Below are 288,358 nucleotides of genomic sequence, written 5' to 3' on the forward strand. Positions count from 1 at the left end.
CACGCGAAACCTGATATATTTTTACCTCCATAGTTTTTTAATATTTAAAAAAACAATGTTTGTAATTCGTATGAAAGTTCACATTTCTAAGACCCCCTCCCTCTTTTAGAGTTACGTAATCTTCAAACATTCCACAACATACTTTCAGTAAACATCAATTAAATGTTATTAGATCTTATTTGTGTTAATAAATATTTAAAACACATGACTGGAAAAGTACTCTTACCCCACCCAATGCTCACTCTTACCCCACCGGTGGCGTAAGAGTGCGTTTTTTAGGTGTCTTGCAATAGTGGTTCTGCTAAAACGAATTTAATTAATACCATTATTTTTTTCACTGAGTAACATAAAGGAAGAGTATACGAATCGTCGATATTGATTTGATATGCAGAAGCTTGTTTCATAAGGTTCCCATGTTCGATTGAAAACGAAGTGCGTACTCTTGCCCCATTCTACTCTACTCTCATAATTGTGTTGTTTTTAAGCAGCGTGCTAGATTTGCATCAAATATTTTAACCGTCGAAATGTAGGAAATAAGCACTGCATTTACAACATTAATTCGAATTCAATATATTGAATAGAGGAAGGCATCATCATCACTAGGTGATAATTTTGGGTTTTTATTGTTATCATGCTCGCTCACTACTGAAAACATCACAACAAATGAGTAACAAATCAATTTTCGCCCCAATCCTTCGTTTTGGATTCTTGTTAATATGGATACATGTAATGAAATAAAAGAGCAACACTACGAAAAAAAAACCAGGAATGGAACGACATTTCTTCGAAGGGGATCAGTACAAAAGGCCGAATCACAAAAGGCCGAACCACAGAAGGCCGAATCACAAAAGGCCGAAAATGTTCTAGCATACCACAAAAGGCCGAAACCCCAAAAAGCCGAACCATGAAAGGCCGAATGATACAAAAGGCCGAATAACACAAAAGGCCGAATCATTACAAAAGTTACAATCTTTCAACCAAGAGAACTTAGAATACTCACAAATTTACATTTACTTTTATTATGGTGCCATTAAGAAAAACTTGTGTTTTGCAACTACTAGCAGCGATCTAATCAATCTTATTCAGTTGAGGTATCTAACGTCAGTTCAACGTCGAAGCTTAATCTTTCAATTGGAAGAAGTTGTATGTTTACAGAGTCAATTTGAATCCTTATTATATTCCATAATAGATCAATCTTCATTGCAGTAATGAAAGGATGAACTTAACTGAACACTGTATACTGCCGTGAATCGCATATCTGTCCCATCTTTGCTGGGTTTCCTATTCATATGGGACAAAAATGCGATTCACGGCAGTATACGTATAAATATTAGCACTTTAAAGTAACGGAGTAATCCAAGAGCTCTCCTTTTTCTTCCTTTGGTGATGTAGTAATCATTATCAGCAGTATTGGGAAAAGTTAAATTCCTAAATCTAATGCAAGAAAGAGCCCAAGTTGGATTCCACCGGATTCATGGCTCACAGAATCGAATTGCCGATTTGCATTAATGTAGGAGTTGTGCGCTTCATGACGCATTTGTGCTAATGATGCGCACTACTCATGGTCTAATTGCGACATCAGGAGCTAAACAAAATCAAAATTTCAAATTGTTATGCTTTTAACTAAAAGCTGTATAACTTACGGTAACGCGGTGTTCTTAAATGTATTTCATTTTCTCCCAATTTAAGAGAAACTGATTTCACAAGACTTTAGTGAGAAATCACAAAATAATCCGAATATTTTAAATTATATTAAGTATTTAAATAAAGAAAAAGTTTGAATTAAATCGGCAGACTAACAAAGTGGACCGGAGCGAGCGCGCGCTCGCTCCGGTCCACTTTGTTTGTCTGCCGGTTTCATTCGGCCTTTTGTGATTCGGCCTTTCGTGGTTTCGGCCTTTTGTGATTCGGCCTTATGTGATTTCGGCCTTTTGTGGTTTCGGCCTTTTGTGCATTCGGCCTTTTTTGCTTTCGGCCTTTTGTAATTCGGCCATTCGTGATTCGGCCTTTTGTGATTCGGCCTTTCGTAGTAGACCCCTTCGAAGAACATAGGCAAGAACATAGACAAGTCGTAAAAACGTCGTGGATATAGAAAAACGCAATATGTGCAATTTTTGACGATTTATGTAAATGATTGAGAGGAAAATAATAAAAGAAAAACCTATTAATGACTAATATCCTTGACTGTGTATTGTTACACAGTAGAAATAAGAAATTGTTCACGCGATGAATTTGTTTGTTTTTGGGTTGAAATACAAATATAAATGATTATGCTTTTCTGAAAAATATCGCCCATCGAAAAAAAAAATATTAGGATATCGATTTTTAAAAAGGTGTGGCATCTCACCAGGATTTACCCTATTAGACATTTTAATTCGAAAATAGAGCTCCACCGCGAGAGAGCTTACCTCGGATCTTAGGAAAGATGCAAAGAACTCTACGACTTCTCATAGGTGCCCAGGGAGGTTTTGGAATAGTTGAAATGGAAGATTATAACAGTAGGAAGCGTTTTGGTAGAACGTGAAACACAGAAAGAACTAAGATAGAAATAGGGTAACGGTTCGGCACTTCATCTCATAGCTCCCATTTCCATCCCATCGAAAACAAAGCAATGAGAAGGTATTTGATTTATTTTTTTTTTTGTGATTTTTTCAGCAGTGAGCACGAATGTTAGCAAAAAGAAGCGACAAGATTTGTGCTGTATTTCTCTGTTTTGCGATGAGATGAATATGTGTACAGTGAGATGGAAATCGGAACAGGTCCCCTACATAGTGGGGAAGAGACGAGCCTGGAATTGAACCCACGACGTCCCGCTTATAAGACATAAGCGGTACTCACTAGACCAACTAGCTCGTCTGTTTTAGAAGCACAAATATTTCAGCAATGGAGCACATTTGTGAAAAAAATGGTTGGAAAGGCGGTCCATTACTTTGATAAGTTATTTAACCAAGCCAATTTCTAGTGGAACAAAAGTTTCTCTTGTAATTTAATAAATTTGTTTTCGTTTCCTACAGATATTGGGTCCTAATTTTCAAATTGATATTTTTGTTCCTTGGCGTAATTGACATTTGTCTAAATTTCGAATTTGTTTTTGCTAATGTTTTTTGCCAATAATTTTAGGAGGGAGGGGGTCTAAGATTTTATGACAGTACATATAATAGGAATAAAAAAAAGAGTTACAGAGGAGGAGTGGGGGGGGGGGGGGGTCTAAAAATCCCAAAAATTAGTGGACGTCATATTTGAATCGCCCCTAGTGATTTTTTCAGTCGCTTAATTTCGGATTTGTTTTCCATCAATGGAAATAAAAAGACCACTTATATACAAGATTTTATTTGACCATTAGTATTTATTCGGTATCATAATCAAATATAGTTATGGTTCGATTTTATTACTCAATTTAGATCCAGGTGACGATTTGAAGGGATGAAATTACAACGATCAATCGATTTGTTTGGTTCAGTAATGAAGATACATCTGAATGTTGCAACGTTTTTTAGTTTTTTCGTTTTCGTAATTTTTATTTGATGATAGACCTCAAGAAGTACTACATGTGTTTAGTTAGTATGTGCGATCATGTCAGTTATATTGTCACTATACAGTAAAAAAAACATGTTAGTATTCCTTGAAGCCCTCTGTCAATGATTTAAAATTATTCGAATGTTTATCTCTTGATTTAAAATGCTTTTTCCTTAATTACGATATTTTTGAGGGGAGTATTTTCTGCTTATATTTTATTCACATATTTATGTTTCACTACTTTCCAAAGTTATGCCCAGATGTCTAGAGCCGAACATTAAAACAATTATTCTTTGGCCTGAAATTTACAATATTTTCTGCTTCATTGACACCGGACTGTGTTTAGTTTCGTTCTTTCGTGTGATTTTGTTGCTGTTGCATGTTGTTTTTTTTATTGGAACGGAATCTGAAAATGAATTTGTTGTAGTTGAACAAAAGTGTAAAGTTTTTTGCTGTCGAAAACATAGTTTTGTTGAATTTGTTTAGGTCTATTTTGAACTATTGGTTTGTATCATATTTATGGCTATTTCTTCATCTGTCTGTGTAAATATGGAACCACAGAAAATAAATGGACTTTTTTGCTGACAGAATTTCTGTTCACAGAGAAACCCATTCACCTAAAGTGGCATTTGAGCTAGCTTTATGGTATTCTAATAATAACTTGTGGCACTGTGTGAAGAAATGAGTAATAAGGTAAACTCGCTTTACCTGGCTCGGACCGTGGGACCGCTTCATGTAGCACACGTTTACCTGATTAAACATTTTTGTAGTTTGTTGTATTTATAATTTAAATGAAAACTTGAAAACAAAACGAGCTTAATTCATCCATTCTATTGGTATATTGCACGGAAGAAGGTAATTCTTTCATTTTACAACATTGGATTCCTGCAATTTAATAGTCATGATGTTGTACACACTTTCAATAAAATTCATACTTAAAATCACTGTCAACAACATTATTCTCGAGTATGCCTGTACTTTGAGTACACCTTCCCATTGTTTCACGTCCGTTTGCTTTCCTGTGTATTGTTTGTGTGTTATATACCTTCTGTAAATATAACAATAATAATTTTCCCGTTTTACAATCTACTGCCGTCTAACCGACAGTGTGCATACTTATTTACACACAGATTTTCAATTAATACGATGTTACAATGGACATGATGTCCTCCTCCATTGAAGTCATTGATAAAAACTCGAAAAAAAAGTATTGCCCTGTATTCTGCCACATATGTAAGTACGAAGGTTTGTTTTTGTATCGGTCGAAGTAAATTTTGACTCCTAGAGTTGCTTTGAATTTATTGACCTTTTTTAGAATTATCAATACCTAGATGATACAAAATTCAAATAGTTTGTATCGTTTTTCTGAAAACTATGTACACATAATGAATAGATTCAGCGCCTCTAGAGGCCAGAATTTCTGCAACTGACATATTTTTCTTAAAAATATTGCAAATATCTTAAACTTGATTCTCTTCTCACATCTTTACACTTTGTGTACAAATTTTGTACATTGTCAAAACTTTTCGAACACAAACTGCTAACCACGTTTATCGATTTCCACCGAGTTGAATCCGATGCTTTTCATTGTTTCTGATCGAAAGGTTGTCAATATATCTAAGTAATGAATTTGTTTTTAAGTTAACGTAAATTATTCAGAGTACAATAAGTTCACTATTGGGGTCACGCACACTTATTGGGGGATTTTTTTTATATTTCTGCTTACAAAGGTTTTGCAACTATTTTATCATTCGCTTGAAAAACAAATCAACTCCGTTTGGTTCAAATGCTTATCTTACGCATCCATCCTATATCCTTTTGAATAAATGTTATGCCTTAGTTAAGACAGTCTGTTGCTTTTTTGCATATTAGAAACTTACTAAAGAAAAATGTTTTCATATTTTATGGAAGATTGTTCTTTTTCGTATAAAATTTATGCTGTGATATCTCTTTTCTTTGATTAGCTAAATTAACCTTATTTTGCACAAAATATGTAGAAAAGTGTGGAAAGTGTATTATGCACAGAAGTCAAAATCAGAAGGACTTTATCTCTGTAACATGGGCAATAAGTCCTGTATCGATAGAGGTTAATTGTACTGCTCAACACTGGAGAAATTACTTGAATATTTAACTAAACCCGAATTTCCTCGTTGGATACAAGTTCGAGCATTACCATCCGACTCTCAGAAGTACCGATTCACAAATAAAAACCTATCAATAAGTCTCTTGAATTATGAAATAAAATGTATGATATTTGAAACAAATTCACTTTAATATTGAAATTACATTTGTTTATCGGCTTTATCGGTCATTTCTACTCAAAGTATGAGGGAGTAGATAATCGAAAGATAATTGAAAATCATTAGATTGAAAGCCATTCGCTAGGGCGCGAACAAGTATGAAGCGATAGAGGGTGAAAGGGAGAAAGGAAGACCATCTATTGAACAGCACACAATCGAAGCGTGAATCTTCTTGCCTAACGCCCTGGTTGTGGACGGCTTGGTTAGTGGTATGGAAACCACCGTGCCAAGACAGGCCTGTCTTGGCACGGTGGTTTCCATACCACTAACCAAGCCGTCAAATCATTCATTCCTACAATCACGGTCGTAAAATCTGTTTCAATTATTGAAATTACAATTATAACAAATAATATTATATGAAATTGTGCCTATTTTTCTGATTAGTTTCAAAGATACAATTGATTTTAATTGTGGAACATGATTCATGATTCTATATGTACCAATTAATCTTCTCAGAAAAACAAAAACGAAAAAATTTAAAGGGATTTCAAAAAATTCTTGAGTGGGAGCTAGATAGCAAATGTGAGCATGTTTTGAGACACTAACAGACCAGCTACATGCATGTATGTGTGCGTATGTGTGCAAATTCTGAAATTTACTACCATATAAATCTCACTCATTTTTAAGGTATTAAACAAGATTAGTTTTACAAAATTAGACATCCATAAGGCAAAATATATGTTATTATTGAACGCTATTGAGTTTCGTTCAGATCTAACTAATAAAGTTAGTTCTGAATAATTTAATATCAAAGTCTTTGGAAATTACGAATATACATGCTACCAGAGTTACTAACCATGTTACAATAGCTGTTCAATCCGACGAGCGCCTGATAGATACGCAGCTTGTCGTACAGTGTTGTCATTCAACCCATGAAATCTGCCTTTTGGTAGGCAATCAATTGATCATTTTACACGTTCAATCGCCGTGGGAAGTTTTATCTCGGGTGTCTAAAAATATTTCCTTATAATTAAGGAAGGGTCAACATCTCACTGTATGTGGATTAGTCTGTTTTTTTTTGTTTCACCTCTGTCTTTCTGTTCCGAAAAGCTTCATAGCTCTGTTCTTGTGGAAGATACTCCCAGTTGAACCATACCGCGAGCATGACGTCGCCACGACACACTATTCCTGACTCCTGATGAGTAGCTAAAATTACATGATCCCAAATCCTAAGCCCTATCCTTCCTTAAATATTGTAAACCTAACCTGGAGTCAACACGAATACATTGGCACATGTCCTCTTTTTACTTACTTTAAAGTTACAGAAGCCATCGGTCTCGTATTGTGTGGAGTAGGCATTGGATCGTGCTATCGTGTCGAACACATTAGTGACTTGATGAATTGTTTTAAAATACAGTATTCACCTTTGTGCCTTTCAAATAATTTCGAACGAATGAAAGTTGCTTACCAAGTTTGCTTCCCATAGCTTAGCTTTCCAACTAACCGACAATTTCATTCTCGTGGCGTTCATGGAGAAGCAGAGAATTCCTCGGTCTCTTGTAGCAATGAGTATCAAAGTAAGTTTTAAAATTGACCCTACGGCCTGTTGTTAAACAATTTTCATCTAATAAAACTACAACATCTAATAAAAACAGGGAGAACTATTTCGGCAGTAGTCTATTGCACTTTGACACACACAATTCTGTAATATTTTTTCGGTGCTCATTAGATTCTTGACAATATTTGATTTTTTAAAAGTATTTTTCCCGAGATGAGCCAGCCTAGGGCTGCAAGTCTCGTTGATAAAGACAACAAAAGTCAAAAATATTTTTCATTTATCAAGAACAATCTTCCATTATTATGATTTCCCTTCAGGTCAATTGACAATATTATGTCCAACTTAAATAATCTTATACTATCCTTATTCAGGAACGTTTGTTGACAATTTTGCTTGATCTATATTATTTTCAGATGTTCCAAATTGATACCCATATGATGTCATGACAATATTCTGCATAATGTTTTTTTAATTTTGTTTTTCAGCCTAATATATTTTCTTTCATTCAGAGCTTGCTTCAAATTATGAGTGTGACATGTTTTATTACCTTCAAATAGTGAAAACGATTCCGTTTATTAATGATTTAATTTAAGTAATTGTTTGGATCCTGTCACTGATTTCATGAGGTGAGTTGAATTCAAGTGGTTAAATTGTGACGAGTGATATTATTTCAGTTTTCAAAATCACAAGACGCGTCTCGAAGACCGTCGGAAAATGGTTTGTGGTGGCGCGTCTGAAAGACCGTTTTGTTTTGTGGTTTGAACATCAAAGCCTCGCCTGGAAAACCGTAAGAAATTGGTTTGTGGTTTGCAAAACTACAATGCGCGTCTGGAAGATCAGTGGAAATGGTTTGTGGTTGTGGAAAACTATAAGCCGTGTCTGAAAGGTGGCCGAAAAAATATATTGTAGTTAGTGAAACTACAAGGTGCGTATGGTAGACCAATGGAAAATGGTTTACGATCTAGAAAATTTCAAAGTCCAGCGAGCATTGATTTTGATTAAAACAAATTTAGATTTCATGAAGCCACTTGGCGACGTACATACACGTTTTGGTTGGATGTATTCAATGTAATTAAACTTTTTACCTTTGCAGAAAAAAATAATTGAAAACACTAAAACAATAAAACCTTTCTAAAACCCATATACCACCCTACTGTCATCGCCTATCTCTCCAATGGGAAAAAATGGTGGCTAACATCTCTGGGGTTAGCGCGCGGTGGGCCCCACTGACAATTCAAAATTAGTAAACAAAAACATCATTTCAGGACTAATTTTTTGTGATGGAGTAATTGTTGTTAAGCGATTTGAATGAATTTATTACTATTATCGTTATGTACCACGTATTCGTGCCGTGAAAAATGTGTTCGACTTTCAATTTATTTGTAATAAGACCGTCATTCAACACAACACGATTAGTACGGTTCAAAACAAATTTGAATATTTGGTAACAATATTGTATCAGAAAATAACGTCCACAGCAAAAAAATAACGTGAATTTTATGCTGGAGCCAGAAGCATAGCTGTGTGTCATCCGGCTGCCATATACATAAAGGAACTAACATCCAATGTTACTCAGATTCAATCACCCTACTGTCATCGCCTATCTCTCCAATGGGAAAAAATGGTGGCTAACATCTCTGGGGTTAGCGCGCGGTGGGCCCCACTGACAATTCAAAATTAGTAAACAAAAACATCATTTCAGGACTAATTTCTGTGATGGAGTAATAGTTGTTAAGCGATTTGAATGAAATTATTACTATTATCGTTATGTACCACGTATTCGTGCCGTGAAAAATGTGTTCGACTTTCAATTTATTTGTAATAAGACCGTCATTCAACACAACACGATTAGTACGGTTCAAAACAAATTTGAATATTTGGTAACAATATTGTATCAGAAAATAACGTCCACAGCAAAAAAATAACGTGAATTTTATGCTGGAGCCAGAAGCATAGCTGTGTGTCATCCGGCTGGATTCAATTATCTGTCTAACGGATCTGCTCATACATATCAGTGGTCTAAACATGTTTTTAGGTTTCGAGAAAATAGGGGGAAACATGTATCACGTGTGTCAAGTTTCCTTACTGTAAAATACACCACGTTATTATGGACAACAGGAAAGGGAATTACAGACATTGCTTCTTGTGGCTAACCGAGCGTTATTTGACATGCTATACAAGAGGAGTGCAACGCGAGTTTTAGTGAATATGAAAGTGAAATATCGGCACATTTGGCCACATAGATGACGGTTTTCGAAAAGTTCACAAAAGTTCTTATAGGCCGTATACCAATTACGTAAAGGTCAATCCCAAGAATATTAATTCTCAAATGTTCTATTAAAAACACATTTCTGAGAAATTATATTTCTTAGAAAAGAAAACTTTAAAAAATCCTTTTTATCCCTAAAATTTTGATCAGAAGTCTAAATTTTTATTTGAGACTCCATATTTTTAGAAGCAAATAAAAACTCAAAGGTGTTGCCCAATCGAAATGTAAGTAACGGTGACGTAGGACTACGTAGTTGTACGAAATGGATGGTATTTGTCATACATTGAACAAACTGCTCGGAAGTCAAACAAATTAAGAAGCCAAATAGCAGCTCCCAGTTCGATGGACTTTGAGTCCCCAACCATGAAATAGGATTAACACGACTCATCCGCCACATCGTTGCTGAAGCCACTCGTCTGGCTTTCAGTCGAGGACATCAGAATCCCAGTAGACACAATCCTAAAAACTGTCCAGAATAAAGGAAAAATAAGCAGAATCGAAAGCAGCGCGAAACCAAACGCATTTTTTTTCCGCCCGCGATGGAAGCATACGTGTATTGTGTAGAAAACACCAAATGTATATACCAAAACTATTCAATTTCAAAATCTATTTAATACGTTACTTATCTCAAACAGAAACAGAAAGACATTCCAAGATTGGGTAATCGGCTGTCATATGCATATTTGTCCAATATTTGCAGGAATTCATATGTACTGGGGACAGTTGTGCGTATAACAGCAGAAATAATGATGGACAACATTTGTCTGCAGTTCGAATAGCACGTGGCATCAAGGCCATCACTGCTTAAGGTCACTCCTTACGGAATCCAAGTTTCAAAGTGCTCGCGTTTTCGGGGGCACACCACTCGATACGGAAGCAACGCACAACTGTCATTGTTATTATTTCACGCATGCTGCGACGCATCAAAGCTAAACCAATAAAAATGACAGTTGTGCGCCGTCTCCATATCGAGTGGTGTGCCTCCGAAAACGAGAGCACTTTGAAACTTGGATTCCGCACGATTCCGTGAGGAGTGTCGTTAAATTGAGTTGGTAGTCTTACGTATACTGTTAAGGGGCGATTCAAATATGACGTCCACTACTTTTCTACTACTACGGATTTCTAGACCCCCCCTCCCCCCTATGTCACGCTTTTTTGTATACACTGGTAGGCAAAATGAAGTGCCCACTTCATATTTTTTTAAATATCTTTTTTAATATCTTGTTTTGTATATGCTTTCTGAGTTTCATTCACAGAATATTATTAAAAATGAGTTTTTCCGAACAAAAAGCAAATATAATTTGAATTGGTTAAAAAAAACAGTGACAAAAAAAATGCCGTCTTCAGAAATTGATATGTTTTCGTTAGGTTTACATCGGAGAACCCCTCGATTGTTTATGGTTTAATATTTTGACATTTTGACGGGGCCCTCCTTAGCCGTGCGGTAAGATGCGCGGCTACAAAGCAAGACCATGCTGACTTGCTTAAGGTCTGAGGGAAGGGTTTTCCGTTAAATAAGCACGTGGTAGCACTCTCTGAGAGAGAAAATTGCCCAATTCAGCGCGCCAGAATGACGCTGTCAGTGTCGCCAAAATTATTTCATCATTATGCAGTTTACAATTGCTTGAGAATTTGCCGTAAACGGAGAACAAAAGGAATTGGCAACAATGGGGAAGAAATATATCACTCATGCAGTGGTTCGGCGAGAGAACAGCAGCAGCGCCGACCAATCACGCAATGAGGAAATCAAAATAAACAAACTCCAGCTGGTTTTGGAAAATGAAAATATGAGCCGTTTCTAGAACAACATTAGAAAATATCGTGAGAGGATTTCTGTACAAGGTTTCCACCAGCCGGATGACACACAGCTATGCTTCTGGCTCCAGCATAAAATTCACGTTATTTTTTTGCTGTGGACGTTATTTTCTGATACAATATTGTTACCAAATATTCAAATTTGTTTTGAACCGTACTAATCGTGTTGTGTTGAATGACGGTCTTATTACAAATAAATTGAAAGTCGAACACATTTTTCACGGCACGAATACGTGGTACATAACGATAATAGTAATACATTCATTCAAATCGCTTAACAACAATTACTCCATCACAAAAAATTAGTCCTGAAATGATGTTTTTGTTTACTAATTTTGAATTGTCAGTGGGGCCCACCGCGCGCTAACCCCAGAGAGATAGGCGATGACAGTAGGGTGGTTTCCACACAAGCTTTGAAAAGTATTTGGGTGATAACAGTGGTGCTGGTGTAAGTAAGACAAATAAGACAAATAAGACAAATAAGACAAATAAGACAAATAAGACAAATAAGTCAAATAAAACAAGTAAGACTAAGAAGAAAAATAAAGTAAGTTCCTCCAGAAATTCCTTCGGAAGTTCCTCCAGGGATTCGTTCGGAAGTTTCTTCAGCAATTCCTCCGGAAGTTCCTCCAGGAATTCCTTCGGAAGTTCCTCCAGGAATTCCTTCGGAAGTTCCTCCAAGAATTCCTTCGGAAGTTCCTCCGGGAATTCCTCTGGAAGTTCCACCGAGAATTCCTCTGGAAGTTTTCAGAGAAACTTTTGAAGGAATTCCTGGGCAACTTCCGGACGAATTCCCGGGCAACTTCCGGAGGAATTCCCGGGGGAACTTCCGAAGGGATTCCCGGGGGGACTTCCGGTAGAATTCCCAGGGGGAACTTCTGGAGGAATTCCCGGGGGGAACTTCCGGAGGAATTCCTGGAGGAACTTCCGGTAGAATTCCTGGAGGAACTTCTTGAGGAATTCCTGGAGGAACTTCCGAAGGAATTCCTGGAGGAACTTCCGAAGGAATTTCTGGAGGAACTTCCGGAGGAATTCCTGGAGGAACTTTCGAAGGAATTCCTGGAGGAACTTCCGGAGAAATTCCTGGATGAACTTCCAGAGGAATTCCTGGAGGAACTTTCGGAGAAATTCCCGGAGGAACTTCTGGAGGGACTTCCGTAGGAATTTGTCTTGTTTGTCTTATTTTTCCTATTTGTCTTATTTGCTTTATTTGTCTTATTTGTTTTATTTTGCTTATTTGTTTTATTTGTCTTATTTGTCTTATTTATTTTCAATTGTTTATCTGATATTATTCCTATATTTGATGATTGTACGACAATTCCCCGAAAACCAAATCCCCGAATGCAATTTCCCCGAATGTAATTTCCCCGAATGTAACAATTCCCCGAATGTAACATTTCCCCGAATGGAACAATTCCCCGAAAATATAGTACCTCTTGCAAACACATATTCGCAATCGACTATATGCGTCGATAAAAGCAGCGTTTGAAGATACGTTCAAGAGTGCCTTATTGGAGATTATCAGCTGGATATCCTTTGGTAGTTTCAGATGTTCTTTATACTCCAAGATGTGTTGTTGAATTTATAAAAATATCAGAGTACAATGTTTTCCAAAGTAATTTTTATTCTAAAATAGAAGAACAACAGCTGTATTGTATAAAAAAAAGTAGAATCTCAAACAGTAATCCCGATTGATAGCGTTTTGGTAAATATTTTCTCTATTTTCGAAATCAAACTCCTGTCCTGTATATACCTTCTAAAGAAATAGAAGGCAATGGTGGATGTGAATCCTTGTAAACATGCATGCATTTGCCCGGAATGAGGCAATGGTGAATGTAATTCCTTCTTTAAAAATAATGCATTACTCGGAACCTGGGAGGAGATTCAGATTCAAAAATATGAATGTCAGTGCAGACCTAACTTTAGTTGTCATGAAACGTCACCGCAGACCTAGCTGAAAATGGTTAATAAATGGGGAGTATCGATACTGATCATTTGCTTGAAAACTATAAAAAGCAGAAAATTATATTGAACATCATCAATCTATATTTGAAACGACGGTTGTTGAACAATAAAAAATGCCTAATACAATCGAACTGTGAAACTCGTTTGAAAATGGTGTCCATTGTAAAGAGAAAAGGAGACGTCTAGGATACATCTTCTTGCAATTATTCCCTTTGCTTATCGCTTATTAATTCATTATTTGCATCGCTCGTTTCACGTTTTCAAAGTCAACCCAATCCGCAGCTACAGTAAAATTCATTTTCGTAATTTTAATCGTGAATAGTCGGATTTTGACGATTTGAAAAAATCTGTAAAGTGTTCGTCATCCGAATCTGGCATATATGGTGAAAGAATGGAAGAGAGATTTCGCTTTGCAACTTCCGTCTTTTCCCATCCGTTATGAAACAAGCTATTTCGAAATGCAAAAGAAAACAAAGACATTTGCCAACATGAATAATCAATCCTTGCCAACCACAGTAGCCGTTCGATAACTGCAAAATGTTTACTTTTCAGTTAACGAATGCCGTTCGATAACTGCTACGCATTCTAGACGTCAAACGGTTGTCAATCGACGTCAGATGCAATAAAAGTGCATGTAAACCCGGGCAGAAGTCATGAACAGCATAACAAAACATGATGTGGACTTGATTGATATAAGAGATAAAAGAACAGGCAACAATATCAAATATTTGCACCGAAATATCATTTAAATAACAAGATATGCTATGGATAAGAACAAACTAATGGCACATGAAATTGATCAATTATTACAAATAACATAACTTGATCCACACAGAACAGACGTTGAAGCTGCACTCGCCATGTTGTGATAACTTTTTACTGTTCATTTCGAAATAACTTTGGAATGTCGCCGTAATCCCTTGCATAATCAGCGCTAGCGTCATAAAAAAATGCCACTGTGCGCTAGTGTCGTTATGCATGCAAGAGCATACCAACGCCATCGTGTTGTCAAAATGAGATTGTGAGTTGCAATGTCGACGTCGACGGCGTTGCGGTTCGGTTTGTTTGTTTACACATGTTTTGCAAGAAATTTTGATCGAGCCTCCATGTTTGTTCTCTGTGCTTGATCTCCTCGTGATATTGTAGATATTGTCGTCTGATCTTTTATCTCTTATATCAATCATGCCCATATCTCATTTTGTTATATTATCAACATGTGATATTATTGAGCTGTTTTCGTCTACTCGGGAATGTGCAGCGCAACGCAGCTGTCATTGAGTCTGACATCAGTTTGAAGTTTAGCGGTCCGATAACTGCAAAACTGTTGCAACTCTCGAATTGCAGTTAAATAACTTGCAGTTATCGAAAGTCTACTGAATTTCTTAACTTTCCTCAAAATTCTTCATATCCAATTTTAAAAGTTTTCTTATAAACCATCGATAGCGATTTAGACGTCGTTTCATGAAGAATTTTAAATTACTCAAAAATTGCAAAGGATCTTTTCCAAAATATCGATACCGTTAAAACGGTTAAAACGATATGATTTTTTACCGTTATACTTTATCGGTATGTCAGAATGTTTGATAAGAACTTGAATTTTAGGTTCTTCAGAGCACCTCCACGGGAGTCCTCATCCCTATTCTCATTATAGCGCTCCCTTCCGAGTGCTATTTTAGGATAGCGCCCCATCTTCCCACCGGTGGTTTCTGTTTTAGGTATAGCGACTTTGTAAACATATTGAGTTCCCACCGCGCGTTGCTAAAAGTAGTATTTTTTTCTTCAATGGCTCTACATTCCAACTGGAACTTGGCAGTTGCTCAACTTAGTATTCTATTAGCATTTTCTCAGTTATTAATTGAAAGCTTTTCTATGCCCGCCATTGCATGAGTAGAGTAGAGTGGGGCAAGAGTGCGCGTGGGGTAAGACTACGTTTTCGATTTTTTGAAGTAATAAAAAAAGATAAACTAGCAGCACTGCATCAGTTTGACAGGTATTCTGGCCAACTATTATCATGTGTAATTGTAAACGATTTGAATAAACAACAAGGGAGATATGGAGTCAGATAACTTTTTGATCATTTTGCTAAAAATAATTGGATGTCCGCAACTAGGGTAATTCGCCAAATGTTGAACGGCTAATTTCTTCGCCTATTGTTGAACGCACGTGCATTTCTTATGGAAGTTCAACAATAGGCGACAAAATTAGCCGTTCAACATTTGGCGGTTTCCCCTAGTATTTCATTACCATATATACGTTCAATCTGGTGAACATTATACTATTTCGATAACCTATTGTATAGAGTACTTTATGGTACAGAACACCAATCCGGTTAGTTTTCCAAGAAGTCAAAACCATTACTTGAATAATTTTTGGGACTGTGGGGTAAAAGTACGCAGGAACCGGTGGGGCAAGAGTGCGCATATGAATCTTCAAGTTATGATGTCAAACCCGTATCTCCGGCCGAAATAAGACTTCTTCCAAAGCGTAAAGATCCACAACTAAGAATAAAGGGACTGAATTCGAAATTATCACAAGTTTTTAGGATAAATTGAAGTAATTCGGTGTTAGAAAGGACTTAGCGAACAAAGCACTGAAGCGAAATAATGAAATTGTATTAGGACTTGTTGTACACCTAAACATAGTACGAAAACACAATTTCATCTAAATGATAATTTCATTTAATCAAAAGAAACATTCATAAATTACGCAACGTTTAGCTGGAAGGGGTTGCGAGATGTGTGACGATTCATATATTTTTTAGAGGATTCATACAAATAGTGTAAGGTAGGGGGGAGGGGTGATGAAATAGCCAAATTTTACGTTACGTGATTGGTGGACTTTCTTTAAGGAAAATGCCTTTGTATACGCCACGCGAAACCTTTTACCTCTGTAGTTTTTTTGTATATATATTAAAAACAATGGTTTTTCGTATGAAAGTGCAAATTTTTAGGACCCCCTCCCCCTTTAGGAGTTACGTAATCTTTAAACATTCCCTAATATATGCTTATTAAACATCAATTAAATGTTATTAACTCCTATTTGTGTTAATATATACTTAAAGCACATGATTGGATAAATGCGTACTCTTACCCCACCCGATGCGCACTTTTACCCCACCGGTGGGGTAAGAGTGCGTTTTTCACTTTTCTTGCAATAAGGGTTCTACTAAAACGAATCTCAATAATTTCAATATTTTTTTCCACTGGGTAACATAAAGGAAGAGTATATGAATCATCGACACTGATTTGATATGCAGAAGCTTGCTTCATAAGGGCCACAGAATCGATTGAAAACTAAGTGCGTACTCTTGCCCCACTCTACTCTATGTATTTTGTGTGACAACTATGCCCAAGGAGCCCGCTCGAAAACATCCTTGACCGAATCGGGAATAGAACTCGGCATCTCCGGAAGGCAATTCTACGCTTTTGCTCGCAGGGGTAGCTGGAGATCCGTCGTAGTAAATTTTTTCACCGTTATTCCTTCCTCCTGGAAGTCGAAAAAATCCTCCTGAAATTCCCACCAGTTTCCTACAAGAAACTCTTGACAAAATCCTGCAAGAATGCCTCCACAGTTTTTTTTTCTCTGAAGGATTTCGCGAAGAAAAAAAATTGTAACAACATCCGAAAGAATCTAAATAATTCTCTTGAAAAAAATAGGTTTTCAATTGAAACCACCAAAGATATTATTGGGCAATTCCAATAAACCAAATCCCGAAAGATTCTGGAAGAAATCCTAAAACTATTCTGGGAGAACTGCCAAAGATTCTTAGAAGAACACAAAGATTGCTGAGGAACTCCCGGATAAATCTGCCAGGGATCCTACATGAATTTCCGAAACAAGAAATGTTAAAATAAACGACATAAAAGAGAAACTTGCGGGAGATTTTCTGGAGGAACTAGTTGAAAAACATACTGAATAATTACTGAAGGAACATTCTGAGGGATTCCTGGAAGGTCTCCTTGGAAAAACCTGCAAAACAAAAACAGTAGAATTTTCGTTTGCGAAAAAACCCATGAATATTTCGGCAGTAGCGAGCGCCAGTGCGCATCGCTCCTCATTATAGCTGACTATTAGAACTACAATTACTACTTCGTGGAGTTGAACTGGGGCACTAGATGAAAACAAATTTCCCTTGCTATTTAATTTCATCGAAATTGTTCAGAAAAAGAAAAACAGATTTTCTGCTATTTTTTTTATCAAAAACAAAGTGACGTTTCACAAAATAGCAACCCTGTATGGAAATTTAGCAACCCAATATGGGGCGCTAAATTTGAAAACCCACGGCTAATTTTGAGTTGCGTTCTTATTTTACATTCCCGTTTAGATACCTCCGGTGTAAAAGTGGGTCCCTATAAAGGGCCCGGAAATAGCGATAGGGCCCCAGATGGGGACTCCCGTGGAGGTGCTCTCAGAGGAACATCGAGAGTTATCTTTTATGCAGATTCTTATTTATTTATTTATTTGCTTAATTGTTTATCAAACCTGGAAGAAAGAATACTGTAGAACCTTTGCTCAGAGATCCTAATCATTAGACCACAATGTAGTTTTGGTTGGTAATAGCTAAATTGCATTAACATTCTTTCCCATATGATTTTCATTCAAATATAATCAATATGTAGAAGAATTATTTTCCTTACCCCAAAACATCAATTACCGGCAATGTCCTGTGAAATGGTTCTTCATGACGAAAAGGCTATCCTTTCATAATCAAAAAGTTAATGTCGTTTCATTCAATAAATTTTTATCTCAAAAATATAAACAAGATAACGGAGATGCACAAACGCCAAAATACCGATGATTCGATGAACAAAAAGGGATAAAGGTGTATTGGGGATCATTTATGAAATTATTTGCCAAAATATATCATTGCATTGATTTCATACTTTACGTGAATTTAGATAACGATTCATTGAAATTTATATCATTATTAGGAATAACTTAGTGTGAAAAAATATCGACAAAATTATTAAATTTTATATAAATGACTTTGAATGAGTCGAGATAGATGCTGAAAAGAGATTCGTATTTTATTCATACTGAGTTTAATCCGCCGCATTTTGTGATTCCTTCCATAGGGATGCGGAAAACGACCATCTTCCGGACACTTCTTAATTCAATACTGCGGGAGAGAGAGTTTCACGAGACACTTCATTTTTCAAATTCCCGCACTCGGAACGTGCGAATGAAACTTGAGAAAGTCACGCACCGGCTTCAATGAAATCAACGAAAACATCGAAGACACGCAAAACAAAAATTGGTCAGTCCGTGTGACGCTTGCTTTGGTATATTTTGCTCATCGATAATTTTCTTGTGTCATGACGTTTAATTTTGTTGTTATTTCGTGTGTAGTATCTGGATCTCCCTCCCAGCTCGGAACAATGTAATTGTAAATGTGTCCCTTTTTTGGGTGTTTCCACAGATAACGAATGTTATTATTCGTTCTTCAATAACATGTATCTGCCCAGAATATGATAATGGGGGATGTGGTCCATTCTTTAAAAGAAGGCATTTTCATGAAATAAGGAAATGGTATATGTGGTCCTTTCTTCGGAAATAGGCGTTAGCTCGAAAAAAAGCAAATATGTAATTGAGAATGAGAGTAGGGATTAATGTGATCTTTTTTTTATGCAGACAAATTTGGCCAAAATGAAGGAAAAATATATAAGATCCCTCCTATAGCAATACGAATTGAATGTCCCTAGTAGCACAAGATTTACAACAGGTTTGTTGCTCGGGGTTATAATATTTCACCGAAAAACATTTTAACGAATTCATTTTCTCAATACAGCATTAGGCGGTATGTCACTTTCGCGGTATGACATTTGATGGATTACATCTTTTTTAGAACGCCGTTTTCAGAATTTTCTGTTCAGAAAATTGACATTTTCTTAGATAAGTGGTGAAGTATAGCAGCAGTTTTGAAACATATAATTGCTCCATATCAATCCTTTATTATACCTGGTAAGAGAGCTCCTTTAGCAAACGAATTACCTACTCTTCTTACATTATTGCGGACAGACATTCTCTTTCGAGACGTCTTATAATAGATATACGAGTTTATTTAAAGAAGGCATAATCTTCTCCATTTGCATTACACCGGGCAGACGCGATCATTTGAAGAAACAATGCAATTCTTTCACTTTATTCTAGAAGAAACGACTTCATTTATAGAAGGGACTATTCTATCCTCTTCACCTTAAACCGGGCAAATGTGTTCATTTGAGGAAGGCATATCACTTCTTTTCCTCTAATACCGGGAGATGCATTCATCTGAAGAAGGCATTATCTCCTACCGTCGTCTTATACCGGACATATGCGTTCATTTTAAGAAGACATTCCCATTGCTTTGAACCGAGGATGCGTTTATCATACCAAGAAAACTTATTAATTTAAAGGAAGCATTATCTCCTCACTTTGCCTTATACCGACCCAATGCGTTCATTCAAAGAAGTATTGCAACCTGGGCTGTTTTTCAACTTAGTGTTCTATTATCATTTCCACAGTTATAGAAAGGTTTTCCTTGCCTGCCAGTTGCATGAATGTCTTGTGTAGCAAGTTCAATAAATACACTATGCACAAGAAGCCGAAAAAGCTTCCCATTCTGAAGCATCATAGGCCGAACTGCAATCATACGCCTTTACTCGCATGGCTTACTAGATAACCATCGCTTTGTGCCGCACTCAAAAAGATGGGAGAAGCATTCGGGGAAATGTTACATTCGGGGATTTGTTACATTCGGGGAAATGTTACATTCGGGGAATTGTTATTCGGGGAAATTGCATTCGGGAAAATTGCATTCGGGGAATTGGTTTTCGGGGAATTGTCGTACAATCATATTTGATTTCAATTTATATATTTGGTATCCTCGTGTTCACAAATAGGAATACGCTTTTTTCTAGTGTCACGCTAGATACAAAGCTGACAGTCTTTCTGTACCGCTCTCATCGCTCCTTTCCTGCCGTGCGCCACAAGAAAATATGCTGTTGGCTGCTCTCTCGAAATGGTAACTTTTGTATGAAATTTATAAAACTTGGTTGAAGTAAAAAGAGTTTCCTTCAAAATTTATTGCGGTGACATCGACATTTTTGTTTCAAAAGGGCGAAAGTCGCAAACGTAAACATTGACTTCTTCTGCAGATTTCGGAAAGATTAGAGACTTCTGGCGGTATTTTCCACTTCCGTTGGACAGAAGGCGCGGAGCGCCAGCCGTTCCATGTGGTTGATAGCTGCGAGCGGTCCTAGTTGTTGAGGAATTTGCAGGAAAAGGCATTGTTTACGTTTGCGACATTGGCCCTTATGAAACAACCGTGTCGACATATACTTTATTACATCAAAATGATCGTTGGAAAAATTCAAAACTTTTGTCAGTTGGGTTTTGCGAAATTCGGTTCCTTTGTGCCGCAAATCATCGGAGAGAGGTACTGAGAAGCGAAACAGTAAGGTTGACAAAACTGGTGTTACCAATAAAGATAATTATTTTCAAGCCCTGGACGGTGCCTGGAAGGAGCTGAATCCACAGCACCTAAAAAACCTGGTGGAGAGCATGCCGAAGCGCCTGCAGCCGGTCCTGAAGGCCAAAGGAGGACACATTAATTATTAAAGTGCATTTGTTTTACTTTAACCTTTGTTTTCTGGGGTTAATATGAAGTGGGCACTTTTTTTGTCACTGTTTTGCCTTTCTCGTACAACAAAGTTGTACCGAAAGGCTATCATTTCACTCCGAAAACAAACTTTTTATAGAAGCCTCTAAGACCCATAGTATTATATACCAATCGACTAAGCTCGACGAGCTGAGCACATGTCTGTCTGTCCGTGTGTATGTATGTGTGTATGTGTGTGTGTATGTGTGTGCACAAAAGCACAAAAAACATTAGACAACTTTTCGTATAGAAATCCTTAACCGATTTCCTCGCAATATGTTTCATTCGACAGGGGACAAAGCCTTGTTGATCACTATTGAATTTTATAAAGATTGATCATTGCGTTTAAAAGTTATGAAGAAAATGGTACATCGGACCATATAAACCCCATATAAGGTTGGTGTCTTAACTAAATGCGAGAAAGGCAACACCAACGCTAGGTGGATTAATCTGGGTTTTTTTCTAATCAATTTGAATTGTTTTTGTTTTTTGTTTAGAAAAACTCGTTTTTTCTAGAATTCTTTAAGTGAAACTTAAAAAGAATATAAAAAATAAGTTATTAGAAAAGAAATCAGTGTGTTTATATTAATTTGAATCAAATAAATAAGAAAAATCCATAAAATGAGCAAGTGGGCACTTTATTTTGCCTACCAGTGTACGTAGTATATGCACGTGCGAGCATGGAACAAGATCCGAATTCTGCCAGTGACGATTTGGCCGGTTGGAGGTGCCTTCGTACTTTCGGCTGGTCGCTGACGCTCAATGGAGCAAAGTGCCAATTATAAATATCATTCCGACGAATTGTCTGCAATATCGGGTACGACAGTGTGTTGTTTTCTATGGCGCCAGTGAGATAGCGAGAGGAAGTTCAGGAATTAATTACAAACAGTCCTTTTCAGCACTAAAACCTGGGACACTAGAACTATTTATCCAAAAAGAGGTATTGACCATTGGAAATTTCACCCAGACTAACAGACTATTTGGCTTACCTAAGTTTTTGCATTTTCTCCGATGTTTGAATAAAAATTATGTGCTTATTATCGTCTGAGTACAAAATTTGAGAAGTTGTCGCCGGCGACAACTTGCCTACTGTTCTCACGTGAAAAGTTTTCACATGAAAAATGCAATCATTATCGTCTGATAATGATTCAGCACAACACTGATAATAACTGTTATAATGATAACTTACAATGATTTTACTAAAAAAGCATGTTGCATCAATTAAAAATGCCATTGGTCTGAACAAAACTAGGAAAATCGAATTTCCTAATGAATGCCTGAGGTTTTCGGAGGTGAACAATTTTATTTTCAAAATAAAATTTCGGTGATAAAAATATATGTTCTTTATATGGTCCATATTACCCACACCAGAACGTGTCCGTTTTACCCCCACCATGATCCAATTGCTTAAAAAATTCTCAAAAAATCGATGGTCGAGACAAATCATTAGTTCAACCCGTTTACATTCTTTGACTAGACTAAGTTTGAGGTCCTCGAGGATTATGCGGACTAGTTTTCCTAATTTCTGTTTTAAAAGCCCAATAATGCACTTCAAAAATTACATCATCATGGCATTTCAGCCATAGATTAAACTGGCAGGATCGCCAAAATCTGTGGCCCTAAATGGCCGGAACGAAGTTATGACAGCAACTCTCCGTGGATGCGTGTGCACGCCGCGAAGGTCTGACTAGCAGAGGCAAAGTCATGGTCTGCTGCTCGCCGACAGGGATGCCAGATACAATTTTCAAAGTCTGTATCAATCTCAGTAAAATGTCTGTATTTGTCTGCTGTTGAGATTTCGGTAAAATTTTACCGAATTCGGCGATTTATTTAAAGTGTGTACATACAGGAATTAGAAAATTATTAAATAATCATGCACTTTTGACAACGTAGAATATCGAGGTTTCAATAATCCAAAAGTCGGTGTAAGGCTTAGTCAAGTTAAGTACGAGATTCTGAAGGCAAGTAAGGTTGCTGTAGAGGTCGAAATACACAGAAAGAAAAATCATTATTAATAATAAAAATTCCGTTGGTTAAAATAAAAAGTTTCGTTGGTTCTTTTTCGTAGAGAGTTGCGTATTTTCAGAATGAAAGTCCGTCAACTTTTGGTTCAATCAAGAGTAAATTAGCTATCCGCTGTTCTAGACTTAAAAGTTTGAACTTTCCAAAACAAATTGTAAAACTGTCAAATAAAAAAAAAGGTACACTGTTGAGGTTAAAGTTTTATTTTTGTTCCAAATGACAGTATATTGATAGGATTTCTTTTTTCATAAAATCAAGAGAAAATTTATAAACCAAGACACGTTTTATTAAACAAATTTAATTATTTAATTGAAATCTTCTTTCACATAAACAGCGGGTTGCGATTATGTTTTTTTCGGGAGAAGCCTGTTCTGGCTGTTCTGGTAGACCTCTCGATCCGACGGTGATAGGTATATCGCTTGATCCATCCTTTCATGTTGAACCGACGGCACCTGTTGTCAACGACTTGGTCAAGTTTATCAGAAACTGTCCCTTGGGGTTCCAAATGGCGTCATCTGATCGTAAAATAATAGGATATTGAGCGATTCGTTTTGGTCGTAACATTTGTATGTACTTACCACTCATCTGTGTTCCGCCCAACAGGAAATAACTCCATGAAGTGATATGTCCAAGGCCATTATCGCAAATGGTGGGGTATCATAGATCCTAGCCAGTTTTGATTGTTCCGGCTCAACATTTGGGGGGCAAATACAAAAGTGACAATGAAAAATAATGCATAAAGAAATATTGTTTTGTCGTAGCTATAAATATAATTAATAGCAATCGATTATAGGATCGTTAAACTATATTTGTAATGTTACTCACCTCATAAATCACTGCAATTAAATCTGTAACAAGTGATTGCAACTCCAAACAATCACAGAACCAATCGTATAACTTCTTTTTGTTTCGTGGTAATCTGTCACGGCGCATTTTTTTAAACATTGTGTGTTTTGAAAATAAAAGTTTAAAAACTTTTGTTTTCATGAGACTAATTTCAAAGTTGACACCCAGACCCGACAAAAAATATTGTTTAATTAAACACTTTACTTTAGATTTTAAAGTTTTTACTTTTATTTTAAAGAAAAAATATCACTTCTCAAGAAGAAAGTTCAATATATTTGATAAAATAATGTTTGTTCTTTCTGTGTGCGTATTTTAGAAGTTACTGCAAAGCTACAATCTAGTAGTGAAATTAAAAGGGATAATACTATTTCGTCTTATGACAAGTGAAGATATTAAACTAGCTGTGTAGAATAATGTTCTTGCTTATCAATATGTACCGCTTTGACTCCAATTCCGAACGTGATTCATATTCTGAACACTGGCGTTTTAGCGCCCTCAAACTAAAGGATCAAGATTACAAACGAATTCAAGATCCAATGATGAAAAATACACGAATAAAGCCAAAATGGCAATTTGAACGCGAGTGTTTGGAATATGAGTCATGTTTGCAATTTGAGTCAAAACGGGTAGTTACCTTAGCATAAATTGATCATTCATATTCACGCTATTTTCTAACTGAAAATCCGTCAGGAAGCTCAAAAGAGTTCGGTTCCGAGGAGAGGCATAGAAGGAATAAATCCGTTTGGAAACCCAAAGAACTGAACGGACATCTTTTGGATTCACAAACGGAGAACCTTTGGTCTTTCGAACTTCTTTGGGCCTACGAACTATTTTTGCGCTTTTTGAACAAAATTCTTTTGGCTTCCGAAGGGAATCTTTTTAGGCTTCGGAATCACAAAAGGATATCCCTTGTACAGAGAAAGAAAAAAAAAATTAGAGGCCCAGCTGGCTCCACTCGGAATCCTAAAAGTATTCCTTTCGAAAGTCTAAAAGGAATCCCTTTGAAAGTAAAATCCAAGATAATTTCGTTCAGGAGCCCAACAAGGTTTCGTTCGGAAATCCAAATTAATTCTGTTTTGGAAGCCCAAAAGAATTTCTTTCGGAAATATAATAGAATTCCTTCCAGAATCCCAAATAATTTCATTCGGAAAACCAGAGAACGGCCTTGTTTTAGGTTTACGAACCGATTTTTTTGGTTTTCTAAACGGAGCTCTTTTTAGGTTTCGGAAGGAACTCTTCTAGGTTTTAGAATCGATTCCTTTTGCGCTTCCTAACAAAATTCTTTTATGGCTTCGGTAGTAAATCCCATAGATATTCTAATCGGGATCATTTGTCCAGAAACAGAAAAAGACTCCGTTCAGCCCAGAACGCTTCAATCGAAAGTTCAAAAGTATTTCTTTCGAAAGTCCGAAAGGATTCCGTTCGGAAAACTAAAAGTATTCCGTTCGGAATTTTAGAATGATTTTGTTCAGAATCCAAAAGGATTTCTCTGGAAATGAAAGTGAAATGTAGTGATTCGTTTCGAAAGCCCAACAGAAACTCGAAGGGATTTCGTTAGTAAACCCAGAAGGATTACGTTCGGAAATTCACATAATTTTGTACGGAAATCCATATGAACGGATATCTTTTGGGCAACGTAATGGTATTCTGTTGGGCTTTGAACGGGTTCCTGTTTGGCTTCAGAATGGATTAATTTTGGACTTCTGGTATCTTTTTAGGTTTCCGAAAAGAATAAAAGATTCTCTTAAAAGAATTGTTTCAAATGCTAAAAGGATTATGTTTGGAACTCAAAAGGGATCCCATAAAGAAGCCTAAAAGGCTTCGCTCAAAATTCCAGAATGATACTGTTTGGAAACCTTATAGAATTCCGTACGAAATCCCCACAACGATTTTGTTTGAATTCCCCAAAATGGTTTAATTAGAAAGCCCAACAGGATTCTGTTTAGCAGCCCAAAATTTTCAAAAACTAAATATCTGTAAAAGTCTGTAACTTCAATCAAAAGTCTGTATAATGTCTGTAATCTGTATGATGTCTGTATGCAAGACCAAATGTCTGTATAAATACAGACATGTCTGTATGTCTGGCATCCCTGCTTGCCGATTGACACGCTGATGTGTGATTCTATTAACACACGCTGAAGGCATTTTGCTCAAACCCCATAGTATGGTCGTCAGAGCAGTATCGTGGATTCCCGGTGCCCTTTTCGAACTCTTTTTTGGGCGTCCCTCTCTTACTAAGGAAAAAATGTGCAATATTTTACATTCAATCTAAATTTTGAATCTCACTTAAAAGTAAGATTAAAAAGTTTAGTGTATGGAAGATGCTACAAATAGCAAGCAGTATTTGTCTGTATGTTCCCAAAAAGTTTTGAAATTTTGCGATTCTTGCAATAGTTGCAAAATATGGCAAAATTTGTATGGGACCTTGCAGAGTCGTTGGTATTTCTGGATCTTTGTATACAATCTGTAAAAACATTCAGATTATTGAAATGACTGAAAGTTCTCCAATCATTATTTATTTCAGCTCATACTGTCCATAACGCCTGTTTATTACACTCAATTGAAGGAACTGACGTATTTAAAGTACATCACTGAGAAGGGAGATTTGTCAAAAGATCGGGAGATCATGACAAATCATCTACAAATTTCTGGAAAATCTAACTTTGAAATGGATCGATCGAAGGTCGAAATCGCTATCGGAAATAGGTATTCGGTATTAATCTACCAAAACCTGTATAAGAACTGGGCATATGCGAAATTGTAATGTAAGAAAAGCTTACAAAATTGTTAGATTATTATACAATATTTGTATAAGAATCTAGCAATTTCACATATGCTCAGTTCTTATACAGGTTTTGGTAGATTCTTATACAGAATTGTTAGAAAATCTAACAACTGCCGGTTGGGTGTAGTAAATTGCGGTAGTTTTCCAAACATTTAACAGTTTGGCGTGATGGTAGATTCTTATACAGAATTGTTGGAAAATCTAACAACCGCTAGTTGGGTGTGCATTGGTAAAAAAGAAAACATCGACTAAGAGAAATCCATCAATGCAGTTACGCCCTTATGATTCTAAACGCGAGATTTGAGCGAAAATTCCCTTCGAAATTTGGTGACAGTAATAGTTTCAAAAATCCGATTCACAAATTTCAAATAACTTTTCGAATATGAGATTTTAAGACTTTTTCTTGGCCCTTTGTATCCGGTTTCGGAAGTCTTAGAGAATCCGAGATAGCGGTCAAAACTAAGACCAAATTATTTGTCATGATGATTTGAGATAGAAACAAAATTCTTTGTTTGCGCTAAATTACTCAAAATATTCTCACCATAAAGCTTTGGACTATGTCGGTTTGATATTAATTGGCCCATAAACTAAAAAAAAGGTTCTATTTCTCATAACGTTATTCTTGATTTCGGCGCCCTTCGGAGGGCCAACCCGGCCAACCTCATGCTATGGCGCTGATGGTCGTAAATAATTTTTGCCTTAAGTAAATGCGAATTGAAGATCGGTGGTATTGTAAGTTTAAAAAAATATGAAAAGCGTTTCACATTATAAATGTCAAAAAATAAAAATCATTTTGTTGGATCTTTCTAATTAAAATAAAGGCTTGAACAAAACCCACCAAAGATCATCTTGTAATTGGTTTGGATTCCTATGAACTAGATATTGATGTGATGTTAACAAAAAACAAAAATGTTAATTGAATATTAATAACAACAATAGGTATATGATTACTAATTTTTCCATATGTTACTTCCAGCTTTTGATTTTGCTTCGGCAAACTTCCTCTCATTTTCATATGTATTGCAAGCTTAAAATTGTCACGTTCATTTGTTGATCACCAATCCAATATTTCTGTTATTTTTTTCGTCAATCTCACCTGTTAGTAGTATAGATCATGCAAACTTAAAGAAATAAACCAATTCATAAAAAAACAAAAAGAAAAATTCTTTATTCCTCTATATCTTGACCTCTATACAAATATGTATTGCTTAGATATAATTCCCTCATAATTACGATCCTTTACTTTAAGATTACTTTTGCCATCGAACTTAGACCTAGCTTGTGCTTGATTAATGCTGCACCGTAGTAAAAATAAACTAATCAGACCAGTTGTATAAATTAATATTATGACATCTATGGCACGTGGCGCTTTAGTGTAACACAAAAAGATTACTAGTACAAAATTATACAAAATTATAATCTAAAAGACATACAAACTTTCGTACAAATTTAAATCGGTAAAGACTATTTTTGGTTTTTGCCTAAACTTGTCCTAAACTTTTCCTAACGTTTTTTTTTGTCTTTTGGTCGTTCCAAAATAATTCCACTGACTCGCGATACAGTTTTTTTTTTGTTTTTGAGTGTATATAAATGTTTTCTAAACGGTATCATTTTTTTCGTTACAATATCAACAGAAAGCGTAAATTATCTTTTTAAAATAGTTTGTCCGAGACGCGAAAATAAAATTGCTAATTTAGAGCATTTTCGTATCACAGATTCAGTTTACTTTTTTGACTCACGCCTAATGTTTCTTTTTTTCAGTTCATGATGTAAATGATACAATATGTAAGTTATTTTTAAACATAAAGTTAAAATAAATCTCACTCTTCACTAGTTAGAATAACTTGCGACGTACGAAATCGCATTCCACACTCTTACTGCAAGCGATCAAGCCTGCCGCCACAATCAGCTTCAATTGGATTGTCTTTTATTCGAACTGCATTCCGACGATGCGTGTTTGCTTGTGTTCCGAAACGTTTCGTTGATTTCCCAACAACACACTTGTTTGCACACTTGTCGTAAAGGTAATATAGTAATAATAAGGTTAAAATAGAATTATTCGTAAAATTGGCCTAAACGTCATATATCACGAGTCTTTAGTCTTCTTAAATTTTCCTTTTTGGTTTTATCGTTTTTTGCCTAAACTTTTTTTTTCTTTCTAAATAATGTGCCATCTACTTTATTAACTTTTGGTAAGTTTACGCGATTTTTTTTAGAAGAGATGTAACATAACACATTTGAATAAAAGATTTGAAACTGAATTAATTTATTCGTATGATTCTGTAAAACTGGTTATGATTTACACATTTTCTGTCTACACACAAAATACGTTTTTGAAATAGTCTCGGCTGCAGGACAACAAAGTTCAATTATTGTAACATGAATGTGATGGTTTTGCAAAAGATATCTACAATTATTAATTAGGAAACCAACCGTTTTTCCAGAGAATACTCTGCTTAGGTTCCCCTGTAATAAAAAAAATATATGTTAGAACTTTTAAGGACAAGCCTCCCGGAATCCAAAACTAAATTCACTCGAGTTTTCAAGGGTGCACCACCTAATACGGAAGCAACGCATAACGCTCATTTTTATTATTCCAGCTTTGCTGCGTCGCATGCGTGGAATAATAAAAATTATAGTTGTGCGTTGCTTCTGTGCTGAATGGAACACCCTTGAAAACGTGAGTGCATTCAGTTTTGGATTCCGCGAGGCTTGTCCTTAAGCTCATAAGAACGACGAACGAATCGAAGGATACCCAACTGGAGAAAATTTGAACGCGTTGTGAAGGAAAATTTACGAGGCAATCAATGCAAGAGTCGATAGAGGTACTTGGTACCACACAAGAAAACCAAAGGAAAGGCTGGTTTGATATGAAGTGCTAACAACCAGAACAGGAACAGCATGCTCATGGTAGCTACACGTCAAAAATAGAAAACGATGAATGGACACTCGGACAGAGAGGGTACAAACAGAATCAGGATTGAGGATGATGGACAAGTAGTGGAGTCACCCACGCTAGACGAAATGAGGAAGGCTGTTCAAGCGCAAAAGAATGATTAGGCGACAGGGAAGGCTGGCATCCCGCCCTAGTTTCTAAAAGTTGGGCGTGGTCGGCTGAACGAAAAAAATCCGCCAAGTGATTGAAATGATTTGGGAGGGAGAAGAAATGCTTTCGAGCTGGTTTGATGGCCTCATATGTCCTATCTACAAGAATGGGCATATACTCGATTGTGTTAACTATCGAGGTATAACACTCCTCATAGGTGCTCTTCTGAATTCTGTTTAGCAGACTGCGCCCGTTTTCGGAGACCTTTGTCGGCGAATGTCTAAGCGGTTTTCCAGAAGAACGATCAACAACGGACCAGATGTTTACTCTGCGTCTGCTTGATAAATTCCGGGAATACAACTAAGTGGTGGACCTATCATCTGTTTGTGGACACCCAGGCAGCGCACGACTCAGTGAAACGGAACGAACTGGTGAGACATCCGATTCGTTTGTGACGTTGAATTGGAAGCGGCTTTGATGCCTTTAAAACGGGATATTGATAGATTAAAGCTGATTATGAACTCTGTCAAAACTAAGTATCTGATGGCTGTCAGAGAATGGGGCAGTCCAACCGGTGTTGGTTCCGAGGTGGAAATGGATGGGATGCGATTTGAGGTTGTCAACAAATTCATATATCTTGGAGCACTCGTTACCCTAGCAGCGCAATCCAGACCGATTCGGTTGCAGCAATCCAAATGGGACTAAATTTGGAAAAAAAATCTGGTCGAATGGTTCTAGAAAATCTTTAGACATTCTTGAGTGTATTGTTATAATGAAAAGTGCTTCTTATAGAATTACTTTATTGTATGTTCTCAAAAAACTTCGCGGAAAAGAATTATTTCTCTGGGATCTCAGAAACGATCATCAGTTTGATTCGATCACCTGATTATCGCGTGTGGGCAGCTATATGGCTCATAGCCGCTACGTTTGCGGCTACTAGACAGGAATCAAGATTCTTCTTTAGATCCAAAGGGGACAATATTCAATATTCGCGCGATGGCCGGCATCGGAATCCCCACAGAGTCCAGAATCCAGTGGCATGCAACGAGTGGCTGGCACTCCTCAAAAGTCAAAATCAACAATGCCGTCTCCTGTTATAGGAGAGGTGACAACTTTGAAAGGCGTTGGAAAAGCTGTTGCACACGGAGTACGACATCTCTAACGGGTATACACCATTAGACATAAATACGTTAGGCATAAGGACGTTAGGCCTAATGGACGTCAACCCGAGCAGAAGCGACGACCTCGATAACAGAAATTGGTATGAACTAGCCTTGCATAAGAGGTGAAATACTAAAAAATAATATGCAAAATACTTTAGTTTAGGCGTAACATGTTTAGGTATTTCAATACCGAACGAATAATAATTTGTGATGCGTTTGGTATTGTAATAACAGAGTATGTTATGCCTGAAGTATTGTGCATATTAATTTTTGGTATTTTACTGCTTATGCAAGGCTAGTTCATAATAGAGTATAGTCCCAAGTAGGTAACCAAAAGTTTCTTTAAAGTTTCTCAAACATTATTTTGGGCTTCCAGGAAAAAATGTGGTCGAATGGTTCTAGAAAACCTTTAGACAATCTTGAGTGCAATTTTAAGAATGAAGAGTGATTCCTTTTTTACGGACTCTTTCTGATTCTCTACGATAGCAGCACTGCAAAGCAAGCACCACCAACATCACTGGACCCAGAGCATCCTCGCAAATACGCGCCAACAGACCTGCTATCCGGTACCGAATACCAAGGCCGATATTTTTTTTTAACCTCAGCTGACGTGTAGGCATTTAATTAATTGACTTGATTAACCTTTCGAGACGGATGGGTCATATATGCTCAGCGTTTTAGATCACAGAAGAGGGCTAGGTCCCCACTTTCTTCAGCAAAAATGTTCATCAGGATGTCGACTACTCAGGAAAAATATTGGAAGTCAAGTTTGATCATACCCTGAAGACCCAGAAATCCGAAACCTTGGGGAGATTTCGCTTCTTAGAGCATGCAGATGAATCTGAAATGTTTGGATCATATATCACATTGTTTCATAAATCTAAACACTCAATCAAGTTTAGTCATCTTGATCGTTGAGGCAGTGATCAATTTTCAGAAATACGAGATGTTCAAGGTTCTCCAAAACGTTCTCGAGTTCAGCCAACAGTATCTACCAGATCGACCAAGGCTTAAGCAATGTCCTCATCATCGGCATATACTCAATCTGGTCCAATAGGCACATGCGCATCGCATAAACCTAATTTTCTTGAATACGAGATGTTCAAGGTACTCCAAAACGTTCTCAAGCTCAACCCAAAGTATCTATCGGATCAACCAAGGCTTTTCGCGATGTCCTAAGCATCGTTATGTACCCAACCTGATTCAATAACAAAATTTTCTTGAATGCGAGATGTTCAAGGTACTCCAAAACATTGTCGAGTTCGGCTCAAGGTATCTACCAGATCTATCAAGGCTTTTGCAATGTTCTTATCTTCGGCATATACCCAATCCGGTCCAATACGCATATGCGCATAATGGAAACCCAATTTTCTACTAGGTGTTCAAGGTACTCCAAAACGCTCGCGATTTCAGTTCAAATAATCTACTAGATTAACTAGATTAATCATGACATTTACAAATGTACCAAATCCAGTTTAAGAAGCATAGGATCCTAATTTTTATGAACATAAAATGTCCAAGGTCCTACAAAATTATGTTGATTTAAAATTAAGATATCTACTACTACACCCGGTTTTTTTCTTACACGCGTGGGTTTTAGTTGATTACAACCTTTAGTGTCGATGAAACTATGAGTTAACCTCATGAAAAAAATCACAAAAAATCAAAGAAAATTCAGGTGGTATTTAAAAAGCTGTGAAAAATCAGGTTAACAGGGAAATTAAAGAATTCCAAACGTGTAAAAAAATATTGGGTGTATCCACAATAACTAAGAAAGGGTTTGTGACGTCCTTGGAAAATTGTTCGAGAGGACTGTCAGAGTAACCAAGAAAATATTTTTGTATGGCATCATTTGTTTCTGCGAGTTGATATGGACTCTAGAATATTGACTCATGGAGGTCCACTGTAGCTTGTAAAAGAATTGAGTTTAATCCTAATGGCTCGATGGAACTGCTGGGATATTTAGTGATGCACGGATAAATCATTCAGGACTTGGTTGATCAGGTTGATTGCATGTTCGGAACTCAAGGACGTTTTGGAGAACCAAACAGGCCTGAGGTAGCTTAAAAAAAAGAAATAAGTACCATTCTACCGGCTCAATGGACCTGCTGGGATGTTCAACGATGCATGGATACATAGTTCAGGACTTAGTTGATCGGCTGGATCACATGTTCTGAACGCCCTGATGATACGAAAAGGTATGTACTAGCTTGAAAAAGTAATGAGTGATATTCTATCGGCTCAATGGACCTGCTGGGATGTTCAACGATACACGGATACATCGATGAGGCCTTGGTTGATCAATTGAATCGCATGTTCTGACCTTCGAGACGTTTTGGAGAACCGGAAAGTCCTGTAGTAGTAAAATGTAGTAAAAATAATAAGTGAAATGCTATCGGCACAATGGACCTGCTGGGATGTTCAACGATACACGGATACATCGTTCAGGACTTGGTTGATCGGCTCGATCACATGTTCTGAACTTCAGGACGTTTTGGAGAACCGAAAAGGCCTGTAGTAGCTTGTAAAAGTAATAAGTGAAATGCTTTCGGCTCAACGGACCTGCTGGGATGTTTAACGATGCACAGATACATCGTTCGGCGGTCGCGCTGCAGCAAGGTACCCGGCAGAACGTGGAACGTTATAGACGGAAGCGGAGACAGCAGACCCGCCTTTTTCAGGAGAAGAAACGCCGCCTGGAAGAAGCGGAGTGCGAGGAGATGGAACAGCTGTGCCGTTCTCAAGATACACGCAAGTTCTATCAGAAGCTCAACGCATCCCGCAAAGCCTTCGTGCCGCGAGCCGAAATGTGCCGGGATAAGGATGGGAGCATCTTGACGGACGAACGTGTGGTGATCGAAAGGTGGAAGCAGCACTACGAGGAACATCTGAATGGCGCTGAGAGTATAGGCAGTGAAAGTCAAGGCAGCGGAGGAGATGACTACGTCAGTTCAGCGGACGATGGAAGCCAACCAGCCCCCACCTTGAGGGAAGTTAAGGATGCCATTCAACAGCTAAAGACCAATAAAGCAGCTGGTAAGGATGGTATTGGAGCTGAGCTCATCAAGATGGGCCCGGAAAAGCTGGCCACTTGCCTGCACAAACTGATAGTCAGAATCTGGGAAACCGAACAGCTACCGGAGGAGTGGAAGGAAGGGGTTATATGCCCCATCTACAAGAAAGGCGACAAACTGGAGTGTGAGAACTTTCGAGCGATCACCATCCTTAATGCCGCCTACAAAGTGATATCCCAGATCATCTTCCGTCGTCTGTCACCATTAGTGAACGAGTTCGTGGGAAGTTATCAAGCCGGCTTCGTTGACGGCCGCTCGACAACGGACCAGATCTTTACTGTACGGCAAATCCTTCAAAAATGCCGTGAATACCAGGTCCCAACGCACCATCTGTTCGTTGATTTCAAGGCGGCATACGACAGTATAGACCGCGTAGAGCTATGGAAAATTATGGACGAGAACAGCTTCCCTGGGAAGCTTACCAGACTGATCAAAGCAACGGTGGATGGTGTGCCAAACTGTGTGAAGATTTCGGGCGAACACTCCAGTTCGTTCGAATCGCACCGGGGACTAAGACATGGTGATGGACTTTCGTGCCTGTTGTTCAACATTGCGCTAGAAGGTGTCATGCGGAGAGCCGGGTGTAACAGCCGAGGTACGATTTTCAACAGATCCAGTCAATTTATTTGTTTCGCGGATGACATGGACATTGTCGGCCGAACATTTGCAAAGGTGGCAGAACTGTACACCCGCCTGAAACGTGAAGCAACAAAAGTTGGACTGGTGGTGAATGCGTCAAAGACAAAGTACATGCTTGTGGGCGGAACCGAGCGCGACAGGGCCCGCCTGGGAAGCAGTGTTACGATAGACGGGGATACTTTCGAGGTGGTCGAGGAATTCGTCAACCTCGGATCCTTGCTAACGGCTGACAACAACGCTAGTCGGGAAATACGAAGGCGCAGCACCTGTGGAAGTCGGGCCTACTACGGGCCCCAGAAGAAACTGCGGTCGAAAAGATTCGCCACCGCACCAAATGTGTCATGTACAAGACGTTAATAAGACCGGTAGTCCTCTACGGACATGAAACATGGACAATGCTCGAGGAGGACTTGCAAGCACTCGGAGTATTCGAGAGACGGGTGCTTAGGACCATCTTTGGCGGTGTGCAAGAAGACGGTGTGTGGCGGCGAAGAATGAACCATGAGCTCGCCCAACTCTACGGCGAACCCAGTATCCAGAAGGTAGCTAAAGCCGGAAGGGTACGATGGGCAGGACATGTTGCAAGAATGCCGGACAGCAACCCTGCAAAGATGGTGTTCGCTTCCGATCCGGCAGGTACGAGACGGCGTGGAGCGCAGCGAGCGAGATGGGCAGACCAGGTGCAGAACGACTTGGCTAGCGTGGGGCGTATCCGAGGATGGAGAGATGCGGCCTCGAACCGTGCATTGTGGCGTCAAATTGTTGATTCAGTGTTATCTGTTTAGATGTTAACTAAATAAATGAAAATGAATAGATATATCGTTCAGAGCTTGGCTGATCAGGTAGATCACATGTTCTGAACACCAGGACGTCTTGGAGACTATGAAATGGTTTACGTTTATGCATAACTCGATCAATTTATGTCCTATGATCACATAGATATTTTTGGACATATATCACAGCTTAGGACATTTGGTTTCTAGACATATTGCCTTATACATTCGGAGATATCTACTCCAGAACAGTTTGGACGGCCTAGAACATCCGAAATATTTCAACGCTTCTTCAGTTATATCTATACTAGTTTTGACAGGGTCCAGTGAAAAAACCCAAAATTGTACGTTAAATCTCCATAAAAAATAGTCCTGAATGGACCAGGTTATCATTTCCAAATTGATTATCGGGTACACTCGAGTTCCTCACAAGGACTTTATAGTGTGTAAGTTTCCTACACCGTATGGCATTTCTTCTGTAGGTGTCCTAAATGCTAAATTAAATATCCTGTAGCATCAGGAACACACTGCTAGCTGATCCTGTCAGCCTTACAGACCTCATTTGTTTTTGGAAAGAGAGTGGACTGTATCGACAAATTTAACAACTCTCTATCACCTAGTTTAAAACTGTTTCTGTCAGTACGGACTTTTCGCGCACCTCAACTCGGAATGTAAATCCCTCAGGTTCCATGGTTACACCAAGGATTTAAGAACAGTCCCCCATTGAGGACACCCTCTCCTATGTGAACAAAAACGAAAAAATGAGAAACGCTGGTTCTATCAGAAAATGAAAAACGCTAGTTTTATCAGAAACCCAACGTATCTCGCAAAAGCTTCATTCCACGAGCCGAGACGTGCAGGGTTAAGAATGTGATCAACAAAGCTGACCTCACCATGATGGGCTCGGAACCCGAGCAAAGCTTGAGAGCAAATCGATAACTTGTATTGATGTTGTGAAATCTCCGATTATGATTACTTAATTTGAAATCTTTTTGGTCGTTTCATACAAAATTTTCAGAGATTGATTACTAAAAATGTGAAGGAGGGGAGGGGTAGCGGGAGGGGCAAGCGACGCAGAGTACCACCTGGTAGAGCTAATCCGGCTTACATCCACGAAAATATGTTTGATAAATCATCGCCACAAGCGTTTTAGTAGCTTATTAAGCAACAGTAACCATCCGATATTTGTATAATATTTAATATTACTGAAATATTTTTCGGCCCTTTCTTTTGGGGTTCGAATACGATTGATTTGCTACGCGTACATTTTTTTGACAAGTGCAAGTATATTTGCATTTGTTTCAATTATTGAACTTCATCTTATACATTTTCAGTTATCTTTTAACAGATGCTGTATCCTGCAGCCGTTGCTTTTCTTTCCGCGACAAATCGAATCCCTTAAAACTACAGTTCATTTTACCATTCGTTTCCTCGACTTTTTTTTTCTTTTTTTGCTTTGCTCACGATAGGAATAAATACCCACTTCGGCGTTGATTGCTGTAAAAACGTCTGACAATTCACCGACGTTTGCCTATTTATTCTTAGCTAGTAGACGACGTGAGTTTAGTGTTGTGTAGTTACTGCTTATCACCGGTACGCTGATTCGTGATGTCTGTAACGAAAGGAAACCACACTGGCACGCACATTGTAGTGAGCCCTGTGATTGTTTATGTGTAACTTGTGTTTAAGAGTGTGTATGTTCTGCGAGTATAAGTTATGACAGAAAACAATTCGTTAAACAATAGAAAATAACATCCTCTGCGGTTACACAGGAAGTAAACATGTTAAATAAAATACGTTCCTATTGCTATTGTTCGCTTCGTTCTATTTTATGGTCAGTTATATATTGTAGGATAAAAAAGGAAACATCGGTAAATATTTGATTGTAGTCTCTGTTGTTGCTTATTCAGCAAGTGTATCGGCTCTTTCATTCACATTGGCTCTATTGTGGTTTTGTTGCAATGGCGGGTATAAATATAACAATAAATGTTGCATTTCATATTGTTCTAGTTTGCTTGATTTATCTATTGTTGACTGGTGTGTTTGCGTTTGTATAACTTAATTCTTCTATTGTTTTCTGTTTATTGTTTGTTATGCTTTGCGGTGTCTATTGTATTGATTATGTGATCAATTGTTTTACTCAATTAACTATTTCTGTTCTGTTCATTACTTAATAAAGTTTTCCACTGTTAAAAAAGTTTATAATAAAAATAGCACCATCTGTTTTGTTATTGTGGAAGTTATATACCTATGTTTTGTTTGTTTCCTCAGTTGCTCTATTTTTAGTTAGATTGGTTTGTTGATTTACAGTCGTTTTCTTCTTTTTGTTTGTAGTGGAGGTATTTCTTATAACCATCTTAACCATTTTACCGTGTTTTGAAGGTGGGTGTTTATTCCTGTCGTCCTCGCCATCGGGACCGAATGGAAAACTTTCTAATGTACAACAGCTAGGCACTCTTGTTCCTTACACAATACTAAGATTAATCTCATAGATGTAGATACCCTCTTCCAATATAGTTTAGAGTCATTTTTAATCGGGCATCGATCATCGAAAAGTCAAAATTTATCTTTTGAGCTTATTTTGGCATTTATCTTACTGGTAACAACTGCTTCAGTATGATAGAATTCTTCAGTACATACAAGAACTCCAGTCAGTTTTGACTTTTTTCTTTTAAATCTAGACATATAGTTTTCCGCGTCATTATTTAATTACAACTTCCTCTATCGGATACGAAATGTTTGATTGCAAGTTAGTGCGCAAATTTTTCACCGACTATTTTACAATATCTAAAAAGCTCTTGTCGTATACGATGTGTATTCATGTGTAAAAAGCGAATCACTTCCCAACAGTCATCAGTCTTTGGTTTCGATTCATATTCATCCCGGAGAATAATGAGCGCCCATGCCTCGTACCTCCTGTGCACCGCTCCAGGCTGCATGATGTGTAGTCACGAATGGTAATTGTGATTATCACAGTCACGTGCTATAGTCCATTAAATTGTAGAAAGTGAAAAATTTGCACCAATATCTTGGACAATGGAAATTGCTTTTATGCTTCGTTAATTGATGTATCATATTTGAGAAACCACAGTGCGTTTTGTTGCCATTACTCCAAATCAGTCATGAGATTATCTCATTTGGTTTAAAGTCGTATCTTATATCATCCTCAAGTATATTAACTCTTGAGATGTGTTTTTCTCAATAATTTTAGTGATGAATGGCTATTAACGCTGGTGGTCCAGGTGGACCGGCATGTGGCGGCATCGGTACAGGACCCAATACCTGCTGATCGCCTATTTGATGTCACTGGGCCGCAATGGGCTGCGGAGCTGGAGCCGTAATCACAGCCGCCACCGATGCCGGAACGGCTGTCACGGTTGCCGTTGTGTGCGTTTGCTGCACGTTCGGATTAGATCCGTTGACGGCTGTTGTTGGTGGAACGCTGACAGCGGGTGCTATGGCAGTGTTGGCAGTGGCTGTGATTGATGGGTTCGGTGTAACGACCGCTGTTCCTGTCACGAATGACTGGTTAAATGCCGGTCCATAGCATTGTGGGAAATATATTTCATGTTTGACTGGCGTCATTCGTTGAATGAGATTGTTTTGCTTTTCCATAAGGAAAGTTGGCGACACTTTTTGCTCCAGCAGGCCATTGCTGTTGTTGTTATTATTATTATTCGTATTGTTGTTATTGTTGTTTGTATTATTATTATTGTTGTTATTATTCAGGGCTGCCAGCTTTCGAGATTTAGACGAATGGGGGTTCATATGATTATCGATATGTTTCTTCACTTCTTGCTCCGTAGCAAATCTTCGTCGACAGTTCGGCATCGGACAACAGAATGGACGATCGCCCTGAAAGAATGCAAAAGTATTCATTAGAAAGATTTTTAAAATTTAGATACGTAAAATGTGATCTTTGAGAATCTGCTAGTAGTAGCTTGAATAAGTAGTAGATGAGGTCAAACCGATGCATCGCAGAAGAATTTGACGACCAAACGACAAGGATGTCCCATAACAAATATTCCAGTACAATTTTGTTGTTCTTGTACAGTTTTAGAGAATATAGCAAAATATAATTCTGTGCATTAGATATGCATGAAAAAGTCGTCTAAAAGATCAAAATTGGTTAAGACTTTTTGGCAGTTAGCAGTTGCAGTACTACATGGATGAACTGTACCATCTCCGACGAATCGACGTATCACTCCATAGAAAATAATTCAATTCTGCTGCTCACGACGCCATGATGACAAATAATCGAACACTGCCGCCACCTTTGTAATAGATTGCGAAGTTCTTGTACCTTATCCGCCAACATACATATTGTCAGATTTTCGGGATATGATACACTGCGCGGGGTTTGTAAGGTTCCCAAATGGGTACTTGCACAAAACTTCACGCGGCGAATGACTGTAGAAAGGTACGGCCGTGCCAAACGATACACCGCAATGCTATTCACCCATAAGAATCAAGTAAACAGGGTGCAGAAAGCGCGGCGGTACTTTTCCTGAAGGGTACGCCGTGTGCAATTTTGAGAAAATCAGGCAATACGTATATTCACATTGCAATGGAATTGCGTCGTTCGTAGCTAATTTGACAGAAGCGATCGCCCGAATCAGCGAATGGCCATTGGAAAGTGGTGGACAGTCACAGAGACACGTCGGTTCGTCGGTGCTTCCATTACTCTGATAAGTAGTATTTCTGTAGATCTGGAAGTGTGGCTTTGGTTTTTGTCATCACCAATCTTGCATAGCTATCCATAGCAGATGCAATCACTTCGTTTGATCCGTTGTTCGAATTCCCTCTGCAGACATACACACTTTTTTCTGTTCTTTCCTGATTTAATTTATTCTAGCTCGTTGCAATATTCTTCTAGCTTTTAAAAAAGTTTTACGTAGCTCCGTATTCGTTACACGTCAGCTTCCTAAAGGAAAGTATATTTCTCAAGCTACCTTACGTTTGGGTTCAATCGTCCTTCATGAGCGGCACTAATAGCATACAGTCGCAAAAACCTGGAATTGAACCCGACTGGAATGCATAATTTAAAAGTAGGGATCATATCTCGCTTGCCTTAAACCCAGCAAATGCATGGCAGTAAAAAAAGGAACCATATCTTCCCTAGCCTTCTATCGGGCAAATGTGTGTTGCGAACAATAATCCGTTCTCATCGTGAAGTCTGATCTCCAAATTGTAAGGCATATATCCAAGCTTTATTTGATCCTTCTCCTCGTTCGCTCGATAGTTAGGAAGTAGGTATATGGTTGCTCATTTTCCCCAGTCAACAGTCAACCCAGTAGGTGGTGAGCTTGCCTGGACGTATGGACGTCGACACCTCAGGCGGGACGTGTGGGTGAGGATATGATGATGATGATGGTCCCGCCACATACCCCTACAAAGGTTTGAGCTAGACGATTTATTTTTAAGATAATTAATTGAATTTAATTTTTCAACAATTTAATCAGATTTGCAAAACAAAACAAAAACGATCTGATTACCATCACAGATATAAATTTCTTAACTTTCCATTACTATCCAGCAAAAATATTAAATGTAAAAAACTGTTTATTTCATCTACAGATTCTCATAAGTATCAGTAGTGATGCTTCGAGTGCATAAATGCAAAACTTGTGATACCTCTCGCACAGATTTCAAAAGTTCCACCAAGAATCGCGTTTCATGTAATTACAAGTAACGTTAGCCACTCAAAGCATCAATAATAATCTAATAAACTATGTCGTTGTCAACAAAATCAAAACTTGTGTTACCGCTCCGTCATATCAAAAGTTTCGGTATCAACCGCGGAAACCAAACTCTACTAGATAGCCTATTACTAATCCGCAGAATCATTGAAACAGCTGAAAAAGCGCAAGTCTGTACACAAATTTAAAAATCATTCATATCTGCTTTACGCGCGCGAGACTCAAACTTTGTAGACTACACAAGAAAAGGTCAAATTACAATTACGTCAATAAATATAAAATCCATCATCATCATCGAGGCGTACAAAATAGTTTATAAGTGCCTCAATAATTGAAAAACACAATTGTCCAAACAAAATATCCGTAGGTCAAACTTCGTCAAGATACAATAATTAATGATTTTTAGAAAGTCAACTAAGTAGCTGCTTAAAATACAGCTTTTACGTGTGAAACACAAAGTCTCTTGAATTGTGAAAATGTCGTTGCACGTTTGATATGTGTAGGCATCGAATTGAAATCATTGATACCTTTAAAAAACAAAGTTTTTTTTTTTTTTTTTTTTTTTTTTTTTTTTAAACTAATTTTATTTGCTAATTATCTAATACATGCATTCATCTTTTAGACTAGGTGTTCCGTGTTTTCTTAACACTATCATCCTTATTTGCTATGTTACATTTTTAGTTATTATTAATACATTTCAATTGCCTCTGGCAGTTAGAATATTTCCTCTGGTTGAATTGAACCATGTAGGAATTACAATGTTTTCTACTTAAACTAAACTTAACCTAATTTATACTAAGGGTACAAGGAGCTAATCGTTGCAATAGAAGATTGCAACGATTTTTGTCTAAAATTGGAAATTATTTTGTTGGACATTTGTTGCAATGTCTCAATATTAGAAATTCTATGAAGTTCATTGGTACTATACCACGGAGGCAACTTCAGAATCATTTTCAGAATTTTATTTTGAATCCTCTGAAGTGCCTTCTTTCTGGTATTGCAGCAACTAGTCCATATTGGCACAGCATACAACATGGCAGGTCTAAAATTTGTTTGTAAATCAAAAGTTTGTTCTTAAGACAAAGTTTTGATTTTCTGTTTATAAGTGGATATAGACACTTAATATATTTGTTACATTTGGCTTGAAGGCCTTCAATGTGATTTTTAAAGTTAATTTTGATCTAGCAGAAGTCCTAAATATTTAGCTTCGCTAGACCAATTAATTGGAACCCCATTCATAGTGACAATATGTCTGCTAGAAGGTTTCAAATAAGAAGCTCTCGGCTTATGTGGGAAAATTATAAGCTGAGTTTTGGAAGCATTCGGGGAAATTTTCCATTTTTGCAAGTAAGTGGAGAAAATATCCAAACTTTTTGCAATCTACTACAAATGACACGAAGGCTACGCCCTTTGGCTGAGAGACCTGTGTCATCTGCGAACAAAGATTTTTGACACCCTGGTGGTAAATCAGGTAAGTCAGAAGTAAAAATGTTATACAAAATGGGCCCCAGTATGCTGCCTTGGGGAACACCAGCTCTTACAGGTAATCTATCAGATTTAGAATTCTGATAGTTTACCTGCAGTGAGCGATCTGATAAATAATTTTGGATCAGTTTAATAATGTACAGAGGAAAATTAAAATTCATCAATTTTACAATCAAACCTTCATGCCAAACACTGTCAAATGCTTTCTATATCAAGAAGAGCAACTCCAGTCGAATATCCTTCAGATTTGTTGAGCCGAATTAAGTTCGTAACTCTTAATAACTGATGAGTGGTTGAATGCCCATGGCGAAAACCAAATTGCTCATCAGCAAAAATAGAATTGTCATTAATATGAACCATCATTCTATTTAAAATAATCTTTTCAAACAGTTTGCTTATTGAAGAAAGCAAACTGATTAAGCGATAACTAGAAGCCTCAGCTGGATTTTGTCCGGCTTCAAAATTGGAACAACTTTGGCGTTTTTCCATTTATCTTGGAAGTATGCCAATTGAAAACATTTGTTAAATAAATTCACCTAAAAGGATAAGAACTTCTCAGGAAGTTTTTTGATAAGTTTGTAGAAAATACCATCATCACCCGGGGCTTTCATATTTATGAATTTTCTAGTAATAGATCTCACTTCATCCAAATTAGTTCCCAACGTAGGGTCAAAAACATTATCTTGGTTGAGAATGTCTTCGAAGCTTCGTGTAACCTGATCCTCAATTGGACTAGTGAGACCTAGACTAAAATTATGGGCACTCTCGAACTGCTGAGCAAGTTTTTGAGCCTTTTCGCCATTTGTTAATAAAATTTTATTTCCCTCTTTAAGCGCTGGAATTGGCTTTTGAGGTTTTTTAAGAATTTTCGTTAATTTCTAAAAGGGTTTCGAACTGGGATCCAACTTCGAGACATTATTCTAAAAATTAGTATTTCTCAGAATAGCGAAACGTTTTTTAATTTCATTTTGCAAATCTCGCCAAATAACTTTCAACGCGGGATCGCGAGTTCTTTGGTATTGCCTTCTTCTCACATTTTTAAGACGGATCAGTAGCTGAAGATCGTCGTCAATAATAATGGAGTTGAATTTAACTTCACATTTCGGAATTGCAATGCCTCTGGCTTCGACAATTAAATTTGTCAAAGATACGAGAGCATTATCAATATCACTTTTGGTATCGAGAGGAATATCAACATCAAAATTCCTATCGATATACGTTTTATAGAAATCCCAATCAGCTCTATGATAATTAAAAGTAGAGCTGATTGGATTAAAAATGGCTTCTTGTGAGATTTCAAATGTCACAGGAAGGTGATCGGAGTCAAAGTCAGCATGAGTTACCAATTGGCCACACAGCTGACTTGAATCCGTTAAAACTAAATCAATTGTAGAAGGATTTCGACTGGAAGTTGGTCCATTGGGATATTGAATAGTATAATATCCCGCAGAACAATCTTCAAATAAAATTTTACCATTGGAATTGCTTTGAGCATTATTCCATGAACGGTGTTTGGCATTGAAGTCACCAATTACGAAGAATTTTGATTTGTTGCGAGTCAGAATTTGAAGATCAGCTTTCAACAAATTCTTTTGCTGCCCATTGCATTGAAAAGGCAAGTAGGCTGCAATGAAGGAAAATTGTCCAAAATTTGTTTCAACAGAAACTCCCAAGGTTTCAAAAACTTTGGTTTCAAACGAAGAAAATAATTTATGTTTGATACGTCTATTAATGACAATGGCGACCCCACCACAGGCGCTGTCAAGACGATCATTTCTGTAGATAAAATAGTTTGGATCTCTTTTAATGGAGAGTCCTGGTTTTAAATACGTTTCAGTTATAATGGCAATATGCACATTATGAACTGAAAGGAAGTTGAATAATTCATCTTCCTTACCCTTTAGAGAGCGGGCATTCCAATTTAGAACTTTCACACAATTATTTGGATCCATTGAAACGGAGTCCGATAACAATTTTTGTGTGTACTTTATACCAACCTGAACAGCTTCAGGAATGGTATTTGCTTTGAACATTGCATCAATCATGTGATGCAATTGTTCAGTTAAAAATCAAAATCGGAAGCAGTCATGCTACCTGAATCGGCAACATGACCGTTATTTTCCGTTGGGACATGGGTATAAACCTCATTTTGGGAAGAGAAATTTGGTCTACCAGCAGCGATGTTTGCATACGTAGGTACATTGGAAAAATTGGAATTTACTGAAGTGCTTGCTACCCGTTGACGAGCGGCAAAATTTGTTTGTGAATTGTGGTGGGTATGAATTGCTCGACCGGTAACCGGTTTCGAAATTTGAGCGTTTGAAAAATTTCTACCCGTCGAATCTGGGATCCGATTGGAATTTCCCGTCATCAATTTTGCACGGGAATTCAAAACTTTTTTGCGTGAAGGGCATTCCCAGAAATTGGATTTATGATTGCCCCACAATTTGCACATTTAAATTTATTGGAATCTTCTCTCACAGGACATGCGTCCTTGGCGTGAGAGGTTCCACCACAAATCATGCATTTAGCATCCATGTGACAATGTTTGGTTCCATGACCCCACTTTTGGCACTTACGGCACTGGGTGGGGTTTTGGAAATTTCCTGCGGAAATGTTCCCATGTAACACGGACATGAGACATAATACAGGCCTTTTCCAAACTTTTCATATTATTTAGTTCACTTTTGTTAAAATGAACTAAATAAAATTCTTGAGAAATGCCCCTCTGGGAAGTACCAGAGTGGGATTTCTTTTTCATCTTAATTACGTGGACTGGTGAAAATCCAAGTAATTGAGAAATTTCAATTTTAATCTCATCCAGTGATTTATCATCACTGGGGAGACCTTTCAAGACGACTTTGAACAATCGCTCAGTTTTGTCGTCGTATGTGAAGAATTTATGGCGCTTCTCAGTTAAATACTGAAGAAGACGTTTGCGATCGTCAAAGGATCCCGGCAAAACGCGGCAGTCACCCTTCCTAGCAATCTGAAATGAAACCTTGATCCCCTGAAGGTTACTTAAAATCTCATTCCGGAAGCCAGTAAACTCGGCAACAGATACCACAATTGGCGGAATCCTTTGCTTTTTCGCATGAATCGAATCACCTGGGCTAGAGGTATATTCGATTTGCTCACTTTCATCATTAATCAAATCGAACTGATTGCTCAGTTCGATTGGAGAAGAATTATTTCCGATATTAGAGTTAGAAGGAATATCTGAATTCTCCAGCTTCCTTCTATTTTTTCCGCGCTTTGGCAGGACGGTCTTGAAACCTTGTTTCTTTGAAGGAAGTGGAGAATTCAGAGACTCCCCCTTCCTCTTGTTTTTATTAATGCTCATTGCTGAGCGTGGAGACGTGACCTTCCAAGAGGTTTTTCCCAGAACGGTGTCCCTGCAGGATTACCACCGCTTGTCGGAATTTTACTTCCGCAAATGGGTCCAACGTAAAACGAAGGCACGGGTCCTTGCAAAGATCGTAACGGGATCAGTGGGTACAAATAGCGCTAAGAAGCACCGTTGAAATTAAAATAGCTTCGGGTAGTATTAAAAACTTCCTTCCGCAAAGAGAGAAAGAACCGCACAGCACGAAAGCACGATGCGGTCTCCTTTAAAAAACAAAGAATTTTGTGAAGCTCCATGCAAAAAGTTAGGTGTTCTTACATCTTCCGCGTTTCTAGTGTTATATCTATGAATGTCACTTCCTCTTTCAATTCGATCACACAAATATCGAGGCAGCAAACCATTTACTACTTTAAAAATGAACACCATTGTTAAATACACAATTCTTTGCTTCACCGAGAGCCACTGCAATGCATCCAACAAAAAAGTTGAGGAAGTGAATCTGTTACATCTTAAAATCAAACGCATAATCTTATTCTGCAAACGCTGCAATCTCGATATTTGTGTTTGATTTGCTAAAAACAAAATGGAAGGGCAAAAGTCCAAGTGAGGAGAGATGATTGATTTGTACAACTGTATTTTACTAGCTGTATTTAATTCGTTTTTCAGTCGACATAGGATTCCATACTTCTTGGCTATTTTCTTAATGACATTGTCAATATGTTGGTCAAATTTCAATTTATCATCAATAATCACGCCAAGATATTTAATTTCCCGTACGCGATCAAGAGTCTCGTCATCAATTTTCACAGAGACATTATCAATTGAACGATTTCGCGAAATAACCATATACTTTGTTTTACTAATATTCAATTTTAACTGTTTGTACTTCAACCATCTACTTAAAGGCTCCCCCAAACCTAAGCGATTTCATCGCCGCGACGGCGACAGCTAGTCGCCGCGACTCTATCGTTGGGTCGCTGCAGGCAATGTTCCATTTACGCTTCCATACCAACGGCGACAAAATCGCAGTCGCCAAGCGATAGAATCGCGTCACGATTGTCTCGTCGCGTGTGTTTGGGGGAACCTTAAAGAATGCAAATCTTCATTCAAGTGTTCAATCGCTTCCTCCAGATTTTGAGCTGCAATGAATATTACAGTATCATCAGCAAACAAATTAATATCACAATAACGTAAGACCCGTCGCATGTCATTAATGTACATAATGAACAAAAGGGGCCCTAATACACTTCCCTGTGGTACACCAAGGTCATTCTCCACGGGACACGACACATAATCATTGAAAGTAGTCCGTTGGGATCTGTCAGACAAATAGCTTTCAAACCATTTGTATGCAGAACCCGAAATTCCAAAGCGCTTAACAGTTTTCAACAATAACGGCCGAGAAATTGTCTCAAAAGCGCGTTTGAGATTCAAAAACACAGCTAGAATAGTATCTTTACGCTCCATATTTTCTTTCCATTTAGATAATACCAAGCTCAATGCAGTTTCACAGGAATGACCTTCTCTGTAACCTGATGGTTCCGGTATTAACAAGTTATTACTATTTAAATATGTAATTAGCTGGCCTTTAACTACAAGTTCTAAAATTTTCTCTAATGTGTGCAACATGTTGATGGGACGAAACTGTTCGGCTTTAGTCGTTCCAGCGACTTTTTGTATTGATCCCTAGTGATTCCTTCCAAACATGCGGCACGTGCCCAGTTTGTAACGATTCATTTATAAGGTCCAGCAAGTTGTGTCCAATGACATGAAAGCAATCTTGAATAACTCTAGCATTAACATTATCAACTCCAGCCGTTTTACCTAAAGAAAAGCAAATGTTTTTAAGTTCTTCAAAAGTAATAGGGTGAAAACAATCAAATCGACAGTTAATATTTATCGGCTGTTTTATTTCATCAGGCTCATCCACTAACTCGATAGATCGGTTAATGGATAAGACACTATTGACGAAATAATCGTTGAATTTAGATGCAATTTCTTGTTCTGACTGTTCTAATGTGCCATTAAAAGTTATGGACCGCGGCTTGCAACTACTAGGCTTTAATAATGATTTCAATATTTTCCATAACTCTTTGCTGTTGTTTTGATGCTGATAAATTTTCCTCTGAATATACTCGCATCGTGTACGTGTCAAAGATTGCGAATATTTGTTCCGCGCTACCTGATACCTATTCCAATGATTTTCATTATTAGTTCTTTGAAACTTTTTATACAATTTATCTCTTTTACGTTTCAGGCGCAAAAGATCTAAATTATACCAGCTGTTAGAATTATGCAAAGTTACTAACTTCTGTTCTATTAATTGATTGGTACAGGATTTCAAAACGTTTGTGAGAACAGCTGATCTTTCATCTATATTACCGGAATTTTCTTGAAAATCCACGTTTCTTTCGACAAGACCCGAAATTGCTTGTTTAGAGTATTTTCTCCAGCACTTCATTTTAATTAAATTACTATCATTACTATATATATATATATATATATATATATATCTATATATCTACTATATATATACTACTATCTACTATATATATATATATATCTATCGGTGGTTACAGGAAGGAAGGAATCTTATCCTCCCTAACCGTATGCAAATGCATCCTCTGAAATAAGGGATCAAATTTTCCCTACTCTTAAACCGAACAAATGCATTAACTGACAGAAGGAATCATATCTTTTTTTGCCATGCCCATATGCCGGGCAAATGCATCTCAATCATTGAGCGCTCCTGCGTGAACCAACTCATTTGCGAATTTAAAGGAATGCATTATGTCTGAGTTTTTCATGCTATAACGGATCATTTCACTCATTTTACAAAAAATCATTTCGCTACAAAAAGTGTTTAAAATCAATTTGGGGGCAATTTATTGTTTACACACGCAAATTATCCATTGTCCTACACAGAAAAAAGTAATGAAAAATAAACAGCGCGTAAAACTTGACATGCGAAAATTTACGCTATTCTACGCTGAAATTGTCCTCTTGCTAACAAGATTGCTTACAACTTGTACGCAATATTGACGATTCACGTCGAATATTGTATACATTTGGGCTATATCCCGTATGGAATTACGCTAATAATGGTGTTCCATTTATGTGCATGCTTTTAAGCGTAAATTTCAGTGGATTTTTCTATCTGTGTATGTGTTGAACGTTAATTTACTGTTCATTTACGAAGGAGAACAAAAGAAAACCTACAATGATTCACATGGATCAATGTATGATTCAACTCAAGCCATGATTTTTCAGGCGTTGAGTTGGGTGCGTTTCAATTCACGATTGATTTGAATCGTTAATGAGTTTTGAGATTTTGAGTTTTTACCAACACTGCCAACCTTATATAGTTCGATACACCATTTTCTTGGCCGATCGTGATTATTTTCAATAGTTATTCACTTGGGTTTGTCCCCAGTCGAATGTAACTTGTTGTATGAGGGGGCTTGGTGGCCTTGTGCCACTACTTCTGCCCCATAAGCAGGAGATCAAGGGTTCGATCCCTGGCCCCTTCTCATTTCATATTAGATAATTTCGTTAATCATATAGCTAAATCTCTTTGCAAATCAAATTCTCATTGCTAGCAAGCAGGATTCTAAATATAGAATTGCTATAACAAGCTGCCTGTTACTTAGTAGCAGTAAATGGATTGGTATTCATATGTACCTGTATGCGGGTGCTGTATACGGCAGCTGTTCTCGAGCAGCCCTCATACAGATACGAGTGTATGAGGCCTGTTGCCGTGTAGCGGTGATGCGGTAGACGTGTACCTGGTAGAAGAATCCAATAGCATTCGAATTCTAATTGTAAAAAATAATCCCATTAGAATTCACTTTGATACTTTCCAATTGAACTAGTACTTTTAATTCTCATTCAAATATTCCCATCCCATAGATCGCATAACTTACCAAATCGAATACCTTACGAATCGAGAGAATATGTCCCTTCCCTTCTTACTAACACAATATCCTATCCTGAGCCGATCATGGAGATGCAGAGGTATACTCGCTCTCTAGTAACAACATGAGTCGAACTCATAATTCTTCCTTTCCTTGATGAACGTAAGGACGTGGCCGGCACCTTTATTGACTTAGTAAAATGCAATGTATTTCCAAAATTTATACACTGAGAATGATAGCTAAATCCCAAGCTCCATTTAATTGGTTCCCTGTGCAATTTCGCAGGTTCTAATCAATCACGGAGTAGCAACTACGAATTTTGCGGTCATCCTGCTCATGCTCAGTCGAATGCAACTTGTTGCGAGAAAATCGGTTAAGGATTACTATAACAAAAGTTGGCTATTGTTTTCCGATTTTTCGTATACACAAATAGTAAAGAACAGAAGCTGAAGGTTTTTGCTATGCGACGATAAGTATGAAATTTATTCAAAAGGTGTTGAAGTATGCGCGCAGCAATTTCCTTTCGAAAATTCTCAGTGCGCGTTGATCCTTCACGAGCATTTGTCCAGGTCTCGTGCTCGTAGAGAACTACCGGTCTAATAAGCGTTTTGTAGATAGTCAGTTTGGTACGGCGGCGAACTCTATTCGATCGGAGCGTTTTGCGGAGTCCAAAGTAGGTACGATTTCTTGCCATGATGGGTCTCCGAATTTCTCTGCTGGTATCGTACCATCTATGGTGGGGTGCAGATGGCGGACGGTACGTGGAGCATCCATCGTTCATACCGCGAAAATCGGAAGACTGCGGTGGGCCGGGCACGTAGCCAGAATGTAGGATAGTAATCCGGTGAAAATGGTTCACGACAACGGTCCGACGGGAACAGGAAGGCGAGGTGCACAGGGGGCAAGGTGGATCGATCAGGTGGAGGACGATTTGCGGACCCTCCGCAGACTGCGTGGTTGGCGTGGTTGCAGCCATGGACCGAGCCGAATGGAGAAGACTTTATGTATTGCACCGGCCACTCCGGCCTTATTCTGGTAATAAATAAATAAATGAAGTATGCGCGAGCCATCAAAATAATAACTATCAAAGCGTCCGCTTTTGCCGTACAGGCATTCCTGAAGAAATTGTTCTAGGAACTCGTAGAGCAACATATTGAAGAATTTCTAATGGCACATATGAATATCCCAATGAACTACCAAAAAAGTTTCGAATAATAATAAATAATTAAGGACGATTTTATTTAAGAATACTAATTAATCCAAGTGGAATAATTGTAAAATGCTTATTAGAGGAGGATTCACGAGACGACTTTTACTGTGGTCGAACTAGAAGAGTTTTTAAACTATTGTTTTAATAATAATTTTGTATCAAAATAAATCTGGTGCTCTGAAATTTTTTTTCGGTACATGATTAGAAACTTATTAGGGTTTCCATTCTAATATAGGGTAAGGCGGTATAATATGCCCCCCTCCAAGACAAATTCTTGATAACTTTTTACTTTTCAACGCAATTTATGCACACTTTGTGTTATTTGGTAGTCTAGGAAGCCACAAATGCATTGCCCGTGAGTAGACATATACAAATATTACAGATAACACAAATAATAAAGCTTTTTTGAAAAGTCGTGAAAAAAATGGATTTCAAAAAGTGCCTTAGCAATACGCCCCACCTTAACCAAAGACGTTTTATAGCCCTTCATTAGTATTTTATCAATCCCATAATAAAAAAGGTTACAAATCCTTATGTGCTTGACATTGGAAAACCAACGTAAGTTCATTTAAGCAGGTTTGAATTACATTTCAATAGCTTCCATATAATTTGGAATCAACTTCTGCAAGCTCTGTGCTAGTGTCCAGTTGGTAAGGGCATATTGCCCTGCCTACACTGGGGCGTTTTGACTAGTGAAACATATTTTTGAAAAACATTACATTTTTGAAGATGGAAGCAATTTTTTATAAAGTTATATAAAGTGGGTAACAACAACAGAGTGTTCCAGTGCAAGTTTTTCGAACAGTATGTTAGCGTCGCTCCAGAATGTTTAGCAAACAAACATTGAAAGTTACATCAAAACTGTATCTTTTTGTATTTTCAAATATTTTCATTATGTAAAACAAAAATACTTCCAAATTCACATAGTATGTTAGTTTTACAAATATTTATAGGTACCAACTGATTTTGGCCCTTAGTTAATTATAGTTTTCTAGAAATCAAAGGAGGCGTTTTGGCCAGGTGGGGCGCATTATACCGTCTTACCCTACTATGTAATAAGATTTCAATAGGATTTTTTGGATTTCTCTGGAACATTCTTGGAAAAATTGAAACAAACTGTGGAGTTTGTTTTAACCTTCCTACAATGCTAAAAAAACTCACACTTACAGTGCTCGGATCATATTGACCCAGATTTGACAATATCTCCGGCATTTCTCAACCAAATTCACATGGTAATATACCCAAAATATTCGCTAGCTCATAAATTTTGTGGATTGGTGACACCTACATCCTGTTATCGTTGACGCATCATCAGTTGCTCAATTTTATATGGACGAGAATTGCACAATAATATCGCGCATGAACTATTTTATTGCTGATTTTTTTTTAAATATGCCCAATACTATTTCAGAGATGACGAATAATAAATGCAGACAGATGTTCCAGGTTCTCCAAACCATTTTGGATTTCAGAGCCTTAGTCTACCAGTCAATTACGCTTGGTACCAAACTAATAGCAACCCATGGTGTCCATGCGCATAATTAACGATTTAGATATGCCCAGATCGAATGTTCTAAGTTCTCCAAATTGTTCTGGAGTTCAGTCAGACCAATTGGTCTACCATGTAAACTGGGCTCAATGCAAAGCCAATAGCAACCCATGGTGTCTATATAGGCCCTTAAAGTTATACGCATGACTTATGATTTAGATATGTTCAAACCAGATATCCTAAGTTCTCCAAATCATTCTGGAGTTCAAACCGATTGATCTACCGAGCCATTTGTGCTTAGTGCAAAGCCAATAGCAGTCTATCGTAACCATACTGGCGCTCAGAGACAATGTGCTTGGTTCACGATTTATATCTGTCCAAATAGAATGTTCTCCAAATCATTCTGGAGTTTTGACTATCTTCTACCAAGGCATCTGGTCTCGATGCATAGCCAATAGTTGTTCATATAGCCTCCTTGAAGCCATGCGTGTGGTTTACGATTAAGATATATCCAAATCGGAAATTCCAAGATCTCCAAAGTCATGCTCCAAATATCACTCAAGAGTTCAGATTAATTGGTATATCTACAAAGTCAACTCGCTTCAAAACCAATACCACAGACCGTGCCTTTAATTTTCGATTTATGTTCATCCAAATATGATGTTTGGAGCTCTCAGATTATTGTCTGAGAATAAATCTAATTTTTTGACCATTTGTATAGTCATATTGCAGCCATTTCGTCATTTTATGTCGTATTGGTCTGGTTTTATCACTTTCTGCTCGTACGGATCGCAGACTTCTGAATTGATACCTAAACCGAAAAATCATGGTGACACTTGTTCCAGAAATGGCCAACAAGAGATTTCTTCGAAGTGACCCTTTGGGAACAATATTAGAAATGTGGGTATAAAACTTTAGCAGTTTGCAAGACAAGTGGAATTATGACATCCGGATATGATTCTGAAGACATTGAACAGCATAGGGGTCAGTTCCGAGGCCCTAGAGTAAGCCTCCGAAGGCTTCAAAATCGGATCTCGTAATTCTTCGTGTTTTACAAAACTAAGTTTGATACCCATATTGCCATCATTTATATTTTATGAAAATGACTTATTTTGATGCCTCCTGAGGCTTCCTCAAAGGCCTCTGAACAATCTCCAGGGTAATCAAAATCAAAACAAGATGTCATAGTTCCACTTGTCTTGCAAAATGCTGAAGTTTGATACTCATTTCATATTTTTTTCATTTTTTTAAGGACATTTGAGCTGCCTCCATAACTCCACTTGTTTTGCAAAATGCTGAAGTTTGAGACCCATAGTTTGTGACATTTCGAAAATGGCCAATTTTGATGCTCTCGGAGGCTTCCTCAAGGGCCTCGGAACTGACCCCAGGGTGGCCAATGTCTCCAGAATCATATCCGGATGTCATAATTCTACTTGTCTTGCAAAATGCAGTTTGATACCCATATTGTTAATATGGAGCTTGGTGGTCATATGGCCGCTTCTGCCTCATACACAGGTAGCCCTGTTCCAGGCCCGTTCCATTCCTCATGTTTTGTATCTTTTCATATATTTCTCATGTTCTAGCAATCGCATGAACTGGAAAATGGGCTTTCATACCGTTTCCATCTTCTATCCGTATACCTACAAATTGATTAGCTCTAGCAAGTAAATATTAGAATTCGTAATGAGAAAAAAACGTTTCGGCATCCAATACGCCACTTCATTACTATCACATCGGCAACCCGTTAACCGAGACGAACCTCTGCCATAAAACATAGCCCCCGGATTCCAATAAAATTCCACAGGAACTCGTGGCGAGTGCAGAGGTGTCCTCGGCTTGCAGTGGGCGAGTGACTGCATCATCAATTCCTTCCCATCCCCGATGACCGTGAGGACGTGGCCAGCGCTGATATCGACCATCCAAAATGCTAGAACTCTCGGAATGTGTACATTGAGGTTGTGCAATTGCGATTGTTCTGGTCGATCAAGGAGTAGCAACTACGAAATGCACGGTCATCATGCTCATGTTCATATTGCTAATATGGAGCGAAAACATTGAACTGGCCATTTTGGGGCCGGTTCCCAAAGGGTCACTTCGAAGAAACCTCTTGTTTACCATTTCTGGAACAAGTGTCACCATGATTTTTGGCTCTGATATAATCCCTATATACAAGTCTACCGAAATGGTATGAATAGGGACGAAGAAAGCGACATTTTGTTGGACTTATATCGTCAAAAAGGAAGTTGTGGTCAAATTCACTGCATCTGACTCAGTGTCCCACTGGAATAACTCCGGATAGCAGTACCACATCACAAGTCGCAACATGTATTCAAAATTCTGGGATGCGTACGAGCAGAATAGTGATAAAACCAGGCCTATGCAACATAAAATGACGAAATGGCAGCACTTTGTATGTTTTTTCCTTCACTCAGGCCGATACGGATTGAAAAGTTTTATTACAATCTGGAAATGCGATTCGGGTCTTCTGGACCACGAACACTTTAGGAAGGTCAAGGAACATTATCTCTTGACAAATGCTAGATAAAAGCAAAGCCCACCATAAGACGAAGTAGGTACTATTATTATTTTTATCAAACATAATTGGGAAATAGGATTGTTTCTATCCGTTTTTACGTGTTACATGGAAAATAAAAAAATAAGTTGACAATTATGGATAGATTCAAGTAATTATTTCAATGCATAAAAATACCGAAATTGCGTTTGATTCAGAATGGACTGTACGAATTTTGTATAAACACAAAATGATTGATGATGTAAAAGTTTAATGGTCTTATTCTTCCGAGTTCCAAAAGTTGGTCCAGTTATTCCCTGCTTATTCATGCCGGTAAAAAAACGTTATTTTTAAACTATAATGATCCGTGAACGCGGGCGGTTTCACCAATTCGTCAGTTTGTAGGAAAAGTGCAATGCAATCATCCTTTGACTTGGAGCCCTTGCGTTGTTCGTTTTATGGAATGATGTTTAAAAATTGCGAATGATTTGGTTCACACGGACCTGTCCGGCTTGTTCGATCGATCTGCAAAAAGAGTATATTCAGCACGATCGAAGAACCATTAATTACCCTACCATTGTGAATCGAAATCGGACGCATGATACTGTTTGCATTTCAATGCAATTTTTACAGCTCAAAATATCAGATCATGAATGTGCACTGGTTTGAGAAGGGGCGTGACTATGCTTGACGTCGATTGATGATTTTTAAAGTTTTTTTTTATTATTATTTGAGACGGAGCTGTTTTTAAATCATAATTTTACAACTACCTGGTGAGTCCTGGTGTGCTGATCGAGAATGGCTTTTTGCCGGAAGTCCTTGCCACATTGCGCACATTTGTATGGTTTCTCGCCGGTGTGTATACGAATATGCTGAAATAAATATGAAAAAATATTTGCGTTTCGTTATTATTATGGGTGGAATAGGACCGCGAAAATTATCAAAAATATCAGTATGTTATTCGATAATATAAGCACACCACATTTCTTTCGCAACGGGACTTTGCATTGAACATACCTGATTCAGAATGGTTCGCTGTCGGAAGAATCGCGGACAGTACGGACACCCGAACGGTTTCTCGTTCGTGTGTATTCTCAGATGCTGCGTCAGGTGGGATTGCTGCCGGAAACGCTTGCCACACTCCGGGCATGGGTACGGTCGCGATTCAATATGAATGCAACCGTGCTGCAGCAGGGTGCTCTTCTGTTTGAACTCCTTCTGGCAGATGGGACATCGCACGTACAACGGCATTCCGGCAGATCGTCCGTGCTGGATGACGTCCGGTAGTATCGTTTTGCCACCGTTGGTACCCTTGCTGATGTAGGGGATGTTGTTGCCGAATATAGAATGATTGACGCCCTTGGTATCTTTGAAGTACGAGGGATATTGAAGGCTTCCGTCCGGCGAGAAGCAGGCCCGAGACTCGGGAGTTCCTTGGGACGCTTCGTCGCCAAACGTTTGTTCGTCTTTTGGCTGACCTTCCTGTTCCGGCGGGTATGGTACGTCTTGTGGCCACAGTGTGGCATGTGGTCCGTTTTTGAAGATTAGGTGAGGGGAGACATCTGCAATTTTGAAGTAGGGCGATTAGAGATTAGATGGACATTTTTATTTCCGATTTCGGGTAGTGTTTCTTATTTCTTTTCGTAACACAGGAATAGGATATTCTAGAAGCTTTTGGCCAATATATGTAGTTTTTTATTTTGAATTTTGCATGAGACAGTGATGATATAAAAGTAATCAGAATGTACCCGAAAAAAGAAAAAAATGGTAAATTAGAAAGAGATAAAAAGAAATAACAGCTGATGCATGAAAATTTAGATTTCGATTTCCACCGTAAGTATATTTGGCATCCACGGAAAGTTTGTTTGTATGGTTACTTTTCCTTGAATTCATGTTATGTACCCATATCAATCGAAACCAAAGAATTGGAGCGCAAACTGTTAAGTTTCGTCTGTTAAGAGTTCTTCAGCAGTGAGCACGCATGATAGCGATAAAAAACGACGCAGTTTCTTTTGTGAATATTATTACTAGGTATATGAGCATGTTATTAACAATACAACACATAAATTAGTTTATTTCAAACTTCGAATTTACGTAGGAATCTCGTTTGAAACTCTACTAGAAATTCATTTGATTCTGCACAAGAAGTTCGTTTGAGTTACCACGGAAATTATATATGAATAACCATGGTAATTTCAATGATATGGAAATGCTAATATCATCTTCCAAACTTGGACGTACATGTTCATGATAGCATTAGAGGCGAAAGTATAGAATTGATAGTTCCGTTAGGATACGGCAGGCATGAAGAATGTTTTTATAGAAGTCGATTTGAAAGCGAGCGGAGGGCAATATTTGTGATGGCACATATCGCACGACCTTCCTTCTGCCAAGCTCCTGTATGAAGGGGGAGGGAAGAATATCAGTGTGGAATCTGATATATCTCCACTGGCAAAAGGAAGGTGGTTTGACTTGCTCATATGCCATCGCGTGCGGAAGGGATTTGCTATCGACGAGTACTGTCTCCAAATTTCTAATATGACATCAGCATTTAGTCGAATAGGATTTTGATTGCACAGTTCTGTTTTCTCATTGCGTCCGTCTCGTCGCAACCAACTTGGCTGCCTCGGAGAGAACAAAGCAGAGAAAGGCACTGCTGCTGTACCGTCGACCAATAACAGCTGAATTGATGGATGCCCCCACCAAGGGTAGTACACTAAATTAATGATTTCGTGTGTGTTACTTCTACGTGAAGTTAAACGATTTACAATGATATGGAAATGCTAATATCATCTTCCAAACTTGGACGTACATGTTCATGATAGCATTAGAGGCGAAAGTATAGAATTGATTGAATTCAGCTGTTATTGGTCGACGGTACAGCAGCAGTGCCTTTCTCTGCTTTGTTCTCTCCGAGGCAGCCAAGTTGGTTGCGACGAGACGGACGCAATGAGAAAACAGAACTGTGCAATAAAAATCCTATTCGACTAAATGCTGATGTCATATTAGAAATTTGGAGACAGTACTCGTCGATAGCAAATCCCTTCCGCACGCGATGGCATATGAGCAAGTCAAACCACCTTCCTTTTGCCAGTGGAGATATATCAGATTCCACACTGATATTCTTCCTCCCCTTCATACGGGAGCTTGGCAGAAGGAAGGTCGTGCGATATGTGCCATCACAAATATTGCCCTCCGCTCGCTTTCAAATCGACTTCTATAAAAACATTTTCATGCTCGCCGTATCCTAACGGAACTATCAATTCTATACTTTCGCCTCTAATGCTATCATGAACATGTACGTCCAAGTTTGGAAGATGATATTAGCATTTCCATATCATTGTAAATCGTTTAACTTCACGTAGAAGTAACACACACGAAATCATTAATTTAGTGTACTACCCTTGGTGGGGGCATCCATCAATTCAGCTGTTATTGGTCGACGGTACAGCAGCAGTGCCTTTCTCTGCTTTGTTCTTTCCGAGGCAGCCAAGTTGGTTGCGACGAGACGGACGCAATGAGAAAACAGAACTGTGCAATCAAAATCCTATTCGACTAAATGCTGATGTCATATTAGAAATTTGGAGACAGTACTCGTCGATAGCAAATCCCTTCCGCACGCGATGGCATATGAGCAAGTCAAACCACCTTCCTTTTGCCAGTGGAGATATATCAGATTCCACACTGATATTCTTCCCTCCCCCTTCATACGGGAGCTTGGCAGAAGGAAGGTCGTGCGATATGTGCCATCACAAATATTGCCCTCCGCTCGCTTTCAAATCGACTTCTATAAAAACATTCTTCATGCCTGCCGTATCCTAACGGAACTATCAATTCTATACTTTCGCCTCTAATGCTATCATGAACATGTACGTCCAAGTTTGGAAGATGATATTAGCATTTCCATATCATTGTAAATCGTTTAACTTCACGTAGAAGTAACACACACGAAATCATTAATTTAGCATGGTAATTTCGTTGCATATTCCCCGGAAAATTCGTTCAAAATTCCACGAGAAATTCAATTTCCATTTTAATTACTTTTGAATTTTCACAAGAAACTCTATTGATTTTTCACAGAAAATTTGAATTTCTGAGGTGTTTTTGATTGAACTTCTGCGAGAAATTCTGCGAAATTCCCAAGATAAGTTCCAGGGCTGTTACAAACTGGACAAATTCCAATCCACGAAATCCGCGACTATCAAAATGAAATCCGCGACTACAAAAACAAAACCGCGACAAACAAAAATAAGCGAATTATCATGTAAAAACAAATTTCAATGCGAGGGTACGAGGGTGATGTTTTGAATGGCGAATCAGAAATAATTTTATGTTTTATAAATAAATGGATCGTTACATTCCTAGCCGCCAGGCTTTCTCACTTCATAGAGTTTTGATGTCAAAGTTCACAGATTTAAATTTCACTGAAAATAAAGTACATGACGTTTCATATCAAGATACATTATTTTACCAAAAGAATAAACTTGTAAAACGTTATACGTTCAAGCAGAACTGACTTTCAAATGCAGCCAACATAATTGATGGCTATTTCACAGTCAATTCAAGTGTTTTGAGGCCTTCAGTAGCATGAATTTGGATATAGAGTGATAAGAACAGTTGACGATTCCGAACTCATGGTAAAACCAAAGTGGGAAGCCGCAAGTTTGGATTCTACACACTAGAACTAACATCGATATGAGGTTCTAAGTAAGTTGTTTAGATGGCGTTGGTCACACGTAGATTTGGTTAATGGTAATATTGAAGAGCAATAACTTGAAATGTGTTAACTATTTAGAAACCCAGATGACTAGAATCCTTACGCTACCTTTTGGCAGGGCAAGTGAATTGAACAACGCAGTTGAATTCAATGGACTTGCCAAAAGTTGAACATGTCAAAACAGACAAAAGTCAACTTTCTTTTCGTTCGAGTAAATTGAATGGAAATGTTTAGACGTTCAATTCGCGTTCAATAAATTCGAGCAACTTGTTCAGTGGATTATTTTAGGTAACTCATTTTGCACTCAACGCATCAAAACAAAGCCATAGTAGCGGCTTTATGTAGGTATATGTAGGTTAACATGCGAGAGGTTTTGAAGGAACTAGTCTATGGTGGCGCAATCTACTCATTCCATAGCGGCAGATTCTGCTTTTCAATAATCCGTTCACTTGCCCTGTCTAAACGCAGAGGGAAATACAGGACTTGCGATATTCTGCTCCTCATGAACATACAAGTACCCAGTCGGAGGGATTGCATCGTCTATTGCGAGCAGTGGATCGTCGGATTTGCAACCAACCGGGATTTTCCATGGTGTCTCAACTTCTGCAATGTACTCAAGCACAAGCAGTGTTGTAAAATGTCATTGCACTATGGTCCAGGATACAGATTTACGCGGAAAGATGAATTTTACGCCAAAACTATATTTTTTAGAAAAAAATGTTGTTCTACAAAATTGTTCGAAATAGTAAGGCCATCATTATGGTTCTATCAAAAAATAGGGTGGCCCATCATAAAAATTAGTAAATATTTTTTTTATTTCTCAGAATATTGACATGTTATGTTCTACAAAGTTGTAGCGCAGCTTATTCCAATCAATTTTGCTTAAAAAAACTTTTTCTGTAGCTCTTGAGTTGGTTGATTTAGAGCAATTTTACCTAATTGGATTAGGGTGTACCTAAAAAAACAGTATTTTTGATCTACTTTTTTTATTTTAGATTTTTAGAAAAAGTCGTCTTCAGGTAACTTTTAGAGCTCAAAAAAATGCAACTTTTGATGAATGAATATGCTCAATATCTTTTTCCGATAAAAAGTTATAATCGTTTTTCATGCAAAATTACATTTTTTTCATAAGTTGATATCTCCGGTAGGGCAGACCAAAAAAATATATTTACACGACATTTGAAAGAGAAATTAATATTCTTTATTATGTCAAAAAATTGGGGATATGTTATTTTTTTATCTCAAGTTTTATCAATTTTACTAAAATCATGTTTTTTCAAATAAATTAACATAACTCGACAACGGAAGAAGATACAGACAATATTCTTATAGCAAAACACGCGTTTTGAAAAGCCCCAAAAGTCTTCAGAAGATGACATTTTTTTGAGCTCTAAAAGTCACCTGAACACGACTTTTTCGAGAAATCTAAAACAAAAAAAGTAGATCAAAAATACTGTTTTTTTGAGGTACACCCTAATCCAATTAGGTAAAATTGCTCTAAATCAGCCAACTTAGGAGCTACAGAAATTTTTTTTAGCGAAATTGATTGGAATAAGCTACGCTACAACTTTGTAGAACATAACATGTCAATATTCCGAGAAATAAAAAAAATATTTTCTTATTTTTTTTACATGATGGGCCACCCTATTTTTCGGTAGAACCATAATGATGGCCTTACTATTTCGAACAATTTTGTAGAACAACAGTTTTTTCTAAAAAATATAGTTTTGGCGTAAAATGCATCTTTCCGCGTAAATCTGTATCCTGGACCATAGTGCATTGGCATAAATTTGTCTTATTTTTCGAAACCTTTTTCAAAAACACAATATCAAATTATGAGGTGTAACGAACTTATAGCGCTTAAAATGTCCTATAACTTTGTCTAACAGGACATTGGTGATAAAATAAAATGACACGCGAGAGGCAAAATGTTATTTAAAAAGCGACATTTTGAACAGATTCCACTCATGCCTTAAACCTCAGCTTTATGTTTAGAGTAATGTACCTTTGGTTAAAAATATAAGACTAACAGGCTTCTAAAACAGGTTTTAGACAAATTAGGGCACGAGTGAACGAAGAAATGATGAACTTTGGACCGCTAAATGGCAGAAACGATTTTTACCGAAAAAATATCTAATCAAGCAATGATGGTAATTGGACTCTCCAGTCAAACATTTGTATTCGCTCAATCGATTCTTCAATTCATTCAAGATCAACCTTCCCAAGAATTCATATTTTTTGACGCCTCTAACTATTATTAAAATTCAAAACAAGAAATCAAAAAAGAGCTGTTGACAAACTTGGCCTAACATTGGCGATTTTGAACCAACATCAGGCGAATCCTACTGGCCGGCAACACTTTTCAGTTTTTGTTTTGATTTTTAAAAAATATGGGTTCTTCGGGAGTTGACCTCAAACGAATCAAAGCATTGACTGAGACTATAAAAAGAGATAGGGGGAATGACGGCTTTTGACGTCAGGTTATGTTCTATTATTGGCAGGGTTTTCTTTATGACTGACTATGCTCAAATTTGGCCTAAACGTTCTTTGCATATCAAAGAATATTGTCTCCAAATTTCATAAAATTTGGTCGACAAAAACCCTCCTGCCAATAATAGAACAAAACCTGCCAAAGCCGTCTTTCCCCCTACAATGTTTGAAGGGAAAGATGGCAAATAGATGGAAAATAATTGGAATAGGAGCAGCCAGGAGTACTGGGAGTCACTATGGAGCAGAACTTGGTGAGGCAGAAGGCCGGAAAGATGAAGCGTTTCTCTATCGCTCAACCGAATGGACAGAGATGATAACAATCAGCATAATTTTGTGTGATAACTAGCATGCCTTAGCTCATTTCCGGCGGTCCCAGGTGCCAATTTCAATGCGTTTAATTCGGTCAATAACACCCTTGGAGAGAAAAATAGACAAAATGTCAAGCCTCAAATTGTAAAAATAATAAAATAACAATATTCGCAGCGACATTAGTGGGAATCACTCTCAAAAATATTGAGAACAAAGACTAACTTCTCAGTGGCGTAGCCACGAGGGTGGTTTTGGACATAAACCCCCCCCCCAGAGACAAAATTTTCAGAAGGATTTTTTTTGTCGAAAAAATGTTCGGAAACCCCCCCCCCCCAGACCAATTTTCTGGCTACGCCACTGTAACTTCTTAACACAATTCGGCGTCCCGGCAATCCAGAATGTCTTTATGATCAATCGGTCTCTCAAATATCGTTTGGATATCAACCAATTAAAATATATAATGTGTTATAAATGTGTTCGATATGATGTGTTCGGATCAAAAGTATTGCTTACTTCTCATACACTCATATAAAAAACATTAACATTTTGAATTTTAGAGAGAGCGTAAATATAAATTCGCGATTTTCGCGACAACGTTTAACGGAATAGCGATTTTCGCGACTGGAAGAGTAAATCCGCGACAAATCCGCGAAATTCGCGAAAAACGCGAAATCCGCGACTATTGTAACAGCCCTGAAGTTCGTTTGAATTTCCACATACAGTTATTTCGATTTCCACGACAAATTCTTTTCACGGGAAACTCGTTTGAATTTCTACGGGCAATTCTACGGGAGTAGCCTGGGCACCAAAGGGATTCAAATTTTGACATTTTTGATTCCCGATGCTTAAAGTAATTTGCCATTTCAATAATCCTCCTAAATGTTTATCTAATTTGGATGTATTTTAAGTGAGCACGCGCAGTTTGAAGTTTGTATGAAAATTACGGTGAAAATCGACCCTTATGTGGAAAACTGTTCCGTGAGGTAGGCCATGAACTATTTAAATATAATGAACACGTTGACTTCATAGAATACTTCGGAACGGATTTTAAAATCGGGTCCGACAACTCGAACCATGAACACATCATGGTCATGGTCTTGTAGAAGTTAGCGAAATTACTCGGGATGAACTGTACATCAAGAGAAAACAATAGTTCACCGATAATACCAGGAAGAAGATAGAGGAGCAAAGTGAAGTTTAAGCCGCGATAAAGCGAACAACAACCAGGGGCCCGTTAACGATACTCGTCTGTGGAGAAGAAAGTGAATTGCTGATATCGACGGGACAAACGAGCGTGGGCGTGTCTTATTGGACATTACCAGCGCAATATCCTTTGGTGAAGATGGGCGTGGCCAGGAGTAGTAATCCTTGCTTTCGCAATTTTTATCCTAGATTGAAATCAAGGATCACACCTACCTTGATTTCTGATAGCAATTTGAATATGGATTTCAAAATAAAAACATGAGTACTAGTGTCCAATCTACAAAGTACACCTTAGCTATGCTTCGCTTATAAGCTCAATATTTTTCGTAGTACTATAATAATATCAGGGTAGATATAATAATATCAGGGTAGAATGATTTCCAATGTGCTTTTTGATCTATAATAGTCGAACAACGGCTGTGTTGTTTTAAAAAGCAAAATCGCAAGCCGAAATTCCGATTGAAAGCGTTTTTGTTAAATTTTTTTTTTATCTTCGAAATTAAACTCCTGTTCTGTAAATACCTTTTTAATAAGTTTGAGGCAATGGTTGATGTGAATCCTTTTAAACAAAAATATTGCGTTTGCTCGTACTAATGCAATGGTAAATGCGTGGATGTAGTCCATTCTTTAGAAGTAAGGCAATGGTAGATGTGGTCCCTTCTTCAGATATAGGCGTTAGCTCGGAATAATGCAAATATGAATGAATTGAGAATGATAATAAGGATTAATGTGCTCTCTTATTTTGATGCCAATTTGGCCAGAATATGGAAAAAATATATAAGCAATTTGTATTGAATGTATAATATTTTAAAACATTTTGCCGAATTCATTTTCTCAGAATAGCATTAGGCTTTTTTTCAGATTGTTCTAAAATTGTCTTTTTCTTGGATAAGTGTAGCATAGCAGCAGTGTTGAAACATATAATTGCTTCATATCAATCCTTTAATATATCTGGCAAGCGCGCTCCTATAGTAAACGAATTATCTCCTCTTCTTGCCTTATTATGGATAAACGTTCTTTCTAGAGACGCTTTATACTGGATAGACGAGTTTATATAAAGAAGGCATTATCTCCTCCATTAGCATTACATCGGGTAGACGGGATCATTTAAAGAAGGCATTGTCTCATTGATTCACTTTATTTCAGACAAACGATTTCATATAAAGAAGGGACTATCTATCCTCTTTGCCTTATACCGGGCAAATGTGTTCATTTGAGGAAGTCATTGTCACTTCCTTTTGCTTTAAACCGGGCAGATGTATTCATCATACCAAGGATACTAATACATTTAAAGAAAGCAATAACTCTTCACTTCGCCTTGTGATGTTTTTCAACTTGGTGTTCTACTAGTATTTCCACAGTTATTGAAAGCTTTCCCGTGCCCGTCAGTTGCATAAATGTCTTGTGTGGCAAGTGCAATGGACACACTGTGCTCAAAGAGCCAAAAATACTTCTCACCCGGAAGCATCCTAAGTCGAACCGAGAATCGAACTCGCAACCTCCGGATCAGAAATCCTCCAATCGCTTTGTGCCACACTCAAAAAGAATAGAGAAGCATTCGGGGAAATGTTACATTCGGGGAACTGTTTCATTCGGGGAATTGTTATTCGGGGAAATTGCATTCTGGGAATTGGTTTTGGGGGAATTGTCGTACAATCGCCTGTGAAAGATGCGACTGCACAGTGGTTCATAAGCCCGCAAAACGTGCGTTTTTTAGTTTTCGACCTGAAAGCCACATTTTAGAGACATGGGGTCTTCAGAAGAGTTGAAGGATATTTCTTGGGCTTCCTTTTGGTCATCTATCATCTATCCATCTTCAAGGGCGGTATGGAATAGAAAAATTACGCAGATGTATAAAACCAGTGTTTGTCCTTTGCAATGTTATAGAGAATATGAATTGGAACATCTTTTCTGAAGACACAATATTCGAATAACGGTTTGGTAACGAGTTAGAGCATATTTTGTATGAATAACCCTCAAAAATCATATTTTGAGCATAACTTTTTTGAAAATGATTTTAGCAGTATATTCTTCTTCTTGAACGGCTCTACATTCCAACTGGAACTTGGCCTAGCTTTTCAACTTAGTATTCTATTAGCATTTCCTCAGTTATTAATTGAAAGCTTTTCTATGCCCGCCATTGCATGAGTATGTATCTTGTGTGGCAAGTACAATGGATACACTATGCCCAGGATGTCGAGAATGTTTCCAACCCGAAAACATCCTAGACCGGACCGAGAATCGAACTCGCCATCTCCGGATTGGCAATCCTACGCCTTTGCTCGCAAGGCTACTGGAGACCCAGCCAACACAAAATCGCATATGTTAGCGAATAAGTGTACAAAGTGGAGGCGATATAGGCGCATTCCTCCATTTGACTGCGTGCAAAATGCACGTATATGGCCTCCACTTTGTACACTTATACGCTATGATATACGATCTTGTGTTTGCTGGGGACCCCAAGAGCAGTATATTAAGTTGTTCATAATGGCAAAAACATGTTTGTCTAGGACACTACTTTCATCTACCTAAACGACTTCGAATGGGTGGATGGCGTTGAACTCCGACTCCTTTCAGGCTTACAGTAGCCGAGCAACAGATGCCTGCGGTACATAATTCCACTGTCGTTGTCACCAGACAGAGGCCGATAGCAACAGAAATTTGTAATCGGAAGTGGAGCTGGGTCGGCCACATCTTACGTAGAGGCGGAAACGAAATCTGTAAACAAACATTAGACTGGAACCCAGTGGGACATCGCAGCAGAGTAGGAAAGAAGACAAAGACAGGATGAAGAAGAAAGAAGAGAGAAGTAAGAAGTAAAAGGAAAGAAATAAGAAGGAAGAAATACGAAGGCCAAAATAAGGAGGAAGAATCAAGAAGGGAGAATTTAGAGTAAAGTAGAAAAAAGAATAAAGGATGAGAAAGAAAAAGAAAGAAAGATTAGTTTCTCACTTTTCGATTTTTATTTCTCATTTCTCATTCCTCACTTTTCATTTTTTTACCTATTGCGTTTATTTGACAGGCTCAGGCGTGTATAAGACTTAACGGAGCCGAGACTCTTTATGTTATTTACAATCGATATCATCTTATTATCAAGAGTTAGTAAGGGGACAGGGGCACAGACCAAGATACCGTGGAACCCGGTAATATGACATTTTTTAGTTTGAATTCCGTTCGTTTGAGAAGAAAGAAAAATAGGGGTATTGCACACTTAAATAGATGTTCCCGAGCAGCACACATGTTGTACATAGATCACAGTAGCTTATATGTGACCCGATTTAGTCACAATTAAGTTACTGTAACCAGTTTCATTAGACTTGTGCTGCTTGGGTTATGAGCACGGTAATTTTTTTCACGGATAGCGACGGTAAATACAAAAATAACAGATTTTTCGGTAATTTCGGAGTAATGTATTCATATCTGTAATTTAAATTACCGATTTTCTGTGAATCAGTTCAGATTTACCGAGTTCAATAAATACTTTTATCGATAATTCTGTAAATCAGCTTCAGCACCGAAGTCGGTAACATGTTTTGCTGGAGTTTTGGTAATTGGAGCTGTAGATCGTTGCACCACACTGCCCACTCCCCTTCATGATTTCTGATAGCATTCTAGATAAAGATCTCAAAAGTAAAACATGAGTATCACTCACTAGTGTCCAATCTACGAATTACACCGTAACAATGCTAATGCTGTAGATCTTTGCACCACACCAAGGCATCATGTGTCATAATAGCTGTTTCACACGATGTTCACAGTTATTTTTCAAGTGCCGTGGAGAAATACTAATTTCACAATCGTCATATTTGAAAATGCGTCGGAAGTATTAAGAGAAGCTGGTGTTAGAAATCGGCTAGCTGGTTTGGTTAAGATACAGTTAAGGCATAAATTTCGTTGTTTGAAGGCACACTGAGTGAATGATTTCATTTGTTACAGCCCGAAGAAGACTTCCCGCAGGCTTTAGAAAGCGGCTCAATGATACTCTGAGGCCAATTTTCCGGTGTGTCGTAAGGATGTAAGGATTGCTGTCGGATGTGGGATGTTAGAGAAGCATATTATGTCGATGCTTCCCCGTCCCAAGTTCTTCTCCAAGTCCTTAAACCCGCCGACAAGAACTTCTTCCTTTTCGTCGATGGAGAAACAATCGCTATCAAATTTCTGCATCGTTTCAATGACTGATTATGAACGAACTGATTTATATAGATATAATTGTAAGGAAAACAAGGAATACAATAAATTGGTTAAATATCAGCATTGTTTGCAATGCAAATAATAATTTTCCGGTAAATGCAATTACGAACTATTTTTTTTCGGTAAAATGTACCGATATCTCAGTAAATTCGACGGATTGACGCCTGATGCAATTTACAGATCTGGTTCAAGTTTTCGGTAGATAATACCGAACAGTCAGTTAACTTGACAGCTTTCTTCTCAATGGTAATTTACAGATGTTTCGGTGGTTATTAATATTATCAAAACCATTATTGACCGTTCAGCTGTTGATAATTCGGTAAACGAATTACCAAAGTCGGTAACTTTTTCTAAGTGTGACTTGTATGTCAGACGAGCAAAGAAAGGCATAGATGGCCTGCATATAAACCACATCGCGATCTACCAAAACACCGCTTACTTCCCTGTAAGATCTCACTTTTTATAGCTGGCTGCTGCAGTCTCACTTCTCATCTCTCATCCCCCATTTTTCATTTAAATAATTATGTTCCCTAACTTCCCTTTTCGCGCTTCGCTTTTTCTAAATCTTATTTCGCTCTTCCTGTTATTTACTACTTACTTCTCACTACTTATTTATGATTTTTCACTTCTTTCACATCTCTTTTCTCATTTCACACTCCTCACTTCCTTCCACTTCCAATTTCTCACTTCACACTTCTGTCCTTTTACTTCTCAGTCTCCATTTGCCACTTCCGTCTTTTCGCTTTTTACATTTTACATTTTACTCACTTCGCATTACTCATTACTCTCTTCCCTTGTCTCACATTTCACTACTTGTAATATGGTGATTTTTTTTTCACTTTTTGGCCAAACGGCACTCGTCTAAACGACCCTTTCGGCCAAATGGCCTGACTCCTGGGAAATTGAGTTTCGGGGAATACTACAATCCCCAATAAGGATGGGAGTATCTTGATGAACGAACGTGTGGTGATCGAACGGAGGAAGTAGCACTTCGTAGCTACTGTCGTCTGTCACGGACAGTAAATGAGAGCATGAAAAGTTATCAAGCCGATTTCGTTTTTGTCCGCCCGACAACGGACCAGATCTTCACTTCAAAAATGCCTTGAATATCAAGTTCCAACGCAGCAATGGCGCTGAGAGTACAGGCAGTGAAAGTCAAGGCAGCGGAGGAGATGGCTACGTCAGTTCAGCGGACGATGGAAGCCAACCAGCCCCCACCTTGAGGGAAGTTAAGGATGCCATTCAACAGCTAAAGACCAATAAAGCAGCTGGAAAGGATGGTATCGGAGCTGAGCTCATCAAGATGGGCCCGGAAAAGCTAGCCACTTGCCTGCACAAAATGATAGTCAGAATCTGGGAAACTGAACAGCTACCGGAGGAGTGGAAAGAAGGGGTTAAATGCCCCATCTACAAGAAAGGCGACAAGCTGGAGTGTGAGAACTTTCGAGCGATCACCATCCTTAATGCCGCCTACAAAGTGATATCCCAGATCATCTTCCGTCGTCTGTCACCAAGCCGGCTTCGTTGACGGCCGCTTGACAACGGACCAGATCTTTGCTGTACGGCAAATCCTTCAAAAATGCCGTGGATACCAGGTCCCAAAGCACCATCTGTTCGTTGATTTCAAGGCGGCATACGACAGTATAGACCGCGTAGAGCTATGGAAAATTATGGACGAGAACAGCTTCCTTGGGAAGCTTACCAGACTGGTCAAAGCAACGGTTGATGGTGTGCAAAACTGGGTGAAGATTTCGGGCGAACACTCCAGTTCGTTCGAATCGCGCCGGGGTCTAAGACAAGGTGATGGACTTTCGTGCTTGTTGTTCAACATTGCGCTAGGTGTCATGCGGAGAGCCGGGTGTAACAGCCGGGGTACAATTTTCAACAGATCCAGCCAATTTATTTGTTTCGCGGATGACATGGACATTGTCGGCTGAACATTTGCAAAGGTGGCAGAACTGTACACTCGCCTGAAACGAGAAGCAACAAAAGTTGGACTGGTGGTGAATGCGTCAAAGACAAAGTACATGCTTGTGGGCGGAACCGAGCGCGACAGGGCCCGCCTGGGAAGCAGTGTTACGATAGACGGGGATATCTTCGAGGTGGTCGAAGAATTCGTCTACCTCGGATTAATGCTAACGGCTGATAACAATGTTAGTCGTGAAATACGAAGGCGCATCATCTGTGGAAGTCGGGCCTACTACGGGCTACAGAAGAAACTGCGGTCAAAAAAGATTCGCCACCGCAACAAATGTGTCATGTACAAGACGTTAATAAGACCGGTTGTTCCCTACGGAAATGAAACATGGACAATGCTCGAGGAGGACTTGCAAGCACTCGGAGTATTCGAGAGACGGCTGCTTAGGACCATCTTTGGCGGTGTGCAAGAAGACGGTGTGTGGCGGCGAAGAATGAACCACGAGCTCGCCCAGCTCTACGGCGAACCCAGTATCCAGAAGGTAGCTAAAGCTGGAAGGGTACGATGGGCAGGGCATGTTGCAAGAATGCCGGACAGCAACCCTGCAATATTGGTGTTCGCTTCCGATCCGGCAGGTACGAGACGGCGTGGAGCGCAGCGAGCGAGATGGGCAGACCAGGTGCAAAACGACTTGGCAAGCGTGGGGCGTATTCGAGGATGGAGAGATGCGGCCTCGAACCGTGTATTGTGGCGTCAAATTGTTGATTCAGTGTTATCTGTTCAGATGTAGACTAAATAAATGAAAATGAATGAATCAATTTCCAACGCACCATCTGTTTATTGATATAGACGGCGTAGAGGCAACAGTTGAAAAAGCTGACAACAACAGGACGCGTTTATCAGGCGGGTGCCAAGAAGCGAGAAGCCGACAAAGGTGCCAAGACCGGGGCCTTCTTCCTCATTGATGATGGTGATCCTGCCACATACCCCTACAAAGGTTTAAGCTAGACGATTTCTCTAAGATGGCCCAAGAGGCGATTGCTTTCGCTCGAACGGCCAAGGACGAAATGACTGCGCCTAACCCGGAAAGACTCAGGTAGCAATCCGGCGAACCGAGGTGAGGGCTTGTTGGTTAAAACCGATAAGGCAAAGTACGCCAGGTAGACTTTGTGGGTGGACAAAAGTCTTTCGGCTCTTTGCGAGCTCGTGTAAAACGTCAGACGCACCAAGGTCGAGGAACTGATTTTGGTGTAGAAACGTAGAGCGCATGTGAGCAGTATGGCTTACAAAAGCTGGCCCAGGTGGTCCTGTATGACGGCGTCGAGGTCGTTGGGTGCGGAATTGACCCTCCAATGTAAACAACAGGACAAGGTCACGGATGCAGACTACATCGTCTCTGCCGTCAAAACGCTTTACGGTACAGAGGTTGAGAAAACCTCTGTACGCCCTTTGGCATGCAGGCAGCCTACTTCAGGTTGCAGGTCGCGGAAGCCAAAACTGTTCTAAGTAGTCGAAGATCGATTGGTCAGTATGGCCAGTCTTCAGTGTCTTGTAAAGATTCACTACAGTATTTCCAAGTCGAGTCAAGTACGAGACTCTGAAGACGACCTTACTGTTGAGGTCGAAATACGTATCTGTCAAAGGTACAATAAAGTAGTGAAATTAAATGGAATTGTATAAACTCGTCTTTATGACAAGTAACTCCGGAGGTTTGCCAGAGAGTTACGGACCAAACAAATTTTATGAACCTTACATACAAAAACGTTACGAGGGAACTAATCAACTGCAAGCAAATCATTGAGTTGAGTAACTCATATCTGGTTTGTGAGAAAAAGGGAAGATACTTATGTTTATATTTTTGTGGCGGTGTACGGAAGCAGCTACCGTCGTGAAATGCAGTGATGGGTGCGGGTTTTTCAAAAAAGTGATTTATCTCGTGAGAAATTGTATGCAAAACAACTTTCCGGGCTGTTAAAATCACCACGAAGAAAATATAAATATGTGTTAGTGCAGTTAATGGGTGATTTGTGCGACAGTGATGGTGCGGGGTTAGCATCATCTAAACAGAAATTGTCATCTGTTAATAGTGTTTACATTATGCTAATGTCGCGGTGGTGTTGCCGTATAGTGCATTGTCCGCTGGAACTAGCGTGTATGAAACGGGTCATTAGTCGCCTTTCCCTTTCAGGGGCGTGGAAGGGATGGAGTTAGTTTTCGTCGGGAAATTAGGCTCTCGCCGAAATTAATCACAAACACGAACGCACGGTTCGTGGTTGCAAACAATCCCATTTGATTTTGCCGTAACAGCTGCTCGTAGTTGCAAACAAACCGAGTAAAAGTGTGCGTGAATTGTGCGTGTACGTACACGCTCGCTGAAAGCCGAATGCTTCCCAATGAGGACAGGTCTTATTTGAACAGTCAATTCAAGCCTAATTTTTCATAACGACGTATGTAACAATTGTGAGGATTCGAGAAATCCTTTGCAGAAAGTTGGCAAAGCTTTTTCTAAAACTGTTTTAAAACTAAATCTATTTTCAATATTTATTATTATACAATTATTATATATTTATTATTATATAGAATTATACATACACCGGTATGCTGCACACCAAAAATAAATCGCAGATTTCTGTGAGATTTCACCGAAATCTCAACAGCAGAACTGTTCGGTGAGAATTTTACAGATTTTTTGGTAGTTTTGACAGTTGAACAACGGTAAATACCGCAGAAAATCGGTGAAGTAATTACCGAGCAGATCTGCTGTTGAGATTTCGGTGAATTGAAGAAAAATTCACCGAAATCTGTGAAATGATTTAAGAATCTTGGCATTCTTATGGATTCAAATTTAAATTGGACAAACCAGACAAACGCTGTTTCCAGTAAAGTCTACAACGCCTTGCACTCCCTACTTTTGCTGCGGCATTGTACTCCTCAACACATCAGGATTCAACTTGCCAAGTCACTTTTAGTACCTCTATTCGATTATGGAGACATATTGTTTGGTCTTGTATCAAAGGCAAATCTCAAAAAACTAAACCAGGCTTTCAATGCAGTTGTAAGATACGCATACAATCTAAAAAATATGACCATATATCTGCCTATAAGAAGTCTTTACTTGGTTGTGATTTTGTGAATCATCTTAAGCTAAGAACATGCATCCAAACATATAAAATTATAAATGACCCCCCAATTTACCTCCGAAACTTCTTCAAGGTTGCCCGCTCTTCTCGAGCATTACTACTTATTGTTCCAAGAGCCCTTTCTAATAATTTGAGAGATTCTTTTCGTGCCCGTGCTGTCAAAATTTGGAGCGAATTACCTCGTAATCATAGAAGCGAAACGACATTTGTCTCTTTCAAACGAAATATGAGCATTCACTTCAATTCCCAATAGTACTTTGGTATGAAATTACTTATTTTATTGTGTTAGAAAATAGTACATAGTTGCGTAAGCTTTGAAAACTGTTATGTGGTTATTTATGCGATTATAAAGATTAGGGTAGTGAGCTAATTCCCGTCGTAGTAGGTAGTGCTTGGTTTTCAAATCTAATTTATACGCCAGCTCAACTACTTACTCTAACTTAGTTGTATGTAACACGTATTTTAGAGTTCCTAGTTTTCATTGTGTACTATTAGCGCATTGAACAAATCATAGTTTATTGAGAATCGGCAATCAAAAATACCCTTCAAATTTTTCAAATTTGTCTTATGAAAATCTGTTTACGTCCATGAGAATTTTCATTCGTCCATTCTGAAACTCGATGGATTGCTGTCAAATAAATCTGTTGGTATTGGTGTGCGATTTCTACAAGTACACCAAATTAGTTTTTTATGCGGTATCATACCGTGTTAAATAAAAATAACATAAATTCAATTAATATTGGCCTGTTCTGAATATGATATGTGTACATTGTGAAACATTGAATAGAATATGTGTACGGAGGATGTTCGCGGCTATCCAAGAAATACCTGAAGTGGAGGTCTTCAGATCTACACGCGTAACCAATGATCTACAGGCCTGTTTTGTAAATGTAATATACCCATTGTGGTACATATGATAGAATCTGCGTATGGAAGATCTTCACGGTTATCCAAGAAATCCCTGAAGTGAAGGCCTTCAGGTCTACACGCGTAACCAATGATCTACAGGCCTGTTTTGTTAATGTAATGTACCCATTGTAGTACATTTAACCGAATCTGCGTATGGAAGACGTTCGCGGTTATCCAAGAAATACCGGAAGTGAAGGCCTTCAGATCTACACGCGTAACCAATGATCTACAGGCCTGTTTTGTAAATGCAATATACCCATGGTGGTACCTATGATATAATCTGCGTATGGAAGATATGCACGGTTATCCAAGAAATCCCTGAAGTGAAGGCCTTCAGGTCTACACGCGTAACCAATGATCTATAGGCCTGTTTTGTTAATGTAATGTACTCATTGTAGTACATATAACAGAATCTGCGTATCAAAGACGTTCGCGGATATCCAAGAAATACCTGAAGTGGAGGTCTTCAGATCTACGCGCCTGTTTTGTAAATGTAATATACCCATTGTGGTACATATGATAGAATTTGCGTATGGAAGATATACACGGTTATCCAAGAAATCCCTGAAGTGAAGGCCTTCAGGTCTACACGCGTAACCAATGATCTACAGGCCTATTTTGTAAATTAAATATACCCATTGTAGTACATATAACAGAATCTGCGTATGGAAGACGTTCTCGGTTATCCAAGAAATACCAGAAGTGGAGGCCTTCAGATCTACACGCGTAACCAATGAACTACAGGCTTTTTTTGTAAATGTAATATACCCATTGTGGTACATATGATAGAATCTGCGTATGGAAGATCTTCACGGTTATCCAAGAAATCCCTGAAGTGAAGGCCTTCAGGTCTACATGCGTAACCAATGATCTACAGGCCTGTTTTGTTAATGTAATGTACCCATTGTAGTACATTTAATCGAATCTGCGTATGGAAGACGTTCGCGGTTATCCAAGAAATACCGGAAGTGAAGGCCTTCAGATCTACACGCGTAACCAATGATCTACAGGCCTGTTTTGTAAATGCAATATAGCCATGGTGGTACCTATGATATAATCTGCGTATGGAAGATCTTCACGGTTATCCAAAAAAAAAACCTGAAGTGGAGGCCTTCAGATCTACATGCATAACCAATGATCTACAGGCCTGTTTTGTTAATGTAATGTACCCATTGTAGTACATTTAACCGAATCTGGGTACTGAAGACGTTCGCGGATATCCAAGAAATACCTGAAGTGGAGGTCTTCAGATCTACGCGCGTAACCAATGATCTACAGGCCTGTTTTGTAAATGCAATATACCCATGGTGGTACCTATGATAGAATTTGCGTATGGAAGATCTTCACGGTCATCAAAAAAAAAAATCTGCGTATGAAAGCTGTTCGCGGATATCCAAGAAATACCTGAAGTGGATCATTTCAGATCGACACGCGTAACCAACGATCTAAAGGCCTGTTTTGAATATATAATGTACCCACCTTTCTCGTACAAAAAAGTTGTACCGAAAGGCTATCATTTCACTCCAAGAACGAACTTTTTATAGAAGGCCCGGAGACCCATAGTGTTATATACCAATCAACTCGGCTCAACAAACTGTATGCATGTGTGTATATGTGTGCACGTGTGTGCACAAAAGCTAAGAAAAACATCAGACAACTTTTCTTATAGTAAACCTTAGCCGATTTTCTCGCAACAAGTTTCATTCGATAGCGTTTGAAAGTTATTACGAAAATGGTACATTGAACCAAGCCATATAAGCGACATATAAGGTTGGTGTCTTGACTAAATGCGAGAAAGGCAGTATCACTATTCGGTGAACTAAGTTGGGATTTTTTTTCTTTGGGGTCGTTCAACAATGATGTCACAGGTTTTAGGGGGGAGGGGTTTCTAAAATTTTGTGACACTGCATATACAAGGTATACAAAAAAGCATGACAAAGGAGGGAGGGGGGGTCTAGAAATCTCAAAAAGTAGTGGACGTCATATTTGAATCATCCCTTTATTTGTGTGTTTTTTAAGTTTAACATCAAGTTCAACACAAATGTATTCAATATGAAGAGAGCATGAACCATATTTGAAATCAGAACATTGATCTTCAGCTACGCGTGTAAATCAAATTGCCTTACTCCAGGGATTTCTTGAATGACCAAGAACATATGCTGTGAACGCATTCTGTTATTCGTACTACAGAGAGCCTGTACCATATTTGAAACCGGAAAAGTGATCTTCAGTTACGCGTGTAGATCGAAAGGCCTTACTCCAGAGATTTCTTGGATGACCAAGAACAAATGCAGTGAACGCATTCTGTTCTTTGTACTACAGAGAGCATGTACCATATTTGAAACCGGAAAAGTGATCTTCAGTTACGCGTGTAGATCGAAAGGCCTTACTCCAGGGATTTCTTGGTTGACCAAGAACATATGCTGTGAACGCATTCTGTTATTTGTACTACAGAGAGCATGTACCATATTTGAAACCGGAAAAGTGATCTCCAGTTACACGTGTAGATCGAAAGGCCTTACTCCAGGGATTTCTTGGATGCCCAAGAACAAATGCAGTGAACGCATTCTGTTCTTTGTACTACAGAGAGCATGTACCATATTTGAAACCGGAAAAGTGATCTTGAGTTACGCGTGTAGATCGAAAGGCCTTACTCCAGGGATTTCTTGGATGACCAAGAACAAATGCAGTGAACGCATTCTATTCTTTGTACTACAGAGAGCATGTACCATATTTGAAAACGGAAAAGTGATCTTCAGTTACGCGTGTAGATCGAAAGGCCTTACTCCAGGGATTTCTTGGATGACCAAGAACAAATGCAGTGAACGCATTCTGTTCTTTGTACTACAGAGAGCATGTACCATATTCGAAACCGGAAAAGTGATCTTCAGTTACGCGTGTAGATCGAAAGGCCTTACTCCAGGGATTTCTTGGATGACCAAGAACATATGCAGTGAACGCATTCTGTTCTTTGTACTACAGAGAGCATGTACCATATTTGAAACCGGAAAAGTGATCTTCAGTTACGCGTGTAGATCGAAAGGCCTTACTCCAGGGATTTCTTGGATGACCAAGAACATATGCTGTGAACGCATTCTGTTCTTTGTACTACAGAGAGCATGTACCATATTTGGAACCGGAAAATTGATCATCTACGTATTCTTTCTCTGTACCACGAGGAGCATGTACCATACTTAAAACAGGACTGCAAATCTTTGTTCCTGAGCTCAAGCCATTTCTTGGATAACTGGAAGACTTATCTGTGACTTTATGCAGAATAACTATCATTTCGGTCAATTTTGAAAGTCAAACTTAAAAGTTTATTTTCGGTTCCAGTTATCAAAAATTTCCTATTGCAATCCCATTTCGACCGCATAAAAATGGTTTCGATTGTGCTGCCATTCAGTTAAATGCCTCAGTCTGTCAAACAACTAACACACATGCTTAACATGTACGTGGGTAGTGCTGCCAACAGATTTCTGTTATGAAATTATTTCTCCTGTTTCAAACTTTTGGAATAGTGGAAAATTTTAGTGTGAATGACGAGTGTGTATGAAAAATATTTATTTGGAAGACTTTTCTTTTATTACAGGAGCGGAAAATAATTGAAAACCCCACTTTTATTGACTGCATGATGTATTACCAGATGTGTAAAATAAGATTATTTCAGTTCAAACCGCCAGTTTGGCAACGCGTTTTTCGACTATAAACAAGGCGACGAAGAAAATAAATTTCAAACGCTCTAAAGTTTAAAAAAACAGATCATTTGAACGCCTTCCGGCAGTTATTTTGCAATTATTATTCACTTGAGCAATCAACATTGCTTTTATTTAGTGCGCAGTGAGAAAATTATGTGAAAAAGTGCGGTGAAAATCAGTGAATTACGTGGATTTTGGTGACGGTGTTGCGCGTCTTCTACAGCAGTGAACGAACTGGATTTTCCTTCGTCGCACGGATAACGTAGGAAATTATGCAAAAGTCACAGCCGCAAAGTTTATTTTAACTGTATTTCAAGTAAGTAACACTGGAATATAATTTAAATGAATGCAGATCGTTGTGTACACTTTTTTCTATCTCGCCAGATGATCAGTTCATTATTTTGGTTTACGATTCGCGAGTATTTAGTGATTTAGAATTTGATATGACGAATGCTAGCGCCATGGACGAATTAGCGCATAACCCTATGTAGATAAATAAATAAATAAATAAATAAAAATAAATAAATAAAGTGTGTGTACATTGGTCGGTACTCAATAGTGCACTATTAAGGCAACTGCAGTTTTATTTTATTTTGCTTTTTTGTTACATAGGTCGCTCTTAGTTCCCATACGTTAATCCGACGTATGTAACAGTGAGACTTTAAAAATTATTTATTTATTAAATTAATTAAAGAATTTAAGGATTTAAAATCAGTAAAATCGATGTGTATTATATAAAGTCGCGTGTGATTGTTATGTTGTATTAAAAACCTCGTTTTGTTTACTTTTGTTACATGCGTCCTTTTAAGAAAATTATGCTTGAATTGCGCAATTAATTTGGCTCTGTTTTTTTTGATTGAGACAGAGCAAAACCAGAGACGTTGTTAATAGATAGAGACCCGCAAACAGTGAAGCCGAAAGTACCAAACGAACCGACAAACGCGGTACCAAACGAGCAAAGTAAACAAACATTACCAATCGGTACTAAATGCAAGATAGGTATTGTAATCAACATTATAGAAATTATAAAAAAGTTTGAAAAGTTCAGTTAATGAAGATGTTTTCAGAGTACTCATAGCAAATTTATATATTGTATTTAATCATATTTATTGTTGAATATAAGGAAATGATGCTAAAGAAGAGAAAATATGTAGTTGGAGCAAATGAAATAACTGCTCACACTGAGAGTCACTTCAAGCTCTCACAAATTTTTATGTTGCCGATCGCACAGTTTTTTTTGTCTGCTGGCTGTGAAGCCAGAATTGCTTTTATTCTCTCCGCGTGTCTCTATATAATACCATCGTCTCTGAGCAAAACAAGTTTAATGTTTTTGCATCGAATGAGATATGTAAACGAATGCAAAAAAAAAGCTACAATTAAAAATTGATGAACAATCGATCTGTACGTGTTATGATTTCGATGACCCTGGAGGGATCGATCTTGCTTAACAAGCAGGAATTGGTTGCATGAGCCTTGCAATTATTTTCTAAAAGGTCTTATGGAAATTTTATTGAACCACGGATATCGTTACAAATAATCTCTAACACTGTTGCACAATTAAATATATTTACTAATTAATAAAAAAATAGATCACATCACTAAACATGATGAATCCTGATCTATGTTTTGATTTACCCCACGCAACAAACACAACTTCCTTCGCCTTCAATAACATCGGAGTTCTCATACAAAAAGATTTCCAAGATGAATACTGCTATATTGCTTGACATTAATAATTTTTAATTTATAATTATTCCAAACATAAGAATAGTGAAAGTTTGTAATCAAGTCAAATAACCATTGGCACCGGACCTTCATTGTGTTAGTTTTTTCTTCGTCGCGATACCATGAAGGTAAAAGATTTTTTAAATTAGTGTTCGCTTAAAAGTAGAACGGTCTCGAGGCCACGGATTTTTGTTCTGCTCTGTGCAGTAAGTTATTTCAATAATTAAGTGCGCGATCGGACGGGTTTGTTTAAAACAGAACGGTCTCGAGATCACGGAATTTTTGTTCTACTTAGTGCGGTCAGTAATTAAACTAATTAGTGCGCGATAGTCAAACTACACGTTATACATAGAAATCGTTCACGTTATACATAGAAATCAAAATTTAATAATTATATTTTAATAATCTATCCCCACAAAATAAGTCGGAATATCAGAGTTTCACGAGTGAATACATAGTCTAAAACTAAATATTGCTGCCTCTATTGGCTTGATAAATCATGAACGTTTAAAGAACAAACAATAAATAGAACAGATATAAGTATATACTCTTTCGACAGCCGGCTGGCAAGAGTTTAAATTAGAAACATATAAACAACATATGCTATGGGTCGAATTGCCAGCTTGAGGCAAACATCCTTGACCTACCTTACCCTACCCAAACACCAACTCCGTAGAACTTATGAGGGCGTCGCCAAGTCGGGGGCCTCTCACTAAGTAAGTTCTACATCAACAATTCCTTCCATATCCCTAGTTACGGTAAAGATGGGCGTGGCCGGGAGTAGTGATCCTCATGCTTTTGTTATTTTTGTGTTAGACTGAAATCAAGAATCCCTCCCCTTCTTGATTTCTGATAGCATTCTACATAGGGATTTCAAAAGAAAAACATGAGTATCACTAGTGTCCAATCTACGAAGTATACCGTAACAACGCTAACGCTAACGCTAACGCTAACGCTAACGCTTACATACAAAAACGTTACGAGGGACTAGGGGACTAGAACTGTCAATTTTGTCGTTATGTTATTTGTGAATGAATTCTCTATATTCGTCTCTTCAGGATAGAGAATAAGTGTTCCAAATTTGGTTGAATTGACCCATGCGTAAAAAGTTATACAAAACTGTTCGTTTGGTAAACATACCCCTCCCTCTTCTCTGACTCTCTACGTCCACTATATAATCGTCTTTTTAGGGCAGAGAATATGTGTTCCAAATTTGGTTGAAATCGTTCAAGGGGTTTAGAAGTTATGCTGACTTTAAACCGTTGATTGTGCTTTCTTGTACATACTTGATACTTGATGGGCTACAGCTCTTCGATGAACTTACGCCGAATGTACATATACATTGTAAATATACGCTAACATATTTGGAAGAGTATGTACTATTCCATCATTCATTGCATTGCATTTTTGTTTCCATACAGATCTGCTTATTTCATATGCGCACGTTTTCGACGAATCTTGATTCGAGTATTTGCATACCTAAATATTAAAGCTTCAGCTGTTACTGTTTTGGTTAGTTAAAACAATGAAAGAAAAGTAAAATGATAGTGCAGAGACATGAAAAGAAGACAGAAATTTTAGAGAATGAAGAATAATCAATGATCGATCGCTCGCCTTGGTGGGTGCGCACGTGCTGATTCAAAATGGCCTTTTGCCGGAATTTCTTGCCACATTCCGGATACGGACAACCGAACGGTTTATCACCTGAGTGAATTCGGATGTGCTGGTTCAGTATGGCCCGTTGCCGGAACGCTCGCTGGCAGAATGGACACACGAATGGTTTCTCGTTGGCGTGGATCCTCAGATGCTGGGTGAGGTGCGATTGCTGCCGGAAGCGTTTTCCACACTCGACCGCCGGGCAACCGTACGGGCGCGAGTCGGTGTGGATACGTTCGTGCTGCAGCAAGGTGCTCTTTTGCTTGAAGTCCTTCCCGCAGGTGAGGCATTTGAATAGCCTGAGATCGGACCCTTTCGATTTGTGCGTTCCGTTGGCTGTGGCGTGATGGACTTGGTTCCCGTGGAGAAGATCTGGCATCGCGTACTGCTCCAGTGGGTTTCCCTGCTCCATCCCGGTGGGCATCCCCGTAAGGACTCCTGATTTGTTCAAGTAGTGGTGTAACGGGGTGAACCCGGGAGGAGGAAGCATTGCGCCCTGTGGCCCATGGTGGCGTTGAGCGTAATAGCTTAGTTCTGGTTGGCCAGCTTCTGGGAAGCATTGCTGCTGCTGTTGTTGAGGTTGCTGTTGCTGGCCAGATCCTTGGTTGGCGGGTGGTTGCTGCGGTTGGGAAGCTTGATTTGGCTGATTTTGGCCGTTTTGAACAGGATGTTGGTTTTGATGTTCAATGCTTTGTGAAGGTGATGTTGTTTGTCCGTTTGATTGCACTTGATTTACCTGGCCGTTTTGAGGTGGATGAACGTTCTGTTGCATGTTTTGTGTCTGGAAACAAATATTTGGATTGGAACTCATCAAACAACGCAAAAAATTGCAAAGTGGTATTGAGTAGCAGGAGAAGAGCTAAGAATCACATATATCATATTTCATTTATATCCAGACGATATGTGGTAACTTACCTTTATGAGTGCTTCGTCCATCTCTGGGCCGTGGTTTTGCGGGTAGGGGCTAGTCGCTGGACTGTGTAGCTGGCCGTTGGCTTGCTCACCCGGTTGTTGAGGTCGGTTGTCTTGATTTGGTGGAGTGTTGGAAGGTTGGTGCTGGGGTTGATGAGGCGCTTGCGGTTGTTGCTGCGGATGAGGTACCGCAATTTGATGCGGACCGGTGTTGTGTGGTGGAATATGGGTATTTTGTTGCAACGCTGGGTACATTTCGCCACCCCATTGACTGCCGAGAGCAGCTGTGCGTTCAGCTGCTTCCTGTGAATCCTTGTAGAGTACGTAGGGTGTGTCCTGCGATATGCAGTACATTATTTGTCGCGGAACCTTAAGGCCCGCAGCAAGACATGCGGCAAATGAAGCGGAGAAGTTTATTGCCATTTTGTTGGTAGGCAGATTATTGCACGAGTAAAGTCGAGAGAATATTCACGACTGTGGTAGTTCTTCCGCTGAAAAGATTCACTGCAGTATTTCCTTACTCCGGGGAAGCAAGCAACACGCCAAGATGTTAGATATCCATTATGTTGGTTGTCGTTTTATGAACGTCGCGTTCTGGAATTATAAGAAAATGGTTCATTTTTAGAAAAATCAGTTGTGATTAAAACAAATGTGAGTATGAGTAATTAGCATAGATCATTGCTCTGAAAGTAGATTCCAGCCTCAAAGTGTAAAGTGTGATATGTATTTCATATCTTTCTTCTTCTTCTATAAAAATGAACTTCTGTCTGTCTGAACCTTATAGACTCCGAAACTACTGAACCGATCAGCGTGAAAATTTGTATGCAGAGGTTTTTAGGGCCGGGGAAGGTTCTTAAGATGGTTCGAGACCCCTCCCACCTTTGGAAAGGGGGCTCCCATACAAATGAAACAGAAATTTCTGCATAACTTGAAAACTAATCAGAGTATAAATCAATTTTAGGCGAAACGAAGTTTGTCGGGTCTGCTAGTTTTTTCATAATACTCTTTTGCACGATTGCGATTAAATGGAATTCATTGCTAGTGAAAATGAATAACAGATAGGCAGCAAAGTGTTAATAGAAATGTACTCGGTGTAACAGTTATCTTTTTTTTTGTAATTCCACCCTTGAGCCGATCCTCGTATTACAGATTTCTGAGTGGATAGTAAGATAATAAAACTCGTTTCCGGTAGTTAATAGAAAACCCGAGACAAATTGTAATTTTATTCAATAATAAAACCTATGCTTTGAACAGCAGTGATTACCTCTTTAAAATTGTGCACGTGTCTTTGTTGTAGAAATAAGCGACCATTAGGGAATAGTGATTAACGAACAGATAGTAAATATTTAATCAGAATAAGCACCACTGTGACCATATCACGGGATATGTTGATAATTAGTTAGAAAAGCTGTATCGAAGTTTTGGGGCACTCGAAATGTGTTTACATAAAATACTTCACGACTTGACGTTGTTTTATTTATTATTTATTATTTCGAATTAATATAACAGCAATATTAAATAAATTTTAAACTTATTTGCATTTTTTAAATATATGCATATCCACGACGTTTTCGAATCAATCTTAGCGCTAGTGGAATTCGACGTAATTTCGAATAGGGAATAGGTGAAGCTTAGCCTGTAGGTGAACAAGTCTCGAGTTTTATTCAAAATGGCAATGCCATTATGGCATCCAACAAATTATTTAAGAGTTGAATTGAAAATGTAATGCTAAAAGAGAAAAAAAGTTATGCTTCACCGCCAAGCGATTATAAATTATCGAACAATCGTAATTAATTATGCGAGAATATAATTATTTTGGAATCCCGTAAATTGGATCCTTTCATGTTATGAATCACAGCGCGGCAGTAGAGCAATATCATTAACCGTTGTTGTCATTAGCAGCACCCGTTTCGGATGTCGCACTCTGCGGGGACCCCACAGTTGGTGTAAATTTGGTAACGGCCCTGAATAACCGCGACCACTATCTGGCTGCATTTCCATGGAGGCTGGGGCCATTGCAATGGTTCCAATCAAAAGTGAAATACGATTCCATTTCTGCAGTTTGGTGGTAGCACCCGATTCGCACGAACCCGACCGCAGAGCCTCTCCAATAATTACGTGCTATTTCATTAATCTGGACGGTTGCACAGGTGAAATAAAAAAAAGGTTGGTCATGAAGGGGAAACCGATGAATTTGCATCAGTTTGGCACCCACCACAATGCCTGGTTGTAACGATGCCGTCCTGCGTTATCCTTGTTGTGCGTGCTGTGTTTTATGGTAGCGCAGTGGTGCTCACATTAATATTGAATTATAACTGTAGTACATGAAGCTTTTTTTTAATAAAAATAATCTGATGAATATAAAACTAACAATTAACGAAGACAGGAGAGCTATAAACAATATTAGAAAGTATCTAAAATTTAAGACGGGTGCGGATGAGTAAGACTTCAAAACAAATATTGTAGAGAAAACATGGCTATTGCATGGTATTTTGAAATTCAGCCTCTGAAATGAGTTTTTCACAAACTACTAAATGTTCGAAACCATCCTTGTTTCAAAATAATCAAGATTTGCTTTCTGAAAAAGCTAGCGAAATAAGCATTATTCTAAAAGTCTTTTACCATAATCATGATCAATATCTGCATGTGAAAACTTGATGAACTTATAATACTGGTCGACAGTAAATTTGTATTCGCGATGCTCATGTGTTACATTTGTAGTTCTAGATCTCTAAAATCGACTGATTGCTGGCGTTTATTGTTTGATTGGAAGGGATCATCGCTTTAACGGCGTTGAAGTCACTTGCATGTTTAATGCATGATGGCATGTTCAGATAAGTTAAAATGCAAATTTCTTACGATAATCTAAGTTATTGCGATATCTGATTGTCCAAATGATCGTTTTCAGGCCAAAATGAACCTCCCAGGGGAAACGATAGGTAGAGATTTTGATAACTGTTTAGCAGCATATAAGCATAAAAACATATGGAAACGCATGGTAAATTTGTGCGATGACTCATGTTGTGACTAAACTTTTTATACAAATTTCATCACATTCGATTTATTTTATAAATGAACAAGTGTGCAAGCATTTGTGAGAAACTTGAGTCATGAGAAACCCGAACCTAATTGCATGTTGGGAAGTACATGTTCATGATTAACATGTCGAATACTGCAATCAAAAAATCATTAGAATCATAACTTCAAACAGTAGAACTATAAGTTTTAGAACAATAGTGGCGCTGTAGCCATTTAAAGTATTTTGCCAAATTATGCCTTTTTTTTTTTTTTTTTTTTTTACAAGGGAGAATGCATTTACACACTAACCCAGTACACGTGCATTGTAGTTGCCAAACTACCACACGGAAGTGTACTGGTGTGTCGGACTCGACCATACCGGTAATACCGACTAAACTCCCTTGGGCTCCACCATCGTTTCCCCCAGGAACTACCTCTCAGTACTACTTCTGGGGGATGGCAGTACTAAACGTACTCGCTCGTTCTCGCTCACACAGGCACCCGTCCCGTGCGAGACTGACTTGGGTGCTCGCTCTATCGCACCCTCAAACACACCCTACATACTCTGTTGCACCTCTGTCATGCCGTGCGGGTCTAACTTGTGTGCCCACCCAAACCCTTGATTCATGCTCATACACTCCATGCTTGCACACACGCTAACGCTCCTATGGGTCTGACTTGTGTGCCCACCCTTCTCATGCCGTGCGGGACTAACTTTTGTGCCCACCCTTCTCATGCCGTGTGGGACTAATTCTATGCCCACCTTTATCGTACCATGTGAGACTGCTCACCTCTTTCATTCGGTTCGCGCTGACACATACTACTCGAGTCATTCGACCTAACACTCCCTCTGGCATCCCTTGTGGGACTCTTCGCTTAGGTTCCCACTTCTGACATGCCATGTGAGTCTGACTCACCTCATTCATGCCATATGAGACTAGCTCAACACGACTCAACTCATTCCTTTCGTACCATGTGAGACTGACTTGGATGCTCCCCCACACTCCTCTGCCACGCCGCGGGGTATCAGTAGTCGTAGGAACCAACATTCCTGCGCTACTCCCAACGCGGCGTGTGCAGTCCATACATACACCTATTCATTCACCCTTCTGCCATGCTTCGAGGTGACGATCTCGGTTGCCACCCGCTGCGCCATTACCTCTGCATGGGCAGACCATTCGCACACTTCTTCGCGTTCGGCACTTTCGCTCTAACTTACCAATCACAAGTTACTCATGCTTGTCGATTGTTGCTCGGCGCGCCAGATTCTCTGCAAGCTGCAGGCAATCTGAGTGGTTGCAGTCGAGACTGCGTTCCACTTCTCCACCGCTTGACACATCCTTTGGATAAGATTATCCGGAGTTGTGTCCCGGCCGCAAACGTCTAGCATTGCTCTTCTTTCGACGTCGAAACGAGGACATACGAACAGTATGTGCTCTGCAGTTTCGTCAACACCTGGGCAGTCAGGGCAGACGGAGACCTCCGCGTGCCCAAACCAGTGGTGGTACTGTCGGAAACAGCCATGGCCTGACAGGAATTGTGTCAGATGGAAGTGAACCTCCCCATGGGGTCTCCCCACCCAGCTTGATATGTTAGGAATCAGCCGGTGGGTCCACCTACCTTTCGAGGAGTTATCCCACTCGCGCTGCCATCTGGCAACCGAAGTCACCCTGGTACGCTCGCGGGCTCCTCTGGTGCCACGTAGGTCAAAACACTCCTCGTCCTCCCGGATGACCAGCCCGACTGGCATCATACTCGCTATCACGCAGGATGCGTCGCGCGATACCGTGCGGTAGGCCGATATCACCCTGAGACACATCAAGCGGTAGGTGCTCTCCAGTTTCTGCAGGTAACTGGTTACCCCAGTGCTTTTGCCCAGGACGGGCCGCCGTACCTAAGAATAGATGCGGCAACGCCTGCCAGTAGCCTACGTCTACTGGCGCACACCTTGGAGCTGTTGGACATCATCCTCGATAATGCCGCCACAGCAGTCGAAGCCTTCTTGCACGCATATTCGACATGGCTACCGAAGGTAAGCTTGTCGTCTATGATGACCCCAAGAATCTTCAGACTCCGCTTTGAAGTGATCGCGACGTCTCCCACGTGTACAACTGCATGTTGTGCCGACTTACGGTTGCTGACGATAACCACCTCCGTCTTATGTTGAGCGAGCTCAAGGCCTCTCGCACTCATCCAGTCCGCCACAGTGCTGATCGCGTGTTCTGCGGTTAGCTCTACTTCGGGATTGACTCCCCGTAGACCTCTAGGGTTACATCGTCAGCAAAGCCGACGATCTTCACACCAGGAGGGAACTTTAGCTTCAGAACCCCGTCATACATCAGGTTCCATAGTACCGGACCCAGGATTGACCCTTGCGGGACTCCTGCGGTAATAGGAGCACTTTTCTGACCGGCATCGGTCTCGTATAGCAACACACGGTTCTGGAAGTAGCATTCCAAGATCCGGTACAGTCCCACCGGCAGGCTAAGCCGGTGTAACGAGAGCGCGATGGCATCCCAGCTTGCGCTGTTGAATGCGTTCTTCACGTCCAGTGTCACCAACGCACAGTATCGAATTCCTCGCCTTTTCCGTTGGATCGCTACCTCTGCAGTCTTGAGGACTGAATTGATAGCGTCCACCGTGGACTTACCCTTCCGAAAACCAAACTGGTTACTCGACAGGCCATCCGTACCCTCTGCGTACGGGGTGAGCCTGTTGAGGATGATCCTCTCGAGCAGTTTACCCGTCGTGTCGATCAGGCAAATTGGTCTGTACGCCGATGGGTCGCCCGGAGGCTTCGGCAGCAGTACCAACTTCTGCCTTTTCCATCTCTCAGGAAACAACGCTCAGCCAGGCATCTCTGCATAGCTAGCCTGAACATGTTCGGGTTCGCTATGATCGCTGCCTTAAGTGCACTGTTTGGAACTCCATCGGGGCCTGGAGCTTTGTTCATCGCAAGGGTGTTAGCCACTGCGAGTAACTCTTCGTTCGTCACCGGAGCCACCATTTCGGCCACACTCCCAGCGCCTTGCAGCGCAGGAGGAGGCCAGGGACTTGTGGCTCGGGACGGAAGAGTACTTCGATAATCCTCGCCAACCGGTCCGGTGACCGTTCGGAGGTGAAGAGCCCCTTTGGTCTTGGCCATCACGATCCTATAGACGTCACCCGATTCGCATTGGCACCCTCGCACAGGTTGTCGAAGCACGCTCTCTTGCTGCTCTTGATGGCCTTGTTAAGGGCCAGTCTCGCAGCTTGAAACACTTCCCGGCGGACCGCTCTTTCCTCCTCGGTGCGGGCTCGTTGCGTCCTACGTCTAGCCTTGAGGCAGGCTGATCGTAGGGCTGCAATTTCGGCACTCCACCAGTATACCGGGCGTCTGCCATTTCTTGGCAGGGCTTTCCTCGGCATAGTAGCGTCGCACGCGCGTGATAGAACAGCTATCAGCGCATCCCCGCTTAGACTGTCGGTGTTGGCCTCCAGTCCCAGGGCCGCGGTGAAAACTTCGCTGTCGAAGTGAGTGGTTCTCCACCCACGGACCTGACAGGGATCACCCGCCCTCGGACGCTGCACACCATAATTGATCTTGAAGCGAATTGCTAGATGATCACTATGGGTGTAGCCCTCGTCTACCCTCCAGTCCAGGTCCGAGACCAGACTAGGGCTGACAAACGTTACATCTATCCATGACTCGACCCCATTCCTACGGAATGTGCTACTGGCTCCGTCATTGACAAGCACTGCGTCGAGTTTTGCAAGTGCCTCGAGTAACGCTTGTCCCCTCTGATTGGTGCAGCGGCTGCCCCATTCCACTGCCCAAGCATTAAAGTCTCCCGCTATAACGAACGGGCTCCGACCTACTAGGTCGGCCGATAGCCTGTCGATCATCTGGTTGAACTGTTCCATTGGCCACCTTGCAGCTACAATAGAACACCCCGTTGATCTTGGCTATCGCGACACCCTCCGCGGAGGAGTGTACAACCTCTTGAACGGGGTACCTGCCCGTTGTGCAAATTGCCGCCGACCTAGACCCGTCCGCCACCCAGTTGCCGTTGCCGGCAGGGACGTTGTACGGGTCGGACAGGAGGGCGACATCGATCCTCGACTCCGAGACCGCCTGCCACAGCAGCTGCTGGGCAGGTGCACAGTGATTCAGATTCAGCTGTGTTACTTGCACGGCTTTTTCCGATTGGCTTCTCCGAAGGGACACGCAGGCCCGCCCATAGCATGGTTCCGGGCCTGCTTTACTGGCGCAGATAAGGCACCTAGGTGCCTTGTCGCATTCCTGTGCTTTGTGTCCCTCCTCGCCGCAGCGACGACACATCTTGCTTTGGTTTGGGCCCTTGCAGTCTTAAGACTTGTGCCCGGACTCAAGGCACCGGTAGCACCTGTCCACTGAAGGTGGCTGGAGCACGCTTACTGGGCATACTGACCAGCCGATCTTCAGCTTCCCTTTCTCGATGACCTTTTGGCGTCAGCCACCGGTAGTCTGAGATAGGCTACCTGCGTACCAAAGAATCCCCCTCTTAGACGTACAGAGGACCGCTCAACCTCTGTGCCGCACTGCTCTTTGACGGCAGAGACGACGTCTTCCGCGGTCGTGACCTCATCCAGCTGCTTACACTGGAGGGTCACTTCCGCACCCAACGACCTAACCTGAGCGCCGTCACCCAAGACCTCCTGGGCAAGCTTTTGTAAGCCACCCGCTGGATTGCGTTACGCTTCAGTACCAAGATCATTTCACCGTTCTTGGTACGTCTAACGCTGCGCACGTCCTGGCCCAGGGCCGATAGGTTATCGGCCGCTCGCAGCGATTTAAGGACATCGGCGTATTTGTCCTTGTCGGTTTTCACCAACAAGGCCTCGCCTCTGTCTCTCACTTTCTTCGTTGGTCGAGGGGTGTTCGACTTCCGCCCCCTACTGACCAGTTGCCAAGGATTCGCATCCCCTTCGGCGGGTACCGATGGCTGGCTGGGGCCAGCTTGTGGCTCAGCAACTTGTGCCTGTCTAGTGCCTTTCGCCTTCTTGGGCATCCGCCCTTCAGGCTTCGGTGCACCATCCAGGCGACGCTTCGCCTTAATGGTAGCGCGTTTGGGTCGCTTCTTACTTGGCGTTTTCTTGCCCTCACTGGCCGTACGGGCGGTCGCCTCTTTCGCCGCAGTAACACCGCTAGGGGAGGAGAGGGCCTTGGTCTGCGTACCTTTGGCTATCCTCTCTGCTTCCGCTACACGCCTGATGTAAGCGACCTGTTCTTGTCTTGCGACACGAACAGCTCGCCGGAGCACCAACAGGCTCTGCTTAAGCTCCTTGTTGGTGTTCTGCCTGCCGCTTACGAACTCGATGATCTCATCGAGTTGCTCGGCCACCACCCGTATCCCGGGTAGTGGCTCGTCAGGCGTGCAGGCAGGGCTACTCCCCACCACCGCTGGAGACTCTTCGGTGCTGCCAATAGCAGCAGCCGTCACTCCACTTGCCCCCTCTTTAATAGGGGACCTCGCTAGGCCCCTTTTGGCAAAGGGGTCCGTCACCTCCAACTCCAAAGATAGTTTTCGTTCAGTACTCATTTCTTATGGGTCCCCCTTGCGGCTGCCGCCGAATCCTACTGGAGTAGTCGCCTTTAGTGATCCCATGGTTATCTATGCCTGCCTTGCGGCAAGCAGGGGGGCCATGCGAGGGTTGACACTTGCGTGTTCAGAGCCAGATCAGCGCAAGTCAGGAAAGGGCATCTGAGCCTACTCCCACCCAGTAGGCAAAACTGGATGGCAGGATTGGGCAGCGTGCTACAAGGCCCGCCACGGTTTTATGGGACGGAAGACAGCCTAGCCATTAGCCCACTCGCCGTTTCGAGTCAGTGTCACCCGACCCTACTAAGAGAGTAGAATGTCAGACTGCCAGCCCTCACTTCACAATATAACAATATCCAAATACGAAACCAGTACACGCAACCAGTATGCCATAATCAGGGTCTTACTGATATCAACCCTGATGTGCCAGTGGCACTCTCTGGGCTTGTGCTTTTGAAGCGGCACACAGTCGCTTTGATAGAGTCCGCTTACGGGCACTTGTGGTTTTTTGGGAGGGATTTTAGCAGAGCCCACTGCTAAATCCCACCACGCCCTAGGCAGTTCTCCCTGACTCACAGACAGCTGGGGAGGGGTCGTCAAGCCCTTGGACATGGTCCCTGCTGCCCCCGCCAAATTATGCCTTAACAAGATTCAATAGGTCATATATTATGTATCATGTTATGTCACTAACATGGGTTCAACACTAGTAGTAACCGATCCTTTGGGTGCCAGGTCGAAGTAGCCTAGATGTTAGTCACGCGAACATGAACAACATCAGCAATTTTATACTTTTATACAACTCTCCAAACAGCAGGTTTCCGGGCGTTTTCTAAGGTATTTTCACAATTCTTTCACGGTTGTCATTTCCACCTCATCTAGTTTCCTGTAGTTTGCTAGTTTGTAATATTTCTAGGGATCCTCTTTTTTTGCTAGATCAGCTGGAATACAGATTTATTTATTTATTTACAGTCTTCGACATATTTACATCGTACAGACTAAAACTTAAATGCTAATTCGCGACTTGAAAATATCTCTACTAATATGGAAGTCATACAAATGATAAACATTATCAAAAGAAATACAACAAGCATCCAGCGAATTGTTCTGTCCATATTGCGTTCGGTGTGCTGAGCGTCTGAAGAATTCACTGCGGCGTGTCGTCCTTCCGGGAACGTTGAAACGAAGCCTTTCCAGAAGTGCGGGACAGTCGATGTTGCCTTCAAGCATGTCATAAATGAAGAGCCTTTGGAGCAAGGTTCTCCTCTCTCTCAAAGTAGGAAGATTTATAAGTGCACAACGGTGTTCATAGGGTGGTAGCTGTTGTCGATCCCGCCATGGAAGTCTTCGGAGAGCGAATCTGATGAATGCTTTCTGTACTCGCTCGATACGGTTAATTTGCACGGTGTGATACGGAACCCATACAATTACTGCATATTCCAAAATACTGCGAACCAAGGCAACGTACAACGTCTTAAGGCAGTAAATATCGGTAAAATCACGAGTGTTGCGTTTGATCATACCCAGTGTAGCATACGCTTTTGCGGTCACCGATGAAATATGCTCAGCGAAGCGTAGTTTGCTATCTAAAATAATGCCCAGGCCTTTGACTTGAGAGACACGTACCAAATCCTGGGATTGTATCAGGTAGTTAAAGGCAATTGGAGAGCGAAGGCGAGTGAAGGTTATTACGTTGCATTTCTGTACGTTAACTTCCATTCCATTTCTACCACACCAATCCAAAATTGTATTAACATCCGCTTGCAATGCGCAGCAATCCACCAGTGATGATATGACTCGATCAGGGAATCAATTTTTCTGAAATGCGCTTGCGAAACAAGCGACAAAAGAGAACCAACGACAAAGCTTTGTTTTTGTCGGAGATAATAATGACAAAGATCCGAAAATTTTTGTCAGCAACAAAAAAGAGGACAATCTTGTTGCTAACTTTTCATCCCGTTATTTTGCATTATTTCTTGGGCAAATTTCGGTTTTATGCTATCATAGTTTCTGATTTTATGGAAATATTCGAGAACCCAACAATGATTTCAATATTAGCATCGTATTCTCGGAAATATCAGAGCATGCAAGGCAAATGATTCTTGTCATATTGTGTTCGGGTTCTGATAAAGGTTTGTCGCTAGGTGCGTTTGTCAGTAACAAACTCTGTTGACGACAAAGGGTATATTGTTAGGCGTTTCTCGAATATTGATTCCCTGGACTCGATAGATTTTTAAGTCGTCTGCATACATGATTTTAGACGACTTCAGTTCGTTGCATAGATCGTTGATGAAGAGTACAAAAAGCACTGGTCCGAGGTGGCTCCCTTGAGGAACGCCAGAAGTAATGTGAAATGGATCCGACATAACTGTTCCGAGTTTTACGGACGCTCTTCGATTGTGGAGATACGATGCAATCCAATTAGTGAGCCAATCAGGGAAGCCTATCCGCTTAAGTTTTTCTACCGCTAACTGATGAGGAACTCTATCGAAAGCCTTCGAGAAGTCAACATATACCGCATCGACTTGCTTTCGTTTCTCAATATTATCGATTAGCCAAGATACATGACTCATCAAATTAGATGTCGTTGAGCGTTTCTTTACAAAGCCATGTTGGTCAACGTCGATTATGTGCTGTACCGCCGGATACAAGAAATCCAGCACCATGCTCTCGAAAACTTTCGGAAGACAGCTGAGGATGGAAATCCCTCGGTAATTTTGAACATCGTGAACATTTCCAGATTTATGTATAGGTGTGATTAACGCCTCTTTCCATCTTGAAGGGAAAGAACTTTCTACAAGCGAGCGATTGAAAAGCAACGACGTAGGTAGAGCAAGCGTCTGTGCACAATTTTTGATGAACGATGGTGTCGACTTGTCCGATCCAGGTCCCTTAGATGCATCAACTTCTTGTAGTTTTCTCCATACGTCGCTCACTTCAATAACATTCAACGGAATGTTGAGATCGAATAATTCCCGCAGACCGTTCAAGTGCTCTTCAGACAAAGGCGGTGAGTTATTACTTAACACACTTTGAAAGATGCTGTCATTTAAAATGTAGTACATTTTGATTTACGAAGTGAATGAGTAAAATTTATCAGAAGAACTTCATAAGGGAAATCAACCCAGCATGTCCCTGCAAGCCCCTAAAGCTCTTACGTATTATGTGCAGCCCAAATTAGTTTGAGGCAGATGTTCTGGGTTCTCCAAATTGTTCTGGGGTTCAGATCAATTGGTCCAGCAGGTCAACTAGGCCTAGTATCCAATTGGAATCAACCCAGCATACAAGTCTCTAGAAGGGCTCTAGAATTACGTGCTTATTTACTTATGAGTCATGTACACCTCCGGTGGTGCAAAGAGCCTCCATCCTGAGTGATGTCCAGCTGTTGCTTTAACTTGTTACCATATTAGATTTTAGTCGACTTGAATTTGCACTACTTTATATAATATTAAGAAAATAAAAAAAATCACCTCAGCCCAGATTTGAATAACGTGCCATTCCCAAATAACAATTTCCATGCTTCTTGGATTTATCTAATTCTTATTGCAGTCTTATGACAGCAATCACCAAGCTAATTGATCAGTTTTATTGGCGCTCTTATTGCTATCAATAAACCTCTCATAAATCTACCGAAAAAAGCTTCAAACGTCAAATGCCTATTGACCTTGCTATTGACCATATGAACAGATCTATGTTTGTGATAAAGAGAGTAATAAATCTAATTCTCAACGCTCGGATAAAGCTCTAATTTTTGGTCATAATGTGGTCAAATGAATTACCCCCATAAGAATGTTTGCATTGCGAAGAGTTTATGACGGTGTTTAATAAAAGCGAACATTTTCTGATCAAATTCCATGATGGCCATATTGAAAATGAAGTACACAGTTAAAAATTCTGAAAATTACACGCCATGGAAGTATTTGAGCGCTTATTTTTGTGTTCAATGGCCTCTGATATTACATCCAACTTTTTATTGTATGCAATATTGAATACAAGCTCCATAGTAACGACGACATGTAATTTTAAAAAGTGATGGAAAAAATGAGTTGAATCGAACGGAGCCTTTTTGTTACATCATATATGCTGTAACATTTTTATACTGTGTAGCATTTCGCAGTCAGTGAAATATATCACTGAAATTTATGATTTAACGACATTTTCACCGCGTATCATACGTTTTCTGATAAATAATTTTATTTATTAATAATTTGGGCAAAAGCACTAGTCGATTTAGATGTTGTGGTAATGAATATTTTCGATTTATTTCCCTGAACTACATTATACTGCCGGCGCGTAGTGTTCAACCTTATTTTTTCACCAGCTTTGACCATAAAATTAAAAGCGCACTTCCTTCCAATGGTACTGAATCGAGAAAAAAACAACCTGAAAAAATATTATTTTGTTGTCATCATCATAACTTCCATCAACAATCCATTTTTTTATTATTTTTCTGCAAAGTTTTGTTTCTCTTTTTTCAAAGCAACATTTTGACAGCTGCCGCAGCCAAATTTACCTTTTTTGCGGGTGGTTTAAGGACATAGTTGGAGGAGTACCACGATGGCAGTCAATATGGCACCGAACCTCCCACGGGTCAACCCCACACCTCCCGCACTCCTCTCCCACCAACATTCGAATGCATCGAACAAAAGTTTAATATTCAAATAACTAACCTGTTCACAGCATATTTATTCACTTCCCGTGATAATGAACATGTTTATCTAAAGAGTCTTATGTATTTCAGCTCGAATAATATCATAAATCCGCAGTTTCGTGCCGATTTATTAGCCGTTCGCGATTTGGTGGGTTCATCACTGCACTTCACTTCTTCTCAAAGGGCACTGAAAAAATCAAGTTTTTACTCACTTCTCCGCACATGAGCAGCCCGAAATGTTGATGGAATGCAAATTAAACATCACTTTTCAAAATCAGTCACTTGTTTAAACCGAAAACTTAATATAAACTGCTATTTTTGCCCGAAAAAAACGATTAAAAACTGATCGCGGAGCGAATGTAAACAACGGCACCGGCAGCAGCAAACTAATAACTAGGGTGGTTCAAAAAATAATTTTGCTCCGCCACGCTCAGTCGATTATGATTTATAATTAGGGTGGCATCCGATGGTTTGGGCTGGTTTCAATAGAGGCTTACCGTGCACAGGTCGTTTCAGGTTTGTATGACAGTTGATATGGCGAGGTTGATTTTTACATTATTCTGATTGTGGCGCTCCGTCATTGGACGCTGGCGAGGGGGGGAGATCATATGAATGGATGAAATATTCAAGAGCTTTAACTCTGTAGACAATGCATATTGAATGGTCATTCCAATAGTTAGAAGTCGATTTCAATCGAGGCTGTGTGTCTTTAGCATGATAATTCGGCTTCTCAGAAGGCATCAGTGTGGCATCAGAAACGTGTGCTTCAACAAAATAGCCAAACATTGTCTGTGATATCTATTGCACCAGGGGCAGATACTTCATACAAAAAGTGTGACATGGGGGTGAGCGGGGTATAAAATGATATTTTTTTGCGTTACGTAATCAATTGATCTTTCCTGCGGTGCGATTTTCGTTCAGTGAAGTCTTTAGAATGTTGCTTTCAGCTATGTGGGTTCTCTTTTCGCCAGCGTTTGGAGGGGAGACACTGTAGCCAGTGTAAAAAAGGTTTAGTTTCCCATACTAGTTTTCATACAAACTTGAACCGGCTGGTTGAGCACACAGTTTTTGTTCAATTCGATTTTTGGAGGACACTCGGAGCATGGGACGGAATCGAGTGAGCGTGTTGCGGCTGAGTCGTTTTTAGAACCACCCTACTAATATTTTATGTTTTTTATAAATACGATACCAATACTACTACAGTATATGACAGTTTTTATTGTACCAATACTTTCAAAGCTTTTGTTTTGGTACTCAACCCACCTTCACCTTAAAAAGGGTTTCTAAATGCTTTTATAATAGGTTTATAGTGGTTATCTGGAGAGGGCCACTTGGCAATATCTTACTCTTATAGAGGTCATCAGAAGGTTGCCGTGTATTATTCGGTTTTATTGTTAGATCTTAAAAATTGATCTTGAAAACCATTCCTAGAGTGAATTCAATAACGTATTACTTCCAAATCTAGTTAAGACATGATTGGTGATCAAAGCGCTAATCACTTCAACTCCCGATGAGAAGCAATTTGATTAACAGTGTTGATGCTTTGGAACTGTCTATATTCAACGCACTTTTGAAACGTGTGACATCACTCCAAAATCAAAGGAATATCACTATCAATCATAGTGATTGTAAAGTTGGAAATCCAATAGATAGAACAATTAAATTGAGTCTGTTGATTTTAAATTTTATTAAATGTAGATTAAGACAATACTGGGTGTAAACCCTTCTTCAAAAGTAGGTGCTTGCTCGGATTTCTGCAATGGAGAATGTGATGTCTTCTTTAAATAAAGGTTCCCCCAAGCACACGCGACGCGACAATCTCGACGCGATTCTATCGCATGGCGACATCGATTCTGTCGCCGTTGATATGTAGGCCTTAATAGAACATTGCCTGCAGCGACCCATCGGTAGAAGGGTTGTCGCCATGGCGGCGATGAAATCGCTTAGGTCTGGGGGAGCCTTAAAGCGTTTGCTCGCCATAAGATCCCTTCATAAAAACTACACAGCAAAAAATAGTGAAATTTCAACGACATGTAATTGATCGTTGATCTAATTATATATTGGTTGAGCTAGACGGTCAATTGTGTTTTAAGTCAAAATAAATGCACATATAGAGAACATAAGAAAACATACAATATTACATTCTAAAAAAAATAATTTTCCCTCTCAATGTATTTTTAAAAAGTGCTATAAAAATTATGGTAATTCTATTGAATAATAATTTTATCTTTCAATCAGCTCTATTTTCCAATCTGCGTGTAAAATTATACCAACTTTGAACTGGAAAAAAAGAAAAATGGCTACCGCGTAGAATTTTCAGATTGTATCTGGCTACTGAGTGTTAAAGTCGTGTCTTTTTCGTTAGCATACGGTAATGGCTGAAGAAATTGTCTGTAAGTTTTGTTGTGCTGTTTTCCATGATTTGGAACGATATATTTATCATTCGCAAGTGCATGAGTGCCAAACACCTTCTCAATGTGTCTTTGAGTGCGGATTTCGTTGCAAATCCTTCGAGGCTTACAAAAAGCACCTACAAGTGGCACCAAAATGTGAAGACAAAACGCGTTTTTCGGTGTACTGTAGTTACATGCGATTGCTTAGAAGATAGTGTGAAATCGATGGCCAAGCATCTGGTGAAGCATTTGAGTTCTGGACAACCAGCGTTTTGTCCATTCAGATGTCAGACGAAAAAGCCTTTCGTCACTATGAATAGCATGTGCATCCACAACATGTATTTCCACCGTAATGGAAATGTACAATGTGATAATAATGTGAACAGTGAATCCGAAAATAACTCCGGCCTACTTCCGCAACCTGAAGAAAGCGATGGCCTAATACCGAATACCGATTCTAATGAACAAGTGACTCCGCAGTGTCTGAAATTTGAGGAGTGCAGCGGGACTATAATAAATATATTCGGAACCTTATTTTTGAAGCTTCTGGCGAAAAAACATGTCACCTTTTTGGCTAGTTGTTGTGCTACAATGGAAAACAAGATGGAAGAGGAAGTGGGAAAGGAATTGAGCAGGGCTTTTGCGACAGATCTTACAAAAAAAAATTTACTTACACTTACTAAGAGTAAAATAATGCCAAGTGTCCCTCTCCAGATAAACACTATGAACCTAGTGTGCGTTGCAAGATTGTGTGCGGTAGTAGGAGATAATAATAAAGAGAAAGTTAAATTGACGTGCTCATAGTGTGATGTTTAGTGCTTGTGCTCATATTGTTCGTCCAGACAGATTGGCGTTTATTTTCCCACCCGCAGCAATACCAGCAATAGCGCGACAATTTTCCCCGACGGACGAAGCATTCCTGGCAAATGTCAACCAGCCAAAAGCGGATCGATCCGTCGCCATATCGGTCCGAGGGGGCCGAGGGGACCTCCACGTGGACAAGATCCACCAGCCGGCAAGCAATCGCTATTACGTTTCGTCGGCTTCATTAAGAAGCGTCATCGCCGGCGTCAACAAGTCGGAATGTCGACCCCACCGGCAGGTTATCGACTGGGTCAGTAAAGCCCAAACAAACCGGTGAGTCATCAAACCTTTTTTGATTGAAGTTCGGCGTCCGAGGAGGGCGCCGCGGAGGGAACGTTTTTTTGTGCCAGTCGTAGACTGATGACCCAAATGTGCTACTAAAGCCAAAACAATTTCCGCGAGTCGCAATCCACCGACGACCGCTTGGGTCCGCCATCACGGACCCGTGAAAATGCGTGCGTGAGCCCGTTTTGCCACCACCTGATTTCCCCTCCTTAGCCGTGTGGTAAGACGCGCGGCTACAAAGCAAGACCATGCTGAGGGTGGGTGGGTTCGATTCCCGGTGCCGGTCTAGGCAATTTTCGGATTGGAAATTGTCTCGACTTCCCTGGGCATAAAAGTATCATCGTGTTAGCCTCGTGATATACGAATGCAAAAATGGTAACCTGGCTTAGAAACCTCGCAGTTCATAACTGTGGAAGTGCATAGTAAACACTAAGCTGCAAGGCGGCTCTTCGATGAACCTACGCCGAATGAAGTATCCTTCTCCACTGGACTCGATCCTGGGCCAATCGCTTCCAGTCGCCCTGAACATTGATGGCCCTCAGGTCCTCTTTGAGCATGAGCATGAGCATGATTGACCGCCCACGGTTGCTACTCCGTTATTGCCAGATCAGCTGTAATTACACAGGGAACCAACAGATGATGTTTGGGATTAACATCATCCTCAATGTGTAAAAACTGGTGACCCAATGTAAAGCAATACCAGCGCCGGCCGTGTCCGAATGCATGCAGGTCAATTGAGGAATGGGTAGGAAAATGTTGACGTGATACTCGCTTTGTTGGAAGCCGACGAGTCATCTGCACTTCCACGAGAAATCAGGTTGGATATATGAGGTAGGACATGTAGCGGGGTTCGTTTTGGTAAACGGTGTGCTGTGTGTAACGTGTAGTTTGATTATCGTGCACTAAATAGTTCAATCACTAACCGCACAAAGTAGAACAAAAACTCCGTGATCTCGAGACCGTTTTGTTATGAACAAACACGTCCGACCGCGCACTTAATTATTTGAATAACTTACCGCACAAAGCAGAACAAAAAACCTACTTTTAAATAAACCATTTTTATCGCACACTAATTATTTTTAAATCTTTTACCTTTATGGTCTCGCTACAAAGCAAAAAAAACTAACACAATGCAGGTCTAATGGCTTCTGCGTACTAGGGATCGCGTTTCTATGAACGAATCATCGCGCACTTATAAACTCTATCAACTTTTATTTATTACCTGCATTATCCCGCACTTAAGAGAAAATCTCGCATAAAGTAAGCTCGATTAACTTTAACATACCGAGACACTTCGACCGAATAGACGCGCACTTTAACACGATCTTTCAAGCACTATTCCAATTATTACCAGGATTTAGGAATGGAAATGGACATATTTTATGCCATTTATTCAAATCAAATTCATTATCATTTCCACACGAAGAAGCTTATGCATGAAAAAGGTAGAATGTAATAAACATAAACAATTTAATTGGTGTATTTATTTTAACAATATTACTAAAAAAAAGTCATAATGAATATGATATGAGCACTGTCCATAAATTACGCTGAAATGCAAATTCGACATATTTATATAGCAGCAAAAGAGTACAAACCCAGACAAACAATTCCAGTTATCTGTAAACCACAATAATGTTCATCTCAAATAACATGTAAAATATAAATGCATAAAGTTCAAAGCTATTTTTAAATCGATGAACTATTTGAAGTATGGAAAAATAAGAATATATATCTCGCGCTTAGCCCCACAGGGGCGCAACCGTATTGATCGACCTCTCTTGATCGATTTTATGTTTTGTTAATAACTCAATTGTTTCAAAAGCTACAGCCGTGATTATTGATTCTGGTGCAAGATACAATCATCTTTCATCACACCAAATCATCGACAAACTAGCGCAATGCGGTACAATAATAAAAAGAAAACATCGACTAACAAAAATCGATCAACACAGCTACGCCCCCATGAAATTAAGCACGAGATATGAAGTGCTACATTATGAAGAAACGCATGAGATCATCATGCTGACGTTGAAAGGGATCAAAATAATTTGAAAAGATTTTTATGATTTGTGATTTTTATGTGGTACATATCAACACGTTGTAACAAGTTGCAACAAAAGAGGGACTGGTTCGAGGTGGCAGATTTTTACTAATTTAGTGAAAAATATACGTATAAGAAAATAAATTAAAATATAGAGGAAAAGGGTGGTTATTAACGTAATACGGGAAGCACGAATCATCCAATTACCATCATTTTCTTAATCTATGCAAATATTTTTCCTTACAATAACTAAACTAAACACCTAGTACCGTGGATGCCACACGGATTTTGATTCGCGGCTTCTCATCGTACATATCAATTCGTCACATACCTGACTCTGCAAACTGTTGATTTGTTACCAAGTTCCAATCGCTGACCAAATCCTCCTTGTCCATGGACCGTCTAGTTCGGTACTTCGCTTTCCCAATCGGACTCACCAGCTCCATTTGCCGTCTAATTCAGCACACCGTCGATCGAACTGAACTCTTGATGGCCCTCAGGTCCTCTTTAACTGCAAAAAGCCATCGTGTACGCGGCCTTCCACGAAGCCTGCGGCCTCTTCCGGGTTCTCTACTAAATATTATCTTCGCTTGACGTTCTTCCGGCATACGAACAACATGATTAGCCCACCGTAGTCTGCCGTGTTGTATAAGCTTAATAATATCCAGCCCTTTATACATCTGGTACAATTCGTGGTTCATGCGACGCCGCCAGATACCGTTCTCCTGTTTACCGCCGAGTATTTTCCGCAGAACCTTACGCTCAAACACTCCGAAAGCTCTCCGATCAGCCTCCTTTAACGTCCATGTTTCATGGCCGTATAAAGCCACCGGAAGAATCGTAGTAGAATACAGCGCGAGTTTTGTTTTTGTTTGCAGACTACGGAACTTAAGCTGCACACTTAAAATAAATCGCAGATTTCTGTGAAATTTCACCGAAATCTCAACAGCAGAACTGTTTGGTGAATAATTTTACAGATTTTCGGTGGTTTTGACAGTTGAACAAAGAAAAAATCGCCGAAAATTTGGTGAAATAATTACCGAACAAATCTGCTGTTGAGATTTCGGTGAAAGCAAAATTCAACGAAATCTGTGAAATGATTTAAGTGTGTGGTTACGAAGCCCGTAATAAGCCCTATTTGCAGCTGCAACACGCCTTTTCACCTTGCGGGTAACATCATTATCGCAAGTCACTAATGTTCCAAGATACACAAATTCTTTTACCACTTCAAATTTTTCGCCATCCAGCACTATTTCGCTACCACCACCACTAATGAACCCACGTTGATTGCCAGCGACCATGTACTTCGTTTTGCTGGAATTGATCGTGAGTCTAATCCTCGCTGTCTCCTCTTTAAAAGGCACAAAAGCCTCTTCCACGACACGGCGATCAATCCCGATAATATCGATATCGTCCGCAAATCCCAGGAGCATATGCGATCTTGTGATAATGGTACCGCTTCTTTGCACACCAGCTCTCCTAATCGCTCCCTCGAGCGCTCTAATGAACAGTAGATTCGAGAGTGCATCACCCTGCTTTAATCCATCTAACAAATGACGTCGATATTTCATCTGCCACTTGATTTCGATCCGTCTAACGTTATACGAATCAGCCGTATCAGTTTCACCGGAAAACCATGTTCAAGCATAATTTGCCATAATTCATTACGCCGCCTTGAAATCAATAAACAGATGATGTGTTCTAGGTTGTCGTAGAGCCTTGACTGCCCATGCTTGTTATTTTTACAATAATAATTCAATTCATGAAGATTTACAACGATAAACCACAACATATTTGGCTAAGGTTTGAGCCATATACCCTAACTTTTTTTTCAATTTCGTTTATTTGGTACGTTCAGGCGTGTGTAACACTTTACGGAGCCATGATTCTTTTTGATATACACAACCAATATCATTTTATTATTTGCTTATATGCTTATAAGCCATGGTGTACGTTTAATTCTGAGAGTCACTGTTCAGTGGTGTTCGGAATAATAGCAGCAGAGGCCGATTTTCAAAAACTGCTATTATTTCTTACAACTCGACATAGTATTTCATGTCTCAATAAGAGATTCGAACAATTTGATATTTTTTGTTTGTAAATTTCAACATATTTGTATAGTTGACTGCTAAAATTGCAGCTCAATCGGTCATCGGGGCACAAAGTTACCGCATGTCAAAGTTGACCATTTTGTATGAAAATCGGCCTCTGCTGTTATTATTTCAAGCACCACTGTATATAAACAAAAATGTCAATACTGATCCCTTTTTGGCTGCTACAGCAAATGGTTCAATTCCTACGAGGCTGTTCAAAAACTGCGTTGAAGTGAGTGATGATAGTCTCCATCAGAGAGCGATGAATGACGAATAGGCAGGTATTTAATATTTATCCTATTTTTTGCGCGTTAGTTCGTTATAACCTTAAGGTAAAGCTTCATCGCCGAACAAGTGCATGTATCTGTGTCGAACGAATTTCTACTGCTGCCGCACCTTTGTCCGCAGGTATTCGCCCCTGCCGGTGAGGCATGAAAAATTAATCAAAATATACGATTTCAGAATTTATGAAAAAAATATTTTGACTTCCATAGCGTTTTCTTGTTGAATCGGTATGATGCGGTTGTGGGTGGATGGATGATGGTAGCAGCAGCCAACAGCAGCAATAACGGATGCATCAGTCATGGAGTCATTAAAGTTTATACGTAAATATTAAATATTTGAAATGCACATGCGTATTCGTTTCGTTTGGTGATTGTTGTACACATAGGGTTACAGCAGGTTTTTTCGTCAGCGTTCTAATTCCCGTCATAGACTCGAAAACCAATAAAAATGAGGCTATTTGCTATAACTCATCCGGATCAAAACGGATCAAGAGGAACGATCTGATATAGTGGAGTTATAGCAAATGAACCAATAATGGTTTTAGCGCCTATGACCGGAATTAGACCATGTACGAGGATTACTGCCGAGTCCCTAGCCACTAGAGAGGAAAAAACTGCCAATACATGCCGACTGGTTGACTGCACCGTCAGTAGCACGATGATTGGCGGCAATCCATACGAGTGCTATTTGGAACAACGAAAACAAGTTTACAAGCTCAATGACTTTTTTTCTTCCTGTTCTACGGTGTGATGGATTCAGGTATGCTCGAAAAAGTCATTTTTCATATTGGTTTTGGATCAATCGATGACAACTCATTCAGTTGTTATGTATTTGTAGATGCAATGCCAGTTTGAAGATAGGCATCAACATTTCGAATGTCGGGAATACTTAAAAATATTATCGTTTCTCACCATCAAACATCTGAAAATGATGCATTATGCAACTATGTAGTTTTCTCTTGAATAGCTGCATTTCAAATATGATTGTCAGCTTCATAATATTTAAAGGTAATCTTTAATTTTGAAAACCATCGATGAAAGTTTATATTCATAGTTACCTCTTTGTAACCGAAAGTCTGGCATCTAAATCTTTTGAATTCTAATTTCACAATTTCAATTGTGCATAGTAAAGCACGCGGTGTTTTATGTTTTCCTACAATTTTGTATTTCGATACCTATATAGCAATTGTAATAAAGAAAATTGATCAGAATTATATTACTAGTTTTTGTTTATTAACACTAAGTTGTATTCAATTTATTTTAACAGTTTGTAATTTCAATTAGATCCGACGAACATACTTTTCCGAAATTTGTCACTAATTTCATCAAGATCTTTTCCAATGTTCTTGGAATGACCATCCAGCCCTTTCAGCCGCCGACTTTCCTGTCGATAAAACTCTTTCTTCTGCTGAGGCTGCATGTGAGTCGCCTTTCTTATGACCCTGGCATTCTTACAGTACTCCTGTGGATTGTAAGCGGGAACGTCGGAATCATCCCAGCATTCGTCGTCGTCCAGCAATGTTTTTCCCGGAGCCTGTACGGGCTCCTCGTTGTAATATTTCGACTCCGGAACACGGCCACGATATCCCTTGAAGGATGGTTTATCGTAGGCGGTGTTATTGGATCTACAATTCGTCTGTGGTTTGCCGGTTTTACTTTCCACAGTAGTGTTGAACTTTTTATTCCGTGGATGTTCTTCGCGATAAAACTTCTGTCTGTCGGATGATTTCTTCGATGTTGTTTTCCAATCATCTCTTGCTGCTCCACAGTAGGACTGGGAACTGTATGCGGGGGTGTTAGAATTTTCCCAGCTTTCGCCGTCATCTAGATATCTCTCCGATGGACCTTGCGTATTGACCGAATCATGATAAATCAACTCCGGTTCACTATCTTTATAGCTACTGTTTTTGCTGGATGGCTTGCTTGAAATACAATACTTGTAGAGATCCAACGTGGCACGATCTTCGCATTTCTCCACATGCATATTCAGTTCTGGACCCGGCACACAATGGATAGAATTGAATGGGCACTTGACTAATTTTGCAGAAGGATAGTTTTTTCTGCACTTGATCAGATGACGCTGCATAGCGTGAGCTAAAATGCTGTGTGAAGCATTGTAGGGGCAATGCAATACCTCTTCGTAATGAGACATTTTGTATTAGCTACTTGACTTTGGATATGATATGCTAGAAACACTTGTTGATGTCGTACTGAATATTATTCCGCACTGGATACATTATATGAAGCACATAGGTATATTATTTTTTCGCATGTAAATCGATCTTGCGTTTATATTTAGGTATGTTGATGTATTTTGTTTTACACATCTCTTCTGATGTGATAGTACCCACTTAACATTAGTCTGTTCTACCTGTTCATGTCAGTGAAGAGCAAAGCCGTTTCTTATTGGAACATATCGTATCAATCTTTTTACAACCTAAGATTTCTCTCTAATCCTTTTCCCATTTTCGGCTATGACTTTTATGTTTATCACAATTATTAAACGTACAGGCCGAGCATTATTGGGTCTTACTTATTGAATTCAAAGTATCTAAAACAGTTTAAAACTAGTTGAACCGGTAAAAAAATCATTTTTCAATTTTTCATAACGAAACGCTCAAAGGTTTCAAATCAAGGTTTAAATTAACAATACCGTCGTTCGGGGTGTCATTGGGCCTAGGGGTGAAATTTATTTATTTATTTCGTCAACCGACGTAGACTAGTACAAATACATATACATGTTTTTTTTCTTTCGTAATGCTATAGTAGATTATGAAATACAATAAAAAACATTAAAAAAATATTTTTTTATTTGCTAAAGTTGGGCCAAAACGAAAAACGATGGATCCACTTTGAATATCTCAGAAACCGTTACGAATCTTGATGAAACTTTTACACCGTTCGAAAGAATATTATAATTCACGTCAAACAAATCGCAGAACAAGTTCGTTGAGCTTATTGTAATCGTACCAAAATACTGTGAATTTGAATGTAAAACTATTGGTCAAAGAAACCTGAAATACCCCACAGATCAATTGCATAAATAGTTTTTAGATAGATGAATACCTGTTTATTATGTTATGATACTCTGTTGTTGTTTTATTGAATTTTATTGATATTTCAAAAAGCAGATCTGTTTTTTTCGTAGCAACGTGCAATGGACGCTAAAAGGGGATGAGATTGGGCCAGGCGCAATAATGTACGCACAAACCTAGAAGTAACGAATATGAAAAGGTACACATACACATACGTTTGAATTGTAAATCAACATCAGATTTGATAGCTGCGCTCTTCACAAAACTATTTTTTCTCTGAAAGCAATATTTACGTAATGAAAATCCATTTAATACTTCACACAAACAGGTAATACCTTCTCTTGTTACAGTGTTTGTATTAAACCTATATTTTGGGCTTGCGAAAGTTGAAAATAACGAATATGTTAATTTACATAATTCCTTTGGAATGTTAATAATTTCGTATTTAATAAATATATATAGTTAATCGGTGCACCTACTGAAAATGTCGCATTATAAGCATAAATACTATTCACATAAAATCTCGAATCGTAATTCATAGAGAAAAGCTAATGTGGTATGTTTTTCTCTCAATTATGTTCTAGAATAGAACTTTATTTTATATGGTCTTGTAACGGTAGTCATTATTTGTTTTGTAGTTTATTGTAAATATAAGTTTCTAAAATTTAAAATATAAATTTATTTTTTAAATGTTAATAATTGTTCTAGACTTTATTCAAATTCATAAAGTTCGTTACAATATAACATGGATTACCAAATAACATTATCAGTGCAACTTGCATGCAATTTATAGAACGTCGCGTGAAGAGGTTAGTCGCTACGCCTGACACGCATAAGCGCCTTTGAAGCGGATCACCATTCGTGACACCGTTACATAAAATCCGAGCGATGAGAAAGGGTTCGACTTGCAATCGGGAATATGAGTAGCAGACCAGACCGCTTCGAATGGGAGTGAGATGTTTACAAGCTAGCTCTTACAATCAGGGTCAAAGAAATCCGTTGCGCTTCTATTTCCGGTTACATTGCCAAAAAAACGTTAATCTGAAAACTCGTTCACTTTGATCCTGACCGTGGTGAAAGAAGGGCGCGTTCTTTAAGTTTGTTCAGTGGTGCAATTGGTTCGTGATTTTAAAAGTGAAGTGTTCGACAGGCTAATTAATCTTTTCTGTGATCCCCGTATAGGCTAGGGTGTTTGTAAATTGTGCAGTACAGTCTGTGTAAGCTGTGTGACTGTCTTGTATAGTAAAGGTAACTAGACCAAGAATTGAGTGTCATTACTTACTTTTACTTATGGGTTTTGTACACCTCCGGTGGTGCAAAGGGCCGACTTGAAAGATCTCCATCCTGAGCGTTGCCCGGCTATCGCTTTAACCTGTTGCCAGGTTAGATTTCGGTCGACTTCTTTTATTTCTTTATTGAGGCTTCGCCGCCATGAGCCTCTGGGTCTGCCTCTGCTGCGATGTCCCGCTGGGTTCCAGTCTAATGCTTGTTTACAGATTTCGTTTCCGCCCCTACGTAGAGTGTGGCCGACCCAGCCCCACTTCCGATCCCGAATTTCTGTTGCTATCGGCCTCTGGTGACAACGACGATGGAGCCAGTTGTGAGGCCACCAGGCCCGAATTATATACCGCAGGCATCTGTTAATGAACACCTGCAGCCGTTGAGTGTTCTTCACTGATACACATCATGTTTCGCTAGCGTATAACAGCACAGATTTCACGTTAGAGTTGAAAATTCGCATTTTGGTGCGTTCACTTATCTGCCTGTTTTTCCAGATATTTCTCAAACTCGCAAAGGCAGCCCTTGCTTTCTTGATCCGTGCGCCTATGTCGATCTTGGTACTGCCGTCTGACGCCATTTGGCTACCAAGATATTGGAAGCTTTCAACATTCTCCACTGGTTGCCCGGCTACTGTGAAACTGGAAGGAGTCACCGTGTTTACATCCAACGATTTGGTTTTGTTGACGTTGATGACTAAACCTGCCGAAGAGGAGCGCTCGGCAAGGTCGTTGAGCTTACTCTGCATATCAGAGCGCCGTTGCGCGAGGAGTGCAACATCATCCGCCAATTCGAAGTCATTTAGGTGCTCCATGGTTATAGGCTGCCATAACAGCCCGCGGTTTGGTTCACGGTCAATCGCATCTACCAGAATCTCGTCGATTACGATGAGGAACAGTAACGGTGATAGAATACATCCTTGCCTCACACCAGCTACGACCCGGATAGGGTCGGACAAGACCCCATTGTGCAGCACTCTACACGAGAAGGCCTCGTACTGTGCCTCGATAAGGCCGATGATTTTCTCAGGAACCCACTTGCGTCTCAGGGCGCCCCACATATTCTCGTGATTGAGACGGTCGAAAGCTTTTTCGTAGTCAATGAATACCAAGTAAAGGGACTCTTGGAATTCGTTGACCTGCTCCAAAATGATGCGGAGCGTGACAATATGGTCCACACAGGATCTTCCGGCACGGAATCCGGCTTGCTGCCGCCGGAGAGTCGTATCGATCTTCTCCTGAATCCGGGCTAGGATAATTTTGCACAGAACTTTGAGAACGGTACACAGCAACATAATGCCTCGCCAGTTATCGCATACAGTCAGGTCACCGTTTTTGGGCTGTCGACCGGGAAAGTTGCGGTGTCCCAGATATTACGAAATAAACGATGCAGTAGTTGAGCGGATGTCATGGGGTCAGCTTTGAGCATCTCGGCTGATATGCGGTCGACCCCTGGGGCTTTATTCGATTTCATGCTTTGAATGGCTGTTTGAATCTCTAACAGTGATGGAGCTTCGGTATTGACGCGTGTTATACGTCGGATCCTAGGCAGATCATGCTGAGGTGGTGATGGACTGGCTGGCACTTGAAAAAGTTTTTCGAAGTGCTCGAACCAGCGTTTCAGCTGGTCAGTTGGGTCGGTCAATAACTGATCATTCGCGTCTTTCACAGGCATCGTTGCATTCATCTTCGCCCCGCTTAAGCGTCGTGAGATATCGTAGAGGAGGCGAATGTCTCCAGTTGCGGCGGCTCTCTCTCCTTCGTCGACCAGAGAGTCTGCCCACGCTCGCTTGTCCCGTCGACATGAGCGTTTTACTTCCTTCTCAAGAGCCGCGTATCGTTGACGGGCTAAGACTTTGGCTCCTCTGGTTTTCGATCGCTCTATCGCGGCTTTGGCTTCTCTTCGCTCCTCTATCTTTCTCCAGGTCTCATCGGTGATCCATTGTTTTCTCTGGGTGTGTAGTTCGCCCAGATTGTTCTCGCTGGTGGTGATGAAGGCATTCTTGATGGCGGTCCATTGGTCTTCCACGCTGCCACCTTCCGGAATATCTGCAGCACGCGTCTCCAGTTCTTTAACGAAGGACCGTTTTACCGTGGCATCTTCCAGCCGGCGTGTGTTGAATCGTCGTCCAACTCTTTCCTCCTGCCGACGAATTCGCGCAATGCGCAGGCGTATTTCGCCGATGAGGAGGTGATGATCAGACGCGATATCGGCACTACGTTTATTCCGTACATCAAGAAGGCTCCGTTTCCATTTTCGGCTGATGCAGATGTGGTCGATTTGATTTTCTGTAAAGCCGTCACGGGAGACCCACGTGACTTTGTGAACCGGTCGATGGGGGAAAAGCGAAGGGGGGATCCACCAATTCGTTATTACCACAAAATTCTGCGAACAGCTCTCCGTTTTCGCTCATTTCTCCGAGACCATGGCGTCCCATAATGCGCTCATGGTTCGAGTTGTCGGATCCGATCTTCGCATTGAAGTCGCCCAAACAGATCTTGATATCACCCTTCGGAATTCTATCTACGACGGCATTGAGTTGACTGTAGAAGTTCTCTTTGTCTTGCAGATCGGCAGCATCGGTTGGCGCATAACATTGGATTATAGTAAGGTTTCGGACCCGTGTTCTAAATCTGGCAACGATTATCCTTTCACTTAAAGGTTCCCACTTCATAAGCGCAGAGTGTGCCTGAGCGCTTAGTAGGAAGCCAACTCCGCGTTGCCGGGGAGCGTGTTCACCTCGTAAACCAGAGTATAGCAGAACTTGTCCCGACGGCGTTCTGTGTTCTCCAAAGTTTGGCCAACGGACTTCACTCAGTCCCAGGATCTCAAGCTTCATGCGGCGTGCCTCATTGGCAAGTTGTGCCAATTTACCCTGCTGGGCTAGGGTTAAAACGTTCCATGTTCCTATTCGTGTCCGTTGTTTCGCGCTTAGAGTCGTCGCCGTAAAATCAGTCCGTATTCTTTCATTATCGGATTCTCGAACAAATTGATGTTTCTGGAGGAGTAGGTTGTTGGCCCAAGGTTCCCTATCCACCGGGATGGGGCTGCCATCTTAGGTATAGCTTCCGGGGAATAGCATTTCATACTCAGCCGCTGGATGGCAGAACATACGCTGTTGGAGCCGCACCTCCTTGGTGAACAGACGCTCGGTCAGTCGGGTCAAATTTGTTTAAAGTCCCACCCAACACCAGGACTAGGCTAGTGCGCTTTGAGCGGCACACGGTCGCTTTGATAGGGCCTGCTTTGCTGTCTTTACCATCGCTCCTCGCCATCGCCAACCCTTGTCACGCTCTGGACTCAAGGTTTCCCACCTTGACGAAGGCGGAAGGGAGTAGCAACCGTTCATACTTCACTCCAACCGGCGACGCCAGTCAAATCCCGGCCGATCGAGTCGACCTGAACCGTAAGTTTTTCCAAAACCATTTTTCCGGACCCATTTGCTATTCCGAGTACGCTGCCGCAGGTAGTACCACCGTAAACTCCTGTCGGAGTCTCTCGCAGTGGCCAAGTGGCCAAGTAAAACAAGGCGTGGTATGACAAGTGACACCGAAAAGCGCTAGGAGGCAGGGTTTGCAGAAATCGCTCTCAATAGATAACGAACAACGATAAAAGAGAGGCAAAATCTGTTCCGAATCATAACAAGCCATGATAACAAATTTATCAAACTTGTATACAAGTGCGAAAAAAACAGAATCGGATAGGCAGCCCCCACAGAAAAATGGTGATTCTCGCTTTGTTTTCGCTCCTTTCGTGTTGGTTACTGCACAGCTGTGTAGAACAAGTTGAAATGCATCATCAGAGCCAGAGCTCCCCACATTTGGAGCTTTCTAAAAGAAATTTATCATGGGGTATAACATCCCGAATCAGTTCTCTATCATGACAGCTTGCGAAAAAAGTTTCTCGCGGTATGCTACATATCGTATGCGTATACAGAGATGATAAGTGAGAGACTTGCTCTTTCTCTTTAGGATTCAATCCCTGCTAGGAGAAGAGAAAGTGTTTCAGGACCGCACAAGCTAGGGAATTTGGGGGGAGCTAGTTGGGCCGGCCAACGTGATCCGTAATAAAATGCCAATTGTAATGATGTTCCCAAATAAAATGTGTATCTTCTGTTGTTGTTAATCATTGTTAAAAGTTAGTAACAGATGTGATTGATAAAGTTCGAGGGGCATTTCACGTTTCGCATTAGTTTTGTCCTGTCCGCGTATAATGATCCGATTTGCTTGTCTTCCGAAGTGAGAAGGAAAGATGGGGCGCGAAGATTGTTACCCGTGATGATATCTGTATACAGTGAACACGGGATAGGATTTGGGAGTGCTGGTTTTATTAGATTTGTGTGGTTTTGTTGGTCAGGGTTGTGAGAGTGTGGTTACGCGTGTTCCTGTTGTGTTCCACAATTTCCGGACTGGTTCAGTAACCAGTCTTTAGACGGGCAAAGTGACACGAAATGTCCTCTTCGGAGGTGGCGTGTAGGCCACTTCACTGCGACTATTACAGTCTAATGTCATCCCCTCCAAGGGATGAGAATGAGCCAATTTTGATTATTATTATTCAGACTAAGGCCAAAGTGGCCTGTGCGGTATATAAGAGTCTTCTCCATCGGCTCGGTCCATGGCTACACGTCGCCAACCAAGCAGTCTACGGAGGGTCCGCAAGTCATCTTCCACCTGATCGATCCACCTTGCCCGCTGCGCACCTCGCCTTCTAGTGCCCGTCGCACATAGGAGTACGCAGAGTAAAATCGTGGCCAAAACTATGTCAATCATTTTATTGTCTGTAAATGCATTCAATATACACAGCAAAGTGTATTTTTTCGTTTTTATGCTTTTTGCATTCATCCAGCAGTGGAGTATAATCACTGGCGGCATCAGTTATTGTTATTTGATAAAGCAGCACTTGGTGCAAGAACCTTTGAAGAGAACTACAGCGTGCTTGTGACGAATGGTGCCCACCTCTGGCTCCGTCAGTGAGTATGATCTTCCTTATGGTAATATTCATTCTTTGATTATCATTACTTACAAAATTTTTGGCCTCACTTTTTTTTGGACATAATTTATGTGAGCTTTGTCGCTCAAATCCAAGATCATTTATCTTTTTGACTAGCTTTTTAGCAAACTTTACTTTATTAAAATACAAATAAGTCACGATTGCGTGAGGATGCGTGAAATGTGTTTTGTGGAGCTTTTTAAGGAAACTCCAATCTTTCCAACGCTGAAAATTTTGTTGCTTGGACGGGTTTGGAACCTTATTAAAAGTTTAATTTTGTAAAACATATTATTGTAAAAAAGGTAGAAAAAAGCTAGCAATAATATCATGATTATGGATCACCTGAGAACGGTTTCAGATCAAATCATGCTTGAAAACGTTTTACATACTCTCATCATTGATACCTATATTGATTTTCATCTTCAAAATCACTAAAAACCAAGAAAAACACGAAAAAAAGGGGACATTTTTTTATGCACAATTGCGATTAAACTTGCATTGAAATTATAGTGAAGTTTTGACAGTCAGCATTGCTTACAAGTAAACAATATGGTTTCAAAAATCCCTTGTCAAATTAGTATTACTATTTGAGAGTTCAAAAACGAAAAATAATATGGAAATATCTAAAATTTTTGTTTTTGACTTTTGGCCAGGATTTGGGCTGAAATACTCCTCAGTGCGTCGGATCGTTGTCGAGAACTATTTTCACCGGGTTACTGTCCGACATTCTGGCTACGTGCCCGGCCCATCGCAGTCGTCCGATTTTCGCGATGTGAACGATGGATGGTTCTCCCAACAGCTGATGCAACTCGTGGTTCATTCGCCTCCTCCACATACCACCATAGATGGTACGCAGCACTTTCCTTTCGAAAACTCCAAGTGCGCGTTGGTCCTCCACGAGCATCGTCCAGGTCTCGTGTCCGTAGAGGACTACCGGTCTAATGAGCGTTTTGTAGATTGTCAGTTTGCTACGGCGGCGAACTCTATTCGATCGGAGCGTCTTGCTGAATCCAAATTATGTACGATTTCCAGCCACTATGCGTCTCCGAATTTTTCTGCTGGTGTCATTTTCGGAAGTCACCAGTGAGCCCAAGTACACAAACTCTTCTACCACCTCGATTTCGTCACCACCGATGCAAACTCGCGGTGGATGGCTCACATTGTCTTCTCTTGAACCTCTTGAATCTCTTGAACCTCCTTCCATGTACTTCGTCTTCGACGTGTTGATGACTAGTCCGATCCGCTTAGCTTCCCTCTTCTGTCTGATGTAGGCTTCCTCCATCTTCTCAAAGTTACGTGCCATAATATCTATGTCGTCGGCGAAGCCAAATAGCTGGACGTACTTATTGAAAATTGTACCACTCGTGTTAATCCCTGCTCTTCGTATTACCCCTTCCAAAGCGATGTTGAATAGCAGACACGAAAGACCATCACCTTGTCGTAACCCTCTGCGGGTTTCGAAGGGACTCGAGAATGACTCGAGAATGCTCTTGAAACTAAAACTAGGCACATCATCCGATCCATCGTCACCTTGACCAACCATGTCAGTTTACCAGGAAAGCCACGAAAGAGCAATTGATGCCATAGTTGGTCTCGATCGATTGTATCGTATGTAGCTTTGAAGTCGATGAATACATGATGTGTGGGCACGTTGTATTCGCGGCGTTTCTGCACTGCTTGGCGAATGGCGAACACCTGGCCCGTGGTGGAGCGTTCGCCCATAAAACCCGCCTGGTACTGCCCCACGAACTCCCTTGCAGTTGGTGCATGTCGACGGCATGAAATTTGGGAGAGTACCTTGTAGCCGGCGTTCAGCAATGTGATTGCGCGGTAGTTGCTACAATCCAGCTTATCGCCCTTTTTGTATATGGGACACACGACACCTTCCATCCACTCCTGCGGCAAAACTTCCTCCTCCCAAATCTTGGTAATGACCCAGTGCCGCGTTCTAGCCAGTGCCTCACCACCGTGTTTAAATACCTCTCCTAGTAGTTGGTCAACCCCAGGGGCTTTGTTGTTCTTCAGCCGGTCAATCTCCTCCTGGATTTCCTGGAGATCCGGAGCCGGTAAAATTATGTCCTGCGCGCGTTCTCCCAGGTTCATCACCATACCGCCATCTTCGTTTGAAGTGCCACTTCCAGCTGCTGCGCGTATTCTTGGGCTAGTCTACCGTCTTGTAGCCGCCCAATGTTAAGCCGCGGCGTCCGACTTCGACGCGTGTTGTACACCGTCGAGAGTTTTGAGCGCAGGCATACTGCAACGAGGTAGTGGTCGGATTCAATATTCGCACTGCGGTAAGTGCGGACGTTCGTGATGTCGGAGAAGAATTTACCGTCGATTAGAACGTGGTCGATTTGGTTTTCCGATTCTTAGTTAGGTGATCTCCATGTGGCCTTGTGGATATTTTTGCGGGGATAGAAGGTGCTTCGGACTACCATTCCGCTGGAGGCTGCGAAGTTTATGCATCGTTGGCCGTTGTTATTCTATACGGTGTGCAGACTATCCGGTCCGATGACCGGTCTATACATTTCTCCCCTTCCTACCTGTGCGATCATATCACCGATGACGATTTTGACGTCCCGCAGTGGGCATCCATCGTATGTCTGCTCCAGCTGTGCGTAAAACACTTCTTTCTCGTCGTCGGGTCTCCCTTCGTGTGGGCAGTGCACGTTGTTGATGCTATAGTTGAAGAAACGGTATTTAATCCTCAGCTTGCACATCCTTGCGATGACTGGCTGCCACCCAATCACGCGTTGGCGCATCGTGCCCAGCACTATGAAGCCGGTTCCCAGCTCGTTGGTGGTGCCACAGCTTTGGTAGAAGGTAGCCGCTCGATGCCCGCTTTTCCACACTTTCTGTCCTGTCCAGCAAATCTCCTGCAGCGCCACGATGTTGAAATTGCGGGGATGTAATTCATCGTAGATCATCCTGGTCGCAACCTGCGAAACCTACCGACTTGCAATTCCATGTTCCAAGCCTCCAATCGTGATCCTGTATTCGTCGCCTAGGTCTTTGCCGATTATATCGAGTCGCATTATCTTTTATATTGTTCGTAATGAGGCGGCTTATTAGGCCTGCGCAAACCTCCTGTCTCGTCGGAGGGCCGTCGTGTCAGGGCTGTTTAGCGTCCCACCTAACACCAGGACTTGGGCTTGTGCGCTTTGAGCGGCACACGGTCGCTTTGGTTGGGCCTACTTGCGGATACATACAGCTTTTTATAGAGGTTTAACAGGGCCCACTGTCAATCCCCACCACATCCTAGGCAAGCCCCACAACTCGCTGATGGCCTGGGGAGGGATCGTCAAGCCCTTGGACATAGTCCCTGCTGCCCGCCAATTTTGAACTATGCATAATTTTGAGGAACTTGCCTCATTTATGTTTTTTCCAAACTAATAAAAGCTTAATTCCAAGGTTTACTACCAGAGATAACCAGAGCTAGCTACTTAACTGCTTACTTGGAATATATCACAATGTCTTCCCTACTAACGGTGCATCGAAAGTTATGTTCCAAATGTCTTTTGTCTAAGCAGCTTTGCCTAATAAGCAGTATCGGAGACTAGCAACCCTATAACCAGAGTCCAGCGGAGTGAATAATTATCGAAATGGCAACGTGTGAAAATGCATGAAAACGTGAAAATAATACTGGCAACACTTTTTGCTTGCTTCTTCATTCAAAATGTAAACAAGTCGAATTGGATTCGCTTTTGACGGTTCGATTGGAAACAAGATGGCGTTTTCGCCGATCTCTTGATTTGACTTGATTACTTTTTCTCTGTTGCGATATATCGCAGCAAAAAGACAATAAATTTTCTCGGTTTTCTCACAGAATAGTATATGACATCAAGGAACTGACATCGTAGTATCATATTAACCATAAACATAATGTGCGTTGGTCAGATGGGCCTTGCAAAATAATTTGGTAAATCGTACGTAACTTTCAATAGAAAAAAACATACACCTAAGATTTTTGAACACTAAGCACAATATAGGCTAAGCTTTCCAACGATGTAATATTCAAAATCGGTGGTTACGAACCTAGCGAAAAAATAGTTTTCAAAAATTAATCCAAGGTGGCGGCCTAATTTTATATGGATGCCATCATTTTTATTGTTTTTTATTGTTTTATTGAAGTACGACATTATCGACGTCAGGACATATCGTGGCGCTAGCATCGACTCTGACCACTATCTGGTGATGGTTAAACAGCATCCAAAACTATCCGTCATCAGCAATGTTCGGTACCGACTGCCGCCGCGGTACGACCTAGAGCGACTGAAGCAACCTGGGGTGACATTACGCATCTCGACTCGAAACGAGCAAACCATGCAAACTGTCATACGAAAGAGCTATCGAAAGGAGATGCGCAATGAGGCCCCTGATGTCTCCACTGCATACGCGCAGCATCTCGAGGCAGCGTTGTCGGAAGGGGGTGGTCCTGTTGAGGACTGCTGGAATACAGATAAAGCAGCCATTAACGAGGCGGCGAAGCAAGGAACCCGGCAGAACGTGGGACGCTATAGACGGAAACGGAGACAGCAGACTCGCCATTTTCATGAGAAGAAACGCCGCCTGGAAGAAGCGGAGTGCAACGAGATGGAACAGCTGTGCCGTTCTCAAATAACACGCAATTTATATCAGAAGCTTAATGCATCCCGCAAAGGCTTCGTGCCGTGAGCCGAGATTTGCAGAAATAATGATGGGAGCATTTGAAAGCAGCACTACGAATGGCGTTGAGCGTACAGGCAGTGAAAGTCAAGGCAGCCAGCGGAGGAGATGATTACGTCTGTTCAGCGGACGATGGGAGCCAACCAGCCCCATTGGATGCCATCCAACAGCTAAATACCAATAAAGCAGCTGGTAAGGATGGTATCGGAACTGAGCTTATCAAGATGGGCCCGAAACAGCTGGCCACTTGCATTAGCATTGTTACGGTGTGATTCGTAGATTGGACACTAGTAATACTGATATTTTACTTTTGAGATCCTTATCTAGAATGCTATCCGAAATAAACAAGAGGAGTGGTCTTCGGATCCGGTCTTAGACAAAAATCACAAAACATGATGTTTGCTACTTCTGGCCACGGCCATCTTCACTGTAACTAGGGAGAGGAAGAATGTGTTGATGTGGTACTTACTCAACGACAGGCCACCGGCATAACGACATCCTCATAAGTTCCACAGAGTTGGATAATGAAGAAGGTATTCAGGTCAGGATTTGCATGTAGCTGGCTATGAAACCGTAGTTGACCAATGATCATACTCCGTAACACACCACGTAAAGGTGTTTACCGAGCGTTACGGGTCGCCGGAGAAGCTGGCCACTTGCCTGCACAAACTGGAAGTCAGAATTTGGGAAATTGAAGAACTACCGGAGGAGTGGAAGGGATCATATGCCCCATCTATAAGAAAGGCGACTGCGTTGGAACTTTAGAGCGATCACCATCTTTAATGCCGCCTACAAAGTGATATCCCAGATCATCTTTCGTCGTCTATCACCAATAGTGAATAAGTTCGTGGGAAGCTATCTAGCCGGCTTCGTTGACGGCCTCTCGACAACGGACCAGATCTTCACTGCACGGCAAATCCTTCAAAAATGTCGTGAATACCAGGCCCAACACACCATCTGTTCATTGATTTCAAGGTTGCATACGACAGTATAGACCGCGTAGAGCTATGGAAAATTATGGACGAGAACAGCTTACCAAACTGCTCAAAGCAACGGTGAAAGGTGTGCAAACTGTGTGAAGATTTCGGGGGAACACTCCAGTTCGTTCGAATCGCGCCGGGGACTAAGACAATGTGATGGACTTTCGTGTCTATTGTTCAACATTGCGCTAGAAGGTGTCATGTGGAGAGCCCGGTGTAACAACCGGGGTACGATTTTCAACATATCCAGTCAATTTATTTGTATCGTGGATGACATGACATTGTCGGCCGAACATTTGCAAAGGTGGCAGAACTATACACCTACATGAAACGTGAACCAACCAAAGTTGGAATGGTGGTGAATGCGTCGTAGACAAAGTACATGCTAGTGGGCGGAATCGAGCGCGACAGGGCCCGCCTGGGAAGCAGTGTTACGATAGACGGGGATACCCTCGAGGTGGTCGAGGAATTCGTCTACCTTGGATCCTTGCTAACGGCTGTTAGTCGTGAAATACGAAAGCGCATCATCTGTGGAAGTCGGGCTACGGGCTCCAGAAGAAACTGCTGTCAAAAAAAAAATTCACCACCGCCCAAATGTACAAAACGTACTCGGAGTATTTGAGAGACGGGTACCATCTTTGGCAGTATGCAAGAAGACGGTGTGTGGTGGCGAAGGATTAACCACGCGCTTGCCCAGCTCTAAAGCTCGCCAATCATCCAGAAGGTAACTAAAGCCGGAAGGGTACGATGAGCAAGGCATTTTGCAAGAATGCCGGACAGCAACCCTGCAAAGATGGTGTTCGCTTCCGATCCGGCAGATACAATACGGCGTGGAGCGCTTCGTGCAAAGTGGGCTTACCAGGTACAGAACGACTTTGTGAGCGTTTCATCTAATTTTCCGATAATGTCAAATATATTGATTAGTTGATGAAAACATGCAGATTCTACGTGATCTCTGCTAATACACACCAAGTATATCATACCACGCTTCCAATTATGTCTGCACGACGTGCGATAGAGAAGGGTTGAGTGTAAATTCTTCTAAAACCACTATTGTGTAAACCACGCGCGGCTACAAAGCAAGACCATGCTGAGGGTGGCTGGGTTCGATTCCCGGTGCCGGTCTAGGCAATTTTCGGATTGGAAATTGTCTCGACTTCCCTGGGCATACAAGTATCATCGTGCTAGCCTCATGATATACGAATACAACAATGGTAACCTGGCTTAGAAACCTCGCAGTTAATAACTGTGGAAGTGCTTAATGAACTTTAAGCTGCGAGGCGGCTCTGTCCCAGTGTGCGGATGTAATGCCAATAAGAAGAAGAAGAAGAAGAAGTCTTTCAACTATGTAACTAGGTAAATATGATTTTTATATTTTTGCATTTTTTATGGGCAATACTATAGAATTGTGCCTGTCTATTTGGGATCCAGGCTCATATTTTTTTAAATAATGCACATTATGGCTAGACCTGTGCGCCGAAGTATTTGTGAACGGCGGCGGCGTAAGGCCATTTTTACACCGGCGTCGGCGGCGTCACGCCGTAAGCAATGTTCGGCGGCGGCGGCGGCGGCGTGAATCGGCGTGAAGAATTTTATGCTGAAAAAAAAAATCACGCAGCAAGGCATATCATGCTTTATTAAATTTTAGAGTTTTTGTACAATTGCTATCAACAGACCAACTTATAGGGTGAACATGCTAATACCTTTAGCTTGATCTCCACAGAAAAAGTTTACATTATATCCTCCACTAGGATATTGCCATATCACAGCACATAAGTTACTGGAAAGTACTTCGGATATAAATCCAGAAATTCGTTTGGAAATTCCTCAAGATATTCCTCAGAAAATTCGAAAAAGGAATTCTGAGAAATAATTTAGAATTACCCTAATGAATTCCTTCAGAACTTCCTCCAAGAATTTCCATGAATTTTTTTGGGTATTGCTTCGGAAATTCTTTCCAAAATTAGCTTAGCTTAGCTTAGCTTTGACTGACTACACATATCTATGGTTGCTACTCCGTGATTGACCAGAATCAGTGAAATTGCACAAAGAATCAACTGAATGATTGACTGGGATTGTTCAAGCATTCTCAGTGTGCAAGTTTCAGTGACTCTAAAATTCAAATGATCAATAACGGCGCCGGCCACGTCCTTGTAGTCAGTTAGGAAGAAGGAAGGAATATTAGTAGGTGGTTTTTGCTGTTTGAAGACCGTGTTTACCTCTGCGTCTCCACAAAAACCACAGGAAGGATTATCAGTTAATTGGTAGGCATCGTTGGATCTGGATTCACTCTGATAAGCGATACGACCGTGCCATTCTTTATACACAGTGATTTTACCTAGCCATGAATCGTGCGCGAAAAGTAGTACAAACTAACTACCGGCCTACCGGGCGCGCAATGTAGAACACAATATTTCGGCCGATCGCGCCATCGTTCTGCTGTCCGAAACAAGAGAAATCACGCACTGAACTGATTTTTATTACCGGCCGCGCAATGCAGAACAAATATTTCGGCCGATCGCGTCATCGTTCTGCAGTCCGAAACAGGAGAAATCCCGCACTGAACTGATTTTTATTACCGACCGCGAAATGCAGAACAAATATTTCGGCCGATCGCGTCATCGTTCTGCAGTCTGAAACAGGAGAAATCCCGCAATGAACTGATTTTTATTACCGGCCGCGAAATGCAGAACAAATATTTCGGCCGATCGCGTCATCGTTCTGCTGTCCGAAACAAGAGAAATCACGCACTGAACTGATTTTGATTACCGGCCGCGAAATGCAGAACAAATATTTCGGCCGATCGCGTCATCGTTCTGCAGTCTGAAACAGGAGAAATCCCGCAATGAACTGATTTTTATTACCGGCCGCGAAATGCAGAACAAATATTTCGGCCGATCGCGTCATCGTTCTGCTGTCCGAAACAAGAGAAATCACGCACTGAACTGATTTTGATTACCGGCCGCGAAATGCAGAACAAATATTTCGGCCGATCGCGTCATCGTTCTGCAGTCTGAAACAGGAGAAATCCCGCAATGAACTGATTTTTATTACCGGCCGCGAAATGCAGAACAAATATTTCGGCCGATCGCGTCATCGTTCTGCTGTCCGAAACAGGAGAAATCACGCACTGAACTGATTTTGATTACCGGCCGCGAAATGCAGAACAAATATTTCGGCCGATCGCGTCATCGTTCTGCTGTCTGAAACAGGAGAAATCTCGCACTGAACTGATTTTTATTACCGGCCGCGAAATGCAGAACAAATATTTCGGCCGATCGCGTCATCGTTCTGCTGTCCGAAACAAGAGAAATCACGCACTGAACTGATTTTGATTAGAGGCCGCGCGCTTCGGAAATTCTTTCCAAAATTTCTCCAAAAGTTCCAATTTCTTTGGAAATTACTTTAAGCATTGCTTCGGTAATTCCTTTACGAAGTCTTTTGGGAATTTCTTCAGAAATTCATTCGAAAACTTTTCTAGGAATTCCTTTGGAAATTCCTTTAAGAATTCTTTAGAAAAATCCTTCATTAATTTCCATCGGAATACCTACGGACACTGACACATCCGGAAATCACTTTGGGAGAAATCCTTCGGAATTTGATTTAGTTTTTTTAAAATTCCTTCAAGAATTTCTTTTGGGAATTTCTTCGGCAACTCTAGGAAGATATTTTTGGTATTTTTTCGAAATTTCCCTCTGTAATTTATTTAGAACTTTCTCCAGGAATTCTTTCTGAATTTGCTACAGGCTTTTTTTTCGGACATTTCTCCGGAAATTCCGGTAGAACTTCGAAAATTTCTTTTAAAATTCCTTTAAGAATTCTTTCGGGAATCGCTTCATATTTTTTTCTGAGAAATGTTTGGAAATTTCGTTTGTAAATTCTTTTAGCTTTTTTAACCATTGTTTAAGTGTTTTTTTTTTCAATTGAAAATAAGTTTAACACTCAAATGCCTTTGGAAATTTCTTTGAAAATTCCTTTATAAATTCCTCCAAATAAGAATTCTTCCCGGAATTATTCCTGTATGAATTTTGTATGGCTTATTGAAGGAATTTCCTAAGAATTTCTGAAAAAAATTACCTCCTGGAGGAATTTCCGACTCAATTCTTGAAGGAATAACCGAAAGAAAACCTAAAAAGATTTTCTAACAGAATTTTTAAATGAATTTCAAAGAGGTGAACCAGTCAAGGGCTGAAAACCTCTATAATAAATTTTGCTTGACTATTATCAGCTCTTTCTGTTTTATAAAGCAGCTAAAACGTTGTTGCATCTGTTTTCCGACGTTTCGGTGTATATTTCACCTTCTTCAAGGATTAAGAGGCTACATTTTGTTGTATATGTGTGTGTTCTGTATGACAATAGAGCTACTAGACTGTCGCTGTCCTTACTGGTGAAACATCTTTTACTAGTGCTAAATCAGTACGTTTTGACAGATATGTACCCTACATGTTTGGAAACGAGAAAGGGAAACTCAGCGACAACCGTCCTTTATAGTTTGCTACCTCTATTTTTATGACATAACGTTGGCAATTAACAAAGGCGTCCCACTACGGTTCATACGTCTCATTTTTTTTACACTTCACTGTGGCTTCTGAAATGTTTAATGGTGTTGTTCAAGCTTTATCCCACCTACACTTTTGCTAAAAGCTTCTCTAAATTAATCATATTGTGCATAGCATATTGTGATTTTTGTGTTGGCCAAACATCGGCGTGAATTATGAAATTCGGCGGCGTGGAGCCAACCGGCGTATGGCGCGCCGCCGACACCTTGTCCGGCGTCGGCGTACGTCAATAAGTGTCGGCGGCGGCGGCGTGGCGCGGCGGCGCACAGGTCTAATTATGGCCGGTTGATTGGGTGCCATCGATTGCATGCGAAGTACGAGATGTGAATAATATTCCTCTGGTTCTAGGGACAGTGACTAGAGTAGAGTCTAGTAGACATATGCCAAAATCGAGCTCGTCTTCTCTGGATTGACAATTTTATACAAATGTTACTTTCAGACCACATGTGATTATTCGATGTTTATGTATAGGAGAATTCATATTAATAATGTGACCAGACGTCCGGGACGTTTCGCAGGACGCTGCATTTTTCAACTTCATTTTTTAAAGTACTAACAATTAATGTAGCCTTACATACATTTTGATATATTTTTTGGTGCCAGAATCTATGCGGAATGTACTTTTGTACTCATTTTCAAACCAGTGGCGTAATCCAGATAGGCGTCTTGCGTTTTGCAGGACGCTTGCTGGTCACATAACATATTAACAAACTAATGCAAATAAAAATCCACCACAGACAAACCAACATAACACTCAAGAATATTCATAATGACAAAAATTCGAGTGCCTAAAATTGTTATTCTACTGGTACGATCGAGTTAGTAAGAAGAATAATATTTTTGAAGGTAAGATTTTTATCTTACATGGAAGATACTCCACTTTATATTGAAAATTAGGCTTAAATAATGTAATTCGCGCTAAATTTCATGCTTAATGGTAAATTGGAATTTGATGATTGTCGGATGCGAGGGAAAAATAAAAAAATAAGGTGTAGATGGAAGCAGGTACATTGTATCCCTATATGGCCCAAATACTGAAGAATAGTGCTGATGGTTACAAAGATAAAACTATAGGCAGGTTAGTTACATCATTGGGTAAAATAATATCTATTTTAGCATTTGAAGTTCAAGTTTAGCTTCTGAAAAAATCGCGGAAAATTATTCAAATGCTAAGAATCTACAACCTTGAAAACAATCCTACCTGCGATATCAAGTGGGTAGATTTATAAGCTTAGCAGTGAACACGTCCGGTAGTAAATAAATCAATCATTCATACCTACTAAAATCCCAAAATCTGTTTTGAAAGTTCAAAGGTAGCTACCAGCTTTATACCTATGCCGTATAAATAAGTTTTTCAGTTTGAAAATTTTATCAGTAAGCAATCTACAACTGTTCTAATAACGAGTTTTATCTTCAAGTTTTTCAAACAAATCTAAAGTTAACCCAAAATGTCTCATTACGAAGAGGTATTGCAGTGCCCATATAATCCTACACACAGTATTTTGGCTCATGCCATGCAACGTCATCTGATAAGGTGTAGAAAGAACTATCCGTCTGCAAAATTAGTCAAGTGTCCATTCAACTCTATCCATTGTGTGCCGGGTCCAGAACTGAAAATGCATGTCGAGAAATGCGAAGATCGTGCCACGTTGGACCTCTACAAGTATTGTATTTCGAGCAATCCATCTAGCAAAAACAGTAGCTATAAAGATAGCGAACCGGAGTTGATTTATCATGATTCGGTCAATACGCAAGGCCCATCGGAGAGATATGTAGATGACGGCGAAAGCTGGGAAAATTCCAACACCCCCGCATACAGTTCCCAGTCCTACTGCGAAGCAGCAAGAGATGATTGGAAAACAACATCGAAGAAATCATCCGACAGACAGAAGTTTCATCGCGAAGAAAATCCCCGCAATAAAAATTTCAACACTACTGTGGAAAGTAAAACCAGCAAACCACAGACGAATCGTAGACCTAATAACACCGCCTACGACAAACCATCCTTCAAGGGATATCGTGGCCGTGTTCCGGAGTCGAAATATTACAACGAGGAGCCCGTACAGGCTCCGGGAAAAACATTGCTGGACGACGATGAATGCTGGGATGATTCCGACGTTCCCGCTTACAATCCACAGGAGTACTGTAAGAATGCCAGAATCATAAGGAAGGCTTCTCACATGCAGCCCATGCAGAAGAAAGAGTTTTATCGACAAGAAAAACAGCGGCTGAAAGGGCTGGATGGTCATTCCAAGAAAATCGGAAAGGATCTCGAGGAAATTAGTAACAATTTCAGGAATAATATGTACATCGGATCTAAATAAAATTGTGAACTATTTAATATATTATAATGAAAGTACATTAAACTAAAAAAGAAATAAATTGATTTTTACTGCAACAGAAATTGTGTCATTTCCCATATAGGGTATCTGTTCCCATATTAATAACAGCCCGTATATTAATCTCAACCGTCGATAAACCAAATAAAAAATCAATTTGATTACAATTTCTCACATCGTATGTACACAATAATGAATAGACCACCTTCTCCAATGTTTGGAATATTATTTAAAATTCCGTTTGAGTAATGTTTTAGTTCACAAGACTCAAATTATTAAAAACAAAATTATAAAACGCATTTATTTTCATTTTCCTACCTCTGAACTGTTGATTTGATGCACTGCTCGATTGCTACTAGCAGATTCATCTCATTTCACGCCCTTGTTTTCCACTCAATTTCAAGCTAAAACAAATGTATCCTTTCAAAATACACTTCACAACACATAGAGCACATCACATTTTCACTATAAATATAATCACATTTGAAAAACTGACGCTATTTCCTATAGTTTGATATAGGTTTATTTCGAACAACGTCTAAATTATTCTTGTCCGTATTCCAAACTATTTTCATTGCCTGAAGCATCTGCAAGGGTTGCCGACCTAGATTTTTATTTCAAAAATGCTTGAATGAACTTTCATTGTGAAATTCAACTCTTATGTTTGTAAAACAAGGTATATCGAAGAGATAAGCTATGACAAACATAAACTTAAACTGATAAGTTGGAAAACTACAACAAAAACAGGAATTTTGTAATTATATTTCAACTCAAATAAAAAACATTGAAGAATTCGGCATCGCTGCAGTCATATCGTTACGTATACATACGAGTAATAGTGTGCGTTTTTTATGTTGGAAACAGTATTATTGATATAGGTACAGGCATAGGATTAACTGTTTTTGAATGTTATTGAAATAGGTGCATGGCAGTGATGATGTTTTTTAGCTAAATACTTCTATAATGTGATAACAATTTCATTTTTGAAGTTACCAAATTGTTATCAATTAAAAATGACGTGAGCCGAGCATAATTATTCTCATGTTACTTGATTATTGGGTGAGAAATGAATGCATTTCATATGCGCATTGGCTTATTGTTATTGATATAGGAACAGATACCCTAGCATGGAATTTCCATAGAATAATTGTATTTATTCATAAACGCTTTTGTTTTAACACGTCAAAACTGCAAAGATAATTGTATTTTATATAGGGGAAACGCTCCTTGAATTCATACCATGCACCCAAATCAATACCATTCGAAAACAATGAATTGGTGCGCAAATTGTTTTGTTTCTCATTTTTGTGATTTTTTTCAGCAGTGAGCACACCGGATAACAACAAAACACACAAATTGAGCCTAAATAGCCTGTTTTGCGAATGTTATTGATATAGGAGCATGTTATTAATAATGGAACAGATAAAAATTACTACTTAAATAAAAATAAACCTGATTAATCTGTTTATTATTCAGGAAACTCCAGGCAACTCCAATCGAATATCCTTCAGATTTGTCAAGTCGAATTAAATTCGTAACTCTAACTGATGAGTGCTTGATTTGGCAAAAACCAAATTGCTTATCAGCAAAAATAGTATTGTCATTAACACTAGGATTCATTCGTTCAGAAAATCCTTGTAACTAAATTTTCAAATGGCGATTTTCAAATATACAGCGAAGGCGGAAACAGTAGTCTAAACAGTAATTATGATTTTTTTTAGTAATTCCGTTCTGAATGGCTGGATGACTACTTTTGAATCTATATACATAACGCTGATATTTTTTGTGTGTTAAAATATATTTCTATAAAAAGGATCACAAAAACGTATAGATAAAGTACGATTGCAATCTATGAATTAAAGAGACCGTTAAAAATGGCTGTCATCAATATTGGCTATTTTGTACACCAGAAATATTACATAGAATCGCCTTTGCTACAGTGATGACTGTGTTCTGGAGTATCGAAACGTTTTGGTTTGAAATACAGTAATGGACTTTTGATTGTCTAAATTGTAGATACACTTGTATAACAGTTGATGTTAATTATATTCGTGAAGACACAAATCCAGACAAACATTTGAAAAGGGCGTAACACCCAGGAGTTATTCTTTCCCGTTCTTCGTCTATGTATATAGCTTTGTATGTAGACGAGGAATCGGGAGGAATATATTGGCTGTTGCCCCATTCTCAAATGTTGGTCTAGAAAAAAAATATATCTGTTGAGTTTTTGCATCAAACCTTCAGGAAGAAATCTATTCTATGACTCTTTGTAATGTAATACTGATTTGGCGTTTTAGTACAAACTTCGTTGGCGTTTTAGTACAAACTCAAATGAATGATCGCTCACTTTGAGCGATTAATTATTCATTCTCGCGATGGATAAACAATTGAACACCTATTCTTAAACATAAGAAATGCTAATACTATATTCCATATAAAAATATCCGTATTAATCGTAGATATCAATAATAATAATATACTAATTAGTAAAATAGAAGTTGCATAGGTCACATCGCTTTCCATGGTGAATCCCGATCTATGTATCTGATTACCCCATCCAACTAACACAACTTCCTTCCCGTGGTTATTGTGGAGATGCAGAGGTATTCTCGGTCTCTAGTAGCAACAATAATCACACACTAACATTCCCTTCCTATCCCAACTGACTGTAAGGACTTGGCCGGCGCCGTTATTGATCAATATTTGGGAGCTGCTGGAACGTGCACTTCGAGAATAGACGGTAAATCCCAACCACTATTCACTTGGATCGAAGTGCAATTCGCACCAGCTCTGATCAATCACGGAGTAGCAACCATTGATATGTACAGTCAGTCTAAGCTAAGCTAAGCGATTTTCTCAGTTTTTTCACCAATTTCATTACCAAAAATGATATCTATTCATATAGTGATGATGGAAAAGATAAAATAACACATAAAAGACATCACCTGGAACCAGAGCATAAAATAATCACCTCCACGAAGCAACTTCGGACCGAATATTGACAAACGACGCATGACTTTTCAAAACATAGAATGACTTACTCAGTTTTTTTTCTTTACATATTCATTCATTTGATTGGTACTGATAATGGTCACTGCGTTTAAAGAAAACATAATTGGGCTTGATTATGTTGACATTTTTTTTAGCCGTGCGGTAAGACGCGCGGCTACAAAGCAAGACCATGCTGAGGGTGGCTGGGTTCGATTCCCGGTGCCGGTCTAGGAGATTTTCGGATTGGAAATTGTCTCGACTTCCCTGGGCATAAAAGTATCATCGTGTTAGCCTCATGATATACGAAAGCAAAAACCTGGCTTAGAAACCTCGCAGTTAATAACTGTGGAAGTGCTTAATGAACACTAAGCTGCAAGGCGGCTCTGTCCCAGTGTGGGGACGTAATGCCAATAAGAAAAAGAAGAAGAAGAAGATGTTGACATTTGGCACTAAAATTGTCCCTCAGTTTAACTTCGGGGTCAGATCTATGTGGGTAATTGTTGAAAGCATCATTTAAGTGTTTAGTTTTACAGTAATTTATTAGTTTACGAAATCTAAATAAATACTCACTGACTGATATTTGATCGGAAATTGTCAATTTTCAGCTGAATATGAATATGTACAAAGTGAGGGTGACAAAGAAGGCTTATCGGCTTCACCAAAAATATTCGATTATTCAAAGCTCTGCCTGGAACATAAGAACACATTTTGAGCATCCCTACTATGCATACGATAATAATTCGGTGTCTTTAGGAACCACTTTATGTTAGCAGGAACTACTCATAAGTTATTAGTCTCTGGTGTTAGTGTAGGCAGTGTTCGCCCTTAAATGATGAACCTATGATGACGTTTGAAGATGTACACCTGGTGTATACACCCATGTTCTTTTACTAGATGTAAACAAACCAATAGTTTAAGTTTTTGTCGTCAACAAGTTCTTTTATAATAAATGTTCGAAGTTCGTAATTCGCGATCGTAATTATATTATTTCTGTAACGGGCCAACAGGTTATGGGCTCAGGCGCGCAGCGAGTGTAGAAAGAAATTAATTACGGATCGGAAAGAACGCGGAGTGCTGTTTGTATCGTTTGTTTTTGAAGTGGATAAGCAGAACGATTTCGGAATGGCGGAGACAAAAGCAGTAATGGAACGTCTTAATAACTTCAACTGGTCCAGTTGGAAGTTCAGGATGGAGTTGCTTCTCCTCAAGGAGCAGTTATTCGATGTGATTACTGAAACGAAGCCGGAAACCCCATCAGCAATTTGGAGTAAGAAAGACCGCATCGTGCTTTCGTGCTGTGCGGTTCTTTCTCTCTTTGCGGAAGGAAGTTTTTAATACTACCCGAAGCTATTTTAATTTCTACGGTGCTTCTTAGCGCTATTTGTACCCACTGATCCCGTTACGATCTTTGCAAGGACCCGTGCCTTCGTTTTACGTTGGACCCGTTTGCGGAAGTAAAATTCCGACAAGCGGTGGTAATCCTGCAGGGACACCGTTCTGGGAAAAAACCTCTTAGAAGGTCACGTCTTCACGCTCAGCCATGAGCATTAATAAAAACAAGAGGAAGGGGGAGTCTCTGAATTCTCCACTTCCTTCAAAGAAACAAGGTTTCAAGACCGTCCTGCCAAAGCGCGGAAAAAATAGAAGGATGCTGGAGAATTCAGATATTCCTTCTAACTCTAATATCGGAAATAATTCTTCTCCAATCGAACTGAGCAATCAGTTCGATTTGATTAATGATGAAATTGAGCAAATCGAATATACCTCTAGCCCAGGTGATTCGATTCATGCGAAAAAGCAAAGGATTCCGCCAATTGTGGTATCTGTTGCCGAGTTTTCTGGCTTCCGGAATGAGATTGTGAGTAACCTTCAGGGGATCAAGGTTTCATTTCAGATTGCTAGGAAGGGTGACTGCCGCGTTTTGCCGGGATCCTTTGACGATCGCAAACGTCTTCTTCAGTATTTGACTGAGAAGCGCCATAAATTCTTCACATACGACGACAAAACTGAGCGATTGTTCAAAGTCGTCTTGAAAGGTCTCCCCAGTGATGATAAATCACTGGATGAGATTAAAATGGAAATTTCTCAATTACTTTTCACCAGTCCAAGTAATTAAGATGAAAAAGGATTTTATTTAGTTCACTTTAACAAAAGTGAACTAAATAATATGAAAAGTTTGGAAAAGGCCTGTATTATGTCCCATGTCCGTGTTACATGGGAACATTTCCGCAGGCCTGGAGGAAATTTTCAAAACCCCACTCAGTGCCGTAAGTGCCAAAAGTGGGGTCACGGAACTAAACATTGCCACATGGATGCTAAATGCATGATTTGTGGTGGAACCTCTCACGCCAAGGACGCCTGTCCTGTGAGAGAAGATTCCAATAAATTTAAATGTGCAAATTGTGGGGGCAACCATAAATCCAATTTCTGGGAATGCCCTTCACGAAAAAAAGTTTTGAATTCCCGTGCAAAATTGATGACGGGAAATTCCAATCGGATCCCAGATTCGACGGGTAGAAAATTTTCAAACGCTCAAATTTCGAAACCAGTTATCGGTCGAGCAATTCATACCCACCACAATTCACAAACAAATTTTGCCGCTCGTCAACGGGTAGCAAGCACTTCAGTAAATTCCAATTTTTCCAACGTACCTACGTATGCAAACATCGCTGCTGGTAGACAAAATTTCTCTTCTCAAAATGAGGTTTATACCCATGTCCCAAGGGAAAATAATGGTCATATTGCCGATTCAGGTAGCATGGCTGCTTCCGATTTTGATTTTTTAACTGAACAATTGCATCACATGATTGATGCAATGTTCAAAGCAAATGCCATACCAGAAGCTGTTCAGGTTGGTATAAAGTACACACACAAAATTGTTATCGGACTCCGTTTTAATGGATCTAAATAATTGTGTGAAAGTTCTAAATTGGAATGCCCGCTCTCTAAAGGGTAAGGAAGATGAATTATTCAACTTCCTAACAGTTCATAATGTGCATATTGCCATTATAACTGAAACGTATTTAAAACCAGGACTCTCCATTAAAAGAGATCCAAACTATTTTATCTACAGAAATGATCGTCTTGACAGCGCCTGTGGTGGGGTTGCCATTGTCATTAATAGACGTATCAAACATAAATTATTTTCTTCGTTTGAAACCAAAGTTTTTGAAACCTTGGGAGTTTCTGTTGAAACAAATTTTGGTCAATTTTCCTTCATTGCAGCCTATTTGCCTTTTCAATGTAATGGGCAGCAAAAGAATATGTTGAAAGCTGATCTTCAATTTCTGACTCGCAACAAATCAAAATTCTTCGTAATTGGTGATTTCAATGCCAAACACCGTTAATGGAATAATGCTCAAAGCAATTCCAACGGCAAAATTTTATTTGAAGATTGTTCTGCGGGATATTATACTATTCAATATCCCAATGGCCCTACTTGTTTTTCTTCCAGTCGAAATCCTTCTACAATTGATTTAATTTTAACGGATTCAAGTCAGCTGTGTGGCCAATTGGTAACTCATGCTGACTTTGACTCTGATCACCTTCCTGTGACATTTGAAATCTCACAAGAAGCCATTTATAATCCAATCAGCTCTACTTTTAATTATCATAGAGCTGATTGGGATTTATATATCGATAGGAATTTTGATGTTAATATTCCTTTGGATACCAAAAGTGATATTGACAATGCGCTCGTATCTTTGACAAATTTAATTGTCGAAGCCAGAGGCATTGCAATTCCTAAATGTGAAATTAAATTCAACTCCATTATTATTGACGACGATCTTCAGCTACTGATCCGTCTTAAAAATGTGAGGCGAAGGCAATACCAAAGAACTCGCGATCCCGCGTTGAAAGTTATTTGGCGAGATTTGCAAAATGAAATTAAAAACGTTTCGCTATTCTGAGAAATACCAACTTTGAGAATAATGTCTCGAAGTTGGATCCCAGTTCGAAACCCTTTTGAAATTAACAAAATTCTTAAAAACCTCAAAAGCCAATTCCAGCGCTTAAAGAGGGAAATAAAATTTTATTAACAAATGGCGAAAAGGCTCAAAACTTGCTCAGCAGTTCGAGAGTGCCCATAATTTTAGTCTAGGTCTCACTAGTCCAATTGAGGATCAGGTTACACGGAGCTTCGAAGACATTCTCAATCAAGAGAATGTTTTGACCCTTCGTTGGGAACTAATTTGGATGAAGTGAGATCTATTACTAGAAAATTTAAAAATATGAAAGCCCCGGGTGATGATGGTATTTTCTACATACTTATCAAAAAACTTCCTGAGAGCTCTTTATCCTTTTTGGTTAATTTATTTAACAAATGTTTTCATTTGGCATACTTCCCAGATAAATGGAAAAACGCCAAAGTTGTTCCAATTTTGAAGCCGGACAAAATCCAGCTGAGGCATCCTAGTTATCGCCCAATCAGTTTGCTTTCTGCAATAAGCAAACTGTTTGAAAAGATTATTTTAAATAGAATGATGTATTAATGACAATTCTATTTTTGTTGATGAGCAATTTGGTTTTCGCCATGGGCATTCAACCACTCATCAGTTATTAAGAGTTACGAACTTAATTCGGCTCAACAAATCTGAAGGATATTCGACTGGAGTTGCTCTTCTTGATATAGAGAAAGCATTTGACAGTGTTTTGCATGAAGGTTTGATTGCAAAATTGATGAATTTATTTTTCCTCTGTACATTATTAAACTGATCCAAAACTATTTATCAGATCTCTCAATGCAGGTAAACTATCAGAATTCTAAATCTGTTAGATTACCTGTAAGGGCTGGTGTCCCCCAAGGCAGCATACTGGGGCCCATTTTGTATAACATTTTTACTTCTGACTTACCTGATTTACCACCAGGGTGTCAAAAATCTTTGTTTGCAGATGACACAGGTCTCTCAGCCAAAGTAGGGCGAAGCCTTCGTGTCATTTGTAGTAGATTGCAAAAGTTTGGATATTTTCTCCACTTACTTGCAAAAATGGAAAATTTCCCCGAATGCTTCCAAAACTCAGCTTATAATTTTCCCACATAAGCCGAGAGCTTCTTATTTGAAACCTTCTAGCAGACATATTGTCACTATGAATGGGGTTCCAATTAATTGGTCTAGCGAAGCTAAATATTTAGGACTTCTGCTAGATCAAAAATTAACTTTTAAAAATCACATTGAAGGCCTTCAAGCCAAATGTAACAAATATATTAAGTGTCTATATCCACTTATAAACAGAAAATCAAAACTTTGTCTTAAGAACAAACTTTTGATTTACAAACAAATTTTTAGATCTGCCATGCTGCGATACCAGAAAGAAGGCACTTCAGAGGATTCAAAATAAAATTCTGAAAATGATTCTGAAGTTGCCTCCGTGATATAGTACCAATGAACTTCATAGAATTTCTAATATTGAGACATTGCAACAAATGTCCAACAAAATAATTTCCAATTTTAGACAAAAATCGTTGCAATCTTCTATTGCAACGATTAACTTCTTGTACCCTTAGTATAAAATAGGTTAAGATTAGTTTAAGTTGAAAACATTGTAATTCCTACATGGTTCAATTCAACCAGAGGAAAAATTCTAAATGCCAGAGGCAATTGAAATGTATTAATAATAACTAAAAATATAGCGTTAGAAAACGATCAGCTGTGCCATGTTATGACTGCCCGCACGGCAAAAGATATGTGGGACGCTCTGAAGAACTATCATGAGAGAGATTCGCTAACAAACAAAATTCATATTATGCGAAAACTTGGCAGACCATTTGGTATCGGAGGTATCGGAGCTCGTACATCGGTTAATATCCATGGGGGAAGATCTGAAAGAGCATTGGATTATTGCAATACTTTTGTCCAGTTTGCCAAGGAGTTACGATTCACTGATCACGGCGTTAGAGACCCGTTCTGAAGCGGAACTAAAGCAGGAGTATGTGAAGGGAAGGATTAATCAGTAAAGTATTAAATATTCAGAGGACATAATTGGGTTGATGCCGCGGCTGGGAACTTCATGGAAGTCTTGGTTGATTCGTTAGACCATTTGATTCAAACTTCAAGAAAATTTGAAGATCTTACAACATCTCCTATGCCTGGATTTGAGACGCAGGTGAAAGACAATTATTCGGAGGACATGATAGGGTTTATACTGCGACTGAGGACATCATGGAAGCCTTGGTTGATTCGATAGACCATTTTACTCAAAATCCAGGACAATTAGGAGATCTTAGAACATCTCAAATGCCTGGAATCGAGACGCAAGTGAAAAATAAATAAGGGAGGGACATAATTGGGTTAATATCATGGCAGGGTGTAACGTGACGTGACGAAACTCAAGAGTGTTTCGAAGCTGCAGCTTCAAACGCTTCATAATTTGGGCAGGCCTAAAAGGCGTTACATTTTTGTAATGTTTTTTAGTCCGACTGCGATCTAGCCCGGACAAAAACCAACACCACGCGAAGCGTTAGCAATAATTTTATTTCTATGCTCAAGCCTCTCCAGATTTCTCCCAAATTGATTAATTGTATAAATAAATCGCAATAGCGCGTTTACATCCTTTTGTGATAAATGATAGATGATAGCGAAATCTCTGCCATTTCAAAAGCGACCAGCAAGTGAGCCAGTTAGATCAGTTAGAGTTGAAAATTATTTTGTTAGGTTATCATTTCACTCCGCAAACGAACTTTTTATAGAAGCCTCTGAGACCCATAGTATTATATACCAATCGACTCAGCTCGACGAGCTGAGCACATGTCTGTCTGTCCGAGTGTATGTGTGTGTATGTGTGTGCACAAAAGCTATAAAAAATATTAGACAACTTTTCGTATAGTAATTCTTAACCAATTTTCTCGCAACAAGTTTCATTCGATAGGGAACAAAGCCTTGTTGATCACTATTGAATTTTATAACGATCGGTCATTGCGTTTAAAAGTTATGAAGAAAATTGTACATCGGACCATTTAAACCCCATATAAGGTTGGTGTCCTAACTAAATGCGAGAAAGGCACCACCAACGCTAGGTGGATTAATCTGGGTTTTTTTTTATTACTGAAGGTAATTTATATTAGTAATGGTCATAGTGACAAATGCTAATTCAAGGTGTTTTGGTCAAAAACCAAAACCTTCGCAACAAGGTTTTTATTTCGGACAGGTGTTCCGTGGCCGATTTCCGACATTGTCGCTTCGCCAAGCTTACGGCCGGCCATTGCCAAGTCCGTTGGCAATTGCATGTGTGCTGTGCAAACTGCATCAGCGATTAGCGTCGTTTTGCTTCGTAAGGGCCCCAGTAATTGCCCAGAACCAGCGAGTAGCACATTAGTTCCCACGTGCCCACCTCGGCGCGTTCCTTCACTGGCGTTGTCACGCTAGCCCCGCTACAAACCCATTGTGTAGTGCGAAGAGTGAAGTGCCACGAGTCAACCTCTGTGCCGTCGTGCGTTCTCGTGGGCCGTAGGTCTCCGCTTACGGGCCATTCGACCATTTCCCGCTAAGGCGACCTCGTCGCAACAAACCTCGACGGTGGTTCCCAAACCCACCACCACGGCGCCTTGCAGCGACTCCGTTGCATCCAACGGGCCATCACACGCCACCTTCGTCCACCGGCCAGCGTAGCGCAATCCGGCAGCAGCAGCAGTAAGCAACCTAGGTTGCTAAATAAGGTCAGACCAATTAGTAGAAATCTCAAAATTGTACCCACACACAACTAACCCATTTGCACAATATACCACCGTATTCTGCCGTTATATAATCTAATTAGTTGTATACCAACCAGTGACGTCAATTTATTTGGTTTGGGAGTTTTTGGGATTGGTTCCGCGATCGTTAGACCTGTCCTGGGTGAGTTAGTTCGGGTAAACTTTGAACGTGCGTGTCCGCATCACGCTGAAAGGCGTGTTGGGCTTAAGCGGATTACGTGATTACCGACTTATTTTAGGGTTTTGGTTAGCTTTTTCCGCACTAGCAGAGCAGCATTCGTGAGCTCAAGTTCCGTTTATGTTGGCAGTAAAGATCCACTCCTTTGCTAGTCACGAATCCGTCGTACAGGGTATCCACGGACCAGACGTATCGAAAGCTTTGGTTAGTATCGTTTTGTTTCGTTCCGTGGAGTTTGAGTTCGGTGGTAAGTATCCTGTTACAAGGGGACATCATGGAAGCCTTGGTTGATTCGGTAGACCATTTTACTCAAACTCCAGGTCAATTTGGAGACCTTACAACATCTCAAATGCTTGGATTTGAGACGCAAGTGAAAGATAAATACTCGGAGGACATAATTGGGTTGATACCGTGGCTGGGGGCGACATGGAAGCCTTCGTTGATTCGATAGACCATTTTACTCAAACTTCAGGACAATTTGGAGATCTTAAAACATCTCAAATGCCTGAATTTGAGACGCAAGTGAAAGATAAATACTCGGAGGACATAATTGGGTTGCAACCGCAGTATGGGACATCATGGAAGCTTTGGTTGATTCGGTAGACCATTTCATTAAAACTCCAGGACAATTTGGAGATCCTACAACGCAAGGGAAAGACAAATACTCGGAGGATATATTTGGGTTGATACCGTGACTGTGGACATCATGAAAGCCTTGGTTGATTTGGTACACCATTTGATTCAAATCCGAGTACAGTTCGGAGATCCTAGAACATCATAACTTATTATCACCATGACGGTGCCTTTCACTCAGAAAGACAAAGCAGGAGTAGCTTAGCCAACTCGGTTTGCCGACAGCGGGCTGAAGCTGATGATCATTCGGCACAAATTTCTTGTCTTTGTCTTTCAAGTGATAGTATTCACCCATGCATTTATATAGGGCCGTCGCATTCACGCAGCAGCGAGTGAACAGAATGAACTGTCACAGTGGGCCGCATGTGCAATGAGAAAAGAGGTCTTTTGTTTACTTTATCTTTGATTGTTGCTGCTAACCATTTTCCGTTTTCACTTCTAGGAACAGGAAGTGAGTGTGAAGAGGCAATGGTATCAATATCCTACAAATTTCAGTCACTGAGATTGAGAATTCGCACCCCTAATTATCACACATGTTTCGTAAATAGTTTACATTTATTTTAACAAGTTCTCAGTAGACGACATGCTTGAAAATATTTTCTGAAGCTTCATACATCCTGTAGTATAAAGTGGTTCCCAAAGGCACCGAATTATCATCGTATGCATAGAAGGGATGCTCAAAATGTGTTATTATGTTCCAGGTGATGTCTTTTATGTGTTATTTTATCATTTCCATCATCACTATATGAATAGATATCATTTATGGTAATGAAATATAAGTATATCTCCAAAATCGCATTTTTCTAAATCCGTTGCTTTACTCCCACAGCTCTAGTGAAAATTGACCACCTCTAGATACAATATTCTGTCGTGAAACTAGAAGAGATGGCTAAGAGGTTGGTGAAAAAACTGAGAAAATCGGTTGAAAATCCACTGAGATATAGCCATTTGAAAATTTAGTTACAACGATTTTCTGCACGAATGTATCCGTATTTTAGTTTTTTTTAGCGAATAAATCCTAGTGTTAATATGAACCATCACCCTATTCAAAATAATCTTTTCAAACAGTTTGCTTATTGACAAAAGCAAACTGACTGGGCGAGAGTTAGAAGCCTCCGCTGGCTTCAAAATTGGATCAACTTTGGCATTTTTTCGTTTATCTGGGAAGTGTGCCAATTGAAAACATTTGTTAAATAAATTAGCCAAAATGATAAAGAGCTCTCTGGAAGTCTTTTGATAAGTATGTAGATAATACAATCAACACCCGAGGCTAGAAAAATAAAATAAAATCAACGTCTCGAATTCCAATTTTTTATTTATCAACATATTTTTAATTTGCATATTTTTTAATAATAGCAAATTGTATAGTAGATGCATTGCACATGAGAACAAGACACATTCGATAAGTAAAAAGAGATAAATGCAAAATGATGAAAACTCTGTAATAACCAAGCGACATTGATATATTTTTGATCGATGATTGCCGTTACATTCTCGCGGTACCCTTCTCAAGATTCCATTATGGATGCATCAATCAGTCCAGACTCTCGGGTACAAACTTGAAACGGCCGCACTGATCTCTGCAACGATCTATCAGATTTTTCAATGGGGCATCCATTAAGTCCTACCCCAAAAGGATTAAATTGAGCCATTCAGGAAGGGGCGATAAATCCTCTTAAATCGTTGCACCGCGCCTTCAGTGCGATGTGTTGTCAATCCAATGTTGCAAGGACGCGGCGTGTCTTCTAGCTTAGCGTAAAATTTCATTACACTTTGGCAGAAGTGACATACAAAACGAAAAATGTCTGCTTTTTGTGCCGAGCTTACGATGCAATATTATTTATAGGGTTACTGTTCCTGGGTAGGCTAATGTACCTATTCTTATCGAATTCCAAGTCATGGAATTGGAGCCCATATTGTTTTGTTACTTTTTAGTATTTTTCAGCAGTGAACGTGCTTAGGAAACAAATATTTGAGCTTAGCACAACCTGTTTACCGGACACGAATAATAAACCAGTGGGCTATTGATAATGGAACATATACCCTATATCGGCCACACAACTTCGGCATTGAAGGAAAGTGGCGTGTGGGCGCTCATAAAAACTAAACTTTACATCTTGCGGCTTGAAGGCAGAGTTCGGAGCAAATTGACCAGTGTGAAGATTGCCCCGGTTCACTCGCTGCATTTCCCTTCTGTTGGCGCGCCTTTTCTCCCTGGTGCTCCCCACTCATTGACGTATAAATTTTTCGTGACAGCCGAATCATGGTAATTATGTATCTTGATTAATGTTTTCCTCCTTGTGGCTCCATTGCGTCCCTTCGGCCAGGATCGCTTCACCGTTCGACATCTTATGGCTCCATTGGATTAAGTTATTGCGCGGTCAAGCCGCATGCAGGACCCGCACAACTGTAAACTCCGTAACTACTCTGACTCTTGTGTCAGAGCTCAGCGAAAATGTCCGGAGCACAAACACAAAATAAACTTCTCCACACAATAACGACGCATGGAACAGGTTCACACGCATTTCGTGCCAGATCTTGCGAGCACGATAAGAACACTTAAGCGTGGCCGAGAGGCGCAGGATTAATTGGGCGGCAAGTTCAAACGGTCCTGATCCTGAATTTTTGGTTGCCACACGGACAAAACACGGCGCATGTTTTGCTTAATTGACACATTGGAAAGAGATCTGACAAGTTTCAGAAATAATGATTTCATGTTTCTAATAAGTCATGGCTTTTTTTCTTACGATATTGGCTCATAACTTTAACCGTAAATTCAACAGCGATGACCTCAAACGAAGTAGGTATGAATCACTACAACAATACGAATTTTATTTCACACTACTTTTTTCGATGACCACGTCGATGTCAAAGTCTAGTCAGTTTGAAGGAAATAATCATTATTTGGCTTCGCAAGCTTCTGTACATAGTAATCGACATGTGCTTGCATTCTGAGGACTAGTCCAACTTACAGATGTAAACTATTGCGATGGTAAACTTACATTTTTTTATCTAATTGGTGATGATAATGTATTTCTTGTTATTAGCCGCGACATTGAACTTTATACACTCCCGGAGGTGAGCCAGCCAAGGGCTGAAAGCCTCCTCAATAAAAATTTATACATTGTTTAAAGCAGGCTTGTAAAAAGTCATCTGCATGTCATTTGACTAATTTGTTCATAACTTTCTTTAGAAGCCGAATTTATTGAATAATTTTAGATGCACTCATAACGCTTGAGTAGGGCTATATTTTTGTCCAAGGGTACGTTGCTCTAAATATAACATCTTAGGCTGGAGAGTGAAAACTCTCCAAAATGTCACGTGTCATTTGACATAATGTCATTTGAATGACATTTTGCCTCCCACGCCCCAGATTACATATTTACAGCAATGTTTTGTTAGACAAAGTTGTAGGCACATTTAAGCACTATAAGTTCGTCATACATCATGAACTGATAGCTACCTTCTGGAAAAAGTTCTGGGAAAATTATACAAACGAATGCAAATGACATTTTACAACACTGGTTTAAATGGGGCAGCAGGGACAGCAGGAACAGCATGATGTCCAAGGGCTTGACGACCCCTCCCCAGCTGTCTGCGAGTCAGGGAGAACTGCCTAGGGCGTGGTGGGATTTAGCAGTGGGCTCTGCTAAAATCCCTCCCAAAAAACCACAAGTGCCCGTAAGCGGACTCTATCAAAGCGACTGTGTGCCGCTTCAAAAGCACAAGCCCAGGGAGGGAGTGCCAACTGGCATGTGGAGTGTCCCTACTTCGGTAGGGTAGTGCGTGAGCTGCTTCGGCAGGGAGTGAGTGATCTGTTTGTGCTGAGGCAGGAGTGTCATAGCGAGTCGCCGCCGCTATGGCCACCTCGAAGCGCAGCAGAAGTCTGAGTATGGACTGCACATGCTAAGGTAAGAGTGTCGTAGCGTAGTATCGTTGATTAGTCCCCACATACCGCTATCGACACCTCGAGGCATGGCAGTGGAGTGTTAGAATAAGTTGTGGAGTGTACCTACTTCGGTAGGGTAGCGCGTGAGCTGCTTCGGCAGGGAGTGAGTGATCTGTTTGTGCTGAGGCAGGAGTGTCATAGCGTGTCGCCGCCGCTATTGTCACCTCGAAGCGCAGCAGAAGTCTGAGTATGGACTGCACATGCTGAGGTAGGAGTCGAGGTATCCCATCGACACCTCGACGCATTGCAGTGGAGTGTTAGAGTGAGCACCCGAAAAAGGGTCACATGGAGCGAGTGGTCTTTGGAGAAGCTGCTTCGGCGGCAGAGTAGCAGTGGGTTGTACCCACACACCTACAGTTGTGCACATGTGGTGCATGGGGAGTGTCCCTGCTTCGGCAGGGTAGCGTATGGTCTGCTTCGCCAGTGGTGTGATTGATCTGCTCGTGCTGAGGCAGAGTGTCGTAGCGCAATATCTGTAGGCCCAGGCAGTTACCGCTATTGATACCTCGAGGCATGGCAGCGGAGCGTCCGGGAGAGCATCCAAGTAAGACTCAAATGGAGTGAATGGTGTGCGAGCACCCAAGTCAGTCTCGCGTGGGACGAGTGCCTGTGTGAGCGATAATGAGTGAGTACGCTTAGTACTGCCGTCCCCCCAGAAGTAGTACTGCGAGGTAGTTCCTGGGGGAAACGATGGTGGAGCCCAAGGGAGTTTAGTCGGTATTACCGGTATGGTCGAGTCCGACACTCCAGTACACTTCCGTGTGGTAGTTTGGCAACTACAATGCACGTGTACTGGGTTAGTGTGTAAATGCATTCTCCCTTGTAAAAAAAAAAAAAAAAAAAAAAAAAAACACTGGTTTAAAGCATCACATTGTCAAGTTGAAAACTATCTGGACGCATCTTTAATTTCGATTTTCCTCATCCTCAGGCTAAGCTTAATAAATTTACAATTTCTTTTTCCTCGGGAACTGTTTCAAGTTCATCGCTTTCTCGAAGGACTGTGACTGTCTCTCAGTGAAAAATGTTAACCTTGGTCCGGATTCTCAACCCCATCTGATGGATGATGCTTGCCTCGTACTATTTGCAATGAAAATGTGCATGGGATCAGTTTCGTACTGCATATTCGAAGCGCGAACTCTTCAATTGCAGGAAAATATTGTCCGTTCGGTTTGCTGTACACTGTGACGAACAAGAGGATGTATATGAAGGTGTGATCCCGTTTCTTTATTTTCGCATTCGGAATTGGGTTTACGTACAAGTAAACATCTGTGCTCCGTCGAAGTCGACACTCGAAGAAAGGCGACGTTCGCAAAACTTTTTGGAAAGCGATCCGCTTAGCAGTAGGCAGTTTATATCTCTTGCCAACCACCCGGTAAAATTAGACAATAATTAAATAAATCATTGGGTATTTGAATATTTTAAAATTTAAGATTATTCCAGTTTGGTTCTGTTTTTAAGAAATGAAAGTTAAAGTGAAAAAAAACATAAAAGTCATTTTTTACTATACTTTCATTGTATTAGTTAGAAAATACTGAAAATCGATTTTTTTATGAGTTTTCGACAGTGATATCGAAAAATAACTATTCAGCCTTTAGATCTAGGAGGAAAACCTACACGGTAGCATCCATTTACCCATTAATGGGTACTTTCGTACTCATTTTGAAGAAAAGCGGCATAACTCATTTAATGGATAAATCGCATTTACTCATTAATGGGTACTCCCACAGAACTTCAAAAAATGAGTAAATTTTGCAACTGGTTTTGCTACAGAATATGTATCAAATTTACCCACTTTTTTCAAAACATTTCCTGTGGAATTTTAATTTATTGTATTATCTCGGAGGGAATTTTAAGAAAAACAAAAGGTTTATAGGAATATAGTTGTTTATTTCATAAAAATATGATGGATGACTTACGCATCATCCGGATCAAAATCGTTTCACTTTCTTTATTGATTGTTTGATTTCATTTTCCTTCCTAGCCACTGAAATCCTACTGGAAGCGGTGTACTAAACACTTTATGGAACCCTCGGTTTCGACGGAATTCCGTTGTGAATTGTGAAGCTCATCTTCTCGGTGGACTGCTCCTAAACTTCTTGCTGATAGTGAGCTGGTTTGACCCGCCATTCGTACTGATTTTCTGCAATAGAATCACATTTCTTATCTTCGGCTTTCCCAACTGCTAGTAATCACCACTTACCTTAATTGTCTTGATTGTCCTGCATTGTAGTTGTTCCATAACTTCACTTTAACCTTGTTTTTCCCTAATTTTAAAAGATTTCTTCGTGGGTTTTTACCGTTTTTACTTTCGCCGCAGAAGACGTTCAAGATGGCTACTTTTCTTTTCGAAAATCTGGAAGGGTACGTTTTACCCATTATTTATTACGAGATGGCATTCTCTATAATGGGGTGAAAATACTCTTTTTTTGTTGATAAAAATTTACCCATTATTTGACATATCAGTATTGATTCAAAAAATGGGTACATAAAATCCATTAAATGGGTATTTGCCAGCTTCCGCGTACAGTATCATGAGCAAAGTTTCTCAAAACACAATATTTTGAAACATTGTCAAAAACCCGAACAAAAAAAAATTGGCGAACAAAATTTCAGGAGAAGATCGATGCGACTCTCCGGCAGCAGCAGGCCGGATTCCGTGCCGGAAGATCCTATGTGGACCATATTGTCACGCTCCGCATAATTCTGGAGTAGGTCAACGAATTCCAAGAGTCCCTTTACTTGGTATTCATTGACTACGAAAAAGCTTTCGACCGTCTCAATCACGAGAATTCCTGAGTTCCTGAGAATATCATCGGCTTCATCGAGGCACAGTACGAGGCCTTCTCGTGTAGAGTGCTGCACAATGGGGTCTTGTCCGACCCTATCCGGGTCGTAGCTGGTGTGAGGCAAGGATGTATTCTATCACCGTTACTGTTCCTCATCGTAATCGACGAGATTCTGGTAGATGCGATTGACCGTGAACCAAACCGCGGGCTGTTATGGCAGCCTATAACCATGGAGCACCTAAATGACTTCGAATTGGCGGATGATGTTGCGCAACGCGCAACGGCGCTCTGATATGCAGAGTAAGCTCAACGACCTTGCCAAGCGCTCCTCTTCGGCAGGTTTAGTCATCAACGTCAACAAAACCAAATCGTTGGATGTAAACACGGCGACTCCTTCCAGTTTCACAGTAGCCGGGCAACCAGTGGAGAATGTTGAAAGCTTCCAATATCTTGGTAGCCAAATGGCGTCAGACGGCGGTACCAAGATCGACATAGGCGCATGGATCAAGAAAGCAAGGGCTGCCTTTGCGAGTTTAAGAAATATATGGAAAAACAGGCAGATAAGTGAACGCACCAAAATACGAATTTTCAACTCTAACGTGAAATCTGTGCTGGTATACTCTAGCGAAACATGGTGTGTATCAGTGGAGAACACTCAATGGCTGCAGGTGTTCATTAACAGATGCCTGCGGTATATAATTCGGGCCTGGTGGTCTCACAACTGGATCTCAAACAACGAGCTCCATCGTCGTTGTCACCAGAGGCCGATGGCAACAGAAATTCGGGATCGGAAGTGGGGCTATGTCGGCCACACTCTACGTAGGGGCGGAAACGAAATCTGTAAACAAACATTAGACTGGAACCCAGCGGGACATCGCAGCAGAGGCAGACCCAGAGGCTCATGGCGGCGAAGCCTCAATAAGGAAATAAAAGAAGTCGACCGAAATCTAACCTGGCAACAGGTTAAAGCGATAGCCGGGCAACGCTCTGGATGGAGATCTTTCAAGTCGGCACTTTGCACCACCGGAGGTGTACAGGATCCATAAGCTAAGTTAAGAACAAAATTTCTGCTCAAGTATCTTATTCTAAAACAACAGTGTATTTTATGCTCTAAATGTTATCGGGCAACTTTTTGAATACATTCTATGAACATCAAACGTCTCAAAGAGGTTTTGACCGTCTTTTTCAGAGTTGTTCCATTGTGCGGTCGTATTGTATCATATGCGGCTTTGAAGTCGATAAATAGATGATGTATGGGCACGTTGTATTCGCGGCATTTCTGCAATACCTGACGTATGGCGAACATCTGGTCTGTGGTAGAGCGTTCACCCATAAATCCCGCCTGGTACTGCCCCACGAACTCTCTTGCAATTGGTGTTAGTCGGCGGCATAAAATTTGGGAGAGTACCTTGTAGGCGGCGTTCAGCAATGTGATTGCGCGGTAGTTGCTCCAATCCAGCTTATCGCCGTTCGACACGACACCTTCCATCCACTCCTGCGGCAAAACTTCCTCCTCCCAAATCATGGTAATGACCCAGTGCAACGCTCTATCCAGTGCCTCACCACCGTGTTTAAATAGCTCTCCTGATAGTTGGTCAACCCCAGGGGCTTTGTTGTTCTTTAGCCGGCCAATTTCCTCCTGGATTTCCTGGAGATCCGGAGCTGGTAAAATTATGTCCTGCGCGCGTTCTCCCAGGTCTATCACCACACCGCCATCTTCGTCTGCCACATCGCTATTCAGGTGTTCTTCGTAGTGCTGCCTCACGGTCGTTCGTAAGAAGGTTTCCGTTTATGTCCTTACACATATCAGGCTGTGGCAAGTGGCCCTCACGTGAACGGTTAAACTTCTCATAGAACCTTCGTGCGTTATTAGCGCGGTGCAGTTGCTCCGTCTCTTCACCGTCTCGATCTTCCTGCTGGCGCCTTTTCCTCCGGAAAATCGAGTTTGGTCTGTTCCGCGCCCGTTCATATCGTGCCTCATTCGCCCTCGTGCGGTGCTGCAGCAATCTCGCCCATGCTGCATTTTTCTCTTCCACTAAATGCTCACATTCGCCGTCATACCGGTCGTTTCTCTGATCCGGGGGCACCGTGCCAAGTGCAGCGATTGCCGTGCTGCCAATGGCGGATCGAATATCTCTCCAGCTATTTTCAAGAGACGCTGCGCCTAGCTGCTCTTCCGTTGGGAGTGCCACTTCCATCTGCGGCGCGTATCCTTGGGCTAGTCTACCGTCTTGTAGCCGCCTAATGTCAAGCCGGGGACGACTTCGACGCGTGTTGTTGACGCGTCGAGAGTTTTGAGTGCAGGCATACTGCAACGAGGTAGTGGTCGCATTCAATATTCGCACTGCGGTAAGTGTGAACGTTCGTGATGTCGGAGAAGAATTTACCGTCGATTAGAACGTGGTCGATTTGGTTTTCCGTTTCTTGATTAGGCTCAGGTGATCTCCATGTGGCCTTGTGGATATTTTTGCGGGGAAAGAAGGTGCTTCGGACTACCATTCCGCGGGAGGCTGGCCGCCACCCAATCACACGTTGGCGCATCTTACCCAGCACTATGAAGCCGTTTCCCAGCTCGTTGGTGGTGCCACCACGTTGGTAGAAGATAGCCGCTCGATGCCCGCTTTTCCACACTTTCTGTCCTGTCCAGCAAATCTCCTGCAGCGCCACGACGTCGAAGTTGCGGGGATATAATTCATCGTAGATCATCCTGTCGCAACCTGCGAAACCTAGCGACTTGCAGTTCAATATTCCAAGCTTTTAATCGTGATCCTTTATTCGTTGCCTAGGTCTTTGCCGATTATATCGAGTCGCATTATCTCTTATATTGTTCGTAATTATTGGTTTTCCAGGCGGCTTATTCGGCCTGCGCAAACCTCCTGTCTCGTCGGAGGGCCATCGTGTCAGGTCTGTTTAGTGTCCCACCTGACACCAGGACTTGGGCTTGTGTGCTTTGAGCGGCACAATGTCGCTTTGGCGTGGCCCGTGGATACATGCAGCTTTTTATAGGAATTTAAAGGGCCCACTGTCAAACCACACCACATCCTAGGCAAGCCCCACAACTCGCAGATGGCCTGAGGAGGGATCGTCAAGCCCTTGGACGTAGTCCCTGCTGCCCCATCTGTAATTTTTGGAGGTCCAAACGTGCATTTACTACTAGTTATCTGCAATTAAAAGGAAGTTGACCTATTTTTGACCCCATTTGACCCAGGGGACCCCTTCGATAAAACCGTCCCCAAGGACCCAATCTCCAAATCATTACATCTACACAAAAATATAGGGTGGCCATTAGAACAGTTCAACCAGATAATCGATAGGTTATCGTCTGACCTAGTGGGTCGTGAGCCGGTCCTCATAGCAGGAAGTTTTAACGCTTGAGCAGTGGAGTAGGGCAGCCGCTGCATCAATCGAAGGGGTCAAGCGCTCAATAGAGGCGCTAGCGAAGCTCGAGTCATGGATTGACGTAACGTTTGTCAGTCCTGGTCTGGCACCAGACTTGGATTGGAGGGTGGATGAGGGTTACACCCATAGTGATCATCTAGCAATTCGCTTTAAGATCAACTATGGCGTGCAACATCCGAGGTCCGGGATGGAGAACCGATCACTTCGACAGCGAAGTTTTCACCACGGCCCTGGGACTGAAAGCCAACTCTGAAGGTCTAAGCGGGGATGCGTTGGTAGCTGTCCTATCACGCCGAGGAAAGACCTGACGAGAAATAACAGACGCCCGGTATACTGGTGGAGTCTCGAGATTGCGGCCCTTCGATCAACCTGCCTCAAGGCTAGACGAAGGATGCAACGTGCCCGCACCGAGGATGAAAGAGCGTACCGCCGTGAAGTGTTTCGAGCTGCGAAACTGGCCTTTAACAAGGCCATCAAGAGCAGTGAGAGAGCGTGTTTCGACAACCTAAGCGAAGGAGCCAACGCGAATCCGTGTGGTGACGCCTACAAGATAGTGATGGCTAAGACCAAAAGGAGCTCTTCACCCCCCGAACGGTCCCCGGATAGGTTGGCGTCTCGAGCCACAAGTCCCTGGCCTCCTGCACCGCAAGGCAATATGGGTGTGGCCGAAATGGTGGCTCCGGTAACAAACGAAGAGTTACTCACGGTGGCTAAATCCCTGACGTAACAAACGAACAAAGTTTCAGGGCCTGATGGAGTTCCGAACAGCGCTCTCAAGGCGGCAATCATAGCGAACCCGAACGTGTTCAGACTAGCTATGCAGAGATGCCTAGATGAGTGTAGATTCCCCGAAAGATGGAAAAGACAGAAACTGGTGTTGTTGTCGAAGGCCGGGAAGCCGCCGGGCGCATAGACCAATCTGTTATATAGACACGACGGGCAAGTTGCTAGAGATGATCATCCTCAACAAGCTGACCCCGTATTCAGAGGGTATGAAACAGTCTGTCAAACAATCAGTTCAGTTCGCAAGGATAAGTCCACGTTGGACGCTATTAACTCGGTGGTAAAGACCGCCGAGATAGCGATCCAACAAAAAAGCGAGGTATTCGATACTGTGCGTTAGTGACACTTGATGTGAAGAACGCATTCAACAGCGCAAGCTGGGATGCCAGTGCGCTCTCGTTACTCCGGCTTAGGCTGCCGGTGGGCCTGTATCGGATTTTGGAATGCTATTTCCAGAACCGTGTACTATTATACGAGACCGATGCCGCTTAGAGAAGCGTACTTATTACCGCAGGAGTTCCGCAAGGTTCAATACTGAAGCTAAAGTTCCCCCCTTGGTGTTAAGATCGTCGGCTTCGCCGATCTTGGAGGTCTACCTACCTAGTCAAATCCCGAGGTAGAACTGACCGCAGCACACGCCCGCGCGTCTTACCGCACGGCTAAGGAGGGCCCACAAGACGGAAGTGGTTATCGTCAACAACCGCAAGTCGGTTCAACATGCAGTGATTCTCGTGGTTGAAGTCGCGATCGCACCAAAGCGGATTTTAAAGCTCCTTGGGGTCGTAACAGACGACAAGCCGACCTTCGCCAGCTGTTACGGCATTTTCGAGGATGATGTCCAACAGTTTCAAGGTGTGTGCCAGTAGACGTAGTTAGACTCACGTCAGAAAGAGTGTCAGGGTGTGTCAGAAGGTATGTTTGAGAGAGCACCCAAGTAAGTCTCATACGGGATGAGTTCCTGTGTGAGCGTGAATGAGCGAGTACATTAAGTACTGCCTATCCCCCAGAAGTAGTGCTGGGAGGCAGTTCCTGGGGGAACCAGGGTATTTGTAGAGAGGGTAACTCAAGTACCTGCTGTTGCTTGGGTGGGTTTAGTGGGTCCGGCGTTCAGTCAACCGCTCTCCATGAGTAATAATTTCAGGTATCTGTTTGCAGATTTGCCTTCATCCCTCTATAAAGAAAGAGTTCGCGATCAACAATCAAAAACTTAGGTTTTAAGATTATTTTGCAATATATGAAACTAAGCCCATTACAAATTAGGCCCAATTTTTTGGCAATTCGGTTTCATGCATTTTTAAATCATATTATGATAAAATTTTGTTTCAACATTTGAAAGATAATGGCACTGAAAACATGAACTTATCAAAATAAGTTATAAATATCACAATGTGTTGAAATTATATACGTGGATTGTGTAACAAAAAACAATCCTACTGTAACAATAGGAACACCCACGACTATCGGAACTTTCACCCTACTAAATGAACTGTACTGAAAATTAGATTATTTCACCTATCAAATCGGCAACTGGATTTCATTTTTAAGATCTGTTATGAATTCCATGATCCCCTGTGCCTATACTGTTCCCTGGTGAGATCATTATTGGCGTCCAACGTTATTGTCTGGTGTCTTTATCAATTGACGGGGATTATTCGAATCTATCCAAAGGAAATTTGTGAAACGTGATCTTCGTAGTCTACCATGGCGCGACCCAGAAACTTTGCCACCAGACGAAGATCGCAGCCGACTCCTCGGTCTTGACACTCTGGCGAACAGAAGAGATATTCAACTGGCAGTCTTTGTGGCAAAGGTGTTATTAGGAGAAATCGACTCACTGGATATCTTTTTTTTATTCCTTATGAATAGAAGATTGCAACGATTTATGTTAAGAAAATTATTTTGAGCTTTTTAGTGGAATGCCTTCTCTTGTCATAAGAGGAGTTTGTACCATCCCATTTAATTCCACCATTTGTTTTAAGATTTGAAGGCTTTCTTTGAAATTTCTTATTTTTGCAAGTATAAACAGTATCCATGTAATTTTGTAATAGAAGCAAAAATGTTATACAATATGGGCCCCAGTATGCTGCCTTGGGGATCACTAGCTCTTACAGGTAACTTATCAACTTTTGTATTCTGATAGTTTACCTGCACTGCAGTAATTTTGGATCAGTTTATTGATGTACAGAGGAAAATTAAAACTCAACATTTTTACAATCAAACTTTCATGCCAAATACTGTCAAATGCTTTCCCTATATCGAGAAGAGCAACTCCAGTCGAATTTCAGATTTGTTGAGTCGAATTAAATTCGTAGCTCTTAATAATCTAGCGTAACAATTGATATGGTTAAAGTGTTTCGTTGTGCTAAGAATATCTCTCAATAAATCTATTAATAAGGGTTCACAATTTTTCGGAAGCCGATAATGCGTCAATAGCTACAAATTGATTTCAAATAGGTATTTATCTGTTACACATATACAGCGTATGAACACAAAAGTCAGTGACACCGGCCGGACGCCGGCTGGTCGTATGCGAATAATAATAATCGCGAACAAGAACCGCGTGTGCGTGGGTGGAGAAGTGTTAAGCGACACGAATGAGAATGTATAGACAATGCATGACCGATCGTGTCGTGCAAACAGCGGGACAGGGATAATTGTGTCTTGAAAGTCAAGCGTATAAAAGAATCTATAAATATGCGAGAAAAGTCTCAACTCGGCAAATGTTGTCCAAGATCAGTTATCGTTTGGGGGAACGATCAAGATTTGTAGATCGAGTGGATTTTTGCTCCAAAATCTACTGATATTTTTTTAGTTGATTTATTAACAGTGACGGTATACTCGGTTAAGAGGTTCATGAACAAAACCCAAAAAATAATTAAAATAAATCAATAAAAGAACACAACCCACGAGATTTCAATTTTTTTTCACTCAAGCATAGGAGAACTGTTCCGTTTTCCATCGCACTGATCATATATTCATCTCATCGCATAACAAAGAAATACAGCACCAATCTCGTCGCTCATATTTACCGTATTTGGTATGGCCGTAATAAAACTAGACCAAAAGTTATGTAGTTTAGGCTAAAACGGTGTCAAAATAAAAGATAGGGAGGTTGGAAAAACCGAAATTTTCCACATTTTGATGAAACATCTAATGTTTCGGCGAGGCAAAACGCCCTAGGGAAACTAACCTACAATGTACTACGCGTCTCCACGCACTGCGTATTCCAGAATGCTGATTCGCCGAGATAGGCATGATAACTCCTACACAAGAACACATTTCAGAAAGATACAAATTTGCGATAAAGAATTCACTTTTCTTGATGGGACACGAACTCACAACCTCTAACTTTCTAGATAGGCATGATATCTAGACCAACATTTGAAAAGGGCGTAACAGCCAAAATTTATTCCTTCTGATTCCTCGTCTACATATAAAGCTATATATGTAGACGAGGAATCAGAAGGAATAAATTTTGGCTGTTACGCCTTTTCAAATGTTGGTCTAGATATCTCCTACACAACAAGACCACGTTTGCGGAGAAACCATCTGAATTCAAGTACAACCGACACCGAAGTTAGCTCTTTAATGCAAATTGAATACCTATCTTTCCTATGCTCTACTGCTGCTGATTTCATTGAACTTTCCAAATATTATTATGTACATGGGATGGTTAAATATTCCTTTTTTTTGAGTGCCTTGTAATACTCACCCATCTGTCCAAACGGCCTTTTTAATGTATCTGTAATAATAAATATGAAAAAAGAACATGCTGAATATTACATTTAAAATTGTTATTGTTTTGAGTAGGGGAACGGTTCGTCACTTCATCTCATAGCTCCTATTTCCATCCCATCAAAAACAAAGCAATGGAAAGGAATTTGGTTTGTTTATTATTTTCATGATTTTTTTCAGCAGTGAGCACGCATGTTGACAAAAAGAAGCGACGAATTTGGTGCCGTATTTCTTTGTTTAGCGATGAGATGGATATATGTACAGTGAGACGGAGATCGGAACAGTTCCCCTACCTATATTACTATCTGTGAAGTAATAACATTGGATTCTTCTTATGTTGTCTTCTTTGACGGTATTCGGTCAGTAGTTCATGAAACTCCTTCGAAGTTCGTTAGGGGAAGCTCCATAAGAGCCAAGACATAATGTAGAATAGTTATAGCAATATCACAGACAAACAGACATAACACTCATGAAATTCTCATCGTTCACTGATTTACTGGTCAATTTAAATAATCATTAATTGGCCATCAAGGAAGGAGCGCCCAACAGAGCTCTGGTCCCCACAAGTCCCTATCTCACGCTTCCACGGGTCGTCCGATGACAAAAGACCGCCAGCTAAGGGTTGTGTACTTAGCTGGTAGTGCAGCCTGGGCACTGTTGTCCTTCTGACATCAGCTAGAGTGAGAAGGTACGCCTCGAGCGTCTGTTCACCAGGAGGTGCGGCTCAAACAGCGTCTGACTGGTACCCAGCGGCTGACTAACGAAATGCTGTACCGCGTCAGCTATACCTAAGGTGGCAGCCCCATCATCGCGATGTAGGTAACGCGACCCCGGTAAGGTACCTTACTGAAGCCTCTCAAATACCACGAAAAATGGAGATAGAAGAAAAAGAGAACGTTATTTTTGGCAACCGACCCGGCAACGAAATAAGGACTATGATTGGAAACTCGGTACCTGGAATGTTAGGACCCTAAATGAACCTGGACGAGTGAGCCTTCTGGCTCGTGAACTGCAGAAGGTTGGAGTGAACGTGGCTGCTATTCAAGAAGTCCGATGGCCTAGATCCGGAGAACGTGAATTCCGAGCCGTGGACCCCACGACCAATACTGCATTCAAGTATAACATCTATCACAGCGGCAGTGAAAAAGCATGGAGTTGGTTTCGTAGTGATGGGCAAGCAGATGAAGCGAGTGATGCGGTGGAAACCCATTAGCGAACGAATCTGTGTGTTGAGGATACGGGGCAAATTCTTCAATTACAGCCTAATCAACGTTTACGCACCGACAAACGATAAATCCGACGACGTGAAGGACACGTTTCATGAATGTCTTGATAAAGCCTATGGAGAGTGCCCAAAGCATGACGTGAAAATTGTTATCGGAGACGCTAACGCTCAGGTCGGTAGAGAGGACTTTTTCCGTCCCATAATCGGTAGGGGAGCCTTCACTCCGCTACCAATGACAACGGCCTACGGCTAGTAAATTTTGCTGCTGCCAGAGGGATGGCCATCAGTAGCACCTACTTTGCACGAAAGAACATCCGAAAGCACACCTGGAGACACCCAAATGGTGAAACTTGCAACCAGATAGACCATGTTCTGGTGGATGGGCGCCATTTCTCGGATGTTATCGATGTGCGGACATTCAGAGGTCCGAACATTGACTCTGATCACTATCTCGTTGTCAGTAAAATTCGATCACGGTTGTCAACTGTATCGAACGAAAGATCACAGCGAACGATGCGTTACAATATCCAGCGATTGTCGGCAGAAGGAGTATCGGCTGAGTACCGCCAGAAGCTCGACGAACGGATAAGTGCAATCAACTTTAGCGACAACATCAACGATCTATGGGATTCGATCCATGGAGCGGTGAGCACAACAGCACGAGAAGTGGTAGGCACTGCACAGAGGCGACCCAGGACGGGTTGGTTCGATGTGGAGTGTCAGAGAGTGACAGACGAAAAGAACGTTGCCAGAAGCCGGATGTTGGTGTCAGGTACCCGATCGAATAGAGATCGGTACAAGGAAGCAAGAGCAGCCGAAAAACGAACCCACCGCAGGAAGAAAAAAGAGTACGAAGAACAAGTTATTAGTGAGGCGCAGGAAAAAATGGAGCAGAACGATATGCGGAGGTTTTATGAGTCTGTCAATGGCGTGCGGAGAAAGACAGCGCCATCTCCCATCATGTGCAACGACCTACAAGGTAATTTGCTGACAGATAAAACTGAAGTGGCTACCAGGTGGAAGCAACACTTCGAGACTTTGTTGAATGGAGGAAGTGACGGTGCATCGGTGAACAAAATAAATATTAGCGACGCTGGACAAGCTGTGGAGTCACCTACACTAGATGAGGTTAAAAAAGCTGTCAAAGAGCTGAAAAACAATAAGGCTGCGGGGAAGGACCAGCTCCCGGCTGAACTTCTCAAACATGGCAGTGAGCAGCTTTATGAAGTTCTGCACCATATTATGTCGAAAATATGGGAAGACGAGGAAATGCCTGCTAGCTGGTTGGACGGCCTCATTTGCCCTCTCTTTAAGAAAGGGCACAAACTGGAGTGCGCCAATTACCGAGGAATAACCCTCCTTAATTCGGCGTACAAAATTATGTCCCGTATTCTGTTCAACAGATTGAGACCGCTTGAAGAGTCCTTCGTCGGCGAATACCAAGCGGGTTTTCGTGAGGGCCGATCAACGACGGATCAAATGTTTACCCTGAGACAAATCCTTGATAAATTCCGGGAGTACAACTTGCAGACACATCATCTGTTTATTGATTTCAAGGCGGCGTACGATTCAGTGAAACGGTATGCTCCTGGGATTTGCGGACGATATCGATATTATCGGAATTGATCGCCGTGCCGTGGAAGAGGCTTTTGCGCCTTTTAAGAGGGAGACAGCGAGGATTGGACTCACGATCAATACCAGCAAAACGAAGTACATGGTCGCTGGCAATCAACGTGGGTTCATTAGTGGTGGTGGTAGCGAAATAGTGCTGGATGGTGAAAAATTTGAAGTGGTAGAAGAATTTGTGTATCTTGGAACATTAGTGACGTGCGATAATGATGTTACCCGCGAGGTGAAAAGGCGTATTGCAGCTGCAAATAGGGCTTATTACGGACTCCGTAACCAGCTTAAGTCCCGTAGTCTGCAAACGAAAACAAAACTCGCGCTGTATACTACTCTGATTCTTCCGGTGGCTTTTATTTATTTATTTATTTATTTATTTATTGGGAGCAGGGAAAAGCCCGCTTGAGTTGAACAGTTAGAAATTCATTAGCTCTCACTCAAGCGGGCGTAAAACCTCCTCATCTTTTCTATGCATCAACAGATTACAATATCCAAATGATACAATTCGGCTTAAAACTACTTCCAACAATAAACTTAAATCTAGGCCTAGCTACTACTGATTGTCGTTTAGAAGGTGAGAAAAGTTCGTACGGAGAGTGTTACGAGATGAATGGAAATCGAATCCAATGGAGCAGTTATTGAATATACGGCACATGCTAGTAAATGGCTCGTTGTGACCATAATTAGTTCGTGCACCATGAAGAAAGAGGAGAGAACGAGAGCGAAGATTCCTATGGCTAACATTGATATTTAGCATGGAAAGCAGTGGGGACAGTCGATTCTCGATTGCAAGAGGTCTGCAATGAATATCGCCTGAGAAGTATTGCGATGGACTGTTAAGAGCTCTAAATCTATAAGCTTGCAACGGTCTTCATAGCTGGGTAAATTTGAAGGATCTCTCCATGGAAGGCGGCGTAAAGCGAAGCGTATAAATTTGCGTTGAACGGATTCTATTCTAGCAATATTGTTCTGGTAATATGGAGCCCACACTGCGGAACAATATTCTAAAATCGATCTGACTAAAGAACAATAGAGTGCTTTGAGGCAGTGGACATCATCGAAATGCTTTGCAATTCGGAATATAAAGCCGAGGGTGCGAGAGGCTTTAGAAGTTACGTACGCAATATGTTCTCTGAACGTTAGCTTAGAATCTAACATCACCCCGAGGTCCCTGACAGAAGATTCTCGCCGGAGACTAGTGGAACCGATTTTGTAGTCGTAGCTAATCACAGAACGTTTGCGGGAGAATGACATCAAAGAACATTTGTCAGCATTGAGTACCATCTGATTTAAATCACACCAGTTTGAAAACAAATTCAGTTGTGATTGTAGGAACGACGCATCATCGAGATTATTTATAATCCAGTACAGCTTGAAATCATCGGCAAATGAGAGCTTGAAAGACTTGAGCAACAAATTGATGTCGTTTAAATAAATGATAAAGACAAGTGGCCCAAGATGGCTACCTTGGGGCACTCCTGAAGTCATCGGAAAATAGGATGAAATGCAATCTCCAATTTTAATTGCCATTTCTCGATTGCTCAGATATAACTGAAGCCAGTTCAGGAGAGGCCCGGAGAATCCAAGGCGCTCGAATTTGGCTACGGCGATTTTATGATTGATTTTATCAAAGGCTGCTGTAAAGTCCGTATAAATCGAATCAACCTGTTGTCCTTTCTGAAAAGCCTTAGTGATGGTTGACGAATAAACAAGTAGGTTGGTAGTTGTTGATCGTTTTGGGATGAAGCCATGTTGATCCTCTGATATATAACCCAGGCAGTTGTGAGATAAAAAATTTTGGACCAGTTTTTCAAACAGCTTTGAGATTGCACATAGAGCAGCAATACCCCTATAGTTCTTGACTTGCTGCTTATCACCTTTCTTGAAGACAGGAAAAATGTAGGATTTTTTCGATAAGTTGAACAACATTGATAGAGGCAGACATAAACTGGAGGAACATTTTTTTAAAATGATTGATGGGATGCCATCCGGTCCCGGATTAGACGATGATTTTAAAGAGGAACAGCATTCGGCGACGTACTCGGCGGTGACAATGGGATGTTGGCCAACTGGAGGATATAACGGGACATTGGCAGCAGCTTGCTGAACTTCTGATTCGTTGAGAAGATGATTCGAAAAAACTCCAGAGAATTGCTCCAAAAAAAGATCACAAATTCCTTCAGTAGACGTCTGTTCGATATGCCCATTAGTCATGACAGTTGGGAGACCGGATTCTTTCCGTTGTGAATCCACGAAGCCCCAAAATCCTTTCGGGTTAAGTCGTAGGTTTCTTTGAATTTTTCGTTGATACGAAGAGTAGAGCCTGTCGTTCACATATTTATAACGCCGATTTGTGGAGTGATACATGACCTTGTAATAGTGCGTTTTGAATTTTGAGTATTTCCTCAAGGCAGACCTTTTCCGGGTTTTCAGGCGTTTTAAATAATTATTGCTCCAAGGTGGATTCATAGGAAGAGATGATATACGTTTTGGTACAAACTGATCAATCGAGTAGAGTAATATGTTTGAGACCGTAATAACAGCAGAGTTGACATTCATGTTCATGGTGACATCCTGCCAGTTAATATTTTCTAGGAAAATATTCATACTAGTATAATCACCCTTTTTGAAATTGTAGTAGATGCTTTCAACTGGTTCAGAGAAAATACAAGGCGTGACGCTACTCGCAGTTATGAGCAAAGGTGGATGATGCGAAGTTGACGTTACGAGAGGCGAAGGAGCTCCAATCAACGTGCAGCGAATATTGCCGTCCGAACTGCCGAAACAGAGATCAAGTAGTCTTCCATTTTCATTCATAATATTATTCATTTGATGAATGCGTGCTAGGCAATAACTGTCTAAGAGAACCGAGCTTATTGAACTGATCGACGAGTGGGAAGCGTCGGGATAAAGATAGCCTGATTGACTTGGTATCCATTTAACATTAGGCAAATTAAAATCTCCTAGAATCAATACACTATCCTTGAGTTGCATCCGATCCAATATCGAAGAAAGTGAATTGACATGCTGATCAATGACATGTTGGTCTAGAATGCGGTCCGGTGGAATATACAAAACGCATATGAATAAAGTGTGGCTTTCAAAATTAACAGCAACCCAAACTTGTTCGACCGCCTCAGAATTCAGGGATGGACAATTGACGAGCTTTATATTTCGTTCGAACGGCTAGTAGCACACCACCGCCAGTTTTTTGTTACTATTTTTACAGTTGCGATCCAGCCGAAAAACATTGTAGTCGGTACCAAAAATCTGGGTAGATATTTTGTCTTCACGTAGCCATGTCTCGGTGAAAGCTAACGCGTCATAGCATGAGTCGGATGAAGCAAGAAGATAATCAGAAATACGAGTATTTATGCCACCAACATTCTGATAATAAATCAATAGCTTGTGATCTACACCATTGTCGACATTATTCGCTTGATTTGGGGCATTGAATTGAGTAGAGCTGGATGACGATTGTCTGGAATTGGGTAGACAAGTCTCGCATTCTGGTGCGGGAGAGGAGATGCGAGGGGTGACATTATTTGTTTTTGGCGGGTTGTCTGGGGAGCAGCTCGGCGTCGAGGGGATGATACATTGCGGCGCTCGAGTGCTAAAAAAGGGCGGTTATTTGATTTATACGGCTTTATACGGCCATGAGACATGGACGTTAAAGGAGGCTGATCGGAGAGCTCTCGGAGTGTTTGAGCGTAAGGTGCTGCGGACAATACTCGGCGGTAAACAGGAGAATGGTATCTGGCGGCGTCGCATGAATCACGAATTGTACCAGGTGTACAAAGGGCTGGATATTATTAAGCTTATACAACACGGCAGACTACGGTAGGCTGGTCACGTTGTTCGTATGCCGGAAGAACGTCAAGCGAAGATAATATTTAGTAGAGAACCCGGAAGAGGCCGCAGGCTTCGTGGAAGGCCGCGTACACGATGGCTTTTTGCAGTTGAAGAGGACCTGAGGGCGCTCAATGTTCAGGGCGACTGGAAGCGATTGGCCCAGGATCGAGTCCAGTGGAGAAGGATACTCCATTCGGCGTAGGTTCATCGAAGAGCTGTAACCCATCAAGTATCAAGTAAGTAAGTAAGTAGTTGGACAATCGGTCAAAAGTGGCGCGCGCATAGGATTCGCTCGAGTTTGACGTTTGCTCACTACCGCCAACTGGTTCGTGATTTGCCTAACTAAGTTAAAAAAATAGATGTCGTTAGTGTTAGTATAACGAGGAATTTGATGAGTGAATGTTCAAAGTGTTATGTCTGTTTGTATATGGTAATATCTTCGCTGGTTTTGAGTCGTAGACATTATAATGTGTTAGTCGATCTTATTTGGCTCTTTGGAGAAATTGTTTACATTCCACTTAAAACTTCCACCTTGCTCAATGACATCTTTAATTTTTTTTCTGTGACTTTTTGATACTTTCTGAGTTAAAGGAAGTTTTATAATGCAGGTATAAAACATGACTACACTTTGGTCGCTTTTTACGCGGGTAGTTTTTACGCGTATTTCTGGATTTACGCGGATTTTGGAATTTATACGGGTTTCGGTATTCACTGGCTTTTTTATGCGGATTTTTCGAAAAAGTCGATTTCGACGCGATTTTTCAAAAAGGTCGAAAAACTTGAGATTTTATTTTTGATGACCAAGACCACGTTGGTTTTTACTCGCTTTTTGGAATGCATGCATTTTCTTCGTCAAAGAACTACGTCTTTGTTTTCGATACAGATCTCGGGACATAATTCAGAATTTGGAAAAATGAGATCGTCACGAAAAAAATGATAGGTTTTTGAGGTTAACAGTCAATCGTTTCTCAACGGATATTTATCTAACTGTCAATAGTGTATTTTACTGTGGTAGAGTCGACTGTAACGTTCAATCATAGTTAACACAAGACAAAAAACGAACAAATTTCTTTTTCCCTGAAGAAGACACTAATCCCTCGTGGAAACGTCGGTAAAGGACTTTCAAATAGCTTTCTTTTGTACTACATAAGATGATAGAAGGACCGCTACATGCCACTGCAATGGAAGTTAATGGGAAATAACGTTAATATAGAAGATCCATCAAACAAGAGGGACTGTATAATAGAAATGAATACATCCTATCCAAAGCAAAGAAATTGGAAAAATAATACACTCTGACCACGCATGTTAGCCAAAAGGAGCGATCATGTGATGTTTGGTTTTTGTTTGTTTAGAGGGCAACGTACTTAATAGATATATCCTGACGGAGAAGACGAAGAAATCACCTGCCCAGGCATTCCAAATGTACAACCTTTTACCACCAAGGACAATATTGGCATCGTTATTTTTCAATTTCCTTCAAATCCTCATTCAAAGGCATCGACCGGGGATGTTGGAAGTGATTCAATGCTGCTTATCATAATAGGTGTGCAAGCATATGATCCGCGGGGAAGGGTCATCATCAACGAACGGACAATAGCACACACATAAACGATTTTTGTGACGTGCATCTGGTCGCGTTCCCACCCTGTCTCATTTGTATCGGAAGTTCGCACATAGAGATAAAACATACGCACATGGTGCCAGATTCAGCTGCATGGAAGGGGTGAAACGAACCGGAGTAAATAGACATCATGTCGCGGAAATTTACGTACACCGAACGGTTCGTATGCGTGCATTTTGCATGTGCACATACAGTATGAACCATAAAAATGCAAACACGATCATACCCAACCAGCGGATGGTAGATTTTCTTACTTTTTTTGTTTAGAACTTTGCAAAATCTTCAACCGTCTAAGACGAATTAAGCACTCTCCATTTAATTCCACCAGTTAATTTTCGTTATCTTTGCAGATACGTATTTCGACCACAACTGTGTGGTCGTCTTCAGTGTCTCGTACTTGACTCGACTTGTACGAGACACTGAAGACGACCACACAGTTGTGGTCGAAATACGTATCTGCAAAGATAACGAAAATTAACTGGTGGAATTAAATGGAGAGTACTTAATTCGTCTTAGACGGTTGAATACATTCCACTAAAAGAGCTAATATATTTTTCTCAAAATCTTCAGTCAATCTTGGCATATGGTGGGTGTACCAATCGCCGCTATACTACTAAGAACTACTAATCTCAAAAAATTGATAAAAGGCATATGAATGGTGGGTCCTCCTTAGCCGATGCGCGGCTACAAAGCAAGACCATGCTGAGGGTGGCTGGGTTCGATTCCCGGTGCCGGTCTAGACAATTTTCGGATTGGAAATTGTCTCGACTTCCTTGGGCATAAAAGTATCATCGTGTTAGCCTCATGATATACGAATGCAGAAATAGTAACTTGGCTTAGAAACCTCGCAGTTAATAACTGTGAACACTAAATTGCGAGGCGGCAATGTTCCTTGTGGGGGATGTAATGCCAGTGAAGAGAAGATATGAATGGTGTTAGTATGTCAAACAAAAGGTTTCCATTCCTGCGCATTAGAACAGTAGTTAAAACCTCATCAAAACTTGTAATTATCAATTGTAACACTTGCACCAGTTGTAGTACTATTCCTAAATCCTAATTTTGTTTCCTATCATGGCAAATTCCATTGTTTTCTTATGTAATTAGCCAGAATGGAATCACCAGTGCGAGAACTAATGCAAAGGACGTGAAAAATTAACTAAAATGATTTTTTTCAATTATGTTTTCTGTCTCTTGGAGAAGATCCTATGGATATGGTTCACTTATCTGAACATGTTTTGTGGTGGTTTGATGTGCCATTTGGTGGACAATTGCGACAACTGCTGGATTTTTATACACAAAAAGTAAGTTTCTTATATATATAATCATATAATCTTTGTAAAAAAAAGTCTAACAATGCAACATAATAAAAACATTGAATGCTCGATAAAATCACTAACTGTAGATTAATTTAATTGTTCTTTACCAGTCTTGAAAATTGCCACCTTTATATTGAAAATCCATGCGACAAAACAATGAGGAAACCGTCAACTAAAACTGACAACATGACCTAACAAACAATATAGCTACACTGCGGACGACTAGACTACTGCACAATGGTTCGAGAGCAGCCAAAACCTCAAAAATCGAAATTCGTGTTTCCGTCAGAATTATATTTTTCTCATTTTATAGAATACTTACGTGATTCAAATTCAAAATTTGAAGTAGTTCTGTTGAGTTTTGACTTTGTTACATCATTTTGAATTGAACATAAATGATGTTTTTCGAATAAAAACGTTGTTTGACTAGGCGTTTAGATCAGCATCGTACGGCTTCAATTATGTCGCTAACTTCAATATTATTTCCAGACTGCATTGTCGGGATCTTAAATAGTATGTCTATGTCAAATATTGGTGACAGAACTCAATTTTAGTTAACTTTGAATACAAAATTAGTTTAAATACTCACAATTTTGAGATTGAACTGCTCCAAAAGTATAGGCGCCGTTGAGTGCCCGTAATGATTCTATGCTCATTACAAAGCTTAAAGCAATAGCTTTCTATTAATCACTATTTTGTTTTGCGAAAAGTTTTAGTTTGAAATGTGCATAGTATTTTTTGGTCTGTTCTTAACTGAAACCTTACAAATGCGTATTTTTTGTTCACAAGAACCTTAAAAATGTCCAAAGTTGTACCGAAAGGCTATCATTTCACTCCAAAAACGACTTTTTATAGAAGCTTTGGAGATCTATAGTGTTATATACCATTCGACTCAGCTCGACGAGCTGAGCAAATGTCCGTCTGTCCGTATGTATGTGTGTGCACAAAAGCTAAGAAAAACATTAGACAACTTTTCATATAGCAATCCTTAACCGATATCCTCACAACAAGTTTCATTCGGCAGGGGCCAAAGGCTAGTTGATCACTATTGAATTTTAAAACGATCGACCGTTGTGTTTGAAAGTTATAAAGAAAATGGTACATTGAACCATATTCACCATATAAGGTTGGTGTCTTGGCTAAATGCGAGAAAGGCAGTATCACTACTCGGTGAATTAAGGTGATTATACAATCAAGCCATGTGGTGAATTTCAAATTCACCACACAATTTTCTACTCCTAGTATCAAAAGATCAAATCTAGCGTAATAATTTTCGTACAATGCTAAAATTGAAGTCGATTGTTTAGCACAAGTAATCAAGCGATCTACGAATGTTTCATCCCCATGGGCATTGTGGTTCTCTCAATTCGTGCTCTTGAAAAATCTCAATAAAAAGCACTTGGTTTCCAAGATGGCCGATTTGTGGCTTTGTTGTATAACCACCTTAAGTTGGGTTTTTAATTATTAGATTGAAGCTGAAACGTTCGATATAATTATATATAATATTTAAATCATACGTAATGAAAGCATTATATGAAAGCTGAAAAATGAAATGATCTCGTAGCATAATTATTCAATGACGGAATCATTTATATACTTTTATTTGAATATTTTTATTGCTGTCTTAAGTGAAATTATTAAGTAGTTTTCTTCCCAAACGACTAGAAGATACCACACACAAAGTTTATTATTTCTAAAACTTTCTACTGACATCCGAGAATCTACCAGTTTTAGATTTTTTTTCACATGAATTTTATTGTTGGGATTTTGTTTATGTCTAATAATCCGAAATACGTAATAATGCTGACAACTTTTGTAAAGCTGAAAATGAAATGAAAATTCTTAGTATTGGAAATTGGTATTGTTCAATACTTTGCCATCAACATGATTCCACAATATATATCAAAGGTTTCAGAAGTGCAGAAGTGTGAAGTGCAGCCATGGACCGAGCTGAATGGAGAAGACTTCTATGTGCAGCACAGGCCACTCCGGCCTTAGTCTGATAATAAATAAATAAAATAGCAAGTGAGATCGTCTCTGTTGCAAGTCAATCTGTTTTCAAAATCCGAATTTAGCAGTAAAATAAAAAGTATTTACTATTCACAGAGATGCCTAAAACGGCTGTATATTGCCAAAGTAGTGCTTTCAACACCCATGTTCAAGTTTGTATGTACATAATACAAACATAAGGGATATTTTTAGGGACATTTTGAGGTTTTGGCCAACCTTTGTTCTGGAGCGAACCACTGTGACTGGTCTCTAACCGATGAAATATTTTTTTATCTTGTCACACACTTAGTTTGTTACGATACATTTGTCGTGTGACGCTTTCCTGCACGAGTCAATTTTTGCACAACCAAACGAACTACAGTTACGGTTATATGACCCGTTCGGAAAACGACATTTACGGTCGTATGACCTGTTGGGCCATTTGTCCTTTTCGATCTAGTGACATTTTTGGTCTAATGACATTTACGGTCATATGATCCGATCGGCCTTGTGACTTGTTCTGTCCGTTTGACTGGTTTGGCTAAATGACTTCTTCGTCTTTTTATTCTATTTATAGTTTTCGGAAAAATGTTCAAATAAGCCAAATGAAATTCGCTCAAATGGCTTTCAGTCGAATGACTTTCGGCCAAACGACAGATCCCAATATTTTTGTTGGATTACGCAAATATTGTTCGGGCTGTTGGCAATAGCCTACGCCGTATTTTACCCCACATGTGATTCACCGAAACGCATACAATGTGACACTCTGTTCGGGCTTCTTAAAATTTGTAAGATTGAGTGAATGGTAACAGTTTTTTATTCTTTATTTTTGTGAATTTTGGCTACATGAGTTCTTCACTGAATGGTAACCAGTGTCGGTAGGGCTATTTCCGACTACATCACATGCTACTTGATCATTCCAATAAATAGAACCGAGTTTCTCTTTTCTGATGGTACACACTGTTCCTGTTTCGCTATTGGACCGCGGAGGTTGGAAATGTCCTGCCCTCGTACCTTCTATAACATGATTTGGGAATTTACGTTAAAATACTGGGGAGAAAACTTGCACCCATGGGGCAGACGGTGCAAAATTTATAAGTACAACTTATTTATCCAGTGTCACGCCTTAATGATAAGATTGAAATTTATCGAGAGATGTTTACTTAAACCTTTTAGGTCGAGATAAGTTCTTGAAATTCTGTTCAATTTGCTAAATAACTAACATTAACCCACCATTCATTTCTCATATAACTGCGGTTTTGTCAAACCTATTGCGTTGATTTACCTCAGACTTATTTTGTAATCAATATCACTCAGTTTTCCTTTTATGCAGCTTGGCAAGTTCGGCAAAAGATTACGATTATGGGAAGAACGACGTTAGTAGATGCTGTTTAAACGATTTTTTATTTAAATTTAGCGATGTTGCTGTTATTGATGTATATTGGTAAAAAAGCGACAACTATTGTTAAAAATGCTGCGTTCCCTTTCTAGTGTGTAATTTTAATGCGAAATAAGCCAATGCCGTATGATTGTATTAGGTACCATGATATTACCTGCGACACTTTGTTTAGGCTTTAGGTCAAATAGGGCACTTATCTTTTTCGGCCGCCTCATTTGTAGTACAAAGTCTTTAAAAGTGAAACGTGTTGTAAGTAATACCATATTCTAATGGGGACGCGTAGGATGCGTCATTCATCCAACTCCAACGATAACGAACATTAAGAACGAACATTTTGGACCATCTTCCCCTTATTATATTGGGCGAAAATCATCACAGCAGCTACTGTGGGTGGGCTGTTGTCAAAAACAATAAGGTTGATGGGGTGATAGGATCAGTCGATTTTTTTTTCCAGAGGAGAATAATGTGGAGCTGTTGGCACCGGTCATATGTACCTGGATGATGAATCTGCATCGTCGTACAATTTATTTGAGGATAGTTTAACGTGGTTTGACTCTGTTCGATATTTAACTATAATATTTATTATAAGTTCTGTTGAAGTGCTTTTGAACGATAGTAAATATTAATCAATATTTGTATCCCAATACTTGGTTATCGAATATTTTTCTACTATATTGTAATTTTTAAATTTAAAGATGCCAATATTTGTTTTGTTTAGGGAGAATTCTCATAAGCCTACGGAAATATTCTACTAATGGTATTAAAATTAAAAATTGCTTCCAGCATGATTTCCTTATTTCATTTACTTAATTGTCGATGAAAGATTTCTTCTTTTCCATGAAGTGTAGTGTAGCCCCGATAGTAACTGTTTTTTATGTGTGAGCAACTTGAGTAAAAAAATTGAATATGCTGTAAACCACTACCATAGTGGCTTATCCACAAGAATCCAAGTTCGAACATAAACATTTTCGGTTTTGTAGTGGTATAACTTTATGATATTGAATTATGCTCATAATTTACATTACTTGTATAAGTGATCATTAAGAAATTTTGCGAATCGTCACTGCCGATGTAAGGCACAAATTAGATAGTTATCCGATTTTAAGCATTCTATACTTGCATTACTCGAGTCGAGCCATAAATTCTATTACGGCGGACCAGTTCATAAAACGCAAAGTGCATTTCGTCTTTCAGCAATTTATTGTTCTGCGTGTTTTTATGGGATTCTTGTCCTGTCACACTTGCTAAGCGATTCGGCCCGTGTGTGCATTGAACCAGTAGGTGCCCGACCAGTAGATGGTAACAGATGTATATCAGAACTTGTTGTTCTGTCACAGAATTTTTAAAATTGTAATAAAACATGTGCCATTAGTAGTTGAAATAACAAAAATTGTAACAGAAGTTCTTCTATTTTTAACAAAAACATTGCTAAATATGTTTTCAATGGAAGAAAAATATAACTCAATGTATTACATGAAAAGTGATGAAAATACCTAAAATTATTACAATTTATAAATAAAGCTATCACTGGTTGTGTAACAAATATTGCTATTCGTATTAATTATATCACATTTTGTTATAGTTTTGATATGACGATCATGAATTTTTATTTTTTTTCTACTAAGACAGTATTTATAACAAAATTATTGCAGATATTGTTATTATTGATATAAATGTGGTATAATTTTGCTATGACTAACTGGTCGGGTAGTGAGTGTGTACGAATCAATGATCTTGGTGGGTGGGACGCAGACAGTGCAGCGTCTGAGCCCGTTTTCTCCCTGTTTGTTGCCTTCATTTGGCAATGGATGGTAGATAATGTTAATCAACTTCAAAATTATATTCTCATCAGTCATCATTGTCGATGGTGTGCTGCGGAAGAATAATAAAAGAATGTCTGAACTGAGAGACAGACAAGAAGACAAACAAAGAATCGCATGAACGTTGCCGTAGAAGTTGTTGAAGGAACCCAGCCGTGTTTTTGTCGAATTTTTTCGTCTTCGACAATGATGTAAAACTCGATAAAAGTGTGAAGTGCTTCAGACAGTTTTGATAAAAGGCTTTATAGTGGTTTATAGAAGATATCATAAAAAACCTGTTTCTCCATTTGAGATTCAATTAACAAGACATTCTGTAATAAGCTTTTTGGCGTAATTCAATTATGTTTTTTTATTTTGGAAAGTACGCCCCCACAATTATGGAACACTTTTACCAAAAAATTAGAATTTCCAACGATCCAACAGATGTTTGTTTATGTCTGAGACTCATTTTCAAAGTACAAGTGCTGTATAACAGCGGTTCTAAACCTTTTTCTTGAGAGGTACCATTTCGAGCTTTAGTATTAATTGAGGTACCCCTCTTGAAAGTAGTCTTCCAAGCCTCTAGATTGGTAGATTGGTAAGAATTATTCCGAGACCTTTGAAGGGAGGCTTCCGAGCCTCTTGAAAGGAGCTTCTGAATCTCTTGAAAGTAGGCTTCCGCAGCTTTTAATAAGAGGCACCTGAGCCTCTTGTACCCGAGCAGGAGCGACGACCTCGATAATAGAAATTGGTATGATTTAGCCTTGCATAAGAGGTAAAATACCAAAAAATAACACCAAAAACTTATATGCAGAATACTTGAGGCATACCATTCTTAGGCTGAGACGAGACCTGCAAAGTCGGTTTTCTTTTTCCTTGTTTTGACACTTGTTCTTCTTTTCATCACAGTTGATCATCGATTCTCAACTGTTTCCTTGAGTGTTTCACCTAAATCCCGGGTAGAATCTACTGAGCACAATAAACGTGTTTGCAATTTACGAATTTGTAAACTTATTTTTATAAAGATTATCCTATCGGAAATAAAACATGTGTTTATAACTGTTCAATAATAATCTGTCCGGCTATTGTAGAATACTTTTCAAAGTGAAAAAGTACTCGTAAAATAAAATCATTCGGAATACTTTTCGAGGGATACTAATACTTTCACACAAAAAGGTGCTGGTTGCATCTGACAATTCGTGACAGCGCTTGCTGGTTGCAGATGAAGTTACATTTTTTCCTCTTTGCAAGTCCCGTCCCAGTTCTTAGGTATTTCAATACCAAACGAATAATAATTACTTATGCATTTGGTATTGAAAAATAATTTAATAACAGAGTTTGTTATGGCTCAAGTATATATTAATTTTTGGTATTATTCCTTTGGTATTTTACCTCTTATGTAGGGCTAGTTCATAACAAAGTATGGTATCAATAACAGAATTAAGTATTATTTAGCCAATTTCTCCTGCTCGGGTAGAAAAGCTTTAAGTCTCTTGAATGGTGGCTTTTGTGCCACTTAAAAGAAGGCTTCCTTTGCATCTTGAACTGACGCTTCTGAGCCTCTTGAAAGAAGAAATCCGAGCTTCTTGAAGGAAGGCTTCCGAAGCAATTGAAAGGAGGCTTTAGATTCATTTGAAAGTAGCCTTTCGAGCCTCTTAAAATGAGCCTTGCGAGCTTTTTGAAAAAAGGCTTCTGGTCCTCTTAAAAGAAGGCTTCTGAGCCCCTTGAAAGGAGCTTCTTCTCTTGATAAGAGACTTCTGAGCCCCTTGGAAAGACGCTTTCGAGCAGTGGTGGATTTTGAGCTACTTAAAATAAGCCCTACTTTGCATCTTTAAAGGATGCTTCTGAACCTCTTGAAATTATGCTTCCAACTCTCTTAAAAGTATGCTTCCAACCCTCTTGGAAGAAGCCGAGCTTCATGAAGGAGGGCATCCGAAGCTCTTGAAAGGAGGCTTCCGATTCACCTGGAACTAGGCTTTCGAGCTTCTTAAAATGAGCCTTCTCAGCTTTTTGAAAGAAAGTTTTCTGCCCTCTTAAAAGAAGGCTTTCTAGCCTCTTAAACGAAGCTTCCGGGCCTCTTGAAAGCAGGCGTCCGGGCCTATTGAAAGGAAGCTTCTGAGCCTCTTTAAAGCAGGCTTTCGAGCCTCTCGAAAGCAAAGGAAGCTTTTGAGCCTCTAAAGGAAGCTTTTGAGCCTCTTAAAAGGTGGTTTCCGAGCCTTTTGAAAGAAGGCTTCTTTGAAGGAGGCTTCGGAGCCTCTTGACAGAGTTTCCGAGTTTCTCGAAAGGAGGCTTCCGAGCCCCTTGAAAGGAGGCTTCCGAGTCTCTTGAAAGGAGGCTTCTGAGTCTCTTGAAAGGAGACTTCCGAGTCTCTTGAAAGGAGACTTCCGAGTCTCTTGAAAGGAGACTTCCGAGTCTCTTGAAAGGAGACTTCCGAGTCTCTTGAAAGGAGACTTCCGAGTCTCTTGAAAGGAGACTTCCGAGTCTCTTGAAAGGAGACTTCCGAGTCTCTTGAAAGGAGACTTCCGAGCCTCTTGAAAGGGATTCCGATTCTCTTGAAAGGAGGCTTCCGTGCCTCTTAAAAGGAGGCATCTGAGCCTCTTGAATGCAGGCTTTTGAGCCTCTTGAAAGGAGCCTTTTGAAAAAAAAAACCTTCCGATCCTCTTGAAAGGAGACTTCCGAGATTTTTGAAGGAAGGCTTCCGATTCTCTTCAAAAGAGGAATCCTTGTCTCTTGAAAGAAAGCTTTCGAACCTTTCGAAAGAATGCTTCCAAAAATCTTGAAAGGAGGCATTCAAGCCTCTTGAAAGAAGGCTTCCGCGCTTTTCAAAAGGAGGCTTTCGAGCCCATTGAAAGGAGGTTTACGAGCCTCTTGAATGTAGGCTTTTGAGCCTCTTGAAAGGAGCCTTTTGAAAAGAACCTTACGAGCCTCTTGAAAGGAGACTTCCGAGCTTTTTGAAAAAAAGGCTTCCAAACCTCTTGAAAGGTAGGGGTGCTTGGTGGCCTTGTGTCACTGCTTCTGCCTCATAAGCAGGAGATTAAGGGTTTGATCCCTAGCCCTTTCCAATTTCCTATTAGATAATTTCGTTAATCATATAACTCAATCTCTTTGCAAATCAAATTCTCATTGCTAGCAAGTATGATTCTAAATATAGAATTGTTATAAAAAGCAGCCTGTCACTTAGTAGCAGTAAATAAAAATGTAAAAATAGATTGGTATTCATTTGTACCCGCATACGAATGCTATATACGGTCGCTATGCTCGTGCAGGCCTCATACAAGTAAGAATGTGTGAGGTTGATGTGCGGGTAGCGATGGTGTGGTAGACGTGTGCGTGGTATTAGAATCCAATAGCATTCAAATTCTAATTGTAAAAAATGAATCCCATTAGAATTCACTTTAATACTTTCTCATTACTCTAGTACTTCTAATTCTTATTCATATATTCCTATCCCATAGATCGCATCACTTACCAAAGTGAATCCAGATAATATATCCCTTCATACTAACACAATATCCTATCCTAAGACTATCGTGGAGATGCAGAGGTATACTCGGTCTCTAGTAGCAACGAGAGTTGAACTAATAATCCTCCCATCCCTTGATGACCGTAAGGACGTGGCCGGCGCCGTAATTGACTTAGTAAAATGCATTGAATTTCCGAAATTTGCACATTGAGAATGATAGCTAAAACCCAAGCTCCATTCAATTGGTTCCCTGTGCAATTTCGCAAGTTCTAATCAATCACGGAGTAGCAACTACGAATTGTACGGTTATCCTGCTCATGCTCATGCTCAAAAGGCTTCCAAACCTCTTGAAAGGAACCTTCCGAGCTTTTTGAAGGAAGGCTTCCGACTCTCTTGAAAAGAGGCATCCGGGTCTCTTGAAAGAAAGCTTTCGAACCTTTCGAAAGAATGCTTCTAAAAATCTTGAAAGGAGCTTCTAAAAATCGAGCTGCTCTGAAGAAAGCTTCCGAGAAGCGTAGAAAGATGCTTCTAAATCCTCTTGCAACGAAGCAACCGAGCTTTTCAGAAAAAAAGCCTACATGCTTCTCAAACAGAGGCTTCCTAAACTTTAGATTTTAGTTCTAGTTTTTATTCTAGTTATAGATTTTAGTTTGAAAGCATTTTTTTTTTCTAACATATTATTCAACATTTAGTTTAGATCAGGTAGATTGCATTGAAGATTTTTTAAATTTGCTCATTCGACGTTCGATCCGTTTGATCTTTTGTTCCGCAGTCCTTCATACGCTGTTCTGGTTGAGGAGAGCAGGGTTCAATTAGCTTTGATCTACTAATCGCCATGTACAAGACAACGTTTTGAAATAAAAAATACACAATTATCAAATCTTTGTCAATAAGCTCCGATTGGAATTGTAATACGTCCGCTATTATGAATTTTTATCAGAGGTACCCCCAGTGATTCAGGTTCAACTGTATTCAAAGGCCGGACAGGCCTGTCCACCGGTTTAGTGTTCATTTTCTACGTCATTCATGCAGTTCAAACACCTCGTTGTGGTCTATCGTATCGACCCGCAAAGAAAACAAAGGACAGAGGCCCTGTTGGTGAAAACTGATAAGGGTAAGTACGCCGAAGTCCTTAAATCGATGCGGGCGGCCGAAAAGCTTTTGGCACGGGGTCTGGACGTAGGAAGTGTCAGATGTACCAAGACCGGTAAAATGATCTTGGTTCTAAAACGCGGAGCGCAAGCTAGCGGGACGGACTATAGGAAGCTGGCCCAAGAGGTCTTGGGTGACGGCGTCGAAGTGAGGTCGTTGGGAGCGGAAGCAACTGGACGAGGTCACGAACGTGGATGACGTCGTCTCTGCCATCAGAAAACAGTGTGGTACAGAGGTCGAGGAAACCACTGTACGCCTAAAAGGCAGTGCTTAGTTGGCACGCAGGTAGCCTTAGGTCAGTGGTCGCGAAAGCCAAAAAGGTAATAGAGCGAGGGAAGTTGAAGACATTCTGGTCAGTATGCCCAGTGAGCAAACTCCAGTCGCATTCAGTGGACAGCGTCGGGCACTAAGCCCGTAGCAACCTGTGTCGCCGTTGTGGCGAGGAAAGGCGCACACACTTAACTCATTTTACAGTATTCGGTGAATTTTACCGAAAGCTCAACAGCAGAACTGTTCGGTAATTCTTTTTACAGATTGTTTGTAATTTTTTCCATTGCTCAACTGTCAAAATCACCGAAAATCAGTAAAATTATTTACCGAACACTTCTGCTGTTGAGATTTCGGTAAAATTTTACCGAATTTGGCGATTTATTTTAAGTGTGCAGGATTGCGATAAGTCACCAAAATGTCTTATCTGCGCCAGTAAAAAGCAAGCCTATAATCACCTTACGGGTGGACCTTCGTGTCCCATCGGAGAGACATACACGGTAAAAAAATATACACGTCCATGCGAACTGTTCTGCATTTGAATATGCACTACTTTGGAATCAAATCAATATCAATAGCTGAGCTCGTCGCATTCAAAGACCACCACTTCCATTTGACGTGCACAATATTTTGAATATAAAACAACAAAATGAAAACAATAGAATGACCTTAGCTCAGATTTGAATAATATACCTTTGCTTGAAAGTCCTTCGTCTTACCATGACTCCATCTCACACTTCGAAATACCTCTTGAAATAAGCAGAACAGATGAAAGAACTGTCATCTATTTTTAGAACAACACCAATATCGCTCCACTCTTAAATCAATAGCCTTGAACCTCGTGTTGAATCGTGTTGATGTTATGGAATTGTCTGGATTAAACACACTTCAAAATCAAAGGAATATCATTTCCAATAATAGTGATGGTAAAGTTGATCATTCAATAGATGGAACAGTTAAATTGAGCGTGATGATTTTTTACCGTGTACAAGAAGAAGCCAATTCGTCAAATCGCCATATAAGGCCAATATACGGCTATTGAAAAATCTATAAGCATTGAAGTAGGGGAACAGACGGCTTTGGCAGGTTTTGTTCTATTATTGGCAGGGGGTTTTTGTCGACCGAATTTTATGAAATTTGGCCACAATATTCTTTGATATGCAAAGAATGTTCGGGCCAAATTTGAGCATAATCAGTCATAAAAAACCCCCTGCCAATAATAGAACAAAACCTGCCAAAGCCGTCATTACCCCTAGCACTATATGGGCGGTTTGGGGAATTGGAGTGCTTATTGCTTACTTGGGTAGTGAGGTGAATCATTATATGGCGATAAACCTAATTTAATACGATAATTTTAGATGCTTGCCATATAAAATATTTTCGAGTGAATCACACCCTGTGACACGAGTGCGAAATCATTTTGCGAGCATCAATTATTCTCTTCCATAAATTATGCCCCGTGCATTGTCAACGGCTACCAAGCGGCGTGTCGCCTGTGCAATTCCCTTTCTTCTGTCACATTAAGTCTGTTGCAATGTGCTGCAGCTGTTTGATATAGAAACCAATGTATCCTCTCCAGCTTAGCCATGCATCGTTTCGTTCGGAGGACAGTGTTAGAAGAACTCACTTGGGAGCATGAGCTGCTGCACGGCTACCAACGTCACCGTAGCCTGATGCAAAGATACACAGGGCTGCTAAAAAGTGCGGATTATAATTACTATGTTTTCGTAATTATGGGCTGGAAGGTGTCGCCGTAAGTGACTTTTCAATTTATTGATCTAATTACAGATTTGCTCTCTGGTTTATTATTAGGAAATCTGAAAAAAGCGATGGGGCAGTGCTTCCTTGCGTTTCGTACAACTGGGAATTGCTCCGACGTTATTCATTTAACTAACATCATTTTCTCATGCTTCAAGAAATGGCTGTTAAATCGATATATGTACATTCTAAAATGACAATGGCTGTCGTCTCGATATTTTTTTTTCCGAAATTCACATTTTCCCCACTTCGTAATTTCCGTGGAAAATGCATTTTATGTTTTGGCAGCTGATTAAAATTTTATTATTTTAATTTACATTCATTATTTACGCCACCCCGTCGTTGCATCACACCCGTCATATTTTTTTATGCGTTGCCGTTGTTTTATCGAGCGACAGAACTGATTTTCATTTTCTCAATTAATATTAATGTATGCACCGACCGGTGCATCATTAGCATTCCTCCCAACTCCCACCGCCGAGCCTGCTCAGAATCGATGCCAATGAGTGGCAGGTTGTACTGGAGCAAGTGATGGCGCGCGTGGGACTATCGAATTGGCACAGTCGGGTCTCCTACTGCACAGCGGTGGGCTTCAATTCAAACGAAACCAAAGTTGGTACCTTTATTTCTACTATACGGTTGATCGTGTTGTTGAAATTCCTGTATTGGGAAATCTGAGTTGAAGTAGAACGTGTTTTACGAGACCCGGGTGTACCTACTCGAAAACATTTACCGGAATGTACTGAACCACCAATACTCCCATGTTCGACAGTGTGGGCTAGATTTTGGTAGCACTATTAAGTTACAAATATTTAATAAAAATTATGTCCTACTGGTTTCCAAATAGTCAGGGGGTCAGTAAGTGAGGGGGGGTCTATTTCCATACTGAAAAAAAAAAGTTTTGAAAATTAAAACCGATATTACAAAAAAAAAACCTCATCTCAGAAATCTTTTTTCATGTTCATTTTGAGTGAAAATTTATCACCGTGTTTTATGCCTTCAGCACCAAATATAGGTTGAGCAGTCTATCATTTTTTTTTTTCAATTTCGTTTATTTGGTAGGCTCAGGGGTGTATAACACTTTACGGAGCCTCAAGCAGTCTATCATCAACCAACGTCACATGTTGAGGAAGCAATTTAGGGCCGATTTCTTCACCTCCGCTTAGGCCTTAAACCAGGTTTAAACGTATGGGTAAGCACCGCTTAAGAGTTAAGCGAAGGTGAAGAAATTGGCCCTTAACATATTCTAACATTAATGTGGACCAACATTTAAAAAGGGTTTATATTTTCTATGATTTTTGTATCGAAGTAACGAAGTAAAAAAATTAGTTCACAAAAATACAAATAATTACTTTGAAAACGGGCAACATTGGAAACGAAACTGAAGTGATATTTAATTGTACCCAAAATCATAAGGGTAGCAGTCATTGATATTCTCAGCGTTTGTTTTATGGAATTAAATAACCGTTGAATTACCTGAAGATGTCGTACGGCGCATAATTTAAAAAAAGTCTTGTTTACTCGTCGCTGCTGACTACCCATTAGTACCTGTATATTAGACCTCATGTTTTCAAATTCGACCGGTCAGCCCGAATCACAATTCTTATGCTAAAATAAGCCTCCTGTCAAATTTTCAGCTAATTCGGATAAAATTTCAAGGTGGCTCAAGTCAATTTAGTGTTTTTCGGCTATTTTCAATTTTGAAAAAAATCTAACAAAAGTTATAAACAAAAAAAGTGGTACGTGATCGCCCAGCAGACAACGAGGTGGAAATTGCTGCGGTGATCGAAATGCGTCTGAAGATGGTCGAGACAAAGTAGTAGACCGAAACGTCACGCAGGAAAACAAATGGCGTATAGTTATTGTTCACCGAAAAATATCAATAAATCAACCCCATAAAAAGTTATAAACGCCGAAAATTATCACAACAACCTCTATGTGGAAGCTTTTGGTGTGCTCATTGCATTACATTGCGATTCTTTCCGTTCACGTTTTGACCATGTTAAAGTGATTTTCAAACTTTAAAGGGCATAAAAACACTGTTTCCCCTAAAAGTCGTGATTCTACAAAATTCTTGAATTTATGATAAATCAAATCAAATTTATTTTATTTATTTTCCTATTTTTTCCCTGACCATTTGAGTAATATAATTGCTAATGTACGATTTACCGTTAAAATCTTAAAAATTAGGAGTTTAACATTTGTCATAAATTTGCACGCTAGGATTTCCTCAAACAAGTTATTAGAACAAAACATAAATCAAATCATATGATATTTGATGCTTAACAAATGACTTCCAAATTTGATTCATTTCATCATATGTCTATATGCTTTTTACCATTGAGTGCATCGTAGTAACAAGTGAAATCAAAGCTTTTTTGTTCGAACAACTTGTTTGAAGAAATCCTAACATGCAAATTTATGACAAATGCTCAGCTTCTGATTTTTAAGATTTTAACGGTAAATCACACATTGGCAATTATATTACTCAAATATTGGGTCCTCCTTAGCCGTGCGGTAAGATGCGCGGCTACAAAGCAAGACCATGCTGAGGGTGGCTGGGTTCGATTCCCGGTGCCGGTCTAGGCAATTTTCGGATTGGAAATTGTCTCGACTTCCCTGGGCATAAAAGTATCATCGTGCTAGCCTCATGATATACGAATGCAAAAATGGTAACCTGGCTTAGAAACCTCGCAGTTTATAACTGTGGAAGTGCTTAATGAACACTAAGCTGCGAGGCGGCAATGTCCCAGTGTGGGGATGTAATGCCAATGAAGAAGAAGAAGAAGAAGATTACTCAAATATCCATGGAAAAAAGAGGAATAATAATATAATAAACGAATAGCAATGTTCACAAGACTTGTAGAGCACACCAAAAGCTTCCACATAGAGGTTGTTGCGATGGTTTTCGGCGTTTATATCTCTTGTTAGACTATTTTCAAAATTGAAAATAGCCCAAAAACACTAAATCGACTTGAGCCACCTCGAAAATTTATCCGAATTAGCTGAAAACTTGACAGGAGGCTTATTTTAGCACAAGAATTATGATTCTGGTCTGACCGATTATACGACAATTCCCCGAAAACCAATTCCCCGAATGCAATTTCCTCGACTGTAATGGAAATGTTACATTCGGGGATTTGTTACATTCGGGAAATTGTTACATTTGGGGAAATGTTACATTCGGGGAATTGTTTTTCGGGGGAATTGCATTCGAGGAAATTGCCTATGTCCAAGGGCTTGACTATGTCCAAGGGCTTGACGACCCCTCCCCATGGCCACTGCGAGTTAGGGGGCCTGCCTAGGATGTGGTGGGGTTTGACAGTGGGCTCTGTTGAACCTCTACAAAAAGCTGCATGTGTCCATAAGCAGGCCCTATCAAACCCAGTCAACACATGAACGTATATGGTGTCGTGTAGGATGCTGAAGTGCAGGCGATAGAGGTACTTTTCCACACAACATGTATGTATATCGTCTCCAATTTAGCATCTTGTATTGCACCATGTGCGATTTTATGTAGACTGGGAAGCGACCGTGTGCCGCTCAAAGCGCACAAGCCCAACACGAGTGCCAACCGGCACATCAGGATTAATACCAGTGAGATCCTGATTACGGTATACTGGTCAAGGCAAGTGACACACACGCGCGCGCGAAAGTAATGCAAAATAAACGACATGTAAAATGAACGTAAATTTACATTCTTACTTAACGTCAAATAGAGATAAAATAAGGGTTGCTGAATAACATTAGCTTTTCGATTACTATCAATTATTTTCAATCCCGTTTCATTTTTACTTTTCTTACGTTAATGAAATGATAACGCGGGCGCCTAATCCGAAATTCAAATGAACAATCGCTCACTTTGAGCGATTGATTGTTTATTCTCGCGAAGAATGAACAATTGAACAAATTAAGGAAATGCTAATAATGCTGTGTAGAAGTTTCATAGGTCACATCACTTTCCATGGTGAATCCCGATCTATGTTACTGATTACCCCACCCAACTAACACTACTTCCTTCCCGTGGTAAATGTGGAGATGCAGAGGTATTCTCGGTCTCTAGTAGCAACAATTACCACACACTCACATTCCCTCCCTTTCCCAACTGACTGTAAGGACTTGGCCGGCGCCGTTATTGATCAACATTTGCGAGCTGCTGAAACGTGCACTTCGAGAATAGTTGGTAAATCTCAACCACTATTCACTTGGATCGTAGTGCAATTTGCACCAGTTCTGATCAATCACGGAGTAGCAACCATTGATATGTACAGTCAGTCTAAGCTAAGCTAAGCTAAGGAATTGCATTCGAGGAAATCGCATTCGGGGAATTGTCGTACAAACTATATAGTTCAAAAAGTGTTGCTATGACTGTTGTCAATGAGAATATATCAGTTGTGAAGTTTCATTACGTTAAAAATACAAAATGGATAAATAAAGTGCCAATAAATTCCAAAAATGTAGTGCAAATATTGGAAATCCAAATTGCACTCGCTTCAGAACTAAAAGGTGTATCGGCATCAATTATTGAAAAAATAAAATCGCGCACCAGCAAAGTGAAAATTATTCATTCATTATCCAAAATGTTGCTCAGGGTTATCATTGGAATAATTCCCAGGCAACAGTACATCCATGTGAAGTTTACTTTAAAAGAAACGGTACATTAGAAAACGTTAGCTTTATTATAATATCAGAAGTAATGACCCATGACACAAAAGCTGTTTACCTATTCATTTTAAAATTAATTGATTTTTTTTAAGAAATGGATCGATTACAAAACATATTTTTATGTCTGATGGAGCTGCAGCACATTATAAAAATAAAAAGAACTTTGCAAGTCTGTGTAATTTCAATTCAAGACATGGCTTAGAAGCAGAATGGCACTTTTTTACAACATCGCACGGAAGAGGTCCTTACGATGCTATTGGTGGCACTCTCAAACGAATGGCAAAACGAGCAAGTCTTGCCAAAGATTATGGAAATACTATTAAGACTCCTCGGGAGTTGTACGAATGGGCAGTTACACAAACAGACAAAAATATCACTAAATTACATTTCTGTTATATCGCGAATGAGCAATACTCAACAATAATGGCAGAAGAGTTTGATGAACTTTTTAAAAAAGCAAAAACTATAACTGGCACACAAAAATTTCATTCTTTTATATCAATCGCTCATAAATTAATCCTGGCTAAAAATATTCCAACTCAGATGAAGACCCAAAAGTTTTCAAATTGTTCGAGTCAATTTACAAATAAATGAGTATTCAAGTAGAAATAAGAATTAAATGCAGTAACAAATAAAATTAAAGAAAAAATAAGAAAAAATATGCGAAATTTAATAGTTTTTGAACGTGCGTTTATCCGAAATCTCCCTAATGAAATTAACTACCGAGCTTCATCGTTTGGAATCAAAATGTTTATCTGATACAAAAAATAGACCTTCAATTTTTTTTTGCTAAACCAATTCAATTTTTATCTTCACATTCATTGATTTATTTTCTCGTTGAACGAAACGCTATTTTATGTTTCAAATTATACAGTTTAGACAAATTTACATTAGTCCATCAAACATCACAATTTTGTAAATCTTGTCATTTGTGTATAACATTGATATAAGAAATCTAGGAAAATATACGCCCTTTTCAAATGTTGGTCCACATTAATATTAGATTATGCTAAATTGCTTTCTAAACAAATTTTTATACGTCCAAAATGTGTCGTCGGTTGATGTTAGGCTGATGTATAAGTTTGGCGCTGTACGCATAAAACACGCTGATTAATTTTCACTCAATATACACACCAAAAAATTATGAATATTACATGTGACGTATTTGAATAAAATGACACAAAACCACATGACATAAACTAAATCATATATTTTTCATTGTCAGGTGATTGAAAATTACATGTCTCGGAACCTAAACACAGCACCCGATGCGATGCACCTAACGCACAAGCAGCCGATGGCTTGATGCAGTGAAATACTTGTCCAGTGTAAATCGTGGAACCTGTTTTACTTCGACCACCCCTCTTTCAAGAAACAAAGAAAGCTGAGTGGTAAGGCGTTGGGCTCTCACTCAGCGGGCTTATGTTCGATTCTCGTTCCAATCCTAATTTTTTTGTCAATAAAGTCGTGATGTAAAATTAAAGTTTCACCTAAATTTGCGTCAAAAGTCACGCTCGTATATGTCAGCGTCACAACACCTAAAATTACATGAATATTTTTAGGTGTGTAGACATGAAAAAAGTTTTTGTTAGAAAAACTTTTTTCCCTTAAATATGTCATAGGAACATTATTCCCAGAAAAGTTAGAGAATTGAAATACCTATCTGCAGAAAAAAATCCATCGATTTTTGAGATAAGTTTTTTTGTAATATCGATTTTAATTTTTAAAACTAATTTTTGTGTTAGGATCTTTCTTTAGGATCTTAGGATCTTTTTTCGAGCACGCCTAACGACTGTTTTTTTTTTATTCAATCTATTCCGTTAGCTAGACGTTAAGTTGGCACCCAGACATTAGGCATAAGTGCAATCTTCTTCTTCTTATTGGCATTACATCCACACACTGGGACAGAGCCGCCTCGCAGCTTAGTGTTCATTAAGCACTTCCACAGTTTTTAACTGCGAGGTTTCTAATCCAAGTTACCATTTTTGCATTCGTATATCATGAGGCTAACACGATGATACTTTTATGCCCAGGAAGTCGAGACAATTTCCAATCCGAAAATTGCCTAGACCGGCACCGGGAATCGAACCCAGCCACCCTCAGCATGGTCTTGCTTTGTAGCCGCGCGTCTTACCGTACGGCTAAGGAGGGCCCTCAAGTGCATTAGCCACCCTTATTTATATCATAAAACAAAGTGGGAATCGTGGCCATGCGGTTAGCTACTTCAGTCGAATTTTGGAAAGAGTCATGACTTAACGTAGTTATTATGAACAGTTGCACATAATAAGTATGCTGACACAGACCGCATCGTGCTTTCGTGCTGTGCGATTCTTTCTCTCTTTGCGGAAGGAAGTTTTTAATACTACCCGAAGCTATTTTAATTTCAACGGTGCTTCTTAGCGCTATTTGTACCCAATGATCCCGTTACGATCTTTGCAAGGACCCGTGCCTTCGTTTTACGTTGGACCCGATTGCGGAAGTAAAATTCCGACAAGCGGTGGTAATCCTGCAGGGACACCGTTCTGGGAAAAACCTCTTAGAAGGTCACGTCTCCACGCTCAGCCATGAGCATTAATAAAAACAAGAGGAAGGAGTCTTTGAATTCTCCACTTCCTTCAAAGAAACAAGGTTTCAAGACCGTCCTGCCAAAGCGCGGAAAAATAGAAGGAAGCTGGAGAATTCAGATATTCCTTCAAACTCTAATGTCGGAAATAATTTTTCTCCTATCGAACTGAGCAATCAGTTCGATTTGATTAATGATGATATTGAGCAAATCGAATCTAGCCCAGGTGATTCGATTCATGCGAAAAAGCAAAAGATTCCGCCGATTGTGGTATCTGTTGCCGAGTTTTCTGGCTTTAGGAATGAGATTTTGAGTAACCTTCAGGGGATCAAGGTTTCATTTCAGATTGCTAGGAAGGGTGACTGCCGCGTTTTGCCGGGATCCTTTGACGATCGCAAACGTCTTCTTCAGTATTTAACTGAGAAGCGCCATAAATTCTTCACATACGACGACAAAACTGAGCGATTGTTCAAAGTCGTCTTGAAAGGTCTCCCCACTGATGACAAATCACTGGATGAGATTAAAATTGAAATTTCTCAATTACTTGGATTTGCACCAGTCCAAGTAATTAAGATGAAAAAGAAATCCCACTCTGGTACTTCCCAGAGGGGCATTTCTCAAGAATTTTATTTAATTCATTTTAACAAAAGTGAACTAAATAATATGAAAAGATTGGAAAAGGCCTGTATTATGTCTCATGTCCGTGTTACATGGGAACATTTCCGCAGGCCGAAATTTCCAAAACCCCACCCAGTGCCGTAAGGGCCAAAAGTGGGGTCATGGAACCAAACATTGTCACATGGATGCTAAATGCATGATTTGTGGTGGAACCTCTCACGCCAAGGAGGCATGTCCTGTGAGAGAAGATTCCAATAAATTTAAATGTGCAAATTGTGGGGGCAATCATAAATCCAATTTCTGGGAATGCCCTTCACGCAAAAAAGTTTTGAATTCTCGTGCAAAATTGATGACGGGAAATTCCAATCGGATCCCAGATTCGACGGGTAGAAATTTTTCAAACGCTCAAATTTCGAAACCGGTTACCGGTCGAGCAATTCATACCCACCACAATTCACAAACAAATTTTGCCGCTCGTCAACGGGTAGCAAGCACTTCAGTAAATTCCAATTTTCGAATGTACCTACGTATGCAAACATCGCTGCTGGTAGACAAAATTTCTCTTCTCAAAATGAGGTTTATACCCATGTCCCAACGGAAAATAACGGTCATGTTGCCGATTCAGGTAGCATGACTGCTTCCGATTTTGATTTTTAACTGAACAATTGCATCACATGATTGATGCAATGTTCAAAGCAAATACCATTCCTGAAGCTGTTCAGGTTGGTATAAAGTACACACAAAAATTGTTATCGGACTCCGTTTCAATGGATCCAAATAATTGTGTGAAAGTTCTAAATTGGAATGCCCGCTCTCTAAAGGGTAAGGAAGATGAATTATTCAACTTCCTTTCAGTTCATAATGTGCATATTGCCATTATAACTGAAACGTATTTAAAACCAGGACTCTCCATTAAAAGAGATCCAAACTATTTTATCTACAGAAATGATCGTCTTGACAGCGCCTGTGGTGGGGTCGCCATTGTCATTAATAGACGTATCAAACATAAATTATTTTCTTCATTTGAAACCAAAGTTTTTGAAACCTTGGGAGTTTCTGTTGAAACAAATTTTGGACAATTTTCCTTCATTGCAGCCTACTTGCCTTTTCAATGCAATGGGCAGCAAAAGAATTTGTTGAAAGCTGATCTTCAAATTCTGACTCGCAACAAATCAAAATTCTTCGTAATTGGTGACTTCAATGCCAAACACCGTTCATGGAATAATGCTCAAAGCAATTCCAATGGTAAAATTTTATTTGAAGATTGTTCTGCAGGATATTATACTATTCAATATCCCAATGGACCAACTTGTTTTTCTTCCAGTCGAAATCCTTCTACAATTGATTTAGTTTTAACGGATTCAAGTCAGCTGTGTGGCCAATTGGTAACTCATGCTGACTTTGACTCTGAATCACCTTCCTGTGACATTTGAAATCTCACAAGAAGCCATTTATAATCCAATCAGCTCTACTTTTAATTATCATAGAGCTGATTGGGATTTATATAAAACGTATGTCGATAGGAATTTTGATGTTGATATTCCTCTCGATACCAAAAGTGATATTGATAATGCTCTCGTATCTTTGACAAATTTAATTGTCGAAGCCAGAGGCATTGCAATTCCTAAATGTGAAACTAAATTCAACTCCATTATTATTGACGACGATCTTCAGCTACTGATCCGTCTTAAAAATGTGAGAAGAAGGCAATACCAAAGAACTCGCGATCCCGCGTTGAAAGTTATTTGGCGGGATTTGCAAAATGAAATTAAAAGACGTTTCGCTATTCTGAGAAATACCAACTTTGAGAATAATGTCTCAATGTTGGATCCCAGTTCGAAACCATTTTGGAAATTAACAAAAATTCTTAAAAAAACTTCAAAAGCCAATTCCAGCGCTTAAAGAGGGAAACAAAATTTTATTAACAAATGGCGAAAGAGCTTAAAAACTTGCTCAGCAGTTTGAGAGTGCCCAGTCTAGGTCTCACAAGTCCAATTGAGAATCAGGTTACACGGAGCTTCGAAGACATTCTCAACTAAGAGAATATTTTTGACCATTCGTTGAGAACGAATTTGGAGGAAGTGAGATCTATTACTAGAAAATTTAAAAATATGAAAGCCCCGGGTGATGATGGTATTTTCTACATACTTATCAAAAAACTTCCTGAGAGCTCTTTATCCTTTTTGGTTAATTTATTTAACAAATGTTTTAAATTGGCATACTTCCCAGATAAATGGAAAAACGCCAAAGTTGTTCCAACTTTGAAGCCGGACAAAAATCCAGCTGAGGCTTCAAGCTATCGCCTAATCAGTTTGCTTTCTTCAATAAGCAAATTGTTTGAAAAGATAATTTTAAATAGAATGATGGTTCATATTAATGACAATTCTATTTTTGCTGATGAACAATTTGGTTTTCGCCATGGGCATTCAACCACCCATCAGTTATTAAGAGTAACGAATTTAATTCGGCTCAACAAATCTGAAGGATATTCGACTGGAATTGCTCTTCTTGATATAGAGAAAGCATTTGACAGTGTTTGGCATGAAGGTTTGATTGTAAAATTGATGAATTTTAATTTTCCTCTGTACATCATTAAACTGATCCAAAATTATTTATCAGATCGCTCACTGCAGGTAAACTATCAGAATTCTAAATCTGATAGATTACCTGTAAGGGCTAGTGTCCCCAAGGCAGCATACTGGGGCCCATATTGTATAACATTTTTACTTCTGACTTACCTGATTTACCACCAGGGTGTCAAAATCTTTGTTTGCAGATGACACAGGTCTCTCAGCCAAAGGGCGAAGCCTTCGTGTCATTTGTAGTAGATTGCAAAAAGGTTTTTATACGTTCTCCGCTTACTTGCAAAAATGGAAAATTTCCCTGAATGCTTCCAAAACTCAGCTTATAATTTTCCTACACAAGCCGAGAGCATCTTATTTGAAACCTTCTAGCAGACATATTGTCACTATGAATGGGGTTCCAATTAATTGGTCTAGCGAAGCTAAATATTTAGGACTTCTGCTAGATCAAAATTAACTTTTAAAAATCACATTGAAGGCCTTCAAGCCAAATGTAACAAATATATTAAGTGTCTATATCCACTTATAAACAGAAAATCAAAACTTTGTCTTAAGAACAAACTTTTGATTTACAAACAAATTTTAGACCTGCCATGTTGTATGCTGTGCCAATATGGACTAGTTGCTGCAATACCAGAAAGAAGGCACTCCAGAGGATTCAAAATAAAATTTTGAAAATGATTCTGAAGTTGCCTCCGTGGTATAGTACCAATGAACTTCATAGAATTTCTAATATTGAGACATTGCAACAAATGTCCAACAAAATAATTTCAATTTTAGACAAAAATCGTTGCAATCTTCTATTGCAACGATTAGCTCCTTGTATCCTTAGTATAAAATAGGTTAAGTTTAGTTTAAGTTGAAAAGATTGTAATTCCTACATGGTTCAATTCAACCAGAGGAAAAATTCTGCCAGAGGCAATTGAAATGTATTAATAATAACTAAAAAGTAACATAGCAAATAAGGATGATAGTGTTAAGAAAACACGGAACACCTAGTCTAAGAGATGAATGCATGTATTAGATAATTAGCAAATAAATTTAGTTATAAAAAAAAAAAAAAAAAAAAAATAAGTATGCTGACTTATTCATAATTTTTGCTTCGTAATTGGCAAGAACTAGTTCTGCTCAATGAAATTTGAGACAGATCATTTAACATGCACTACATTCTTATGGACTTCTTTCGTCAAACCGGGCGCTTATTTGGACGTACTATTAAAGAGGAGTGCAACGCAAGTTTTCTTTAAAGCTGAAAGGTTCATAGGAGTCCTGGAGTTCATGGAGACCATACACTAATATTGTAAGGGTTTAGGGATAGGGGTTTTGTCATTTTATTACACTTCATACATAAAAAAGTAGAGCGCCGAGGAGGTTGCAAAACAAAAATAATTACGTAATTGTACCGCAATGTACCGCATAATAGAAGTAAAAAGTATATGATTGTAATCCATTGTTGCTGCATCCTCCATTCCAAAATAAGCAGGATCTAAAGTTTTTCGTCTTATAAATAACCAACAGCAGAGGCTAATATTGAGACACACTCGAGTATATTAAAGCCTGAGTAACATTTTAAGTTTTATGATTTACTACAAATTTTTTTCTTAACAGAAGAGCAATAAATAACACCAAATGCCAAAGAGTTGTGTGAATGTTACTCGGGGCACTCAACCACCAGAACGCACAATGGCGGAAACCAGGACAAAACCTCAAAATTTATTTCGTTCGTTTCGCGAAGCTCGTATTTTTTTTTAATTTCACAGATATATTAAATGAACTGTTTCCAAAATTTTATGATTGTAGCTTGTAAACTTTATTTTTGGTGGCTTGTTGAAGTTAGTGCTGTAATCTTCCGAACAAATTTGTATGGCAAAAGAAAATTCGACTTTTTTCGGGAAAGATTCGGAACGATCTGGTATCATGTAATGCATCTCGAGAAAAAATAGAATACTGCGGTTTCCTGCTGGTTGCTTCTCAGGTAATCGCAACGGTCACTAAGCACAACAGAGTCAATGAAAATCTCACCCATCGTATGCATTTGCCATGATAAACACTCTCTCAGCTGTCATTTCGCGAAAAGCACGTGGTTTTGTTTTGAGCGGGAAAATTCTGCCTATCTTTTAACACGGCGGCTATCTTGACGTTTACCTTCGCAGTCGAGCCTGCGAGTGTAAGACCACCTCAGCATTCTAGAAAAAGATAAGCGCGACAATATTAAAACCTATTTTTTGTTTACTTTCCGGTGGTTAGTGTGGTGATTTGCTCCTAACTGCTCCAAAGCTGGAAATTTTCTGCTTCAATGTTAGATTGAGGACGCTGTTAATACTTCAGATCTTAAGGCTTGCGCCTCCAGAAGTACTCGAATAGCATAATATATGTTGGATAATAATTCCAAACTCAAAATAAATTCAGCGTTACAAAATTACTCTTTGGTGATATATTCGAGCAACATATTAGGTTTTGTACGGCTTTTGTATGGGGGCCCACCAGTGTGGAGCGCCGTCATTTTTAAAATCATTTGAAACTTTTTTTTCCTAGCTCCAGTGTAAGATTGCTGCTACATCGGTTTGTGAATGAAAAATAATATAAGCAATCGAAATACATACTTTCTCTAGGCGTGAAAAATGCTTACCCCAATCTGGATCTTCTCTCGAATCCAGTCACATTCAGCGTGATCTGCCCTGTAGTAATTCATATTTTCGCTGATCTATGGAAGGCCCACGATTCACATCGCAGTTTTATAAGCTTAGTTTCTCAATTAAAAACCCAAGATGTTTAATTTTCAAAAGTCTCACAATTGGATTCCAAGTCATTCCCTTTTTATTCCGGGAATTTTGAACAGATTTGCAAAGTTAAAAACAAAATCCCATATTCTCAAAATGGGGAAGGGTCATTTGGCCGAAACCCATTCGGCCGAAAGCCATTTGGCCGAATGCCAATAGGCCGAACAGACCATTAAGCTGAAATCCATCTGGCCGAAAGGGTCATTTGGCCAAAAGAGTCGTTTGGCCGAAAGGGTCGTTCGGCCGAAAGGGTCATTTGACCGAAAGGGTCGTTTGGTCGAAAGGGTCGTTTGGCCGAAAGAGTCATTTGGCCGAATGGGTCGTTTGGCCTAAAGGTTCATTATGCCGAAAGGGTCGTTTGGCCGAAAGGATCATTTAGCCGAAAGGGTCATTTGGCCGAAAGGGTCGTTTGGCCGAACGGGTCGTTTGGCCGAAAGGCTCATTTGCCCCTCCTTCCCCTTTCACTTATGAAAAAGGTTGAGAATCGATGTCCTAGGAAATTAAAAAAAACTGTTTTGGAAATTTCAAAGAGTTTTTGAAAGAAATTTCTAAAACTTTCCGAAGAAAATTCCCAGAAAAATACTGAGGAATTTCCTGACAAAATCCCATTAAATTTTAGTTGGCATTTCCCGAAAAAAAATATAAAAAAGTGGGATTTTCGAAAATTTCAATGAAATTCCAAAGAACTTTTTGAGGAAATTCCAAAGATTTTTCTGTACAAATTCCAAAGCATTACCAGAGGAAACTACGAAAAATGTTCCTAGGTATTTTCCAACGAAATACCAAGGAACTTCCCAAGGCAAATCCGATGAGTTTTCCGAGGAAGTTTCTGATAATTTCCCAAGAAAATTTCAAAGAATCTCCTTTGAAAAATTCAAACAATCCTCCAGGAAGCAGTTCAATCAAAGTTAATTGCCTATTTCAGGGGACTAAACCACCCGACTTGGACATTAATTGTGAAAACTCATATGTGAATATGTACATTACGTGGAAGATATTGATTTGGAAAATGTATTGGAGCTAACCACTTTCCCTTCGATGGGATTCGAACCAGAAAGCATTTCCCATGGAAAATACAAAGAGTTTTCCGGTGAAATTTCCCGTGATAGTATCGAAGTATCCCGAGGAAATTTCAAAGATTTTCTGAATAATTTGTCGAGGAAGTTCTGATGAATTTCCCGAGGACATTCCGAAAAAATCCCGAGGAAATTCCAAATACATAATTTTTCGAGGAAATTCCGATGAATTTCATGAGGAAATTCTGAAGAATTATCCGAGGAAATTCCGAAAAATTTCCCAAGGAAGCTCCAAAGTATTTCTCGAAGAAATTCTGAAGAATTCCTTGAAGAAAATTCCGAAGACTTTCCGGAGGAAATTTCAAATAATTTCCCGAGGAAATACCAAAGATTTTTCTAAAAAAATTCTAATGAATTTTCTGATAAAATTCCGAAGAACTTCTTGAGAAAATTCAGGAGAATTTTTTGAGGATATTCTGTAAAAATTTCCTACAAAATTCCGAAGAATTTCTCGAGAAATTCCAAATAATTTGCTAATGACATTCCATAGATTTTTCGAGGAAATCTTAAGAATTTCTCAATAAAATACAAAAAAAAAATCTAAGAACTTTCGGAAGAAAATTCCTAGGACAACTCTGAAAAATTCTTCGAGAAAGTCTTATAAAATTTTGTGAATGATCTTCCGAAAAAAAAAATCCAAAGGAAAATCATGAAGAAATGAGAAGAGGGTATTTCTAAGATTTTATCCGGATTTCAGCTCCGGAGAATTTTTAAAGGAAATTTCGAAGAATATTCCAAGAAGATTCCGAAAAATTTCCAAAAGAAAGTCCGGAGAATTTTCTTACGTTATTCCGATGGTTTTCCCGAGGAAATTCAATTCTTCGGAATTTCTTCGGAAAAATCTTTCCGTAGAAATTCAGAAGAATCTGAAGAAATTCCAAAGTATTTGCCGAAGAAATTCCGAAGGATTGCTTGAGAATTTTTTTTAAAGAAACTCCGAAGAAAATGTAGAGCTAAATAAGAAAAATATTCCGAGGAACTTATGACAAATTTCCCAAGAACATTCCGAAGAAGTTTAGGATTAAATTGCGAAGAGTTTTTTGAAAATTTTACACATAATTTCGCCGGGAAATTACATAAAATTTTCCAGGGAAATTCCAAAGTATATCGAGGAAACTCAGAAAAATTTCCCAAAGAAATTTTCTGAGAATTTCACGAGAAAATACCTACGAATTCTTCGAAAACATTCGAAAACAAATGTCTCAAATAAATTCCAACGAGCTTTCTGGATAATTTCCCGAGTGTTTTTAGAAGATTTTTTCGATGAAATGCCGTAGAATTTCCCAAAAAAATTCCGAACAATTCCCCGAGGAAGTCCTAAAGAATTTTCTGATGGAATTCCGAGACATTTTTCAAAGAATTTCTCGGGAATGGATGGGATTCCGCATTTTTTTTCAAAGACTTTTTCGGGAAAGTTTCGAAGAATTTATCGAAAAAATTCAGAAGAGTTTTGAAGAATTTGCAAATTATTTTCTAGGGAACTGTCGAAGAATTTGGCAGGGAAATTCTTAAGAAATATCCAGGGAAACGCCAAATCATCATCCGATGGATGTTATGGATATCACTTATTAAACTAAAATTAATATGATCATATATTATATTATTTTAATACGGATGTTCTTGTTCCCAAAACCGAAACCATACTGTATTATATGCACCGGAAACGCGGTGGGTGGCAGGACATCGCCGTTTTCGATTTTTCGCGCCTTCCAGGTTGTCCCTTTTTGAATAGTCCCAGTTGATGGCTCTGGTTGGGAATAATGAAGCAACCTGTCTCTTCCCACTGCACTGGAGCACGCTGGTAGAGGAACGACCGTGGCGTGGTGGTGGGTTGCATCACAACCTCCAGCACGGGGAAATGCAAATTTTTGCGCCAAGGTGCAACCCTGGCCGGACAGGGTGACCGGGAATGCAGAATGTGTGGCTCTCTCCATGTGCCGTGAACAAATAAATTTTGGCGAAAATCGATAAAGCGTCAGTTTGGTCGTATGTATGTACCGTCCATGCGAATAAAAGCGATACTCAAATTGTGGAAGGATGGATCACCCCCATCTGGGGGTGGGGCGAGGGTTGTACATGAATTAATGGACGCTGTTGGATAAACATGAATTCAAATTAAAATTTCGGAGAAATTAATTATAAGCGAGCAAATGAGCCCACATGGCTTCTGAACCCGTGTGCTCAAGTTGTTTTTGGAAAAATGCATTTTCCCTGAATACTCATCTGAATTTTTATCGAAGTACAGAGAGAAGCTATTTAAAATTTTCTGATATTTTGGGCTCTATAAGATGTTACATAACCGAACCATTTGTATTTTATATTTTACATTCTGTTGTTTCTGTAATATTTGAAATAAATAATCGATAGTGTTATACGTAAACAGGATCTGTATAATGCTCGAGGAGGACAAACACGCGCTTATGGTTCTTGTAGTGGATGCACGATACTTAAATTCAATATAAAATTAAACTTCATATAATTTGGCATGCCTATCTTTCATTAAATTGTTCAAATCAGGAAGCTTTTATCAATCAATTTCTGAAAAAGGGCTATTTAATATGTCCGTAGATATCACATAGTGTGTAATCTGATCCATTCCCAGAGGAGAAGCCCTCGGCGTAGAAAACTTTTTGATTCGATTTCATCTGTTCATACTTTCACGCATTAACCAATTACTTTATCGCGGACCGAAGTCTCCGATCACCTGTGGCGCAAATCTTATCGTAAGCCACGAGTCTTATCCCAGTTCACTCTTGATTCCAAGCGTACTCTTCTTCGGTCACACCGCGCGCAGCCCCACCATAGTAAATTACCGTTCGTTCACAAGACTGGACTGCGGGCGCAAGTCATGTGGTTGGACACTCTTACTTTCCTTCCCCGACAAACGACAAATTTACCTTTTTTTCTGGCGAAACGACGACATCGCATCGCGGGCTTTGATCCAGATGTGTAAGAACCGCTAGCCGCATCGATCCTGCCTTGCGGCTCATGAGCAGTTCGCGTGTAAAGCGTAGTTTAATCTGCCGGGCCCATCCTATCGCCGTCATCGGATGCGGTTCGTTTTTCATCGATTATCAGCATTAGGACCAGAGCCCTAGTATAAAGCATGTACAACGTATAAAATTTCAACGCGAATAAATCAATCTTCTCGACGATTGAATGGGAAGTGCAGTTTGCGTGCGAGTAATTTTATCTCAAGACTGAAAGAAGTTAGGAAAAGGGTGGTCAAGCTGTGCTGCGATAATAGTAAACACATGCAGAGCGAAAGGTTGTCTTTTATTTCTGGTTTCGAATGAATAAACAGATACCTACATGAATGAAACTATGAGCTAAAACATGATTCGTTGTGGGTCCTTGGGAACCGTATTGCAATTTTTAAGTTAATTCGAGTAATTTCCAGTATTATTGTTTGGTAATTACAGTGACGATTAACGAATCGTGCAAATGATACACAAAAGAAAACATACAATAATGACAAAATAAGTGCATTTTCATCCTAAAATTTGGTTTTCAGCAAATTATCTGAGCGACGACAGGTAGGTAGCACGCGATTTTGGGTATCGCTTCCAATGGAGTGGTCATAAGGTGCAACATTGTCAAAATCAAGAGCGGTGCAATCAAAATCGAATCAGAAATTTTCATTTAGTAAAGATGGTTCACGAAGATTATAGCAGAATTAAGTTATTGAATAACAATGTATGTAAATGATTGCCCAAAACAAACGATGGTAGGAAGCGGGACCATTTGGGCAGCACCCCCTATTCCCGTCCGCAACGTTAATAACTCGACCGCGTTCCAACCAAATGGCTTGATTTTCTGTACATCACTAAATATCGACAGAAACTAACCATGTACTAAGAAACCAGTAATTCGGTTGTAAGTAATGAATCGGCTCGAGTAATGAACGTTGCGGACGGGAATAGGGGGTGCTGCCCAAATGGTTCTCTACCCTGTACGTGCTTCCTGCGCGCTGAACATTATATTAATTATGCACGGATACAAATTTCATTCATTCGATTAAAAAATATTCATGTTTATTCACAAACTGATAATATGTTTGAATCAAACATATTTATCCCTTGAGCAAGCTTTTTCTTGCTTCCAAATTGCTGATGTGGATGTTTTACAGGTACAAAAAGGTAAGTAAATGAAGTATGAAGGTTAACAATTTAGGAATCTGGTTGTCAAATGCTACCAGAATATAAATATTTTAATAATTGATAGCAAAATATTTTTACGGTCGAATCAAAACAATATAATGTTGAAGCAACTTAAAATACACATTTGATTCAACAATAGTTTTCGTTGTAACTTTCCTTCCCTGGTGGACCACTAATAAATTTCCAATCAACAAGGCAAGCCGCGAATTCAGATGACTCCGTTGTTCAAAGTTTCACTTAAGCGCCAATCAAGCTAATGCTTGATGCAAAACTTCACGTTACAAAAGTTTGCCCGGTTTAAGCTCTGTGGCAAGTCGTGGGAACGCACAGAAAAATCATGGGAGCCAATCATAACTCAGCGACGCGACTAAAATTCATTACGATTTTATTGAATCAAAAAAAACCAATCAAATACGTTAACACAATCTATTGCTCACTAGCAAGTCCATTACAATTTAATTTCTAAACGGCCGTAAATTGTGAGCTAATTCTGCTTAACACTAACTTCAACACACGCGCAGTTACAAAAATGTCAGTAGTGTGCACACATTTTCTTCACTTATCTTCTTTCTCAGCCAGGCCAAGTCCCACGTCGCTGGTTGGGAACCGCTGAAGAATCTCACGTGGACTCCGACTAAAACCGACCACCGTTGTTGGTGCTGTGGCGGATGGATGAGCACACAATCACTTTCATGACTCAATATGGCAAGAAAATTCATGCTTACATCGGTTTTTCACTGGAAATCACACACTTCTAGCTTTACAAATCAACAAATCGGTTGGACTAAATAACTCTTGTTTGGACTATTGGCGTTGGACTATTGGCGTTGCAGAGAAGCCTATCAACGACAGGAGGGGATATTAACTCTTTAGAAAATTATTTTATTTGCATTGAAAAAATGCAGCTTCGCATTGTGTATTGCGACTTTGCGAGGCGATTTACCAGACGAAGCAGCTGGAGCCGCAAAAGCCCTTATATTCTGCAACCGAGCCCGCGCACCTTTAATCAAAGGCCGGGATAGTGCCAAGCGACCGGATGGGCAGTCAAACCGTGACTGGGTATTCGACCTCGTGCCTCTCGCAGTCGTCGGTCTGGCAATGATGTCTTCCTCGGTGGGGCTTTGCTCCGTTGCTCGCCGGTTGGCTTTGGGATGGGATAGGGAGCTTGCTCTGCTTAGAGGTCCTAACCGTCCAACTGTTAGAAAATTACTGACAATCTGTGCGTGGTTTGTCCCTACTTTTATACTTGCGCGGGGATAGCAGATCGTTTGTACCTAGCGCGAACGACTCTGATTGGTGTGGTATGATTAACATTGAGTGATTTCTGATTGGTTTGGGAAAATAACCAATCGGATTGTCTGAGCCGTGATTGGATCATTACATCGTTCGCAGCAAATGTAACAATATGTTTGTTTCAAACGTATTTATGTTTGGTGCTATAACACCTCGTTAACTCGTTTGTATCGTACTTTTCTTCTGCGTGTACATGTATGGTCTTCTGCACGTTCGTTGGACCATCCACCGTAATATCTCAAACCTAATACCAGATAATAGATATTGATTGTATACATGTGTAAACATCCGCAACTGTTAATTCAAAGGTGTTTTAAATTGGGAACGCGTTTGGTATTCGTTTGGAGAAAAGATATTTTAGTTAGTAGATAAAGATTGTCGCTGTCGTCGCTGTCCGGAGCATCTTTTGCTGGCGAGGATAGGGGAGCTAAATGTCAAAGAAGGAAAATCCATACGATTTGACAGCTTGGTACCCAACATGTTCCGGACAGCAGAACAAATGGAACCAGAGCGATAGTCTTTATCTAGTAACTAAAATATATTTTGTTTGGAGATGACGCAAGGATCATTGTTATGGAACACGGAGACCGAATGCGGCTGTCAAATGCATTGGCAGTTGCGTCCGTATGAACTTCCGCAATCAGTTGAGCAGATGGCAGTAGTGGACCAACGTATATCAATAAGGTACCAGTCAAAACGATTAATGCAAGAGATGGCGTTTTTTCAGTGGTAGTAAAATCGAAATTTCATCACTATAAAACTACTAATCAGTGCAAATTAAGTGCAGGAGATAATCTTTTCACCTCATACTTCATTCCTTATCACTACTATCTTCTAAAACACTTCCATTTTCCATAAATTTGCAAAATACTTGATTTTCCCATACATTTTTTCGATTTCCAACTACCATTCTTCCATGAGCTCATGGTGGAAAATGTGAAAATCTCAGAACATAGAGTAGCAGGCTTAACAACACAGATAGAAACGCCGGTATCGCCACTCAGTGACGAGTACCGTAAACATGGTGCACGGAAGGTTGTTGTCTACACTTTTTACGGCTGCTGCACCCTGGAAGTAAATGTCATCGAAGTAAACAGTCGGTTCCTTATTCAAAAGTTTACACAGGATTTTCAATAAAATTTGTTCTAGCCTAAATATCTGTTAAGCTGTGTAAAGGGTGTATTCGATAAAAATGTCACACACATATTTACTTACCAAAATTAAACCGATCACCGGATTTTTTTTTGAAATTTTCAGGGAATGAATTAATGAGTTATGATTTAGAGCATTTTCAATTTCATCACCCATTCCGAATGCGCACATCTCCCTTTTCAATCCACATATCAAATTTTGTACAATCGATTTCCTCAATGTTGTTTTTACCCAAATTTTCTTCAACTCCAGCTTTTTTTAAAATAATTTAAGGATGTTTCCAAAGTTTCGTCTGCACAATTTCCCAGAATTTTTCAATAGGGCGAAGTTCCGGCGAATTTGGTGGGTTCATATCTCTTGAAACAAATTTAACTCCGTTAGCACGGTACAATTCCAACACGTTGATCTGGCGTCGAGCGTAGTTGCAGGACGCCAGTTCAGGCCAAAACAGAGTTAATGCTTTGTGTTTTCTTATGAATGGCAAAAGATGCTTCTTGAGGCTCTCTTCGATGTAAATTGTACCGTTGATTGTTCCGGAAATAATGAAGGGAGCGCTTATTTATTTTTTCCTGTTCAGGTGTGCCACTGCGACCAGTTATTAGATTTATTGTAGCGTTACCCGTATCCTTAGTGTTCAAGTGCATTTCGAATTACTCCATTACTATTGATAAGCAATGCAGTTTTCTCAAGAGCACCATGACAAGGTCCCGCTATTGAGTCCCTTCACATTGAAGGCGCGCCCCTTATCAATAGGAAATCAATCTTTTCTTGAGAAAACAGAACAGTAATACTGTTTTTGGTCATGCATCGGAGCTCTAGCCACATCCTTGTCTTGCTTCTAGAATATCACCAGTAAACTACAAACCCGGGATTGAGCTCTTTCTGCAAGACCATTTCAAGCAAGAGAATTTTGTTCAGTAATAAGAACTTCCGTGTGTTCCTCTCACTACCATTGTTCATCAGTTCAAGGAGAGTTAGTACGTATTCAAACCCCTAACTCAATTTTTCCAGCAGTCAGTTCAGCTTAGGACCGGGTACCGAGATTTTTTAACTAATTGCTTGAAAAGTTGTTTCCGCTGCATACAGTTTAGCCTCAAACAAGAGGAATTCAACTGTCTGCAGGATAACATTAATTATGTTTTATTTCTGAGACTGCTTTTGGTAGCGCATGGTGTGTTTACGGGGAAATATTATTTTTCAAAAATCAGTATCTCTTAAACAACCACCACGTGAAAGTAGATGCTCTCCTCTTTCATATATGAGCATGAGCATGAGCATTATGAGCATTATGACCGTACAATTCGTAGTTGCTACTCCGTGATTGACTGGAACTTGTGAAATTGCACAGAGAACCATGTGAATGGAACATGGGATATGCTATCCATTCTCAATGTACACGTTTCAGAAGCTCGCGTATTTAAAGTCAATAACGGCGCCGGCCACGTCCTTACGGTCATATAGGAAAGGTAGGATTGTTAGTTCGACTCTCGTTGCTACTAGAGACCGAGAACACCTCTGCATCTCCACGATTGTCACGGGATGTGGTATTGTGTTAGTTGCATAGGATATTTTATCTGGATTCACTTTGGTAAGTGATGCGATCTATGGGAGAGGATTATATGAAATACAAATAAAAACGCGAACCGTACACATCAAAACAAAATATCTCGGATCACGCGACAGTTTTGCTTGCTATTCGAAATGATCGTAAAATCAACACAGAACTATTTCGCGACGACCAAAACACATACCACCACGCACTGTACATACTTGCTCAAATCACAAGAGAAAACACACACTAAATAGAGGTGTGCGCCGGTCCGATATTCGCCGGCGGCGGCGTTTGTCAGAATTTTGGCCGGCGGCGGCGGCGTTTTCGGCGTCACGCCGAAGGCCATTTTAGCCGGCGGCGGCGTGAATCGGCGTGGCGATTTTTTATTACGTTTCCTCAAGATTTTTTTTTGCATTTTTCGGGATATTTTCAAGAATCTTTTGAATTTCGCCGGACAAATCTGATGAACTTCCCTATACATATATATTTATTTGAAAATTATTTTCGGAAACTACTTTGTTTTGAGATTTTTTTTTGAAGTTTCATCGCAAAATTTGTCGGAATTTACAAAAGAAACTCTTTAGGATTTTCACAAGAAATTCTTTCAAATTTCTTCAAGAAAAAAGTTCGGAATATCCATGGAAAGGTCCTTTTGAGTTGCTGTTGTGTATTCTTCGCTCGTCCTGTTCAGAAAATGTTTATGTGATCTGAATAAAGTTTATTTTGACCGCAAAATAAGACTTTTCTGATCCCAGCAAAGCAGAAACTTGTTCTAGCACAGTGATGAAAAATGAAAGCAAATTCATTGAATATTATGTGATAGATTTTGACCTCTTCATTGGAATCTATAAGAGTTGAAAAGCTTAAAATTGTTGTTTGTTGGTTGGCATGATTGGAGAAGAATGTCCTTTATGTCGTGATTGTTAAGTACCGTTTTTTTTTTCTAAAAACTATCAGATATTGATCCAAAGTTATATTTTTCCTACTCCTGCTGTTTCTGAAAGCGACTCCGACCCACTCAGTTTAGAATTATATTTCATTGACACAACAATTTACAAAGCCCAGTAGTGCTTACAATTTATCGACAAACTCTCTCCATTATTGGATTTTTCTTAATTGGAATAGGTCCGATGTCGATTTTGGTCATCAACCAACCCACTCAATAGTTGGGGTTTTCTAGATACGACTTAATCCAATATCGACTCCGATCATCGATCAACCCACTTCTTAGCTGAAAGTAACCCGAGCAGCACAAGTCAGTCAAAAATGGTTGCAGCAACTTGATTGTGATTTAATCTGGTCACATATGAGTTGCAGTAACCTACGTGGAACATGTGTGCCACTAGGGAATTGAACTAACAGGTGTCTTCAAACCATTGACATACTTCAGAGTAGATTTTTTCTTGATCTTAGTCTGAACGAACAAATTAAGCTGAATTTACTAGTTTTTTGGCTGAAGAAGCCTATTTTTCACCAGTTGGCAACCGCTTCTCGTGCGCGATAGTCGTGTTTTCGGATAGCTCGCATACGTTTTTACGGTTAATAGCATTTTTTGTGGATCCTGTCGCGGAACAATTTTGCATTCGTCGCAAAATGTCATCGAACAGGCGAAACACACTAGTCGTCGATTTCGGTGTTCTTCCGAATCGACCTACGCTAGAGCAAGTGAAAGAAGTCATCGAGGTTGATCTTAAGCTCAAGATGGTGTATGTCAGAAATATTCAACTGCACAACTTGAGAAACTGTGTACTCATTGAGTTGAACGATGCAGGCTTGGCATTACGACTGCAAAAAGAGCATCATCTCCGACACACATTCCGATGCCAGGGTGTGAAATATTCTATCCCTGTGTATGTGGATGGTCCCACCACCACCGTAAGGCTTCATGACCTGCCACCATGTATGTCTAACACAACCATCACCCAACATATGGAGCAATATGGAAAAGTGATCTCCATTCAAAATGAAGTATGGAAGAACTTCTTCCCTGGTATACCAAACGGTGTCAGAGTGATACGAATGAGGATGGAGGCACAAATACCATCGCGTATAGTAATAGAAAACGAATCTACACTCGTAACTTTCCGAGGCCAAAGTAAACAAGTGACACCGAGCGGAGGATCTGAGACTCAGCAAGAAACACGAACAGTTTCAAACACCGCCGAACGACAGAGAAAAGACGTGGACGAAAATTGCAACGATACAACTGAAGCTACCCCGCATGCGGCAGATCTCAACTCAAGCGACAACGAATCTAATGATGATGATGATGACGCACACATCGACCCACAGCCTGGAACAACAGCAAAGAGGCGGTTGTCGACTGGGACAAATGAATCGAATTCGAATGAGGCTAGATGCGAACAAGATCGGAAGAGATCGTGTGGCGATGACTGCTGCCTGGACGATCTGCAGTACACCAAAGAGAATCTTTCGGATTCAGGATGGAAAGTGTATAACACTATGTCGAAGGAAAAATGAAATGTATTGTACGAAAATTATATCGGGAAGGGGGGAATTTTTTTGATTCGACATGAATGCACTCCAGCAGTGTGAAATGTCGTTAATAAAAACAAACAAACAAAAAAAAACATATTTTTCACTAAATAGTTTAATGCTTTACCAGCTTCCAATGTTTGTTGGGGTAAGTTCGAAGGCGATTTGAGCCTCTAACATGCATTCTAGAGACGAGTAACAAACAGCGTTGTGGTGATTCCTATCATCGTTTTTCTAGTCTTTATTAAACCTATCATCGGTCCACTTAGGTCAGAGTTGGATTTTTTTGACGTATTGCCGATTTCCCCAATTTGAAGAGTTATGTGTAGATTGTGATTTGCCCGCTTCTTTTTCTCACACTCACTCTTATTTCGGGTTGATCGATTTTTGTTACTGAAATTTACCCAATTATAACCCATTACTCGTTGGTCACATGTAAGCGTGTACACTAGGGATCCTATAATGAGAGATATGCAAATACTTTTCCAGGCGATTTAGCAACGCTGTTACTTTTGTTAGCAAACGCTTCCAGCACTTGCCGCAGCGCAAAGTGTTGAAGCTTGTATATGACTGCATTTGATAACAATTTGGATTATGTTTGTCTGTCCACTAACAGTGTTTAAATAAGCTTTATCACTAAAATAAAAGTGCAATACAAACAGGCGAAACACGATACAAAAACTATATTACTTCTTTTCGCGAAATTAAAACAAATTGTTTATTCGATGAAACTTTTCTTAAAATCTATCTCAATACCTCTCAACCTCGTCTCAATCTGCAACAATAACAACGTTCATTTGGCTCACGTTTTGACAGTTCTCAATGCTCGATTGGCTTACAATGGCCGCTTTCGCATATCTCTCATTATAGGATCCCTAGTGTACACTAAATCGATTCCCGCCATGATTTGACGTCTCGTTGTTTTCAGATTGAGCACTCACACACAAATATTTTACACGGAAAATCAAACTTTTTTGAGTGTATTGAGTGTGAGAAAAAGATGACTGTTAGAAAAAAATCTCGCAAAACTCTTATAAAGTGCAAAAAGCGCAATAACTTTGTCCAGTAATATTCCTTCAAATCATCGACCGACTTTGATTTTTTCTTAATTCGAATACGGCCGATGGTGAATACGGCCAAAGGGATTTTCGTGATCCAACTAGCTCCGACAACGACTCTTACCATTGACCATTTTAATTTAGAGTTGGATTTTATTGACCCAACTAGGTCAAGTGTGTGGGTTCACGAAAATACATTTTCCTTTTGATTTGCGTAAACGTACGTAAACGGGAACTATATCAAGAGTTTTTTTAGGAATCTTATGGATATTTGGCAATCTATACTGCTTTGACCATATGCGTACATAGAGTGCAGAGGGATTTCAGATATAATTGAAGAATTATTTATAAAGTGCATTGTTTTTTTTTTTAATTTTGACCCCCGTCACTCTTTTCAAATATATCAGCTTTGCTCTGCTATGGCCGCAGCATATTTTGTGAATTGTCTAAACGTCCCACAAAATTTCCAACATTCTTAGGAGAATTTCCTGCAATCTACCATTCCTGAAATTCAAATTGGTATCCAAATGTAAAATATTGTACATTTTTTTCCTTAGTAGAAAAGGTTGAATTATAAAACAAAAAAAACTTCTGAATGTCCGCGGGAGACTCTAAGGAGTTTTCACGAGAAATTCCCAAGGAAATTTTTGCAGAATCTCCATGGAAGATTGTTCAGAATGTAGATTTTAGCAAAAAAAATCAGGATCTCAACGGATGGGATGAAGGGAATTTTTAAGAAATTTCTTTGGACAGGAAGTTCTTCGTATTGTCCATAAGATGTCATTGGGAAATTCCATTGGCCGAAAACGACATACAGTATCACTGATAATTTAGCCGAAAAAGCCGTTTTTTTTAACAGGTCGTTTTGCCGAATAGGTAATCAATCCGAAAATGCCGTTTGACTGAAATGATCGTTTGACAGAAGAGGCCATTTAGCCCAAAATGTAATTTAGCCCGACGGGTCATACGGCAAATGTCAATGACTCAAACCTCCATTCAAACTATGGTCAAAAACATCGAACCGTTTGGCCAAATGACATTTACGGTGGAATAGGCTAGATAGAACTTGGCTGAATGGCTTTTGATTTAAAGGTCAGTATCGACTTAAAAAGTAAAGAGGTTAAGGACGATTCAAATATAACGTCCAACATCTTTTGAGATTTCTAGACACCCCCCTCCCCTTTGTCTGGCTTTTTTATACCTAGTAATGTCACAAAATATTAGAATCTAACTAAACCTGTGACGTCATTATTGAATGACTCCACGTAATTTTGTTCAATAGTCATTTGACAATAAGGCTATTTCGCCAAATAAGTGGACATTTTCGAGCATAACACCCGTTCAGTAATGAAATTTCTACCAGACTACCTGTTATGCCAAATTACCAGTATGGATGTATTTCACTTTCGGCCCCAGGAATTTCTTATGAACGAGATGAAGAATTTACTGTAGAAATCCAATGAAAATCCTTAAAAACATCGAACAATTTTCCGCGGAAACTCTGAAAAGTTTTCCGTTGAAACTCAGGAAAATTTGTTGGGAAAGTTCCAGGAAGTATCCCGTGAAAACTCCTTGAAATCTCCTGCGGGTATTCCGAAGAACTTTCTGTTTTGACGTTGGCTATGCCAAGCTAGCCATCTTTATTATCTCTACTAAGAAAACCAACAATAAAACATCCCTTCTACCAGTCGCGATATCCTACAACTTTTCGCGTAAATTTCGAAGAATACTTACAGAAACTTAATGGGAACTTTCCGTGGATATTTCGAATATTTTCCTGTAGAAATTTGAAACATATTTCCGTGAACATTCTGAAGAGATTCGCATGTAAAATACGAAGTATTTTCCACTTAAACTCTCAACAGTTTTTTTTTTGAGAATTCTAAAGAGTTTTTCTCTCGAAATTTCAAAATAGCTCCCGAAGAAAATTCGAAAATATTTTCCAAATGAAAATTCTAAAAAAATTTAAAGAACTTTCTGGGGAAGTTCATCAATTTTTTTTCGGCGAAATTCAAAAGAATCTTCCTTTAATGTCTTGGAAATGGTCAAAATGACCAATTCAGATGAACGACATTTTCGGCCGAATGTCCTTTGAGGCCAAATGGCCTGTTTTTTTTTCAGCCAAAGGAACTGTTCGACCAAATGACATAATTAAGCTAGATGGCCTTCTGCCAAATGTTTTTCTGGTCAAACGACATATTCGGCCAAACAACTTCCAGCCTTGTGGCCTTCGGTTCAAAAATTCTATTTCAACGAGAAATTCTTGAGATTTCAATGGGAAACTCTCCGCAATTTCCACTTGAAGTTTTCTCAGTTTTTATGGATAGCTTTCCGAAATAACAACGAAAAATTGTATGAAAGTTTCAGGGAAATCATTGGCATATTTACGAAAAAATATCTGGAGTTTCAACGTGATGTTGTAGGGTTCAACAAGGAAATTCTACGGTTCCACTGAATATTCAAAATTTTCACTGGAAATTTTGCAGACTTCTTTAATTCAGATCGGCGTGGATAATTATAGATCAGCGGCGTGAAGAATTTTAAACTGCGGCGCGCCGATATAAAATTGTCGGCGGCGGCGGCGTGCCAAAAACTGTCGGCGGCGGTGGCGTGGCGCGGCGGCGCACACCTCTAACACTGAACTGATTAGCTTTATTACCGGCAGCGCAATGCAGAACACAATATTTCGACGGATCGCGCGATCGTTCTGCTGTGCAAAGCAAGAGAAAACACACACTGAACTGATTAGTTTTATTACCGGCCACGCAATGCAGAACACAATATTCCGACAGATCGCGCGATCGTTCTGCTTTCCGAAACAAGAGAACTAAAATGTTCTATCGGGGGATCTAGAACAATTTTTAATTTTTTCACTATTTTTGGTGTAAACTCCATAGAAATCTCAAATGATAATTTTAACCCCCCCAAAAATGTATGAAAAAAATGACCCCCGATAGAACATTTTAAAAATGCACCTACGTGAAAGAAGAAAACTTATACTTTTGTGTAGTGAGTGTTTTAGAGATACTGTTTTTTTTTTTTCAAATAAGCCTCTTCGGACAAACACACCGTGAGTGGGGACTAAATACGATGAATACTTAATTACCACAACTTATTGCCCTAGCTACAAAAATGGATTAAGCTAGGGCTCTAATTGGTAGATCTTACACCGCAGCACACTATGTCAAAGTGATCTACTGTGTTACGGGAAGGGAGCGCTTACTTCACCGCATCCGCAAATCGCCAATTTTGATAACTTCTTCATTCGGACATCCTCAGGAACTTCGAACTTAGACTTGGCAACGAAATATTCTTGCTCAGAAAGTTGACGGATGACAGTCTTGAAGTAGGTTTCATCATCCATGCCGATGCAACACGATTTGGTGAACAACTTCGTGTAAAGTTTCCGGGCGCGGGTTTTTGCAGTGGTGTTTTGCTTTTCATTCCGGTTTGGGGCTTTTTGCACCTTGTAAACATGTAACCTAGCACGCTTCATGGTTTTCTATACAAAACCAACCGACACCCTGAACTTGTTAGCGACATCTCGAATGGACATGTTTTGAAACTTCTTGAGCTGTTATACCACTCCTGGTCATTTTACTGTCCATTGGACCACTCCCTTCCTTCCTTTGAACACTCAGACGCTCCTTGAAGGTTCTTATTACACGCGACACACTTGAATTTGCTATCCCGAGCTTTTTGGGAATAGAATGGTGGGACGCTTCTGGATTTTGATTGTAGATGCAGAATAATTTGTCACTGATAATTCTTGTTCCGACGACATGATTGGAACCACTGTATTGCGAGAAGATAGAAAAATTAGAACGAGGGTCCGACGGTCGACCGTCGGAAAGTTGTTCCGCAAACGTCAAATCTCTTGATGCACGGAAAATAATGTTAGTTGATTTTTTCGGTTTGAATGTTGATTATTGAAATCAAAGAAAATATGTAACTTTAAACGAATGTTGCATGGCGCTATATATTTTAAATAAGTTTGATGGTACTTTCAGGTACCATCATTTCCGAACGTATTTATGCGATTATGAAACATTTTAGACTTCTCGAATATTCTTGACATCAAGGAATATCAACACTTTTCGCACACTGCATGTCCTTTGAAGTTTACGACACTAAGTCTTCTTCTTCTTTTTTGCTCAGCTTTCTCTGTTCTCGCAATATGAAAAACTATAAAACTCTTCAGATGTAAACCATACACTATGCATAAAATTTGCTCAAATTTTCAGGTTTTTTACTCATTCGGTTCAAAAGCTACAGAAGATTTTCGGTGTGCCATTTTTATCGAATAAACCTTTTATTAGCACTGATTTTCTCGAAATTACACGTTTTTTTTATTTGCACGATTTTCACCAAGTTACGCGATTTTCAAAAAGTATATTATAAATTTGAGCTTTATCAGATGTAAAAAAGGAAGGTGCAAAGTATAGAATACGTGTGGGAATGGTAATCCAAGAATTCTCTGAAGGGGAGCGGGCCATTTGGCATAAAGTCATTTGGCATAATGCCATTTGGCATAAGGTCATTTGGCATAAAGGCCATTTGGAATAACGGCCATTTGGCATAACGGACATTTGGCATAATTGTGATCAGCGTCAAAAGTAAGGGTCGTTTGGCATGACAGACATTTGGCATAACTTTTCTTTGCGTTCGCTGAATGGTGACTAAGTGGTGCGAGAAACACCCTGGAATAGTAAATATAACACCTGTCGATAACAATATTAAAAAGACATTATCCTCTCGTGGAAAGAATGCATTTGCAATGCAATGCAAAAGTAGGCGCATGCCCGGATTAAAGCAATGGTGGATGTAATCCCTTCTTTAGAAGTAGGCGTGTGGCGTGATTATGGCAATGGAGGATATGATACCTTAATTACAAGTAGGCGCTTGCCCGAATCAAGGTCATGGTGGATGCGATCCCTTTTTTTAAGAAGGCGCTCGCATGGATTGTGAGAATGGAGGATGTGATCCCTTTTTTAAAAAGTAGGCGCTTGCCCGGATGATGACCATGGTGGATGTGATTCCTTCTTCAAAAGAAGTCGCTTGTCCGGATTGCGACAATAGTGGATGTGATCCCTTCTTTAAAAGTAGGCGCATGCTCGGATTACGGCCATGGTGGATGCGATCCTTTCTTTAGTAAACCTTATTTAAAGTAAACCCTTATTTAAAAGTAGGTACTTGTTTGAATTATGACAATGGTGGGTGTGATTCCTTCTTTAAAAGAAGGTGCATGTCCGGATCGAGGCAATGGTGGATGTGATCCCTTCTTTAAAAATAGGCGCTTGCACGGATTATGGCAATGGAAGGTTTGATTCGTTCTTTAAAAGTAGGCGCTTGCCCGGATTGAAGCAATGTTAGATGTGATCCTTTCTTTAAAAGTAGGCCCTGCCTGGATTATGGCAAATGGTGGATGTGACTCCTTCTTTATAGGTAGGCGCTAACCGGGAATAAATCAATGGTAGATGTGATCTCTTCCCCTAGTAGCACAATTCAGATTGATTTTGTTGCAGTTACTCATTTTATTTTTATTCCTTTCTTTATTTGTTAAGCACTCTGGGTTACTTAACCGCTACTGTGTCGAGATTTTTTTTTTATTTTTTATTATAGTGATTTTTAAGTGCAGTACAAAGTTCATCACTTAACTGTGCCGAGATCTACTGTAGTATTCTGCAGCCAGAATCCACACAGAATCTATTTTTAGATCTTCCATTATTCATTGTTGTTGTCGTTGCTGGGCCATCTCACCGGTAGTCCATTGTGTCCATTTGTCCGTGTCGTGAATCCAATGATCGTTGCATTGTTCGGTTGCCATTTATCCGGGTACGTTGGAGGAATGCCTCCGAGTAGAACAATTTGCCAGTCGTTATCAGGCAGTCGTAACGGTAAGGGCGCTCCCCAATACGCCACCGCATAGGCTGCGCATCCGGCGACTGACGAGGGTTTGGTGGAGGGGCTGGGAATCGAACCCATGACCATTCGCTTGTAATCCCTTCTTTAAAAGTAGGCATGTGGCCGGAATAAGTCAATGATAGAAGCAATTCTGCCGTTTTGTTGCCTTTCTCGTACAACTAAGTTGTACCGAAAGGCTATCATTTCACTCCAAATTCGAACTTTTGATAGAAGTCCCGGAGACCCATAGTGTTATATACCATTCGACTCAGCTCGATGAGCTGAAAAAATGTCTGTCTGTCCGTGTGTGCGTGTGTGTGTGTGTATGTGTGTGCGTGTGTGTGCACAAAATGCCATAAAAAACATTAGCCAAATTTTCACATAGAAACTCTTAACCGATTTTCTTGCAACAAGTTGCATCCGACAGAGACTAAAACGCTGTTGATCACTATTGAATTTCATAATAATGGCAAATTGCAAAAAATAGATAATATTAAAATAGTGATGAGACATAGTCACATAGAACAATAATGTGTTATGAAAAATGCCTTGCATCTATGAACATTTTTAAAGTTTATCCGTGGCTTGCTCCCATTAAGAGTTTCATCGACGGTGTAACTATTTTGCCTTTCATCGCGGTGTAAGCGTAAAGGCTACATTTATTACCTTTTTGCGCGAGAAAGGCGCCATCACCGCTAGGTGGATTAATCTGGGTTTTATTTTATTCTTCCGGAAAATGTCTACCATCCTCATCAGTCTAAGATGCATCAGTCTAAATTTATCAGAAAACAGCCTCGACCTACTTTATCTACGCTAAACATTACATGAAATATCCCTTTCGCTTTCACAGTTCAAAATTATGCCAAATGTCCGTTATGCCAAATGACCATTATGCCAAATGGCCTTTATGCCAAATGACCTTATGCCAAATGGCGTTATGCCAAATGACTTTATGCCAAATGACCCAGACCCCTCTGAAAAAAGACCTTGAGGTCCACTCGCGTAGCCAGACATCTATTGACCAGTTTTAAATGTGGAACAAGCCTTTTGTGGTACATAGAATAAATTACGTTCAAGACATGTGGATATGGTCATCCAAGAATTTCCTGAAGTCAGGCTTGAGGGTCTACACGCATAACCAGAGATCTATCGGTCAGTTTCAAATGTGGAACACGCCCTTTGTGGTATATAGAATGGAATGCGTTCATGCCATATGGACATGATCATCCAAGAAATCCCTTGAGTCAGGCCTTGAGGTCTACACGCGTAACCAAAGATCTATTGACCCGTTTCAAATATGCAACATGCCTTTTGAGGTATTCAGAATACAATGCGTTCACGACATGTGGGTATGGTCATCCAAGAATTCTCTGATGTTAAGCCTTAAGGTCTACTCGGGTTACCAAAAATATATTGACCAGTTTCAAATATGCAACATGCCTTTTGTGGTACACAGAATAGAATGCATTCATGACATGTGCGTATGGTCGTTTAAGCATTCCCTGAAGTCAAACCTTCAGTGTCTGGTTGCAGATTTCCGTTTACCCTTGCTCAAGAAAAAAAAAACCTTAAGGTCTACACATGGATCCAGAGATCTATCGATCAGTTTCAAATGTGTAGCATGCCTGTTGTGACACATAGGACAGAATGCGTTTATAACATATTGATCGCTAAGAACACCTGTTGTGAACACATTCTATTCTATAATCCACAAAGGGCATGTACCATATTCAAAACGGTTCGCATGATCTTTGGTTACGCGTGTAGATCCTAAGGCCTTACTTCGGGAATTTCTCGGATGACTAGTACATCTGTTGTGAACACATTCTATTCTATAATCCACAAAGATATGTATCATATTCAAATATATGTGGTGCCTGCCTAGGATGTGGTGAGGTTTGACAGTGGGCTCTGTTAAACCGCTATAAAAAGCTGCATGTATCCGCAAGTAGGCTCCGCCAAAGCGATCGTGTGCCGCTAAAAGCGCACAAGCCCAAGTCCTGGTGTTAGGTGGGACGCTAAACAGACCTGACACGAGGGCTCCCCGACGAGACAGGAGGTTTGCGCAGGCCCAATAAGCCGCCTTTTAAAAACAACCATTACGAATGATATAGAATACGACTCGATATAATCGACAACGACCTAGGAGACGAATAAGGATCACAACCCAGACAACCATAATGCATGCATAATAGATTTGTTTTTCTGTTATGCGATATCTATGCGCACAAATTTCATCGCATACCAGTCGCGAAAACGCTTTTTACGGACAAAAGTGGAGGCGATATATGTGTACTTCTTATCCGAAGTTGCACGGTAGTGTATGCGATATTTACGAATTTTAAGCGAGTTTGTTCGTTATACATTGCGATCTAGTTTGTGATAACAAAATCTGTATGACAGATAAACCGATTTCATTTGTGTTAGTATCTCGGTTAGTATGCAGGAATATCAACTAATGAAGCAGGAATAAACTCGTAAAATAGCCTATTGTGCGAGAAAATTTATAAGTAAACTGATGAGCTTCGCACCACAATGCGATTTTGATGAAATTTGGATCGGTAAGCGATTTTAATCGTGCACTCTTATGCGATGTGTGGTTGTCTGGGAATTGGTAGCTTGGAACATGGAACTGCAAGTCGCTAGGCTTCACAGGTTGCGGCAGGATAATCCACGATGAATTACATCCCCGCAACTTCGACGTCGTAGCGCTGCAGGAAATTTGCTGGACATGACAGAAAGTGTGGAAAAGCGGGCATCGAGCGGCCACCTTCTACCAAAACTGTGGCACCACTAACGAGCTGGGAACCGGCTTCATAGTGCTGGGCAAGATGCGCCAATGCGTGATTGGGTGGTAGCCAATCAACGCAAGGATGTGCAAGCTGAGGATAAAAGACCGTTTCTTCAACTATAGCGTCATCAACGTGCACTGTCCACACGAAGGGAGACCGGACGACGAGAAAGAAGCGTTCTTCGCACAGCTGGAGCAGACATACGATGGATGCCCACTGCGGGACGTCAAAATCGTCATCGGCGACATGATCGCTCAGATAGGAAGGGAGGAAATGTATAGACCGGTCATCGGACCGGATAGTCTGCATACCGTATCGAACGACAACGGCCAACGATGCATAAACTTTGCAGCCACCCGCGGAATGGTAGTCCGAAGCACTTTCTTCCCCCGCAAGAATATCCACAAGGCCACATGGAAATCACCTAATCAAGCACCGGAAAACCAAATCGACCACGTTCTAATCGACGGTAAATTCTTCTCCGACATCACGAACGTCCGCACTTACCGCAGTGCGAATATTGAATCCGACTACTACCTCGTTGCAGTATGTCTGCGCTCAAAACTCTCGACGGTGTACAACACGCGTTGGAGTCGTCCGCCGCGGCTAAACATTGGGCGGTTACAAGACGGTAGACTAGCCCAAGACTACGCGCAGCAGCTGGAAGTGGAACTGCCAACGGAAGAGCAGCTAGGCGCAGCGTCTCTTGAAGATGGCTGGAGAGATAATCGATCCGCCATTGGAAGCACCACAGCCGCTGCACTAGGCACGGTGCCCCCGGATCATAGAAACGACTGGTATGACGGCGAATGCGAGGAGTTAGTTGAGGAGAAGAATGCAGCATGGGCGAGATTGCTGCAACACCGCACGAGGGCGAACGAGGCACGATACAAACAGGCGCAAAACAGACAAAAATCCAGGAGGAGATCGGCCGGCTGAAAAACAATAATCAACTACCAGGAGAGCTGTTTCAACACGGTAGTGAGGCACTGGCTAGAGCGCTGCACTGGGTAATTACCAAGGTGTGGGAGGATGAGGTTCTGCCGCAGGAGTGGATGGAAGGTGTCGTGTGTCCCTTCTGTGCCCCGCGCAATCACATTTCTGAACGCCGCCTACAAGGTACTCTACCAAATTTTATGCCGCCGGCTAATACCAATTGCTAGAAAATTCATGAGGCAGTACCAGGCGGGATTTATGGGTGAACGCTCTACCACAGATCAGGTGTTCGCCGTACGTCAGGTATTGCAGAAATGCCGCGAATAAAACGTGCCCACATATCATCTATTTATCGACTTCAAAGCCGCATATGATACAATCGATCGGGACCAGCTATGGCAGCCAATGCACGAAAACTAATTTCCGGATAAACTGATACGGTTGATCAAGGCGACAATGGATCGGGTGATGTGCGTAGTTTGAGTTTCAAGGGGCATTCTCGAGTCCCTTCGAAACGCGCAGAGGGTTACGGCAAGGTGATGGTCTTTCGTGTCTGCTATTTAACATCGCTCTGGAGGGAGTAATGCAAAATGCAGGGATTGACACGATACGATTTTCACGAAGTCCGTCCAGTTATTAGGTTTCGCCAACGACATAGATATTATGGCACGTAACTTTGAGAGGATGGAGGAAGCCTACATCAAACTGAAAAGCGAAGCTAAACGGATTGGACTAGTCATCAGCACGTCGAAGACGAAGTACATGATAGGAAGAGGCTCAAGGGAGGACAACGTAAGCCATCCACCACGAGTTTGTATTGGCGGTGACGAAATGGTTGAAGAATTCGTGTACTTGGGCTCACTGGTGACCTCCGATAACGATACCAGCAGAGACATTCGGATGGCAGGAAATCGCATCATGGCAGGAAATCGTACGTACTTTGGACTCCGCAAAACGCTTCGATCGATTAGAGTTCGCCATCGTACCAAACTGACTATCTACAAAACGCTTATCAGACCGGTAGTTCTCTACGGACACGAGACCTGGACGATGCTCGTGGAGGATCAACGCGCACTGGGAGTTTTCGAAAGGAAAGTCCTGCGTACCATCTATGATGGGGTGCATATGGCGGACGGTACGTGGAGGAGCGGAATGAACTACGAGTTGCATCAGCTTTTGGGAGAATCATCCTTCGTTCACACCGTGAAAATGGGAAGACTGCGGTGGGCCGGGCACGTAGCCAGAATTTCGGACAGTAATCCGTTGTAAATGGTTCTCGACAATGATCCGACGGGAACAAAAAGGCGAAGTGCGCGGCGAGCAAGGTGGATCGATCAGGTAAAGGACGATTTGCGGACACTCTGCAGACTGCGTGGTTGGCGACGTGCAATGGACCAAGCTGGATGGAGAAGACTTTTGTGTACTCCGGCCTTAGTCTGGTAATAAATAAATGAAAAGTATTTCACTGCATCAAGTCATCGTCTGCTTGTGCGTTAGGTGCATCGCACCGTGTGCTGTGTTAAGGTTCGGACATTAGGGTTTCTCTATCTTTTAAAAATAGTGCAATTTAGTTTCGAAGGGAATAAACTCTCTCAAGCCTGGTTCTACGGTTCAGTCAACGCACTTCGCAATCAACAATAATTCTCCATATTCCGCTTCCATTTCCGTCAACGTCATTCAGAATTGAAGGTTGAGGATTCCTCGCGTTAATAAACATTTAGTGTGAATATCGAATTTCGTAGGATGTTTGGTTTCGTAATGTCGCTTCAGATCATGTTCCTTCAACACAGCAATACTTTCCGAACAAATTAAGCAAACCGGCTTTCCTTTGTTCAACATGAATACGTGGTGTTCTTCATCAACCTCTCATTTCATTGGGTCACTCGGGTAAAATATAATCTTTCTGTTTCAAATACGAATATAAGGAATGATTGGAACACATAAAGTAAATGTCTTGATTACTAAACTTTTTTTACAAACTGGTGATATCTTACAGCATTTATTAATAAATTATTAAAAAAAAAAAGATTCTCAAGCCACAAAGATAAGCTTGTGGGCCGGTTATGAAGTATTTTCTACCACGCTGCGCGGGCCACAGAAAATGGAGCCGAGGGCCGCATCCGGCCCGCGGGCCGTACGTTGGGCAGCCCTGCTTTATATGATATATCTGGGTGAAAACTTTTCAATTCTTTATACTGTTAGAAAAATTTGAAATATCGAAAATACCGATATTTTTCCATCTCTAATACCGATATTTTCGGTATTTTAAATTTCGGTACTACCGATTAGACTACCGTAATACAAACAAATGTGACGGAAGTAATCGGATCTATTAATTGCTGTTTTGACCTCTCTAACTTTTCGCGATACATTGTATGATGAGCGAGAAAGGCGTCATCACCACTAGGTGGATTAATCTGGTTTTTTTTATCGCATGGTTTCCAGAGATTAGAAAATTTGTACTAGATAGAATACACTATTTTCCAGTGAATGTAAATCTCAGGTTCATAATCATGACATTCCTGATATGCAATATGCATATTAGCTTCTGGCTGTTTGTAACTCTTAACCTTGAAGACTGCATTGGGGAAAATATATTGCTCGCCCTAGGGAGCATTTTGTACATTCGGTACACCACGCGGGGAATAAACTAATCACGTGTTTATACAATTTTAGTTTAGGCTAGGTAGATATTTTCACTATTTCTTTTATAAAATATAAGTTTTCAATGACTTTTATATCAGCACTTAAAGTGTGTGCGTTTGCAGTAGAGCTGTTATAGACATGAGAGTAGACGAAAGCTCAGTTTTAGTTTGAGCGTGTATGAACTCACATCTTGCTGTTCTACCTTAGTAATTCGAAATCGTTGGGATATATTAGACACGGTCAGAACTAAACTTCTACCTATTATGAAACCTAGATAATAACCTGTGTATTTCGATAAGAAAATAAGTTTTGAAAATAAACACAAAATTTACTAACTAAATACAAATGCACATATGTGTTAATTAATTTATCTGTAATTGATTTGAACATTCGTCTGTTAAATCCCAGTTTTTCCTATTGAAAATTTGCAACATCCTTGGCCGAATCCCAAAATACTAACTTTAAATAACAGACGAATTTTGAAGTGAAGATGTATCAACTGATGATAACACGCAACTGTCGCCCATTTATTCCATAAGGTTTAAGATAATTTGGTGACATTACTAGCTGAATTAATCGGTATTTCGAGAGTCGATTTCTGCGGTGCGTTTCCGTTATGTACCAAGCATCATGCATACACACACGTTTGGCAGGGCTCCGACAAACCGGGAATAACTCCCGCTCAAACCGGGGATCTCCCTTTTCGGCGTCCGTACTTTTCATTATTTTATTTTCGAGAGCCTCCAACATTTCGATAAACTCCATATAGGCAACCGCCACCAGAGTGTGTCCAGTGCAGCATACAACGGTTGTCCCCCCTTCCCCCAAAAAACAGGAAAATAACGGATGGATAGGTAATCTGACGCACCCTTTCGGCCGGGGGATGGGGAATTTCCCAACACAATCCGGAATCTGCACGACGAGGAAAACGGGCGCGCGCCCGTCGATGGCGTTGGAGCAGTTGGTTGACGAGGGAAGAAGGTAAAATAAATATAACAAGCTCGGCTGACGGTTTTGCGCGGAAAACAGCGTATGTATATTCGCGGAATCGGGTGCACAAAAAAGTCGCGGGGTGGCCAATTCAGGACTTCTCCCTTCAGTTAAAATGATGAATATAGATTGCTTTTAACTCGCCCCAATATACCGTCGCATGCAATTCGGTAGCACACTACTGCCATCGATGACTGGGGTGGGTATTGATCGGGTTGGAGTTTTTTTTCCTGGGGTATGAGAATGGCTATGTATGAAGGAAGCACTGATGTACGTATGCAAAATGCGGTGCATTATCGAACAGGATATGTTTCGACGTTGCGATTGGAATAATTAGCAAATGATGGCACGTCAGAAATAAGTTTGATCAGATAAAGGAAAAAGCATATTGCAAAATGCTTAATGAAAATTCTTTTATCGGGCGACTAAATGGAAAGTGGTTGACATTGTTTTACTTGTTTCGTTTGAAGTGTCATAGTTTCAAAACTTTGAACCATGATTTTGTTTTAGATAATACTTTGTGTACGATTCGAGAGATCACTTTATTATTGAGTCATTAACAGTAATGGCTGCATACCCACAGTGGATAGGGAATGAAGAGAATGTTGGTGTGACGCCACTTACTAGAGGCTTATTATACCTCTGCTTCTCAACGACTGTCACGGAGTTTTTGTTGATTGAGAAGAATTAAAATTACGTGGACCAAGAATCATGCAGGTAATAGACATCCTGCGATTACTGCTATAGTTTGAAAAAAAAAACGATAATCTGTATGAAAGTGTAAAATGTCGTCTAAAGTGGGAGTGATTGCACGACAAGGCTGCTGTGGGAGTTCAGTTCATTTGCTAATGGTGGAACGCATTGCAAGAAAACATTAAATTTAACTTAAGTTAGAAGTCACTTGGAGGTTGCAGCTAAAATTTCGGGCAAATCAACGACAAGTAAATAAACGTTAACCTACATCAAAATAAGAGCTTAAATGATAACGAACGACCAACGACAATTCATTACAACAACGTTTCTCAACCTTTTTGTCGAGCACCCCTTAAAGCCTTGGCATTGCTTGAGGTACCCCCTAAGTATTTTTGCTGGGACTCTATACTCGCTATGTTGGTATCAAGTTTGCTCAAATGTTATTGTTATTGGACTTCGTTTTAATAAATCCGATTTTTTTTTAAATTTCAAATTGGAATGCCCGCTTTTTAAAGGGTAAGGAAGATAAATTATACAACTTCCTAACAGTTCATAATGCGCACATTTCCATTATCTTCTTCTTCTTATTGACATTACATCCCCCACTGGGACATTGCCGCCTCGCAGCTCAGTGTTCATTTAGCACTTCCACAGTTATTAACTGCGAGGTTTCTAAGCCAAGGTACCATTTTCGCATCACCGGGAATCGAGCCCAGCCACCCGAAAGTATGGTCTTGCTTTGTAGCCGCGCGTATTACCGACATTTCCATTATTAATGAAACTTATTTAAAACCTGAACTCTCCATCAAAGGAGATTCAAATTATTTTATCTACAGAAATGATCGTCTTGACAGCGCCTGTGGTGGTCACCAATGTCATTAACAGACGTATCAAACATAAATTATATTATTCTTTCGAAACCAAAGTTTTACAAACCTTGGGAGTTTCAATCTCACAACTTGCAAAGAGGAAAAAATGTAACTTCATCCTCAACCAGCAAGCGCTGTCACGAATTGTCAGATACAACCAGTGTGTGGATTTTTTTGTAGACATACTTTTGGGAACTTAGCATTGTCCGAATTACTCGCAACAAGTTCCATTCGACGGAGAATCCTGTCGTTTCCTATTGACAATTGGCCAGTTCGGTCTATGTGATCAGAAGTTATGGCCAAAACACTATTTTTATGCGCAAATCATGCTAAAGAACAGTTATTCAGTTCAATAAAAGTTAATTGCCTATTTCCGGGGATTAAGGTCACTCCTGACGGATTCCAGGTTTCGGGGTGCTCGCGTTTTCGGGGGCACACCACTTGATACGGAAGCAAAGCACAACTATCATTTTTATTATTTCACGCATGCTGCGACGCAGCAAAGTTAAATCAACAAAAATGACAGTTGTGTGCCGCCTCCGTATCGAGTGGTGTGCCCCCGAAAACGCGAGCACTTCGAAGCTTGGATTCCGTCAGGAGTGACCTTAAACCATCCGACTTGGACGTTAATTTACAATGTTATGAAAACTCATATGTGAATATGTACGTTATGTGGAAGATATTGATTTGAAAAATGTATTGGAGGTAACCACTTTCCCTTCGATGGGACTCGAGCCCATGACCCTATACAGTACGCTAGACTACCCGCCAGGAACGGTAATTGGGTCACCGATGGGTCTAAAATGGCGGCGAAATACCCAGTCCAAGAGTTGGTGTCTTCGACACACGAGGGCTTCGTCATTGCCAAAATCAACGGGGTCTTCTTCTGCAGCTACTATGCGCCTCCTCGATCGAGCAGTTCGGTCGAATGCTAGATTGTTTGAGGGCTAACTTGATGGGGCGTAGGCCGGTGGTGATAGCGGGGGACTTCAACGCTTGGACCGTGGAATGGGGAAGCCGATCCACGAATCAACGGGGGCAGATCCTGCTGGAATCACTGGCCATGTTGGATGTGGACTTGGATAATGTCGGTACCAAAAGTACCTACAGCTGGAACGGTGGCGAGTCGATTATCGACGTTACGTTCTGGAGCCCTGGCCAAACGAGTAGTTCGAACTGGAGGGTAGATGATGGCTACACTCACAGCGACCACCTGGCGGTTCGCTACAGTATCGACTATATGACCAGCATTCAGCGGACGGAAGAAGGGGCGAGGCCTAGTCCTCGTATGTGGAAGACATCATACTTCGACGACGAGGTGTTTAAGGATGCGCTCCGCCGCGAGCACAATACTCTCGGTCTGAGCGGCGAGCAGCTGGTAACAGTACTCTCGCGTGCATGCGATGCCACCATGCCTAGGAAAGTCCACCCTAGGAATGGGAGACCACCGGCTTACTGGTGGACTCAAGCAATTGCGAACCTGTGCCGCGCCTGCCTATGGGCAAGGAGGCGGATGCAGCGAGCACGCACAGAAGAGGAGCGTGTTGAACGACGGGTGGCGTTCGTGGCTGCTAGAGCCGCTCTGAAGACTGAGATTAGATCAAGCAAAAAAGCCTGCTTCGAGGGCCTGTGTCAAAGTGCCAACGCGAATCCATGGGGTGACGCCTATAGGGTCGTAATGGCCAAGACACGTGGGGCGATGGCCCCTACAGAGCGGTCTCCAGAGATGCTGGAGAGGATCATCGCTGGGCTCTTCCCACGTCACGACCCAAGTCCCTGGCCTCCCTTTGTGGAGCTGCCACGGGCCAGGGTGGCCGACGAGGGAAGAGTAACGGTGGCGGAACTTGCAGGGATTGCACAGTCCCTTAGTGTAGGTAAGGCGCCAGGACCGGATGGTATTCCGAACCTGGCCACCAAAGCGGCCATTGCCGAGGCTCCCGAGATGTTCAGATCTGTTATGTAGAGATGCCTGGACGAGGGAGTCTTCCCTGAAGCATGGAAAAGGCAGAGCTTGGTCCTATTGCCAAAAGCGGGAAAACCACCGGGGGATCCGTCGGCATATAGACCAATATGCCTGCTTGATACGGCGGGGAAGGTGCTCGAGAAGATCATCCTCAACAGGCTGTTGATACGCACGGAGGGTGCGGATGGTCTATCGAGTAACCAGTTTGGCTTCCGAAAGGGTAAGTCGACCGTAGACGCTATCTTGTCGGTTACCAAATCCGCGGAGATAGCTATCCAGCGTAAGAGGAGGGGAGTTCGCTATTGTGCAGTAGTGACTCTCGACGTGAGGAATACTTTCAATAGTGCCAGTTGGGCAGCTATTGCAGATGAGCTCCTGCGTCTTGGAATTCCCGAGAACCTGTACAAGATTCTCGGAAGCTACTTCCAGAATCGAGTACTGCGTTGACATAACCTCAGGGGTTCCGCAAGGTTCCATACTGGGTCCGGTGTTATGGAACGTCATGTACGACGGTGTGTAAGACTTTATTTTCGCTAGGGACACCTATTGTCCTGCGAATCAGGGTCGTTTCAAGTTAAATAGAATAGCTCCGATAAGAATTGGTCTCCTGGATTGCGGAAGGACTTCCCTTAAACTATTTATCAAGGTGGATCAACCAAAGAAAAAAAGAGAAATGAACAGGGCTCAGCTTCAAAAATTAAGGAAAACGTGAGCGGTTATGATTCAATTCATGGTTTTTAATTCATAGCGATTTTTGGAAGGATAAAGGAAACGTTATCGTTACACACCTTACAAATTTGCCGGCATGTCGAGTCCTTCTGCGATGTAGGCTGCTTGGTGACCGGAATAGCGGGCGGCGGAGAACGATCCACTGCGCAACATCATGTTTTCTTCAAGCCTGGGCCGTATCCCTTGGTCTCCGCTTTCGTTCCACACTGGCTCAGCGTGGGCGATCGACTAGTTTTCCCAACTACGACGCACGAGGGGCGATAGTCCGACGAAGGAACCGGGATGATGGTTCACCAAGGCCAGGAACGTCACTTGAACCGGCTTCTTCTGCTTGCTTGACTTCTCCTCAAAACTTCACTTTGCTTCTCCGACGGAATTTGGCGAGCTTCCAATCGAACTAGGTCACTTCTTTTTCTTGCCTGTACTTTACACTATGGCGATCACACTGTTAGAGAAAAAGAGTTTAAGATTTAAGACAAGCGACCGTCCGTCTCGATGAAAGCGGCTTTTAAACGGGTTCCGCTTTCCTGGTATAGGATTTTTTGTGACAGTCGTAGTCAACAGTGGCGTAATGGTGTAACGGTGTGTGATAAGGAGGGATGTAGGGGTGTTCAATGGGGTTGGAGGAAGATTGTTTCGATATGATTTTTTTTAATTCATTCTTTTTTTTCCAATTCAACGAATCCATATTTTTTAAACAATAGCCAAAATAATAATAGTAATAATAATAATAGAGATAATAAAAAAGAGTAATAATAATAATAATAATAAATTTAACCAGAAAGAAAAAACTCTGTTCAATTGTTAATTCATTTTGTTTATAAATAAATGCAACCGGAATGAGAGGTTACAGGTGTCTTGAGGTTGAAGTACCCGGTGGGCGTGGCAATCGTCGGCTTCGCTGACGATATTACGCTGGAGGTCTACGGCAAATCGTTCGAAGAGGTGGAATTGACTGCAGCCCACTCGATCGCTATTGTGGAGGAGTGGATGAGTTCCAGAAAGTTAGAACTGGCTCACCACAAGACTGAGGTTTTCGGTTGTTAACAACCGAAAGTCGGAGCAACAAGCGGTGATAAGGGCAGGCAACTGCACGGTCACCTCTGAATGCTCCATCAAACTCTTGGGGGTAATGATCGACGATAAGCACACCTTTGGTAGCCACGTCAATTACGCTTGCAAGCGTGCCTCCACAGCTACAGCGGCATTGTCCCGGATGATGTCCAATAGCTCTGCGGTTTATGCCAGCAAGCGCAAGCTTCTGGCTAGCGTTGCTCTGTCCATACTGAGGTATGGGGGCCAGCTTGGGGCACGGCCCTGCGTATTAACTGCTACAGAACGAAGTTAGAAAGTACGTATAGGCTCATGTGCCTAAGAGTTGCGAGCGCGTACCGTACCGTGTCGCACGATGCACTTTGCGTCATCACCGGTATGATGCCTATTGACATCGTTATCGGTGAAGACATAGAGTGCTTCGAAATGCGCGGCACGAGAGGCATCCGTAGGACTGTCAGGTTGGCCTCAATGGTCAAATGGTAGCGTGCGTGGGACAGTTCCACTAAGGGTAGATGGACACATAGGTTGATACCGGAGATAGGTACGTGGGTCAAGAGACGCCATGGAGAAATCACTTTCCACCTGACCCAGGTCCTTACAGGCTATGGTTGCTTCAGACAGTACCTACACCGGTTCGGACACTCGGCCTCGCCCGAGTGTCCGGTGTGCGTAGGTTTAGAGGAAACAGCGGAACACGTGTTGTTCGTGTTCCCGCGTTTTCGCACAATGCGTGACCACATGCTTGCCACATGTGGTCTGGACACTACCCCGGACAACCTAGTCCGGAGGATGTGTAAAGATGAAGTTGGCCGGAACGCCGTTTTATCGGCTATCGTCCAAATCATCTCGGAGTTACACAGAAGGTGGCGCGTGGACTCGAGGAATGGCTAGTTCAGGCGCAAATAAGAGGGGGTCCAAGGGTTCGGAGTCGGTTTCATGGGTCATACCGGTGGTCATGCTCTGTGGTCGAACTCGATCCTTTTATCGAACAAGTGGCCGCGTGAAGAACAACATGGTATCGTCGCTTTCGCGGCGTCGGTCACCCGGGCGGGTTCCGAGCTCGAGGACGGAAAGGGGTCCTCGTCAAGGCTGGGGCAGGCGTAGGTACCGCGTCGGCAAGTCCCTCTGTGTGCTGGCGAATTGGCCCTATCGCAGAAAGGTCAATTTGGGGTGCACGTGGCATCATCATTCTTGATACCAGTCGTGCAGAGGGAAGCAGGCGCGAAGTCGACCCTGCCCACCTTCCGAGGACATAGGGCGTGGTAAGGCCACCTGGAAAGCCGGCAATGCGCTGGCACGATACCATGGTGTTCTTCTAAAAAAGCGAGTCACGATGTTCGATGCTGCAAGGACACGCAGCTAACCTCGAGGGTGCGTTATGCACTGGCCCCTTTTTGAAGCATTACTTTCTGGTTGTACCGAAGGGACGATGGGCTTGGCGGCAATGGAAACGGTTTAGCTGGACGGTGATGCGGCCCTGCCGCCCTCATTGAGGTGGTTTCTAACCCATCCTGGTCAACCCAGGATGTCTGTTGAGCAGATTCCCCCTCCATTGTTTAGGAAGAAAAAAAAAGTACGCTAGACTGGTGCTTTAACCAACTAAGCTACGAAGGGCCTCCGTCGGCCTTCGCAACCTAGCGGCTACTGAAGTAATTCATATTTTTATTTATTTTTTGCAAGAGGAAGGCACCAACACTGCTAGGTGGATTGATCATGTTTTTTATGATTGGTTGATTCAAACGTGAACTTATTTCTATATAATTTCTATGAATGAATGCATTTCGCACATGGTGGGTCGCAAGCAATATGGAATTCTGATTTTCGAAACTAAATTGTTTCGGATGAAATCACCATTAAAATGATCATTTAGAGCTAGAGCTGACCGAAGAGATACAAGAAATCGGAATCATTCGGATGGAATGTAAACCTTTTGAAAATAGGACGGTAAGAGTTTTGCATTTTGTTTAACCTTTTGTCTGTGTTATGGGGTCATATTGACCGAGAGAGAAAAAAAGTGGTGAAATCAACCTGATTCTGCTTCAAATCAACAACATTTTTGCATTGATTTATGAATAACAATATTTTTGGTTGATACAACCACAAATAGGTTTGAATCAACCATATGCGATAGTTGATTCAACTATCGGATATATTTGTTTCAACCATGCTTTTCAGCTGTCACTGTCAAATATTACATTAGAAAACAACAATATTTATGGTTGTTTTTACTTTCGCAAATGCTACGAAACTACTTTATCAACACTACGATAACATGAAAAAGAGGGAAATGTGACAGAAACAGAGTCGAACTAGTTGCAAGGGGAGTAAGAGTCATCCACCTTACCTCTGCCCCATGCCCGCATAATTATGGACCATATGAATCATTTGTTTGAGAAACTGTATAAGTCCATTTTACACTTTTTCGAGAAAACAACAAAAAACTGTTTTTGAACAAATTTGCAACGTATCTTTCGATTTCTTCGATACAGATCAATAGTTTTTGGCAAAACTCATCACTCTGGGGCACTTTCGGTGCAAAAAATGTAAGCAGTACTCCACAATTGCTCTTCAAAGTACGTGGACATATGTAGTTTCACAAACAAACGAAAAAAAATTCATACATTCCTGAACAAAATTTTTTTTTTCGTATTTTTTGCCAGAATACGTATTTTTGGACGAGGATTCAGAATACATAAAAATCTCATTTTGGCCAAAAATGTTACATATGCAGTTTCTCAAACAAACGGTCCATATGTAGACCGCATCTGTTATAATTGAAGAGAATAAATGTTGTTGTAGCGATGGTCTCAACAATAGTTATTATTTATTGAACCCTTCCGTTACCAACCCCTCTTTTGAAAACGAAAATAACAATTTTTTTGGCTGTAACATTTTTTTCGCAACTTTCTCCAAAAGAAGCGGAATTTATTCAGGTGCTCTATGAATTTTCAGGACTGGCCACTTGATACCGGAGTTATTCCGGATTTAAAATGGGTGTTAGCTTTTGGCCATATGCCAGAACGCATACTTCGGAAATGATTATTTTAGATATTTTGAAGAGAAACGACACATAAACTATACCAAATTTGATCAGGAATTTGATCGGTCCGAAATATGGCCTGTATTCCGGAATCTGGTTGTTCCGCCGGAACCTGTTACGGGGTCACTTTACGGAAATAGGCGAATACCATCATGCGACCCATCAAACTTCATGATTTCAAAAGTTATGGTATTCTATGGTAGTTTTGTACTTCCTGAACCATATCTGAACCGATTGGTAAACGGTTAACGGTTTTACTATGAATCGGTTCAAAGGTCAATTTTGGGAAATAAATAAACCCCATCATGCGGCATATCAAACTTCATGATTTCAAAAGTTATGGTATTCTATGGTAGTTTTGTACTTCCGGAACCATATTCGAACCGATTGGAACCGGTAAACTGATTTGCCGAGACGGCTTCCTCTGGACGCTAAGACCCATCTTCTCAAACTCGTCAATGACATTTGGGAGAACCGCACTTTCTCCGACTAGTGGAGGAAAAGCCGCGTGATCCCCATCCCCAAAAATCACACGACGGGTTGGGATCCGAGGAGCTAAAAAGGTCGGTCATCAAGCTCGTGGCCACTCGTTTCCGGAACCATACCGTACGGTACACCGATGGTTCCGTGTCTAGCAGAGGGGTTGTTTCGGTGTTTCCGGTCTCAGTGCAGCGTATTTTCTGCCGAAGCTACAGCCATCTTCGTCGCTGCCACCCTTCTAGCAAACAAATCGATTGCGATCCTTACGGACGGTAGTTGCCCTCCAAAGCCACACACCAAAGCACCCGTGGATCCAAGGAATCCTTGCAGTTATGGCACCAGTCATCTGTTTCACCTGGATTCCCGGCCATTGCGGTATTAGAGGAAATGTGGAAACTGATGCCCTTCCTTACGTGGGGCATGAAGGCTCGCCCTATACCCGTTCCGTCCCGCTGGCCGACGTTCAAAAATAGACAAGAGTGTCATCGGCCAGGACTGGGCCCGGGCTTGGAACAGCAACAAACCTCTAAGGAAGGTGAATGGCACCACTGGTCCCTGGCACGACCTGACCTCGCAAAAATAGCAGACCATAATATCCAGACTCCGGACCGGGCATACCAGGGTGGGGGTCCTTTCTGGTCGGAATGTGACTTTTGCGAGGTTAGGAACAGCGTCGAGCACTTTGTATGCAGGTGCCTGAAATTCAACCACACCATAAATCATTACGGTATTCCAGCTAGCATCCGGGATGCGCTAGCTGATGATGAAGCTAATACGGCTGCACTCTTTTGCTTCCTGAAGGATGCAGGTCTGTACCACGAGATATAGATCTGGACCTCTGCCTAAGGCGAAGGGACCTTCTTCGAATACAAGTCCCACCCCCTCAGTAAAACCCCTTTCAGTTCAGCTGAGGGGGCCTCAGCCTCCTTTTGCTCCCAGCCTGTTTAATAACGACATCTGCCATAGCATCGAACCATTTTTTCTACCTTTTTACCAAAGTTTCCCAAAATTGACCCTTGAACCGGCACTCGGTAAATCAGTTTACCGGTTCTAAGCTAACACCCATTTTACAGCCAAAAAGATTTTTATTTTCATTTCAAAAGGGGGGTTGGCAACGGAAGGATTAATCAAAGTAAGGCCGAAATGGCCTGTGCGGTATATAAGAGTCTTCTCCATTCAACTCGGTCCATGGTTACACTTCGCCAATCACGCAGTCTACGGAGGATCCGCAAATCATCTTCTACCTGAACGATCCACCTTGGCCGCTACGCACCTCGCCTTCTTGTGCCCGTCGGATCGTATTACCCCTTCCAAAGCAATGTTGATTAGCAGACACGAAAGACCAACCCAACCCTCTGCGCATTTCGAAGGGACTCGAGAATGCCCCTGAAACTCGAACTACGCCCATCACCCGATCCATTGTCGCTTTGATCAACCGTGTCAGTTTATCCGGAAATTCGTTTTCGTACATTAGCTGCCATAGCTGGTCCCGATCGATTGTATCAAATGCGGCTTTGAAGTCGATGAATAGATGATGTGTGGGCACGTTGTATTCGCGGAATTTCTGCAGTAGTTGGCGAATGGCAAACACCTGGTCCGTGGTGGATCGTTCGCCCATAAAACCCGCCTGGTACTGCCCTTCGAACTCCCTTGCAATTGTTGCTAGGCGACGGCATAACATTTGGGAGAGTACCTTGTAGGCGGCGTTCAGCAATGTGATTGCGCGGTAGTTGCTACAATCCAGCTTATCGCCCTTTTTGTAGATGGGACAAACGACACCTTCAATCAACTCATGCGGCAAAACTTCCTCCTCTTAAATCTTGGTAATGACCCAGTGCAGCGCTCTAGCCAGTGCCTCACCACCCTGTTTGAATAGCTCTCCTGGTAGTTGGTCAACCCCAGGGGATTTGTTGTTTTTCAGCTGGCCAATATCCTCCTGGATTTCCTGAAGATCCGGAGCCGGTAAAATTATGTCCTGCGCACGTTCTCCCAGGTCCATCACCACACCGCCATCTTCGTGTGCCACATCGCCATTCAGGTGTTCTTCGTAGTGCTGCCGCCACCTCTCTCCAGCCATCTTCAAGCGACGCTGCGCCTAGCTGCTCTTCCTCTGGGAGTGCACTTCCAGCTGCTGCGCGTATTTTTGGGCTAGTCTACCGTCTTTAGCCGCCCAATGTAAAGCCGCGGCGTTCAACTTCGACGCGTGTTGTACACCGTCGAGAGTTTTGAGCGCAGGTATACTGCAACGAGGTAGTGGTCGGATTCAATATTCGCACTGCGGTAAGTGCGTACGTTCGTGATGTCGGAGAAAAATTGACCGTCGATTAGAATGTGGTCGATTTGGTTTTCCCTTTCTTGGTCAGGTGATCTCCATGTGGCCTTGTGGATATTTTTGCGGGGAAAGAAGATGCTTCGGACATTCCGCGGGAGGCTGCGAAGTTTATACATCGTTGGCCGTTATCATTCGATACTGTGTGCAGACTATCCAGTCCGATGACCGGTCTATACATTTCCTCCCTTCCTATCTGTGCGTTCATGTCGCCGATGGCGATTTTGACGTCCCGCAGTAAGCATTCCATCGTATGTCTGCTCCAGCTGTGCGTAGAACGCTTCTTTCTCGTTGTCGGGTCTCCCTTCGTGTGGGAGTTGAAGAAACGGCCTTTTATCCTCAGCTTGCATATCCTTGCGTTGATTGGCTGCCACCAAATTGAGAGGTATTGAGATAGGTTTTAAGAAAAGTTTCATCAAATAAACAATTTGTTTTACTTTCGCGAGTAGAAGTAATCCAGTTTATGTATCGTGTTTCGCTAATTTGTATTGCACTTTTATTTTAGTGATAATACTTGTTTAAACACTGTTAGTGGACAGACAAACATATTCCAAATTGTTATCAAATGCAAAGTCATATACAACCTTCAACATTTTGCGCTGCGGCAAGTGCTGGAAGCGTTTGCTAACAAAAGTAACAGCGTTACTAAATCGTCTGGAAAAGTATTTGCGTATCTCTCATTATAGGATCCCTAGCCCAAACGACCATATGAGTAATGGGCGGTTAAGTATAATTAACATTTAAATCCGGTCGTTTTTTCGAACAAAATTTTCGATGTACCATGCATCAGTTGGTAGATGTACAATTGAAGAACTATGATAATTACACATCAACAGCATGTTATGTATTAACAGTAAGTGTTGATTTAGGGTTGGTATGGTGAATCAAGCTTAAAATTGTATGCAAACAATGAATTGAATAGTGACTGACAATATATCTTATAACGCATATGTAATTTTGACTGCATGGTATGTCGTTTTTCATTATGCGGGTGCTTTCTTCTTGTAGACAGAATGATTTATGTATATCAGTTTCTTCAGTTTTTCAATATTATGAAATGGTTGTTAGAACAACGATATTATTATTGTTTCAATTATGCGATGCAGGATTGAAACAGCAATAATGTTCAATTGAAGGAAGCAATAAATCATCGTTGAAGATTGAAACAACAATATACACGTTGTTTGGTGTTGTTTTAGTCTTGCAAGATTCTTCGGCGTTGGTTGACCATCTGAACAATGAGATAGCTGCTCTTCCAAAATCTGGCAAATATCAGTCCAAAATTAGATTTCAGCATTTTTAATGATTTGGTTTGGGTTTTTACTTTTGAAGCGAGTGAACAGATGGGTTTCTTGGGAAGTTGACTTGGGTAGTCAAATAATCGAAAATGTTGACGTTTGTGTTATTAGCCAATTAAAAAAATGTTGAAGCGAGAGGCTAGTTCAACATTTTATGTTTCGTAACGACATTTTTCTTTGAATGCCTTCGGAGCGCGTGCTTACATTCCAGTCCTGTGTCTTTCGAACGGCTGCAACTCTGAAGAATTTAGGGTCTTTGGCACTAAATTGGATTGCAAGCATATATTAATCAGATTTGGTTTATTGAGGTAAATGCACAAGATTTTCTCGCGCACGTCTTGTTCCTTCGACTGTATTTTCGAAACTACTGAAAATTTTGCAATGAAACTCACACAGTGTAAATAGCACATGCCGAAGCCGTCTTAAACAAAGTTTCGTTATAATCAACCAAAGAGGTGAAATGTTATCGAACTTTGAAAATGATGCAATTTGATTCCGTACACCCTTTAGATTAAATATATGCAAAAAAACTCATTACTTCTCAAAAACCTGTTTCGAATTTGTAAAATAATGCAAGATTTCAATACAACCACTGTATTCAAATCTTTTATTTTTGTATTACTGTAATACAGTATTTTCATAAAAAAGCTGCCTGGATGATGGGGTCAACATTGATAAATTAATTGTCTGAATATTGTTAAAATTGTGAAATAATTTATACTTTTATAGTACACAGAGCTAGTATTATTTGTACATAACACATCAGTATTGGTAGTTTTCGTGATCGTCATATGAAAGCGAAAACAGTTGCATTTTCATTTTCAAGAGACCAAATGAAAATGTAGTGGGCTCCCGGTCACCTGTCACATTACGAGCAGTCATGGGGGGGAATGTTGCATTGTTTTGAAATCTAAATTTCTAAATAGATCAAATAACGATGACTAGTCGATAAAACTATTGTATTGTTTCTGATTTTTGAGTTAGAAGTAACATCATTGAAGAAGAAACAGTTTGTTTACAATAGTTTGATGCGCTTTCATGAAATAAGAATCCGCGAAAATTTGGCGGAATTCCTTTCATTATTTATGTTTTCCATGAAATCGGGAGAGAGTAAAATGTAAATATCGCGTGACCTCTCTCAATGGAAATGAAAATCTCAATACTAGGACACATTAACATTAGATGATAACTAAATGAAATGAATTGCGGCCGAACATATTTTAATCATATTTTTTTATCCGGGATGGTTATACTATTATTCAGAACTGAAGTAAACACCCGGTGACATTTAAATTTAACAGAAACGCGTCGAAGTTTGCCAAGATATAAAAAATATAATTAAAAACTTGATTGTGATTTGTCAAATAAATGAAATGAAGTGATTTGTCAAAAATGAACGGAAAAAAATTCCGCCTGTTAATTACTCCTGGATTGTAAGTTCTAATTTTCTTTGCATACATTATCGATAGGTAAGTTGCATGATAAAACACTGATTTTAATAATTGCATAAGACTTTATAAAATCAATGTAACGAATTGTTCGATCGAGTTTATTAGGTTTTAGTTATCTTTAATTTTTTGGGCACCACTGCTATGGATTTTATTTCCATATAGAAACTATTCTGGATAGTCCAACTTCACTAAATTTCAATTTATATTCAATAGTCGACCCGGCAGACGTTGTCCTGCATAGTAGGCGAAAATGCGCGTTGTGAACAGGCCTTGCAAGATTCCCATACGGAACTTAATTTTAGTTTTTCACTATTTACTCGACTTTAGCAATAATTTTTGCATGAGGAAATATCATATAAACCCGTCGGAACCGATAACGAACATATGTGCTGAAGGAATGAAGAAAATCCATTCAGCCGTTTTCGAGTTATGCGAATACGAACACAGACCATTTCATTTTTATTATATAGAAGATAGAAGATAGGGAGAATTGTGGCTTTCGTAAGTACTGTTCTATGATTGTCAAGATGGTTTTAAAGAACAAACAAAAATTATGTCGCATCTTGAGAATCCATTTGAGCCTCATTGATCTTAAAAACCTTTGATTTACTGTTTATGATTTAAAGCACACGAAGAAGACCTACCCAAATGAACAAAAGCACATACCATTCCGAAATATGACTTAGCCGCCAAAAATATCGCAGAGCAATATGCAAATTTATGCTCACCTTGAGACCTGTCCGTTGCTCCTTCTCCAGCCCACTTATCAGCTGATTTGTTTTCTCAAAACATAAAATCGATATTTTCTCGGCACGTTTCACGGTCCCACTATGCTGCTACTGCGTTTCCACTTTGAATCCCGAGAGAAATTGTTTTCCTTGCTTGTGCAAACATTCGCATTAGCACTCCTCTACCGGTTGCTTTGCAGATTCGACAGCGACACTTTTCAATTCGTAATCCACAAATAAGTTATGCTTCCATAATTCTAATGTTTGGTGATTATTTTGTTTATTGACACATTTACACTTCTTTATCGTATTTACAACTTATAAGGACTATTACATTACAAATTTTCAGTGTTTTCTTCCGAAATGGTCAATTTTGTCCGCAGAAAATGGTTCACTTCACGAAATAAAAAATGTCTGAAACATAAAATATGTATTTTTGACGGTTCCTTGACTTGCAAAACGAACAAATTAGAAACAAAATTATGCCGAGTAGAATCCTTCACATTTTTTGGCGTAGCTTCTGCGTAGTACGGGAATGATATGGTCCCACGCGTGAAAAGCTGCACTTGCTGCAGAAATATTAAACCATTTTGGATGTTATCCTCGTCGCGGGGTGAATTGTAGATATGGCTCGCTTTGCATCTGCAGTTTTATTTCACATTTTTAGTGATTGCATTTATAACTAGATTTTCCTTTGTGTTATGGTTCTTTCAAAACAGCATCCGCATCCTGGATATCACACGGAAAAGATACCAATCGAATGTTTCTTGGCGTATTTTTCTTTTTCGATGGTGTTATTGGCAGGACGAGTTATCAATTTGACATGCCTCATGACCACAATCCTTTATGCAAGAGAAAATCATTTTTCATTAATTTTAGCGAGTTAAACACACTCGTGATTTTGTAGGTTGCATTCTTTTATGGCCTCAAAAAGTAATAAAGAAAATTGTTCACTCACGGACAAAAGAAAATCGCTCTTCTGTCATTTTTTTTACTTTTCATTCAATTCAGAACTCGTATCTCCTTTTCCCGTGTTATTTATCCTACGTGTGGTGGAAAACCGCTTTGTGCATCAGTCGCGGAACGTTGGAAAAACAGAACGTGAAAAACTTGTTGACGGCAAACGGTGACGAGATGACACGATGACGGGGCAGGAAAATCTCAGACACTCCAAAGAAGATGCAAGGAAAACTCAGCTTGCCAACCCTTGGCTGGTTTTTTGCAATGTTAGTTTTGGTTTTGTTTGGTGCACATTGATGAACAAAATAATAATGTTTCTGCGGAGAGACCGGCGACCGAACGGATAAAGAGTACATTACAAACTGTTTTTCTGTTGTCTATTTTAGTATTGGCATCGTTGTTTTGGAGCCTCCCGTCCAACATCATCCCGGTGGAGTGCGATGCAGAGAAAAGGGCGAGAAAGAGCGAGAGAAGTGCGAATCTCGCGGTGCCGCGAATCGCGATGTCGCCGCTTTGGTGCTGACGCTGAGGATAGTGAGAGATACTGCACGGTGCATTTCTTAACACAACTCTGCAAATGGGACGCCACGGACGTTGAGTGTCGTCAATGAATGGGACTCAAAGGATGCTTAGTTTGAGTTCGCTTGTCAATGCGCTGGGTGCCATACCTACCTACAACATGTCAAATCTACAGAGGGCTTGAGATTTTTAATTTGATCGATATTTAAGTATTATAACCCACTTCAAATCTGGGGTAGTCTGATAAAGCACGATATTACCAACCTGGTGCACAGTGATGCCAAGGCGGAAAATGATATTATTCTATGACATTTGAAATGTGTTTTCCCCAAATGTGTTTCATGAAGGTTGGACGATGTGCAATTGTGCATCTTATGCACATTGTGCATCATGTCGATCCAATAGAAAATCAGAGTTATTTTAATTTTAATTGGCTTGTAAAATGTACCTATGGCGAAAACATAATGTTGTTCAACTTGCTTTTTGTCTATGAGCACATTTCGGCGAGGCAAAACACCCTAGTGGGACTTACCTACAATGTACTATGCGTCTCCACGCACTTCCCCTACCGAAATGCTGATTCGCCGTCGCGTTGTGTGGTGCTCCCTAAGAGCTGCCAACTAACAGGCGTTTTGCCTAACGAGTTTTTCGGCAACGAAATATCAATGACTGAGTTTTTCTACAGTTTTAAGATGACATCAGCTAGCTACATTCAACTGTAGCATAAGGTAAAAATCGTATAGCAGCTAAGACATTAAAGCAGTCTTTCCTTAGCTAGGGCATATTAGGCCCCCTTCCCCTGTGATGAGTGTTTTGTGCAAATCTGCGCAAATATCAATTTCCTTCATTCAATTCCTTGAGTTAAGGTCACTCCTGACGGAATCCAAGTTTCAAAGTGCTCGCGTTTTCGGGGGCACACCACTCGATACGGAGGCGGCGCACAACTGTCATTTTTGTTGATTTAGCTTTGCTGCGTCGCAGCATGCGTGAAATAATAAAAATGACAGTTGTGCTTTGCTTCCGTATCGAGTGGTGTGCCCCCAAAAACGCGAGCAATTTTGGATTCCGTCAGGAGTGACCTTATCTTTAGTTACTAGACCTTGTTTGGACAATAACAAATACATCGAACACAATAGATGACATTTGAACCGTTTGTTTGAGAAACAATAATATACATATAACATTTTTGGCCAAAATGAAATTTTTATACACTCCCAGGTTTTTTTACGCGGTTGGAATTCATTAATTTCTCGGTTAACCCGAACTTTCACAGCTTTTTAAATGCCACCTGAATTTTCTTTGATTTTTTGTGATTTTTTTAGTGGGCTTAACTCATTGTTTGATTGACACTGAAGGTCTTAATCGACTAAAACCAAACTCTGTATAAAAACCTGGGTGTATTCTGAATCCTCATCCAAAACTGCGTATTCTGGTCAAAAATAATTAAAAAAAAATGTTGTGGAATGTATGATTTTTTTTCGTTTGTTTGAGAAACTACATATGTGCACGTACTTTGAAAAGCAATTATGGAGTACTGCTAACAGTTTTCGCACTGGAAGTGCCCCAGGGTGTTGAATTTTGCCAAAAACTATTGATATGTATCGAAGAAATCAAAGGATTCGGTAACAATTTGTTCAAACCCGTTTTTTGTTGTTTTTTTCGAAATTGTGTGAAATGGATATATGCAGTTTCTCAAACAAATGATTCATTTGTTTTGTTGACGTTTTTCATAGCAACGAGCTTCCATTCATCAATCTCTTCTTATCTCGATGGTCCCTTCAATATCGAGATGTGGAGAGGCGACTGTTATGCAAATTGCCATAAACAATTAAACATTTTCCATGAAGCAAAAATATACTACAGTGAACACTTTCTTACACAATTTTGAATGGATCATCGAGATAAGGGACGTATCGAGATAAGGAACACATTTATTTTTTTTCCCAAAATTTCAAATACTTTTCATAGCATGTGAAAATATGGTTTAGGGTTATTTGGCTGAATAGTAAAAATTGTTTTCTAATTATGTGAAGTGAGAAGTGATATGTTCGAAGTGAATAAAGCCTGGTTATGTTTTTTCGGATAACCAATTTTCACGCTATTTAAAAAAATTACGAACCACTGATACGAACTGACAGCTAGATAATTTTGCTTCTTGTGCTTCTTTCGGCATGTCAGAGTTTTAGGATATTTTGATTTGAAGTTATTGCCTCAATATGGGGATACTTGATCCCCAATTAGTCACCCATACAAAAATTTGGCTAAATATAAATAAAAAAATATAAATCTTTTCTCAGGCTTCTATTTTTTGTAAATTTGACAGATTTGATGAAGGGTTGGCCGGAAAAAAATGTTAGTGCGTTGGTATCATAGAAAGGGGATCAAGTCTCCCCAAAAAATCGTTCATGTATACGCACAACAATTCGAAAATTCTGCGTATTTTGAAGGAAAAACATTTTAAAAATCTGAGAGCAGCTTTCTAATTTTATTAAAGCAAGTTCTTGGAGAGGGATCAATTTTCCCCGAATATTTTAAAGTCGATTTTTGACAGCTCTCCAAAAAATCGATTGTGTATCAAAAACAACAATAATTTAAGGACTGTCATACATCAGTAAAGTTAAATACTGTACATCCAATTCTTTTTTTACACGGGGAATACGTTCCGTGTAAAAAAAGTTTTCAGTTCAAAATTTGAAAATCCGCGTAAAAGAAGTTTAATGATTTCTCGATGAATCCTGCAAAATGGAGCAACTTTGCAAAAAATTTGTATGGGATTTTTTTTACACGGCCGTGTGAAAAAAATCCGTGTAAAAACAGAATCGGGTGTATTTCTTAGAGAGTCTGTGTGGAAATCGCGTATATTTATTTATTTTTGGCTGTGATATATCGGAAATCAGAAAAGGGGATCAAGCCTCCCCATTCTCCCCTACAGATTATTGAGAAATGATTACATACTGAGAAATGGAATTGAGTACTGAGTAGTGAAATGTGTGCGCAGTGACAGGTGAGAAGTGAGTAGTGAATAGTGAAAAGTGAGTAGTGAGTAGTAGAAATGAGAAATTGAATGGTGAGAGGTGAGCTGCGATAGTTGTGAAGTGGGTATTGAGGAAAACAAAAGCATAACATAAGTGAGAGATGATAATTAGAAAGGGAGAAGCGAGATGCTGAGAAGTGATAAGTGAGGTATGAGACAGAAAGAATAAAGAAGACAGAAGAAGGAGAAAATACGAAAAAAAGCACTCGGAGTATTCGAGAGACGGGTGCTTAGGAACATCTTTGGCGGTGTGCAAGAAGACTGTGTGTGGCGGCGAAGAATGAACCATGAGCTCGTCCAGCTCTACGGCGAACCCAGTATCCAGAAGGTAGCTAAAGCTGGAAGGGTACGATGGGCAGGGCATGTTGCAAGAATGCCGGACAGCAACCCTGCAAAGATGGTGTTCGCTTCCGATCCAGCAGGTACGATTCTCCAAAATATTGATTTGAATATTATTTTCGGATTTTCCATGGCAACTACATTGAAGTTTTGAAAAATCTTTGGATTTTCAAAGGAAGCATAAATTATTCGGAAATTTCAAAGGAAATTCATTGGAATTTGAACGGGATTTTTAAAAATTACTACGGACAATCCTCCGACATTTCTACGGTGGATTTTATGAAATTTACATAAAAATTGCTTAGAATTTCCAACTGTTTTTTTATATTTACGGAAAACTGTTCGATTTTTTTACAACAAAAATGGAAATTTAAATGAATTTCTTTGGATTTCTACTGGCTATTGTATTGTCCAAAAGAAATTCTTCGGAAACTCAATGGAGAGTAATTAAAAAAAAGGGAAGGGTCGTTTGGGCGAAAATCATTTGGTCGATAATACGTTAAGTCAAAAATCATCGAGCCGAATTGCATTTGGCTGAAATTGTTGTTTTACAAAAAGGAGCATATGGCGGAAAATGTCATTTGGTTCAACGGCCGAATGCTAGTTACTGAACGAGTATAATTGTCAAAAATAGCCTTTCTGCCAACCGACTTTTTCGGCCAAATAGCCAGTCGGTCGAACGACATTTTTGCCAGTATGTCCATTTCGGCTAAATATAATTATTGGCCAGATGGGCTTTGGCATAATGGTTTGTGACTCGGTGACTCGGCTAAGAGCCATTCATTCGAATGCCACTTGGTTGAATAATCGTTTGTCCGAAACGGCAATAGGTCGAAAATGGTTTGATCGAAAATTACATTTGGCCGAAAGCAACAAACAGCCGAAAGGCACATTTGCTCGAAAAAGTTGTTTGCCATAACAGCTCATCTAAAAATCCATTTGGCCCGAAAATGACTTTTCTGCAAAACAACCATTTCGGCCGAACGGCATTTTCTGCTTAATGACTTATTCGACCAAAGGACCTTTTTTACAAAATGTCCAAATCAGTCGAATGACACATACGGCTGAATGCCCATTTCGGCCGAATGACTCTTTCTGCCAAACGACCATTTCGGCCAACTTTTTTTTCAACCAAAGGAACTGTTCTACCAAATGACATTTTCGGCAAAATAATTTTAGACTAGATGGGCTTCAGCCAAATGGTTTGTTTAGTCAAACGGCATATTAGCACAGAGAGCAGGCATGATGGCTCATACAAAAATTTGTTGGAAACGTGTGTTTAGCTCTTCAGTGCCGTCAACGCAGATTGACCGACGTACAAACTCAATCTCACCAAGCGATGGCGTTGACTTTAAAATAACCAATACAAAGTTATACACAGCTGCACGAATTAAGATGAACGTCTGTTCTCTATGATATTAGGCCAAACAACTTTCAACGAGGCAGCTGGGACTATGTAGGGTAAGCCACCAAGATATAGTCTTCACTCCAGTTTTCGCCCATTAGAGTTTCCATTTCCCGGCCATTTTCGTTATCCCGGGATTCGGGATGAACTTGTTCGTATATCCCGGGAAATCCCGGGATCCCGGGATTTTCGATGTTTCCTTAGAAACATATTTAAAAACGATTTTATTCAATGTTCAGGAGTAAAGTTCATATTTTAGAAAGGCCAGATATAACAGATTTCAAATTGGAACTCAATTCAATTCTAATTGGAATCGATTCTTTCGAAAAAAAAAAAAACGAGAAGAAGGGTTCGCTGGCGGTTGAAGTAGGCTTGGCTTTTTGCATTGGTTTGAATATGCATTGGGTTTAGACAGTTGCTGGGATTCCATTCAATACCCTAGTGACGAAAGATGAAAGATGCGCAGTAGAATCGTACTGGGTCCATAACCTATTGAATATATGGGAAACCCCTCGCAAAGAAAACATAATACTAGAGTATCCTCCAACTCATAGCAGGCTACTAATTGATACTTTTGCCAAGAGCTGAGTACTTAACTCGTCTTAGAAGGTTGAAGTTAATTGTGTTCAACGTAATCGCTCACTTCGATAAAGATGAATCAACTTTATCTTTTATCGGAGTTCGATAATTTAACGTAAGTTAACTCGATAATTTAACGATAATGGGGTTAATAGATTACGCCATTAAAGCTGGTATACAATTTTGACAGAAGCCGAGAATTGGATAATTTGATTGCCGCTTGTTGACCAGAGTTGATTTTGATCGAAGCGATACACCAAGAAAATTAGGCAGATCATCGGGGTCGGACCACTTGTACTTGCGCATGTGCTGGAAAGTTTGTTGTACGAACGTCGATTGGAAGGATTGTTTTGGAGGCAAGAAGCTTGGGAAGACTGACTCAATGTTGGGCGGCGCGAGGAGATTAGCATGACGAATATTAGCTAGTGTACACAACCTCGCTGTAGACGGGAGATGGGTAGGAAGCAAGCGCCAAATAGATGTGGCAGACCTTGTACTGTAGATACTTGTCGTTTAATTAATAGAGAGCTGTAGTAGCTGCTGAAAAAAGTATCAGTCAGTAGCCCTCCATTGAGTGATATTGAGGAATCTAATATTTGTCGTGAAGGTGTTCTATTAACTATCTTCGATATTTTCACGTCGGATCCTCTCTTACTAATTTAGTAATAAGATGATATCGATTGTGCATCACAAAGAACCTTGGCTCCGTATACATGCCTGAGCCTACCAAATAAACGAACTTGGAAAAAAAATCATGTCTGATGGGAGGTATAAAAATATGATATGAGTTTATCACCAAGTTATCAAGTTGGGTTTCGCGTTCAAAACAAATAACTTTTGTAAGAAGAAAAATTACACTGTTTGCGAACCGGAAATGAAACAGTATTTTTTGTCCCGGGTATCCCGGAATTTTCGGGATTTCAAAAATTATATCCCGGGTATCGGGAAATCCCGAATTTTCCTAAATCCCGGGATTGTTTGTACCGGGATGTCCCGGGATGGAAACTCTATCGCCCACCAATATTAAAATCTTCATTTATCGCAAATTATTTGTTGAAGTTCAGGCTTTTCCATTCAATGATTGAACAATTATGGAAACACTTGAAGTTTAAACGTTTTCAACAACTAGTTTTCGAGAAATTAACGCACAACTGCCGAAATTTTTGAAAATTGACGTATGCTCCATTTTACAACACACATGTTTTTCATTTTTCTGTTAAAGAGTACGATGAGTACTACTCGTTAACACCATTTTTGGAAAATGGCGTATACGTCACTTTGCCAGATTACGGCAGACAAGCCCATGTTCTGGTGGTGCGACCCTAAACAGACCTGACACGACGACCTTCCTATGAGACAGGAGGTTTGCGCAGGTCCAATAAGCCGCATGTGAAACCACAAATTACAATCGAAATAAGAGATAATAGTAACTTTCGGCCTTACTAGCGAACAATTTTAGAGGACTAGTTTTGGTCATATATACGCTTTATTCACCTCCAATGCAACAAGTTGTGGCCTTCGGCAAAATGACTTTCTGTCAAACGACTCTTCTCCGTTCAAAAACTCTATTACAAAGAGATTTTTTTTATTTCAACGAGAAACCCTTCGGAATGTACACTCCAAGTTTTCATAGTTTTCACGGTGAGATTTTCGAATTTTTATCGCAAAATTGTATGGAACTTTAAAGAAATCATTGGTAAAATTCTCTGGAATTCTAACGTGTTTGTTCTAGGGATCAACTGAGAAAATCTTCGGAATTTCCAAGGAAAATTCTGCGTACTCCTTCAATTTTGAATAGGGCTGGAAAATTATAGACCACCTTACTTACTTACTTATGGATCCTGTACACCTCCGGTGGTGCAAAGGGCCGACTTGAAAGATCTCCATCCTGAGCGTTTCCCGGCTATCGCTTTAACCTGTTGCCAGGTTAGATTTCGGTCGACTTCTTTTATTTCTTTATTGAGGCTTCGCCGTCATGAGCCTCTGGGTCTGCCTCTGCTGCGATGTCCCGCTGGGTTCCAGTCTAATGCTTATTTACAGATTTCGTTTCCGCCCCTACGTAGAGTGTGGCCGACCCAGCCCCACTTCCGATCCCGAATTTCTGTTGCTATCGGCCTCTGGTGACAACGACGATGGAGCTCGTTGTTTGAGATCCAGTTGTGAGGCCACCAGGCCCGAATTATATACCGCAGGCATCTGTTAATGAACACCTGCAGCCGTTGAGTGTTCTCCACTGATCCACACACCATGTTTCGCTAGCGTATAACAGCACAGATTTCACGTTAGAGTTGAAAATTCGTATTTTGGTGCGTTCACTTATCTGCCTGTTTTTCCAGATATTTCTTAAACTCGCAAAGGCAGCCCTTGCTTTCTTGATCCGTGCGCCTATGTCGATCTTGGTACCGCCGTCTGACGCCATTTGGCTACCAAGATATTGGAAGCTTTCAACATTCTCCACTGGTTGCCCGGCTACTGTGAAACTGGAAGGAGTCACCGTGTTTACATCCAACGATTTGGTTTTGTTGACGTTGATGCCTAAAGCTGCCGAGGAGGAGCGCTCGGCAAGGTCGTTGAGCTTACTCTGCATATCAGAGCGCCGTTGCGCGAGGAGTGCAACGTCATCCGCCAATTCGAAGTCGTTTAGGTGCTCCATGGTTATAGGCTGCCATAACAGCCCGCGGTTTGGTTCACGGTCAATCGCATCTACCAGAATCTCATCGATTACGATGAGGAACAGTAACGGTGATAGAATACATCCTTGCCTCACACCAGCTACGACCCGGATAGGGCCGGACAGGACCTCATTGTGCAGCACTCTACACGAAAAGGCCTCGTACTGTGCTTCAATGAGGCCGATGATTTTCTCAGGAACCCCCTTGCGTCTCAGGACGCCCCACATATTCTCGTGATTGAGACGGTCGAAAGCTTTTTCGTAGTCAATGAATACCAAGTAAAGGGACTCTTGGAATTCGTTGACCTGCTCCAGAATGATGCGGAGCGTGACAATATGGTCCACACAGGATCTTCCGGCACGGAATCCGGCTTGTTGCCGCCGGGAAGTCGCATCGATCTTCTCCTGAATCCGGGCTAGGATAATTTTGCACAGAACTTTGAGAACGGTACACAGCAACATAATGCCTCGCCAGTTATCGCATACAGTCAGGTCACCCTTTTTGGGCACCTTCACTAAGATACATTGCATCCAGTCGACCGGGAAAGTTGCGGTGTCCCAGATATTACGAAATAAACGATGCAGTAGTTGAGCGGATGTCATGGGGTCAGCTTTGAGCATCTCGGCTGATATGCGGTCGACCCCTGGGGCTTTATTCGATTTCATGCTTTGGATGGCTGTTTGGATCTCTAGCAGTGATGGAGCTTCGGTATTGACGCGTGTTATACGTCGGATCCTAGGCATATCATGCCGAGGTGGTGATGGCCTGGCTTTCACTTGAAAAAGTTGCTCGAAGTGCTCGAACCAGCGTTTCAGCTGGTCAGTTGGGTCGGTCAATAACTGATCATTCGCGTCTTTCACAGGCATCGTTGCATTCATCTTCGCCCCGCTTAAGCGTCGTAGATATCGTAGAGGAGGCGAATGTCCCCGGTTGCGGCGGCTCTCTCTCCTTCGTCGGCCAGAGAGTCTGCCCACGCTCGCTTGTCCCGTCGACATGAGCGTTTTACTTCCTTCTCAAGAGCCGCGTATTGTTGACAGGCTAGGACTTTGGCTCCTCTGGTTTTCGATCGCTCTATCGCGGCTTTGGCTTCTTTTCGCTCCTCTATCTTCTTCCAGGTCTCATCGGTGATCCATTGTTTTCTCTGCGTGCGCAGTTTGCCCAGATTGTTCTCGCTGGTGGCAATGAAGGCATTCTTGATGGCGGTCCATTGGTCTTCCACGCTGCCACCTTCCGGAACATCTGCAGCACGCGTCTCCAGTTCTTCAACGAAGGACCGTTTCACCGTGGCATCTTCCAGTCGGCGTGTGTTGAATCGTCGTCCAACTATTTCCTCCTGCCGACGAATCCGCGCAATGCGCAGGTGTATTTCGCCGATGAGGAGGTGATGATCACTTTTTTTGTCTTTATTAGCGAGATTCAGCCCTGGGCTGATTCGTCTCGAAACTTAAATCTCCTCTATACTCTCTTTTCTTCTCACTTTGAATTTATCACTTCTAACTTCTCATTCATCACTTTTTACTTTCCACTTCTCACTTTTCACTTCTCACTTTGAATTTTTCTCATCTAACTTCCCATTTCTCACTTTGCATTTCTCAGTTTACACTTTTCACTTCTCGCTTTAGACGGATAACATGGATATTGTCGGCCGAACATTTGCAACGGTGGCAGAACTGTACACCTTTGACTGAAGCAAGCAAGCAACAAAAGTTAAGGTGGTGAATGCATCGAAGACAAAGTGCATAATAGTGGGCGGAACCGAGCGCAACAGGTCCCGCCTGGAAATCAGTGTTACGAGACGGGGATACTTTCGAGGTGGTCGATGAATTCGTCTACTAACGACTTATAATACTGTTAGTTGTGGAATACGAAGGCGCATCATCTGTGGAAGTCGGGCCTACTACGGGCTCCAGAAGAAACTGCAGTCAAAAAAGATTTACACTCGCACCAAATGTGCCATATACAAAAGGTCCGAAAGATCGGTAGTCATCTTCGGAAATGAAACTTGGACCATGTTCGAAAAGGATCTGCAAACACTCGGAGTATCCGAGAGACGGGTGCTTGGGACATTTTTGGCGGTGTGCGAGAAGACGTTGTGTGGTGATCACACCGAGAGATCCGCATCATCCGTAAATTTGGCCAATTCGCGATTTTTTTTCGAAACCTTTAACCATTTGTACGAGTCTATTGCATATGTAATCAATAGTGAACGTCTTCTATGACCCTCAAATTCTTCTGAAATGGTCCTCCGGAAGATCGAGAACATCCATACAAATGACCAATTTCGCAATTTCGCGATTTTTTTGCTAACATTTTTGGCCAAATAATTGTATTATCCTCATCCGATGTTTATTGGGATTGAAGACGGCCATACAAGTGAAGTCGAAGTATATATTTATAAAGGTGCACATGTGCTCCTACTAAACTTCGTTAGTTCCGAATAGATGCATCGCCATACACTTGTGGGGTCTCCATTAGGCGGGCATATAAAAGCTTTCAATTAATAACTGAGGAAATGCTAATCGAATACTCAGTTGAAATGCAGGCCAAGTTCCAGTTGGAATGTAGAGCCTTGAAGAAGAAGAACAAGAAGAAGAAGAAATAATTGCGAAGCTCTGTAACGAACTTTTGGAATTGGCCACTTTTACGAATGTTTCGGGTCTCCCAGAGCACCGTTAAAAAAATCTAATATTGGGTCCTTTCACATTCGTTTTATTTTTTTTTTTTTTTGTAGAATGAAATTTAGGAATTGGTCATTTTTACAGATCTTCCGGATCTCCCAGCGGCTTTCCGATGACCACACAATGGGTGAAATTGCTCTAAATGATGTATATATGATTAAGAACTAGAAATATCAGAGCACATATTCGTAAACAATTTTGTAAACGAAACTCCTAATTTATATAGGTGCCTAATTGAGAAGCTCAAACTGTATCTCTTTGACACAGGTTCTCCGGGACTAACGAGGTAGATTTGGATAAATCACCTCATTGCAGGAACCTTCAGCTTTCATTTGGTGTCAAAATTTCGAAAATCAGTTGAAATTAGAGTTTTTGGTATTGTGATGACATCTTGGGTCAAAATGGACCCCAGTGCACAATGCGTAATTTTTTAATGCATTAGAAAGGTTAATATCACCCTTAGCCGCAAACAAAGTGATAACATGTTAACTCTTCCAAACTAGAGGGGAAATGAGTGCCTCTTCATCGCGATAGGGATCCACTTTGCTCGCGAACATCCAATTTTAGTCTCTGTTGCTCCTGCACATTGTATCGTTCTCTCGCCAGAAGCACATGTAGTTGCACTTGCACTCAATATTTTGTTCCTTGCTCTTGGCCGCCACGGATGGCTGACCGGTCGGGTGTCGCGTGCTCTCTTTCTCCATCAATGCCAAACAATCTCGACCACATCCTCGCCAGTCAGCATGTGCAACGGTATGCACACGCCGGGCATCAGTCTGCCGTATGGAAGATATACGCTTTATAAAAATATAAACTGACGATAGAATCTGAATGATAGAACATAAAATTTCAATGGTCGCTAAAATACCTATCTAAAACGAATAAAAAAGATCTTGTTTGTAATAGACAATTAATGTTTCTCATTGTTCGAACAAACATTTTAATCCAGTTTTAAATGTCTCTCTATATTTTATTCATAATTATCTAAGGCTGAAGGTGTAAAGATAATATTCCCTCTTTTCATGGGACGTTCATTTAGCTCCACCAGTCTGTGAGCCCGCCAGATTGCGAATATGTGTTTGGTGGATGTGAGAATTTTTTATGCACAAATTTGATCTTTTTTATGACCGTCGTCATCACCATCAGCTACCGCGAAGCCGTTTGCTGTTTTTTTGCTCGTTTGGACGCGCTTGTTCTGCCCATGCGCATTCGATTTGTTATTTTAGACATTTTATTCTTTCCCGCGTGCCGCGCCAGGGCTTCGCTTCCTATTTCCTCCGCGTTCCGCGGCGAGATGCATTGCATTGTGAATCGACGACTCACTCGGCCTGTTGTTATAATATGTACACATTTGAGTCTCCTCTTTGGATTTGCAACCTCCCTGCTTGATGTGGCGCGCGGGTGAAGATACGTGGGAAGTCCTAAAGGTGATTGTCGGTCAGTCGGCGGCGGGGACAGGTGCCAGTTTCAGGTGCAGATTGAGTACAGGAGGATGTCTTTGTTGATGAGTTGGCGGGGATTTAGTAATGCACAGCAGAACATTCGATCAAGTGTATTTTTCTTTTTCGAGCGCAAAGATACTGAAAGGCGATAGAATCAATCAACAATTTGAAGAAAATGGTAGTTTTTATGTCTTTATTGGGAGAAATGTTTTACTTGGAACAATAAATCGAGGGGCTTATTCCGGTTCCAATCAAACAATAAAATACAAACAAAATTTGGGTCAAATAGTTAAATTAGTCAGACAGGTCATTTCCATACAGTCAGAAATACGCTTTTTTGTCAGTTTTGAAGAAAAATGAAGAATATAACACATCAGAAGAAGATCTTCAAGGTACCAACATTTACATAAGTGGATTTCTTATAGGATTTATTAGAATTAGATTCTGGTTGCGTTCTGCGACTTGACTAAGAAAGCGAATCGATAAGCATCAGAAAGCTCATTTTACATCTCTAGCAAAAAACACCTCGCAAAGATTACAAAAGTTAGGTCGTCAACCTCTCCAGATATTTCGTTCCGTTTGTCCAATTTTCTCAACAACACGATTGCATTGGCGGGTTTTGTCTTCAGCAACGCTACTCATGCTGGATGTGACGTTTCGATGCCGGTTCGTTCGTTCTTTCTGCTTAGCTTGTTAATCATTTCTCACTTGGCCAGTCTGCACCAGAACGACGCAAAATCGACATCATAAACGGGTAGGCACATATTTGCTCGATCCGTTGGAAGATTTATTATTTGTTTATCGATATGTAATCCGAGCGATGCAAATGTCCTATATGTAGAGGGTGCACCACGTCGATCGTGGTGCAGCAAGGTGTGAAATTCGAAATGACGAATTACCAGTCAGGAAAGTGAAAAATTTTACACGCTCAAGCTGGATTGTATGCCTGGTACACGTACACATGTTTATTCCGCGAATAACAAGACAAAATGCTTTTATTTTATATGTGGAAAACGGGAATGGAATACTGCTCCTGGACCACACCTCATAGCTCGTATGTTCATCCTATCATAAACAAAGCAATGAAACTAACTTGATTTGTTTGTTATTGTTGTGATTTATTTCAGCACTGAGCAGAGCACGCATGTTGACAAAAATAATCAGTTCCCCTATTCAATATCTAACAAACATAAAAATTGAATTCTGCTAAAAACTAATTCTAAATAACCCAACTGAATGGTCATCAGGACGAACAATTTAAAAAATCGATTGATGGCTTGTCGTTAAATTAAAAATTAGAAAAATTCAGATATGAGGTATATTAGAATCTAATAATTAGATACCACTTTTCGAGTTGAAGGTTCGTCGTTTGAAATTTTTTCTTGACTACGTTGAAGTCATTTGCATGCTTTATGTTAGTAGAAGAATACTAAATGATTTCAAAAAATGGATTTGATTTTGACCCCAAAAAAGGCTGTCTCAAGAAAAAAAAAGCCTTCCAGAGGGCACGGAAGGTAAGCATATTCAAAATTATATGAGCACATGGAGACGCATGGTGCATCAATTTATGATAAAACTCTATAATTTCCATAACATATGGTCATTTTCGAAGAAAGAAAAATCAGAAGGGTTATGTAGGGGAAGGGGGCGGGGCAATTGCCGTGAAGCGTTAGGGAGCCGAAATCAAGTTTAACCATTTTATCTATTTATCATCAGACTAAGGCCGGAGTGGCCTGTGCTGCACATAAAAGACTTCTCCATTCAGCTCGGTTCATGGCTGCACTTCGCCAACCACGCAGTCTGCGGAGGGTCCGCAAGTCGTCCTCCACCTGATCGATCCACCTTGCCCGCTGTGCACCTCGCCTTCTTGTTCCCGTCGGATCGTTGTCGAGAACCATTTTCACCGGATTACTGTCCGACATTCTGGCTACGTGCCCGGCCCACCGCAGTCTTCCGATTTTCGCGGTGTGAACGATGGATGGTTCTCCCAACAGCTGATGCAACTCGTGGTTCATTCGCCTCCTCCACGTACCGTCCGCCATCTGCAACCCACCATAGATGGTACGCAACACTTTCCTTTCGAAAACTCCCAGTGCGCGTTGGTCCTCCACGAGCATCGTCCAGGTCTCGTGTCCGTAGAGAACTACCGGTCTTATAAGCGTTTTGTAGATAGTCAGTTTGGTACGGCGGCGAACTCTATTCGATCGGAGCGTCTTGCGGAGTCCAAAGTACGTACGATTTCCAGCCACTATGCGTCTCCGAATTTCTCTGCTGGTATCGTTATCGGCGGTCACCAGTGAGCCCAAGTACACGAATTCTTCAACCACCTCGATTTCGTCACCACCGATACAAACTCGTGGTGGGTGGCTCACATAGACCTCTCTTGAGCCTCTTCCTATCATGTACTTCGTCTTCGACGTGTTGATGACTAGTCCAATCCGTTTAGCTTCGCTTTTCAGTCTGATGTAGGCTTCCTCCATCCTCTCAAAGTTACGTGCCATGATATCAATGTCGTCGGCGAAACCAAATAACTGGACGGACTTCGTGAAAATCGTACCACTCGTGTCAATCCCTGCCATTCGTATTACTCCCTCCAAAGCGATGTTGAATAGCAGACACGAAAGACCATCACCTTGCCGTAACCCTCTACGGGTTTCGAAGGGACTCGAGAATGCCCCTGAAACTCGAACTACGCACATCACCCGATCCATCGTCGCCTTGATCAACCGTATCAGTTTATCCGGAAATCCGTTTTCGTGCATTAGCTGCCATAGCTGGTCCCGATCGATTGTATCATATGCGGCTTTGAAGTCGATAAATAGATGATGTGTGGGCACGTTGTATTCGCGGCATTTCTGCAATACCTGACGTATGGCGAACACCTGGTCTGTGGTAGAGCGTTCACACATAAATCCCGCCTGGTACTGCCCCACGAACTCTCTTGCAATTGGTGTTAGTCGACGGCATAAAATTTGGGAGAGTACCTTGTAGGCGGCGTTCAGCAATGTGATTGCGCGGTAGTTGCTACAATCCAGCTTATCGCCCTTTTTGTAGATGGGACACACGACACCTTCCATCCACTCCTGCGGCAGAACCTCATCCTCCCAAACCTTGGTAATCACCCAGTGCAGCGCTCTAGCCAGTGCTTCACCACCGTGTTTAAACAGCTCTCCTGGTAGTTGGTCAACTCCAGGGGCTTTGTTGTTTTTCAGCCGGCCGATCTCCTCCTGGATTTCCTGGAGATTCTGAGCCGGAAGTCGCATGTCCTGCGCGCGTGCTCCTAGGTTCATTACCATACCGCCACCGTTGTCTGCCATATCGCCATTCAGGTGCTCTTCGTAGTGCTGCCGCCACCTTTGGATCACCTCACGCTCGTTCGTAAGAAGGTTCCCGTTTATGTCCTTACACATATCGGGCTGTGGCACGTGGCCCTTACGTGAACGGTTCAACTTCTCATAGAACTTTCGTGCGTTATTAGCGCGGTACAGTTCCTCCGTCTCTTCACGGTCTCGATCTTCCTGCTGGCGCTTTTTCCTCCGGAAAATCGAGTTTTGTCTGTTCCGCGCCCGTTTGTATCGTGCCTCGTTCGCCCTCGTGCGGTGTTGCAGCAATCTCGCCCATGCTGCATTCTTCCAATGGCGGATCGAATATTTCTCCAGCCATCTTCAAGAGATGCTGCGCCTAGCTGCTCTTCCGTTGGGAGTGCCACTTCCAGCTGCTGTGCGTAGTCTTGGGCTAGTCTACCGTCTTATAGCCGCCCAATGTTTAGCCGCGGCGGACGCCTCCGACGCGTGTTGATCACCGTCGAGAGTTTTGAGCGCAGACATACTGCAACGAGGTCGGATTCAATATTCGCACTGCGGTAAGTGCGTACGTTCGTGATATCGGAGAAGAATTTACCGTCGCTTAGAACGTGGTGGATTTGGTTGATTAGGTGATTTCCATGTGGCCTTGTGGATATTCTTGCGGGGGACTACCATTCCGCGGGAGGCTGCAAAGTTTATGCATCGTTGGCCGTTGTCATTCGATACGGTATGCAGACTATCCGGTCCGATGACCGGTCTATACATTTCCTCCCTTCCTACCTGAGCGTCCATGTCACCGATGACGATTTTGACGTCCCGCAGTGGGCATCCATCGTATGTGTGCTCCAGCTGCGCATAGAACGCTTCTTTCTCATCGTCGGATCTGGTGGCACAACTGGGTCTCCAACACCAAATACCAACTTGAACTTGGGAACGGCAGTGGGGCCGGGTCGGCTACAATTGACGTAGGGACGGAAGCTTAATCTGTAAACAAACATTGACTGCAACCCGGCTGGACATCGCAACCGAGGCAGACCCAGAGGCTCATGGCGGAGTAGCCTCTATAAATAAATAAAAGAATTCGACCAAAATCTTACCTGGCAAAAGGATAAGGCCTCGCTTACACGCACGTTTCATTTTACTCACTGACTGAGTAAAATTGTATTCCCGTCTCTTTTCCCACATAAATCTTACTCATTTTTCATAAGAAGTAGATCTACTCAGTTGGTGGAATTTTGGTTGTTCCACTTTTAACGAAAAATCGGTAAAATTTCCGTGAGAAAAAACGACGACAATATAATTTCACTCGAACGAGCGTTTAGGATGGAGATCTTTCGATTCGGTACTTTGCACCACTAAGGGTGCACATAACACATAAGTGAGTAAGTTACAGTTAGTAAGCTAGTTAGTCAAGCTAGATTATCCGAGGACTCAAGGAAATACCTGACAATTGATATCAAGGAGCATAATTGTCGCTGAAAAACAAGAAACAAACAAGAAATACTAGTCTATTGGTTTATTAGGCTGGCCATTGATGGTTAACTTTTTGTTTGTCATGTTCCATATTACGAGAACCAAGGTTGCAATTTAGATCTTTAAGCTGATTTTAAGTTAGCTTTTGTAATGGATTGCTTTTCTGTTTTCACTATTGTAACATATATTTCAAAATTAAATTTCAGCAATAAATAATAATTGATAAGCTCCTTCTCTGTTACTGTGTGGGCAAGCCATCTCACCGAAAAGACAGGAATTGCTATGGTGATACCGATGATGCTGTTTATCCTGCGACGAGAATGAAAACGAAACTGAAAATGAAAGAAAAACAATCCCATTTTCCCCCTTCTGGCGGTAGTGCCCTCACTCGTCTGCTAGAGCACAGCCCGAGCGGCTGCCGTTTATTTTTCTTGTATTTTCATTCTTGTTTTCATTGTACGACGTTGTATTTTTACTGCTTCTGTTTCAGAGTTGAATATCAAAACTATGTCAGGTAGTATCTACTTAGTAGAAAGGTCGGAACGGATTGCCAGAAGGATGGTCTCGAATGTGTAAAACCAGATTGTGATGTTGGTAAAAGCATTCAGAATTTGAGTCTTTGAATTGAGTTAATCTTTAAATTCTAATTTGGACATCATAATGTTCATTTCTTCCCAAGAATTTGATACTAATTTATTTACTATGGTAACGCAATTATTGTTTTATTGTTTGCAAATAATCCAATCAGTTTGACATGTTCATGTAAATTACTCATTTATTTTGCAATGATGAAGCATGTGCTGATTTAAACACATACTATCATTCGATTGTTTAAATTCACTCTTTCATTAGCATTCGTTTGTTATCATTATAAACGCGGAGTATTAATTAAGATATGGAAGAAATTAAAACTGGATTTCCTCCTTGTAGTGCTTACTTCGTTGGAAATGCAGCATCACGCCAAGAAGATACTGACCTGCTCTCGATTAAGCGGGTAACTCCTTCTGTCACTGCATCATCGACTCGCTGGTTCGTTGATTTGCTTTCGTTCTTCTCTGGATGCGTCGCTGCAGTTCGTGGATTCGGAATCCAAGGGATAAGCATTTATGAATGATTATTCGGCATTTTATTCATATCGTTAGCCCTTTCAATGCTTTCTAAATTCAAAGTAATGTACCAAATATATTGTGACGCTCCCTTTTTTTCAATTTTGTTTAAATTTAGTAAATTGCCAACAGGAATAAAAAATTAAAGGTGTTGAATTAAATTACATTTCACGATAAATAAAAGTCTTAAATTGATGTTTCATGTCATGCCATGCTACCATGCGTCATAGAATTCACTCGAAACCATGTTAATTTAGTAAACTATTCAAATTTCCAATCTCCAAAGGGATGAAATGGCGTTAACATACGTGTACGTACATACGTGCATGAGGTGAGCAGATATTAATTGAAAATAACTCGAAACGCCTGGGCGGAGATGACGCAGAGAGCTTCCCAACAAGATCGCAATGATAATTAAAAAGTTGAAAAGGGATACGGAGGGATATGGTGATACCAAATGATAGTGATCTTTTCAATCGGCAAAACGAATGCTGACTAATTAGCTTACATGCACGCTCGTGTGCAACAGTCATAAGGAGGGTAGAGGAAATCATTCATCATTCGGCAGTTTCGTGTCATATATAAAAGAGCGGGTTCTTAGCAGAACTCAAAAGCAACTAACTTCTGTATTATAAATCAATTGAAATTTTATGATTTAATCAATTTTTTTCTGGGAAACCAGTTAATTAAATGATCTATATTTTTTTTTTTTGCTAAATGAATCTGATAAAAGATTGTTAGTGAATTTTATGCTCCAAAAACGCACATTCTGATGACTTTTGTCATAGTCATGGAACTATTGGTGGATTTTCAATATGCGACTTGCATTGTTCTTCAATAGTTAGGGTAAAAGACCCAATAGTGGAGGAACTAAGCACATTCCATCACTATTTTTTGGTGTACATCAAGCCTATACTTCATTTCACCTACCTCAAATATGCATACGGATAGTCACTAATTGTGCTTCAAAAGAAAAGTTTCGCAATTGCAGCAGCATCCGTCATTGTTATCTAAGATGATACCTCCAATTATTGGTGCAGTGTTCCAATAGTTGTGATATTTTTAAATTCGTGTTCCTATAGTTGCGAATCCCATTGTTTTTATATGGGACTCGCAACTATGGGAACACTACCGCAACTATTGGTGCAAAGGCAAGATAAAGATAATGTATTTTAGTGATAATTTACTGATTTTGAGGGAAATCCAAACCGATTTTCTTTATTTCACCTAATCACAGGACAACAGTTTGATTGAATATATGGGTTGCTGCGTTAAATACGTAGATTTTGTATAAACAACACTACCGCAACTACAGGAACACCCACGACTATCGGATCAATTACCCTACTGGAATACGCATACAAGTGAAAGGAAGTCGGACAACATGAGACATCAGCTACAGGTGTGAGACAAAATGGCTGAGATAGGTAGATTTTTGTCGAAATCCAATATTTCGAGAAGTTCTAATTTTGCGGAGCAAAGAAGAAGCAGCAGACTGAGTGTTCAAATGGCATGCACTGTACGAAAAGTGTTGATATTTCTTGATATCAAGAATATTCGAGAAAACTAAAATGGTTCAAAATCACATAAATATATGACAAAATGCCTTGAAAATATGTTAACTGGTTGTGCCGTTGATGTTTGTCTACATTTCTTCGTTTGTGATTCGGTTGTAAGTATAGTGTTTGTAATTTCATGTGTAAAAATATTGCGTTTTAAAGTTTTATGATGACGTGATAGAATATGGGCCCAAATCACGCTAAAGATCCTGTAGCTGGATGCTGTAATCATCAAGTTTCAAACCGACTGAAGTCCGACAGAAATATCTTACGCACCATCTGCGTTACGACCAGCACAGCCTAAAACCGAAGAATAGAAGTTCAAAAATTGGCTGACCCAATCCGGTGTTGCTCACTGGACATTTTAAACGTCCGATTTTCGCGGTGTGAACGATGGATTGTTCTCCCAACAGCTCATGCAACTCGTGGTTCATTCGCCTCCTCCACGTACCGTCCGCCATCTGCACCCCACCATAGATGGTACGCAGCACTTTCCTTTCGAAAACTCCAAGTGCACGTTGGTCCTCCACGAGCATCGTCCAGGTCTCGTGTCCGTTGAGGACTACCGGACTAATGATCGTTTTGTAGATTGTCAGTTTGGTACGGCGGCGAACTCTATTCGATCGGAGCGTCTTGCGGAGTCCAAAGTATGTACGATTTCCAGCCACTATGCGTCTCCGAATTTCTCTGCTGGTATCATTTTCGGCAGTCACCAGTGAGCCCAAGTACACAAATTCTTCAACCACCTTGATTTCGTCACCACCGATGCAAACTCGCGGTGGGTGGCTCATATTGTCTTCTCTTGAACCTCTTCCTATCATGTACTTCGTCTTCGACGTGTTGATGAATAGTCCGATCCGCTTGGCTTCCCTCTTCAGTCTGATGTAAAGCTTGATCCACTTAGTATTTGGCCGCACGAAATTAGACATTTCTTTGCCGAAAAAGTACATAAAAAGGTGGTTCAGGTTTTATTATACAGGGAATTTAGTAAACTTTGAAGGAAAAAATATCGAAAAATTATTCATTTGCATTTCGGATGAATTCTCGGACTTTTCTCCCAATACCACTCGTTATTTTTTGCACAGTAGAACGGCCAACTTAATCTGCCATTTTTTCACAACACTTCTCCATATAAGATGGTTTTCTGATTGTGCTGTACCATTTCTCAAGTTTCCCTATGATAATTGCCTAATATTTTTCGTTAGGACGAAAATTTGGACATTTTGGTGGGTTGATAGTTTTTTCAATAACGCCATTATCATTCGGTTCATACCATTCCATTATATCCAGTCTGTAATGGCAATTTGTTAAGTCAGGCCAAAGCTACACTGGACAGTCGTGTGATTGAATGGATGGCAAAAATCGCTTCTGAAGACACTCCTCCTTGTATATTTTCTCATTTATGGTCGCTCCAGTGATGGAAACTTTAGTTTTCTTTCCACAACTGCAGATATTTTGACATACCATCAATTTGTGAGCAATCTTGCTTGCATAGACATATTCAATTTTTCCTGGGGCATTACCCTTCCGTTTGGCAAGGTAAAACTTGTGTCCCGGGAATTGAAAGTCAATTTTAATATTAATTTTATCGCCCATCAAAATACATCAATTGTATTTTGTCAGAACTTGCTCGACCAGCATTCTTGCGCAATGCACACTGGGGATTTTCAAAAGCAAAAGGCTCGAAATTCAATTACTCCAGCTGACGCTGCAAAATTTCCAGAAAGTAGATGTTTCCTGAAGGGAAAAAGTGCGATAAATCGATTGCGCGGGGTTTCGTGCTGGTCAGACCACTTTAAAGTGCCCATTTTGCCCAAATTCCCCTAAAAATCACAACATTTCTACTATGCCTCGAACTGACGCTGATATTTTTTCAATAATTATAAGTTTCCTGAAGGGAAAAAGTGTGATAAATCGAATGCGAGGGGTTTCGTAATGGTCAGACCACTTTAAAGTGCCCATTCTGCCTTAATTCCCCTGAAATCATAATATTTCTGCTATGCCTCAAACTGATGCTGATATTCTTTAAATAATTATAAGTTTCATGAAGGGAAAAAGTGTGATAAATCAATTGCGAGGGGTTTCGTGCTGGTCAGATCACTTAAAAGTGCCCATTTTGCCCAAATTCCCTTGAAATCACAATATTTTTACTATGCCTCGAACTGACGCGGATATTTTTTCAATAATTATAAGTTTCCTGAAGGGAAAAAGTGTGATAAATCGAATGCGAGGGGTTTCGTAATGGTCAGACCACTTTAAAGTGCCCATTTTGCCCTAATTCCCCTGAAATCACAATATTTCTGCTACGCCTCAAACTGACGCTGATATTCTTTAAATAATTATAAGTTTCATGAAGGGAAAAAGTGTGATAAATCAATTGCGAGGGGTTTCGTGCTGGTCAGATCACTTAAAAGTGCCCATTTTGCCCAAATTCCCCTAAAAATCACAATATTTTTACTATGCCTCGAACTGACGCTGATATTTTTTCAATAATTATAAGTTTCTTGTAGGGAAAAAGTGTGATAAATCGAATGCGAGGGGTTTCGTGCTTGTCAGAACACTTTGAAGTGCCCATTTTGCCCTATTTCCCCTGAAATCACAATATTTCTACTATGCCTTAAACTGACGCTGATATTTCTTCAATAAATATATGTTTCATGAAGAGAAATAGTGCGCTAAATCGATTGCGGGTGGTATCGTGCTGGTCAGACCTCTTCAAAGTGCCCATTTTGCCGATATTTCCTTTAAAATCGATATTTCCGCTATGCCTCGAACTGACGCTGATATTTCTTTAATAAATATATGTTTCCTGAAGGAAAAAAGTGCGATTATTCGATTGAGTGGGATTTCGTGCTGGTCAGACCACTTTGAAGTGTCCATTTTGCACAATTCTCTTGAAAATCACAATATTTTCCCTTTACCTTGAAGTGACGCTGATATTTTCTCAACAAAAATGTTACGAAATGTTTCGGAAAAGACAATAAAATTCAATGAAGAACATTCTTCAGGAGGTAGAAACATATTGTTCAAACACACTTTGTCTTGTGCGATTCTTTCTTCAAAGGATGCATTTTCCCGGCATATGGAAAAGGAAGATATGAATCCCTTTTATTCAAATGCTTCTAAAGTATTTTTTTTTAACTAGAATCAATGTTAATCAATTTGATTCCTTCTTTCAATTGATGTATTTTCATGGTTTATGACAAGGGAAGATAATAATAAGAAGATATAAGATATATTTGATTCCTTCTTTTAATTCGTGTAGTCGCTTGGTTTAAGGCAAGTCAAGCATTTGCCCAACAGAAGGCAAGAGGGAATATAATTTTGCTATTCTCGTGCAACAAAGTTTTACCAAAAAGCTATCATTTCACTCCAATATCGAACTTTTATAGAAAGCTCAGAGAACAGAGACCCATAATGTTATATACCAATCGACTCAGCTCGACGAACTGAGTAAGTGTCTGTTTGTCCGTGTCTGTTTGTCCGTGTCCGTGTGTGTGTGTGTGTGTGTGTGTGTGTGTGTGTTTTTTTTTGCAAGGGTTAAAGGCCATCAAAAATCTGCGCGACAGACACCTCGAGCATCCACACTATGCTCGAAGGCGAACAGGGATGGGCTCCTCCCGACCTGCTAAAAATGTGCCTCCCGGATAAACCGGGTCCCTTATCTTCCTTGCCTCGATCCCCCCGGGACCACGGGATGCTGCGACTACTTCGGGGGGTGCTGTGCTCATGCACTTCTTCTAAAATTCCGGCCCCTAGCTTAGGCTAGTTCGCCGACTGGCTGGCTAATCCACTGCTCCACTGCAACGCAGTCTCGATCCCTCGACGGTCATGCACCGAACTTCCTGACTCGAATCCTCCTGACTTCCCCCGGCGTCGAGGGTGGTCCACCAGTTCCGGTGAAGGAAACTTCCGCACTGATGGTGCCCCGACTACCGGCGGCTATCGCAGGGAACGCTTTCGCGCATTGCGCCGTCTTCGTCTTCGGGTTGCAGAGGTGGTCCGACAGTTCCGGTGGTGAGTGACGTCCGCACTGGCGGTGCCCTACATACCCGAAGCACTTCCTTCTTCTTTCTTCAGCAGGTTGGCAATTCGAGTGCCGAGGTCGTGTGTGTGTGTGTGTGTGTGTGTGTGTGTGTGTGTGTGTGTGTGTGTGTGTGTGTGTGTGTGTGTGTGTGTGTGTGTGTGTGTGTGTGTGTGTGTGTGTGCGTGTAAATTAACATACTAATTCTAAACCGATTCTCTTACATCAAGTTACAGAGAATAAAGCGTAGTTGATCACTATTGAATTTCATTACGATTGCGCATTCCAAAAAATCTAAATTTTAAAATAGTTATGAAACATGGTAATTAAGTTATAGCATGCCATAAAATTCATTGAAGTATCAACCCATGCAAGCTCTTCTACTCGATTTAGTACACGACTTTACTGCCGTCATACGCACATTTTTCACATGTTTGCTTGGATTTCCTATATACATGGGACAGTTATGCGTATAACGGCAGTTTAATATGTACAACAATTGAAACGCAAGCTTTGATTGCATGCAAGTTACGACGCATAACACCAGAACGTTTCTGCAGCTTTCTGATATAATAAAAAATCTCGCATAAAACGCGCACGCTAATAATACTTTACTTAGTGATTTTAAAATTAATGTCACAAATAATTCAGCATTTCAACGAATTTTCCGATAATGCATTTGATTGTTTGATTGGGTTGTTTAATAATGCACGAGAAAGGCAATCACTGCTAGGTGGATCAATCTGGATTTTTTTTCTTTGAATTCAGTCATTCGCTCGGTTTAAGGCAAGGGGATATATGATCCCTTCCTCGAGGGATGCATTTACCTGGCGGAAGGCAAGAAAGAATTTAATTCTTATTTTAAATTCACATTTTTTCGGATTAAGGCAATAGGAGATATGATCTCTTTTTCCGAAGAATGCATTTTTACGGCTGACGGTAATGTAGGATATGAAACATGCATTTCCCCTCTCTGTCATTCCTTACTTTTAAGCATTTATCAGTCTTGTCTTAGAAGAGAACACATGTCTCGAATGAAGACTCAGAGTTCCATACATCAGCGTCAGTTCGATGCACAACTGAAATATTGTTATTTCAGAGGAATTGGGGTAAAATGGGCATGTTAAAGATGACTGACCAGCACGAAATCCCGCGCAATCGATTTATAGTACTTTTTCATAATCGATTTATCACACGTTTTCCCTTCAGGAAACTTATAATTATTGAAGAAATATCAGCGTCAGTTCGAGGCATAGTAGAAATATTGTGATTCCAAGGGAATTGGGGCAAAATGGGCACTTCAAAGTGGTCTGACCAGCACGAAACCCCTCGCAATCGATTTATCACACTTTTTCCCTTCATGAAACTTAGAATTATTCAAAAATATCAGCGTCAGTTCGAGACATAGTAGAAATATTGTGATTCCAAGGAATTGGGCAAAATGGGCACTTTAAGTGGTCGGACCAGCACGAAACCCCTCGCAATCGATTTATCACGCTTTTTCGCTTCAGGAAACTTATAATTATTGAAACAATATTAGCGTCAGTTCGAAGAATAGTAGAAATGTTGTGATTTTTAGGGGAATTTGGGCAAAATGGGCATTTCAAAGTGGTCTGACCAGCACGAAACCTCTCGCAATCGATTTATCACACTTTTTCGCTTCAGGAAACTTATAATTATTGAAAAAATATCAGCGTCAGTTCGAGAAATAGTAGAAATGTTGTGATTTTTAGGGGAATTTGGGCAAAATGGGCACTTTAAAGTGGTCTGACCAGCACGAAACCCCTCGCAATCGATTTATCACGCTTTTTTGCTTCAGGAAACTTATAATTATTGAAAAAATATCAGCGTCAGTTCGAAGCATAGTAGAAATGTTGTGATTTTTAGGGGAATTTGGGCAAAATGGGCACTTCAAAGTGGTCTGACCAGCACGAAACCCATCACAATCGATTTATCACGCTTTTCCGCTTCAGGAAACTTATAATTATTGAAACAATATTAGCGTCAGTTCAAGGAATAGTAGAAATGTTGTGATTTTTAGGGGAATTTGGGCAAAATGGGCATTTCAAAGTGGTCTGACCAGTTCGAAACCCCTCGCAATCGATTTATCACGCTTTTTCGCTTCAGGAAACTTATAATTATTGAAAAAATATCAGCGTCAGTTCGAGGCATAGTAGAAATGTTGTGATTTTTAGGGGAATTTGGGCAAAATGGGCACTTTAAAGTGGTCTGACCAGCACGAAACCCCGCGCAATCGATATATCGCACTTTTTCCCTTCAGGAAACATCTACTTTCTGGAAATTTTGCTGCGTCAGCTGGAGTAATTGAATTTCGAGCCTTTTGCTTTTGAAAATCCCCAGTGTGCAATGTTTGGCAACCAGGAGCTGTTTCAGGGTCTTGTTAGGACGCTTACTGACATCATACGACTTGAAACCTTCGCGCTAACTGATTATTTGAGTGCTGTAGGCGCAGTGAACCTTTTCGCTAAGTCACGCAAGGAAATCCCAAAATAGTTCCGAACTGCTCTGCAGACTTTCACTTATAGTTTCTGGTCGTATGTTCGACTTCTACGATTGTTTTGTTCTACGCGATCCAGCAATAGTGTTTCCCGATAACGTTTGACAGTTTTTACAGTCAATTTCGGTAATTTTAGATACTTTACAGATGCATTCCTCCTGACCATGTTGCATTTCCAACGCGAGTGTGCAAAATTTGTTCCCATCTCTCGCGTTCCATTTTCGATAACTTTTGAACGTGAGCATCAATACTGATGAAACTTTCACCATCAATTAAACAAACCTTCGTCAACGATGTGATGTATTTTACTTCTCGGTACGGCCACCAGAGGCGCCGCAGTAATTGGAAAGAAGCGGCCAAATACTAAGTGGATCGAGCTTTAGGCTTCCTCCATCTTCTCAAAGTTACGAGCCATAATATCTATGTCGTCGGCGAAGCCAAATAGCTGGACGGACTTATTGAAAATTGTACCACTCGTGTTAATCCCTGTTCTTCGTATTACCCCTTCCAAAGCGATGTTGAATAGCAGACACGAAAGACCATCACCTTGCCGTAACCCTTTGCGGGTTTCGAAGGGACTCGAGAATGCCCCTGAAACTCGAACTACGCACACCACCCGATCCATCGTCGCTTTGATCAACCGTGTCAGTTTATCCGGAAATCCGTGTTCGTGCATTAGCTGCCATAGCTGGTCCCGATCGATTGTATCATATGCGGCTTTGAAGTCGATGAATAGATGATGTGTGGGCACGTTGTATTTCCGGCATTTCTGCAGTACTTGGCGAATGGCGAACACCTGGTCCGTGGTGGAGCGTTCGCCCATAAAGCCCGCCTGGTACTGCCCTACGAACTCCCTTGCAATTGGTGCTAGTCGACGGCATAAAATTTGGGAGAGTACCTTGTAGGCGGCGTGCATCAATATGATTGCGCGGTAGTTGCTACAATCCAGCTTATCGCCCTTTTTGTAGATGGGACACACGGCACCTTCAATCCACTCCTGCGGCAAAACTTCCTCCTCCCAAACCTTGGTAATGACCCAGTGCAGCGCTCTAGCAAGTGCCTCACCACCGTGTTTAAATAGCTCTCCTGGTAGTTGGTCAACCCCAGGGGCTTTGTTGTTCTTCAGCCGGACTATCTCCTCCTGGATTTCCTGGAGATCCGGAGCCGGTGAAATTATGTCCTGCGCACGTTCTCCTAGGTTCATCACCATACCGCCATCTTCGTCTACCACATCGCCATTCAGGTGCTCTTCGTAGTGCTGCCGCCACCTCACGCTCGTTCGTAAGAAGGTTCCCGATTATGTCCTTACACATATGGCACGTGGCCCTTACGGTTTAACTTCTCATAGAACTTTCGTTTGTTATTAGCGCGGTACAGTTCCTCCGTCTCTTCACGGTCTCGATCTTCCTGCTGGCGCTTTTTCCTCCGGAAAATCGAGTTTTGTCTGTTCCGCGCCCGTTTGTATCGTGCCTCGTTCGCCCTCGTGCGGTGTTGCAGCAATCTCGCCCATGCTGCATTCTTCTCCTCAACTAACTGCTCACATTCGCCGTCATACCACTCGTTTCTCTGATCCGAAGCCACCGTGCATAGTGCAGCGGTTGCGGTGCTCCCAATGGCGGATCGAATATCTCTCCAGCCATCTTAAAGAGATGCTGCGCCTAGCTGCTCTTCCGTTGGGAGTGCCACTTCCAGCTGCTGCGCGAAGTCTTGGGCTAGTCTACCGTCTTGTAGCCGCCCAATGTTTAGCCGCAGCGGCCGACTTCGACGCGTGTTGTACACCGTCGAGAGTTTTGAGCGCAGGCATATTGCAACGAGGTAGTGGTCGAATTCAATATTCGCACTGCGGTAAGTGCGGACATTCGTGATGTCGGAGAAGAATTTACCGTCGATTAGAACGTGGTCGATTTGGTTTTCCGTTTTTTGGTTAGGTGATCTCCATGTAGCCTTGTGGATATTTTTGCGGGGAAAGAAGGTGCTGCGGACTACCATTCCGCGGGAGGCTGCGAAGTTAATGCATCGTTGGCCGTTGTCATTCGTTACGGTGTGCAGACTATCCGGTCCGATGACCGGTCTATACATTTCCTCCCTTCCTACCTGTGCGTTTATGTCGCCGATGACGATTTTGATCCCGCAGTGGGCATCCATCATATGTCTGCTCCAGCTGTGCGTAGAACGCTTCTTTCTCGTCGTCGGGTCTCCCTTCGTGTGAGCAGTGCACGTTGATGATGCTATAGTTGAAGAAACGGCCTTCAATCCTCAGCTTGCACATCCTTGCGTTGATTGGCTGCCACCCAATCACACGTTGACGCATCTTACCCAGCACTATGAAGCCGGTTTCCAGCTCGTTGGTGGTGCCACAGCTTTGGTAGAAGGTAGCCACTCGATGCCCGCTTTTCCACACTTTCTGCCCTATCCTGCATATCTCCTGCAGCGCCACGACGTCGAAGTTGCGGGGATGTAATTCATCGTAGATCATCCTGTCGCAACCTGCGAAAGCTAACGACTTGCAGTTCCATGTTCCAAGCTTCCAATCGTGATCCTTTATTCGTCGCCTAGGTCTTTGCCGATTATATCAAGTCGTATTATCTCTTATATTGTTCGTAATTATTGGTTTTCCAGGTGGCTTATTGGGTCTGCGCAAATCTCCCGTCGGAGGGCCGTCGTGTCAGGTCTGTTTTGTGTCCCACCTGACACTACCCAAGCAGCACAACTTGTTTCACTATTGAACATTTCACTGTGTTGCAACTATTCGGAAAGAAACAATCTTTGCGTATGTGCCATCAAATATAACTCTCTTGCAATCTAAAAAGCGCAAGAGGTGGAGCCTACGGAAACATCCTTCGATTGCAGTAAAATTGCAATAATGTATCAAAATACTACAGCAAAAAAAAAATAAAAATATAAAACTGGATTCGATTTAAGGTTCTTGTGATTGATAGTCCTTCACTCTACCACAGCACCATTCAACACTTCGAAGGGACTGCATGTTTACTCACCATAAAACCATACGATTATGAAGTTTTGTACTCGGGTTTTCTGTTACTTGATTGCACCATCAGTGGAAAAAATTGTGAGTTGTCAAAACGTTGAACGATGCTGAATTAAACATGAAGACACACTCAACTTATCTGCAACTTAATTTAAACAAACAAATTAATTTTGAAAGACGCATTGAAGTTACATACTAAAACATATGCAACTTGATGATTTTGTTTCGTGTTTGCAACATAAAGTGCAGTATGCTTTGGTTGTTTGTTTCCAAATGTCAAAGACCGAAAGACAGTGATCACCAGGCGATCCGGTATAATGTTGGAACACGAAGGCCGACGGTACGGCGAGAGATAAGGACTAACGGGTGAACATGGAAGACGAATGACTTCATCAATGATCTTTTTATCGAAGTACTTCGAGCAGACAGCGCCGTTGCATATCTCGATGCAGATGAGCTTAAGGAATTTTTTTGCGAAGGCTTACAATGCGACGATGCCAAGGGGACTGGAGCCGAGGAACAGCCAGCGGCTAAATGACTGGTGGAACAAAACTCTTGCTAGCCTTCGTGCTGCTAGTCTCAGAGCCAGAAGACGGTTTCAGAGGGCATGGTCTGAAACTGTCAGAGAGGAGCGTAAGATAATCTGCCGTGAAGCCAAGGTGGCATTCAAAAGGGAAATTAAAGTCAGCCAGTCTAACTGCTTCGATGAGTTGTGTCGCTGGCGCTGATCCTCGAGACAATGCTTATCAAGTCGTAACAGTGAAGATCAGGGGTCCAGCGACGCCAGCGAAAATGTGTCCGATCAAGTTGAAGATCATCGTAAACGGTCTTTTCCCAAAGTATGATTCTACTTTAATATCTCCTTCTTTTAATATATAAATTTATAAGACCGTGATTTTGAATATTGAGGCTTAGTTTTAGTTTAAGGTTTTCTTGTTCGAAGTCTCAGAACCAACTGAACATTGATTTTATTTTCTTCTTTCAGGTAAGCGTACATTGGATGAACATCGCACGATTGCGCACGATTACAGTTCTTTCCCTTTTAATTCAAAATACCAAAAATATATCGATTTGACCATAGTCAACCATATTTCAAATAGAATTCAACTTGTATCAAAAACTTAAACTATCAAATTCAGAACTTGAGAATTGACTTAAAAGTCATAACAAAATATTTCGTCTTTGTTCACTTTTCTTTTTCGTTTCGACCTCCGAAGCTCTCCTGGCGAGTCCATTTCACTACATCTTCTCTTGGTTCTACTTGTAGCTCCCCTGGGAGCCGTCACCGTCCCTGATCTTGTTCCATCCATTTCGTCTCCGACATCGGTCGTAGGACACCGCGTTTCAAGACCGTTAGTCTCGTGAGAATTCATTTGCTGGGCAACGACATTCGGGGAACTCCACACCGGAGCTTTCTTAACAACTTTCATAATTGAAACAGATTTTACGACCGTAATTGTGGTGAATGAAATGACCGATAAAGCCGATAAACAAATCATTTCTTAACAACTTTTATCTGGTTACGATGCGCCATGACTTCCACGCTTTCAACAAGTATCTGTATCACTGAGTTCTTCATCGGAATCCGCTGTTCTCATCTTACTCAGGAGCTCGTTAATGTGCCTATCGGCGGAGGGTCCTGGCTGGTAGGATTCAACTAAGTTTACAGTGTTTCTTTTTTATGTGGCCTTTTATCCCACAGTAATTGCAGACCATCTGCGAATAATCTGGTCGTTGTCTCTGTCCTTGGGCTCCTCCATTCCTCTGCTGATAATTTTAACTTCTTGAACTCCAATGGGTTCGAGTCCCATCGAAGGGAAAGTGGTTACCTCCAATACATTTTCCAAATCAATATCTTCCACATAATGTACATATTCACATATGAGTTTTCATAACATTGTTAATTAACGTCCAAGTCGGATGGTTTAATCCCCGGAAATAGGCAATTACCTTTTATTGAACTCCAATGCTGTCGTCCTCCTCTGCCCGGTGGTGTTGTTGTCTCGTATGGCCTGTATCCCAACCTGCTTTTCACGGGTCCTCTACTAGTCCCAGCACCCTCATTGACCTCGTAGGCTCGATATCTCTCTGCTGTCCTATACACATTTGCTAATTTATTCAGTGCTAAACCCTCAATAGTCCCTACGTTAGGAGGATCCCTGCGGTTTTCAGCAGTTCCCGCATTCGCTTTAGCAATATAATTTTTTCTGCTGAAGCTAATTTCAAATTTTCTTCTCCAAGTAACCTTTGTCTCAAATTCTTATCATTAAGGTCACTCCTGACGGAATCCAAGATTAAAAGTGCTCGCGTTTTCGGGGGCACACCACTCGATACGGAAGCAACGCACAACTGTCATTTTTATTATTTCACGCATGCTGCGACGCAGCAAAGCTAAATCAACAAAATGACAGTTGTGCGCCGCCTCTGAATCGAGTTGTGTGCCCCCGAAAACGCGAGCACTTTTAATCTTGGATTCCGTCAGGAGTGACCTTAAGTCCAGCAATTAAACGATCAAGTATAGCCACTTCTTTAAAGTTCTCGAAACCACAGAATTCCGCTTGAAGTTTTAGAGCAAGAACGAAATCTTCTGTGGTTTCGTCTGGCTGCTGAATCCTAGTACTGAATTTATATCTCTATACCAAGTCAGGATCAGTTTTTAGAGACCAATTCTTCAAAAGAAATATCCTCGAAATTGCCTCCAGGATACAATAATTTTATTTCCCCAAATACGTTACGTTTTCGATAAAAGGCTTTCTGGATAATGTCCGGCCGGTTTATCAATTCCAGAACGAATTTCCTTTCCCACAGGCTCGGTGTGATGCTCCTTGTACCGCCGGCTGCCGAATTCCCCGTCTTTAACTTTCCAAAATGCACTTTGACTTTAACGTTTTCACCCTCGTCGCCACTTTAATATCTCCTTTTTATAATATATAAATTTATAAGACCGTGATTTTGAATATTTAGGCTTAGTTTTAGTTTTAGGTTTTCTAGTTCGAAGTCTTAGAACCAACTGAACATTGATTTTATTTTCTTCTTTCAGGTGAGCGTACATTGGATGAGCATCGCACGATTGCGCACGATGATTGACAGCGATAAACGATCGCTGAATTTCGAATGCGCAGGGTGCGCCACGTATATTACACTACGACGTTTAACCATTGCAGGTATGTAAGTCTCCAACGACGAGCTGTCATCAGTGGCAAAAGGTCTGAAGATGAAGAAAGCTCCGGGTTCGGATGGAATTCGAAACGTGGCTCTAAAAACTGTGATACTGGCGTTTCCAGATTGGCTCAGGATGGTGCTGCAGAAATGCCTAGCAGATGGCAACTTTCCGAAAAAGTGGAAGATACAGAAACTAGTGCTGCTGCTTAAACCAGGGAAACCGCCGGGGAATCCGGCATCTTTTAGGCCCATATGCTTGCTAGATACACTGGGGAAGCTTCTGGGAAGGATTATCCTTAATCGGCTGATGCAGTTGACGATGGGCGAGACCGGAAACAGTACCATTTGGGAGCCATCGACGCAGCACTGCACAATATGGGGGTCCCTGACTACTTGTGTAGAATCCTTAAGAGTTACTTCTTGAACCGGATTCTGGTTAACGAAACTAATTCGGGGAAAAAGTCGATTAGGGTTACGGGCGTTGCGCAAGGCTCCATTGTCGGCCCAACGGTGTGGAACGTTATTTATAACGGAACTTTAAAACTAAAATTGCCCAAAGGCGTGAAGAATTTCGGATGTGCGGATGATGTCGTCCTAATGATATCCAGAGAGTCGCTGGAAGAAGTAGAAATGCAGATGGCGGAGACGACCGACGCAGTTGGAAAAAATGGATAAATGGAGTCAAACAGCAGCTTGCTCACCACAAAATTCACGATTAAATCAATTTCAAATTTTAATTTTTAAGAATTTTGTTTTCCGAGTTTTCTTATTTAATCAAATAATTTCCTGAGTCTATTAATCTTTTTTGATTTTTCAACATATTTAGAGTTTGAAAATTCTTATTCAATGCTGACTTATTGCAACTTTTATAAATTTCAGGATTATTTTTTATTTCCCGTGTAAGAAATTGGATAAATATTTTAGAGTGTATCATTCACCACTATAATAGCGTTTTATAGAATTAGGTAGGTATTTATTATAATTCGCTAGGTTTAAACACAAAAGGAATGAATGTGGAATTAACTCCATGGGAATGGTATCATTTAAAAGCATTGAATGCACCGTACGTATCAAAAGTAATAAATTGTCAATGAAACTTTTGAATTCGTCCTCTGCAAATTGTGTACTAAAAGGGTCTTAATGATGTAGGCAATGCTCTTAAATCCTGGACAGGTCAAATCCGTTTTTCTTTTCTGGGGCTGTTCGGGTCCTGACAAAAGGCCAACATCTTTGCCCAATTGGTCACATGGCCGTGCGAGCCCTTGTGCAAAACGAGGCCAGAAGTGAAAGGAAGGTCTTTATGAAATTTCTGTTGTTTTCGCTGCGTGTGAATAAGTTCCTTTTGGGAATTAATGCAAGTACTCCGCACCGAGAGGCAAGGAAAATAAAACAGATTAACAGTAACACGCCCTGACCGAGGACCAAAGTGTGGGGCGGAATGGTGCACGGAAAATTTGTGGACCCAGCGATCCCCGAAGGTTGTAGAGCGCAAGTGGCACCCCTGCCCAGGAAACTCGGGCAGAATTAATTTCTTCTCTCAGCATCCATCGGATGGAAGGAAGGCAGGCAGAAACAACGACAGCCTTATCAAACAAATCGCTTAATTGATTGATACTCGATTGACCTTTTGCTGGGCAAGTTGTTAACTTAATTTACAACGTGCTTGACATGAAAGGTGCGACAAGCGCGGGACTTTGATCGCATATTGAAATAAAAAGTGAGCAATGGGTCCCAGAGGTAACCACTGCCAGAGCTTTCGAACTTACGCATGACTTCGGACCTTATACTGCGAGCCAGATGTTAGCAATCGAAACGACAAATGTGGCATGTTTGAAGTGACAGCCAAAGTAGGAGAGAATAACAAATTTATGTCATACATCATATCAAAATTGGATTCTCGAATCCCTAGCTCCCCCGTGTAAAAATTTAATATTTTTGGTATGCCTTCCCCTCCTATATAATACGTAGATGTGAATATTTTAAATGCATTGTTTTTCGTGTTTGAACCATGTAGGGTTATTTTAGGTGCTAGTTCGCAGATTAACGAAATTTCGTTCCAAATTTTAACAGTCACTGCCTAGTATTGATTTTTATAACTTTTGCCAAAGATACGAAAAATATTATGAGAGACTGATTGGTATACACTGACTGTAATAAACAATGTGCCTTTTTCCTTAGCATGCTGAAAACCCTTCTACACTGCTCCACGATATTCGCCCTTATCCTTATCTCAATACCTTATTGGCCACCGTCGTCACCGCCACCGAACTCCTGTATGGACAAATTATTAAATCGAAACGAACTCCGCCGGCTTCCCCCTGCTTGCAGGCTGCCAGCATCAGCCAGCAGCCGCGGATCCGCTGGTCGTCAACATCGCGATCACAGTGCGTCAGGTTGCACCACGCAGAGTCACACCGCATAAGAGATACAGAGGAATAACACCAGAAAGCGTAAACGCACGACAGCTCCGAGAAAAGAAAGCAAAAACATTAAGCTTCATAATTTAAATGCAATATTTACTCAGGCCTTATCATTATTTTGCCATTTTTATTTAATAAAAGGCACTTACTTCTGCATTAAAACCTAACAAAAGAGCATAAAACCGACGTAAAACGACGTGCATAAATTACGCAGGAATCGATTCATACGGGAATCGCGTTTCGCACTGATGCTGGGGGAAGCATCACACTGGAAGGCCTCGAGGTATACGGATGGTAAGGGACCTGCTAACAAAGCATATACATCATAATTACATTCGAATGAATACAAACAGGCGGGGAACAATTAAACAATGTTGAATCTAGATTTGGGACTTCTGTTTCACTCAGCTGCCTTCATTTTTCGGTTGATCCAGTCGTGATCGGGCAGAAGTTGTAATATTAGTGCTGTTCAATGAGCAGCTCGAAGTTGTTCTCGTCCTGCTCGTTCTTTTTTGTCAACAAATGAGCATGAGCAGGACAGGGAGAAACTTCGAGCTACTTCAAGCTCTCATTGGACAGCACTATTGTAAATATGTAGTACTACTGTTTACCACTTATTTCTAATTGTTCTTGTTAATTGCCTGTGAGGAAAAATATGATAATGTTCAATCCGCCCATTCATATTTCACATTCAGTGTTGATTATGAATTATCCAAACTTGCTAGAGCCACTGAGCTGAAATGTGTTGTGTTAGAAATTTGTGCGAGCGTAAGATATTAAGGTCACTCCTGACGGAATCCAAGCTTAAGAGTGCTCGCGTTTTCGGAGGCACATCACTCGATACGGAAGCAACGCACAACTGTCATATTTATTATTTCACGCATGCTGCGACGCAGCAAAGCTAAATCAACAAAAATGACAGTTGTGCGCCGCCTCTGAATCGAGTGGTGTGCCCCCGAAAACGCGAGCACTTTGGAACTTGGATTCCGTCAGGAGTGACCTTAAATTCATTAAATCAACTACAGTGATCATTCGCTAATTGCACCACGATCGAATCCTGGGAGCTTTGATCTGCCGTAATGTTGTCTACCTAACACATTTAACAAAGGAATGTTTTATGCACCAAACTTTACCCAAAAGCAAATTATTTTTTTATATCTTTATTTGAGTGATGTTTTCACGAACAGATAAAAAGCAAAAAAATGAAATAACATCGTGGTTTTGACATCACGTTTTGACGTTTGGCTGCTTTCCTCTTGGGTTTTGCTACATTTAGCGAAACGGAAACTAAAAAGTGCCTAAACTAAAATTAAACTGAAAAAAATATCTATTGTATGGCATCTATTAAACCGTCTTTGGTGGTGAAATTTGGCGTCAGTAGTACGAACTATGGGCCCTCCTTAGCCGTGCGGTAAGACGCGCGGCTACAAAGCAAGACCATGCTGAGGGTGGCTGGGTTCGATTCCCGGTGCCGGTCTAGGAAATTTTCGGATTGGAATTTGTCTCGACTTCCCTGGGCATAAAAATATCATCGTGCTAGCCTCATGATATACGAATGCAGAAATGGTAACTTGGCTTAGAAACCTCGCAGTTAATAACTGTGGAAGTGCTTAATGAACACTAAGCTGCGAGACGGCTCTGTCCCAGTGTGGGGATGTAATGCAAATAAGAAGAAGTACGGACTATAATTGGATGGGTGAATCAGTCAAGTGATAAAAGAGTTTAAAAATAATGTTAGGTAATTTCGAATATTACGAAATTTTTAATGCATTTAATCGTCTACTAGTCGACCCTGCAGACGTTGTCCTGCATAGTAGGCGAAAATGCTTCAGTCTGTCTCAGGTCACAAATGAGGTTGACACTTCGTCTCCAACCCAAATACTTGAAATCGAGCCATCCAGCATTGACGTATCAGTCTAATCAGTTTCGCCGGAAAACCATCTTCGGACATTATCTGCCACAGGTCATTTCTCTTCACTGAGGCGTACGCTGCTTTAAAATCAATTAACAGATGGTGAGTCTGCAAGTTGTACTCCCGGAATTTATCAAGGATGATCCGCAGGCTAAACATCTGTTCCGACGTTGATCGGTCCTCGCGAAAACCTGCCTGATATTCGCCGACGAAGGACTCCTCAAGCAGTCTGTTAAACAGGATACGCGACAGGATTTTGTACGCCGAGTTCAGAAGGGTGATCTCTCTGTAATTGGCACACTCTAGTCTACGCCTTTTGTTATAGATTGGGCATATGAGGCCATCAAACCTGCCGGCAGGCAGTTCTTCATCCTCCCATATCTTCTTGATAATGTGGTGGATTGATTGATTGATGCAGCTGCTTACTTCCGTGTTTGAGAAGCTCGACCGGGATCTCATCCTTCCCAGCAGCTTTACTGTTTTCAGCTTGTTTAGAGCCTTCTTTACCTCATCTAGCGTTGGTAGTTCCACAGCTTGACCTTCGCCGACCATGTTCATTCTGCTCCTTCATTTTCACCGTTCAACACATTTTCGAAGTGCTCCTTCCCCCTGGCTGCCACCAAATTCCCTTCCCCCTGTCTGTCAGCAAATTCCCCTTTCGGTCATTGCACATGACGAGCACTGGCGCAGTTTTATGCCTCGCGCCATTGACAGTTGCGTAAAACATCCGCATATCGTTTCTATCCATGTTCTCTTGCGCTTCAGCTATTACACTCTCTTCACTTTGCATTTTTTTCAGCGGTGGATTATTTTCTCCTCTGCCCTTGCTACACTGTACCGCTCTCTGTTGGAACGGGTACGAGCCACTAGCATTCGACTCCAAGAAACATTTTTGTCGTCCATCACTCGCTGGCACTCCTCATCAAACCAACCATTTCGTTGGCGTCCCTGTGCAGTGCCTAACACTTCCTGCGCTGTTGTAGTCACAGCTTCGTGGATGTTTTCCAACAATCTGTTGATGTCGCCAGGTCTAGTGGCATCTCCTATCCGCTCGTCCAGCTTCTGGTGGTACTGTTCAGCCACTCCTTCAACTGACAAGCGTTGGATATTAAACGCATCGTTCTGTTGTTTCGTAAATTCGTGACGCTGGATAGTCGCGCCCGAATTTTTGCAACTACAAGGTAAAGATCCGAGTCAATGTTCGGACCTCTGAAGGATCTTACATCTGAGCAATTCTCTGTAAAATCGAAGGTCGATTTATATTTGTATTTTTTTATTTCCCTGAAATTTTGAATATACATCCTTTATGGCCAAAAAATATCATCTGTATCATTGGTTTGCCAACTCTGGTGTAACTTTTGACAAGGGCCTAAGCAAATACACCTTGAACACTTTCAGAAAAACATAACTTGAAAACGGCTTGTCCGATCATTCTGGTGTCTTTGGCAAAGTTTTCAGTAATTAATAGGGCTATGTGAAAAAAATATACACTGTGAAAAAAATTGTTCAATCATTGAAAATAAAACTCAAAAATCAATTTCCTCAAAAACGAATTTTTCAATATTTTTTATTTTTTGATATGTTGTAGCAAATAATATATCTAGATCAACATTTGAAAAGGGCGTAACAGCCAAAATTTATTCCTTCTGATTCCTCGTCTACATATATAGCTTTATATGTAGACGAAGAATCAGAAGGAATAAATTTTGGCTGTTACGCCCTTTTCAATTGTTGGTCTAGATATGTATTATTTTGCACTATGGTCATGATGGAGAAATGGAGAAAGGAGAAATAAGTAAGAAGGAAGTAAAGAAGGAAGATGGAAGAAGGAAGAATGAAAAATGAAGAATGAAGGAAGAAGGATGAATGAAGAAGGGAGATGGAAGAAAAAAGAAAGAAGCAGGAAGAAGACAGATAGCAGAAGAAGGATGCAGGAAGGGAGAAGGAAGAAGGGATATGGTGAAGAAAGAACTTCTCGTTTTCCCTTCTTGATTCTTTCTGCTAATTCGGCCTAATGGCCATTCGGCTTAATGACCATTCGGCCAAATGGCCTTCGGCCTAATGGCCTGACACCCTTCAATATATGTTAAGGCGGAAGATTAGTATGAATCTCTGCACAGTGAGTCAAGATGAGCAAAAATGAAAAAAAAAAACAAAACAAAAATAGGAACTGGTAGGTAATTCCCGGAACGTAAATAAATTGATTTCAGATAATGATATGTAATATTCCAACCAAATATAAATATTCGTGCAACGATCGCGTGTTATAATTAGCTAGTAGCATAGAAGAGGAAGAGAATGATTAATCATAGTCTGGAGACAATAAAATTTAAATCAGCATCAATAATAAATTAAACATCAATTATAACCGTCTAAGATGAATTAAGTACTCTCCATTTAATTCCACCAATTATTTTCGATATCTTTGCAGATACGTATTTCGACCACAACTGTGTGGTCGTCTTCAGTGTCTCGTACGTACGTAAGTCGAGTCAAGTACGAGACACTGAAGACGACCACACAGTTGTGGTCGAAATACGTATCTGCAAAGATATCGAAAATAATTGGTGGAATTAAATGGAGAGTACTTAATTCGTTTTAGACGGTTGAATACATTCCACTAAAAGAGCTTAATATATTTTTCTGATCAATTATAAAAAAAAATAAGGAAAATGTTGTAAGCTAAAAGGTGATTCAAGTATGACGTATACTACTTTTCAAAAATTTTCAACACCCATTTCCCCTCTGTCACTATTTTTGGTATACCTAATGTACACACTGTCACAAAATGTTAGACTTCCTGCCCCTTAAACTTTAGACGTCATTGTTGAATGACCCCTAGTGTTGAAATCAAAAGATAGATTTGAGAAATACAAAATCGGCTGACGTTTTCAAGAAAATTCACTGTTAGGACTTAACAATTGTAACTCCTGGCTATATTTCTTAATTCATGTAAGCCTAAAACATAGTAAAATCAAGTTCACATACTGCAACCAATACCAAAATGTTGAAAAATGCAAACGTGACCTCTACTATTGGTTTGGTACAAGGATTTTTGAATTTATTTTCAATATTTTTGTCCATCCTGATGTGCAATATTGAATAAAAGCCTTCCGCTGTATGCCAAATATTAGTATGGTTGAAAGATTCTTTCCCAAAATAGTTGACCCAGAGGTTTTATTTCGGAGAATAAATTATTTGATATTGTCTCCCACAACCCTTCTTCTTCTTCTCTTCTTATTGGCATTACATCCCCACACTGTGACAGAGCCGCCTCGCAGCTTAGTGTTCTTTAAGCACTTCCACAGTTATTAACTGCGAGGTTTCTAAGCCATTTTGCATTCGTATATCATGAGGCTAACACGATGCTAACACTTTTATGTCCAGGGAAGTCGAGACAATTTCCAATCCGAAAATTGCCTACACCGGCACCGGGAACCGAACCCATCCACCCTAAGCATGGTCTTGCTTTGTAGCCGCGCGTCTTACCGCACGGCTAAGGAGGGCCCCAATGCCGATGGATTACTTAGAGTAATTTACGATGGAGTTGCTGGAGGAATTTTTGAAGGTATGCATAAAAAGGTCTTCTGGATAACTTATCGAATTAATTCCTGGGGGTATCTTTATACGAAAACATATCTGGATTATATTCCGAACGTACTTTTGGATAAATTCACGAAATGTCACCTGAATGAATACTCTTAGAAATTACTGGAGAAATTTCCGAAGCAACTCCTGAAATAAATTCCCAAGGGATTCTTGAGAATATCCGAAGAAGTATGATGATGAATCAACTGCAATCCCGATACTTTTAGGTTATATTTTATTTCCAGATTCAAAACAGGGTTTTGTTTTACTACTGTTCGGATTTGCGCATGAATTTCCAAAGGAACTCCTTCAGATGTCCCTGACGGAGTTCTTGTGAAAATTTCTAAAGTAATTTCCGGAATAATTCCTGTATTAATCTAGAAGTTTATATAGCAAATTCTTTCAGATATTCGCTGAGAAAATGTTTTCAAAAATCTATTCGGGTGGTTCTTCGTAAATTAAGTCAAGAATACATTCTGAAATTCCTCCTGAAATACATTTGGAAACACCTGCCAGAATTTCTTCCAAAATTTCTCCAGAAAATCCTTCAGAAATTCTTTCGGTACTCCTCCACTTCCAGGCATTCTCCGGACATTCTTTTAGTTAAACAATGTAATATTCCTTTCAAAACTCCTACAGGAATTATTCCGCAAAGTTTGTTGGAAAATTATTGAAGAATGAAATAGAAAATTCTAAAGGAGTTTTCGTAGGAGTTTCTAACGGAAATTCGAAAGGATTCTCTAAGTAATTCCCAAAAGAATTTGCAAATGAAATTTCCCAAGGATTCTTAAAAGAAATTCTGAAGGATTTTATACGAGATTCCCGAGAGAATGCCCAAAGTAAATTCCGAAGGAATTACAAGATGAAACTCCGAAGATCCAGAAGATTTGCTTAAAAAAATTGGAGGTATGACCGAAAGAATTTGTTAAGGTTCAAATTACCGTCATCCAGCCATTGACGAGGAAGATAGCCACGTGCTCGTACCACCCCCAGTAATAAAACCACCCACCGAGGATAAAAAGCAGCCTCCAGCTGGATGGGGGAAGTATTTTTGTTTCAAAACTACATCATCCAATAGCGAAGACATAATTATATCCGGTGGATGCTTAATTTGGTTGTATTTCGCTTTAGTTTTCAAAAAACTGCCTTTTGCAACATTTTTTCTCAAGAGGGGAAATCGACGATTTACTCTCACGCACTCTAAAATATAAGAGAGCCCTGACCTTTATTTTTTCATGTGCTGCCAGTGGCTGAGAATTGCGTGTCCATTGCCAGGTGGCTCAATTCAAGCTTTTTGGTGTGGGGGAGAGCAAAAAGTCACTCCAAAAAAAGGAGAAATTCCTTAGAAGAAATTTCGAAGGTACCTTGCGAATATCTTCCTAGTGTTTCGGAGTAGACCTGTGCGGCGAATTATTTGTGAACGGCGGCGGCGTAAGGCCATTTTTACACCGGCGGCGGCGTCACGCCGTAAGCAATGTTCGGCGGCGGCGGCGGCGTGAATCGGCGTGAAGAAGTTTGAGCTGAGAAAAAAAGTTTCACGCGGCAAGCCATATGATGCTTTTTTTTTTTTTTTTTTTTGTACAATTACTGGCTACAGTCAGATTGATGGGGTGAACATCCTAATAGGTGTAGCTTGTATGTCCACAGCAAAAGTTTACATCACATCCTTCACCAGGACATTACAGCATCACAGCACATAAGTTTATTGGAAAGTAATTTGGATACAAATCCAGAAATTCGTTTGGAAATTCCTCAAGATATTCCTCAGAAAATTCGAAAAAGGAATTCTAAGCATTAATTAAGATATTCTCATCAGTGCGTATATTGAACTCAAAGTTTGGGTTGATTTATCTGTCCGTGTAGGAATACCTACGGACACTGATTTAGGAATACAACCGGAAATTCCTTTTGGAAAAAAACCTTTGAAATAACTCTGGATTTTTTTTCTTAGAAACTCCTTCAGGATTTTTTTTTTGAATTTCTTATAAAAATTCTTCCAGTAATTCTTCAACAATTTCTTTTGAAACTCTAGGAAGATATTTTTGGTATTCTCTCGAAATTTCCATCTGGAATTTATTTAGAACTTTCTCTAGGATTTTTTTTCAAATTTCCTCAGGAGTTTCTTCGAAAATTCCTTTAAAAATTCCTCCATATTATAATTCGTTCCGGAGATATTCCTGCAGTAATTTTGTATAGTTTACTGAAGGAATTTTCTAAGGACTTCCTGGAGGGTATTCCAAAGGAGTTTCTGAAGAATAAATAATAGGCCTTTCCAGAAGATTTTCTGACGGAATCCCTGGATGAATGTCCATAAATTCCTGTGGTGTTTCTAAAGAGATTTTCGTATAAATTCATGGAGGAACTTCCGACTCAATTCTTGAAGGAATAACTAAAAAAGAACCTGGAGAGATTTTCGAACAGAATTTTAAATGAAAGATTTTTAGTGGATGTTTCAAACAAATAGCTATTGAAATTTAAATAGAAATTCCTACATTTCTCCAAGAATTTCTTCGAAAATCTGGACAGTAGTGAAACAAACTCAGTTTTGACTCTATAATCAAGACTACATGCCAAGAAAAACTCCCAAAATATCGAGATTGTGGATATTGCTCAAGAATTTCTTGGGAATTTACTGCAGGAGTTCCATCGAAATCTTCCACAGATTTTCTCAAAAATACCTTAAATAATTCCCTAGAAAATATATTCAGGAATTATTACGGTAGGACATCAAGAAACTCATTCTAATATACCTTCAAAAATTCTGCCAGGAATTCCATCGGGAATTTCTTCAGGGATTCCTTCAAAAAACGTCCACAAATGAAACCAGCTTTTTCTTTAAAATTTCCCTTAGGAATTGCTTCGAAACTTCTTAGGACCTTAGGAAATATCTTAAGGAATTCTTTTGGAAATTCTTTTAAAAATTCTTCTAAGACTGATTATGACAATTCCATCAGGAATTCCTTAAAAAATTCTTTTTGGAATTGGAAATAAAAATTTCTACCCATGTAGATGGGTACACTCCCCACAGTTGTAATGGATTTGACGCGCCCTTCATCAAAGAGCTACCCCTCGAAAAGCTCAAAAAGGATTGCGAATTTATTTATTAGTCTGTTGAATTACACTGTTCAGAGGAGATCCCGCGGGCTGCGCGTAAGTGTCTCTGCTAATGGGTCTGCCGCCTCCGTTTTTTGCCCTTCATGCAGCAGGGGTTAGGGACAAAAGGTCGAAAGACAAAAGGTCGAAAGGAAAAGGTCGAAAGACAAAACGTCGAAACACAAAAGGTCGAAGGGACAAATGGTCGAAAAGGACAAAAGGTCGAAAGGGACAAAAGGTCGAAAGGACAAAATGTCGAACGGGACAATAGGTCGAAAGGACAAAACGTCGAACGGGACAAAAGGTCTAACAAAAAAACAAAACATCAAAAAGAACAACAGGTCGAAATAGACAAGAAACTGAAACGGAGAATTTTCTTCAGAATTTTCTCCATACAATCATCCACGGGGATAAATCCAAAAATTCCTCAAAATTCTAAGAATTTTCTTCAATTATTCCTTCAGAACTTCCTCCAGGATGTCTTTCGGACATTATTTCAGGAAAACCAAGAAATTTCTTTGTGATTTTTTTTATAGAAATAAATTAAACCCGTTTTTAGAACAATTCTGGCAATTTAAGTACAAGGAGGAGTGAAGGAAATGTTCAATTTGATGGGTGACGTGCCAAGTTACCATTTTTGCATTCGCATATCAAGAAGCTATCACAATGATACTCCATGCTCAGGGAATTTAAAAAAATACTACCAGACTGGGAATCCAAATTCAACTTTAAACACTATGACTTGTAGCCGCAAATATAAGCACTAGACTAATTAAGATATGTAACATTCAAATCTTTAAAAAGATGATGAACCACCCAATGCGACTAGATTGAGGTTATTCCACATGAAGTTACATATAAGATTAGAAGTTCATCGCTACGCTCGTTGATTTGTAGGTCTGTTGCCAAGAAGTTCTTGGATGACCTAGCATTTAACACGCCAATGCCGGTAAAAGTGACAGAGATAAAAACAAATCTGCTAAAAGTATTATAACAGCTATTTAATCAATGCCTGATAGGTTGCTTTGGTCCGGTAGATGCAAACGCACTACATACTGTGATTTTTGTGTTGGCCAATCATCGGCGTGAAATACGAAATTCGGCGGCTTGGAGCCAATCGGCGTATGGCGCGCCGCCGACAGCTTGACCGACGTCGGCGTACGTCAATAAGTGTCGGCGGCGGCGGTGCACAGGTCTATTTCGGAGGGATTCATTAAGAAAGTACTAGCAGAATTCCTAAAGTATATTCCAAGAAAAAATCCTAAATCAATTTCCGAATAAACCCCTGAAGGTATTTCCAAAGGCATTGCTAAAGAAACATCGGAAGGACTAAAGGGCATTTCCGAAGGTATTCCTAAAACAGTTTGCGTAGCTATTCCGGAACTGAAGAAGGATTTTCAAAAAAAAAAAATCTGTAGAAATTCCTAAAAGAATTCGTAAAAGAATTTCCGAATGACTTTCGATATTGCTTTTAATTCCTTCTTTGAATTTTCGAGGAATTTCCAAAGGAATCTTCCAATTTATTTTGAGAACTAGCTTTATGTACCCGGCCTTGCTCGGAGTTGCCAGTTTGGTTCACAGTTTTTTTCACAATCGAAAAATAATAAAATCTATTGATTAACAGGGTAATTGTGTTTACTTGTTGATACTTCATCATTTGAGTAAAAGAAGGCTTTTGGAAATATTGACTGATTTTGAAGAACGGGGTTTGAATAGCCTTATTCCGGGCAAACTTCTATTTCTGAAGAAGGGAAAACATTCACCGATGTCTTATTCCGGGCAAACGCATATTTTTAAAGAAGGGATCACACCCACCATTGCCTTATTCCGGGAAAATGCCTACTTTTAAAGGAGAAATCACATCCACCATCCAGAAGAAAACACATTATTCATTGCTTTTCACTGGGCAAACTATGATTCCGATGAAGGGTAACAATTATCATTGGTTTATACCCAGCAAATGCATGCTTTCTATGAAAGATTTTTCTGATGCTGTTCAGTATTATCCCAAATTCACTTCATCTCGAATGACCTTAGGCCAAATAGTGTTATGTTGATGACCTGCTTCATTCAGGGATACGTCATTTTCAGGGAAATGTTATTGTCGAGGATTTGCTATTTTTGAGGAATTGTTTTCGGAGCATTGTACAATGTCAAAGAACCTCAGATGAACTAAAGAAGAAGGATTTTAAATTAAGTCGTTTTCTAAACAATACCCAACCCCAACATCCTCCCGCATTTCAAAAACTCCTTCAAGCCTCTCTAAAATAGTTTCCTTTGGGTAAACAATACGTGTTTAAATATTTGGTTTGAATTTACCCATGCGTTAAAAAGGTATACTAAACTGTTCGTTTAATAAATATATTCTCTCTCGTTCAGCTATGACAGTCCTACCCAGTCTGATGTAGTCTTTCATAGACAGAGAATATGGGTTCCAAATTTGGTGTACATCGGAAATGGGTTCAGAAGTTATGCTGAATAGATCGCCAACTAAACAATACCTCTCTCTCACAACTTCCCCATTTTAAACGGACCTACCAATATCCACTAAAACCGTTTCCTTAGGACAGACAATATTTGATTCAAATTTGGTTCAAATCGGTCATGGGGCTCAAGACTTACATTGAGTTGATCGATTGCTAAACAATATCCCTTCCCACATACCATCTCTTATTTCCCAAGAGCATGCTTAACCTCCCTTCCGTGGTCTCCTTAAGATAAAGAATGTGTGTTCCAAATTTGGTTGATATCGGCTGAGGGGTTTAGAAGTTACACTGAGTTGATCGATAACTTAGCAATTGCCCTCCCTCCTTACCCTCCCCCTATTCCAAAAAGCATCCCTAACCCCCCTATCGTCGTCTCCTTAAGATAAAGAATAGGTGTTCCAAATTTGGTTGAGATTGGCCAAGGGGTTCAGAAGGTACACTGAGTTGATGGATGACTAAGCAATACCCCTCCCCCCACACCCTCCCCCTTTTCCGAACAGCATCCATAATCCTCCTATCATCGTCTCCTTAAGATAAAGAATGTGTGTTCCAAATTTGGTTGAGATCAGCCAAGGGGTTCAGAAAGTACACTGAGTTGATGGCTGACTAAGCAATACCCCTCCCGTCACACCCTCCCCCTTTTCCAAACAGCATCCATAACCCCCTATCGTCGTTTCCTTAAGATAAAGAATGTGTGTCCCAAATTTGGTTGAAATCGGTCAAGGGGTTCAGAAGGTACACTGAGTTGATCGATAACTAAGCAATTCCCCCCCCTCCCACCCCCACACCTTCCCCCTTTTCCGAACAGCATCCATAACCCCCCTATCATCGTCTCAATAAGATGAAGAATGAGTGTTCCAAATTTGGTTGAGATCGGCCAAGGGGTTCAGAAGGTGCACTGAGTTGATGGATGACTAAGCAATACCCCTCCCCCCACACCCTCCCCCTTTTCCGAACAGCATCCATAACTCCCCTATCGTTGTCTCCTTAAGATAAAGAATGTGTGTCAAAAATTGGGTTGAAATCGGTCAAGGGGTTCAGAAGGTACACTGAGTTAATGGATGACTAAGCAATACCCCTCCCCCCACCCCCCCCCCTTTCCGAACAGCATCCATAACCCCACTATCGTTGTCTACTTAAGATAAAGAATGCGTGTCACAAATTTGGTTGAAATCGGTCAAAGGGTTCAGAAGGTACACTGAGTTAATGGATGACTAAGCAATACCCCTCCCCCCACACCCTCCCCCTTTTCCGAACAGCATCCATAACCCCACCAGCGTTGTCTCCTTAAGATAAAGAATGTGTGTCCCAAATTTGGTTGATATCGGTCAAGGGGTTCAGAAGGTACACTGAGTTGATCAAAAACTTAGCAATATTCCTCCCCCCACACCCTCCCCTTTTTCGAACAGCATCCATAACCCCCCTATCATTGTCTCCTTAAGATAAAGAATGTGTGTCCCGAATTTGGTTGAGATCGGCCAAGGGGTTCAGAAGGTGCACTGAGTTGATCGATGACTAAGCAATACCCCCCCTCCCTCACGCCCTCCCCCTTTTCAGAACAGCATCCATAACCCCCCTATCGTCGTTTCCTTAAGATAAAGAATGTGTGTTCCAAATTTGGTTAAAATCGGTCAATGCGTTCCGAAGTTATGCTGGAACATACATACAAACATACATACAAACATACAAACATTGAGTTTTATATATATGGATGGATGGATGGATGGATGGATGGATGGATGGATGGATGGATGGATGGATGGATGGATTACAATTGAGGGGGTTAGAAGCAGAGGGGTATAAGTGACATTTCGGTCAAAATTGAGTTGGCTACAACAAAAAATGCTCTGATCCTCGAGCTTTGTGGCAATGTGTTGATATAGTTTGTAAAAATTCATAGAAAATTATTAATTTTTTGGACTTCCATATAATTTGTATGAAGCGAAAAAATACTGAAAAACTTTACCCCCGTTTTTTCTCAAATCTAACTTTTTGTCATTTACACCCCTTTGCGTTTGACCCCATAAATTTGTTTTTGGAAATACCTTATTAATTTCCTCGAAAATTCCTTTAGAAAATCCTTCGGAATTTCTTATAGGAATTCCTTCAAGAATTCCTTTACAAATTCTTCTAGGAATTTCTTCAGAAATTCATTTAGAAATTCCTTCGAAAAATCCTTTAGGAATACTTTTATGAGATCCATTAGATTTTTTTTCGGACATCCTTTCAAAAATTCCTTTAAGAATATCTACGGAAAATGTTACAGGAAAACCAGGAATTCTTTTTATGAGTTTTGTTATGAATAAATATATTGCTATAAATATGAATTGTTATGAATAAATAAATTCCCTTAAAATTTTCTGCAGAAATTGAATTAGGAACTCTTCAATTTTTTTAAATAATTTGCATCAACAATTGTTGAAACTCTAGTAAGTAATTCTTGGAATTCCTTTGAAATTTCACTTAGGAATTTCTTCAGAAATTCTTTTAGGAATACTTTCCTTCGGAAATTATTTAAAAGAGCTCCTTCGAAAATTTCATCTGAAAATTCCTTTGATATTTCCGTTAGAAACCCATCCAAAAATTCCTTTAGAATTTCCTATTTCATTCTTTAATAAATTTCTGAAAAAAATCTCCAACAAAATTCATATGGTTTTACTAAAAGAAAAAGGAAGTTCCGAAGGAACTTGTGGATCAATTTACAAAGGCCTTTCCAGAGGATTTTCTCAAGGAATCCCAGGAGGAATAACAAAAAAATAAAGACGTGATATTCTAAATTATCTCTGAAGGGAATTGGTTAGAATTTTCTAAAGCATTTTCAGAAGAAATTTTTGAAAAAATTCCTGGAGAAAATTCAGAATGAATTATCGAAGAAAGCCTGAAAGATTTTGCAAAGGAATGGCTGAAGGTATTTCCGAAGAAGGTCTTACAGGAATTTACGATGGAATTTTCAATAAAATTACCGAAGAAATATCTATTCGAATTTCTAAAAAAATCCTAGATTTCTTCAAAAATTCTTTCGAAAATTTATAAGACTATAAAATCGTTTATATGGAGTAAATTCAAAGAGCAGATTTTTTTCCCCTGAGTCTAGGACAAGACTGATGACATCCACAGTCAAGCATGTCTAATGAGCGTGTTTTGGCCTGCATTCAATAATAAATATTATTATTAAAATGTTTGTATGTTAAAGTTATTTAGAAAATGTGTTTATCTTGTGAAAAACCCTGAGGAAACAGAGGCTTAAATTTATTGAGTTTAAACGACATGCAAACTAGTGTAATCGGTATGACATTAAAATTGGCTTAATTTGATCACCACATCAACATATTTTCTCAGTAAGCGCAGTAAGAGCGCCTTATGAGTCTAACTATCGCCGTCTCGGTCCGAGAATTGATTGCAGAGCGCTGCGTTACGAGTAATTATAACGTGGGAAAACTTAACTTTTTCCTAGACGTTTTTCCATATTACAGATTACCACCAACCAATCGAAGGCAGAAGCGTTATAACGCAGCCAATGTGTTCAACCCAAAGGAAGTCACTGAGCCACAGGTAGACGAAGCTATCTCATCGGGCTATCTGAACGTGTGATATGTAAAAGGGTGGACATTGCTCGAAGCCGATCGTGATATGGTGGTGCGCCACAGCAGCATGGCTCTGGCATGCTAATAATAATCATTCAGATGCTTAGTCTCCTTAGGTGGTACACACTACTTAGGGATCTATCTACCAGGTATTATCAGAGCAACGAGTTGATGGCAGTTTAATGCATTTGAGATCGATTAATGCATATGCGTTCATCATTAGAAAGTTGTAACTCACCTGGAGCAACCGATGGGTGATGGAATGCTATCATAAATGAAGTGATGCTATGCTGGGGGCATGGCTGTTGAGTGTCTGGCTGAATCAATTTGGAAGAATATAGATTATGCAGTTTCACTTTCTGACCGGTGAACAAGTTTCAGGTTGATAATGAATAGCTCTATGATTCCAATCAATCACTGCGATAGGTAGCTTTGCAATTCAGTTGAATAAGTGGCTGATGAAGTTTGCATAATGACTAAAGAGATAATGTAATTAAGAGTTCAGAAGACTTGCAAAATCAGCTGAAAAGGTAATATTACCGGACTCTATATCTTTTGGAATCATAGATGAATCATTCACCGAAATAAAACATGTATTATACAGATAGATTAGGAAAACAAAAGAATAAACTAGAATCCGGAAAGCGGGATTCTCATTTATGTAGATATTAAGCTCGTTTTGCCCTAATTCCCCAAATAACACGATTTTTCGTACTTTTCAACATTTTATCTTTATGGTATTGTTATAAAAAGGTATTTTTCTCTTCACTTGGGATCCGTAGAAGGGCACCATACACATTTTCTCATTCGCTTCAGGCTTGGAGCCGCTTTTGTTTAATTGGGGATACTCAGTCGGGATGGTGGCAGCTTCCTTAACGTCCAGCACCGGTAGTACGATAATCCGTAATTAGAGCCATTTCCAGCAAAATTCCAATTGGGGGAGCTTTCAAAAACGCTAGAGAAAAACCGAAATGCAGCTAATATTTAATAATTGGTTTTGAGCGTCTTAGGGGAAAATGTTACAGGGTTTGAAAAAAATTATCTTCCTTTTATCTTCTTTCAAACGCCGAAATGCAGCGTTACTTGCTGCCAAAAATATCGTGAAAATTTGTATGTGTTCCAAAATTTTGTCATTTTTCAAGTGCGATTAATATACAAATATACAAATGAGACGAAAGCTTAAGCGTGAAAATCCAAAAAGACATATTTAGCGTAAATGTCAGAGAAAGTTCTTACGGATAAGGGTTGTATCTATGTAGGGGCAAGTTAGGGGCAAACGGAAATCATAGATGGAAGTCTTATTTGAAATGAGCATCAGTTGTTGATTGAAGTCCCAAAATTGCAACTTTCTGAGAAGCCCTCCAAATATATACATTTTGGGGTGTCAGGCCATTTGGCCGAATGTTGTTTGGCCAAATGCCGTTTGGCCGAAAAGTTAAAAAAATTGCCCTCAGATTACAAGTAGTGAATAGTGAGTAATGAGGAGTAGGAAGTGAGAAGTGAAAAGTGAAAAGAGAAAAATGAGAACTGAGAACAGAGAACTTCTTCCTTCGTCTTTCTTCCTTCTTCCTTCCTCTTTCTTCCTTCTTCCTTCTCCCTTCTTCCTTTATCTCTTCTCCATCTCCCTTTTTCTTCTCTCTTTTCCCTTCTCTATTCTTCCTTCTTCATTCTTCCCTTTTTTCCTCCTTTTTTTCTTTCTTCTTCCTTTTTCCATCTTCCTTCTTCCTGCTTCCTTTTTTTCTTCCATCTGCCATCTTCCTTCTACCTTCTCCCTTCTTCGTTCTTCCTTATTTCTTCTTCCTCATTCCTTCTTTCTTTTTCCTTCTCCCTTCTTCATTCTTCCTTATTTCTTTCCTTCTTTCTTTTTCTTTCTTCCTTCTTCTTTCTTTCTTCCTTCTTCCTTATTTCTCCTTCCTTCTTCTTTCTTCCTTCTTCCTTTTTTCTTCTTCCTTCTTCCTTCTTCCCTCTTCCTTCTTCCTTTTTCCTTCGCCCTTCTTCCTTCTTTCTTCTTTCTTCTTCCTTCTTCCATCTTCCTTCTTCCTTCTTCCTTCTACTTTATTCCTTCTACCTTCGCATGTGCTTAGAAGTGTGGGTTCGATTCCCGCTCCGGCAAGGAGGAAACTTTTCGTGATCGAAAAATTCTCCACTGGTCCACTGGGTGTTATGTGTCCTGTCCGTTGTGTCATGCTAGGTGTTAAGTGTTCAGTCTGTACGACCTCTGGTCAAAGACGGTGTTCCTGTCTTTTTTTTACTTTTTTTTTCTTCCTTCTTCCTTCTTTCTTCTGCCTTCTTCCTTCGTCCTTCTTCCTTCTTCCTTCTTCATTCTTCCTTTTTCCTTCTTTTTTTCTTTCTTCCTTCTTATTTATTCTTCCTTCTTCTTTCTTCCTTCCTATATATTTTTCCTCCTACTATCTTCTTCCTTCTTCATTCTTCTTTCTTTTTTATTCTTATTTCTTCTTCCTTCTTCTTTCTTCCATTTTCCTTCTTTCTTCTTCTTTCTTCCATATTTCATCTTTTTTCATCCATCTGCTGTTTTTCTCTTCTTTCTTCCTTCTTCCTTCACCCTTCTTGCTTCTTCATTCTTCCTTCTCTATTCTTTTTTTAACTTTTTTTCTTTCTTCCTCTTTTTCTTATTTATTCCTTCTTCCTCTTCCTCTTTTTTATTCCTTCTCCCTTCTTCCTTTTTCCTTCTCCTTTTTTCCTCCTTCCTTCTGCCTTCTTCCTTCTGCCTTCTTCCTTCTTCCTCCTTCATTTTTCCTTCTCCCATCTTCCTTCTTCTTTCTACTCCCTTCTTCTTTTTTTCTTCTTCCTCCTTCCTTCTTCTTTATTTTTTCTTCATTCAGAGATAATCTTGCTTCGTATTGCTTGCTACCTTTTTCCTTCTTCCATCTTCCTTCTTCTTTCTTCCTTCTTCTTTCTTTCTTCCTCATCCTTCCTTCTTCTTTGTTTTTTCTTCATTCAGAGGTAATCTTGCTTCGTATTGCTTGCTACCCGCTACCTCACTTATCCCCTCTCACTTCTTGCTTTCCACTACAAACCTTTCTTATTTCTCACTACTCACTTCACATACTTAATAAGGAAACGTATTTCAACTATTCGACCAAATGGCTTTCGGCCAATACGGCAGATTCATATTTCGACCTCAACAGTAAGGCCGTCTTCAGTATCTCGTACTTGACTCGGCTTGGTCTTCGAGTCTACGTAATCCATAAAAGGCCCTATTCGCTGCAGTAATACGTCTTTTCACTTCACGGGAAATGTCATTTTCACATGTCACAAACGTCCCAAGGTAACCAAATTCTTCAACAACTTCAAACACATGCCCATCAAGCACTACCTAAGCACCAACACCACAAGGTCTTCCCCTATCTCTACCTGCCACCATGTATTTTGTCTTGGTAGAGTTAATGCCCTAGTAGCACAGTTCAGAACGATTTGGTTGCAGCAACTCCAATATAACTGAATTTGGTCGCATATGGGTCACAGTGACTGATGTGTGACAAGTGTGCTACTCGGGTGGTTAAGCCTATCCTCGCCGTCTCCCTCTTCACTGGGGCAAAAGCCTCCACTACTGCTGTGCGATCGATTCCAATAAGGTCGATGTTGTCCGCAAAGCCCAGGAGCATATGCGACCGTGTGATGATAGTGCCGTTCCTTTGCACGCCAGATCTCCTAATAGCGCCATCGAGTGCAATGTTGAACAATAAATACGAAAGTGCATCACCTTGCTTCAATCCGTCTAAGGTCTCAAACGAGGTTGACACTTCGTCTGCAATCCGAATCCGATTTCAGTTTTGCCGGAAACCATGTTCGGACATTGTCTGCCACAGCTAATTTCTTTTCACTGAATCGTACGCTGCTTTGAAATCAATGAACAGATGGTGAGTCTGCAAGTTGTACTCCCGAAATTTATAAAGGATCATCCGCAGGCTAAACATCCGATCCGTCGTTGATCGGCTCTCACGAAAACCTGCTTGGTATTCGCCGACAAAAGACTCCTTAAGCGGTCTCAGTCTGTTAAACAGGATAAGCGACAGGATTTTGTACGCCGAACTCAGAAGGGTGATCACTCTGTAATTGGCACACTCTAGTATGTGCCCTTTCTGATAGATTGGACATATAAGGCCATTCAACCAGCCGGCACAGTTCTTTATCCTCCCATATTTTCTGAATAATTCGGTGGATTGATTGATGCAGCTGCTCACTTCCGTGTTTGAGAAACTCGACCTGGATCTCATCCTTCCCAGCAGCTTTACTGGTTTTAAGCTCGTTTAGAGCCTTCTTAACCTCGCCCTGCGTTGGTGGTTCCACAGCTTGACCGTCGCCGACTATGTCCATCCTGCTCCTTAATACACATTCATTTTTACCGTTCAACAAATCTTCGAAGTGCTCCTTCCACCTGGCTGCCACCATAGTCTTGTCTGTCAGGAAATTCCCCTCTCGGTCATTGCACATGGCGGGCACTGGCGCAGTCTTATGCCGCGCGCCATTGAGAGCTGCGTAAAACCTCCGCATATCGTTTCTATCCATGTTCTCCTGCGCTTCAGCTATCACACTCTCTTGGTGTTACCTTTTTTCCTGCGGTCGGTTCGTTTCTCTTCTGCCCTTGCTACACTGTACCGCTCTCTGTTGGAACCGGTACGAGCCACTAGCATTCGACTTATTCGGCAACATTTTTCTCTTCCGTCACTCGCTGGCACTCCTCATCAAACCAACCATTTCGTTGGCGTCGCTGTGCAGTGCCTAATACTTATGTTGAGTCACAGCTTCGTGGATATTTTACCACAATCTGTTGACGTCGCCAGATCCGGTGGCATCTCCTATCCGCTCATCCAGCTTCTGGTGGTACAGTCGGGATTCGCTGGTTGGGATCTTAATACTTGGGTCACTTTTTAGTTGGGCCTCCGCTGGTTGGGCCATGGCCCAACTAAAAAGCAACCGTACGTCAAAATTCAATGTAAACACGGAAAACGGGATTGGGCGTCACTGGACATCATTTGTGATGTTCAAGTCGAAATACACGTGTTCAAATGGCTGTCAGTTGGCTCAACTAAAAAACCGAATTCGTTAGTTGGGCCGAGGTCGTGGCCCAACCAGCGAATCGCGACTGTACTGTTCAGCAACTCCTTCAACTGACAAGCGTTGGAAATTGAAACGCATAGTTCTGTTGTTTCGTGAATTCGTGACGCTGGAAAGTCGCGCCCGAATTTTTGCAACTACAAGATAGTGATCCGAGTCGATGTTCGGACCTCTGAAGGACCTTACATCGATAACATGTGAATGTGAATCATACCGAACAACTAATTAAGATTAACTAAAAGATACAGTTTCAATAATAAATACATATTATCATCGAGATATCAATGAAATTTTGTTGAATCACAGGGATTTTGTTCCATGTTTCACGTTTTAGATTATTCATGGATAATAATGATTGCATGTACCTTTCATGTTCCTATAAAAAAAAGTTCATTTTACAGTGAGAGTATAGCCTATCAGTATAATTGTGTTGTAAGAGGAAGGCAGAGATAGGAAAATTTTAAAAATAGAAGTATTTGCTCAAATTTGTTTTACCCAGAAGACTTGTGATTTGGCCATTTTAAAGTGATGAAATAACGGTAATATAACAAGGCCTTCTCGTTTATCATATCTGTAATGACATTAGTGTTTCATTTATCAACCGTTGTTTCAGTTTCATGGAGAATCAGTAGGTTACTGTGCCTCAGGTTATTCCTTTGAAACGAGCCCTAACTTATTTTCGAGCCTATGCTGGGAATACCAGTCGGTAACCATTTCACCATGGCTGATTCTTGAGACCCAAGTCGCTTCTACCATTAGGACAGGTTATGGTGATGAACGACTCGCTTGAGTGCAGAAATGCGGCTCTATCCGCAGCACCCAGCTTCTTACTTATTTCTTCTCTCTTTTTTTTTTTCTCTTTTCCTACAAGCTTCTTCCTTTTTCTTCATTAAATCTTTCTTCTTACTTCTTGCATCTCACTTCTCATTCTTCACTATAGTAATATCCCGATTTTATCACTAGCTTGGTGAATTTTGGGGTGATATAATAGGGACCCTCCTTAGCCGTGCGATAAGACGCGCGGCTACAAAGCAAGGCCATGCTGAGAGTGGCTGGGTTCGATTCCCTGTGCCGGTCTAGGCAATTTTCGGATTGGAAATTGTCTCGACTTCCCTGGGCATAAAAGTATCATCGTGTTAGCCTCATGATATACGAATGCAAACATGGTAACCTTTTCGAGCCTATGCTGGGAATACCAGTCGGTAACCATTTCACCATGGCTGATTCTTGAGACCCAAGTCGCTTCTATCATTAGGACAGGTTATTGTGATGAACGATACTAACTCATAGGTACGCGCCTCCCATATCGGTTTAATCAAACAGTTTTAATCTCTTTTCCGTTTCATTTTTGTTTGCAGTAGGTATTGAATTCTGCTTCTATGCAGGGACTGGAAAAAGTTTCGTTCCCACGGAGACCGTTTTTATCTAATACCGCGTGCCAATCCGCACCAAACGCATATCAACTGGCGGCAACGTGCGCTCCACTGAAAACGATGAGTGCGGCAAGTCATGCAAAGCATCCACAGACAGAAAGGAAGTCGAACTGTTTCAGGAGATGACCGGTAATTAGTAGTTATTATCGCTGCTGGATGAAGTTGCAACTCGGTGCGGAAGGCGAGGTGCAAGTGCTCGACAAAGTCGTTACTTCACATGATGAGTGGCTAACTTTATGTGAATGTGGTGCAGATAAAGGGGGCTTGGTAGGTTTTACCAATCGAACTATTGCTAAAGAAAGCGAAATCATGTTTCATGGGAGAAAAATTTAGTAGATAATAGTTTTGGTTGCGTTTCCAGTCAGCCATGGAAGCAAAGGCTTAGGATTACCGCACGACGAGCTCAATCCTTGTAACGGGTGGTCCCTAAAAAGCGGAAATGGAAAGAATGGCTCGAGAAGAAATCTACAAAGAAGTACAGTGCAATGTGTTACAGTCACTTCTCCACATTTTGATATTGATCATTTTTAATAACTTTTGCTGCTTTACCGTTTCGATAGCAATCCTTCTTGAAGTTGCCATCAGCTTATAAAAGCATCCTTCCGGAACAATTTCAAAAATGGTAATACTTATCCAGTTTTCCGCGAGTGATTTGTGAAGTTCCTGGAGGTCAACCGTACCCATTGCTCTGATCATTCTGAACAATGTGGTAAATAAGAAGCTGTGGATTATAGTGATTCAAATTTTGACTTTTTCGCTCCTCTATGTTTAAACGATGGCATTTGCCGTTAAATTAATCCTCCTAAAGTTTTAGCTAATTTGGATATTACTAGACTGAGCACGCGCAGTTTTAAGTTTGTATGAAAATTACTATGGAAACAGTCACTTTTGTGGAAAACCGTTCCGCATCGTTGCTCATTAAGCTCTAAAAATACATGACTATGTTGGCAACATAGGAAATTTTGCAATGAAACTGATCGTCATTGTTGCGAAACGATTCTATGTTTGCAAGATTAGTTATTAGGGAAATACTGAATCGGGGTAAATTCATTTTGATACGTGAAAACATCAATATCAAAAATGAGCATTTTTGTTATCTTTCTAACTTTGCTTACAAAAGTCAAATCGCTTCGCAACAACAACTGTCCTCTAGTTTAGAAAGTACCCTATGATAACATTTGAGTGATCAATGATTCGCAACACGGAACAATCTTTCAAGAAAGTGGCGTTTTCTATAACAACTTCCATACAAACTTCAAACTGCTCGTGCTCAGTCTAGTTACATCCAAATTAGCTATCAATTTGAGAGGATTAATATAACAGAGCATAAGAAAATTATTTTGAGCTTTTTAGTGGAATGTTTTCACCTGTCATAAGACGAGTTTAAACAATCCCATTGAATTCCACCACTTAATTGTATGTCGAGTCAAGTACGAGACACTGAAGACGGCCTTACTGTTAAGGTCGAAATACGTATCTGTCAAGATACAATTAAGTGGTGGAATTCAATGGGATTGTTTAAACTCGTCTTATGACAGGTGATAACAGAGCAATTCTCTGTGAAATCGAAGGTCGATTTATTTTTGTATTTTTTGATTCTCTGAAATTTTGCATTTTGCTATACAATCTTTGTGATGAAAAAAACATAATTTGCATAATTGGTTTGCCATTTTGACAAGGGCCTAAGCGAAAACACCTTGAACTTCTTCTTTTTTTTCTTTTTTAATCTTTATTAAGGTGTTTTTTAATCTGCAGACTAAGTTCAACACCGGAGAACTTCTTCTTCTTATTGGCATTACATCCCCACACTGGGACAGAGCCCAGGGAATTCAAGACAATTTCCAATCCGAAAATTGCCTAGACTGGCACCGGGAATCGAACCCAGCCACCCTCAGCATGGTCTTGCTTTGTAGCCGCGCGTTTTACCGCACGACTAAGGTGGGCCCCAAAACCTCGACCACCTCGACCACTTAAAATAAAAATAACTTGAAACGGCTTGTCCGATCGTTTCGATGTCTTTGGCCAAGTTTTAAGTAATCAATGGCTATGTGAAAAAAAAACACTGCTAAAAAAAAATTGATCAAACATTGAAAATAAAACTTAAAATTCGATTTTCTCAAAAACGAATTTTTCAATACCTTTTCCATTGGAAATTTAACGTACTTTCAATTTAAAAAAATTATAACTTTTTTCCATCATTTCTCCATTATAACTCGGTGTCAGGTCATTTGGCCGAATTCCGTTTGGCCGAACGCCATTTGGCCGAATGCCGTTTGGCCGAATGCTGTTTGGCCGAAAGGGTCGTTTGGCCGAATGCCGTTTGGCCGAATAGTTAAAAAAATGACCTCATTTTACTAGTGATCCTTCTTTACTTCCTTTTTCTTTCTTCTTCTTTCTTCCTTCCTCCTTTTTCTTTCTTCTTCTTTCTTCCTTCTTCCTTTTTCCTTCTTCCTTTTTCCTTCTTCCTTCCTTTTTCTTTCTTCTTTTTTCCATCCTCTATTTTCGTCCTTCTTTCTTCCTTCTCTCTTCTTTCTTCCTTCTTCATTCTTCTTTCTTCCTTCTTCTTCCTACCTTCTTTCTTATTTCTTTCTTCTTCCTTCTTCCTTTTTCCTTATTCCTTCTTCTTTCTTCCTTCTTCCTTCTCTCTTCTTCCTTCTCTTCCTTCTTCCTTCTTCTCTTTTCCGTCTTCCTTCTTCCTTCTCTTCCTTCTTCCTTCTCTTCCTTCTTCCTTCTCTTCCTTCTTCCTTCTTCCCTTTTCCTTCTTCCTTCTTGCTTCTTTCTTCTTCCTTCTTTCTTCTTCCTTCCTCCTTCTTCCTTCTTCCTTTTGCCTTCTTCCTTCTTCCTTCTTCCTTCTTCCTTTTTCCTTCTTTGTTCTTCCTTCTTCCTTCTTTCTTCTTCCTTCTTCCTTCTTCCTTCTTCCTTCTTCTTTCTTCTTTCTTCCTTCTTCCTTCTACCTTCTACCTTCTTCCTTCTTCCGTCTTCCTTCTTCTTTCTACCTTCTTCCTTCTCTATTCTTCCTTCTTCCTTATTCCTTCTCCCTTTCTCCTTCTTCCTTCTTCTTTCTTCCTTTTCCTTCTTCTTTCTTCCTTCTTCCTTCCTCCCTTTTCCTTCTTTCTTCTTCCTTCTTCCTACTTCCTTTTTCCTTCTTCCTTCTTTCTTCTTTTTTCCTACTTCCTTCTTCTTTCTTCCTTTATCCTTCGTCCCCTTTCCTTCTTCCTTTTTCTTTCTTCCTTCTCCCTTTATCCTTCTGCTTTCTTCCATCTTCCTTCTTTCTTATTCATTCTTCTTTCTTCCTTTTTCCTTCTTCCTTTTTCCTTCTTCCTTCTTCCTTCTCCCTTCATGAGGAAACATATTTCATCTATTCGGCCAAACGGCATTCGGCCAAATGACCCTAAACCTATAACTCATAGTGCAAAAAAATACATATATTATCTGCTACAACATATCAAAAAATAAAAATCATTGCACTATCCAACAAAATTGAACTTTTTCTCGCTCCCTTCAACCATTTTCAATGTACTCAACAGATTTTTTACGCTGAATTCAGATACATATTCAGATTTTCTGTAACACGCCCAGTTTTTTAGATAAACGGATTTTTATTCACAAAAGTACGTATTTTCATAGAAATTTGGTTTCTCTCCTATGTAAAGCTGAATTTCAGCTCCTCACGAGAATAAAGTTTGAATTTTGTAGAATAGGTCTTGTAGAATCCATTTGGGTTGTTGGGTTTCATTTGGCACGTACATATGCCGTGAAAAACGGAATTTAATTCACAAAAGTACGTATTTTCATAGAAATTTGGATTCTATGCTCTGCGAAGCTGATTTTCGGCTTCTCACTTATAGTAAAAAAGTTTGAATTTCGTAGAATAAACCTTGCACAACCCAACAATCCACATGCATTCTACAAGGCCTATTCTACAAAATCCAAACTTTATTCTCAAAGTGAGGAGCCGAAATTCAGCTTTACAAACCAAATTTCTATGAAGATACGTACTTTTGTCAATTAAATTCCGTTTTTCACAACAAATGAACGTGCCGAACGTGTCTACAAGACACATTCTAAACAAATCAAGTTTTATTCTCAAAGTGAGGAGCCAAAATTCGACTTTGCAGAGGAGAGACACCAATTTTTTTTTATGAAAATACGTACTGTTGTGAATAAAATTCCGTTTTCCACAACAAATGAACGTGCCGAAAAAAATCCAACAACCCACATGCATTCCACAAGACCCATTCTTAAAAAATCAAGTTCTATTCTCAAAGTGAGGAGCCAAAATTCGGTAGTCTCGTTTCGGCCGTCTTCCAGTGCGGTTGGTTTTCACGTCTACTTTTGTGCGGTAATTCGCATAAAAGTAGAACAATAGAACCAGTGCTGTGACCGCGGTCGAAACAAATGTGCTGTGCAATTAAACTATAATAAAAGTGCTACAGATGCTGAAGCTGAAGACATGGATTTCAGCATGGATTCATGCAAAAACGTTCGACGATCTCTAATTTAATGAGCTTCACCAATAGTGTTATTGGATGCATCGAGAAGCGGCAACAAGTAGATGCTGTGTATATTGACTTTTCGAAA

The 288,358-nt window shown here is 40.5% G+C and overlaps 3 protein-coding genes and 1 long non-coding RNA gene across 7 annotated transcripts; 1 reads left to right on the forward strand and 3 right to left on the reverse strand.

Moving 5' to 3' along the window:
* Window positions 1-35,213: 35,213 nt before the first annotated feature.
* On the reverse strand, window positions 35,214-227,742 carry LOC134220345 (endothelial zinc finger protein induced by tumor necrosis factor alpha). 4 transcript variants are annotated; one of them, XM_062699378.1, is made up of 8 exons: window positions 227,466-227,742; window positions 226,419-226,812; window positions 151,030-151,059; window positions 81,877-82,467; window positions 80,920-81,742; window positions 56,023-56,567; window positions 55,773-55,877; window positions 35,214-39,205 (listed from the first exon to the last, which is right to left on the reverse strand). In XM_062699378.1, exons 4-8 carry the CDS (start codon window positions 82,294-82,296, stop codon window positions 38,654-38,656), a joined length of 2,445 nt encoding a protein of 814 aa, XP_062555362.1. In that variant the 5' UTR covers window positions 82,297-82,467; window positions 151,030-151,059; window positions 226,419-226,812; window positions 227,466-227,742; the 3' UTR covers window positions 35,214-38,653. The 4 variants fall into 4 exon arrangements, with proteins under 4 accessions (XP_062555362.1, XP_062555361.1, XP_062555360.1 ...); XM_062699377.1 differs by having other exon boundaries at window positions 226,419-226,832; XM_062699376.1 differs by having other exon boundaries at window positions 227,377-227,742.
* Window positions 104,287-105,272, reverse strand: LOC134226076 (gametocyte-specific factor 1 homolog). The gene has a single exon (XM_062706607.1). The coding sequence runs from the start codon at window positions 105,213-105,215 to the stop codon at window positions 104,340-104,342; it is 876 nt and encodes a 291-aa protein (XP_062562591.1). The 5' UTR covers window positions 105,216-105,272; the 3' UTR covers window positions 104,287-104,339.
* On the forward strand, window positions 123,929-125,193 carry LOC134226082 (gametocyte-specific factor 1 homolog). The gene has a single exon (XM_062706621.1). It carries the CDS (start codon window positions 124,018-124,020, stop codon window positions 124,891-124,893), a length of 876 nt encoding a protein of 291 aa, XP_062562605.1. The 5' UTR covers window positions 123,929-124,017; the 3' UTR covers window positions 124,894-125,193.
* LOC134226087 (uncharacterized) lies at window positions 191,376-192,344 on the reverse strand. Its single transcript, XR_009983392.1, has 2 exons — window positions 191,907-192,344; window positions 191,376-191,802 (listed from the first exon to the last, which is right to left on the reverse strand). It is a non-coding gene; the product is annotated as an uncharacterized LOC134226087 (long non-coding RNA).
* Window positions 227,743-288,358: the final 60,616 nt, after the last annotated feature.

Source organism: Armigeres subalbatus, chromosome 3, assembly GCF_024139115.2.
Source record: "Armigeres subalbatus isolate Guangzhou_Male chromosome 3, GZ_Asu_2, whole genome shotgun sequence".
Classification (NCBI taxonomy): Eukaryota; Metazoa; Arthropoda; class Insecta; order Diptera; family Culicidae; genus Armigeres; species Armigeres subalbatus.

Coding starts and splice junctions, on each gene's coding strand:
- LOC134226076 (XM_062706607.1), bottom strand. CDS start 105,215: ATGTCTCATTACGAAGAGGTATTGCATTGCCCCTACAATGCTTCACAC.
- LOC134226082 (XM_062706621.1), top strand. CDS start 124,018: ATGTCTCATTACGAAGAGGTATTGCAGTGCCCATATAATCCTACACAC.
- LOC134220345 (XM_062699378.1), bottom strand. CDS start 82,296: ATGGCAATAAACTTCTCCGCTTCATTTGCCGCATGTCTTGCTGCGGGC. Junction 56,568..80,919: donor GCACGTGCGCACCCACCAAG/GCGAGCGATCGA, acceptor TCAAAATTGCAG/ATGTCTCCCCTCACCTAATC. Junction 55,878..56,022: donor AGCGAACCATTCTGAATCAG/GTATGTTCAATG, acceptor TATTTATTTCAG/CATATTCGTATACACACCGG.